This window comes from Molothrus aeneus, chromosome 3, assembly GCF_037042795.1.
Source record: "Molothrus aeneus isolate 106 chromosome 3, BPBGC_Maene_1.0, whole genome shotgun sequence".
NCBI lineage: Eukaryota > Metazoa > Chordata > Aves > Passeriformes > Icteridae > Molothrus > Molothrus aeneus.
Genome location: NC_089648.1, coordinates 23,453,669 through 23,742,026, shown reverse-complemented (window position 1 = coordinate 23,742,026; position 288,358 = coordinate 23,453,669). Strand labels below are relative to the sequence as shown.

Sequence of the window (288,358 nt, the reverse complement as noted above, 5' to 3'; positions counted from 1 at the left end):
CGTAGGCAGGTTAAGGGGATGCCAGCACCTTGGAAGTGAGCAAACCCTAATCTGCAGTCAGCCAGAGCCATTATCTGGAAGATTTTGGCATGGGGTCCCTTTTATTTGAAGCATGGATAGGATTATGAAGAGGACATGTTAATGTTTGCTAACCATAACAGATCTGCCCTATTTGACACCACACAAAGGGATGATACTGTAAAAATTCTTTGGGGTCTTTATGGAAAATAGGTCCTTGTTTAAATTCTGTGCTATGATTAGTTCCTGCTTAATACTTTTTTTTTTTTTTTACAAAAAAGAACATCCTCAGGGGATACCCACTCACAATTCTGTGCAGTTTATAAACCATAGTTTATTTTCTGTTAGCACAGCAGTACCTTAATGCCATGTGAGAACTCAAGGCTTTATGCATTAGTGGTGCAAACAGAAAGCCTATTTAGAATTTACCATGGCTCACATTGTCTAATCTTTTTTTTCCTTAGTGTTAGATCTACTGAAACATCTGTAAGTCCGCCCTGCTAAATAAAAGCGCCTGACTTTTAGCATGAAAGCAGCTCTTGTAGATTCTGTGTTCACAACATGTCATATGGTACAGCTTGGTCAGGATATTTTTGAAGTTAAATAGTGTTTAGAGAAGTTCCAAAACAAAAATCAATCCAAGAAAAAAATTCCAAATAGAAGATTTCTGGTTTGCAAAATGTTGAAGTGTTGTCAGCCCTGCTTCTTTTTGAGTAAGGCTGATCTATAAAAACTAGCTTTGTCTGTAGAGCTGTAACAAAGGGGATTGATTTAATTCTCTTTTTCAGATGAAATAATTACTTTTGTACAGACATAGAAGTATGGTGTTGCCTTATTTAAAGAACAACCAGTCCAATTTGAGAAGGATAAATGTTTGTGTGGCAACTTGAAGGTGCACAAGGGCTCACACCCCAACCCCCTTGTCCATGGAGGAAAATTCCCTGAGCACTGGATTACACACTGAAATACCTCTAGTTCCAAGCAGGCTCCTTGAACATGTAACTACAACCTTGTTCCTGGTGTGCCACATGTCAGCACAGGCTTTAGAAAGCCAAAAATCTTCAGAGAGAGTACTTTGATCTTTCTACTCCTCAAGTACAGCACCAAGCTAAACTAAAAGCAAACATCCCAGTTTAGCACGTTTAATCTGCTCGGGAATGTTCTCTGAGAGCATATGTACAGTTTTCATCTTCTGTTCTTCTCTCATCATTTTGCTCTTTATTTATTTATTTTTTTTTAACCTGAATGTTGTATGATTTAGTTTTTTAACATACAGGCTCCCAAACAAGCTTCTGATTAACCTCTTGTATAAAACTATTTGTGTCCAAATTCCCCAGTCAGACCACAGCTCACACAGACTTCTTGTCTCTCCTCTAGTGGGGATCTTGGGAGTTTCCATTTGTCTGCGGAAGGGTTGTTTATCACACATGTGACTCTGGTTCTGCTTCACCTGAGTCTCATGACTGTTTTTAGATCTCATTTTTCCTTAAAGTGGAAAAGCAAATTTCTCGATCCTGAAAAATTTTGAAAGTGTGGAATGTTCCTCTAAAATGCAGAATCCAGAAATCAAATAAAATATTTTAAAATATTTTCCTCCACTCTTTCGTGTTCTTTTTAGCCAGTTTCTTCCTTTGGTTTTGGTTTTTTTTTTTTTGGGTTTTTTTTTTTTGGTTTTTTTTTTTTGCAGATAAGGTGGAGGCATGAGAATGAGCTCACACTTATAGTAATTTATTTTTTATTTTTTGAGGATTAGGCTGATCTCATTAAAAGTGAATTGGCAACTAGTCTCCAAACAGCACCAGCTACCAACTCCTTCAAAAAATTAAAGCAATTAAAGCAATTTAAGATCTGTGTGCCATTATCTATCTGAACCAAAGACAGATCCAAGGGAACTCTTTCCTTGTAGTGTTTATGGCAGTGCTAAAAAAAAAGGAGAGGAGACACAGCCTGACTGACAGTCTGGGTAGCATTCAGGGGATCAGAGGAATTTGCAGTGCATGTGTCAAACCAAGTATTTGCCTCTTATTATTCTGAGAAGGGTGCAGAAGGCTTCCTTTTCGCCCCTCATAGGTGTCCTGCAGCCTGAAGGTAAGGGTTCAATGCTGGACAACCAAGGCTTTTCTTGTTTAATTGTTAGTTCCTAGCTACTATAATTTTAGATGTGAGTAATTGTTTTTCCCCCCTCTTTTATTTTTTTTTTCTTTCTTGCATCAGTGGAAACAAAATATCAGAAGTATGGGAATATTGGAGCAAGTGGAAAGAGTGAAAACAACTGTTTTCCTGGAATATAATATTATGCCATGGGGGTCAGAAACAGATGAAGCTAAACAATGACAGAAGAGAGTGCCTTTAAACATTTTTTCTTGTTCCATTTTGAACCATAAAATATTCAAAGCTACTAATCTTACCATCAAAATAATTATTTTTCTTCTGGACAACTAGATTAAGATTTAAGCTACTGGTGAATGACTGGTTTCCTTTTATTCTTTGTATTTCTTTTTTTAATTTTTGTGCTGTCAGTATATTTAGTGCCAATTTTAGTATGGCTCGTGTTGCTCAAGAGTGGTTGCAACAGACTTTGTGTTTTGTACACCCAAGAAACGACTGCTTGTAGCTATCAGGAACAACGTGAAGGACTGAGAAGGGAACTTGCTGGTCTGTAGTTAACTATACTATTTTGAAAAACATGCTTCAAGAAATAGTAATTTATACAGTTTACTAGGAACAAGAAATTCTACCATTAAAAAGACTTCAAATAAGAGAAGTCTGTCTCAGAGAACCCACTGGAAATTTTCATTTGAGTTCACCCAAGAAAAATCACTTTAAAGTTATTAAAAATGCCAGATTCTTGAATTTCAAGTTCGAGATATTTCCTTAGCAAAAGGCTTTTGTTTTTTTTTTTAAACAAGGTTCCATTTTTTAAGTCACAGATTTATTTGCTGAAGAGAAGAATTGCTTATGAGTATCACAATAAGTTATATTTTTTGAATGGAGGAAAACAGCATGAATAGGTCTGAAATGAAGATTCACTAGTTTAGTTTTGTACGAAGTGTTAGCTTTAAGAATTACTTCTGACTAATTGCAAGGACTAATAAAATAAGTAGGCCTTCTCACACATTTCAAGGTAAATGTATGATCAAGTGTTCTGCTGGATTTGACAGGCTGTGCTCTTCAGTAGATACAGAAAAACATTTTTAACTTTTCTTTTTTTTTTTTTTTTGTAAAACATAGTGAACTGAAGCATTTCACAAATATATTTGTGCTTTATCTTACTGTTAATGCAAAACTCCTGAATATTTACCAAAACTCCTGAATATAAAATGTTTGGTGATTTCTTTGGTTGGTTTTTTGGGTTTGTTTCTCTTTTTTTTTTTTTTTTTTGGAGTGAGAAGGATGGAGGAAACAGTTTTTCATTTAGAAGTCTTCATTTGTAATTCTCACATAAAAAAAAAATGCAGTACTTGAAGATTTAGCACTTTGGATGACAGGAACTTTTTGTCTAATTTTGTCAGACATGAAATGATATTTTCCAGACTATTTGATTCCTACAATTGTTTAGGCAACCCAAAATGGCTTTCATGCTTCAATTTTACAGAACAGTCAGGAAATTTGTTATTTTCCTTTGTCCAACATTCCTCGGTATCTGGAAAGTCTGCTTTTGAATATTAGGAAGTTGGTGCTATTTAATGGTGTTAATAATTTAACATTCTTTGATATTTTCAGGTAGTTCAAACCTTGAGAACATACATACAGTTTTTCACTCTTGCAAATAACCTTCAGTTCTCACTCTTGCAAATAAACTTCAGTTCTCACCTTCTCCAGCTTCAGTATGGCATTGAAATAAATTTTATATAAAAGCATTACATTTTATGTGTATGTATCAATGCAGTGGAGGAGGCAATTTGTGCTGCTCTGAACTGCTGAGTAGTAACCAAATTTAACATTAACAACTTTTTCCCTCAAAACATGAAGCCATGAGCAACAATACTGAATCCACATTATGCTTTTTACAGACAGTGTTTTTTCCTTTCAGGCTGTTTGCACCTGGCAAGTTACCCCAGTTGCCAGCCCATGAAAGTCACAGTCAAGCTATGACAGAGCAGGTGTTTTATTTTGGCTGAGAAGAGCAAATTTCCAGCTGGAAAACAGCATGTAGCCCTTTACATATAGTCAAAGTTGTCACATAACAATGTAAAAAGCAAAAAAAATGTTACCAAAATTTTGTCTTGGTACCCACAAGTTACAGCAGCTCCTTTTTTTGTCTGTAGTACTCTGTGGACTGAGACAAGAACACACATTCTTGTAATCTGAGGTAAAAAAAAATCTGAGGTAATTCCCCTCAGATTTTTGAGATCTGAATAAGAAATTATCCAGGATAAAAATGGTTCTTGCAAAAATACTGTCACAGATGCTGTCACACAGCAGCATCTTTGCTGATCATCCTGTGTGTAACAATACAGGCACCACCAGAGCACCTCAACTGAAATCCAGTGATCTTGATTACACAAATCAGCCACTTTAGAAATTCCTTTCCTTTCTACTTCTGCATTAAATTTGTGTCTTTTATTTTATATAGGGCTTGGTACAACATGTTGAACCCTACAATACTGCTTTATCTCTACTCAGTCTCCTGTGGTTTGTGAGACCTCTTAAGCCCTTTCCATCTTTTCCACACACTTTGCCATTTACTTTGTGCAAGCTACTAATCTTATTTTTTTTTACATTTATAAAGCTGCCAATTCTGTGTCTCATTCCTCTTTCCATAAACCTGCATCTGCTGATTCTTACTGGTCTCAGGAGAGCATCCTGCTCCCAGAAATTCTTCTTTTTCCCTATAAAAAGGACGTAAAACCAGAAGAGATTCTTTGAGAACTTCCCTTTCCTCTCTCCCCAGTGGTGAGGCTGGGGCATACTTCCCCTCTGCATGAAGGGGAACTTCTCCTTCCAGCCTTCCCCTCTTCCTGGTGCATTGGGTGCGTGCTCTAATGCCAGAAGATAAGTGGTAGAAAGGTTAAACAGTGGTTAGCAATGTGATGCAATTACTGGGATGTCATGGGCCATATGGAGATTACAGCTGAGGTCCATTTGTCTTCACTCTGCTTCTTCAGTGCCCTATTAAAAAAAAAATAAAAATGCCCTGTCTCCTACTGCCACACAAATGCCATTACTTTCATCCATTATCGTTTTGCTGAGAATTCTTCCATGGCCTCTTCCTCAAAATACACTTTTTTTTGGTGACATTCCCATCAAACCACAAGAGAACCACCGAAAAGGGCCAGAAAGAAGGAAACCTCTCCAGCCCCACCATGAGGCCCTGACAAAAGCCAGAAACTGGAGAGAGAAATCAGAGGAATGAAGGCACTGATTGCCAGCTCCAAACCCTCAGTTCACCTGCTTGCCACTTGGTGCTTGTCTAAGTGGTTTTTCCATCTGTAGCCTGTATGCAATCTAACTCAATAGCAGGTTTTTGGTGCAGGAACCTCATTTACAGCTGGGATTTGAAAGCCAATAATTCTGTAAAACCACTTTCTTGCTGAGGGGGACCTGAAACAAAGCCTGTGATTTTTATAGAAGCCTGAATATGAATCTTCTGGAAACCATACCCTAAGAATCCATATTTTTTAGTCTCCCTGTCACTTGGGCCAACTTCTGGACTGGTTGTGGACTGTCCTTCAGGAGAAATTTTTAGAACATAGTTGAAGCAAAGACTTGCTGGGAATGCTCTGGATATAAACAATTCCACTGGTAGTTTTCGTGGCAAGGCTTCTGTCTTTTTCTCTAAGAGTATTGCAAGAACTCCCTCACAAATCCTTTCCTCAATTTCTTTACTGTTTTTCACATTTTACAGAATGTCTCCAAATCAAAAAAAAATCATAAATAGCAATTCAAAAACTAGACAACATCATTACAGGAGGCTAAAAGGAATTTTGGAAATTATCACTCACAAAACTGATGCTAATCATATTCAGTAACAAATGAAGATCTGAGAAGAAAACAAAGTGATGGATGAGGGTCTTAGATGCAAACAAAAATGGTTAAAGAGTAACAACAAACCAAAAAAAAAACTCCAACCCCTCCTGTTCCCCCTCAAAAAAGAGGAAGCAGAGCTAAAACAATCTCTATTCAAAATTCTGTTCCACAACAAGCCTCAGTGGAGCCTTTGGGACTGTGGTCCCCATATTTCAGTCAGTTATGTGTTTCATGAAAAATTTAGAACTGAAGATTCATGGAGTTCTTGAGTGTTTTTAGCACACTGGCTTTTGTTCTTGTGTTTGTGCTTTTGCCCAGCACCTCAGCAGTTGGATCATCCCTTTGGGACTTGAAAAACCTGGGGTTTTTCTCCTCCCTTTGTCCAACAGAATTCTGGCTTAAAAATCTCTCTCCAAAAGATTCTGAAGGGTGCCTTGGGGAAATCTGAGATCAGAGGAGCCTCTGAATATTTCTGTGGAAACTGTTCCATTTTGAATGAAATAATTAAATACTTGCTAAGCTGTGGGCCTTGAGGTTAGAGAACTTGCCTGGAAGGGGAGAAATGAATATTTTGGACTGCTCTGATTCATAGTTCAGTATTTTATGTTAAACCAAGCAGGGAAAAGACCTCTAGCATTTTCCTTCCAAGTACGCCTTACTTTAAAGTCCTATTCACACATTTCTTTGCTTGTTTTTTTATGTGCCACCCAAACTTAGGTGAGGGGTATGAATGCAGCAAAACTCTAGGGAAACCTGGAATTTTTTGCTCAGCATTTCCTGTTGCCTGGCTTTAGTGCCTCTTTGAGCACTGTGTCAGACTTTGCAAAGGTTATTCTTATGTGTCTTGGCATCTAATTAGGGTCTGGTGAATTGGGATATTTGGAAGTTCCTTCTGTGCATTTAATTTCTAATTATTTTCTTATTCTTTATCAAATTCCTATTCAATGAAAAATAAATCCTTCTGCTAATTGTAGCAAGACACTGAAAACATTTTGCTGTAACTCTGTACATCTATGGATTGGAATTGGTGGGCTACCTTCTGCAGGACTCTTACCTGCATTTAATTCTTTCCCCTGTCAATGTTTGTCAGTCACACTGTTTGAGGTGATTCAAATTCAAGTTATAGAAAATCCATTTACATTTTTTCCTGGCGTTTCCTGATTACTGAAACAACCTCCATACTATCATCTTCAAGAATTTTTCCAGAGGCAAAGAATTTGGGTAGACTTCTTCTAGTAAAACTACAATTGAGTCTTTCTTCTTCTTTTCCCCCAAAGGCAGGGAACCATTTATACTCGCAATGGGTCACAGTTAAAAAGCACTGAAGATTGTTTTCATTTTTTTTTCTCCCCAAAGGTCTATAAGATGATGGGTTAATCTTTGATATTAAAAAAAGAAATAGATAATGCAGTGGATGACACTGCTAATATGAACACTGTTGTTTTAGATGCAAGTGTCATAACATGCAAAATCATTCAGCACTAGATATCCTCAGTATTGAAAAGATATTCTGGCTGCAAACTTCTACAAGTCTCTTCCTTCAAAAATTATTATTGTGGACAGGCAGAAGGTGTTTGCAAAATGTTAAATTTGTACCCATCTGACTCTGAAATGTCTCTGTAGAGTTATTTTAAACTTACTGCAAAACCAAAGAGGATATGAGTATGAATTAACACATTACTTAATTTAGCACCTCATGGGAATCTGATACTGAAGAATATTAGTTATCTAGGCTGAAAATAATAATTTAATATTTTTCATCCATTATTACCTAGTTTATAGAGCTGCTTCCAGGTTGAGATGTTGCATTTAATTACAATGCAGTAAGAAATTACCTGTCATACAATAATTTTAATTGTCTTTCCCTGAAGTTGGTCTTCCTTGCAGCTGCATAAAGCCAGTTTGGACAATTTGGATATCTGTAAAGTTTCTGCTGGCCAAGGGTTTTGGTTCCTCCTCAAAGAAGGGTAATAAATTTCTTGGGTGAAAACAACAATTATTATATCATCAGTGTGGTTCCTATGAGGGGTACTTCTAGAATGCCACGAAGCTGAAAAATAAAGAACTTTGACTGAGAATGAAAGTGATGACTCACAACATATTCTGTCCTGTTGCATTTTTCATTTTTCAAAATTTCCAAAAGTAAACTAAATGTTTAAGTGGTGTTCATACTGTGAAAACCAAAGCCCAATTACTTCCCTGTTTGAGAGCAGGGAAACAAAGAAAAATCCAACGGAGCAAGTCTAAGGACTCCAATATTCAAACCCCCTTTTTACTTTCCTATTTCTCCAGTGATTCTTCCAGTCACCACTAACTTGTGTCTTGCAGAGCTGTGGTCTTAGAGCTGTGCATTGCTAGCACTTAAAGGCTGATTTCCAGGCAAAGGGCTGGTCTGCATTTCACCTGGGAAAGAATATAATAACAGCTAGGATTTTAAAAACTCCTCTGGCTCAGTAAACTTTGTGACTCTGCTTTGAGCTGCTGATTACATGGGAAATTTACAACAAAGAAGAAAGGGGTGGTGGATGAGGAGGATGGCTGCAAGACCCAAAGAGGGTTATTCTGCATGTAGTTCCTAAGAAGCTAAAGCCAGCTGTATCTTCACCTATGTTCAATGGCATTATAAAATTATCCTTTCTAAATGGGAAAAGTTCACTATGGACAAAACCCAAGGAAAACAACAGTCTCTTCTTAGGTTAACAGCTCTTTAAACTTCTGCAGATGAAATGGCATGGCAGGCTTGGAAGTGCAAGTTCAATGCATTGAACCAAACAGTCACAGAACAAAGCACTGTCTAAAAACAGAAAAAAAGCTGAAGCATGTGACAAGAATATTCAACCACATCACTTTTTTTCACATCATGTGTAAGTGAACACTGAATCTTGGCACAAACACAGCCAGCTGAGGGGAAAGGCTTTCACAGCTCTGCTCTAACCACCAATCTGTTTCTTTTTGGTTTTTTCTTTCTTTTTTTTTTTTTTTTGGTAAGTTTGGGACATTTCTGTCTGCAAGCTGACCCATTCGTTAAGCATATATACATGTCACTTGAGGATTTAAGAGTCAGAGACTTTAGGAGACTGTCCAGATCCCTCTTTTACAGTCCGAGAGACAACTCTAAGAGGCTGAAATACTACTGAGATTTGAAACTGTGTGCAAAAAGTTTTTATTTCTTCAGCTAGTTAAAGTGCTTTGTTTCTATAATTTCATATGCATTAAAAATAAATGTGTAGCAAGTAATATTTTAAACTAACTTTCTGTTATACTCTTGGCATCATCTCCAAAACAGTCGTATGTCTTAATGACATTTCATTTATTTAACTGCTTTTCTCATTAAAAACACTGCCCTGGTGGTACTGATTGCTCAAAGTTTGACTCTAGACTATACAGATCTGCACGAAGAGATGAAAACCTGGGGCAGAGCAGCAGCCCTAGAGAAGGGAACTGCCCTGTTATGAGTTTAATGGGTTGAAGAAAAACATTCATAGCCTGATGCACTTATTATCCAGGAAGTTACTCATCACTGTTAGTGATTCTGACTGAAAATACCAAAATAATCCAAGAAACTGGGTCTTTCAACTAACAGTGCTATTTAAATGGTCATGCATGATTCTGCAAATTGAAGCATTTTAAAAATGAAATTGAATTAAAGACAAAAACCAATTAAGTACTTTTAATTTAATTTTGATTTATTGGGGAAGTAGATTTTATCAGTGCTCTGAATGGGTTTGTTACAACACAGTACAGATCTATACACCTTGAGATCCAAAGTCCTTGGGGTTTTTCTCTTCACAAAGCTGGTTTGACCAAGGCTTTGTACTCTGAGGGCAGGCCCTTGAGCTAATAAAGGTGAAAAAAAAGGTGTTATAGGGTTTTCTTATGCTCCCAGTATGAGAAAGTCATTCATGCTTTAAGCTCTCCCTTGGTTAAAACTTTGGTTTTGCCCTTGCAATGAAGATCTTGGAAACCAACAAAAGTCAGTACCCTGGATTCTAAAAAGCCTTTCAAGGGACTGTTCCCTGCTTGTGCCAAAGGGCAGTGGGAATGTGAAGGCCCTGTGGCACTCAGGAGCTCTGAAAGCCTGCAGTGACAGCACGGATGAAGAGCTCCAAGCTGCACAGCTCTCAGAAGGAGAGCTCCTAGGAGTGATTTTGGAGCAGAATACAGACCCAGCCATAGTAGTCCAAGGATGGCTGCCAGCTGGAAGGGCCCCTCCAGGATGTGCATGCAAGGTTAATATCTGTGGAAAGTCCCACAGCTCCAATCAGGACATGCTGGCACTGAGGCTCAGTGGAAGAAGAGGTGCAGTCAGGCCCCTAGAGCACTCTGAGAATGCCAAAATGACACCTCCTCTCTGTGACTCTGCTGCACTTTGCAGGACGCACGTCCCAAGGACAGTATGGTACTGAGCAGAGTGTTTCCATCACACACAGCTGTGTGTCCTGTTTCTTGTGTTTGAGCCTCAGGAAGATCAGCTGTGCTGCACAAGATGAGCTGTTATTTGATACAAAGTCATGACTTCATGTATGCCCTGTGAAATCAATTTATGCTAATACAAGGAAATGAAATGAAAGGAGTTGCTCCAGAAATGGAGATTACAGGTTATTGCCTCATTTGCTGACTATTCTGTTGATGGACCACTCTGTGCAAAGATCAGAGTTACAATATGGTTCAGCAGGTTGTCATTTGGTCTCAGTGACCTGCAGACCAGGAAGACATGAGTAACACACTGAGATTGGAGCTGTTTAATAATACAAACACTCCAGTGATGTACCAGGTGCTGCCTGAAGGCTTCAGCTTTCAGAAGAGACCCTCAGCTCTTTATCTCAGCTCTTGCATTTTGGAGATAAATGATCACACTGCACTTTTGGGAAGAGCACAGGGACAACCCCAGGTTTCTAGCTAACATTCACTTTCTTAACACATCATATAACATGCAGGGCTGTTACTGACTGAAGCTTGGCTGTTAATGTTTGCCTACACAGTCACTGTACTCACCAGCACCTAATTCATCTGAAAGTAGGATTTTGAGAGAGATATTAAATAAAACTAAATTACATTCTTCCATTTTGTCTCACATGTGAATCTCTATAAACATAAACCAATCCTGTGCGTGCAGTTTGAACGCAAACTCATTTGCTTTAAATGAGAATTTTTCACATCCTTAGAAGCAGTATAATTTCTGCTTTGAATGTTAATATTAACATATTCAAGGGGACTGAAAATTTTGCAAAAAATCAGCAGCTCCAGTCCCAGGTGCACTTCTCTTGCAGCACTTTCCTGAAGGAGTTGTGTCTGTGTGTAGAGCAAGAGCCATGTAAGCAGCAGAGCTTCCCATGCCAGCATTTCCACTTCTGTTTGTTATCACCAGATGCAAAAGTTATTTGTGCAAGCAGCAATTAAGTGGCAGTATAATTTTTCTGAAGCCTGTGGGCTGTTCTCTGCAGAATTCAATCTCACATTAGAACTTAAGTATTTTAAGAGTTTGGAGAAATAAAATACCTTGACATTAAGTTAAGTATGAGCTCAGGGAACCAGGGGTCCCTGTTCAAGTCACTTTTCTCTGCTGACTGATTATGGATTTGTCAAAGATCAGATTTAGTTTTTATATATTATATGCAGTATCCTTGCAATAGCTGACAGAATCTTTGAATGCAAAGGCAAATGAGGAAGTTCCTGTACTAAGTTCATAATTTGCTGGGAAAATTAATAAACATTATTAAGGCCACCAAATGTCTGTGCAAAACTGCAGTGATGTACAGCAAGGAATAAGAGATTTGAGAATTTGAGAAAAGAAGATATGTTTTCCATTTACCTAACCATTTATCACAGGGAGGAATTCATTTTGTTATGCTGTGTTCCCTAACCCAGCCTTTTATTCTTCTGAAGAAAAGTGTAAGTAAGTAATGTCTATTCTGTACATTATACATGTGATTGTAAATCACATGTATAATGTACAGAATAGACATTAACTTCAAATCTAATTAATACAAAATTTTGTGTAAAGATGGAACTTAACTTTTTTAATGTTGTATGCATTTTTTCCTAATAGAAATAACGCTCTCCCAAAACCCCAATGAAGTTAGGTACACTCAGTATTCAGACAGAACATCAGTTCTGTCTCAGTTAGCTTATCAGTAGCTCAGTTTTCAGTGTAAAAATATATTGGTATGAGAGTGTCACTACTCACTCACTACTTAAAAAAATTGCAGGTGTCAGAGTTGGTCAGAGAATAATGACAACTATCCCTGTGGTCTGTCTCAGGTTATTTTTGGGAGTCGCATGAAATTTTGAAATCTAAAAAAAAATATAAACAAAACCAAAATCTTGTAGCAAATTTATTGGTATTCCTGGAAAACAGGATATATGTGTACCTATTTAAAAAAAAATAATCAATATGTTATTGGATAGAATGTTTTAATTCTGTGTAAAATAGGCACAAAACCTGAGAAGTTACTTAGAAATGTTGCAAACTTTTCAGCATAATGACTTATTTTGTGAGAAATGTTCAAAGTAACAAAATTCTTTAAGAGATCAGAAAAGAACAAAGAGATTCTGTAGAAACAATGGACCAAATATATCTCAAGGATAACCCCACTGAGATCAGTGGAATTGCACTAGGGATATACTTGGCCCAGTGACTCCAGAAATGATGTTAATGAGAAACCTTAACACTACTGCTAGAGAAATCTCTATTTAAACCATGCTGTGGCAGTTCATGTGAAAAAGTAAATGGGACCTTCACACGAACTGCACAGCATGTGAGTGTGAATCAACAGGCTATAATAAATTGGTTTGGTTTCCTTCTCCCAGACTTAAGCAAAGGTATTATATTGTAGAATTTGAGAAGTTCTAGTGAAGGTTATGTATTATTTCATTACATTCCAAAGAGCCTGATTGGAATCAAAAAGGGCCCCATGTTGAAAAATATATCATAATTCCTACAAAAAAGAGAAACTGTATCTTAGATTTAATGAGTGCTAAATCCCTATTAAAAAATTCCCTTTTTGTCTAAAACTTGATCTGGTAGATATCAGTATGCTCTGGATGAAGAAATGTTTTCTAAGATAAAAGCCTCATATTTTTCAAAGGAAAGTAAACCTGAATGGGTTTCTAACAAAGTTTTACTTTCTCATAGAAAGAAGCAGTGATTTAAAAAGTGCAGAGGAATGTAGCATCTGACATCCTATGACATGATAAATCCTGGAAATACTTGAACCCACAGAACTTGACCTAGCAGAGAAAGGAGTGACCCTTTCAACTGAAACTGCTGATCATAAAAAAGTAAGACAAGATCAAGATTATTTTTTAATTTAGGGTAAAGTACTCACAAATAACAGAAGCTGAAAATGCCTGGCTTGCTCTGGCCTGCCTCAGACTGAATGCAGCTCTTACATAAAGCTGTTCACCAGCAGATTTGCAGGCATTCCACATTTGTTGATCCTAGGAATAAGTGGGGAAACTGAAATACAGAAAGATAAGATGGGCAGCATCCCTGAGATGAGGAGTAATAATGGAGTCAGGACCCCACCACACTCACTGATGTGAGAGGCAGAATCCAGCAACAATATCCCCACACCAGATCACCTATATAAAATATGGCTGATCCCTCAAGCTCTTTTCTGTTTGAGGATGCTGGCTTCAGTCCCCACCAAAGAGCAATAACTTGTTTCCTAATCTAGTGGCTGCTTGCAGTGAAGTGTTCAAAGTTTTCAAAAATAAAGCAAAACAAACCAATCCAAAAGACCCTCAGCAGTCTGTGGGTGTGTGAGAGAGATTATAAATGTGATGCCTGTGTGCTGGACTGAGCTCTCTGCACTGGGTTTGGTGACCCTGGACGTCACTTCCAGTCCTCTAGCCCTACAAACTGGGATTTCATTCCAGAGGTCACTGGAAAAGAAATGCAGCATTTCACAGATTTTATCTAGCACATGCAAAATGATCGTGTCCTGACATTTCAGCTGTTGAAAAGAGCCAGTATTTACTACTTCACATGAAAAAGAGCAGAAGGCTAAACTGCGTAACAGAGTAAAGCCATGATATGAGACAGATGAACTCATTTAGATAAAATAAAACAAGACTCAACCTTCATCTGAACTTCAAATTGAAGCAGTTAAAGCTGCCATGGAAGGAAGATTAAAAGTTAGTAAATTTATTTGTCTTCCAGTTCTCCTTTTTACTTGAGACTGCTATGGAAGGTCTGGCTAAGATTTAGGAGAGAGCAGTTCCCGCTGCTGCTTCAGCTTTCTGAGCTATACCGAGCCAGGTATTTAGCCTCTCCTGCCTCCCTTTCCAGCCACATCCTGGTGTTCCTGCTCCCTCTCCTTGCTGTCTAATGATACTTTAAACACAAACTTTAGAACAAGCACTACTTTTTATTATGTGATTACACAGTGCCCGAGGTTCCCTCTTCCAGCCGTTGTGTTCAGTGTGTTTGCAGCACAACTGATGATGTTGATGAAAATATTATCTCTGTGCCCCCCAATGTCACCTAGAAGAATAAATATTTTTGACAGAGATATATTCTTCATTTTCTATCTCTCAGGTTTAGCATTCACCCATGTGAATTTAAAAAATAGTAGGAAAAGAGACAGAAATATTGGACACAGTTTATCTTGCACTATAAAAGCCTTGTGGTATTATATACCTTCATTTAAAAGTTAGAAGCAAGCAAAGGCATTAACTACATTTTAATCCATACTTTATTGTCTGCAGTTATCATTCTGCTGTGTGCCATTTCCCTCTATACTGTTGTAATAATAGTCTGGATTTTTTTGCATGAATCCTTTGAGTTAGAAATGTCCCACAAAATATAATGGAAAATATTTTTATAGAAGAAAATGGTATACCACTCAGCATGGTGCCACTCATAATTTATTCTAAGATTATTCAGAAATGTTAATTTTTTTATCTGGACTTCATAAATAGCTCAAACACCCCCAACTGAGAATAAAAATGTTTGATGGAAACTGCCTTTTGGGTCCTTTAACTGCTGTTTCTAAAAAGGCCATTTTCATCCTGTTTTGGGTTGCCAAGCATGGCACAGGTAGGAGTCAGCAAAACACCTCAGTGACTCCTACAAGTTTGTGAAACAGTCTTTAACCAAAACTAATAATCCTTTCTATAGCTCAGAAAATTTGGAAAATGAGGTTTATGACACTTGTCAGTGGATTCCTTCAAAGGAAGAAAATACTGGTTCAAGCTTCTTGGTCTCCCGGTTGGGGCCTAAGGGATGTCTTCGTCTTTCCTTTCCACTGCCAGTGCTCCATTTTGTCTTCTGCCTTCTTAAAGAAACTTAAAGAAAAAGGTAAAGAAATACTTTTATTCACTCTCATCTTATTCAACAGGTAATAATCTGGTCAACAGGCACAATAAAGTTGTGAGGGATTCCAGTCAGCATAGAGCCATGGAATCATTATGGTTGGAAGAGGCCTCTAACACTGAGTCCAACCATCAACCATATATAACTTGGTCCATCTGGAAATCAGCCCAGATACCACTATAAAAAATTCAGTGCTTAGGGCATTGTTTAAACTAGACAGATAAGGCAGAGAAGAGCCATTCTAATTAGAATTTTGGATGAGAAAAAGATGATCTAATATCATACATTACATGCTCACATGATATAAATATACCAGACAGTTGCATTTTTCAGAGTACTACAAGGGAAAAAAACCCAAACAAAACCAGCAAGAAATAGCTGTGCAGGCCAACTGGAACACATAGTTAAAAAACTAATAGTTAAAGAGGAGAAAAAGAAGAAATTGTGAAAGAAAATATTTGATATCTGATTTGAAGATCTTCCATAACTAACACGTGCAATGTGACACAGCACTGTCACTGATTGCCTGTGAAGTATTTATAGATTTTGATAGGGTTTTTTTGCAGCTGTGTTGAACAGTTTTTGAATGTTACCACAATCCAAACACAAGTAACTCTTAGAGTAACAAAACATTGTGAATCACTGTGTAATTTTCTTCCAGTCTGTAATAGTAACTGTGTTAATCATTTAAATGGTTTGCTGTATTTCCATCCTTTATACAGCAGTATTTAGAAGTGCTCCCATTACTCTGGCAAGGTGCATTGCTGAGTTTATGTCATGCCAGTCATTATATGGCCAAATACTAGTTTGAAAACCTAGCAAAAATGAATATTAAGTGATATATAGGTCAGTCACAATCATTCATGGAAAGACAGGAAATATGTTACTGCAACAGAATATAGTTTTCCCTAACATTTAGGAAGAGAAGCATATAAATCACTTTCATGGCATCTAAGACATTACAAAACTGTCTCAGCTGTAACAGAAGACTGCAGGGCAATATTTACTGAAAATTCTAATTATTGTTTTTATGGGTATTCAACTTTGGTATTTCCATTTCCTTAAAACCACACCCCCAGAAGATTTAAATTACAAATTTCTGATCTTTTACAATAATTTCACCTTACCACTATTATTAGGATGTCAGATCTCATTCTTGGTCAGTTCTTCAGTTTATAGGTAGTTATGGGCCAATTAGTCCCTACCTATTACGAGTACTTTCCCTATTCAGTTGAAAAGTACATTGAAATAAATTCAGTTTCTGTAGTGACATTAGGGAGAATAGTTTCATTTCAGTTTCTGCTACAATCCATGCCTATTTTGCATTTGTTTTGAATTTGTCAGTGGGGCACTCAGTAATGTTCTGAAACTTCATGTGCAAAAAATAAAGGTTCCAACCTCAGAAGACTTAGCAGAAGATTACAATGACCTCTAAAATTAGAGGGCAGCATCCTCAAAAAAGAAAAAAATAAAGTTGATAAAGGAGAAAAGAAAGCAGAAACCCCAACCCAAACCAGAAGGCAACTTAATCTATTCTATCAATTCTGCAAAGAAATTGAATGAAGAAGAAATTCAAAAAATATTTCCTCACTTACCGCAAAGTGGATGAGTTTGGACAGCACCTCTCAAGATTATCTAGTCCAAACTCCTGCTAAAAGAAGAGTCAATGGGAACTGGTTGCTTAAGACTGTGTCCAGATGAATTTTGAACATCTCTGGGGATATCTCCAGAATCTCACCAGGCAATTTTGTCCAGTGTTGGATCACGCTTGTAGTAAAATTATCTTTAACTTAAATGTTTTTAATAGAATTTCCTGTGTTTCAATTGTGCCTTTCACCTCTTTTCCTTTCAGTGGATAGCACTGAGAAGAGTTTGTCTCCTCTACACCCTCCCTTTGCACACATTGATGGGATTCCCACCAGGCTCTTGTCCAGGCTCAGCAGTTCCACCTCTCTCAGGCTCCCTTTGCATGTCAGATGCATCAGTTCCTTAATCATCTTCCTTTCTCCTTACTGGACTATCTATGAAGATTTTTTTATTAAATGCACATTGTTTATGCATATTTATTATACTTATATTGTACTTATATTGCACATTTTAAAAAAGTACCACATACCTGCTTCAGGAGGAATTCTGTAGGGAATTCTAGAGTTAGATAGGCCTACATGACATTAATTCAGTTCATGTAGTGTGTCTAATACTATTTTTAACCTATTTTGGGAGGGAGGGGCATGATCTATTGTCCATTCAGTCTGCATATTTGTTTCCTCTTCACTCTGTGGCTTGAGGCCCCATTTTAATATTTATAATCAAACCCTGATCTGAAAAAAGAAATGCTTTTTTCATTGGACTTTTCAGTGTAACTTCTCACTAGTGTAAGTAGCTGTGCCACAAATGTTCACAGCACCCCTGTGAGGCAAGGTAGCATCTCTACTCCCATTTCACAGACAGCCTCTGGCCTGGATTTTTAAAGAACTCTGCATTATTTGCACTTTAAATGTCCCCATTGACTTTGGTTGTAGCTGCCAGTGCTCAGCACATTTGAAAATCCAGGCTTCTAGGGCCAGACTGGCTTGTCCAACACAATCAGCTTAATCATAAAGCACAATGTTTTTATCTAGTGAGATAACAGTTTGGAACAAGGGAAAATCCTATTCAATGGAATCTTTATGGTTACAGCTCCCCTGAATAACTGTCCTTTCCACACTCCTTCATTTCTTAACCACTGTATGAGACATACAGAATGTGGTAATGAAATATGAAATGCATGCATTGTACTGAGCAAATCTCTCACTTGAAATATGAGGCCTTTGGCTTGAAAATAAACACGATTCAAGGCTCAGCTGGGAAGTGTGTGCTGCTCCCACAGCCAGGTCCCTCTCTCCTTGCTCAGTCAGCCTTTTGCATAGCATTAGCCTGATCTTACACTTTCCCTGTGACAGGCTTCCAGAAGTAAGTGTGAAAAGGCAGATCACTTTCCACTACCCACAGGAAACAAAATGACCCTTCTGCTGTCAGCTGGATGATACGTGAGCTGCATCCCCTGCAGGAGCCAAGGCTAGTGCAGACATGTTCTCATTAAACAAAGCTAAAAATTGGAAGGACATTTAAACTGCAATGTAGGAGCTCCATAGACTCCATCTGAACTTCTAGAGTTACTTCTGTTAGGTTTAAGATACTCAGCCTTAAGGCAGAGTTGCTGGATGATGCCGCTGCAGGTTTTACCTGTAGCTGATAAAGATGGGGGCAGTGTGTGTGCATGTGTGTGTATGTGTGTGTTTGAAGCTGTCAGGAACTACACTGCTTCCTAATCTTGGGGCTTCTCAGGGTTTCAGTGGCCCAGTATCACAGCTCTGGAGAGAAGTTTGCATTTTGGCAGCCTTAACCCAGCTGTTTGCTACTCAGAGTCCCCAGCCAACATACTCCTACCACTGTGCCAGCAAACTGCAGAGCTCTGGCCACACTGAGTCGTAGCCTGTTTGTCCAGCCTCATCTCCCAATAAGTTCAGGGGGCAGAAATCCTCCTCAGGAAGCTCAGGAGCTGTTGTTTGAGGCTGCCTCTGTTCTCACAGCCACAGCTGAAATCCACACCAAAGAATGCTTCCAACAAGCGCCCTGGAGCCGGGGCAAGGGGAAAGGGGTTTTCATATTGCTCCATGGATGGTCTGCCTCAGACAGCATTTCTCTTGCTTGCCAGGCACCTGGCAAAGGTCATCTCTGTCCTCATCAATGCACTCCCTGTGCTGCTGTGCTCAAGCTATTCCTAGGGATGGAATATTGTAGGTTGTACTTCTGTGTGTGTTTAATTTCTGAGACTGATGACCCGAACATGAGATGAGCACTGACAGCCATTGTAATTGTATAAACTTGGGGAGAGGGGGAAATTAAATAATCATAACAAAACCAATTGTCAAGAATAATAAGATTTTCCTTTTAGTGCAATAATAGTGTCATTAATTATTAAAAGAGAAAAAAATTACAAGGAATCATCAAGGCAAAAAGTAAATGAGCCTGGAAATTGCAATTCCTTCTTATATAGGAGTGCCCTCTGCAGTCTAGTTCCTGGGGAGAGATGCTGTGCCCACTCACATGATGCTGTAGAGGAAATCAGAAATAAGTTGGTCAAATCCAGCACAGAAAGTCAGGATGTGGAGCCATAAATGAACTCCTGAAGCATGGAGTCCACAGTATCAAAAGACCATTCCCTAGACAAAGTGCTAGGCCACATGTCTGATGGACAAGCTGAAAGACCTGTGTGCACTTTAGGGGTGGGTTTTCACATGTGGACTTTGCAGCTAAGAAGGCACAACTTTAATCATTGCTGCTTAGACATAAAGGAGTTTACTTTCGGTTTGAAAGCTTAGCAGAAACTGTAAAGTGATCTTCAGGAATGTTCTTCAAAGGGGACATTGTCTCTGTCCTTTCAGGATTTTAAGCTCTAAAGCTGGTCACATGCTGCCATAATATTTTAATGTCATTCCTAGCTGGCAGGTAGCAACTTGCTTTTCATCAGTGCCTTATGGAAGTAACCCAAGCGTTAAGATGTGACCTCATTCCTAAACACATTTCTCCATCAACAGCAAACTTTGCAGGAGCATCATTTCTTCTTTTATGATGCTTCACAAAAAAAATTATATTTTTAATTAAAAAAAAATGTGTGGAAAAGAATATTTAATTTAAGAGGGAAAAAGTCCTAAGCCTCTAAAAGTTTATACTGCTTCCAATTACTTTTCATGCGTGACTATGTGGCAGGGAATACTTCATTATACCAGGTCACCAACTTTGACATCTCTAACCTCACAATAATGGCCCTTTTTGTAATGTACCAAAATTGAAAATCAGTTTAGTTTATGTTCTCACTAGGTTCATGGCTCTGGTGCCTAATATATTGCTGACTTGTAGGTCAGCATTATTCCCTAGTGAGGAATATTAAATAGCCACAGCTTATATTAGAAGGGGTGAAAAGGTCCAGCTCCAGTCTGCTGTATAGTTCAGATTCGTTAGTGCTTTAAAAACTCCTAAGTTGCATAATGTTTCCACTTATCCATGAAATTGAGGCATGATTCATATCACAGGCATCTTTAAATGATTTGTAGTCCACTATTTAAGTATGTATTCCACATAAATAAATACTTCCTGAGTTTGTATACATGATTTGTGCTAGTCAGTATCATAAAAGAGGCACAATAGTGCCTGACCTTTATTACTGTGGCAAGAAGTTCCTACATCTAATGGAAAACCCCCAAACAGCCAAGGGGAATGGTGTAATACAAAGCACCTCTGTTTGGAAAAGGCATTTTTGGAGCTTATCAAAGTGTGAATGTTACTTCCTCCCATCAAAAACTTCTGTTCTTTCCACTCCCAGTACTTTTTGTGCCTTCTAAAAATTTCATTTTAGGGCTGTGTTGTTAAAATTAACATTAGCATGTGGGATACAATGTTTGACTGCTGATAGCTGGGGTGCTCCTTGAACCTGCTTGTTCCTGAGCTCTGTTTCTGAGACAAGTTGGACTGGAGCTGTGGGCTTTGCTTTACCACTGAGCACACCTGCCTTCAGCAGCAAAACTGCTTTTGGGACTTTCATTCAGCAGAGTAATGCTGGAAAGGAGAAGCTGTCTGGAAGATGAAGAATGACAGTTGTTCAGAAAAAACCCTACATTCTTTCTCATCTCCAATGTCTGGTAAATTATTTGCAAGAAAACCAAAGATGCTAAGTTTAAAAGCTACACACTCCACCTCGAACAGTTTTCTGTGCAACAGCCTGTGGGGATGCCCTGAGGGCTGTCTATAGGCAGACTGAGGGCTGCAGAAGGGGGTGAGGCAGAGAACCAAGCCTTCGCCTCCAAGACCCTCCCTCCAGCACAAAAACCTCCACAAAAAGGTGGATTCCTTTCTCAGAATGTGTGCCAGCAGTAGGTTCATCATGCTTTTGGTATCATTACACTTTAATGTGATATTTTAATCTCTAATGGGGGTGCAATTAGTTCTTTTAAAGTCATTGGAATTCAGCATAAGTGGAAACACTATCAGATCACAACCTTTTAATTTTTTCTTGTTATAAGCTTGGTAAAGGAATTGCTGAGTGAAATTATAGAAGCTGATTTATTTGAGTCAGATGAGACAGTGATCACAACAGACTGTTGGCTGTTGTGTATGAATCTGTAGGAATCCCAGCTAAAGAAAAGAATAAGATACTTTTTAGTTTTAATCTCTCTGATGTCTTTTGAAAAGAAAAATAGCTGCACTTAAAGAAAAGGTACTTTCTGCAGAAAAAAGCCCCAAACCAACAACCAAACTCTTTGTATACTATGTGTTTTTCTCTTTGAACCATTAGATTTCTTCATTGTCCCTTAACTGCTTTTCTCTTGTTCCCACAAGGTAAAAACAGAAGCAAAAGACTACCCACATAGATAACTATTTTGTTTTATCATAATGATGATGGACATTTTCAGCTTCTCTCAAAACATTGAAGTATTTGTTGGAGCTTATTATTTTAAAAAAACGGCGTTGTTTCACTGAAACAGACAGCTGAATTTGTCATATGGATATTTATATCGATATGAACTACATTATGTTCTTAAATTTTGATTCAGCAAATACACTACTTTGCTTTACTGTCAATTCCTCTTTCTCCCCCTTTTCTTTTCCTGCTTTAAATTTGTTCTCCCTTCCCTCTGTTGCCATACAAAATTGCCTAAAGGACATCCAAGCCATTAATGTGCACGTGGGTCTCGCCTGAGCAAAACAAGCTGCCTGGTGTGCAGACTTTTCAGCTCAAACATCTCAACTAAATCTCCTCTGTGACATCGTGTAGGCAGTCCTGGGGTCTTGGAGCACGTTCCCCATGCAGTGTCCTGCACAATGACCTTGTTTACCACAGCTGGGCCCAACTGCATTTCCCTCACAGTCCAATTGCCTCACAGCTTCTGGGTTGATGACACGCAGCTCTGGACTCACCTCTTTCATGGGAAAGTATTTCAACTTTTCCCATGGAAAAAAATGCCACTTGGCCCAAGTATCCTGACTTCCCTACACATCTGTCAGAAAAATTTCCTTAAACACTTGTTTTCTTGGGCAACAAGGTGAGAACACTGTCCTTTTTCTTTCCAAAAACTTATATCCAATACATGTCAACAGTCAGAAACGAGTCAGAACAATGGACTCTACATGGTCACAGCAGTTGCCTATAAATGACACTTATGCTGGTCAGAACAGATGACATGGCAGGCAGAAATGTTCAGATACAACTATAAACAAACAATCAAAATCATTACTGCAATTTGAGAACCAGCTAGAGACTACTTGGACATAAATCACTTTGAACAGAAACACAAAGAAAATATTTCTGAAATGTTGGCTGGCAGCCACCTTAAAAAGGTCTTTTATTTTTAGGTGGACCATATGGAAAGGCACAGCACTTCTGGCTAACATATTTTTTTTCCCTGAAGATCACAATACTTTCATTCAACACTGTGGTTTTTTCTGCACATTGAATGTGTATTTATGAGCAAAATAACAGCTAAAATCCTCATTACTCTTCATGATTTCACAATTATAGCTGCTGTACATGACCTTCCCAGCCACAATGCTGCACTAATCTGCCAGTGCAGGACTCGCCCACCACGACAGGGCCTGCTGAGTGTTCCTGTGAGGGTGTTTTGGGGAAGACATGGGCCTGGACAAGGGGCAGAACCAACTCCCAGAGGCTTTGGGAACTGTGAGAAGGAGTGTTAAATGAAAGGCTACCTATTGAATTGGGGACCAAACTCCCCATCTGGCTTCAGTTTTGAGACCCACCTGTCCTGCACTGTGTGCATCAGGCCACTCACATGGCTGGGCTCAGATCGGATTTCCTCCATTCCAAAATGCTTTATAAAGCTCATGGTGTGCTGTCTTCTGTCAGCCTCAGGCACAAAACAGCCTTTTGCAAAGAAGCCTGGATCCTCTGCCATGGTGGCCCTGAGGAAGCTCCAGGGAAAGAGAAGGGCAAGCAGGGATGGGTGAGGAGCAGAAGAGGGCAGTGTCTGGGTCACTCATGGCACGAGGGCATTGGACCTAAACTGTTCACATCACAGAGCAATTAGAAATGCTATTCAGTAGCTGCAAGGAGACTTTTCGGTGCTTGTCACGCTTTTCTCTGCTCCCTGATACTTCAGAGGGAGAGAGGGCAAAGCTACCTCCTCTCATCCATCCGCCCTTCTCCTGGTATCAGTGTGCAGGCAGGGACACCCAGACAGGGCTATACTAACTGGGGGGGAGAAGATGGGACCCAGCACCCTTTGTCATGCAGGATGGCAAAGTTTCCCCTGACTTTCAGCTGTGCCTAATATGGACAGCCCTGCTCTGTCATCAGCCTGCAGAAGGTGGCACTTTTGCCTTCACGTGTTCCTGTAATACGCTCAGTACCCTGCAGCACAGTGACGCAAAGCCCAGGAAAGGGCAGCCTTTGTGCATTTGGTGAAATTAATGCTGCACTACAAAAAAAGTCCCCATTCTAAGGTTGTGGTATTCTTGACATTTCTTTAAAGTGAACTGCAATGCATGCTGAACAATGTTCAGAGTCCTGCTGAGGCTTCAGTAACTTAATTATGCTTTATTCTTTCTAACCCACCCACATACATGCTTTACCAATTTAAACTTTTTATAGATCCTCCTAAAGTATTTTCTGCTGTGCTTTGCTCTTAACATCACACTTGTTTTTCTCACTCCAGTCCTTTCTCAAGTACAGGGTGCCTTCTTATGTCTGTGTAATGTTGTGCAAGATGGTTTCCATACCTCAGTGTGGAGCAGAGCTAAAAAGAAGGAAGGAGAAACAGAAGAACTTTACCTTGTGCCACACCTCTGTCTGGCTCTTCTGTATAAAATATACAACACCGATTTAGGAGCTTTGCTTCTTGCATGCCAATAAATTACTGGAAGCAGACATAAAAAATGCAAATGGAATCATACTTTAATGAAAACTAAAGTGCTTATAACTTAAGGAAATTGTTACAAAGCAAAACCAATGCTAATTGTACAATCAGTTCCAGCCACACGTTCCTGCAAGTGTAAAGACAGGGTCCTGCTTATGGATCAAGTTCATATTCCCCGTGTTGGACACAGTGATTAAATATATATATTAATATAATTAAGCAATATACAATAATATTTCAAAGGAAGCATCAAAAAAGCCATTCCAACTTACCTTTCAAATCAGGAATAATTGGAACCATTTTGAGCCCTATTATTTTAAAGTGTTACACAATACCTGATTCCAATGGGATCTGTATCAATTAAAGGCTGTGCAGTGTTTTGCAAGACGAAGTTCAGATCTATGTTAAGCTAATACATCCATTCATCTTTGAGAGTTTCTTCCCCAGCTAAAATTTTCTTTTGTTTTTAAGTAGTATCACAAATCCCTCATCAACGCAAAAACATATTCACTAGAATAGCACTGTATTTCAGGACTAACAGCAAAAATTGGAGACTGGAAAATAAAATGCTTGACTTGCATAGTTGATAATTGCCACCATCTTCCATAAGACTCTTGTACTGAGTTGAGCTGATTATAAAATAAAAGGAATGAGTTTCCTAGAAAAATGGAAAAGCTGTCCTAAAGAAAGATAATTTTTTCAGATGGAAAATACAAGAGTTGAATTCTATTTTCAAATCAAAATCATAAACTAATCAGTTTTACATAAAAAAGAGCAACATGCAAAACGCATGTTGTTTTTCTATTAAGGAAAATTATTTCTGGCAGTTTCAGGACTTGAGATAAGGGGCAATGGAGACATGAGCAAATGTCTTGGCATCACTTGGTGTGAGCTTGGAGCTCTGCCGAGCCACATTTCACAGAGTCAGAGCTCAACTGGCACCCTCTGTAATCTTTAGCTAATGCACACACTGGAGCTCAGGCTTCCCCTTTGCATCATGATGTTACCAACACCAATGATTGTTCCACTTCAGTGTGGCATAGAAAGTGGGGAATATTTGGGAAGTTATATCCACAAGGAGAGTAATGCATCTCTCCACTGGAAGCCATAGCAAGATGCTCATTTAGGCTGGTCATGATAATGCAGTAGGAAATCAGAGTCTGAGAACAGCTTGGGCACAATAAATAAAGCACAAGCCAGCTTCTCTCCACCTGCAGGCTTAAACCCATTTTCACTGTGCAGCACCATTTTCAGCACTGTACAAACCCATTTTCATGAGAATTTACTGTATGCTGAGCTGAAGAACATGACAGTAGATTCTGTTGGAGGTAGGCACTGAATGTCCATCTCTGGTTATGTGCAGGTTTATGGAATTCTGAAGTCCACCTGGGACCACAGTGGGATGTGAGGAAGCCAAGCTTCAGAATTAGCTGTATGATACTGGATGGAATAATTTTTTAATACAGAGGGAAGGAAGATTTTTTTGGAAATTACATTAGTTTATTCTCTACAAAACAGGAAAGACTTGCCTCAGGCAACTGAATGAAGCAGCAATTGCCATTTTTATTCTTTCTTTTCCCTGAGGGGATATAAGGCAATGAGTCAACTTTGATTCTCCCCTCAGTCCCACTGTCAGAGAGGCTGCCAAGTATATATTGGGTTCCCAAGGGCAAAAGGCCTTCAAGCAGATATTTGTGATACTTATCCCTGTGGCTAGTGCTGAAAATTAAAGACACATGATGTTCAAACCCAAAACAACAAACATAGCTTTCCAAAGACAACCAGCTGCTTCACTGGGAACTGCCAGAGCAAACAATTAGGAGTACAGCAAGGATATTCACACGACCTGCTTTCTCCAGGACAGATTGGAATTCTCTGCCATGAGGAGAGACAACTTTGATATTTCAGAAAAGTGATAACATCATTGCCTTTGTCCAGCTGGGGAAGTAAGGCTAAATATCTTTTTGGAAGGAAAAATAGCTGAAGCTTCCTCAGACAGCAGGGCAGTTAATGAAACATACATTGCCTGAGTACTGAACATGAATTAGACTCTAAATGGGAAACTATGATTGAAGGCAAGCTGTTTAGGAGGTTAACCATCACTATCAAAACTGAGGGGACCTGAGTTGTTTTCATCAAATGGTTTTATAAATGAAAGTGAGAGGGATGGACACAAGTTGCCAAATGCAGCCTCTTTCTGCTAAACTTCAAGTGGGTGCAGAGACTGCTTTGCTGGGGTGCTCTGGCATGCATAACACCCTCATCACTGTCCTCAAATTAAGTGGAGTCAGCTGTGCTCAGGGGAATCTTACCTCCTGAGGCAAGACTGAGCATTGAACCTGGTACAGAAAGCAAACCCCTTCTATGTTAGCTTGTGAAAGAATTCCAAAACTGACATTACTAGAATTCCCTAGAGTATTTCTGTATATCATCTTTTCATCTTCCAATGCACTTGACTATATTGTGCTTCTTCCAGGGAATATCACTTTATCTCAGTACATGATGGTTATTGAATAAATCCTACAAAATTAAAATAACCACAGAGTTTAAAAAAAATGCACAGTTCTTCACATATGTCAATGCCTTGGCAGAAATTGCAGAAAATGTTACAGAGACAAGAACAAAACTATTTGTTGGTCACAGCTCCAAAATCCCATAAAAAGTGCTGCCAGAGAAACACCATTCAAGCTGAAAAATATGAGATTTCTAAAATGCAGTACTTAAAGAGGCTAACAACAAATTAATTGGGTACCAGCTGCATAATCAGATGCTCAAATTCATATCAAGTTTTTCACTATGGATGGCAAAGCATCAGGACATGAACATTGTCTAAACCTCATCTAATTCTTGACCTAGACAGTGACCAACTCTTGTGAGGGCATGACTTTCTACACAATTTCTAAACTTCTGGTTCTATCTGGGTTGAACACTTTCATGGAAATAATAATTTCTGCAAATCTGTTAAATGCTCCTTGCTATTTCACTGAGCACTACCTTATCACCCAAGTTGTACTGAGTGTTCCACTGTCAGTTTCAGAAACCTGTCTTGGAAATGACAATTCTATCTCAGATCTTACCAGAATATTATCACAGGGACCTAAATGCAAATAAGAAGAGTGTGCATCACCAGAGGTTCAGCAAAACCAGGTTTTTAATTTACAGTCATTCAAATGTTGTTGGTTTGAAAAATTATCCAAGTGCAACAGTATTTATGTTCCTTCAACAGAGCTAAAATACTAATCAAGTAAGCTATGGGAGAGAGAGCAAAAATATAAAGGACAGGGTAAAAAAAAAAATTATTGTATCTGTATTCATATACTGCTAATTATTAATTTTATAATACAGCTAGATGAATAAAGATGAAAAGAAGACAAGGGGGAAAATACATTATTGCACAAGAAACAAGCAGAGATCACTGAGGAGCTGATCTTCAGACCTTTTCCCAGATCATTTTAAATGATCTCACATGAACTGCCCACAAGTGAAACTGCCAACTTCACCTCCATTCAGTGCATATTTGAGCCAGGCTTTCACTGAAGCGCTTCTGATTTCTGATCAGAATCTTTTTTTGCTTTGCCCTTCTGCTAATAACATTTGGCACACTGCTGAGCTGCTCTATGAAAAACACAGATATTAAATTACTAATGGGAGGAGAATGAACAGTTCAACTGAACAACATAGATGCTTGAAAACCAAAAATTCTTCATAGGGGTTACTGAGAAGGTGTTATTTCCTAGGTTAGTATTTTCAAGATAGCATTTCTTAAGATGAATTTTCTTAAATAGATTTTTTGGCAATTTTAAAAACTCAGCAGGAGATTTGATGGAATATCAAACCAGTTATCTTTTCTATTCTAGAGTAGCACCTTCTGAGAAAGGGTGGAAAAACACGTTTTGTAAGGGATCTTTCCTGAGTTGTGCAGGCAGAGCTATAGATCAATGCTGTATTTGAGAGCAGGCAGAGAATGATGGTTTCCAGTTAAGATTTCAAAAACATTGAATTCACTTTAAGAAAACTTCTGAAACTTGGACTTTTCCTGTGAATATATGGTACATGTCTCAAAAACATAAACCCACATAACTCAATCAAAAGCATAAAATCAACAATAAAAAGCCATTCAGCAGGAGGAAGACTGTTACTAGGATCTGTTTGTAGAAAATGAAAGCCAGCTTTGCACTCTTTCTCTGCATGCTAAAGCATGCACTTTGGGTGCCTCTGCCTGAATACACTGCATTCTGGCAACATGGCAAGAAGCCAATAAGATAAAACATCCCGTGAGATCATATTTTGTACATTAGAACTTTCCCAAAGAGTACTGGTAATACAACAGATCTAGAAATTAGTAAAAAATATCAGCAGTTTCCATCTTTAGAAGTTCAGCTTATCTTTAAACCTATTTACCGTCATCTAATGTTATATGAAATTAATAAAATTATAAATGCAACAGTTGAAACAGTACTGAAGAACTGGACAGGATAATTAACCTGTTTAGGGACCTGAATGACTAATGCATTAGCTCTGAATTCAAATATAAAGGGATAGAATTCTGCTGGTGTTATACAACCATAAATCTGGAGCAACCCCTTCTGAGGCCCCTGGAAATTCTGAAATGTTATAGGAATAAAGCAGAGCTCAAAATCCATCCAAAAAAATCACTGCAATGCCATAATTCCTTCCTAAACTACAAGAGAATATATGTATTTACAGGCACAGGAATGGCAAGATTACAGAGAGACATTAATTAAAAAAAATATTTCAAAGGAAAAAAAACTGCCAATATTCCAGCTTGAACACTTTGGACTTTTAAATAATAACAGCTAACCAATTTTTCATTTTCTTTCAACTTGACAAGCAGGTCGTGCTCCTAAATTATCTCTGGATGCTATACTCAAAGTCTGTAAACAATGAAACCTAATTAAATTGGTTTGAAAAATGTCTGGTGAAATACTTATGATTAAATTATTTCATCTGTAGATTGGGGCAGCAAATTTCCCAGGGTTGTAAAAAGTACCTACATTATAATGTGGATCAAAGTATTTGCCACGTAAAATGAGAAACAGGCCAGCACAAAACTGACAGAATTAATTCACAGTATACACTTTTCCATCATAATAAATGCTGCTTCTGTGCACTGAGCCATCAATAATCTCAATTCTTTTTCCTGTAAGTACTATGTTACTGGTTGGATCACTTTGTCCTTTCAGGGTGATTGTACTTTAATTTGCCTTGTGCTTTACACTTCCTCTGCAAGCTGCAGTTTAACAGATTTTTATGAAGATGCAACTACATGAAAAGAAAAGTATTGTTATGTCTTCATAGTAAAAGCTCTTGAGCCAAAGACCTTTAATCTCCTGTTGGCTACATACGTTAAAATTCACAGTTTCTGTACTGCTTCAGAACATTGCTATGATATTTCTGTGTCACCATAAATAAATGGTCCTTTGTGGAAAATACTTAGTCAAGCTAATGATTACTTATTTTTTATTTAATCCTCACTGTCACTGCAGACCTTGAAATACATGATAAGGAAGTAGTAAAAATAACAACAGCAGTGTCTATCCATAGTGCACTGAAAACAGCCCTTCAGATCCTGTGCAAACAGCTTGTGGAGAGAAGTAAAAAAAAAACCCCATGCTCCATACCTGCAAGGGGCTTTGAGAAACCTGGTCTAGTGGAAGGTGTCCCTGCACATGGCAGGGGCATTGGAACAAGTTGATATTTAAGGTCCCTTCCAGAAGAAATCATTCTGTTATTCTGTGATTTATTGAAATGTAGCTTTAACTTGGCATGGGATACCTGCACAAGCCTGCACACAGGCTCACAAATCTCACTTTAAAGATAACAGCAGGCTGTGAGATACCACACCTGAATTACCTGTTGCTTTCATAGCTTGGCAACCATTTGTTATGACCACTTGTACGAGCTCCTGCTGATTCTTAGACTTGCCAGGAAGATCCCCTCTTCTGGATGAGAGAGACTGTCCTGTTTAACACTCCTTTAAACGGCTGTGATTGACACCAGTTTTTGTCACTGCACAAACATTAAATGTAATTGATTACATTAATTCCATGTGTGCTTGCACCCAGCCCAGGGACCCAGAGATAACAGGGTAACATTAATTCACCTGCATGGTTCCTGCCTTGGCATATGGAAAGGGCTGTCTGTAAAACAGGGACTACAACCTGGATTTCACCATACCTCTCACTATTAGTCAGACACCTCTTTCTCTCCCTTTTTGTATGAACTGCACCCAGAAAACTTGTTATCTTCAAAGAAAAATCAAGGACCTCACTTCCCTGCTCATGCAGCAAATTACTGAGCTAGTCTTGAGCCTCCTCCACATTTTTGTTATTGGCTTTGTAGTTTGATCCTTATTGGCATCCAAATGTTCACTAAAGATGAACTTGAAACTTTTGTCTTGAAACTGGCAGAGCTGTTCCAATTTCTCCACTAGTTATGCAAAAAAAATTCTCTGAGAGTTAAAGAGATGCTCAGATGCTCTTTTAGATGAACTCCCTCTCTTTTCTTGGTCATTTGCTTTAAATATATGGAGCAGTACTCAAGGAGTGAATGAAAGAGAAGGAGGAAAACAGTTTGAAATTAATTAAGGCCTAAAGCCTAAAATCAAATTAGAGATGATTTTCTGGATATGGATTCTGTTCTGTCCCTCTCCAGACAGGATCCATTCTCCTGACAGCAATCCAGCAGCCATTGACATGGACTATCTGCTCCAGTGATATTCCCCCAGCTAACTCCCCCAGGCCACCTGCAGAGAAGAGTTAAAATCTGTGAGAATCTGAGCATTTTGGAAAGGTCCAAGGATCCTCACAGACTGGGTGAAGCCAGAGTCTCCTCTGCTGCAATGGCAATGGATTCTGAAGTTGCTGAGAGAAGGAAAGGATCGAAGTATTAATCTAGGCTACCCCAGGAGGAAAGAGACTAGATTGAGAAGATGCCAGTCCCACTCAAATTTTTAGATCACATTGAATGTCAGCATATTCATAGGATATGGGACACTTTTGCAGATGATATATATTGAAAGTGCTCTCCCTCGCTGAAGCTTGAAAAACGTGAGGGTAGGTGCTTCAAAACACAACATGCAAATGTGATAGCAAGTAGATCAAACCTAAAATAAGAAAGAAAAGAACAGGCAGTGTGAGTTTCTTTGAATCAGGTCTAAGCTGTAGGCTGCTTTACTGTTATCTGAATGGGATCAGATATTGTTGGTATAGCAATATGCAAACATCATGTTATACATGCACACAGTCTCTTTTACCAGTTGGTGCTTTGCAGTATTACAAATCACCATCTCCCCTCTATGACCTTTCTTAAACAGTTAACAATCTAACTGAGGAATTCCTTGCACAGGGAATTTTTTACTAGATGAAAAAACAGAGAGGATTCATGCAGATGTTCATTCCCATGTTAAATAGAAGGGCACAACAGAGATGATACAGCTGAAACTCTCCTTTGGTACTGTGACCTTTCTTGAGGAATTAAATTATTTATTTTACAAAAATAAATCCAACTGTAAGTGTCCTGAGATATCTAGAAGTGAAGCAAACTACACCTTCTGACTTGAAAAGGTTAGAAATGAAAATCTGTCAATCAGTGCTATTATATAACAATATTAGAGCTGCTCTCTCTTTTTTTTTTTTTCTCTCTAATAAACCACTGGACAGCCAGCTAAAAGAGCTCTGAAGAAGGCATTTGGAAAAGTCACTTATAATCAATAATGAAACCTAAAGTTAGGTGCAATCCTGTGGACAAGGGCTCCCTCTGTGCAAGAACACTCACTGTCACAGGACAGCAACAGTGTGCCACAGTGAAAAGGGCCAGCAGTGGGAGGAAACACATAAAACAAATTAGCCCTCTCCCCTTTCCACCAGTAAATCCATCTGGTAACAGCTGTTACCTATCCAGTTTATACAATCTCTTCTTCAAAATCTTTGATGTCCAGAAGACTGGAAAATCTAATAGTGTCCTGGAAAACAGGATAACAAAAATATTAAGAAAGTAATAAAAAACACAAACAATTCTCTTACTGCAATACTTGGTGAGAGAGAAAGTTCTTCAGATCTGGTTAGTTTGCAAACTCTTTTATAAACCACTCATGAATGGTGGAAATTTACTATTCATGGCTGCAGAAATAAAATTTACAAAAAGGACTTGCTTCTTTCAACAATCTTGAGAACAACGATATATTTTCATTTGCTTTCCTAGGGACAAATACAAAATGAGAGCTTTGATGCTTCCTCTGGAAGCCTGCAGTTTACAGTCAAGGCACAGTTCGGTCCATTAGTCCAAGGACTTGACTTGCCATTACATCAGCCATAGTGGAATGACACTTATGAAATGAAGGAGGTAATGAGTTAAAAAAATAAATGACAATATCTCTGGTTCTGCTAGATGGCCAAACTGGAACCCCAAGGTCTGTGGTCAGGCACCAGAAGAGGAGCAGCCTGGCTGCTACCTGCCATGCCAGGACTCCCCAGCTGGAGAGGTGACATCCCCAGGGAGGCGCACCAAGTCCAACCCCGCTGGCAATGACATAACTGCTCCCTTTGGCTGCTGAAAGCATCTCTTTGGGATGTGCCACCCATGACATATGCCCCACAGCAGCTGAACGAGGAATGAGAGTCCTCTCGTGTCCCTTTTGCCCCAGACAAGGAGTTGCAGCGTTGCGCAAGGCTGCCCCGCTTGGAGCATGCCAGCAGGATGTGGAGCGCTGCCGCTGCTCTCGCTGGGTCCACTGGCTGCCCAGGGCTGTGCTCAGCCAAGGCTTGGCCAGTGGAGTGGGAAACAAATGGCAGCACCTTCTGGGAAACAGGGAGGGGGGCACTCTCCAGGCACCTGTTGAAACAAGATTATAAGATTTAGGTTGGGAATGCCAATGTGCTTTTCCTGCACGGATCCTGCCTGCACAGCTGCGGTACCTAGGGGAGTTTGCAAAACTTCTCACAGAGTGGATCACTCTGTCTGCTGCAAAATCAGAATAGTGCTCATACCAGATCAGATATGCAAAGTGAGAGAATATGAATTCTGAATATGAACTTTGAAGCTCTCCCTGTAGCACAATCTCATTCACCTACAGCTCCTGTGCACACAAATCTCCCCAAAAGGCACATCAGTTACACATCAGATAGTACCCTCAGAGCCTATTTTTTTTTTTCTGTTTGGAGATTGCTCAGTGAAAACTCTCATTAGCTTATTTTTGTTTAAAATAATTGCAAAATGTCTCTCTGTTTTTGAGGGGGAGGAAGGTAGAAGGAGGTAGGGGGGGATGCCAATGTATTTTAGATTTTCAGTGAAAGAGCCCATCCAAAGTGCAAAATCTTTCAAAGACAGACTTACACTCTCTGTGAAACTTAGTTGTGACTGCTCTCTGTAACTTGTACCACACTCTGCCTCCTTCACCCTCTGACACATAACAAGAAAACTGGATTCAAAATGAGATTGCACCATGGTGAATTCATTCCTTGACTTGCATCGTAAGTTTCAGCAATACACAGCGTGGGAACACGTCGATTAGCTCTCGCTTTGAAGAAATTGGATTTGCAAAGGTCAGCAGTGGCTCGGCCCATTTCTCAGCAGATCTTTGGCTTGCTTTTCATCCCGGGACTAGCAGGGAGGAGGTCAGAGAGGAATGACAAAAAGAGCTTTTTGAAGAGAGCCCAAAGAATCTGACTGTGCTCCCAGTGTGGAGATTTCTTTTGCTCAAAGCTAATAGAAAGGTAGATTTGAAACCAAATTTATGAGAATAACTCTCTGGTTTTTACTTTACATATTAAACAATTAATTGTTTTGGTATAAACTAAGAAAGGCTTTCCAATGTAACTTTTGGTCTGGCAAGAGCTGCCTGAAGCTAATCTGCAGAAAAGCCTGCTCGCCCTCCCCCATCCTTCCCACTTTTTGTGCAAAAAGGTTCAGCCAGCCTGGAAAAGAGGTAGAAAGAGGCAAAGCTCAGCTTCCAGTGGAAGTGTGAAATCCAAGAAGTATGTGCTCTGTATTTCTCCTCTGAAACATATTTCCCAGTTGTTTAGTTTGCTCCTGTGCCAGTGCACTGAGACAGAGGTAGCTTCATTACCCTTTTGAGCCAGAAAATTCACAAAATATTTTGGCTACTCTCTGCACCTTATTAACAGAAGCTGGACTTTCCTTCTGCTGCTGGCAGGGCAGGGTGCTGGGAGTGTGTGATCAAGGCATTTCAGCGGCTGTCACCAACATTCTCCTGAGGCTGGCAGTGAAGGATTCCTCCTGGATCCCGAATAGGGGTTTGCTGTGGCCACTTACATTGGAAAGCCACAAAAAAGGGAAGGAGGAGGGGAGAAAAAAAAAGAAAGCGGGTCAGAAAGGAATCTAAAAACACTAGCAAGCCTGAGTTCCTTCACCTCTAAATATTAAACATTTCTTGCAGAAATACAGAACTCATAGACTGAAACATATCTCCTAGAAAACTGGGAATAATGGACTCATCTGCTTTGTTAGTGTATTTTCTTTGGCAGCTCACTTTCTCTGGCTTTAAAGCTTTGCAATGTGGGGAAAGAGTAGGCAGAATAGCTCCAGCTGCTGTTGCAGCTCACCTCAAACTGTAAAACTTTGCTTTTCCCTAGTCTTGCAACAAGCAACACAGCAGCATTCTGACATAAAAATATAATTTAGAAAGCATCCAAACCATAGAAGGCCAAATCTTGATGCTCTGTTGGTTCCTATTAAATAGCCAGTACTAATCCAGGTGGATTTTTCTTGTTATTAACTGAGCAATACTGACCTTTGCCCTTGCTAATTTGACTCAGAAAATTCCCTCCGAGTCTGTCCCAGGAATGCCCAGAGGTCTGGCTGCTGCAGAAGGTGCCAGCAGGAGCACAGCAGAAATACTGCTGGAGGAAGGGCATTTGCAGCATGTGCAAAAGAGATGTAGGACAGAGTGTGTTAGGCAGATGAAAATTAAACGGGTGTGGTTATTGTCCAACTGAAAGATGAGTGATGTTTCTGTGACCTAAGAGGAAGTAATAAATGCTGGGTTTAGCCTTCTAGTGAAGAAATGGCTTGTTCACCTGCTGCTTCACAGGCTGCATCAGACTTCCACCAAAATCTGATCACCACCACTACAGAGTGAGTCTATGGAGAGCTGGGTAACAACTCTGCCAAGGAGATTGTGCCAGTTCCCCTCACAAGTGTTGTCACAGATCCCACCAGACCCTGGAATTTCTCATTACCTCACATGCCAGCAAGTCCTTAGAAGTGCCTTCACTTTCCAGCTACAGAGATAGAAGCAAGTAGGGGATCTGAATAAGGTTCTGCAGCTAAGGGGATCTCTCTTCAGATACAACACTGCTAAATATTAGATCCCATCTAGAGGTTTTGTTGGAGCATCCTTTCTAGGAATATAATTTTTAATCTGACAGATTTCCACAACATTTGACCTGAAGAAGATTGTAATTTATGGACACATACCTCATTTGCAAATTTTTATCTGAGTATTTCAGGTAAACATCCACCTAACCTGGAAAGCTTAGGCATTAGGACATGTATCTGGATTACCTGTGCACAGCTGTTCATGGTCAGCCATCAAATCCCAGATCCAGCTTCTTTTCTCTATTTAGCATACTCTTGTCTCTGTTTTCATTTTAACACTCTTTTATGTGTGATGTTTCTATCAACACTTACTTCAATATCCTTCAGTGGAGAGAAGAGTCCCTGTCACACCTTTCACGTATGAATAAGCTTGGTAACTGAAAACACAATTACGAGGTTTAACTTTGCTTTTTGCAAAAACAAACCAAAGAAAGTCAGGAGGTTAAACAGCTACAGTGGAGGGTACCTTGCTGAGCTGCAATAAAAAAATAAAAGATCATTCTGAACACATATTTTTTATTAAAAGAGAATGAACATAAATTACAGCTGCTGACCATGTAGCCATTCCTTTTATGAGGTGTTTCCCTATACCCATATATGATTTCCACATATAAATTCCCTGTTGGATTGAAAACTCCTCACATGAAACTGCTGCTTTTCTTAATAAATTGTCCACAGAATCAGTATTTCATTTCGGATGTAAAAAGTTCATTAGGGAAAAAAAAGCATCCCCATGTCCTGGTGGAAAGCAATACCAGACACTATTCAAACTAAAAAAAGATCTGCCTGCAGATTATGTAGCATTTTTCCTCTGGTTTTCTATTTAATTATTTTCCATAACTTAATAAAATCCAATATAACATAGCATACTGTAACAGTGCCTGCAGTAACAACCACTTAGTCCAGAGAAGAAAAAAGCAAATCTGTTCCATTGAGGATTTCAGCATTTTGAAATCCTCAATGGAACAGATTTGAAGATTTAAATCTAACAGATTTAAAACTTTTTTGAAGAAGGGCACCTAGCTCTGAAACAGTGAGAGCACAGAGACCCTGAACTCCTCTGCTCTGAAAGAACTTGTTTTATGGATTGCCCTCAAACCATGCACTGTGGAAGCCTGGAAACTGCTCCAGGTCTACCTACTGAGGGCTTCTCACCAGAGAAAATCACTTCAACCAGAATCAGATGTTCCATATGGGGTGCTCAGCTGTAAATCTGAGAAAGCACTAAAAATACGAAATTGTAAAAAATGTCCCCAGAAAATCCACATTGATGGTTACCTTTGTTTCTCCATGCAAAAAAGAGGCAATGCTGAACTAACCCGGATGGCCATGGATTCAGGGTCATCTGCTGCTGCTCTCACTCTGGAAGCACAGCTGTCTCCTCATGACACCAGGGAGTTCAGCAGAGACTGGGTGAAGAATGTGCTCCTAAGAGATTCCCCCTTCCCCAGAAAAAGGCTTGGTTTGACAAAGTGCTGGATGTGTGTCAGAACCTGACAGAAGGGGGACATTTTTAGCAACACTTCGCTGAACCAGTGTGCCAGAGTGTGGTCCCCAAAAGCACAGTTGCTTTCATTCCCATAATTTACTTTCATTTGTCTTTTTCAAAACCTTCCCTAATTAAGCTTAATTGCCATGCAGTCACACATTAGTGCAACATTCTGTCCACTTATGGACCACCCATAAAATCCTTCATAGCATTAATCCCGGAAAGTGGTAGACAGCTTGTTTTGTTTTGTTTTCTAATGTGCATAAGTGCCTATAATGCACAGCAATGGCTTTTTGGAACTGATACTTGACTGATTATCATGAAAAAGATTCTTAGTTTATGTCAGAAAATCAGAGAGGTCAGAAGGGTGTTTGTGTTTTGGGAAAAACAAGCCTTTATGATGACTTGGAGTCTAGGAACTCTGGTGCGGAACTCAGGCCTGGAAATTCCCACTTCTTTGTTATACCTAATTCCTTCTTAGGACACTTATGAGTTAGACCATAACAATTTGGATACCTTTGGCTTTGGGAGTTAGTCAGGTTCTCTACCTCACTTAAGTCTTCAGTGAATCTTCATCCCAAAAAGCAGTGATCTCATGCAACACATGCAAATGATCATTTTAAAATATGGACCAAGGGCTAGTCTGGAGGATGCTTCTAAATAGATTGTAGGAGCTGAAACCTAACAGAATATTTAGAAATAGTAAAACAAGAACACACAATCACAGGGACGTCAGCTGAAATATTCTTGCAAGCAGCTGATTATTGAGAATTGTGGTATATCTGGGTGCAATAACTCCCATAATGTAGAAGTCAAGAAGATCCTTGAATTTCTAGGATGATGAAGCAAAAGATGCAAGTACCAGGTACCTCAGAAAAGTGTTGGGTGGGCTGAAAATTCACATGACTAGAAGGACAACAAACCTAAAAGACAAGAAAGAAGTAGTGTTAGAGAATAAAATCAAAACTTCTGTAGCAAAGAGACAACACCATAACTTATAGCAGAGAGATATAACATGAGGGAATTTCAGCCTCACTCACTTTGGTGAGAGACTCAGGGAGCTGGAGATCACACCATATGATTAAACTTCATTTACTATTTGCAGTGACATGGTTTCTGGGCACTGGACAATGCTAATATTTTTGCCACTGCTAGAAATACTTTTCTTCATCTAGAAATGGCAAAAAAGAAAGAGAAAGGGAAGAACAAAATTTAGGTCCAAGTAAACATTTCTAAATTTTTAGTAAATTATTCAGTTGCATCTAGTACTTTACAAAGCTTTCAAGCTTTGTAGGATGTATACATTGGATAGGGAAAATGAAAGGAGAAATAACAGGAACTCTCTAACCAGCAAGGATTTGTTGCTCATGTAACTTATTAGCTAAGTTTGTCCAGTTTGTCCCACATACACACTACTGGAGATGCACATTTTGTGAGAAAAGTAGGGCTCCTACATTATGCCTGTGAGACAAAAGTATAATAACGAACAGGAGATACACAAATTATTGTCTGTGAATCCAGAGACAAGTTCTGATGATGATTTAATATTTTAATGTCAGGGAAAATAACTCCTTTCTGTCACACCTTATGAATTTCAAAACTAAGCAAAAATTCCCCCTACTTATAGCTTAATTGATTACTATAAAAATGAAAATATATAATTTTTATTGTTTAATAAAAACTAGAAAATTTCATGTGATGAAAATTTCTTCAAAGTTTCTTTCTTAAAACACACACACACAAACTCTCCTTGTTATCTAAATTGATAAGATCTTTGTCCCTTATTTACTGCCCAGCCCTAGCATTGTCTGAGTGGCAACAGCACAAAACAAACACTCCTGGGTAAACTGAAGTGACAAGCAAGCAAATAAAACAGAGGAAAGAAAATGAAAAGTGTGTACTTGCTCTGACAATTCTGCTGCAGGGTACTGAGGGTATCATAGCTGCATTGAGTTAGTCCTACAATTAATCCATCGTTACAGGAAAAATCTGACAATTATTAAAGAGAACCCCTCAACCCAGAAATGCTGGGATAAATCCTGCAATCCTACTGACATCACCAGCATCACTGTCAAGGAGAAACTGGTGTTCTTTGTTCTGTTGAGTAGGAGTCCTTTGTTAAATTTCAAATTCTCTTCCAAACATTAACATATCTAGATGACATAAATGTAGCAGTCCTGGACACCACCAAACAAGGGGGGCAGGCTGGTTTGATATGAGGCTTCTGCACTTCAGGTCCTCAGTGTCTGGGGTGCAGCTTAATCCAAAGGGTATAAGCAGCAGGGATAGGATATGTGTGTTGTGGAATATGGTAATCTGGAATATCTTTGTGGGTATTTACTCAGGGAAAACATGGTGCCACCTCTGTGATTGCTTCTATGCATCTTTCTACTTGCTTTCCAAAATAAGCAAAATATCCAATCTCTAAAAATACTGACCAATAAAAAGTGCACAGTTCCTCAGGGAAATGAGGTTTCCACATAATTGTGTCATATGAATGTTTGCCTGTCATCTGCTTGCTCTTTCCCCCCAGTTTTAACTCCCTTTTACAGAAGGGCAGAGGTCTCAGTGAGTCAAGTTGTGACAAGTCCTGTGCAAGCTAGGGACAGCTGATGGCTGCACACACAGCAGTGCCACCCTGGCCATGGGCACAGAGCTCCCTGACAGGTGCTGCAGGCACAAAGGACAGGCAGGGCTGATGGTGGATGAGAGTTAGGAAGCAGACAGTGAGGCAGGAGAGACAGAAATCCATAGGAAATGAGTCCTCTCTAGCTTGGCTGCCTGGGGGCCAACTTGTTACTGATTTATACAATGATTTTCCTCTCAGTTCTTGAGTTCTACTGAAAATTATTTTTCTCGCCAGTGGTGCTTTCCAGGAACAGGCTGAAATGCCTGCTTCAAAACTCCTGACAGTATCATTTATTTGCTGGACAAGAGGGCACAGCAAACAAGCTTTTTCTTATGTTTTGCTTTAACCTTGCTGATGCCTTTTCAGTGAACTATGAGCCAAATTCCTCATTTCACTGCTTTAACAAGTGTGTAGATACTGACGTCTCCAATCCCACTTTCCCAGGTCAAGGTCATGTTTCATTAGAGACCAACTGAACCTGCAGAACTCTATTTTCTCATAAATGCTGGTCTCACTGATCTTAGTGGGAGAGCATGTGTGAGCTGGGGGCTTGGTACCCACCTGTGTATGTACATACTTATATTCAATTCAGAGATGCAGCTATCCTGATGGTTATAATTCTGTCCAATAGAATGCAATAATAAATACAGAGCCTGTTCCTATAGACTCACATTGAATGTGGCTAATCAAATAAAGTCAGTACTCCTGAGAGTAACAGAAATCCAGAGACACCAACAAATCATGATTAAAAGTGCAGGAAGCCTCATTAGGGAATGATTGCAGCTTTCCTACTTTGTTTTGCCTAATAAATATTTAATTTCTGCTACAGGTAGAAATAAGAATAAGTTGAGGCTTAAAAAAAGCATTTGTCCTAATGAAAGTATTTTGCTTGCTAATAGTATTACCACCCAGTGAATAACAAAAGAACTCTGAGCTCCATTGATTTAAAGAAACCCCAGAACTATTAAGAAAACCAAATATGTATTTAGGGCACTAGGCAACAAACAGCAGCTACACCCTAGCATAGTAACACACATTCATGATTATATACAATGATACCATTTCATGGCTTCTCTGGATGAAATTAAGTTTGTATTTTCCACATCCAGTTCCTGTGATCTGAATACAGGCAAACCTAGAAATCTAGTCCAAACAAAAAGCAGCACCTTTTCACCTGGGAGAAAATAATAAATTCTCTCATCACTCAGCCACTGAGTTCATGGGGTAGTTTGGATATCCCTGGTGCAGACAGCAGGCAGGAGAAGGCTCCTCACTGCCCACCTTTGCACACTCCCTGGCAGTCATGGAAGCCCACAGCTCCCCCCTGCACTCTGCCACTGATGGCATCTAGGTAAGGGAAAAATTACTGACATGAATTGATTAACTGTCAATGCTTCCCTCAACATCTTTGGATTTATGCTGTGGCTGTGATGCCAATCTTTGATTTAGAGCAATGGTGCCTCATGTTCAGTAACTGACATCCTGCATCATCTTTCCAAAACTTTGGAAAGATGATCTCAAAACTAAAGTTTGAGTTAGCTGCAATAGCAGAGAGAGGATTTCTGCCATTGCTTGCACTCAAGCAGCCAGGAAGAGTTGCACTCACTGAAGGCAAACCCTAGCTGATGCAGCTTCTGACACAACTCTGTGTTTCCTAAAAATCACAGAGATCAAGAGATCAAGAAATAACTCCTATCTTCTAATAAGAAGAAAAAAAATTGATGCTGCTGTAGTTTAGGAAAATATAAACTTTGATGACCTACTTCTGATTCTGTTTCAGAATTGCTGTAATGGTTTGCCTGCTCTCCTTATCGTAATGGTTTGTACCACTGCCCAGGAAAAATCTACTGCAGCAGTGTACTTCTTCATAATGAAAATTCCACATGAGTAACACTCAGGAATATTAGAACTAGCCTGTATGCATATGCACTTAGATTACAGATTTTAAAAACGAAAATAATTTTTAAAAATAACCCAGTAACTCTGTCATGACCTTAATAAGCAGAGGAGTGTCACCAGTCTAGAAGTGTATAACTTTCATATCTAAATACATACGTATCTCTGTATAAATATTCATCTGAAGAATTTTATCTGCTTCAAGAATGCAAAAAAAAAAACCAAAAAACCCCAAAAACAAAAAAAAACCCCACAACACTTCAAAGAGACGTTCTTTGGCCTTTAGGTGGACTTCAACAGTTAAAAATAGCTCAGAATCTAGAACAACACCGCAACCCCCACAAAAACAAGTTATTCTTTGTGCTGAAGCCATTGCCCAACTTCCCAGCACTAACGCTGAGCCTCGCTGTGCTGCTAAGTACGGCAAAGGGCAGACGGAGCCGCGGCCGGGATCAGCTCCGAGGCTCCTGGAGCAGAACCGGAGTCCCAGCCGGGATCAGCTCCGAGGCTCCTGGAGCGGAACCAGAGCCGCGCTTCGGCCGGGTCGGGGCCTGTGCTGCCTGCCCGGGCAGCTCCCGGGACAGAGCTGGGCTGAGCTCCCTGCTCAGGCAGCTCCGGGAACAGAGCTGGGCTGCGCTCCCTGCCCTGGGCACAGCCGGGACAGAGCTGGGCTGCGCTCCCTGCTCAGGCAGCTCCGGGAACAGAGCTGGGCTGCGCCCCCTGCCCTGGGCACAGCCGGGACAGAGCTGGGCTGAGCTCCCTGCTCAGGCAGCTCCGGGAACAGAGCTGGGCTGCGCCCCCTGCCCTGGGCACAGCCGGGACAGAGCTGGGCTGCGCTCCCTGCCCTGGGCACAGCCGGGACAGAGCTGGGCTGAGCTCCCTGCTCAGGCAGCTCCGGGAACAGAGCTGGGCTGCGCTCCCTGCCCTGGGCACAGCCGGGACAAAGCTGGGCTGCGCTCCCTGCTCAGGCAGCTCCGGGAACAGAGCTGGGCTGCGCTCCCTGCCCTGGGCACAGCCGGGACAGAGCTGGGCTGCGCTCCCTGCTCAGGCAGCTCCGGGAACAGAGCTGGGCTGCGCTCCCTGCCCTGGGCACAGCCGGGACAGAGCTGGGCTGCGCTCCCTGCTCAGGCAGCTCCGGGAACAGAGCTGGGCTGCGCTCCCTGCCCTGGGCACAGCCGGGATCCGGCGCTGCCTGCCCTGGGCACAGCCGGGACAGAGCTGGGCTGCGCTCCCTGCCCTGGGCACAGCCGGGATCCGGCGCTGCCTGCCCTGGGCACAGCCGGGATCCGGCGCTGCCTGCCCTGGGCACAGCCGGGATCCGGCGCTGCCTGCCCTGGGCACAGCCGGGCCAGAGCTGGGCTGAGCTCCCTGCTCAGGCAGCTCCGGGAACAGAGCTGGGCTGCGCTCCCTGCCCTGGGCACAGCCGGGATCCGGCGCTGCCTGCCCTGGGCACAGCCGGGACAGAGCTGGGCTGAGCTCCCTGCCCTGGGCACAGCCGGGATCCGGCGCTGCCTGCCCTGGGCACAGCCGGGATCCGGCGCTCCCTGCCCTGGGCACAGCCGGGACAGAGCTGGGCTGAGCTCCCTGCCCTGGGCACAGCCGGGACAGAGCTGTGCCCGGCCAGTCCTGCGGGGCAAACCGCAGCCGCTGCGCTCTGTGATTTCACTCGGGGGAAGCCAGAGTTCCAGGAACAGCAGGCTCTGTTTTGGGAAGGGACAGACCCTCCGGACCCACAGAGCACTGTGGGAACAGTTCTGGCGCTTTTATTCCCACTGAGCAGGCCTGTTCCCCCAAGCAGACCCAAACACTTCCATGAACTCTGTATAAATAAGGTTATAAAGCTACTAATGTTCTTTAACTATGAAGAGATAATACTAACCATGAAACCTGAGCGGCCTTTTCTTGTCTCCTGCACATATGAAAGATGGCATTAAAAGAGATTAGTTTAAACCACTTGCAATTTCCTTTATGCAATAAAAGATTTTCTTTGCTTGGAATTTTCCTATTTATGGTGTGTATTTGGACTCAGTATAGCATAATACTTTCCTCAGTATCCCTGCTTTTAATGATGCTCACAGCATTTGAGCCATTCATCAAATTTGACAACTGAAACAGCTAGGAGTTAATGGGAGCATGAGCAGTTTGACAAACACAGTCTATTTGACAAGGCTGAGGTCAGGACTAAAAGAACTGCTCTTGGTTAAATAAATAGAAAAGCAACAAAGTAAAGCAAAATCTCTGCAGCCATTTATCAACTTTAAAAGCCTTTTGTTATAAGAAACACTAAGTGAAACTGCACACAGAGATGGGAATTAAAAGGGGTTGGAAGAATTCAGCTGGCTTCTTTTTTAGGTGAAATTAAAAAGCTCAGTTAAAACTGAGGGATTATGTCCATAAAACTGACACACAGCTACATAATACCTAAACCTTCACTTTAGAGCTGCTTGCTTCTGAACTGACTCACTATTTTAAAGAACCCAGGCTTTTCCTAGCTAACAGATTGATTTGGCACTGAAAGTAGAGCAGTGTCACAAGAGATGACTTTGCTGACATCTGCAGAGCTGGAGAGCTCAAGGGCACAGCTGAGACTCCATCCATCCATTGCTGCTTCCATAAGGATAGCAACCTGTGCAAGGGCCCTTGTAGAGAGCCTGCAAAGTAACAGAGCTTTGCATTTAGGCACAATATCGCCTGTAGGAAATTCCTGGACGTCAAATGACTTCTGGAAGCGAATAATTAGTGCAGCCTCTAACTTCCTGGCTTTGCTTGGTTCATGGAATTTTTCAATTTTTTCTTTTTTCACTTGGGGAGATTGGTTTGGGCTCATCTGGTTTTTCCTCTGTCCAAGACTCCAGAGGTTCTAGGAAAGATAGAAACACTGAATCTATTCTTGTACTTCCTGATTAAAGAGGCTTTCAGAGCATTGCAGCACACTTAGAGATTAAAGGATAATTTCTCTAATTCATTTTTTTTTGTTTTTGAATGAAGTTCACATTGGCAAGCAAAATCAAATCCTTACTGTTATGGGTTTGGTCTTCCATTCTATGTACCAAAGGTGGTCTCCAGCCATTAAAGTGTTGACTTCAATGAGAACAAGACTGACTTTCCTGTGATTCAGCTCTCATGCTCTTTAAATTTGGGAATGCTATTATTCTCATGACCAGATAAGACAATACAAATTTAAGCACAGAGAAATTCTTAGATAATATAGCTGTGCAGAATATTTTCTGATCATTTTCCTACCATCATGTTATGTAATAATTTCTATCATTGCCCTGAAACCAACATTACCATTAGGGAATTTCCATCAGAAATAAGTAATTCAGCAAAATTCAGTACACTTTTGCAGTCCTAAAAGTTTCAGGAAAAGTCTTTATGGCTTTGGGGCTGGATCTGTTACCAGATGAAAAAATTCCTTTTCTTCAGAAGCTTTTCTACCTTTTCTATTGTTTTCATGCTTTTATGACTATTGGCACTTTAGACATAATAAAGAAAAAAGGCAGGTATTGAGTCATAAAGACAGCAGAATGACTATAAATAGTTATAAAATTAACAGATTAATTTTGTGCATCTTGTTTCTTTAATAACTTTTTTTCTTTCATAAAGCAATTTGTACATCTACATGATATACTTAATAACTCCTATTGCTCTTGGAAAATAATGAAAGACATCTTTTCCTGGAAGTGATTGATTATAGTCTGGATAAATGAAATAATTTTCCCTCTTCTCTTCTCATTATGCTTTGAGCAAAACTCCCATTACAGGAGTACTGTGCAAGCATTTGGAGCTAGGAAATGCATTCCATTTAGCCTGTCAAACATAGTTTAATTCCTGTTGCAACTCTGCCTCTTTTCCAAACCTCCTTTTCAAGACTACTCTAATATAACCTAATTTTGACAGAGCATTCTGGACTCTGGGCAGCTCTGACTCTTGAGCTCTTTTCCATCTGGAATGGTTTTTTCATTTGCTTAATACCAGAGCTTTCTGGTTTGTTTAGTTTAGTTGTTTTGTAATATACAACCTACAGTCATCTTATAAAATAATTTATAGCACTCATTTGGCCTCCTTTTTGGAACTTTCTGTTTGGGAAAGAAAATCAAAAATAATCAAAGCAAACTCAACCCTAGTTTTCCTTTTAATAAAAATGTTTTTACCCAAAATACTGGTGTGGATGTCTGAAGATTGAACTCTCCTTTCCAATGTCAACAACACAAATGTTTTTTCTAATGGACATAATTTTTACTTTGTGTCATGGCTGCATTGTATTTGGGGGGAGGGGGTCTTTTTCTGTGTTGAAAGCCATAAAAATATAATAAAAATGTTCAGTGGGACAAAAATTAAGTGATAGGATTTTAACTTATCTTCAGTAAAGTGGAATACTGGAACAGACCAAAAGAAATGTAACCTTATTCTTAAGATGGAACTTCATGGGTTCATGTAGAATATACAGAAATTGCATTATTAACATATTTTTTTACTCATGGAATAACATAATAGTGAGGTTGGATTCAAAGATTCAATAGATCTTTTACAGTTTCATATCTGTCGTAAATGTTTTGTGGATGGAATTATTTCTCATTGCTATACAAAGAAAATACCATTTCACAAAGGTGGGTTTGTTATCTACTTGAATATTGGTAAGCTTTCTTTGTTTTTGTGATCTGTCTTCAGCATTGTGCTTAAGGAAATCAACCCTATTCATGTTTTGCCCTCTTTTCTTAACCAAATGGAGTTGGTACTGAGAGATTTTCACTGCAACAATAAAAGTCTCCTCTTTAGACTAGTCCCGGAGAAGTGGAGGCTAAGTGGATCAAGAATCTTTTTTCACTTTACAACATTACTGCAAGCAAGTAATAATAATAAAAATAATGTCAGCAAAGTCATCATTAGAGATGGCGGTGGTTCTCCATAGCTGGTATATGAGAAAAACCCCTGGATAAAAAGCAGCTTGCACGAATCATGAAGAGTAAGGGAGACAGAAGGACAGAGCAGTTTAGGAGAGTCCTGCTCTGACCAGCCCCAGGGTAACACTGTCAGACCCTTAATTTGTCCCCAGATCAAGAACTAAGAAAATATACAAGATATAAAATATGAAGTGCATCTTTCTGGTTTTGAGGAAGCACTATCCCAATTTTTCTTGTATTTTACTTTAAGAATAGTAATCCAGTACACATCAAACACACTGTTTGCTGCCTCTATAATTTAGTGCATTACTAGAAAATACTACTTTTGTGCCAGATCAGGTTATGTTTAGTAATAAATCTTATTTTTAAGATATGTGTCTGTAAATGCACTTTTTCAGTGAGAGAAACCATAAAGGAAATTTCCTGGACTGTTACTGATCTCCTAACAACTACTCAAAGTGCTACATTAGAAGCTTTTACTGTTCATGCTGCACAGGCCACAGAGCTGTGCTCAAGTCAGGCATCTCCCTTGTCAATCTTGCTGCTATTTATTGTTATTAAAGTCCAGAAATGTGCTGGGTCTTGTCACACTGCCAACAGTGGCAGCCCTTTCCCACATTTAAGAAGCCTTCTGAGTTTCAATTTTACTAAAACTTTTAAGTCACAGAGAGCAGGTAACGACAGACACTAGGTAAAAATTTTGAACTTGGGGCATGGAAACAAAGTGAGGAAATAAAAAGACACAATTTAATAGAAGAAAAGAAAGGGCAAATTCTTTCTTTTTTGGATTTCATTTACCTTTTTTTTTTTCCTTTGAGTTTTTTGGTGTTATTCCCTGCAGGACAAGCCATAGAGTAGGATTTTACTCAAGAGGAGCAGAATAGTATCCACTGCTTGCTATTGCCCCTCACTGTCTTTAGGCAGCATGGATGGACTGACTCTTCAAATGGGCTGTGAATATATCCCAATATATCACAAATGGGATGTGAATATAAGTGAGAGGGACTGCACACACATGGTTTCTCTGAAATTGTCACAGAGATGAAGTTCTTCTGAGTAGGTGAGGATATATGATTGCAGATACCTTTAAAGCTGCAAGCAAATAAATGGAAACCTTTCCTGGTCAAACTGTCTTTCAGCCCAGTTTACCTGGTTTCTATGGCAAGTCATACTATGACCTCTTCTTTTTCATCAAAACATGATTGGGTGGGGGTATCATTATTTGACTCATCTAGGTATTGACAATATATCAGTATTGTCCACAGAAAATGAAATTATTGTTAAAGATTTAAATGATGGGATGATGTTTAAAGTGCTTTTTTTATGACAGCAGCCAGAGAGAGCTTCTTTCTCAGAACTATGCTACATAGTCACAAGAAATTATTTGCTTTAACCTCAAAATATTTTGTAGCTTGAAATTTTCAGCCAGACTGCTGTAATTTTATAACTTAATTATGGTTGCCTTCTTAGAATAAGAAACATTTATTAAATGAGTTAGACATTGATCTAGATTCATTTAATGTAAAAATTTACATAGAAATTAGTGATTTGAGATGGTAATCACTTCCCCCCTCCTTAATCTATTCTGTTAGGTCAATTAATGTGGTCTTTAGAGACTACTTGCCCTTTGAGCCAGCTCTGAGAAAGACCAGAGCAAAACCAGGCTGCAGTAAAAGACATTCTGCAAGGATGCTGGCACTTGGGTCATGTGTTAGAGCTCTGAAACCTTTCTTAATGTACTGCAGATGTTACTAAGCTTTGAGCCTTTTTAGCTGTGTTTTCATTTACTGTTTAGGTGGTCACTGTGTTACAGTGTTGCCAAGAGAGCTTTTGAATCAGCTTAATATAAGAATTAATTACATTCATTTGTTCAGAAGTAACAGAAAAGACTTAAGGGTCAAAATATCAACTGAGGGCAAAATATCCTGAATTCAGTGGCTAAACCAACAGACAGGACACAGTTCATCCCCTTAGCAAACAGTTTTTATTTGTGTGCAAAATTGTCACTGCTGGTTAACCCACTGAGGTGTTTGGCTGGAAGAGAACTGTTACACCTGGAGTCTCCAGAGTCAGTCACAAAACAGATGTTCCAGAGAGACTGAAAAATAGTATTAACTAAAGACCCATAAAAGCTTCCTTTTCCTTGTACCCAAACCTTTCCAGTCAGAGAAAACTGTGCTTACTGTATTTCTATTGATATTTGTATTTTTTAAATTCAGTTCTCAGCCTTCACAGCTGTTGTCTTTAGGAGGAGTAGGGAACTGAATCCTTTTGTGCACGAAAAGCAAAAAACCCTGGGACAAAGATTTTACCAAACACTGCTTCTCCTTGGAGTGTTAGATGGAAGTGTGACTTTTTGGAAGTGTGACAGGCATTTTGCCTGTAGCTGCAAACACAGCTAATAAATCTTATATTGAGTTCAATGGAACTTTTCCTTATTTTACACACCAGGGCACTGCTGATGTTCAAACTACTGTCACTGTTCTTTTGTGCTGCCAAGCAGTCCCCAGAGGTTTTGTGTACTAAATCAGGCTCATTTGAGAGGAATTAATTCAAACACCAATAACCTGAGCAAACATTGGAGGAAGCTGAAGGAGCATTAGAAAACATCCAGGAAAAAAAAAGAAAAAGGCTGCTGAAAATTTATTGTCCCTAGTTCTGTTAATAAAATAGGCTACTGAGCTCATTCTCCTGATTATTTTTTCTTACAAGGGAGAGGAGTGGTTGGAAGGAGAAAGTGACTCTAATCCAGAGGAATATCCTAGTGAACAACTCCAAAGCATCTGATTTTAGTATTAATAGGGATATCCTTCAGAGAATGACACAGATGTAAAACCTGGGGCCTGCTGCACCAAAAACTCTGCCTATAACTTCATCCAATTAAAAAGTAACATTTTACCTACAACTCAACTCTGGTTTTGTGTAAAGGACTGTACAAGCTGCAAAGAAAGGAGGAAGTGAAGTAATTATATTTTAATAGAAGCACAGTACAGTTCAAACCAATGACAAATGCAAAATTATTCTTATATTTGCCTGTTCAATAAGAAATTCAGACATAAATCTGTATTTACAAAGAAATTAGTGACAATCCAAACGTGCATACGTGTATTCCTTTGAGAGAGACTGTGTGTATCATGCACACAGGCTATAAAAATATTCTACAAACCATTTGCAATCGAGCCCTCAATCTCCTGCCACATATGAAAGTCAGATCAGTGTTAACTCAATGGTCAAAACTGTGTTGGGAGAGCAAATATCAGTTTTTCTTATAACATTTATCTGCCTTGGTCATGAAAGATCACCCAAGTACTAGAGCTGAAAGAAATACTAGTACAAGAATGTTTTATGCCAAATCTCAAAGCACTAGTACAAAAGAGTGTAATTTATCAGATGCAAAGGAAAACATTATCTGACAGTGCTACAAAAGTACTACTATTCATTACATATCTAAAGGCTACTGATCAATAGAGAGCACTATGCTCTTTCATTCAATAGGTTCAAGCTTAACTGATTTTCATGGCTTCTTGAGTGCTTTTATGACTAACAAGGCATGATCCACATAGTGCTTTGTCACCCATTTGCAAATAATCTAATAAAGTGACAGTAATAAATCACAAGTATCATTAATAAACCACCATCAAACAAAGCAGCACACTGAAAACAATGTGGAAAATGCACAGATAATTCTCCAACTACTTTGGGGAGTAAACAGGCTAAACACACAGTACTACTTCAGAGCTGTGAGTTCAATTCATAGTAAACATATACATCTGAGCTGTTAGAGATTTCCTATTGCAGTTGGCAAATATTGCTTCTATGTTTCCTCAGGACAGGTTCATATGGAGCAAAAAGAAGAGAAAAGGAAAAAAGAGATGAGAGAAAACAAAATCAAATTGAGTAAACCAATGCTTGGAACACAAGGATATAATCAGCTTGGTGATGCTTGTATGCTGTTAAAATAACATTTTATGCCTGTTTACTTTATAATTTTGTACCTCATAAATACCTACAGTAGCTAAAACTGTCAGTGGTGCCACTTCAAAGGGCAGTGGCCCTAGGAACAAGATCTTTGAGGTTTGGCCTAGCCACAGTGTGGTTAAAGTTATGACAATGTTTCTTTAAATCTAAAATCTAGCTGCCATAAATCCATGAAAAGCACACATACCTTCAAATATGGAATTCAGGATTCATTTACTTACCCTTCAGGTGTGGATTTAATGAAAGCTGGGCATTTAACATGGTAACAAGCTTCTACAGACTTCACAGAAAAATCCAGCTCCAAGGTACATAGAACAGCAGCAAAGCAATCATTTTGACTCCATCATCTCTACAAAAAATTCATACAAAGAGCAAGTATTTACTTGAGGTGGAATCCTAGAAAAAAACTTGCAGCTGTCACACAAGTTATGGTTGAGGTGAACTCTAGACCTTAATAGCACTTTCCTCTATAGTGAATAGAAAGTCAAATTACTTAGCTTTGGATCATCCTGAATGAAAAACTAAAAAAATTGTTTCTTTTGCTTTTAGTTCCCAAATTTAGCAGAGAAGTGTTACAATTACAAGGGGAAGTTAGCTTCCCTGGAATTTTTGCTCTGACCAAAATTTTATGTAAATACCACAAGAAAGCTTTTGCCTGTGTTATTTTCAAATCAGTATTTAAGGCTTTCCTTCTTCTGATAAAAGGATGAATTCTTGAACATCAATGTAAATCAAATTCCAAATAAAATCTTTAGGTGCTTTTCAACCACTTCTCTGGTGATCCTTGAGCAAATAAATGTTTGTGTCAGTGGCATGAGGTAAAATACGTGATTAGAGCCAATACTAAAATCATCTTTCCTCTCAGCCTCAGAAACAAACTTTGATTCAATACCAATAGCCATGGAAAAGAAATAAATTTGGTGGTGGCTAATAGCAGAGTGAATAAGGGTTTTCTCTCTGAAGACCAGAGGACTAAACCTTGGTTTATTACAGCAAAGGGGACAGGTATTACAGATGATTATTTACAGGCCAAACTCCCAGACTCCAAGGTAAACCATTCCCTTTTCATCTATTTTGGAAAAATACACATCCTAAATAAATACTTAGTTCTTCTCTTTTAAGGAGGAGGAAAACTGGTGAGGCAGAACTGAGGAGGAGCTGAGAGTGGTAAGGAAACCACTGAACTGGAGGGAGGGGAGCTCCCAGCAAGCCCTTTTGGCACCTTGACAAGCCCAGCTCCTCTCTGTAGCAGCCTGAAACAGAACTGATGTCCCCAGCAGCTACCACATCCCAGTGTCCACATCTGGGAGTTTTAAATGGGTGCCTGGGGAGCTCTCTTTAGAATACCAACACTGAGACAGCAGTGGGAGAGGGGCTTACCCCTCCCAGGAAAATGCTGTGGCATGGGGGGCCACAGCCGCAGTTCCCACAGCCACGAACTGGGCCTCAGTATCTCTGCATGGATTTAAGGAAAGCAAAACACTTTTGCCCAGTTTAGTGCTTCTAGATACTTTGCATTTTACCAAAGGAAATTACTGGTCAAAATTCTTGAGAGAAAATGTATAGATATGAAAAAAAACCAACCAACCAAACAAACAAACCCCCCCCCCCCCCATTTATTAAAGAAAAAATGAAGAAAAAAAAGGAGGCCCTAAGGAACTTATTGTTAACAAAACAAACCTGAAGCTTAAAGTCAGTGTCACCATCACACCTCTTATTCAGCATGTGACTTTGTTATTTTCTTATTCAGAGGTCACTGCTTACTTTAAATGTGACTTCAGCTTTTGGGCAGAGATGGTCCTGGGGGGCAGATACTCAGCTGAATAATAGACAGATGGAAATGGATATTTAAAAATTGCTAAAATGTCTAAAAACATTTAGTGAAGAGTGCCTGCTGACATTTGACCTGCACATACTTCCTATACAATAATTTGTTTTAAAAGAGCGTCCTTCCTTAGTTTCATTCACTTAAGCCATGGAATTACTGCTTTTTTTAATGCTTATTCCTATATCCTCAAATTACTGCTTTTTTGATGCTTATTCCTATATCCTCGAAGGAGTTAAGAGTCCCCTAAATCTTAGGTCTTTTCTTCTCAGGATGAGCTTTTGATTGCAGTTACAGTCATCTCTCCTTTCTCCTACTTTTCTTCTTTTTCCTTCCCTTTCCCTTTAACAGAAGGTTAAAAGAGATTATGTCTCGGCAATTCCCACTCAAAGACAGCAACAACACCCATTTAAGAATCCCATCTTCCCAGTATCTACCAGCCGGGCCTAAAGCATACAAAGGAACTAACTTATTCCTCCTGTGCAGAAGACAAGACAGGAACGAGAGCTAATTTAAGCAGCTCCATCTCCTTTCCCTGCCCGAGTTTACACAGGGCTTTGATATTTCCGCCAGGACTCTTGCTCCCAGCACCCCTCCGTGCCGATGGCGAGCAGGGCTGCGGCCGGAGAGGGCAGAGGCTCAGCTCGGCCCATCCTCGCCCTCTCTGATCCCCAGGCTCCGGCGTGCTGCCAGCTTGCTCCGGGCTGACACTCGCCCCTTTCGGGGGCCCACACAAGGCTCCCCGTGCTGCTGAGCCCCGGGAATGCCGGGGGGCTCGGAGGGGCAGCGTTTGCAGCGGCCGAGGCCTGACCCGCCCGCCCCGGGACTCGGGGCCGGCTCTGGCTCCAATTAAGGCAGCGTGGAGGGGGATCCGACACGGGTTAGGGCAGGGTCTGCCGGACCCACACTCCTGTGGCTATGCTGGAAATTAATTCCCACATATGTGCTGCAGATGGGCCACGGCCCCTTTTCCAGGCTGCAGCCTGCAAATAAGCTTAGTAGCAGCTGGGGAGGGGAACCAGCAGAGCCTCGTGTGCTTTAAAGGGTTCTGTGTTTCTGCATGTGGGAGTATCCCCTCCCCTCTCTAACCCGTACAAAGCCTTCTATAAAGTCCCATAAACAAAGCTGTGGATATAATTTTGAATGAGAAACTTGCCACCAGGGAAAACGGTGGTCAGGAAAACACAACATACCTTTGTCTCAAAGAGGGTCTTTTGGTGTGTTTTCGTAGATTAAAACCAGATTTGGTTGGTTTGAGCAAGCAGGCAAACTTCTGACCTTTTTTCACATAATAAACCATCCCTCTCCACCCAGCTCTGGTACCTAACCTGTCCTAAAATAGCCAAGTGCAGCATGGAGCCTGGAGGGAAGCCAGCCCCATCACCAGGTGCAGATGTTTGTCACCACAGCACGGACATGGCCATCTCTGAGCCCTTGTGCCCTGCTCTGGATCCAATAAAGCAGCTGAATGTGTGATCAGCTTTGTGTTTTCAGGAACTGGTCTTCAACCAGACCCAAAATCAAACTTTTATAGGAATGCTTCTCTGGATCAGTCCCATAGAGCTCAGTACTTGCTGGTTTGGGATGCCAGTGTGCGCCAGAAAGGGTTGTGGCTGAGAGACCAGGGAGCTTAAAGCAAAGCATGATTTTTACAGCTCCACATGGCGTTCAAAGTTAGGGGAATCTGCATGATTATATTAAATTTAGCCAAGCAAAATCAAGTTGAAGAAAACTTCATATTTCCAAACCTCCTTTCCATATTTCCTCCTGGGTGCTTTTCTTCTTGGTTAAATAAATGCAATGAGATAAATATATTGACTTATTTGCAGAGACTTCTGCGCTCAGCAACCTTTGAACCTGGAGTTAAATAGATAATGCCAAAAAGGAGGTACCTGAATTATTTGAAAAGTCATTTTTAGGCAAAGTGTAGCAGGGTCTCTAACAAAATGTGAGCAGCCAGGTATGTCCCTGCACAGGTCTGCAGATGTGGGCAGGTAGGGAGAAAAGACAGGGTCTGGGGTGTTTGCACTGCCAGCCCTTCTGGGAGTGACCACTTTTTCCTCCTTAATGCCTTCAATTCCTGGCAACAGTGAGCACATGGGGAGATTTTAGGTGATGGGTACCTGGTTGCCAAGCAGACCACTCTTCAGTTTCTTGTTCAAGAGAGTATACAAATTCAAAAGCATCATCTCTCTACTGTTCTAGAGTAATGTAACAAACTTAACTTCAACTTCTTTCTTCTTTTTTTCAAGATGTAAATGTAGCAAAGAGGTTACTGATAGAAATGTTGAGACAGTTGTAAAGACAGAATCCATTTGTTGTCTAGATTTTCTCATAAAAAATGACTGTAAATTTGAGCTATTTAAGCAAGCATCAGTAATAGTCTCCCTGATGATTATGTGACTGCTGGAAAAATCACATTATTAATTCTGGATATTTTCTCTTTTAGCATTAAATTAGGAAGACAAAAAAAAAATTTAATTTTACAGCTTCTCTCAGTGGTTTATAAAATAAGAGTAGACCAAAATTGATAATCTGACTTTTTTTTTGGTACTTTGGAAAGTTGAAGAAAGAAAAGAACAGGAAAGGTTGAAACAAAAAAATCTCCCCCTCCCAAATCAAACAAACATAGAGAAAAGCAACAAGAAAAACAAAACATATTAAGGTAGTAGAGAATCTAGGGCCAGGAAGTCATCTCTGACCCACAGAATTTTTTGTTTTTTCTTCTTTCCCTAATTTTAAAACCCATTTGGGGTTTTCTAAGTATGTGGGCCAGTGTCTGTAAGGATGCCAGTGAAACAGAAAAAGGACTGAGGAACAGGCTGTTTTGAAGCTATAACTGCTCAGCTGTTTTCTGTTTGCTTTGGCTGTCAGAGCTGTGGTAGGTGTTTCCCATTCTGGTCTTCACACCTCTATTATGTTTGGATTGCATGGCAGAAATATTTCAGATGCTGTGGATGGAGGTTTCCTCTTGGCTCCAGGAAGAAGAGGTTCCAGTGTCCTCTGGATTTCCCCTGTGCTGCTCTAGCCTGGAGCAGGGACCTGTGAGCCTACAAAATTAAAAAAAAAAAAAAATTCAAGAAAGAGACGCTCAAATTTGATGGATGATAAAAACATCTTTTCATTTAAACCCATAAAAACTAACCTTCTTCTGGCTACTGCCCTGTGGAAGTCAAAGGTAACTAAGGCTCAGCAAAACCAGGATTTGTTCCTGGTGGCTCCACTCCAGGGTAAGAGTGTCACTGTTACACATTTCAGCACAAAATTTGCTCACCAGCTCACGCTCATTAAAGAGCTTGCAGTTCACATTATAAAATATTACTTATTAAAACTGCCTACAGAAAACACTTGGAAGCAGTGACCACACCAGCAATTCTGGACCTCTGTCATGAAAATATGAGCTTTAAAAGGGAGGGGAAAGAGTCCATTTTCCAGTGGCTTCCCACATCTGATAGCTTGCTGTCTGGTTCACCCTGACACACCTGGTCACCACAGAGATGGGTCTCCCCAGCAAAGCCAGAGTATTTATTGAGTATTAGGGTTGTTTGTAACCCTATGCAGCCCTACAAAGCAGCCTAACAACCCCAGCTGGCCTTTTTTTTTTTTTTTCCCTGTAAAACACACCACAGTAAGGGTAAACACTGCAAGTGCTGGAAGCAGAGGTTAGAGTTCAGAACAATTTAGGGATGTCAGTGCCCACACTGTGCCTGCCATGCTTGATGGGGAGCTCCTCAGGAGAGGCTGCTGCTGGCATCTGCATTTCACTCTCAAACACACATCACATATTTTAAACATTCTCTTTGGGCCCTCATTATGCTCATCCTGCCTAAAACAGCTTGAAGAGTGTTCTAAAAATCAGAGGAAAAAAGGCATTGCCCCTCTAAATCTCCATGCTGTAGCCCTGACTGGCCTGACTGCCCTGCATCAGCTTCCCTCTGCTAAAAGGTAGCAACACGTGTTCATTAAATACAACTCTTTTTTCCTTTTCTCTTTTTTCTTTCCGTTATTTTCCTATTTCCTGTCTAGCTCTCCTTCCATATTATGTTATTATTTTATTTTATATTCTTTTATTTTCTCTTTAATTTCTGCCTGAGATTATTTTTCAATCTTTCTCTTTGTTACTACCTTTTCTCACAACCTTCTCTTTATTGCTACTACATTTTACTTGCATATCAACTCTCTCACCATACCCTCTTTCATTTTACCTTTCTATCACTCCTTTTTTTTCTCTCTGACTCTTTAAATGACCCTGTCTCTTTCCCACTTTTCTATTTTCCATTTCTGTTTCCAGTAACATATTTTATAAAATTATATTTTGATCAACTTCTTTATTTTTCCTCTGTAGCAAACTAGGTTAAATTCCTGCTCTTTTCCTGGAGGAAAAAAAAAAAAAAGACAGTGCAAAGATAGTGGAAAGATGAAGAATATGGAGATGACATGTCAATGAAAAATACTAGGTTAGCTCACTAGTCATGTAGATATTGTCTAACACAGTTTTTTTTGCAAAAGCCATCTTTCCAACATAACAACAATTCTTGTGTTTATTTTTGAGCCAGTCAGCGGCTATTTCTTAAAGTATCCTGAAAACACGTTATAATTCATACAGATAGAACAATTTTATTTTCTCTGGGGTGTTTCCTGCCAGTTCAATTATAACTGAAGACTGAATTTGGAAGCACCATTTGTGGCATACAGTGTCTAGAGTGCAAGTTTGTTGAGGACACTGATAACTCTTAAGTACAATTTATAGGAATTATGAACTACCTTAGATATGATTTATAGCTATTTCCTCCCTAAATAGAACAGTTTCTGTGACTGCTACAAACACCAGAATACAACAGGAGGCAGAGAATCACTCCTGCACCCTTGATATGCTCTCTTCATCTCTCACAGTGCCAAAAGCTGTTTTGGCTCTGTGTCATTCTCTTCAATGATATTTCACAGATACTTGTGTTTTGAGCAGGGATGGGTAATCATCAAATGTTTTCGCTCAGGGTAGCATTAGCACTGCAAAATCAACAAGGCATTTCCCTGCAGTCTGCTTTCTTGAAAGATGTCCACCTCAGGTATCAAAGATTATTCAAGAAGCAGTGGTTCATACAGGCCCTTACCCTCTGGGGTGCTTCTAAGCCTGTCTCCTTGTGCAACCTTCCTTTCTTTCCCAGGTGATGCCTCCTGGCAGCAACGTTTCACCTGGGTTTCACTAGGGGAGCATACTAAATGTAACCATGGAAATTCAATAGCTTTAAACTGCAACTCAAAGCAGAGACCACCAAGGGCAGTTTTGTCTGGTTTAGTGGAGCTGGCTTGTAAAATCACAGCCATTTCCCAAACCAGCTGTTTAACCCAGAGACACAAATTCTGATCTGCATTACAGTGCCTTCCTCAGCGAGTGCTGTGCCTGCATGAGAAATGGCACTGCTGCCTGCTCCACTTGTTTAAAGTCAGTAAGGATCAAAGCCCATGTGAACATGCACACGGGGATGGGGGAGAAGAGGAACTGCTTTGCTGGGTCCCTGTTCCTGACCTACATCCATGTCTTCTGGCCCCACACTTGGAGACAGTGGATAGTTCTTGGGCAGCAACGCTCCCTACCAAAGCAGTTCAAAGCTGCTGTGAGGGACTGGACACAAGAAATTTTTTGAAACTGCCTGTTTGCTTGTTAGTCACAAGCAAGAACAATACATTCTTAGGGTTTAATCAGCTTCCACTGAACTCCCAACTTTGACATTAACTTGACTGAGACTAGAATTTAACATCACTTTACAAATAAGTAATAATCCAATTCCCTCCTCCTTCTCCTCTTCACCACAACATACATCCAATCACAGTACTGATAAACTGCAATTAAAAATGCAATTGCAGTACAAATTCATAGGTACTTTGGGAAATATAAAATTTTTACTGCAATAATTTCAGAAGTATAGAGCAGAATAAAATGATTATCAGTTCTTCCATACACTCTTGTTCAGGCAGGTTAGGAATGTCACTGGGAAGTTTTCTGCAGGAATTCATAGCACTGGATTTTGAGAGCAGACTTGCTTTTTTAAGTTGATAGACATTTGTCTTTTAGTTTTTACCCTCTGATGTGTGTTAACAGCCAATAAATGAAATAGGAATATTTCCAATTAATTTTCTTTTTAATCTCCTTTTCTCCTACTTGTCTCCTTACTACTATGAAGTAAGTTCAGATCAAATATGGTGCAGAGGCACAGCAACATAATAAAGCATTGCCAAGCATAACAAGCTGCCTTTCAAGGTACATTTTTCTTTAGTGACTTTTCTGCAGCCAAGAATAAAATTAAAAGAATGGGAGAAAGACTGAGAGGGGGAATTAGCACATTTGACTCAAATATAAGCAACCCACAAAATATGTTACTAATCAGATTCCCATCATCCTACTTATCATCTTGGGCCACACTGCATGTGGTTTCTCCCCAGATGTGCAGGATATTGAGGAAGACATTTTAGGGCTACACACAACACCAAGTCTCTCAGGACATACAAGTGGGACCTACAAACCCCCCCCAACAAAGGCTGTAACCCTCAGCACACTGAATTTCACATAGCACACAATTAAATTCTAGTACTCACTGATACTGGAGACAAAATTGGATTCAGGGAAGGATTAGACAATTTGGAGATGGTAGATCTGTTACTGGGTATTACCCATAATGGCCAAGATACATCTATTGCAGAAACTCCCTCAAATGTTGACACAATCTGGAAAGAAGCTCCAGGGAGGAAACATTGGTTTTATGATCTGGTCTTAAGTTTTTCCCAAAGTACCATGCAACAGCAAGAGGACGTGGGGCCAGATGGGCTGTTGAACAGACATAGCTCTGTGGCTAAGTAGAAGAAATCAATTAGTCTTTTGTTTGTTTATTGCCTTCCTTTACTCACTGCCATTTCAGCTTGCACTGCCTTCTTGCTCTGGTGTGGAAAAGATTTTGCTATCAGTAAGGGGTTATCAGTTCCTTATCAGTAGGCTATCAAAGGTTATCATGCATGGGCCAGAACCTTTGATGAAGGCAAGAGAGCTTCACCAGAAGGGCATCTGAAACAACAGTGGGTTCGATATATATGGGTTGGACTCAATTTATTTACGTATTTTATTTATATTTTTAGATGCAGATGCCAGTGACTTTATTTCAAAACTTCCTACATACCTTTCCTCTCAAATTTAAAGAAATAAAGTGACTGGACAGCACTAATTTTAAATTCCCAACATTGAAAGGACTAAAAGCTTTTGCACAAGCTCTTAAAAGTTTGTGTTGTTCCCCATTATAACTGCTAATACTACATGATTGGCTTGTTAATATAGCTAACTCACCAGCAGCATTCACATTAATTTTCACCTTTTACTGTGTAATGGTAGTGCTATTTATTAGCCAGACAGACCATTTTTAGTAATGTTATAGGAACAGAGTGTGCATTACACAACAGAACTAGGTTACACCTGCAGCTGACCATTTCTATATTTATGGCTGTCTGACATCTGTAATGAATGGCAAATGGAAAATATTTGTTTTTTTACTTTGGCTCAGTATTTTTTTTTCATGTTTTAAAAATAAAAGTGAAGTGAAATACCTGGCTTTAATTAGGGATTTTAAATATCTTAAGTCTCTTGCCAAGATGCCCTGGAGAAACAGAACGGATCCTTAGGGCAGTGCACAGGAAAGAAATCGTTAGCCAACCTCAACCATCACTGGAAAACTTGACTGAAAAAGCCAGTTTGCATTTCAGTTCAATTTGTAATCACATCCAGCCCCTTTCTCTTCAAGTTTCAAGTACTAAGTCCCCTAATTGTGTGGGTATAACTTTAAGATGGGGAATTTACCATGTATTTCTGACAGAAGATCAAATGTTTTGCAAACTTTATGACAAACTGATGGGTTTGAATGAAGTTAGGTTGTTCCTGATGTAATGTTTCATCTCACACTTATCATCTAATTATTATTGTTAACATGCAGAATCTATTTTTTCTCCTCTCTCCCTCAATCATGCAACCATTTCAGTTACAATAAAAAGAAATCCTTTAAAAACCAAATAAAATTCAGGCTGAAAGTGTCCATACTACCAAATTCTTTTCACTTAGAGATTTGAGAATTTTTGTTTAATTGTAGCAATATTTATGCAGCTGGTCCCCACAAGACCTAACTGGAGAGATAGAGGAATTTCAAAAGTATTTTTAAAAATAGGATTTTAAATAAAAGGATTTTAAAAGAATTTAAAAGAATTAAAGGAATTTTAAAATAATTTTCAAAGAAAAAAAAACCCAACAGATGCAATTGCATGCAGCACACTCAAAGATAAAGGAAATACATATTGAAATACTTTATTTTGAAGAATGCAATCATTAGAGCCAAAATAGCCAGTTGTCACAAAGCTGGAAAGATGGACAGTAGGTAGTCTGAGAATAATGAACAATGACCTTGGTCTCCTTCTGCCTTGAAATCAGATCTTTTTGTTTTATCTTAAGGATCCTTGATCAGGTTCAAACAAAATGATTCTCAGATTTAAGGAATAATCATATTGACTCAATTTGCATGAAATTCTTTTCTTATTTTTAGACAGGGACTTTGTATCAAAACTGGGCTTGTGGTCCACAGAAGGGTAAAATCTCCTTGTAAAAATAGCCACAGAGAACATTGCTTTCATGAGGAGATGTACAAAGGCTTTCTCATAAAGAGCTTTGTTCTTCCCATTGCACTACCTTTGGTCAACTGCAGGCAAAAGCATTTCAGGGAGGCCAAAAGGAAATTTCTCCACTGTGCTGGAGAGAATCCAAAACACTTGAATTAAATGGAATTCACACCAGTTCTCCAGCATCAGCATTTAAAAGAAATTTTTCAAATGGCCATGATCAGTTTCACTACTTGAAATTACCAAGATTTATTTTTCCTAGAGGCAAAACTAGGGGGATTCCCCATTCCCACATTCTTCTGCTATTCTGTAAAGAGCTTTGCAACAGACTAACAGGGCATATATCACTCTCTGTATAGATGCTGATACCTCAGAGTTGGTAGGTGAATGCAACTATCAGAGTCTTTCAATCACACAGAGATTTGGAAATATGTGAAATGAAATAGAACAGAATGAAATCTACCGAAAATTCCAGATTAATTGCTCCTCAAAGTTAGGAAATTTTGCTCTTTGGATGAATGAAAGACATCAACTGACATAACCTGTTCATAACCTGCATTTTTAATGACTGTTTTGGTGTGCACCATCATGTGAAGGATTTTATTGTCATTCTAATGCATGGGAGAAACATCGCTTTCCATCAACTTCCTTTTCAAAACATCACATACATGTTTCCCTTTCATGAGTCTGCAGCATGGAATGGGGATTTGATACACAAGGTATTAGCAAGACTAATCATAAATTAATGAATGGAAACTCTGCTTTCATTTAATCCTGATGGGGTTGGTAGTAGGGGTGGTTCTTTTGTTACTTCTTTTTGTTGTTGTTGTTGAGGGCATTCTTGTGGGTGCAATTAAATTAGTGCCAAATTACCTGAAATAATTTGTGGTTATTAAATAAACCAGTCTCTGTTGTGGAAAGTGCATTGTTCCTTGGCATTCCAGAGGCTTCCCTTTTTTTTTTTCCCACAAGAGATTGCAGCAACTGATCTCTGACAATACTGCTTTGTATATGTTGCCTCTTGGGTGGTGGAAGACAAGACTAAGCCATGTCAAAAAACTGCACATGTGATCTACAGCTGGCATGTCACATTATAACCAAAGAAAAACAATCTCATGACTTACAAAAGCTCTTAAGGAGGCATCACTTGCAAGGTTAACTACAGTAGTTGACAAAAGAGATAAGGTGCAAACGATTACCGTATTTATCTGTCACTGAATGAAATAAAAGAAGTGTGTTGGTTCAGCCTGATTCTCCCTTGGGTACTTATTTATATTGACATGATTTCTTGGAATAAACGTCTACATTTACTAATAATGGCTATTTCTTGTTTTAGTGTAATATGAACCCTTTGCAACTTATCTTTACATTCTGATGTTTGACCGACTGTTTTTTGTAATATAGGGAGAGCTCATTTCTCCACAAATATGTGTTTTTATAAATGCAGAGCTGAACTGATTTTTTTTCTCACAAAACCTGCCTTTCTTGGCCTTTCAGTGCTCAAGGATTCTGTAACAGTAATACTTCATAATTTGTGTGTGACAGTTGCTTATGGTTCCTACTGCTCGGCCTCCTGAGGTTATTTAGCTATCAGATTTCTTATTCCTGGGTGTTTCACCACCTCCAGTGGATTCAACTGCAGGAATGCTATTCTCACCACTTTACATTAGTGAGGGCAAACTGAGGTGTGTCTACATTGGCCAGTCATCCTATATACCAATACTCACATCTTCTCCTATTTCTATTGGTCTGAGCCATGAGTAACTCAATGGTAACCAATAGTAACCAATATCAAATGCCACAAAGCCAACCCAAAACTGACATAAATGAGAGCAGAAACAAAAGCTCACGTTACACTGTAGTGTTTCTAGGGAAACTCCATTAGCATCAACAATTTGAATTGGGTTTGCTCTGGTGCAAAAGAGAATTTAGAAAAATGCTTCGCTCTAACTCATTTCACTGCTTGACAAAATGAGCTGGAAAATCCCAAGTAGTCTGTCAGGGTTTTTTTTTACATTTCCCATAGAAAGTATCCATTTTAACACAATCAATGCCTTTTCTAGACACTTGTCAATCTGTTTAGCCAAACAACATTTACACAGTCAGCAAATTAAGAGGTAAAAGAAGCTAATCAGGACCTCTCCAGGTACTTTCTTTCCACAAACAATGTACAATGCTTAATTTCCTACCAGGAAATTATAGCGTCTACTGAGATTTCGAGATCTGATTAGTTTCAGAGGCTCAGGTTTTTAAAAAAAACTGTAAATCAAATTAAAAGTTTAAACATAGCAGCCACCCTATGCCTGAAATCTGGAGAAACCTGCTTACTGCAGCCCCTTGGGAAGAATGGGACCCTCTAGATTTTTGCAGATAAGGTATGACTAACATTCTCATAAAGCTCAAAGATTGCCAGATATACACATTTAAAATAATTATGGTAATTAAATAGAGTTGCAAGCAGCTATAACTCCAGGCAACACCAGTTAAATGTAAAGAGAAAACATCTTCTGCATATGTTTGTGATTTATGTAATTACATGCTTCTACAAGCTACACACCATTCACTGGCAAACAGCCATCTCTTCTTTCATTCCAGTTCAGCCACAGTAAGTAACATACTTCATCTGTTTGAAAAGCTCCACTTAATAATGCCACCGAGGATGTATACAACAACACTGGGGAGTCAATGTGAAAAAATTAAATGTCATTTGGCCATTTGGCTCTGTGTGTGTGTGTGTTAAAAATAGCTTTTCTGGGCCTGTTTCTGACGTACATCATGAATGACTCCATTTCAGACAACTAAATTACACCTTATGTCAGTGAGAAATGAGTAAAATCCAAGGTGTGTTTTGTGTATGAGATTATGTGTTTGCTCTTGAGAAGGACTGCTTTTCTCAATGTAGTAATTTTTGAAAATTAAACTATACTGGGCCATTCTCAGGCAAGTTGTTACCCAATCTAGTGACTGGAGAGCAAATGAAAATGTTGCCCGAACAAAAATGGATTCAAAATTCAAGAAGCCTCCACAGTGCACAGTGCCTTCCCTCTGCCAACAGAAATATGAAGGATTTCTCTCATATTTCAGAGATCCAGCCTCTGTACTACCCTCTCACACTCACTAGGAACTTTTAGCCAAGCTTCAATTAAAATTTTCAAAGCAATAAAAAAGAAAATGAGAAAGAAAATGTAAATACCTTTTTCACATTTCATCAGACTTTCAGATCTTTTACTACTCAGTATCAAACTAGAGTCCAGTGGGTTACCTGCTGAGTATTTATTCAGAATAAAAGGCATCTGACTCTTGTTCTTTTTAAGCCACAACTGAATTTTCAGTTCTTTATAAAGCCCAGTTTATTCATTCACATGAAAGTGATTCACCTACTACAAGACACTCTCCAACAATGAGTGTGTAAATGGGAGGAAATAGGCTTGGTCACTAGAGATAAAATGGTGTATCTGTAAAATTGCATGCCATTTATTATAATTATTATCCTTCTGCAGTTGCTTTTCCATTTAAGTGGGCAATTGTGTCTTGAACTATTTCACATTTCAAGTCACGTATAATCTCAAAGTTGCCATTATGGAAAATATTTCTAAGTATGCTCTGTTGCCAATGAAATAGTGCCTAAGTACATAGCTAAAAAAGACATTCTATTCTATACATGGTATTTACAGTATACATAATCTCAACTGCAGTGTGATATCTGAGACCAAGCTGAAAATTCATTTCTGCTGAGCTTGAAAATATATAAGTCATAAATATTTGTCCTTTCCTCAACATTTCATTACAATGCCAATACACTGTTACTCATAACATACTTCCTGGCTCTTCACTGCAACTCTAAAGGATTCCAGATTAAGATTTAAGATTTTTTTAGTTTTTTCTTTCTCTGCCCCCACCCAACTGCTGGAAATTAGGAATCTTAGTTTAAGACACTGAAAGGCAGGGGGTTTTTTCCCTGCTTTCTCCTGAAAACTCTGTTCTCACCACTAAATTGCAAAGTATATCTGTTAGAGTCAATTTGCATTTTTGGCTCACGTAGAAAACTATTATTCTTTTCCTAAAATCTCTGTATATTTTATTTAGAAAGCTCACATGCCATTTTTTTTTTAACTCTCTTCAAATGAGAATAACATGAAAAATTCCCCACACAGTTTTCAGTAGCCTCCAAATTAGGATAGTTGAGTTGCCTGTGATAGGAAAAACAAAACCTCAGTTCTTGTCCCTGTTCACCCTGACCTGAGACCTGCATCTGAATCTTTCCCATTCTGGGGCTGACTAGAATTTAGTCATTACCATGGGAAGAAAAAAATCTAGACAAAAACAAGCAAGGAAAACCCCCCAACACACAAGGCAAACCACCACTAGTTAAGGTAATTTCTTTATAGATAGTCCTGTGACTTCTAAATAATTACCAAATCTGGATTGATTTGAAAGGAAAAAAATTCCAATCTGAAGGTAATGCTGCCTTCCTTTTTCCAGCCAACAGCTGGATGCACAACAACCCAGAGGGCAAAGCAAAAAGAAATGCAGCAGCCTGGCCTCAGAGAGGACTTGTTTTAGGTGGATTCAAGAAGCAGTGTGAAGGCAGCACTGAGGGTTATGCTGTGGCTCGTGGGCCACAGGCCGTCTACCAAGGCCAAAACTGAACAGCACTGCTTGAAGAGCTCAGGAGAGCAGCTGTAGCCATAGGGGGAACTGCAACACGCATATCCCTGTCCTGTGCTGGCCTTAGAATGCTAGACTAGAGTCAAATTAGACCACACTGTTCTGCACATACTAGACAAGATAATAAACTAGAAGCAGGATGACCCAAGGGTATAAAGCAGTTGGTAGCAAGAAATACCTTTTCCTCTCTGTGTTTGCGCAGTACAATGAAGCTGCAGTGTGTGACTGAGCCCTTCATGCACTGTTACAATGACAGAGTAATTGAAGTCACAACAGCTTAAATTATAGTCAAATCCATTGCACATATGCTTGGAGTGTTTATGCTCTTTAGTCCATAGAACAGGAGTTGTTACTTACAATTTCTGGTACTATCAACAAAATCAGCTCTTCCCTGTGGCAATGCAAGACACCGCTCAAGACAGATGGACAGAAGGACATGGCATAGCCAGAAATTGTGGCAATGCTATTAAGAACAGTCATGTTATGTCTGCTAGTTGTCACCTTAAAACCTGTGGGAAAAAAAGAATTGAGGGTGTGATTCCCAAAACAAAAAATAATGTGAGAATTAGGAATTTAATAAGATTTAGGTGCTTAACACTCTTAGCTAAGAGTAAGAATAAAAGAATAAGAATAAGAATAAGAATAAGAATAAGAATAAGAATAAGAATAAGAATAAGAATAAGAATAAGGCTTTGTGCCATCTTTCTTTTGATTTGCCAGGGAAGAGAAAGTGGTAAAGAAGCATGAAATTATGACATGTCAAAGGCTCCATGAATATCCTGGGCACTTTCTAACAAGCTCAAGTGTTCAGTTTGAGGGGAACTGTATGGATGAGGGGACTGGGCATGCAGGGAGAAGTAACATTCAGTGCATCTCAAATGGTTCCCAACTTGCAAGCATCGGCCAGCAAAGCCTCCCCAGTAACCTATTGTTTTCATAGTGAAGACCACTTGCTTCTGGATTTTGACTCCATGAGAGAATAAATGTCTGGTAGCCTTGAGGGAACATTGCCATGGTTTTGTCCCTGTTGTGGCAAGAGAAAGGCAGCACTTTGTTTTTCCTTTTCTTTTTTACTTTGGTCCGCTATACTTTTTGACTAAACCTTTGGGGATCTGAGTAATAAGAGACGTTTTGTAAATTAAGAAAGTAGCTAAATAGAGGCTTTTCAAAAGGCATTTCCCCATCATTCTTTCTAAAGGAAAGCAGGTGTTTGGCTCAAAGGGACTTGTTCTCTTGATAGCACAGTAAGAGAGTAAAACTGCATTTTCCCCTAAAGCAAAAATAAATAACTTCAGAAAACACGAGAACTGAGCCCTTGGTGAGGAGGTGAAATGGGTGTCCACCCTCTTGAACTAATTTATAACACCAAAGATGTCAAGTGACATGCTGGATGAAGAAATGATTTGTGGCTGAGAAAAGCTTTGCAGAGATCTCAGAGGGTTGGCCAAAGGCAACTTCATCTTGATAGAAATGATCGACTGCCAAACTAAAGAGAACTGTTAAGGCTCTCATCTGGGAAAAGGGGGAGAGGTGCATTTTCTAGCTGTGGATCCAGTTATCCATAGCCTTTGCCAGAGCCAGGATGAAAGCATGCCAGGCATTTAGCCTATTAATTGGGTGCCCTTTGGAAGGACATATAAATCGTAAGGAAAGGTTTCAGTACTATATCAACTTTAGAAAACAAACAGGTATCTTAACTCTCCAGGCACTTGGCACAAAGTGGAATTCTCCACAGAGAAAAACTTATTTAAAACTTGTGCCCAAATTGTGTACTTATCTGCAAAGCTTCCTTACCATCTGATTCTTCTAAGAACCCCGACTTGCACGATCAGAGCTTGTAATTCTCATGGCAGGGTCAAGGCCAAAACCAGTTTATACAATTTAAATCAAGCATGCCAGCTTACACATTCCAGTTTAGACCAGTGGTTACCACTTGCAGAGAGATTGCCACATTTGGGGCCAGATTTGCAGAGCACACAATCAGGCAGCTACACTGTTTCTTGTCAGCAGTGGGTCAGCCTGTTGGGCCAAGGCTGTGAGATGCTTTGTGTCATGCACATACCCTCCTGCCATTAGGAACGCAAAGAGATATTGCAACAGAGCACAGAAACACGTCCTGCGATGCAGGCGCGGGCAAAAGATTTCAGTAGAGATATAAAATTGACAGTTGTGTGATGTGGTGATTCCTTATCTATTGCAAAAAAATAAATTAACAAGTTAATATACCAGAGTTAAGGATCAAACCATTCTGGTTTACAGGGCTATGATTCAGCCTAGGGTAACGTTGCACACCAGAGGAATTTAGCCTTTGACCTGATTAGATGCCAGAATCATCCAGTTCCACTCTACATGTGAAACTTCACACAGCTCTAATTACTGAAGCCCCAAAGAAAAAAGCCAGAGGTGCTGCAGAGCTGGCAGGTATTAAAAAGAGTCAGAGGTAGCTGCTCCTTATGTTACTCTCTGCCTCCTGAGAAACAATAGTTCAGAAATCATATAGATTTTTGTGGAAAGGCTTTCTAAAGGTGAAAGGGTGAGATTTGATGTCTAAATCCTATCTGTGACTATGAAAATCCCTGCCTTTGTCTAGAGTTAACAGAACACTTGAGAACCTATTGAAACATAGATTTTAATTATGATATTTGGGAAATAACTCACAGAGATCTTGTTATTGCTGTTGAGAGCAGCTCATTGTCTAACGATGTTGAACAACTGCAGACAAGAAAAGGCAATTAATATGAGCAGAAATGAAAGAAAGGCTCAGAGTTAAATGCACTCAGTTAAAGTCAAGAAACTCCAAGAAATTTAAAAAAAAAAATTTTACAAAAAAACCTGAACTCATATCACTATATCCATATGGCACAACTAGAGAATTATATTTCAGAGTGGGAAATGAGTGGTCTGAGCAATCACAGATGCCATCATGGGCTATTATTCAATACTAGAACCTAGGAGAAAAGAGTAAGGTTAAATTAAGACCTCTCAACATAAACAGAAAACAAAATAAAACACACCAGAGGTTTGTCAGAGGTGTGCCAAAAGTATGGTACACACTGCTATATGAGAAAGGAAATTATCTGGTTTTCAGAAAATAATCAGATATGTTTCCAAGGGAAAAAAAGTAATACTGAGAAGGTGAACATTAGTTCCAGTATTTCAACAGATTTAACAAACCAAATAAGAACAATACACAAACCTGAAGGTCTGGAAGGTTATTAGATGTGCACCTAAAAAATGTTAGTCTGGAGCAGGAGTATTTAATACTTTCATTATTGACTTTGGAAACAATCAATAGAAATGCTCAATTCAAAGTTACTGACCACATGAAGCCAGGGAGCTCTGCCCCTGCTGAGGAAGGCAGGAGTATTGCACAGGAATTATCTTGGCAGCATTCAGCTGCATGGACAGCAATAGATCAGCAAGGGAAAAACAGAATTTCCCTTCCAAGCTCACAGACTGTGATTTACGCAATAAAGGAGGAAAATGAGCATGGTGTTTTATTTGATCACAGCCAGCACTTAAAAAAAGTAAATGCAACCTCTCAAGGCTTCAGGCAAAGTAGAAAAGGGAATTACTGAAACTATTGCACCATGCCCTCATACTAATGCACCTGAGGCCATGTATATAAATTCTCATCACTGACATTCAAGAATGGTAAAAGACTGGAAAATATACAAAGAAGGTCTGTTCAGATGATAAGAGGAATAAGTAGCCTCTCCTATGAGAGAAAACGAAGACAACTCAGCTTATTAACTTCCGAAAATCTAGGCCAAGTGTGTATGTGTTCAATTATTTTATCTGTGCTTGGTAGCATAGGCAGCAAAGAGTTCAGCACATCCACCAGTGCAACTGAAAAGCACGAGGATGCTTGAAACTGTCACAGCAGCAGGATCCTGGCCCAACTTTCCAGCAGGGACATGAGATCTATAAATGGAATTACAGTCATGTAGCTGTCTGCCACAGCAAGGCAGTAGAATCAGGGAACCCAGGCTCCTGCTTTTGTCAGAGTTTTGTGACAATCAGAGGTATGAACCCCATGCAGTGCTGCACTCTGCAATCAGCGGCTCTGGCTCCAAGCACCATGGCAGTACCACCGTGCTGGGACACGGCTGCACAAGGCCACAGGCACAGAGGAGCTCTGCACCTCAACACACATCGCTGCTGTATCACACTAACTAGTTTATTCAGTTGTTGTTTTGCACTGGGTGATTTGAGATTTGCACTGAGTAGTCTTTATATTGCACTGAATAGTTTATGTTTTATCACCTGGTTTGTTATTCCCCTCTCCCATCACATGGTCTGTTGCAGTGTGATGTCATGGTTTGCCTCATATACCTCAGGTTTCTCCCTGTAGATTTCTTCCCCAGGTGTGTTAATCACCTTTCCTTTCCCCCACCCTGACTGAGCGCTGTCTGCCAATCCTGGCATTCCAGAAGGGCGTTGAGTGATTGGCAGAGTTTAAAAGATGCCTTACACCCCTGGAGGACATTGGGCCATCCAGGTGTCATTTGGCCTCCCGAGACTTCGCCCCCTTACCTGGTTGGTGGGATCCCTACCCCTTACTCCTCCTTTCCCAGGGGTTAAAAGAAACAGCAACCACGCGGTTCGAAGAGTTGTGTTGGAGCAGTTACTGGATTCAGAGGCCTATGGGCCAGGAATAAAGCTCTGCATCAAAACCCTCCAGCAGAACCTTCTTCCCTTCATCCTCGCCTTAAAGCTTCTCCACCAGAGTTAAACCTGAGCTCCTGCGTGTCTGGACTTGCCTCCATATGCCCAGCTGTAACATCCAGCTAGCCAAAGGTGTCTCTGAGGTGAAACCACCACAGCTGCCGCCTTTGGTCAAGCAGCAAGGGCCAGACAAGTCCAGGCACGTCCCATCCGGCTGTATTGGCATTTATTCCAATACTGGTCCCTCCCTCCTCCACCCCTCTGCCCAATACCCACTGGCGGTCTCTCCCCTGGTCAATCCCTCCCCTCGCTCCTCCTCACTGGTATCCCATTGGCTGTGCTCCTCTTCCTCCACCCCCCATTCCCTGGGTATAAGTCTCCCGCCATGAGCCATGAGCGCTCTTTCCACGTGGATTTTTCCATATGGTGGTTCTTAAGACAATAAACAGAAGACATTTGTCCCCACATGGAGAAGAGAACTCCTGTTGTTTTGCTTTCGTCCGTGTAAGACTGTGTGGGCTGGGGTCCATAGCTGGCCTGGCTGGACCCAAACAGCCCATCCCAGACATGGAGTCTGACAGGTGGTGCCTCTTACACATCGCCCTCAGAACCTGAGGCCAGGCCCCAAACCCTACTTGCTGATGTAAATTGCATCCATAAGTTGCCACATATTCTGGATGCAGTGAGAGGACTTGTGCAAGACTGTTTCCTTCAATGATTTTGATCCTTTAATTTCACTTTTTAATCACAGTATCAGTTGCAATGGTTGTCCTTTCTTTTGAATTCATGAAGGAAGTCATCATTTTCCCCCGACAGAAGACATTAGAAATAACAAAGGAATATTAGGAATTATTCTACATATTGACAAGACAAATGTTGCAATGACATTATTTTAAAAGAATTTGTCTTACTAAACTGTTGTTTCGTGGCCTGTTTGGAGCAATTCCATGAATTCTAGCTCAATTTTTCCCTGTCTACACTAAAAGGGATACAAACTTATTGAAGAAAATAACAGATACAAAATGCAGTGCCACGACCTTCATTAAAACCATAGCAGCCTGGGTATTTTTGTTCACTTTTTCCAGGACCTAAAAAGCTCTGATGAAAAGAGCTGATGCATTGTGCTGCCTGTGCTTTTCATGGAACTTCCTAGCAGGGATCAATGAGGGAAAAAAATGTTCAGGGTTGGCTTGATTCAAAGTATGAACCAGAGGTCCTGCTAAACTAGAGGCACAAATCTTGATCCAGTTATTCACTTTAGCCATTGGTTACATATGATCCCACAGAATCAGCACGATGCAAAGCTAAAGGGGTTTAGCTTAGTTATGTTTTCAAAACTGTCTCAGCCTTTGAAATGTCACTGTTTTATTCAAAGAGAGGATTAAGAAAAAGTTACTATTCTTTATACTGTTTCAAATACACTGGAAATCTGCTTCAAAGCTTCAAAACCCTGCCTCAGGCCCCCTGGCTCTGTTTTATATCCCACAGAACTGTCCCGAGGTCCTTCATAAATACTTCGATTTTCTGTGGTAATGAATGAGCAATGAAATGAGACACTTGTTCTCAGTGATACTCTTTGGTATTTATAAATGTGGCATCATTACTTCCACAGGTTACATGGCCTTTGTAGAGAAGTGGGTTTCATTTAATTTCCTAAGACTGACAAGTAAAGATAGAAAACAATTGACAGAGATGGGAGATATTTAGAGGATATTTTAAAGTTAGCTTTCTGATGATTATCATATGACCCCAGGTTAAACAAGGGTTTCCCATAACACATCTGGGTCATTTAATTTCACTAGTTAACATAAACATTAACACTGCATCTGTCTTATGATGATCTAGTAACTTGCTCCCTACATGTTTGGAATGAAATAAAACAGCATATGGGGTAAAAAAAACCAAAAAACAATCTGAGTTACAAACAGTGAACAAGTCAAGGTGCATTTTCAGCATTTATACTTCTCATAAATGACCATCTAGCCAACTAACTAATAAAATTTTATATTTTTTTCCTGTGAGCAAGAAAGAAGAGGCGAAGCTGACAAAAGTATTATATACACTATTACCAACTCTAAAAGCCAGAACACTTCAGGAAGTATGTAGTATATTGCATATTAATTCACATAAGCTGAATATAAAAACTCAGATATTACTATTTTCTGTGAAAAATCCCTCTTCCATTTTTCACTTTTTTTTTCCACAAATTGAACCAATTTTATTCACTCTAAAGCTGAGAAAAAAACTCATGACATGGGACTTAGATTAATTTCAGTATATCTTCTCTTGAAATTGTCTCTACTGATCATGTGTTCCAGAAACAGAAATACAAATTGTCAAACTATGATAAAAATCAAAATCAGTCTGCTGTGGTATTTGGATTCATTGGATTTTGTCAGTTTTTCAGTTTACAGTCCCTTAAAAGACTTTATCTTTTATGTGTGAAGCCATGTGAAAGGCTTTATTTCTAGCTTAAAGCCCTTTTTAGTTTTAAGCTAAATAAAAAAGGGATCATCATCTCAATCTATTGAGATAGGGTATACTTTTTTCCTTTCTCTCTCAGATCACTGAATTTATTTCTGTATCTAACTTAAAGATGAAATTTTAGTGGGAAGGTCTTAAGACCTGTCAGGACAACTAAGTAAGTAGCATATTGCCTAGCAGCTTCATGTCCTACAGGCTTAAACAGAATTATACAATTATACATCTGGGAACTGATTTTTTTTTTTTTTTTGGTGCCAAAACTTCCATGAGTAATTGGGTAAAAAGAGCTGTAATTTTTTTTTTCCTGGCACATAAAGAATCATAAAGAAAGACTAATTTCCAGTTCAATATTGGAACACCCATATGTACTGATTTTTTAAAGGGTGGGAAGCCATTTCACCACAAAAGCTATTTCTTCTGCAAATGACACTTCTTACTTAGTTCTACTTCAGTGAAAATTCTTAGGAAAAGTGGCCAGAAACAGAGTTTTATGTATAAGCAATATATCATCTTCTGAATATAAGAGAAAATACTCTTAAGAAAAACACAGTGATTTTTTGTGGGTCTTATAATTTTCCCTAGGTGTCCCATCACAAAAACCCAATGCTAATGTAATGACCAGCCAGGATTTTCATAAGCTTTGACTATACAATAACCAGTTCATAATTCAAGCAAGAATAGTATTAGACAGGAATCCTGGTAATGTGTCACATAGGCCAAATGATCTTTACCCTACTCAATCCTTAACTATTTATTGGATATCAACATTTAGAAAATGGAGGATATTTTTACTGGGGTTCTTCTGTTGGAAAAAGTTAAACAGCTGCCTGCCTTTTAAAGTTTTAATTTTGATTTAATGTTGTCTTGTGTCTGATTTATGACAGAATGTCAAAGAAATGTGCTTGAGGAACACATTCTGACAATATCAAGACATTGCATCTAACTTTACAATACACTAATGGCTTGCAGACAACTTCTCCCTCTTTGTTTATTATGCAAGGAAGTGGCTGTCTTCTCATGGGACTCTGGCCCATCTGTTAGACAGCCAGCAAGATCAGCAACAAAGCTGTTTTCTTAGATTAAAAATGGCAAGACATTATTTTCTAGTATTCTTTGCTACATCTTTTAACAATGATTGACAACACTTCACCAAATTGGGCCAAAAGTATGCCAGCAAGTTAAAAATATACCAGGCATAAATACCAAATATAAAATCACAAGAGAACCAGTTTGGAAAACTATTAATTCAACTGTAAAACTGTGCATTTGCAGATTCTGCTCAGCAATATGGAGAGCTTAACTGAAGGAAATAATTCATTTATCAGTTAAGAGATATTTATAAAGCGCAGCTGGACAAGACTTTAAACAGAAGATCAGCCACAGCTAAAAGTCTTGAAAGAGGAGTCTTTTGGCAGCAAGTGGGTTTTCAAAAGCTTAAATTTCTTAACATGAGGGCAGAACTGCATTCACTCTGTGAAACATCACTGTCTCAAAAGAAATTACCTCCTCCGTTTTCAAGAAGAGCCTGTGATGGGGAAAGTCAGGATGACAGTACTACACTGGCACAGTTCTTTTGTGAAGTTGGAAGGTTGTTCTCTGTAACTCACTTCATAATTTGTTCAATGGGAACACCAATACTGTTTTCAGTAGAAACTCTGTTAAAAAATCTAGAGATGGCAAGGTATGAGAAGGGATAAAACAAATATTTGAGAAGTATCTATAGCAAATTACCTTAAGATTATAGCGGAATAAGAAACAAAAAGATTATGTGAGATCAACTGTGTAAAGACCTACATGGAAAAGCACCTAAATACATTCTTGCTGATTCTTATCCAGATTCATGTTTCATCTTGCACTCAAATCCTTTCTTAACAGGTACAAGTTTTTCTGAATAAACCTCACATTTACCAAATGAGTCCTGAAGGTTTAGCAAGAGCAACTTGAAATGATTTGAACATAGCATAGCTCTTCATTCAACCATTTTAGAGGAGCAGGGGTGTAGCCAGGCTACTGCTGCTGCAAGCTTTCATCTCTTACAGGTTTCAATAGTGTGAGCACTCGAATGCTTGTGGGGAAGCAGGGTGAATGCCTTCTTTTACCTAACAAAACCTGTCCAGGAAAGACCCAGGTCTGCAGTATTATCTGATTCCCTACAATATTTCATGATGAATGATATAATTGGTCACGAAGAAGTTAGAACTGACCAGAAGAAGCCAAATGGATTGGCTGAGCTGGAAGCAATCTCTTATGGCACTCATACAGAATGTGGGAATTTCAGACAGTGAAGCTTAAGGAACGAATTCATGAATAAAGAACAAAGATAAAAATATTTTCTGCAGGGCTTTGAAAGCAAATCTGGAGAAAATTTCAAGAATATAAATGCAGGACCAGCAAGGTGGTAGGCTGGATGTACTCATCAGCTATGGGGACATAATCATCATATATAAGCTGTGATGTGATGGTCTACAAATTGCAGAATTCCATCTGAAAAACTAAAATGAAAGCCACACATAGCCAGCACCTGACAGGAACTGAAGAAAGATGAAAAGAATAAGCAACTTTCATGATCTCTCCTCTTTCACTGCAGACCCAGTGTTCCTGCTTTCCTGTTTCCAGCTACACTTCAACTCCCTGACTCTCACTTGGGGAAGTTCCCAAAACACAGACCACAACATCCCTCGAGCGCAATGAAGAGGAAGACAAGCAAACAGAAGGCATGTGATGAAGGTACAGCTCCACGAGAAATGTAGATGAGCCAAAGTTTAACTGAGAACGAGCACAATGCTTCAATAGACAAGGTCATCGTGTTAGTGCTTGCCATAAAAATGTGCCAAGGTTTGGTTCAAATCATCCTGCAGAAATATTTGACAAGACAGACATGTTCTGCAATCACCACATCAAGCAGTAGGGGCCATCAGAAAGCTGGAACCACAGCAACAGGCATGGAAGACAGAGAGTGAAAAATGGGAACTCAAAGCACCCAGCTTGGTAATAGCTACCTGCTTGGATCATGAAGACTTCTCCAGAATAAATAAGGACTCTACTAGACCCAGGGCAGAGCCTTCCAGCCCTAGAAGTTCTCTGCACAGAGTTTATCTTGGTGTTACCAAGGAGCTTTTATGAACACACAATAAATTTGTACTCAGTCCCCTTTACCATGTTTCCTTTCTCAACAGCATGCTCTGGTTTTCAGGACAGATTAGGAGCGTATTTCTGTGAATCCCTTCCTGCTGGAGCAAGAGTACATAAACATCTTCCTTAGTGCGCAGGCTTCAGGCCATCGCCCCTTAGCTGCCCTGAGCAACTCTGGGGCAAAGCTGCTGGAATCACACACTGCTCATGGCACAAAAACAGTGTCTGTGGAGAAAAGAAACCCATTTCCTAATTGGCACAGAGGCTGCCTGTCAGCTGGCCACATGTGCATCTCATGCCATCTTAAAGATTTCGGGAAATAAGATTGATACTTCATTCTTTCCTTGGACTCTAGAAAAGGTGAGCTGATTTGAGTAGCCCCAAATCACCTTGTTAACCAGCTCTGTATTTTCAGTGTTAGCTGGGCTTGACATTGCTCCTGAAAGCATGAACCAGAACTAGCACAGACAGTAGTTGTTTTAGCATGTAAGTACATTTGGAATCAAGGGCTTTGGCATCTCTCTCATCAGGAAACCTATTCTAAGGAATGCTGCTCTTATCTAGCAGATGTTTTGCTAAAGAATTTGCTTTGTCCTTCACAAAATATGGCTCAGAGCCCATATATACTCCACAGTGGAGATAAGAGTGTTGTTTTTAAGGTAATGAGTGGAAGTCTCTTTCCCCATAGAAAGCTCTTTAGGAATCTTTGACTGTGAAGAAATAAGCATTTCCCAATGAGGATCTGGAATGTCATTTGTAAACAGTTCACATTTGGATTAAATTTTTACAACACAAATTACTCTTTCCTTAAGTGAAAGAGTGAAGTTGGATGTGTAAAAGGATAATTAAAAAATTAGCTGAGCAAAAAGTTTGCAAGAAACAGCTTTTCAATCTGATTTAATCCCTTTCTCTGCTCAGAAATTATCTACAGTCAGTCTTTTGTTATTAATTCCTTCGGTACTCATCTTTGTTAGTCAGAAGTTTTGTGCAAACAAATTTCTCCCTACTCATTGCACACCAAATGCTGACTGTAAGTGTTCTCTTTAGTATTTTAATATGTTCACCACTTGATAGGTTCAAGCTGTGCAATTGGGTGTCTAAGTCACATGGTGTTGTTTATGTTCTCAGAATCCTTTTGCCCCTAATGATTTTCATATGGTTGAGACATAAATTTTGTTTTATGATTAAATGAAACTTGGCTCAGAGGAGCCAAAATTAATTTTTCAGGAGCATTTTGTACAAACAAAACTCCACTGACATAAACACATTAAAAAGGGGTTGTGAACACAGCCAGAGTGGAAAAAAAAATCTATTTAGAAGATGCCAAAGTGCAAGAATATTTTTTGTCCAATAGCCATTTTTGTTCTTATCAGTGCCTAAATGCCATAGATTGCAAACTTTTTTGATTCAGTACGAGCTCATACATAATCTGTGGGTTTTACATAATGTAAACCTTCACACAGAGTAATTTTACTAAAAATGTGAAGAAAAATATATAATTTCACGCCCCTGTTTGTGCATAAATATTCCCAGAGCCAGCTGTACTTCTGCCAACTCTACACGATAATTTTTTTTTTATTTCCACTCTCTCCTAGGAAAGCAGCTTTCTTTAAAACAAACCTTCACAATACATGTTGTTTGCTACCATTTCAAGGCCTGCTACACTAATGGAAAAGAATGTGCTAAATGTAGCATTATCATGCAGGTCAGGCAGGGCAGCCCGGTACACATTTTCCCACAATCTCTGCTCATTAACATCTAGTTCCCCCATTGTGCAGATTTTTGGCTCTGTTCCATCAGAGCAGAGAAGAAAAATGTTTACAATATGCAAACTTGCAGGGACACAAAAAAAAAAGGGGGGCTTTGAAATGTCAGTCCTTTGGGATGAAAAGTTTCAAAGGGGAAGGTAAGTCAAAGGTTACTAATGGGATGTCTGCAACACCTGCTTTCAGTGGAGGCTTTATAAACAATCTTTACTTCTCAAGAAAAGTTTGGCCTAGACAAAAAATACCAGCTAAAATATCTGTGGCTGGCTTGAGCAGCCTGGTACCTATGAACAGAAAGGTCAGGTTTGTTATATCCTAACATGGCCTTTCACCCTGCTTTTATTGATAAAATGAGATTGCCTTGGTGGCCAATGTGTCTTTTCATGTGTTGAAGCGGAAGGCTCTGGACGTGGCATACTCAGCCTCTGCAGGCAAAGAGGAGGAGGAGGAGGAGGAGGGGGAGGAGGAAGGTGATGCTCAGCATTACTGCTATAGAAAACCCTGCACTCTGAAGAGGAGCCAAACTGCTGCACGTGGGAGTGACTTCTGCAAATTTCAGAAGTTTCCCAGCTCAGCTAAATGTTCCTCATGAGGCACTTTTGGTAACTGTGAGCAAGTTTCATAACCGTCATAACAACTCAGACATCTTCAGTACTAATTCTCCCCCGAAACAACCAGTGCATATTTCTAAGATTTTAACATGGAGAAGGCAAGAAAAGTGAAATCTTGCTAGATATTCATCAGATCACTACAGAACCTTAACACACAGCCTTTACAAACATCTTTTACTGAGAAAACATTCCTGAAACTGAAAAGCAATACCTTCCTCTCAAAGGCAGTGACCCAGGAACAGGGTTGTGTAAAATGCTTGTCTTACACCACCAGAGAGATCCTGCAGCAAAATTGGCATCCAAGTCCCCAGAAACAGCTTCAGGGGAAGCTGTCTTCCCCAAGACATCATCCTTGTTGTCCTGCAAAAAAAGTGCAGCAGCTTCTACAAAAGCTCAAAAAAATTCCATTTTAGTATAGAAGGAAGGAGAGAGCAGCATGATGGATAAAGTCACAAATTGGCACTTGGATCTGATTATATGTGAAAACTATAACCCATAAAACTTTCTCAGCTTTTTTATAACAGAGCTAATTGCACTTACGTGAAGTTGGTATTGCAACAACAAAAAGGATGACATTTTCTCCACAGTAAAACAATATCAAGTGTTATCTGCTCTCCTGTTATATTATCATATAAAATTTCTGATCTATAGCAACCGATACAATTGCATCAGCAGGAACTCTGTTACCAAATCAAGTCCATTTTAAAACTCTGTGTTTTTCCCCAAAGTTGGAAAGAAAAAGCCCCAAGATGATGATAATGATGATGGTGGGTATTAAAATACATGGAGGCACAGATAGAATTCCAGGAAGATTTAGGGAAAATAGCTTTTGGGCTTTACTGTGCTTGACAGTTTGTGGAACATGTATGTTTGCCACAGGTGACAGGAAATCAAATCTGACCTGATTACTTCAGCTGAATTTCATTTTCACAATGATAATCAATCCCTGTCTCTCCAGAGAATTGCCAGCACCCCATATGCCATACAGGACATGTCCACCTGTAGAGGACACAGATGCAGCATGAAGTTTTTAAGAGAAATACCAAATGTATTTCTACACATGCATTTTTTCAGACAGAAATTTTTCTATTCAATAACTTTTTGTGAGCTGTAACTATCCTAAAAGAGAGATCAAGTGCACTAATCTGGATACATCTTTGTGGCAATGATGACTCAGTCACACTATGTCTAAACTGGATTGTATCTGGCCAGCCTAGGTAGAACACAGAATATTTCAGGACAAACAATCATGAAGAATTTAGTATCTCTTAAAAAGATCAGACAATGGATGCTTTTAATGTAGTTTAGAGATGGCAGAAACCATTTGTTTCATGTGAAAACTGAAAGCTGGACAGCAAAGTAAACATAGGGAGTGCACTCTGTATGCCTTACAAATATAATCCAAGTTTATTTATAAATATATAAGAAGCTGAGAAATGTCTTCAATAAACTATTTGCATTTTTCATTTTTCTTGTCTGCAGATATGCAATTTTAGAACTTCATCTGGAGAGCTTAAGATAGTTTAGATATGTTTGTAAGGATGACCCTGCTTATTTCACAGAAGTTTTCCCTCCCATGAATTCACTGAGCTTTCAATATGTTCAGTGGAGCTGTTTCTTTTTACACTGGACTGAGATCAGATTAGACCCTTTTGTAAATGGTATGTCAAGAAACATGTTTTAGTCAAATGTAAGCCTTTAAAGCAAAGGTTCTGCTTTTGGTTTACATAATGATATGCTATGGAGAATAGCTTTCCTATTTTATATTCCTTCCCTTCTTCTCATACCGCCCATGACTCTTCTCTTTATGTGCTGCTTTAGATCTTTCCTTCTTGCTGTTCTTAGTAGAAACCACATTTCATTTGTGCCCTTGAAACAGCATATCAATGTGTTCAAACTTCCTGCTTTTTGACTGGAAAAACATTCAGAATTTCTGGTAGGACTTTCAGTTGGCCAGATGGCTGAACAGCTCACATTAACTTTTGCACAATGATGGGAGGAAGCACAGAAGAACCACCACTGGCTCCATCTCAGCAGGACCCTCAGCATAAGAAATCACTGTGTTTTGGCCCAAGTTGTTACAAGGAAGTCAGGTACCAGTGTACAGGTGTTAAATCAGATGATCCCATACCTGACCAATGCCATTCCCTTCCCTGTGTAACAAACAGACCAATTAAAAAAGATTTGAACACCAGCTTAAAAGCTCAGAAATGGAAGCACAAACACCGGGAGTACCAGTGTGATGCCAGATAACTACCACTTGGGCTTTCTTCAAACCTCCAGGTTTTAATATTCTGTGCAGAACAGAAATGCTGACATATCACTTGTTTTTTTGCGTGCAACTGCTCAGAACTAAAAATTACTACTTGAACCGTCAAGAGCGTTGCCTATTTTCTTATCAGATCCAGCATCTGAGCAATACTCATCTGCATCAGTTCTTTCAGTAACCTGTTTCCCTCTTCAATACTGGATTTTTTGTAACAAATCACTCTGCAAGGGTAGGGCTCTGAAAAGGGGCCTAGCAGAGAAACATGAATATGTGGTATGGGAAGCCCACCTCCCTTAGGGCAGAAATCTCAGCTAAAGCACCTTGGCAGCACATTAATAGCTATAAAAGACTCTTTCTTTGCTGACCACAAATATGCTGTGGTCAACAAGAGGTCTACTCACTGTTTTGTTAAAAACACTGATGATTTATTTTGCTTCAGCCATGTGTGAAACTAGTCACCACATTGTGAATAATAATATCCTCTTAGTCTCAATGGAGCTCTTTTCATACAGAAAGATCTGCAAAGCATTTAGCTAAATACTTGATATGGCAATCCACTGGCTGACCACTAAAATATAGCCATATCTGGGGTGGAACAGTGCAGGAAAACAACAATGCACGGCAGCAGAGGAGGCAGAATAGAAAAAAGAATCCATTAGGAACCAAAGCAAGAGCTGGAGTAAAATATAACTACGTCAATTAAGCATGAGCAGCAAACAAAGCTAAAATTATAAATTTGAAGAGCACCCTGGAATCTGTGGCTACAGGAAAAGAGGAGTTTATACAGTTCCTTGAGAGGATGAACTCCAACTGCACAGTGCCCTCTACTGTGAGATGAAATCCATAAAGGCTCAGAGGGGAGAAAATTATGTATTAAATCACTTGGGCTGCTTGGTTTCTGCAGCACCATCCTGAGGCTGTAAAATCTCAGAACTGAACTGGGCATGCAGCATCAAGCTGGAGTGGTCTGCTCTGTGCAGGATAGCTTGGCATCTGCTAAACCTGCTCTCCATAACACTTTCCAAAATGGCAAATGGCATGAGTACCAGAAGATACAGTGATTAAGTGCTTTTTAAACATCTACAGCTCTGGTAGTTTTGGTATTGAGTGTTATCCATCTCATTAACAGTTTGCAATACAGGCAAAATTACAGAACTGTATATTTTTTACACCTTTGAGAGGCAAACAACGCCCAGTTGGCTAGGTCTTGCTCAATAGGGGAAATAAACATCACTTCAGGGCAAATAATAATAATTAAAAAAATTAAAAAAAACCCCTCACATTTTGTACCTGATGATGCAACAAATTCATGCTAAAATTATAACAGTCCACCTATTTGTTCTGATATTTAAAATACTCCTACTTCACTAGGGCATGTTATTTTGCTCTTCTAAAGGATCCTAAATATCTTCTACTGAGTAGACTATACAGCAAGCTAAACTCATAGGGTTTCCAGCAGGGCACATGAAGAGACCAGGAAGGTTTAAGCACAGGAAACATCTCTCAGGTGACCAAAAGAAGGAACAGTTAGTTCAGTAGCAAAGGGCAGATCCTGTGACAAATCTCACCTCTGTTCAGGCTGCTCATTTGAGCCCTACACTGGTTTCTTGTGGTAAACCCTGGCAGGAGTTTTATTTCTCCTGCACCTCAAACTCACACACTCTGCATCAAGAGTTGGGAGATCCCAAGAGGTCTGCAGCTGGTGTAATGTTTTTTCCCTACCCCCTTCTAGCAACCTGCAGGAAACAAAGCTTCTTCAGGGAGTTTGCTTCATTAAAAAGCTGTCTTTTACTCCATCCTAAGGCACAGTTCTTTTACCCTTTTATTCTCCAAAATAAACATAAAACAAGTGAACACCCATTGATTCCACAACAGACATCCACATGAGCATGGACAGGACAAAGCTGTGGTGAAGGGCACCAGTGCTGAATGTCTTACTGAAAGTATTCAAATAGAATAAAAGTCTGCACAGAGCAAAAACAATTTTCTGAACAAATCTTGTGGAAGAGAGGAGACACCCAGAAGTGCCCTCTGTTTCAGAGCCCTCTGCCCACCAGGTGGGGGACAAATTACTTGCCCAGAGCTCTGCACAATCCTTTGGTGGATTTAAATAGTGCCAGGCTGAGCAAAGCACTTGTTGGACTTCAGTTGCCAGAAGACTCCTGAGCCACACTTTATAAGCATCTAACTAAAGGAGATGCATAAAATTCAGTCCAGTCCAAAAAAAAACCAACTTTGTAGGTATCCTTTTCTGTGCATTGTGGGTTTCTCAGCAAATTTCATTACTTTGAAGTTGCATAACAAATGAAACTCAAGCTAAAAAGGTGAAAGGAATCAAAGCAAATAAAAAGAAAATCTAGAGAGCTGTAGGGAATAATTTGGACACATGGTTGTTTTCCTAGTTGTGGAGTTTTCCTATGAGAGTCCGAATTTCAAGATGCATATATCCTGTACATTTCAAGGACTGGTTTTAGCAATCTAGGCATATCTGGTGGCAGTGATTTTGCTGTAGATGGGGTTTAGCCAGGGGAGATGCTGAACAGCCCAGTCCTGAAAGTCACCTGTTGCACTCCCTCTCTAGCACACATGCAGACATTGCTGCTGCTATCTATATGCAAAATGTTTAAAAACACTCTTCCCCTCCTATTTGTTTTTTCTTTAATCCTTGGAAAGTCTTTGTGGTGTGGCAGGGAAATATAGAGTTGGGGTAATGCAGAGAAAGAAGAATATTTCTATATACGCTGTATATAAATAATTCCAGAAGGTCAGATTACAGCTTGCTTTACTTTGAAAGGAGCAGTGTTTGGTACTTCCTGCTCTTTTGAAAAATCGGACCTCCTTTAACATGCTCAACCAAGATCCTTTTAAAAATTCTAGACTGTACATGAATTTTATATGTAAAATCACTGTCAGAAATATGAAATCCCTTCTTTGTTATACTTGAAAAAAAAAAAATCACAACCTCCTATGTTACTATCTTCTGGCTAACTGATTTGGTTTAATTTTTACTAGCAAGGAAAAGACTGAAAAGAAACAGATGATTTGTACTTTAGAAAGGCTTTTAAATAAACCAGACATTTGCTGCATTCAATAATGTTTTTTCACTGCTTCAATCATAGCCCAATAAGCACAATACCAGTGGAGTTTTTGGATAAGTAAAGAGCCTTTTTTTAACACAGAAGAGAAAAACAACTTGTTTACACTTTAGCAGCTGCTTAAAGATAACAAATGAAGTTTAAAAAGGCACATACTAATATCAACACATGACGTTCCCTAGGCTTGAAAATAAAAAATCAGAGCTCCATTAGGCTTAGACACTGATATTAGATTAGAAAGAAAAACAGTGTTTTCCTCTTGCATTTCTGGAGACAGACATTGTTTGCTGAAGAATGTAAAATTCAATCCCCCAGGGAATGCCAGAGGCTTTTTGGCAGACTCTCTGAAACTCAAGTCAACTCCTTTCTATAATAACTAACATTAGAAAGAAAAGGGGGAAAAAAGGAAGAACAGGAGGAGAAAGAGACATAATTACTTTCAATGTTTACATGGCTCTGGCTTTTTGAATCTGAAAAAGTATCAGACTGCAAAGACTGGACTTAATCTAACTTCAAGCAATTGACAGGTAGACTTCAACTACTAATTATTCTAAGTGGGCAGTTAGTCTTAGCTCACCTTAGAACAACAATGGGAAAGAACACTCAAGTTTATAAGAAAAGAAAAAACTGTGATGTCTCATATTTGTTCTTGCTCAAGCTCTGTGCCATCTAACAATATCAGCTTTGTGTTTAAAAAGCCAAGTTAACCAGCCTAACATCAGGGTGGGCATGCATTTCACTGTGAACATCCCTACAAATGTTCTCCATTCAAGCTGAACAGATGGAAAAAAAATTACTCTAGGCATAAATTTTATGGATGCTTAGCAATAAGAGTGCCCAGGCTCAGGAGGATAGGAGTTGCTATAAAACTGACTTGCTTACTTGGGTGTGCAAACCAAGGCTTTCTCCACCCCAAGGAACTACAGACTAGCAATGCAGCTCCCATATTTCTGGGGCATACAGAGCCTTATTGGTAATTTTGAAAATATCTCTTGCTGAAGGGAATTCTATATCAGTGTCAAAGGAGATTAACAAATCACAAAGGCTCTGGTTGTGCTACTGTCCTGTATAGTTCTTTTTCCTGTTTAAAACTGTAAAAGTGTAACTAAGTTAGATCCAATCCTGTGAATGTGAATAGATCTAAAGTGATCTCCTATAATGACATCAGTGAAAAGTTTTGTTCACTTATAAGAACTTCCTGTAAGTAGATGTTCTTACCACATATTACTAACAATTATAACCCGCATCAATGCAAAGGCTTTAGAAGCAAGTATGCAAGTACATTAGTTCAGCTAATTTTGTATATGTGCTTTACAGTACTTACTGGCTCTATTTGATTTCTTCAGATTGTGGTTAAGGGATTCTTTTGACCTGCAATGGTCAGCTCAAGCAAAACTTTTGGGATTACGTGTGGGAGTTTCCAAGCAATCCCAGCAAAGCTCCTGTTCAACAAAGTATTGCCTAAATAGATCATTAGCTAGATTATGCAGTAAGAATACCCACAAGACATAATTAAAGCAAAAAATACAACAGCTCTCTGTGTCCAGAAGAAGTATCTGAAGTGTTTCTGACTGAATTTAAAGATTTAAACAATCTAAGTAATTTTTGCACAGAGAAGGTGGTACACTGGTCAAATAGCTTGTGGCAGATAGTTTGCTGAAGGGCACCTTAGAGAAACATAAAACTCAGCTGCAGCTGAGGCTACGCTGTTTTGGTTTTTTTTAACAGTGTGATTAGCCTTCCAGAATGATCAGTTCCTGAGACATTTTGCTAAGAAAAGATAAAAAAGGAAAAAAAAACCCCAAAAAACAACAAAACAGGAAACAAAACAGAAAAACAGTTGTTTCATTCGCATTTCCTAGACTACCTCGAAGCATCTGTTGCCCAGAAAAGATAAGACAGGGCATTATGGAGTTTTACCCATCTTTCATGCTAACATGAAAAAAAGAGAAACAAACATATTTTCTGTAAAGGCATACCAATCCTCCTGGTGGACTGTTGTAGAGGTCCTAGTTGTTGGTTAACAACATCTTTTAGCAAAGACAATACAGCAGCGTGGATGGGCAACTCAGATAGCAAAAGCTCAGTGGTAATCACTAGGAAGAAAGAAAAAAAGTTTTTCACAGATTCTGAGATTACTGCCTATCAGTAATTCTAAGTACACAGGAAAGGTTACTGCACCAGGGATTCATATATTTATCAGTTAATCTGTCCCAAAGCCATGGAAGGTAATTAATGAAAAAGATAGTCAGGCATGGCTTCAGGCAGTAATTCAATATTACTCTAAATCTCTGCATGAGGAAACCTGTGAAGCAAAGAGGAAATGCATACTGTACAAGGACACTTGGGTTCTGAAACGTGATCCCCCGTGGAGTTTTCAGATGAAGCGCTTTTCCAGTGATTAACTCAGTACATTTGAATTTCATTATTTAATGTTTTAGGTGACTAGTTATTTGTGGTGCACTGAGAGGAAAACAAGTTTTCCATGAATAAAATCAGAGTAAAAGGCAGATAACAACTAAGCCATCTCAGGTCATTCAAATTCCCATTGCTCCTTGCTGAGCTAGTAGGACATTCACCGTGTGTTCTTACAGTTGGGGTTTTTTTTAATAATGATGCCATATTTTTCTTATATTCTGGTGGCAAAAGATCCATGCTAAGATGCATGGAACTTCTTTTCCATACTGGTAGACACTCTTCCACAGAGTTCATTAAGAATCAGCAGAGAGATCATTTGGGCTTTTCAGAATTTTTCAGTGTGCTCTGGAAATGCCCCAGTTACACCAGTGGCACTGCAAGCTTCTGCTCCATGGTCCTGCATGCTGAGTGCAGACAGGAAGCTGAGCTCTCATCATTTTTATAAAAGATGGGATCCCTCAAAACTGTCTTCCAGGTGGGGCAAGGAATATGGCTGGCACACACCTCTCCAGGACTTGGAGAGAAGCAGAGAGTTATTTATCTCTCTGCCCATTTTTCTGAAGCAAGAATCAGCTGAGATAATCTGAGGTGTTCTTCAAATTAAAGATCTCTGCAGAGAAGCCCACTGGATGTGTACATCCTTTGCCAACAAAATTATTTCTTCTGCCATACTTCTCTGGAAATAAAATACCAATTATTGAATAATGAGACTGGAAATTCAGCAAAACAATACAGATAAGGGTTAGATTAGAAATTAAATCAAATTTCAGAGCTTTGAAAATGTCCCTTTACTGCAGCATAAGTCTCACTGCTAAACTCACTGGGCTCTACATTTTGTGGGATACACCCCATCAGAAAGTGGTATTTTAAGCCTGTTTATGTTCTTTTAGTTCAAGAGTATTTTCATGGGCCGCCTTTCTCTTTTAGAGATCAAAGACAGAATTCAGACTGCACTGACAAACTCAGTTCTGGATTACATATGGATATGAAGTGGTGTTTCTGTACCATGAAATTTTTTCATCTTTCAGGGAAAATCTTTTCCTGTTTCCTGTTGGAATGAAAAAGAAGGCCTTAAAGGTTTTTATGCAAAAAACCAAAAACTCAGGAGAGAGTGGTGCAGTCCCAGTTAAAAACCTGGTGGCCAGTGCTCTCATCTGTCTGGTTTGGACTAAAGACTTGACTAAGTTTCCACAGATGAACACTGGTAAAAAAGGACTTCTGAAATCTCTATCAGCAGAAATTCTGTCCTGGAAGAGAAAAGTCCTGGTAAAAGTCGAATCAAAATCAAAATCATAGCATTTGTATAAAATATAAATGAAGGAAATGAAGGACAAATTCAATCAAATGGTGCCAGTTTTCATCATTCCCCTCACCAAAAGCAAAACAGACATTCACTACAGATGATGAGATACTTGAAAACAAAACAAAACAAAACAAAACAAAGGAAAAGCCCCTCAAACCCAGAAAGGCTGCAGCTACACCCATTTCTACTTTTGATATTCTGATCTGCAATACCCTTGACTTCCTAGATTAATAAATTACCAGGCAGTAATGATTAAATTTTCAAATATTATATACAAAGACTTTCAGATTTTGGGCATGAACATTCCAAAGCATTATCAACTTAACTAAAGACTTTCCAAGTTTGGTACTTAATATACTTTCTGCACAAACAAACAAAAAAATATCTGCCTTTTTTGACCTTAACTCCCCAGCAGGTCAGGACTGGAGCAGCACCTCTGCCCTCCCCAGAAAGCCCCTACCTGAGGCTGGTTTTGCCCCCAGGACAGCACACAGAGGTGCCTCTGTGGGATACTGGTACCCAAGGAGATGAAGGGGAGGCAGCTCTAGACAGCAAGGACCTCTCAAGAGCTGCATCTGTGTTTAACAAGGTGGTGCAGAGTGATGTGTTTGCTTTCTGCACTGCCAGGACTGTCCAGGTGATCCTGATTTCCATGTGAAGCCCAGGGCACGGCACAGCCGTGCCCAAGCCAGGAGTGTAGCAGGAGCCCTTTGCATGGAGGGCACTCATCTCATCATGGCAACAAGGGCTGGGAAAGCGTGTTCCATCTGCATTATACTGAGAGTTGGCATCTGGCACAAGGACTAGATGGTGGCTTTTGATTGGCAAAAGATATACCTAGAGTGCTGAAACCTTTGAGATGCTCTGACAGGTCCATTTAGTTAATTTAAAAAAAACTCTTTATTTAGATATGTATACAACAAGGGTTCTATTTTTTTTTTTTTTTTAATTAAAACCATGATATGACACCACAAATCTAAGGCCCCTATGACTTATTCCAGGGCTGGAAACACTGAGCAGGACCTTTTTTTAAATATTCAAGTGATGACCAATGTCACTCTGTATCATTCAAACTCTAAATAAGACTCATCATAATTTAAACAGAAAATTCATTAAAAGTACTGCTACAATTTTAATAAAGGTATTGTTTTAATAAAAAAAAGCTAAATGTCAGAACGTAACTATTGTGATGACTGTACAGTTTCCACATTATAAATAAAATTCATGTGTTTTTGAACAAAGACTAGATCATGCTTCACATATTTTTTCAGTTGTTGCCTAACATATCTGGAATATATTAAAAGTCCTATTCAGCTGTAACTCAAGCAATGCACACAAGCCATGAAATACACACTTTGTACAGAGGACTAGTGTGCACTCAGTATCACTTTTTCAAAGGGACACAATTGCTGTGTGAGTGACCCAGAACCCAGAACAGACACACCAAATTGCATGTTCAACTCTTGCATTAGGTGAGAATTCCTCTCCAAAATTCAACTTTCCAGGCTGAGTTCTCATTCCAAATACTCTTCTTAAAGAGTAAGGTTTGCTACCAGCAGAGTCTGCTTTTACTATTCTGTTATGACAGCTTTACTCAACCTGAGGTTAATGGCACGAAACTGGAAAGACAGAATTCCTGTAAAATAATGACAGTAAGTTTCCCTTGTTCACAGGCTGTTCATTCATACCCTTCCAAGTCAATGACAAAGATTCCATTGATTTTAGCAGTGACAAACCACTACCCATATGAAATACATGTTTTGACCCCATCTTTAGAATTCATATTTATTCTTGGAGTTACATATTTCTCAATAAATCTTTGGAAAACAGGCTGCATCAAACTACAGAAAAATGTCTGTATTTATCTCTCTGGGGAAACCACTTAGATGCACAGAGAAACACAAAGACTGTAGGGATTTGCTTATTTGCACACGGAGCTGTTTGTCCTCCAATTCAATTCACAAACAAATCACAAATCTAAAAGGCAGTAAGATAGCAATGTGATTAATCATATCTTGTTTATCTTTAGTGCATCCTGGGAACACAGATCAGCAACACATTCCCCTTTGGGCTTCATTCAGCCTCCTCTGAAAAACAATGAAAGATGCCAAAGACTTCAGTGGTGAGTTGAAATTGGACATATGATTTCTGAGATGCAGCTAAGAAGTCAGGGCTTCAGATAGGGTTTGTTTCTTAAATAATTATTTGTACTAAAATAAAATCTCACTTCCACTGTATTTAAGCTAAGAACGCCTTCAGTGTTCAGTCCTAGGGGGCTGTTTGTACTTGATCAGAATAATCCATGTACTCACAAAAAAGATGTAGTAGTGAATAATTCTCTGATTTTTATCAAGAAGAAAGACTAAAACTGCTGCAGACTTTGGAAGTCTGACATAAACATTTATTTGTTTCTTTCAAGAGTTTTATTACTTCCTTGCTATTTAACTGCAAGTTTCGTTAACAAAAGGGACAAATACTAAAATGCTTTTGTAATAACTGCAAACTTTTAACATTAAAATTGCAGAAACAATCCATTTTTAATAAGTCTGTCTTGGTAACCTTGTATTTTGACCCAAGGTGAAAGGTGAAGATTAAATCTCTTCCACCTTTCTGAATGCAGCTGCTGTGCACACAGACTTTAATTGATGTGAGGCTCAGCTTTGTAACCCAAGCCCGTCTCCCGCCTGCAGCACTGAAAACGTGCGATTCAGGGCTCAGTTACTGCTGATAGCAGGGCCCTCTCAGCTGACGGTGTGGACAGGAGAATAAAGTCTTTGTCACTATCTATTCTCCATCAGAGTGACTTTTTTCTTCTTCATAACTCCAGTATTCAGGTCAGGCCTATAATGGTGGCCTCTCAGCAAGCAGCGATATAAAGTGAAGCAAACTGAAAAATGAGACAAACAAGCCCTGGGTGAGCACAGCGGGGATGCTGAGCAGAGACCCACCTGACACACCCTGGGCAACACGTGTATGAGTTTCTGTGGGAAGAGGGGTTTGGATAAATCCAACACCTTTTTCTTTCAATTCCTTTTGCACCTGACTGAAGATATCCCAAATCTGAATTCCTTCTTTTTCTCCCTAAGTACAAATACCTGTACATTAGGGATGCTGGTAACCTTGGAATCATGGCAGCTCTAGCAAAGTAATTCTTTAGGTTTTTCAATCATAGCCTTGACTGCTTGAACAACATTAGTACTCTAATGTTGTTAGTGCTGGCCTAGAAATGTCTGAAATCAGGGACCAAATCAAGGCACAATAATAGAAACTGACAAAACAGGTAAGGTTACTCGAGCCTTTTTTAAACTTACACCACATTTTCTCATATGCAAGAGTATCTAAAAGCATCAGGAGTTACTCAAAACCATTTTAAAAGTCTAACTTGAATTTGAATAAACTATACATACATGAGGGGCTAGTCCCAAAGCAGCATCTCTAATACATGGCAACAAAACACGCTTGCTGAGTTTAGATGGAGGACCAGTATGTCCTACATACCCAAAAAAAAAAAGGACCCCAAAGCCACAGAGCAAAGTACAGCATGTGCTTCCAGCCTAGTTTTCCAAGTCATATCTTTCTGGCAGGTCAACTTATTTTAGAGAAACTTGGCTTCTATCACTTTGTGATTTTAATTCCAGCATTTGGCAAAATTTAGTTTTCTAATCACTGGCTGAGTTAAGAGGTCCAAATTGCAAAAGTGAAGACTTTTGCCTACCTCCTGCCAGGGCCAGGTGACAGCAGTGGGTCTGCCTGGGGGTTTCCAGAACACCCCACTCTGTGTGTAGCTAGACAGAATCAGTTTAAAGGCCAGTGTAGTATAAACTATGCTTGAGCTAGGAGACATTTCTGAGGACTCTCAAACCACTCCAGTAATCCCCTGAGACTCCTGAGATGCTTTCACAGAGCAGCATTTCTAGAGGATCACCAAATGCTCCAAGGCTTAGCGTGGGCAGTTCACAGAGCGATTGCTTTTTTTCCCCTCCACTGTGAACAGAACCATTTTAATGTGAGAATTACAAGCATTTAAAGATTAATCACTCTCCAATTATGCCTTATTATTCATTATACATCTCAATAGAGAAAAAAATAAAACTGAACTTCACATTTCTGAGTGTTAAACTCACGAGACAAGAAAATGAAGATGCCTAAGGATGCTGAGCTTTTGCTAAATACTGCTGGATTCACAAATGTTTTTAAGGGCCCTAGGCAGTCAGTTTGGTCATTGACTTTGTTAATACTTGCCTCTTTTTTGGACAGTGGCAGGAGCTGTGTCACTTAGGAACCTGAAAGACCTCAGACAAATGTCTGTGAAACAGTGATGGAGTGTTTGTAAAACTTCATTCCTATGCAGCTGGCAGGTATGTATCAGCACCAGCTTGCAGGCACAGCTGGAGCCTGGACTCTCCCTGCTGCTACTTAGATGGTCATAATTATGACATCAAAGTTATCACTCCATGAATTTTTTTTTTTTCCAAAGGCTGTAACATTTTGTGCACAGCAATTATTCCTGCAGCCTCCTCAGAGCTAACTGCCAATCAGTACCTGATTTTAGATGGCACAGATTGGATTTCTTTAAAGGCAGAAAAAATATCTTTCTAGGGGGCTCTCTAAGAAGAGTTATATGAAATATAACTTACTGTATGAGCTGATTCCAAATGACTTGCTAATTAAGCACCAAGTCATCTGTTAATAGAAGTAATTACAGAGGGTTCAAGAGACCTTGAGTCATATTATTATTCACAGCCTGAAATCTGCCATCCTTTTATGTTATGAAATTGATGACATATTGTCTACAGTGGCCAGAGATGGAGGTGAAGTGACAAACTTAACACCACTAACCTCGTCCTAAATTACCTCCTGAGTCATTACCAGCATCAGCTAGTATCTGAATAAAGGACAGGAGGAAAATATAAAGACAAAATCACTAAGAATAACTCCTATTTTAATACAAAACCTAATTCAGGAAATAAGCTAAGGTTGTGGGGCCTTAATATGTTAACTCAGGTTTAAAAGGCAACCAGTTACTATAGGGTATAATATGATCCATTTGTCAGAGAAGTTTTGCATTTAAAGCCCTAGCCCACTACAGGGCTGTTATGGGACACAAACTAGCTTTATTCAGACCAAAAGCTCCTTATCCCTTTTCTTTTCCTAGAGATGTAATATGCTACAGGACAGGATTTAATTCATAAAGGTCCTAAGTAAATGAGGTCCGTAAAATCAGAAAGACTCAACTCACTCCTATCTCTCCATTCTTTACACTAAAAGGGCAGCTTCTTGTTTACCCCACAGGGTATTATCTTTAGGAAGGAAAAAATTCTTGAGAAAGAAACCATAAATTGACCCAGCATCTTTTTTACTACAGAAATATTGAATTAAATGAGGTGGAAGTATTTTTACAATTCTACTTGTACTAACTGCAGTAAATTTAGCCTTGCCTTAGTTTCCATGGTCTTATTCAATTCCATTTCTCTAGATAAGGGAATCTAGCGAGGTTCACCATCAGTTTGTATAGGGGCCCTATATGTTACTGAAGAGAAAAATTCCACATGTCTTAAATATAATTTTCTTACTATACCTGCTGCTCTGTTGTTTTATTTGTCTGAGAAAAAGTGAGTTGTTCTTGTACTATAGATGGTTTTGAGCAGTCCACATCACCTCTGAAAACCAAGGGCTGAAGCTGTACCAAATCACTGGTAGAATGAGACAACTGTTGGACAACAGAACATTAGCCTTGTTTTCTCCAAAGTTCTTAGCCCTTTCTCTAAGTTTGCTCCACTGCCTGTACATCAGAGCATTGCTGGCCAGGGTACTCTTAAGCAGCTTATAACCCTCGCATTTCTCAGAGTAGCACACTGTGCCACCTCCCAGTCACTTCTGTTGTGCACAGCTTACAGACAAGAGCACTTGGACCTTGCTGTTCACACGTGGCACCTTTGGTACAGGGGACACAGAGAAAAGAGGGACAGTGCCAAATGCCATCCTCTCAGTTGCTTCACCACACCTGCTGGTACAGTCAGGCTGGTAGAAGAAGAGACTTTGTTTAAGGCTTGAGCAATAAGCAGGGTGATAGAGACATTTCAGATAGACACTTCCACTGAGGTGACATGGAAGCAAGTGTAGAAGAAATTGCTGAGGGGAAGGTTAATTATGCATCTTAGGGAGCTGTTACTGGGCTTGATAGACTAGAAGCAGAATTTGAGGTCCTTCCAGCCCATTAAACAATGTCCTAACCAGAAGGCCTAATTGAATAAGATTTGAGTTAAGTATTGAAGAATCTTCTACTGGACCTCACTGCCTCACACATCCTACAAGGGGTCAAAAGGACTCAAAAGAAGACAGCTGCAATCAAGGCACTTACTGATGATTGGAGTAGTAAAAGTAGATCATGAGGCTTGAGTGGGATTCTCAGGTACCTAAGGAAAAAAAAAAAGTAAGTTTTACTCTAATCTTCAGGTTCAGAGTTAATTTTAAGGCAGATAGAAACAATTACATACCCTCTTTTCCCAGTAACAAACAATCGTCACTGAATAAAAAAAGGAAGTAAATGTAAAGACCAGATGTTATCCATAAATGTGGCTCTGTATGATTTAAAATCTCTCAGTTTAACCTAATAAAAAGCACTTCTTAGAATTTCTTAACCCTGAGATAAAACATGTGTGATACAGAATGTGGAAACTTCCAACCTATAAACATCAATAAATTTCTGGTATCAAATTCATTTGGCTACATAGTTCTTTGCCATGCAATACAGAGTGAAAGACACTCTCTTTATTCATCCCATGGACCCAGTCCGCAGATTAATTTAAATGCTTGTCTCTCAGTGGGAGTTGTCTGTTTAAAGTAGTTTTGAGGGTCTGGGCTACAGCTCTCAGCTCTTCATTGACTTAAAAAATGTGGTGTGGCTGCTTTATGCAGAAAGGGACTTTAACCCAAAACAGCATCTCTGTAAGAGGATTAGAAAAATTCCATTCTTTTAATGACTGGCTAGATGTTTGCTCTCCTTTACTTAATACTCTTTGTCTGTTATTCTTAATTATCAACATAAATGATTTCAACCACTGTTGTAAGTAATCTGTCATTTTATCCAAGTTTTTGTTGAATAGTTCTTTTGAAATGATCTGATTATTGATTTCTTTAGGAGACCATTCATCTGAATCCGCATGCCTGCCCATATAACAGCCCCTCTGCTGCTTTTGGGAGGTTCCTCCAAGATTCACGGTGGTGAGTTTAGCTTAGTGCTAGCCCAGGCAAATCAGGAACTTCACTGGATGGTAAAGATGTGCTTAGGACTGCCAGTAAACACTGGCACAAAACCTATTTCTAAATGTAATTAATAATACTTGGCAATTTGTGCCATTTTTTCCCCAAACATTAATGTTTTCACAGTGCCCTCATAAAGATGGAAACTTTCCCCCCCAAAATCTTGTACACCAATCAACTCCCTTGGATCCTAAGTAACTTAAGACTAATATTGAACATCAGCAATGAATATAGCTCCTTAAAAAATCCTGGCTGAGGACTAAATTTCACACCACTAATATAGTCCTATGTTACAGGATACTGTGTGATAACAGGCCTTTTAAAACAGCCAAGATATATTTTGTAATTTAGAAAATTACTCTGAGGAATCATTTGTCAGTTTAATGAAAATCTGAAACTACAGGTTTGGATAATAGAATTATTTGTAATGGCTCTGCTGGAATGATTTCTTTCAGATGGGTTATTTGAAGGATTGAAAGAGGGATTTCACAGCTGAAAGAAAGAAAGGATTTATCCTAAGACTCATGTAAGCAAAACACGTTTAAATTTCATAATACAGTGCCTTTGACTCTGTGGGACTATTGTTTTCACATGTCTTGAGATGCAGGAGATACTTCTATTCACAAGTCTATTCAAGAATATATTGAAAGAATTCCATGCCCTCCTAATGCAGGTGTTCATCACCCACAGAGGACAAAGTGCATTTACTTATTACATTGTGACCTTATAGAGTTACAAGGAGTTACAAGGGGTTGTGTCACATCCCTGCCAAGACAGAGCTGTACAGTAGAGAGAAAACCTGTTTCTGAGACAGAGGAAAGACTCAGGCCTCAGAAAGGTGAGACGGATGCAGAAAAATTTATAAAAACCACATAGCTCAGAGTAACAACATGGTCATCCAGAAAGCTGCCAAGAATCATCAGTCTCTAAATTTAAAACATAATTTCACAACAGGGGTGGTGACCTTATGGGAGAAAAGGAGTCTTTTCAATCCCCATGTGTAAGTTTGCTGCTTAAGCCCTCAAATAGCATTGTTAGTAGCAGCATACAGAACCTTACACTGTTCATTGCTCAGTGTTAACTTCAGAGCACAATATGTGTGTGCATGGTGGTGGGGGACATTTACAATACTTTGGGTTGGAGCTCCCTCTACCCATGTGATCATTTCCCTTCAGTCCTTCAAAGGGAAGGTAATTTCCATTCCTCATTTTATTTCTTTCACTGCAATTGGAATGGTTTTGTCACCCATTTGGTCGGGAACAAAAAAATTCTCTTCTGACAATCCAGGAACATCCCTATGCCCGGTCCATGTTAACAACAGGCTGCAAAAAGTGTTATGAAGCAAAACATTATTATGAAGCACTAAAACAGAAGAGTTCAATTCCACACAGCTCCTGCTCTCACCAGCAACTTCTTGGCCAGTGAGCTGTGCCCGTGGCTGGAGAGTGGCACTTAACAGACAGGAACAAATTATATGGGCACAGATGCAGGAGCACATCTGATGCACTGAGAAAAGGAGCAGGTGGGATGGTGGTCCCAAAGCTCTGGCCGGAATTGCAGCAAATAAGCAGCAACAGTAGGGAGAGTGACATGTGTAAAGGGTGAGAGGCAGCACAGTTTGACATCTTTGCCATAAGGGCTGGCTGGGCTAAGTGACAGCTCATATCCTGGCCTCTCACAGCTGCAGTTGCCATATTGTACCCATTCTTCCCCTAAAATACTGCTGAGTCGTCAATATGCAAACACTTCCCCTTGGATTCATGGCAAGAAGTACTTCTTGGGGCTTGGACTACCAAAGGACATTGAAATACATCTTCTGCTATTGTTATGGGCTCAATTCCCTACCCCTTGGATTGAAACCTTCTCCACATTACACAGACTTCGATTGTACTATACAAATATATTTTCAGGATGCGCAGTGTTGCTCTCTGGCCTGTTGTAATGAAAGTGCCAATGTGTAAAGTAAGGTGTTTACTTGCCTTCTGCTACTTGGGCTATAATTTTCTCTGGGGAAAAAAAAGATTAAACCACATTTCTGAACTAGAAATCTAAAGTGCTATTATGGTCACAGCCATAGCAACACTAGAACTATAAGAAATGTAGCCACCTCCAGTATATGATTTAAAATAAAAACATAATTATCATACTCTTCTGGTAGCTAGGTAGAAAATTATGCATTGCATTTGTGCCACTTGTAATTCTACACAATTTGTTCCAAATCTGTTACTTGACAAGAGTGGGAAAGCACAACCAGTGGCTGGTATGCAAGGGAGTGTCTTGGGAACTGCCATAAGGTAAATAGATGTTAGTGAGTCCCTGGCCCCAAAGGCCACTCTGCAGAAGCTGAGCAGTGTTAAACACAGTGCACTTGCCAACCTGCAAGCCACCTGCAACTTCCTCCCTCTGAGACAAACAGCAGTGCTCAGCAGACCTCAGCTACATGGAAAGTATGTTTATGCACAACCTGTTTTCCCAGAAGGGTACAAAATACTGATTTGGAGCAGCTTAACAATAAAGCAATGATAATAACAGGACATTATCCTCCTTAGCACAGTTCTGTAGCTAGAGTGCATTTTCGGTTCAGCTGCCTTCTATAGGAAAAAAAAGGTTGCCTCTTAGATTACAATTTACCCTGTATTACTTTGTTTATAACATTTCTCCACCCTCCATGCCACCCAGAGTGAAAGAGAGTTCATGACACTTTTGATGTGTATTTTACAAAGAGTGCATTTCAAATAAGCCCGGGAGGTTAACTCAAGATCCTTTAATCCCAGCATATATCTTTGTTAAGGAAACATAGACCAAACCATTGAAAACCCCAGCCAGAAAACAGGTCTGAGTAAATCCCTCACTCTGAGGAAAAAAAAAAAATCCATCTCAGGCCAAATTTAGTGATGTATATTTGGATTCTTTCTGCAGAAAAGCCCTTGGATGCAACAGAGGCTGTGGCTCTCCTGCCCCAGCAGCAGCCTGGCACAGCAGGATAGGATGCTGTGGCCTCACAGGTTTGCAGAGATTTGTGGGTGTCTTGGGTGACCCCCCCCAAGCTCCCTTCTGTCCCCAACAGGCTCCTGGCATGCTGCCTTGCAGAGGAAGCCATGGGATCTGGGGAGCAGCACAAGGTCTGACAGCAGAGCATCCCACACCCCTCAGGCAGCTCTCTGACAGGAAAACTTGCAAAGATGAGCAGGTATCTATGATCAGGACTGACTGAAATCAATTAGCCTGTCCCTCTTCCCTGTTTTTTTGTTTTTTTTTTTTTTTTGTACAATAATGTTTTTTCACTTAAAGGACACCAATATTTATGCATGTAAGTAGGTGCTGCCCTAGGTTGATGTTGACCCTAAGCCCTGGAAAAACAACCCATTTTGATACAAGTGACCTCCCTTACCTTCACTGACAGCTAAATGTATGTCTTCTATTCACCAAGTGAAAATGACTGGGCTAATGGGCTGGCACTATTGTGTCTCTGTCTGAAGAAGGATTTTTGGAGCCACCACACAGCCTAGTCCAGTTAAAATGCTCCCCAAGACCTTTTGAAACCTCAGTATCTCCTCCTGTAATTGCCTCTACTTTGGAACCATCAGTCCCAGGGAAGAGCAGGGCATAACTGCACAGCAAGCTGAAATGCTTTGAGTCTCCAGTTTAGTCATTCTGCAATGTTTTTTACTAAAGTACCATAAATAGTTTGGTACTTTTTACTAAAGTACCAAACCTACATAGTTTTCAATAGTTTTCACTACTGAAACTAGTAGTGGACAATGCATGTGAATAAACACCTTCTCATACAAAGGACCACATAAAATTATGTTCAGCTTTGGGAAAAGAGGAAAGTTTTCTCTGTTTGACAAAAACAAAAACAAATTGATTTGGGGGGAATGAAGAAGAGGAGGATTTCTGGCTATTTTTAACCAAACCCTAAAGCATTTCAACAGAAATATCAACTTACCCATAGTAATAGTTGTTTACTTGTATAATTGTAAAATTTAAGTACTTGTTTAATTGTAAAATTATCCAAACCTAGTTTTACTATCATTGTTTTGTGATTTTTTCCCCCTTGCATGGGCTTGCTCATTTTTCTCTGAACTGTAGTGAAAAGTCACATCAGTTAAAGTAAATATGTCACAAGCCAGAATTAGATCTGGTGATCGAGCACAACCAAACTAACATTTCATAAAAAGGTTTTCAAGTCTTTTTAATAAAGACCATCTCTAAGTAATAACATTTCTTTTTTGTTCTTTTATATCAGCCTGGAAAGAAAACCAACATGGACAAAGCAGAAAATAAAACAAGAACTATATAAAATATGATAAAATAGATGGTAGAGGAATTTATCTTCTTTTGGAAAATGAGCTCAGCTAAAGTAAACTGCAGCCTCTACAGGCTAAAATACTTGAATTCCTAGAAATATTTGCATGCCTAGAGGTAAGCCCTTACCCTCTGCTCTGGGTTTGCTAATTCTTCCCACCACAAATGATATGCTGTCAAGATAAGATAATAAATTTTCAGTATAGCTTTTGTGAATTGCTGATTCAATCTTTCATTAATTAAAATGTTTTAGCAATTTAATTTATATTTCACTGGAAATGCAGCTTGCTCTTTTTACACTTTGTTTCTCCTGAGAAGTGTCACTGGTTTGCCGTGACTTATCTTTTTGGTATCAGGACACAATTTCTAATGAGTTTTTATTTCCAGTAACTTTGCATTATCACTATTTTGTGGTTTTCTAGAGCTGATGGGAAGTGTTTACAGTAAAGAAATACTACCCACTTGAAGTAGCTTTGTCTGTCTGGAGGTTGTGCACTGCACCCTGTCACACTGAACCCTGAGGGTTAGCAAGGGCCAGACTCCTTGCAGGAGCCAGGAAACCCAGGAGCAGCTCAGGGTGATGATTTCTGGCACGTTGTCCTCCTGCCAGGTGTGCAGCAGAAAAATAAAGCCATAATAAATTTGTCAGGGTTGCAGATTACTTGCTGCAGTTTGCCAGAAGCATTTACTAATGGCATCACAGTTTCTCCCATAAACTGACTTAACCTTCCTGCAGCACAGCTTACAGGAAGGGCTCAGAAATTCCAAACACCAGAAATATACCATGGGCCAGAGGACCTCAGTTTCAAAATGCAGTAACAGCAGCTAACATGGACCTCAAAAATCTCACCTAGAATAAGACCTTTCATTCCCCTCCCTCCTCAGCCCTGGCTCAGCCACTGGCAGAACACATACTTAGGGAAAAGCAAGGAAAATCAAAATACCAAAAGCCCCAGAAAGGCTTGTTTAGAGATCTGTTCTTCCCTGCTGCTAAATAGCCAGTCTCAGGAATGAAGCACAATGGTGACACCAAACTGAGGATTTTTGGACCCAGATCAGAAACAACTGAAGAAGCCACTTAGGACAGGATAGTTCCACAAAGGAGAAGCAGCAGAGGCAGTGGACTATACAAATTTGATATTAGTGAGATTTTTGACAGCCATTTGCACAAAATTGGAATGAATTTTCTCTGATACAGCACCACTGGTAGGATGGCTCTCTGATAAGTTGGGATGGCTTAAAAAGACTGAAAACAAAAATGAAATTATCTGCATCTCTGGCCACAGCACCTGAATGTTTTCTACATTTGTAGGCATGCCATGGTCTAGGCTCCAATGTCCATGGTCTGTGGACCTGTTCTGGGTCACACAGGTCCTACGTGTGTTGGACAGCACTGTGCACACACCACTCAGTAGCTGAGAAAATCCTACTGGAAATGGGCCTTTGCAATATCTGACCAGAACTCCTCAACCCCTGAATCATTGGATCAAATGTACATCCTGTATCCAGTGATGAAGAAACCCCTATCCACCCTCAATTTCATGTAGTACTTGGGGTTCAATAAACCTCCTTTTGTGGGAAAAAATGTTCTCAAAAGTCCAATACCCAAGACTAAACCCAGAGCTTTCAACACAGCACTTGCCAGGAACATTTGCTTTTCTTCATTATTACTGTGCCTCTACTTCAACTGGAGGTCTGTGTGTGGCCTTCATCTAAATTCTGCCTTTAAGGATGAAAAAGAGAATTTTAAATATTTGTTAGTTAAAGGTCCCCACTGCCTTTTAAAAACATAAATACACATATCCTCTGCAGAAAAATGACAAATTCATGTCTGCATCGATGATTTTCCTTCCCGCTGTGTTCCCTCTCCCCCAGTCCTTCAAGGAATATTGTCTAAATACTCTCCAAGGGTTTTCCCTGCTCCTGGCATGCATATAAATCTCCTATTAGTGTCAGTGAGAGTTATGTCTGCATATCATAAGAAGAATAGATAGCTAAATAATTCATTAGACCTTACACATAAGTATGTTTTCCTTGATGAACACTTACTATCAACATTTGTGGAAAGGTCCATTTCTAAATATTTTTAAAAACTGACCAAGTGTTTCAGTTGTTAAGACTCTGCTTACAATGTAAGTGATTTAAAGCAAAGAAGTGTGGGCAGCACAGATTCCTGAAGATTTTCTACAGCAACATCACTTACTGATGCTGACACAGGAAAAATACGGGGGGAAAGGCAATCAATGGGGCTACATTTTTGACTTGACTTAATTCATTAATATTTGAAAACAAGTAAGTCTGGTTTGCCCCAGGGATTGGTAATAGGATACAAGCCTTTCACCTCTAGGTCAGCAGTTCAAAGCCAACTTTGGGCAGTACTGACTGAGAGTCATTACTATCTATCCAAGCACTCTTCAAGAGTATATGTAAAATAAGTTGGTGGTCTCTGTTTATTTCCTAATGGCTAAGGCCCTGTTTCAGCAAAGCTCTTAAGCATGTACTTAATGAGAAGCAGATGTTCAAATCCTTTTGAATTTAAACATCTGAATACAGTTAAGCACGTTCTGAGCAGCCTCACCAGCATGAGCAGGCTGGAGCATTCACAGAGGAAGGTTTGCTAAATGAGACCCTCAGTGTCAGTTGTTTGTGCACACACAAATAGAGGGAACAAGCAAGCCAGCCCATTTCCCCTTCTCCCAAATAATATTGCCCACATGCTGCACTGTATGCTAATAATGGCACAGCACAAGAATGAGATAATCAGCCACAGAAAAGTTCCCCCTTTCATTCACCCGTACTAATGAGACCAGGTGGGGAAAAAATGTTTGCATTGCCATTATAAAGCAGAATATAAGGCCACAGAACTGTATTGCCTTTCTTGCTCCCCAGCCCATCAGCTTTCATGAGTATGGAATGTGCTTTAAAAAGGAGTGGAATAGGAACGTGGTGTTTACATAACCTTCCTGCTGCTTATTCATGCATGTGCTGTGCTAAAAAATGTGTGCATATATGAATCCAGTCTGGAAGAATGTGAGCCTCATAGCCCAACCACATGCAGTATTTATCTACAGGTAAAGGCCATTTCTTAAAAGTTAAGGCTTTTCTAGAAGGAGGTGGGGGGAACTTGGGAATTAAATGATTTGAGTGCTTATTTGTACTTGAAAATCATTAGGACTGGCATATGAGTAGAAGTTTTTAAACCCTCCTGTTAAAGCCGTCATCTCACTGCTAGATTAAATACCTTCTAAGATTACCAGTGGATCAGATTTGTTTTGCTTCTTTTAAAGAGAATTGTATTCTGGGACTTTTCCCTGGTGTTGCTGCTTATTGTCTTGCACGATCAAGGTCAACTGCTGTGAAATGAAAGCTAGTGTTTCAAACCACAGCAGGCTGAGAAAAACACCATTTCAATACCATGACTGAGTGTTAGTAAGGCAAGTAGAATTTCATCAGCTACAAGCGCTTCTCCCTTGTCCCTAAAGACCTCTGAAATGGTTTTAGCTGTACAGCCCTCTCCCAAGGAAGGGATGGTCCCTGTACTGCTTTCCTTCACTTGAAATCAGTGGAGTGAATTATATCATGGGCTGAAATCAACATACAGAGCAGCATTTGGTAAATCTTCTGGCTGGTTTTTGCTTGAATTACAAAGAGATAGTCAGCAATCAAATTGGTTCATAATGAAATGATCACACCCAATTTCCTGCAGCTTAAGCAACAGTTTTCCAAATACCTAATCTCAGAATCTCAGAAGATTTCTATCTCACAGTACTTTGGGTAAGGTTTTAATAAACATCCTTTACTAAAATGCATAAAACCGCTGGCCTCTATTAAATTTGCCCATTGCTAGTGGAAAATCTATGTAAAAAGTCATAATAAGGAATTCCTTGGCATGACTTAGAACTCCTCGGGAATGACTTAGAATTCCTGCAGGAATTCTCAGAAAACACTTCCTATAGCACGAATGCTCACTCTTTTTCTGAAACAGTCAAGAAAGGCTATTCCAAAAACTCCTTCTCCAGTTGGTAACAGGATGCTTCATGCTGATCCCTGTTTTGGGACTCCTTAGTACTTTGTTAAGGCTCTCCAAGACAAGCTCTGAGCTCTTGTGTTTCAAATGTGTGCACAGAATTCACTCACTTCTTTCTTTAACCATAAGGTACCTACAGTTTTGATTATGATAACTATATTACTATACAAACATGGTGATTTCAAACTGAATGATTTCAAAACAATTTACATTGGCTGGTTTTTGATTGTCTCAAATTTGTAAGTTTTTGTTCTTTGCAGCCTGTGATCAACCAGTGACCCTCACAAAAGACCAACACAGCAATTAAATAGAACACAAAGCAAGTGCCTGCCACCCTGGCTGAACTGGGAACAAATCACTACTCAGCCAAGTGATGCTATGGCTGTTCTTTCATTTTGCACAGTTCTGTGCTAGGAGAGCTCCATAACTTTGTGAACGGAGTTCATGTTTATCTGGGATGCTGTTGTTGTGCTCTCAAGCCAGACCTCTGCTTCTGCTCCTTTATTCCAGGAACTTTTTTGTTTTATTAGTCATAGTAGCCACAGGAGATTACAAGTACTACCAAGACACACTGATGATAAATAAAGGTTTGGAGCTGCCTTTCCTTTCCCTTTCCCGTTTATGGGAGAGTTTTATCTCCTATGACAGTAACTGCCAGGAGAATCAGCTTCACTCCAGTCCTCCAGTCCTATATTGTATGTTCCACTTTCCTGAGAACAAAGAGGAGGTCCTGGTTCATTATTCAAAAATACTGTGACTATAACTCAAAATAGAAAAGAAAGCATAACAATAGGTGCTCAATGAAGGAAACACCTGCTTTTCATTTTCCTGTAGTGTTTAAATGAAGCAAATTAGATAACCTAATTGAGGACAAAACTTTCAATCCAGGTTAGAAATCAGAGCCATGTTGCACTGCCTTAGACTGACAAGCAGAGAAAATGCATGTTTGATTCAATTTTATTTTGGGGGGTTCTTAATTGAGTTTAAGAGCTTGAATGGAAAATATGCTATTACTTGTTACAGTCCCATGATAGAACTTCCAGTGTCTCACTGCAAGTGTGTCACACCAGAATATTTTCATTATTTGTATAACAGAACCACCCCTACACTAGAGGGGTGACTTGCAGGATAAGGTGTTCTCCTTGAAGGGGTGTGTGACACAGGGCAGACCTGCAACAGACAGCCAAGCAGACACCCTGGGAGAGGCACAGGCATGGTTCTGGGTCTCAGTTTGGTCTAACCAGCTGGGATCAGCAATAGCCTGCACTGGCTCAATCCACTGACACACACACAAGGAGCTCCCAGGAACAGGCTCAGTTAATCCACACAGCTCTGCACTGCTGTGGAGACAGCCTTCAGTAAGATACCAGCCAGATCCTTGCCTCAGGGAATTCCAGCATCCTTAAACACTTACAATTGTCTAACAATGCCAAAATACCTCTGAGGTCTCAATTTTTAAAACATGAGCAAATAAGACAGATAAAGCCCCAGATGAAAATACATTCACATGCACACACAGGAGCCAAGAGGCTGAAGAAAAAAGGAGCCACATTTCCATGACTTCCAAGCCAATGATGGACCACTGGGGCAACTGAGCTCTGATGCTATTTCCTCTGAATTCCATCAGCCCCTACCCCAAAAGCTGGTCACTAGGCTGGAAGCAGGGAGAAGTCCATGTGCAGGAGCCTCCTCAGCTTGTGGAACAGCACTGGGGGCCCTCTGCATCTGGTCACAGCTCTTCTGCAACCACAGCAGTGCCACCATAGCCACCAGTGAATTAACACAGCAGCTGCACCACTTGTTTCACCAGCAGCTGTTCCCCACAAGCCCTAAGAGGTCCTGCAGTCCCCATGGCTCTGGGATTTGCAGTGTGATGGAGGCAAGCAGGGAGGTGGCTGAAGCCCTGCAGAGCCAGAGGCTGATGCCACTTCCTCAGCAAGGGAGGAGAAAGGGGCAGACTGAAGCACAGCACCATGGACTGGTGCAAGCCCCACAGAAACCTCAGTTCTCAGGGGTTGGATGCTGCACAGTGTGAAAGCTGCACATTAATTGGCTAATCCTTTACTGTTCTGTGGTTTAATGTTCTCCATGTTTTCCTTTCTGCTAAGCAGGGATGGGGAAAAAAATTAGTTTGAAATGTGTATGTTTCACGTTTTGGAGGGGACACCCAAAACTGGAAAATCTCCAATTAAAAAAAATTATGTGTATCCGTCCTTCTCCTTCCTCATAACTTAGCTTTCAAATTTATAATGAAACATGGAAAACATTTAAATGTGAGCAGTTTTGCTTTTCACTAGGAATATCTTGAATGACACTAGCTGGGAATAACACAGGTCTGTGTGTTTTTCTTGGAAAGCCAAAATTCATTTACTACAGACCTTTGAAAACACCTGTGCACTCTCCCATCTCACTTCTTCAGTATCCTCCAAAAGTCCTCAGACCCCAAATTCTTCTTTGGGGTGTTTTCAGCAGGGTTTCTGTGACCCACTTAGAGAGGGACCCCCCTTTTGAGGATCTGTGGAGGGTTGGCTGGCATGCAGGAATTCCAGCCAAGGCGTTAAAAAAACTTCAAGCCAATCTTGCAAGGACAGACTTGTTCTCTGATAAGGACCATTTTGTTAAGCAGAAGGGCACTTATGAAAAAGATACTTTCTATGCAAATTTTCTATTTAAACACCTAAGCACTTCAACCAACAATATTTTACAAAAAGGCACTTGTAACTGAAGCTGACAGCCAGGGTTTGGAAAGAAACCTCTCTTTCATCTGTTTTTGCCAGTCTTTCAAGTCATATCTGCAAACAGAGCATAGGGAAAAAAAATGTTTCTAAAGGTTTTGTTTTGAAGCTCTTGCCTTCCTCCTGCCTGTTGGATCATCTTCACTATTAGATCAGACTGAATGCTCAGTGACTGTCAATACTGTGAGTCAGTTACCATACATGCCCATAACCCTGAATTTTGCTGTCATTTGAATATAACAAGAAAGAATGGTAACTCTGTTAAAGAAAAGAAATGAAACTCTAGAAAAATTGCCCTGTGAAAACACAGCATTAGATTCCATTCTCCAGGTTCTCAGAAATCAACAGCCTGGACACATTACCAAATTCAAAGAACCTTGCCAGGCACACTTAGTGTTCTACACTATCAGAAATCTCTACATAGACCAGCTGTAGGGCTGGAATCAGCTCAAAGGATACAAGAAGGTATGATTACACAAGATTTCTAATTCAACTTTGACGATTCAGTAGGGATCTGATCCAAAGCCTACTGAAGTAAATGGAAAAAAATAGACTTATATCTTAGTTTAGACCTATTCAGTTTGGATATAGTTCAGAGAACTACTCATACTTGGCAGCTCATGTAAACTAAACCATTAACCTATCATTAGAATAAAAGGTGCCAGAATAGATCTGTATAAGGACAAATCTGTGAAATATTGTTTTATGATCTGTCTAGCCATTCCAGGATTCCAACACCTTAGCTGAGAGGTAAAAAACTTTTGGTCTATTATAAATGTAAAGATTAAAGATCTGATCCTTCCCTTTTGTCAACTATTGCCACAGATAAATGCATTTTTATGAATAAGTAATGACTTTTTGTGAAATTAGTGCTGCTCCCAACACTACTTTCCTTTAATTGCTATTCCTTGACACTTTCCTTCTGTGTGTAAAGGAATAAAGAATTTATGACATTAATGAGATAAAACTCCATGAAATCATTCATAGCTTACTTATATATTTGTATTTTAGCAGCAAAGCATAACAGAAATTGACTCTTAAACCATAGCACAGTATTAATTGCTAATTAGTTTACCATTATGACTGGAATGCCTTCTAGCATTCTAAGTTTTAATCCATATAAACAGCTAAGGAATGCTCTATCTCAAAACATGTAATTATGGGGGATTATATTACACCTCCAGCATTTTGGCAAGAGCTTGTAATGGGAAAAGATATAAAGTAACACCAGCCATCTTGTGATTTCATAGAAACAGGGAAAAATACCCTTTCTTTATCACTACAGCATATTTGCTGTTTAGTGGCTCCCATTTTATTTTTAAATTCAGAGATAGAGGTTTTCATTTACAGTCACAAACTTTTTCATTTACATTCTCTTTTGTTCATGTCACTCCTAAAACCAAGAATTTAGCAAAATTGTTGCTAAAAAAAGCTGGAGTTTATTCTCAAAATCGCTAAGACAATTTGTCTACATCCTCACCATACATGCTACTTTCTTTTAAATCAGAAAAATGAAAATACCAACAAATCAACAACACTGGTCTTTGGTTTTTGCTGAGAATTAAGTGGCTGTTACATGCATTATCTGCTGGCTAAGGGACAGCATATTTAAGTACCAATCATGCTTACAAGCTGTGGGTCTTTTAGACAGAGCTCAGTTTAAATCAAAGTATCTAGCTCATGGGCATTTACATTCTTTTTGAAAAGACACAACTGTCTGAAGCATTTATTGTAAAGAGTCTCAGCCACAGAGGTATAAAAAAGCAGGAGACAAACTTCCCTTTCTCAGGATGATTTACTGGCTTGACACAAGAGAGATCTGCTCAAATATCTGAAATATTTAGGTCCTGGGCAACTCTCTCCCTGCCACAGGAGTAGAACCCTCACAAGTGGGAGCTCCACAAGAGTGAGATGAGCCAGGGCGAGTGGCCACTGGGGAACAGCAGAAAGGAGAACTCCCCATCCCCTTTGTCCTCCAGCCATTCAACCCACTCCTTTAAGATTTGTAACGCCATCAATTTAAGCCCTGGATTTTCCTAAGCAGACAGGGAATGCAGGAGTTGATGTCCCTGCTGCCAGCCCATCCTGCCCTGGCTCTGGTGGCCCTGCCAGCTGTGCCCAGCAGCACTCAGAGCTCTGCCTGGGTGCACCTGGGGCCAGGCTGCATTTCACCAGCTCCCACCCTGCCCAGGGCTCACGTTATTCCTTGAGTCTCTTTCTTGCCTGTAGCAAACAACCAGTTCTCACTTTCCCCCCAAAAGCAACAACTCTGTTTTCAGAGATGGAGGCTCTGCCCATGTCTGTAGCAAGAGACTCTGCTGTCCTTTGATGGTTGTCAGCTGCTCCTGTGGGCCCACAGATGTGTCCCCTCCCTTCCCGGCTGCCTTCAGATCTTCTTGGAATTAAATGATAAATTTGATTGCCCTTCTGCCCAGCCAACCCTTAGGCTTTTCATTGACTCCACAAATGAAAGCCCTGATTTTCAGCATCCACTGCTGGATCACAGCCTTCCAAGAGGCCTCTCTTTCTTTTCAACCCCTTTAGAAGGGGTGCATTTGACAAGATATATCAATATTTTGCAATAAATGGATATAGTCAGCTTTTCCTATGACTTACCCAGTAAATGAACAGAGCTTTTATGAATTTTAGGCCCTGTTTTCTCCTTTTCACTTTAACTGAAGCCATGGAAAAACTCCCAGACTGATGGCTTGAAATGGATTTCTGGTGGACGTGTTTTTAAATCCAAGTCTTTTGCACTTTGGCAACACAGTGTCATTTTCACTTAATTTTCCTGACAACCTGCCAATAAAGCCAAAAGTCTGTTTAGCAAAAGTGAATTAAAGTGCACCTTTCTCATCTGAAGAAATAACATCTGCTGTTCTAAAGATAACTTGTTATTTCTCGTGGAAACAAGATATTTAATATCTGAATCTTGTTTGTTTTCATCAAAACCTGGAAAAATAGCAATAAACTGACTTATTTGGAAAGAAAAGTTCATTTTTGAAGCACATGCTTTAAGAAATGTAAGATCCTGCCCTTCCTGCTCTGCTTGTCACAGAAGTTCTAATTTTGAATCTTTCAGTATTCCAGTATTAAACCTGATGAATTTGATTCCAAGTGTAAGTAAGTTCTTTCATCCCATGAGTCATTCAGCTTCTCTCTGGATGGGAGTTTTACTGATTCAAAGTTTTCTGTTTCGTAAACAAACTCATCATTTTTCCGTGGAAAATCATCACCTTACAAATGGATCTTGCAAGGACTCTCTGCCAGCTGACTAGTATCCCCCCCAAAAAAAGGAAATTACAATGGTTTAGGCAATATTTTTTTTCAATCCATTAAGTTAACCTAGAAGAAAATCCTTACAATCTAAATCAGTGGAGATTTAATGGAAGTCTGTGAATTTAGCTGGAAAGTATTTTTCTAAGCATTTGGCAGATTAAATTTCTCAATATCAACAAACCTCTAATGTCACTTAAGTCCTGGAAATAGGGTTTATTTGTCTTATGGATGAATAAAGCTCCCTCCCAAGCACTGGATTCCATTCTTTGTGAAACCGGTGTCTTATGCAGTACTGAGTGGATAACAAGGCATGCATTTAATACATAAAAATCAGAGTCATGAGACACTGAAAGTTAATTATAATGTAGCAGAGTTTAAGGGTCAGGATTAGCAGGCTAAGATTACTTGTCAGTCGGAGTAAAAAGACCAGGGAAGAAGAGGTCCATCACAGTAAGGTAATAAGAGAGGGCATTAAAAGGACATTTGTGGAGAGTATTTGTTTTGTTTCAAGTTTGTTTTGTTGCTGGGGGGCTTTGGGTGGTTTTTTGTTTGTTGGGCTTGTGGGCTTTTTTTAAAGGAAAAATCTGCATTTGAAAATTGGTCCCAAGTATCCAAAAATTGGAGGAAGTTATTCGATTTTTGAACTTTAAACTTTGTGTTCTTTAAATCAAAAGCTTTAACTTTGTATACTTTTCTTTTCCTGGCATTGGTGAAGCACACTTTCCCTCTCATATTATTTCCATTCCAGCCTTGTGCTATGAAAGGAAAAACCTTATGGAAAGAACATAGTGCCTTGATTGTCTCTACATACTACATAAATTTAAAAAAAAACTAAACAAGCTGAGCAGCATTTGGGACTAGATGTATATTAAATATAAGTTAAATTGAGAAGCAGACTGTACCAACTATAGGCAGAAGCGACATTTCATTTTCAGACACATTCCACTTCCAAGTCACTTCAGCAGCATTTATCACATCAATTGCTAAAAATTAGATTTGGCTGGCAAAGAAAAAGGTACAGAAGAAAGGTATTTGTCTTGGCTTCTCCAGAAACTTTCAGCTGTTTGTATTTAGGGAGTAGAACTATTTAACATGGGTCTGGTCCTCAAGACTGTCCTCAGTTTCATATTCACTCCCTACTCTGGAAAAAATTCCAGTTGACTCCAGTGGATATTTTGCCGAGGTTTAAATTTAACTGAGAGCTAGTGCAGAAAACTCATCTGCACGTGATTACTGCTGGTAATCAACCCCCTTAAAGTCAATGAGAATATTTACTTGAATTGTCTTAAATGTTCTTTGTAACCTTGAACGAAATTTTTTACCATGAGGTCAAGAACCTTTGATAATTCATAAATAAAGAAAAAAACATATCCTTATGAAAGCTTCACAGACAATTAAAAATCTTACCAAAAAAGAAAAAGAAAATAAAAAATAGGGTTTTAAAGATTTTTTTCTCCTTCACTCCCAAAACAAATAAAGTGTAACTGGCTATGCACTGGCTACCTAAAATAGCAGACATGGTGTCCTTGAGATACACGGGACCAATGACAGCCTTAAAAAATGAATGTCCCTTGTGTATGTGAGACCTGCAGAATTTCTGGGATTTGTTGCAATTTTGTCCAACTGTTCTCTAAAGTGCACATATGCTGCTATTCCTATTCCTAGCCTTTGTGGTTAGCTTGCCACTCGCCAAGTTTCCAAAATAAAATCTGAAGTTCCTACAACAGACAGAAGTGTCCGGTAACAGGGTCCAGTACAGTTAGAGATTAGACTAGTGGGTAAATAAAATAATACATCACTTATTAGTTGCAGGCTGGGGGAAGCCAAGCCCAAGAGTGGGGAGGATCAGCCCACGGCTGCCAGACACCGCTAAGCCGGCACAGAGCGCTAAGTAGGGCAGCAGCAGCCGAAATCAAAGGTTCACAAATTGGCAGGACACATTCTTTTGTTGCACAGTCACTGGTATTTGAAGGGTGAAATCCAAGCTGTGCTGAAGTCACCAGGAAAAGTTTCTGTGAGCCAGGACATCACCTTAATGGAAAGTAATTAACTTCACTATTCCTGCCAAGAGTTTGGGTCTGTGGGCACCAACCCATTAAGCCCTGAAACTCGCCTGTGCTACAAGAGCAGCCATTGCAAAAATGTGCAGAGCATGGCAGGAAGAAAGGTTGCCCAGGCGAGGTTTGCACACTGTAGTGGTTGCATGATTATATAGGAGAGTGTCTCCTTTTCCAAGCCAATATCAATGATAATCAGCAGTGATGTGAAAAGAGATGATGAAAAATTACAAGAGAGCATTTCAAATTCAGTTTTGGCAGTAGGCAAAACTCACAGCTTCCAACAGCTCTGTCTGAAGGAAGGAAAGCAGCCCAACTCAGTGCCCTGGGATCTGAGAATGGGCTTAAACTTGTGCCCATATTTTAGGCACCCAATTTCTCTTCTGGTGGAAAAAAACCAGTAAAAGCTAACTTATCATATTGAACATTATGTTTACTTCAAGATTGTGTTTCTCTTTTTTAGGACAGGAGATCTTTCAACCTTCATACACATGCACCAGAGGTTTACTGGAATTGCTCCCACAGCATCCACTGACAAAGATAACACTGACAATTCCTATGCAGCACTACTTTATACTGAGTCAGGCTAGATTAACTGAATTTGGTAAGGAAATCCATTCAGGGAGGAAGAGGTCTTGACTCAGTACCATGGGAAAGACCAAAACTGAGCTGATTAAAACCAGTAAATGTTTTAAAGCATGAAATAAGATGCTGTCTCCTCTGTCACTGAATAAGATCTTCCAAAGGAGTGCTCTGAAATCTTGGTCTGGATGGAGGGATAGCAGAGGCATTTTGGAAATATGTCAGTTTTTATTTCCAACTTTACAGAATATATTGTCCCTTCCTGTCAGAGAAGCATCTGGCCATGGTGAGCCAAATAACTGTTGATTACCATAATTTGCTGTCTCTGGAGCTGGATGTGAACATCACACATTTCCAGCCTCCAGAAAATGCCCTTTCTCCCAGCAGAGACCACCACATCTCCACCAGGCCTACATTCCACTGGCATTCATCCAGCTTCCTCATGTCAGTGGGGCTATGCAGTGTTGCATTTCAGTGCAACCATCAGGCTGCTGTTTGTCTTAGAAACACACTCTGCTCAAGGGCACTATGAAACCTGAACTCCTGTGATACACACTGGATCTCAAAACCTGGGAGAAAGTACATAGAAACACTAGAGAAAGCATTTCTAACTCATTGAAATCACTTCTCAAAGAAGGTCACAGACAGGCTCTGGCCACTCAGAGGAGACGACAAAACTTTCCCCTCCTCCCCCCTCTCCTTTACCAGCAGAAAAGTAAACAGCCACCAAAGTAAACTTAAAAAAAATTAAAATGATTACCAACTTTAAAAGACAATCACTGCTGAAAAACTAAAAATCCTTCCCAAACACTCTGCTATACAGAATTTTAACTCTGAAAACACTCATGTGTGAAAAGTTCAAAGACTGCAGCAGGGGTTTTGTCAGTATGGCAGACAGGATGTAAGTGTGTATTAGCACAGAGAGCAGATACTCATTACAGTGGGGGCTTGGGTAGGGTTCTGCTTTACTGTTGTAAAAGCACTGGAAAGCACTTCTTTGGGGCCTGTATTAGGATGACAAATAATGTTCTCCAAAGTCAGTTTTGTCTAGGACCATACAGAAACCCTGAAACTCATATCATCAGCATTATTATGAATGTGATTAACTCTTTCAGTTTCCCTTAGTTAAGATAAATACCCTACAAATTGTTATCTCTGAAGGGGATTTGAGAAAGTGTTTTTATTCTTGTTCAAAAAGGGTTCTGATGTTAGTCTTCAGTGATTAGAAGCAATAAACATTCATAACAGACTTTTTCTGGTACAATAACTACAGATTATACAGGACATAGTCAAGTGAACATTACTGAAATTGGCCTGACATTAGATACCCAGAGCATGTTTTCAGACTTGTTGGTTCTGATTGCAAATGAGCTTGTCTTCCATTTTAACTACAGTTCATTTCCAAGGAGCAATTCTACTGTTTTAAAACCAGCCTGTACATGTTGTACCTAAAAGTAAATTAAGAACATTTAAAGTTGGGAAGCAGCATTGTGTGTATTTCCAGAGAAAACAGCCATTTCAGCAGAAAATCATGCCTGGCAGTAAAAACCTGACCATAAGTGGCCTGGCAGCAGAGATGTTACATGGCATGGTGATGTATCTCCAAAAGATTAACCTAATTGATGAAAATTTAGTAATGATTTTATTTTCCTTTGGCTTTACAGGCAGTTTCAGAGAGTGTAAATCCTTCTTGGACTGAAAAAAATCTAAAAAAAAAAATCAATGAAGTCAAGAAGGGCTTTTTATAATGAATTAGTGTATAGCCCATGTATTTTCACACATCTTTGAGATAAAAAAAAAATTTTAAAACCCCTTCTTTGTGTTTCTGCATGGGCAGAATTATTTGTTGGGTTACTCACATGAGGCTTGCAATATCCCAATTCCACCTGTTTTATAACTTACTGTCACTTCTTTTATCCATAACAAGGGTGCAACGCCTACCTGAGACCTGATCTGCTCCCTTCTGCCTTTGATGTTCCTCACTCTGTACTAGGGGTCACAGTGCTGGCAGACATGCCAGGGCTATGAATGATTTAAAGCAACAGGTGAAAGTCTTTAAATGAGTGTATTTAGCAGCACCTTTCAAGGACTCTGTATCAGCTATGCTTGATCGTATTCCATGAGCATTCTCAGATGCACTTTCCTTTGTGTTGCTGTTTAGTGGCATGGTCACATTTCATGTAAGTTTGCTATTCTGTGAATATCACATGTTCATCTTGTAAAGCTGGACTTGTGGGGATGGTTAATCTCCCGGGCTTTCATCACTCAATATGGGACAGATGCACTTCAGTGTTAAGCAAACTATTAATATTTCCTACATTTCCCATGAAAATACTTCTGTCTGCATCTCATCTACTTACACTTTCTGTCTTTAACATTCACTTCTGCTGCCTCCTCTTACTGCAAGAGTCTGAAGTCTCCTATGCCCTAAACAATTTGCTGGTTTACCTAGCTTCCCTCAAATCTTTTTCTTTAAAAACACTTCTAGAGCTACATTATCCCACAAAGCTTTGATGGCTCATCACCCCCTGAGGCATGGCATGACCTTAGCTAGAATTCCAGCACTGAACTATGATCAGATGCTCTTATTTTGCACAACTGCAAATTAGAAGAATCCCTACTCTTATCTTCAAATGCTTCCCAAGATGTTACATTTGCATGACAGGTGTAATGACTGAGTTAATTGTGAAAAAAAATAAAAATTAAGTCAAACAAATCAAATGCAAAAACTGCAAAGTCCCCTAATGAAGGAAAAGGATACTGAGGACTTTAAAGGGGAAAGAATATCATTAGAGGTCATCTGTAAATATTGCTCTGTCCACTAAAATAACAGACACAAAAGCAACCAGGAGAACATGCACCCCTGATCTCAGGCTTTCAGTACTGAAAATTTCTGTATTCAGCAAGGAAATAATTTTTTCTTTGCTTTCTTTTTCTGCTTTCATTTATCTTATAGCAATATAAATGTACTTATCATTCAAAGTAAGGACTAAACAAAAGTTATTCCCAGATCAGAGAATTCCCAGTCAGTCAGTATTTCCTTACTAGATAACATGATATTTGCTGTACATAGAACAGCAAGATTGGCTCTTCATACTGATAATAGAAGCAGTGCTGATAAAAGGTTGGAGAACAGATCAGGAATAGGAACAGTCTGTTTTAATCCATGCTACCCTGCTGTTTAATCATAATGCTGACTGGAATGTTACACAACTCAATGCCTCTTCCCACTACAATGTGCTTCTAGCATGTAGCTCTAATGCTGTAAATAATTCTTTAGTAGTTCCAGTAGCTTCAAAGAGAAAAATTAAAGGATCACTTAAATGTGTCCTTGAGTTCCTGGCAGCATCCTGTAGCACACCAAGAACTTAACATTTTCAGGAGTTTAAATATAGGTGAATTATGTTTAAATTAAAGATTTTTAAATAAAAAATAAATAATTGATAGCTACAGAAATTAAACATGCACTCTTGGCTTCAGACTCCATTTGCAGATTGATAATGATCAGCACCTATAAATCCTCGTGGGCAGTGAAACGCTGGGAGGGAAAGAGAACGTTTTCAACAATAGCTGATGTCTGCATCGGCAACAAAAACAGTCTCTGAGCGCTGGCATCAAGGAGCATTTGATGTGAACAAAGTGACATCTTGTTTCATCAAAGGTTAATGAGTACAGCAGCTCTGTCAGCAATACATTGAGACAGCAGTGTCACTGTTCGTCATACTTGGTGGGTTCAAGGCAGGCTGCAAGCATCACCATCCGCGGATTTGTCGGGGTTTCTGTTCTCTCCCGGCTCAGTAAGTTTAATGTGACAAGTTAGAATTTCCCCATAAGCAACTCTTCATGCTGTTTTTCTGTAGAGCAAAAGTGTTTTTGTAAGCCTGGTACTTGTGCTGACTGGAAAACTAGAGGCTTTTCTCAGTAAATTTAGTTAAACTAGAAAGTGCTAGAGAAGATGTAATAAAACATTATTAACCTTTTCTTTTGTTTTACAGTTTTCTGATAAAAAGTTTTGATGGATTTTGTTTTTTGAAAATGTAATATTGCTGAGTTAAAGACTTTCTTTCCAAGCAAATATATTTGTGTAAAACTTAAAGCTTGGATTTTTATCCATAACTGTCCATGAAAATTAATGGAAAAGTACATATCAGCAGTAATGGGGAGACAAAATAACCAAGCAGCAGTGAATTGCTGTATAGCCAAATTTCAGCACTATGCACGAATTCTGCTGCTAGATCCAGTGTCATTGGGCAGTGCTCAAAGATATTACAACTGACTTCTGAGCTGGTAGTGATTTCTGTCAGTATCTCAGGAAATTATTATGGGGCTAAACAAGCACCTGACTACAGGGAAGATTAAATAAAACTGCATGCATGAGTAAGGGTTTGGGATCTGGACCCTTGATGCAATAGCACTTGTTGAATTCTGTCATCCAAGCTCACAACAAACAGCAACTTGTTTCCTTGATAGATAATGCCTTTCTCTAATATTAATATTTCTCTAGCTGTGGACATGACATGGATGCTGCTTCTTCGCCTCACTTGCCATCAGCTCCCAGTACCCATGACTGAAACCAAGGATGAGAAGCTTCTTTCTGTTGGGAGCTGCCCAGATGAGGTAAAAGTGTTTGTAGCCTTTAGCAAGGCAGCAGTTCTTTGTGGTGTTTATTATGCCACCATCCTATGAGTTGTGCTCATAATGCTGCTGAAAGTGCTTCTGAGTCCCAATGCTATTGGCAAGCTGGAGCTATTTTCAAAGCCTTTGGTTCTCCCTCCTCTGAGGGCTGAATGACTCATTTAGGACAGTATTTCTATTAGCAGCTTTGCTTTGCTTAAGACAAACTTTCAGCTCTGTCAGTCTCCAGGCAGACAAACCTTAACAGCTTAGTGCACAAAGGTCTTGTTTATGTCACTGCATATCTGTGTTTCACAATACAACCTGTACTTCATGGAACAATCATAGAAAAGGTGGTTCAAATGGAGCTCAGGGGGCCTTGCAGTTATTAGGTATTCTTATGTAATTCCTGTTGCATAATCCTGTTCTAAAAACCAGTTTTTGAAACAGAGGTTGTAGAGGTCCCACCTAATTCATTCAACCTTTGCCTTAGAAAGGTTCCCTCTCTCCTATAAAATATCTACCTTACCTCTTTCTTGGTGCTAAGGCTTGATTTCATTACTGTGAACAAGTCAGACTATTGCTCTCCTTCCTGCTGCCCTTCCTAAAGCTAACCAGATATTCTTTTGTCTTCTCTGGACACCTCAGTGCTGCACAGAACTGGGAATCCTATACACAACTTTTTGCATTTCCTCTGTTGGAAGCTGTAGCAGCTTTCCTGGATCAGATTATGCAGTGATGAGGATTTTAATTTGTGCCTCACCTGTTCTATTCATGCACAAAGCAGTCCCATCTGTGTTGTAAATCCTATTCTTTCACTTTTTGGCTAGAATTCCATCCTATTTGCTAAGGATAAAGATAGCTTCATGTTTGGAGACTTTTGGCAAGTCCATTCTATGGTTTTCAAAGCAGAGGGAATGAAGGCAGGCATGACTTTTGCCCTGGTTTCCTAAGGATAAGAGACCTTCACAATCATGCTACACAAGACTTTCTGTCCACCCATCCCACCCCCATAACAGCTTCTGATCCTTTAGGTCATGTTGGCCTGATTTGACAGGAATGAATAGTTCAAAGACTGAGTTTCTGCAAGACTTGGAGTGAAGGGGATGAAAAAAAAAGAGGACAACCCACCAAGGATAAGAGTATGAAAAAGAATAAGAAGATAACATATCTTATATTCAGAATCCTTTTAGGAGAGACAGATAAAAAATATCTGTTTTTCAGGACAAATTTGCCCTGAAGAGCTGGAGTAGCCTAGAGCACATATTGGGCTTCCCAGTTCCAGAACTCCTGAATCCATTTGCACTAACATGAAAAAAAAGTTTGAAAATAACACATTAAATTCTCTGTGAATAGGGTTATTATTTCTGTGAAGCACCTTTCATCAACAGATCTGACAGCATGTGACAAAAGGAGGCCTTGAGCATTATCTCTGGTTCATGAAGAACTGAGAGGTGATGCAACTTGCCTGAGGTCACTAAATCAATGGAGAACCCAGCTGCCCCTGGAGCAGTTTTCCATACTGCTTCAGGAACACCTCAAATAGAATCCGGTTACTTTTATTTTGCTATCCTATTTTTCCCTCTGTATACTTTACACTCACATGGGAGAGTGATCTAAGTTACTTGTATTTTTTAATGGCAGACACAAACCAACAGAAAATAGCATATCTCAGATTTTGACAACTGTATTCAAATGGGTATCCAAATTTTGAAGCATTCCAACAAAGATAGTTAGGTTTAAAAAATAAGTTATCACTGTCTGAATTAAGTAAGGTAGTTCTAAAATCATCTCCAGCCCCAGATGATTGAGGGCAGAAACTCTTGCTGAATTCTGGGTTGAGTTTACTATGCTTGTCCAGAGAAGTACTATTTGCTGCTACATAAAAATTATGTAATCCTTGTGTCCTCTTAATCTCAACATATGATTTGCTTACTTTTAGATATAGTCTAGGATATTATGTAGCCTTAACAGCTGTAGTCAGTTATCCTAAAAATTCTGTTCCATAATCAATATCCATCCACAAGCAGTTTCTAAAAATCTTTCTGTCTGAAAGAATGTCATACTGAAAATGAAATTTCATGGGGGATCCATACTCATTTTATCAGAACCTCTTTTATTACTCTAGAAAAATCCATTCAATATCAGTAATTAAGGATAAAACACAAAACAGTGTCCCCCTACTGAATATTACCAACAAAGAATGATTCATTAGAAATAAGCCTTCCAATTGCAATTCTATCTAAATAACTAAATAAATGAATTGCTAAAGGCACTGAAACCCAATGATGTCTCTAAGATGTCAGGAAGGGAAAAAAAGCTAGCTCTTACCATACAACTGCATTTCAAATTAAATTATCCAGCAGCCTCCCTTACCCATCATGAGTGATCCTTCTCATATCTTCACTTCAAGTATGCAGATTTGAAGAACCTTAAAATGGTAGGAGATGGCCATTGAGGAGAGCTGATAAAGGTAAGTGGTACTTGAGTTTTAAACCTAGTTAGGGATACTATATTCTGTCCATACCAAGATCTTGGCATGCCTGTGCCTTCATCAACACAGGTATAACAATGCTGATGTTGGCATTACTGCCCTGAGCCCCAGTGAAGCAGGCAGCCCTTCTCTCCAAAACAGGCACTCACCTCTGTGACCAGCAGGCCAAGCTGGCCAAGCAGAATTCTGACATTGACTGAGATGCTGCATCACTGCTATTCCAAATATATTTCATGCTAATACACATATCTACTTCTGCTTGGATGCTTTCATTTGAATTTTCTTTTTTTCATTGTAGTTTTGGGCATTGTTTCGCTAAGACACTTCAGCAAATGCTTACTTTTCATCATGTAAGTAACAGAGTCATCTTGTACAAAGCAGGGCTTCTACAACACAGTCTTTTTCCACCTGACATACAAAAAGGACTTAAACATGTATATGCCTTGTGTTGAACTGGAAACATTGCTCTAGTGACAGAATCAGGGCTACTGACAGCAGTCACCATCTCAACACTGCTGCACCACTGGAACTCACACCTGATCTTGAAAAGTCTTTTTATTTAACTCCTATGCCCTTTACTAAGGGCACCACTAGTAATTTTGGAAAGGACACCTCTTTTTGAAGCCTCTTGTTCAATTCTCTATCACACACAGCTTTTAAATCAGTACATACACACAGTATGTACTTAAAACCAGGACAAATACAGGAGAAAGAAAAAAGGAGAAAAATAAGGTTTGTTTTCTGTCAGAAGAATCTCTACTGTTATGTGGTGCCTCCTGAAATTAAGGACAAAGACATGGACCAGAACAATATTCTGAAAACAACAGCACACAGAAGACTCTGCATTGATATGTAATATACAGAAACATTCAGATTTCAATAAAGAACATACACTGTTAATTAGGTTTGAGTTGAAAATAATACCAAACACTCTGTGGGGATTAGAACAAAGACTGTGAGCATGCACTTACACTGAGGGTGATTTTAGTCAGTTTTTTTGTGGGTTAAAATTAATGAAAGGAGAGAAAGAGCCAGTGGAATATGAATAGAAACTAAATTATTTAATTAACCAAAGTGATTTTTAGATGTATAATCAGTTTCAGAGCCTAACACTTACTGCTTTCAATAGTTGTTTAAAACACTACTTGGTATGTTAAGGATTATGTGCATGCTTGAATGAAAGTAGGAATTTGGGATTTGGATTATTTCTTTGATCATTTAGGGTATGGCATCAGTGCCCCATATGTGCATTTCTAAATGGGATGGCCCACATGAGTAAGGTTGGTCACGTACATGTGTGGCAGCCACACATGTGACCTCTGTTCTGAGCCTTTGATTGTGATGAGTTGATATTTTAAATATATTTTCTCTATATCAATTGTAAAGTTGATCAGAAACGCAAAGAATGAAATTTCATTTCCACATTAAAAAGAGGCTAAACATGAAATTTGTGTTCACATGTCTAAGAAACAACTAAAGTTAGCTGGCTGTAAATTTCTTGGCTGGGAAAGAGAAAATTAATAGGAAGAATCCTGGTTTAAATGGACATTTGGCTGAGCCCAGGAGGGCCCTGTATCTTCATTCAGATCAGTCCCTCAGACACAGTAGGGAACTCCAGGGCTGAAGGCACCCATCTGCAGATTTGGTTTTAGTCAGGGACTCCCAGGCTGGGAACTCAAAAAATCAACTCAAATAAGCTGTCTCAAATAATCAAGCACAAAGATGGTGTTGCCAAACACTGGGTTTTACAAGTTTCCAAACCTGTGCTTCAAAATGCACACAAGGGATATTCTTCATTTTATTTGCAGGCTTGAGTGCCACTCTAGAAATCATCTACTGCCAGAAGATGAGCATAGTTGATGTCTAAAAAGAGGTGCACAAGATACAGAAATCCTTACATCAAATTCTGCCTACTTTCACGGTGTGAAAATGTCAAAATCAGTTTGAAATTCAACTGATCCATGGATGATATAAAAATTTCACAAAACTATAAGGTAAAAGTATACTACATAAACCCACAGCATCAAATCGTCCACTGATATAAATGCACAACATATCTACCTTGTCTAGCTTCTATACATTTTCCACATATTTGTGTAATGGAGACTTTCTTTAAAAAATGAACACTGATTTGAATCATGTAATCCAAAATTTTACTTTGAAAACCAATCAACATGTAGGAAGCTACACTGTTATCTTCTCTGTGAGCTCCCTTCTAGATTTTCATATACTGGAAAGATTATAGCATCATGTAATGAGCTACTTGTACATCCATGCTATCTGACATCACCAGCCTATATATACACACCCCAAAAATAATAAGTAACTGTGTGTTCAGATAACTCAGCCTGTCTTCCTGGCAATAACTCAACCAATCTTTTCACTAGGAGCCCTCACCATCTTACCTCTTTCTCCTCAATTTGAGCAGATACTTCCCATGTCCTCACCAGCTCTACAGAATTATGAAGGGTGAGATGGAGGATAGTTCCTCAAACCCAGCTCATATATTCCTAGATTTACTTCAGTAAACCAAAAATAGGGCAAAAACCCCAAACTGATCCCAAACCAACCAATCAAATAAACAACAAACCCCCCCCCCCAACTCTATAAATTTTTTTTTTAATTGCCAGTTTCAAGTGCCATTACAAGGAAGACAAATTTAGTAGTTACCCCATCAAGATAACAATAGTCTTTGGGTTCTCCTTTACCCTGGATTCATCTATGTTACACATTCCCAAATCATGTCAGAGTGCTTCAAACACACATGGCATGAGATAGAGGCTGTCTAGTAAGACTTGTATGTATCCACTGTGCATGTATAAGCTCAGTACATTCCTTTTAGACAGGTGAATCCTGAATATGAATCAAAATGTGCATGATGAAAACACAAACCTACTCAACAGCCTGCAGAAATGTAGAGATATTAGCAATCTGAGCTTGCTTCTAGGTCTGTTTGTGACTTTGAATGCTGAATTCTTTACAGACACTTGAGATGTTCTACCAACATTACATTCCCTTCTGAGTCCTTTCACAATATAGGAGAAGGAACACTATATTTCTCATTCTCTTTGAAAGGCTGATGGGATACCATGCTTGCAAATTGTGCACAATGAGGCTGAGGACAGTCTGAAATGGTCATTTTGTTTGTAACAATGCTTGAAGAGAAATTTCAATTGGTCAAACTCAGTAACTGCTGTTTCAACATGAGCATCAATTTGCTCATGTTCCTCTTAAAGAGTCAGCATCAGCAAGGACATGTTGATCTCACACACTAACAGAATGTTCTTTTAGGAACTGCTGAGAGGAGAATTTAGGGTGAAGTTCTTTTCTTTGTGTGCATCTCTTACAAACTATTGATATCTTCCAGGTTTTCCTGCAGTGTTCCTGTTTGTCTATCAGCACTGACGCCTCTTATCATATATTATCATATATTTTTCCCCTGACTTGCTCTGGGACAGGATCATCTTGCTTGCACAAGTTTTAGCACAGCTGAGTCCTGACCCATCATGAAGGCTCTGAGTGCTGAATATCATAAGAAAGAGTCAAAAATTTCCAGGCACTATTCCTTTACCTTTGACCAGTTTTGAAGTATCACGCAAGTCACTGCAACAGTTCTTCTAAAAATAGGATAAACACCATCATTTTTAGAGCAACGACAACTACTTTTGATAGTCTGCATTTTAGACCTGTAATAATTCTTACCGAAATAATTATTTTTATCCCTGTAGGTGCCAAAAGAAATAAATGCTGACCAGGAGAGAGAAGATATATGGATTATTCAGACAAGACAGATATCTCCAAATGAAAAAGGTTTAATGAAATCTGGTCTTGACCAATTCAGGAACTAATCAAAGTGGTGTTTAAACCTTTGAGAGTATACAGAGGACAGGAACAAGAAGAAAAGAAGAAGAAGGAATCACAGAGTAGTTGTTGAAATCACAACCCACTCAAGTCCTGGAAAGGTTCTAGAGCACATGATAGAGCAAACTTTCAACCACTGGAATATAACAGTGATAAGAAGAGCAAGGAAAAGAACATGATAAGTCAGCTCAGTTTCTGTCTTTGATGGATTACTAGGTTCAGTATGTAACAGGAGAGAAGTAGATGCATTTCAGCTTGAATAAGAATTTTTGACATGTAGCACACAACTATATAAATTAATGAAAGAAATAGTTTAAATGCAAACACCACAATGTTCTCAATTTAGTGAAGATCACCTACTGGTGATTTGCCGCTGAAACAATTTCTACAGAGGGATAGATATCTGAAATATCCTTGAAGTATTTGCACTGGAAATAATTTATTTTAATGAATAATCATTCATTATATTTCCATTACAATGGAAAAGGAAAGGCAAAAATTGTACAGATAGCAATCAAGTAAGGAGATACAGCAGTAGATTCATGACCTGATCCTGTGCTCTAGGACTCTTGACTACTCAAAGTAGTCAAAGTCCAGTATGGAAATACTGGAATACAATAAGGTGATAAAGCACTCCAGAACAGTCACTAAGTCCAAAACTAGAAGATGAATCTTGCTAAAAATTGCTTTCAAATATTACAGTTTGGGGGGAGACAAATCAAGATGGTGCCAAGATAACCAGCAAGAGAAACACGTGATCTTCCTTTTCCCCAAGGCAATTCTAAGCAACTTTGTTAATAGCAATTGCAAATAGGGCACAGTGAGTTTGGAGATGCTATATAGATACAGTAATGACAGTCTATTGGCCAGCATAGCTGCAGAGATGTGTGCACAGGACACAAAAACCCCCAGCCAGTCACATCTAAGAAGGTGTGTTGTTGGCAGATTGCCTGAGGAAGCACTTCCCAACACCACCTGGCATGAAAGCACCAACTAGAGAAACATTACCAAGACAGCCAGCAGGGCATATAGGAAGGAAACTATTTACAACAATTAAATTCATTCAATTAAAGACCCATTTGACACCGTGAGGGGGGAAAAAAATCCACCTAAAAACCCCCACAAGGTAAACTTCCTACACAATTAGGTTTTGTTTTCTCTGTTTGGACGTTCAATCTGTCATCACAATGTCTTTGAAACCTTGTTTGCAATGAGGACAGGTTACAATGGAGCAAAGGAGATAAAAGTTGGTGACAGACAAGGTCCAGAAAGGATTTTTATAGGCTGAAATCAATTTTATCTAGGAAGTCAGTGAAGAATCATACTGCAAACTAATTCAAACCATACATATATTTCTTTCTTTCAAATATTTCTGAGTATTTTGGAATAAAATGAATAGTTCTGGGCATTCATACAACTAAATTGAAATTATAGTCAGAAGTTACATGAGTACTCAAAAATTATTTATTTTTGCAAATAGCTTGCTGAATTTTCTTCTCAGATATGCATTGCCATGTGGCAGGAGAAAAACCAAGGCTGACTGGAACTTTGAACACAGGGCTGTTTGTGAGGCCACATGTGAGAAATATAGGTTACACTGTGCTTTGCTTTTGGCATCTAAGAAACTTGTCTGAGTGAACATACCTGCCAAAAGTTACATTAGCAACAAGGTATCTTGTGTCTGTGCCAGCACATTTCCCTTCAAACATGGAAATAACTTACCCCACGTGCCTGGCCTTCACTGATGCTTTGAAGGCCGAAACATATCTGCTGCAAATTAATTTGAGTTTTTGCTTTGGATGAAGGGACCAGTCTGCTGACTTTGTGGTATTTGGAGCACAAGGTGAGAGACTGAGAGAACTGGATTTGTCCTGACTTGAGAAGGCAAAATAAGATCTTGTGATTTTATTCATCTATATAACATGTGCTTCTAAAGAAGACAGAGCCAAACTTCTGGAGGTGCACAGGAAAGAGGCAATAAACACAGGCTGCAACCAAGGAAATTCCAGTTAGGTATTGGGAACTTTTTTTCATCACTAGAGTGGTCACAGACTGCAACAGGTGTGCAGGGGGACAAGGAGTCTCCATTTTTGCAGGTGTTTAAAACCGAACTGGACAGAGCCCCGAGCAGCCCAAGTTATCTTTGTAGCTGGATCTAATTTCAAAGTTGGATGTGCTCTAAACATGCCTGTGGGACCAGACAGCTTCCAAGGATGAGTTATTCCCTGACTGAGGGAGCTGCTGCAAGGCTGCTCAGCTCTTTTAGCAAAGTGCCTCATAAGAAATAGGCCCTGATCTTAACAGTATCAACAACAAAACATCAACTTTTAGATGCTTCTCTCTACCCCATATGCCAGCAGGTTATTAAGAAGGGTTATTGCTTTGCAGATATGACCCAGAATGTGTTGTACATTCTATCAATGCACAAAAATTTCCTGTGGTTGTATTTTCTCAAATGGGAGTTTTTCCTTCATGGGCACTGCTTCAAACACCTTACAAGAAAAGGGAGGTGCAGGCTTTGTTTTTTTACCTTGTACTGCCAGAAGAGAGACATCCCCTCGTTATGCTTGCACTGGAGCACAACAACTCTGAGTTGGTTTTATTTTTCTGTGTGTATGTTTGCTTTTGTTTTTTAACATCCCTAAAAGCCTCCTAGTGTTAGAACTAAAAACAAGCAAACAAACAAAAAACCCAAATGGGACCTGAGCTTCACGTTACATTTGTATCCAGCATCTGCAATCTGATCTCAACAAAACAAGAGGTTTCTTTAGAATGAGTCTGGATTCTAAATAAACAAGTGAAGAGTTAGAAGATACTCTCAAAACACATACAAACCACACATTAAATAGACACTGCACAGGACTTGGAGATTTTTCTATAATACCCAGTTCTTCACAAAAACACTGAAGAAACTTGGTCAAGATATTTTGTTTTTCTCTGTCTTGCTTCTCTCCCATAAAAATGAAAATTATATCACCTTTTTGCCACTCTTTCCCTTTCTAAATATACAGTGCTGAAAAACCCATGGGAAGGAGCTCTGTCCTATTTCACTATGAACTCACCAGCAGTCAGGCTATCAAAAAAAAAAGTATGAATAATATATGGTGAACAGAAAGAAAAATAAATAAAGAAAAAGAACAAGTATTCCCTTGCAAGTATACTGATTTGGCTTAATTGAAAATCTTATGACTCTTGGAGGGCAAAGGCTTTTCCCACATTCTTACACAGCACTGTCTGTTGTGCCATCCAGATTGTGTCCATAAGTCCACAACAAAAGTCTCCCTCCAGGATAGCTTCTTTTGCAGGAAATATTTCCCACTGAGATCCATATTTAGAAACAATCCCCTAGGATCTGTTTGAGGAATCTGATGGAATCTAAGCCTGTGACACAGAAAGCAGACACCTGACACATAAGGACAGGACACGGTGTCACATGAAGACATATCATCAATTTGTCTCATCAGTTTGCATAAATCTGCAGAGCTGGCTTTGGGTTCTAAACCAAAATGCCACATACAGGTAACGCTCTGAAGAGTGTAAAAAAGCATTTCAATTTATGTGAAAGGCAGGGCAGGCCTCAGTGCTGTTTTGGTTTCCAGAGTTCTTGAGAACATTCGCTCTCAGGCCCTGTTGTGAAGAGGTTCTCCACTTTCCCCTCAAAGCAAGCCTTCTCCTTGGCTGTGACATTCCTAGATATTTTATAATCCAAGCTCTCACACACATTATCTGGAAGCAATGGCCCCAGAGAGGGCCCTCATGCCAGTGTGTCCTAAGAGAACAAGTCCTTCATTGTTGCCCAAGCATCCTATGTCAATACAATAAAATCACTGTCTTCTGTTCTCAATGTTACATTTGTTTATGATTACAATGTTTATTTCTTGCTGTGAGACTATAACTCTGCACGCTTTCTTCTGTTAAAATACATTTCACCATTACATTTGCATTCATTTTAAAGGATTACCCTGCAATCCTTTTCCCGCCCCTCAACCACTTCTCAACTTGTTGGCAGAGCAGGAAAATTCTCTTGCACATATGCAAAATAATATAATGTTTCTTTTTTAGAAGTGTTAATAATTGGGTTACAATAGCATGCCTGTGGTGACAACATGTAAAAAAAAAAAGTATTTATGTACTTGCTTTGCATAAATTTAAGCAATTTAGGCAAAACCAATGTGAACAACTGTATTTTTTTAATCACATTGGGATACTCTGAAAGCACCACAAAGGTCAGGAGACAGGTTTCGTCCCAGCTTCTCTCCCTTGCCCTATAATTCTGTAGCAACACTGTTTTCCTATTTGTGCCTTCTAACCCAAGGCAGAAAACACCCTGTGATCTTTTTTCCAAAGTGCTCTGAAACACAAGGATGGATCAATCCAAACACATCATCAGTGCAGATTAAGATAGCTGTGGTGCTCCCAAGTTTGCAGCGTGCAGGCCTCTCCACATAAATGACAACATCTATATGGGAGAACAACTTTGCTTTCAAATTTCCACCAGTGAGTTTTCACAATTCAGTGGCACCCACCAGAGCCCTGCAGACAGGAACAGCAGAAGGAGCTGCAGAAACTTTCCTCCATGGGCTGCTCTGCCCAGCCCACAGACCGGCTCTGTCCTTGAGCTCGTGCTCCGCTGGGAGAGAGGATGTGGCTGCAACCTTGCTGCTTGCAAGGAATTATTTTCCTCTAAGTAGCACAATTCCATAATACAAAAGTGAGGCAAAACAGACACCCTGGTGCCTGTAACGCTGTTAATGCAGTAAGAAGTACCTTCTAGCACAATCAACTGCTCCAGAAAGGATGCAGGATGCAGTGCTGTCAACACCTGTACCAGTAAAAATCCACCTTCCATTAGACTCCTGCCAGAGCAATAATAAAAAATGTTTTCTGTCATTTCTCCTGGGAGTGTTAAGCCTCACCTCCCTGGAGAGGTTTGTGATAAAAGTCCGACTGGGGTTGGGATGAAAGCAGCCGCCAGATTCTAGCTGCTCTCACAACATAGACTTTGTCTAATGTGCCATAGAGCAATACAAACTACAATATATCTAAAATAAATATTTGGCTAGTTCAATAATTATGCTGAATGGTTCCCTGTATTTATTATACCAGAAAGAAATGCATAAATCACCTGATGTTATATCTCTGAAGAAACTTCCTTTAGCTGGGGCATCAGGAAGTGATTCACAGTTGTGAGTTGGAGTAAGGGGGGAGGAAGAAAAGGCTGTAAAGTAATTTAAAAAAATTGGAAAAAACCAAAACAGCAAGAAACAAACCAAAAGATGCAACAAAATTGTTTGCTGATGCTACAAAGCTTTCTAACAGGTAAAATGCAACTGCATATGAAAGGACAGGTGCATAGATGCACCACAGCTCCAAGGGATCTTCTAATAAAGATAACATCTTTACAAGCAAGGACAAAGTTCATTCTTTCCTGTTAAAGATGCCCATGCAATTCCAGTGCAACTTAAATAATCATAGCTAAATATTGACTGTGGAACAGCTTTCATTCCTGAGCTCTGCAAGATATATTCATGTAACTGCACCATACCAGCTATCAGACACGAATCTTTATGAAGAAACAGAATAAAATTGTGGATTCTTGTCTGCCTTGGCTCTTTCTGCCTCCATTGGCAAGGATAGGTTTAATCAGAGTTTAAAAAGAAAGACATACTCTCTGGAGAATTTGCATGAATATGGGTAAGGAAATACTCAGCAGCTACATTTCTATTTTTTCTGCCTAGCTCTCGATGTAAAACTTATTAATGGGAGCAAGTCAGGAAAAAAAAAAAAGCACAAAACCACAAAAGGCTGACCCAAACAACTTGAAGGCTTTGTGAGCAATAAAACATCCAATATTTACATTTAGAAATGTTAAATAACCTATTTGGCAAGGGAACTGTTGTAATACAGACATTGATACTGATTCACAGACATCGATATTAATTCACAACCACCTTGCCAGTTGAATTTGTACTGATCATGCAGCTAAATTCACATCTAAAAACCCATAAACCTAGAGACGTACTTATGAACCCAGATTTAAAACAGGTTGGAATAAATAACCTTACTCCACTAGAAAACAAAAAAAGGAGCACAACACACTAAGTACAACTTTTATTTATTTGTCACAAACAACAAGATTTATATTTAATGTTGTCGCATTACTATATCTTAATTCTCCAACCTGGGTTTCTTATTTTCAGGTACCATTGACTGTCCTGTTGTTTTCTATTCTATTTTAAAACTATCATTTAAATAAATCTTCTCTAAGATTGACTTGCATTACTCATTTATTATTTAGTCTAGCCTTGCTGATATTTTTAATTCTATGTTGTCACTTATTTAACACCTCATGAGCAGTCTTGAGCCATATCCATTCTATCCTATCCTAACCTTCCGATGCTCTTGCTTTATCTTGTGCAGGGTTGTAGTTTCTGTATTGAACTACTCTTGTTTTATGTTTCACAATGAGGCAAGCTAAGAGTTAAACATTTTGCTGGCTTTGGGTTGGTGAAATTTCATCTTCTGTTTGCATTTCTAAGGTTCTGTTTGTTGGGGTTTTTTGGTTTTGTTTGGTTTTTTTTTTTTTCATCCAACATACTCTTGGACTCCAGTGTCAGACAAATATTTTCAATAACTATACAGTGCACATTTATTAATCTAATAACTGAAGAATCCCTTCTCTAGAGGAAACTGTGTCAGAGCAGGAGTACTGACAGGATTTGTTCTGTTGCAGTGATCTGGAGATTACATATCTTAGCTGAGGAACTTGAGCATTAGCCTCTTTAATTTTCCAGGACAATGCTGGACAAAGTTAACCATAAGGAAGTGGTATTTTAACACACTGCTTTGAACCAGATATTTGGCCAATAGTTCCCTTTGTTAGCATTGTGACTGGTCAGAAGCATCAACATTATATTGCCGCTCTCAGTGAAAGGCAGTGAAGAAAGCAAACTACACCTTTTGCTTATATTTTATTTTAGAGAGCTTCCAAGGAATCCGTGCAACAGGAGGATAAGGAAAGTCACCAAAGGCACACAAATTAAGGCCAGAGTCACAGCACGTAAGCAGACAAGTGGGTCAGAGGTGTTTGTGGGCCCCTTGCTCACTAACTGTACTGTCTTTAAATAATGGAAATACGAGCAAAAGATGGATACAAATAACTGGACATGAAAGGCATGGCTTTGTTTTGAACAGAACAGAGATTTTCTTCCTCTGTTGAATTTCAGTTCATTCACACTACTGTACTTGAAATCACTGTTTAACTGCTAGGACCATGGTGGGATCTATTAGCTACTGTTCTCCTTACATAGCCTTTTTGTAAATATGGGCACCACATCAAAGCTGGGGACAGGAAAAGAGTGCCATTGAATGAAAAGGATTTTAACATATATATATGGATTGTTCTCATGTAAAATCAAAGAATAATTAGTTTGAAAAGCTAGAGGAAAAAGGTCCCTTTAATTTTCCAGCATCATCTAAGAGGCACACTCCAGCCCTCATTAGACCACAATCAGGGTCGTGTAACTGCAGGCCATTTACAAAAGCACTGAGTCAGGAGTTCTATTACAAAAGAAACAACATTGGAATGGAAAATAATTAGTTTATGGACTTAATTCAAAATTTTCCAACCCTCCTTACTTTGGGAAAAAGAAGTATGGAAATATATCAACCACAAATAAAAGGCATTAACCATCAGGTGCAACTTTTCTGTGCAGGAAAAATACAGCCTTTGGTTTACAATTTGGGAAAACTCATAGATAATTTACATATAGCAAACATACTGTCAGGAGGAACTGAGGATGGTCTTAATAAGATGGAAATTTCTTGGCACTTATTAAAAGTTCTTGTCTTAGTTTATCCCAGTCTAGTCAAGAACTGGAGCCATTTGAAGCCTCATATTAAAATATCTCATATCACACACTTTCTCCTCTTATCTTTGTGTTGTAATTAATAAATGTAGAACTGTTGAGGTTTCAGAGCATTCAACAATTCTCATTATTAACACAGCAAATAATTAGTAAACAATTACAAAGACAAACAACCAAACAACACCAGAAGGAAAAAAAAAAGCAAGTGTAAGTCTATTCGACACAATTTAATGCTTGCACTCATCCTGTTCCCCAGTCATGTATTTGACACATGTTTTGGGAATTTATTGAGTTGATGGATTATGACTTTCTGATGTTGAAATAATTGATTATTTTCTACATTTTGATGTACTCTGGCTGCAAAGTTCTTGCCAACATCTTACAAGGCATACTACATCCTAAAACAAATTAGAATTTACAACGTTGTTTGTTTATTAAGAATGATGTTCTTAAGTTTGGAAATCTGCAGAAAGCTGATCTATGGTAATCATTTCCATAAAGTTACTCTGTACATAACAGAAAGGAGAAATCAGTGGAGACTAACTGGAAGAAGGGCCAGCTTGCATTCTAATAGACCTCACTGTAAATCAGTCCTCTGACTCAAGGTCAGTTATTTCAGATCTTTACTCCACACAGCTGAGTGCCTAGAAACTAGCAAGCCTTACCTTCATTTGAAAACACATGGAGTTTAAAGCATACAGGTATGACTAGGTTAGATTAATTCCTCTTATAAAATAAAATAAAATAAAATACAGCTTTTACTAAAGTGCCCATCATAGTTTTTTCAGGTATCAAAAAGAGAAGAGTTGACTGGTGACCAGTCCAGCTGTTATGAATAATTATAGAACAGTTCAATCCAAAAGTTTAAAAACCTCTCAGTAATTATATTCATAACTGGGATATAGAAATGAAGGTTTTCCTTTCACTTGTTAACATCTCTGTGTTTTACTTATGCAACATGCAACACCAGTCTACACATTTGAGACAAGGCTGGAGCTCCTACATGGCTACCAAGCAGAGGAAAAAAATTAATTACTTACTTAATATTACTGAAATTATCAGCAAATTGCAAAGGATAAACTGAGCCTCCATTTCAATTATCTTCTATCCAGCTGGAAAACAAACCAAACTCTTGTTATTGTTTAAATGGGATTTCATATGGAATGCATTACATGCAATTCCTGAGGCTGTGTGAGCCAAAACAGGTGTTTCTGGTGGAACACAGGAGAGCTCCTACCACCAGCCATTCAAATGCAGATGTAAACTATCAAATAAAAATTTGATCAATATATTCTGAAGGCGTTAATACCTTTCTCAAACAGGACTCTGTTTCTTCTATAATTGAACAGCATACTTCAACATAAGCAGGTCCAATATCAGCTTTCCCATTTTAGTGGAAATTCTAACCAAGCTTATGTATTTTAGGAGGTTGGATGAAGCAATTGAACATATTGGGTCTGTTTCAGTGAAATACTTGCCTGGTAATTTTATTTCCCCATATTGCAAAAACAGGCTTGCTTTGCGAAAATTTAATTGCAGCAGAGTTGCCCACAAAAGTACACCCACCATGCTTTACTCTATATTCCCACGCTTTTTAATATTTGTCATATTTCATCTTTTAATGCAGTCCTAATGAGAGCATATTGGAACACCACAGAACCAGGCTCATAAGAATGTGGTCTTGAAATAAAATGTAGAACAGAAGGAGCATTGTATTACAGCCTCTGTTAATGTTTTAATGGTTGAGGGATTTCCAACATGTTGGCAGTGTCAGGACAAACCAATTTAATAAATTATTAACACTAATCAAACATTTTTATGATGGCAGTCAAAACTTCCTTGGCAGTTAAGGTTAATTCTGTTGAAGTTTGACAAAGATGTTACTGTTTGATGGAAACCGCGTTTGAAACTAAAGCCCCCTTCAAATCAAAACCTTGCAGTGCACTGAGCAGAAATGGTTAAGCAACACGTCCTGAAGAGCATAAAGGAGCCCTGAAGGCAGGGCTGCAGCCTCTACGGGCAGCACAGAGCCAGAGCTGAGGAATGATAGTGAAATGTAAATTGATTTCAGCGTATATAATTTGCCTGCCACTACTTGGGAAAGGATATAGAGAGACTCTTATCGGGAAGAGATAAAGCTCAGGCTGTTGAGGGGAGAGCGCTAAATCAATATACAAAGAAAATCTAGGCATTCCAGACACTTGACAAGAGGGACAGAGAGGAAAATAAAGAATCCTGCCAGTTTTGATGTATTAAACTTTGGAGAAAAGGTATTTTAAAACATCCTTTCATTCAAAAGGCAACCAACAATAACAATGCCAGACAACGCCACATTCTCCCTCCAGCTCCTCCAGCCTTGCCAGCGAGTTGAAATCCAGCACAGCAGAAGCTAATGAGGGGTATGGATTAACAATACAATGTTTCTCAGGCCTTTCTTGGGTCTCCCCTGGGGCACCCACAGGCTATACATCATCAATCTACTGCAAATTGATGTAGTCAGCCTGTGACAAGGGTCAGGTTTCCAGGACCAGCTACCAGGCATGATCTAGTCATTTTGAGTTATCAAGACAAAGCTCTGTTCTGCCGAGCTCTGGCCATGTAAAATCCACAGCTCTCCAGGTTTTCAGTGAGATGAAATCAAACCATAGAGCCCTCTCTGTCCTCCTCTACGCCTGCTGAGAAATCAGCTCACCTCTCTGAGGTGACACCATTGTCTTTATTTTGTGCTCTCTTACAGATCATGCTCACAAACAAGAAAAACATGTGCTAACCCATCAGTTTCTTAATAATAACAATTACTGTTCTTGTTTACTTTATGCTAATTACAAAAATAATAACAAGAGTTACACTCACATATATATTTTCAGTATATGTCAACAATGAAGAAAAATGCATTTGCTGATGCAGGTTTGTAAGTAAGAAATAAGTTTTGTTGGAGTATCAAAACCTTTTGTTCTCCCACAATATTTTTTCCTAAATAATCACACATGGGATCTTGCTTTTATCTAACAGCTCAGGTGCCACATATTTTCCAAATACTCTGTGGATTACTTTTACCCATGAAAATTTGTGCTGATGTACCCTTAGCTTAGCTAAAGTTGTGAATTTCCATGCAAGCTTGGTGACAAGCGTACCTTGGCTCACAGCACTGCAGTCTTGTCAGCATCCATTCAGGGGTGAGGAGACTCAAGAAACAGAGATGTAACACATGAGAAAAATGAGATCTTCTGCCAATAATACATGTGCAGTCCAAATTAGAGTAGATTTAAATCATTAGAAGGGCCCCTGTTAATTTCAATGGTTTTGCTGGCACTCACAGTTCTATAGAAACTGCAGAAGGATGCATTTTCACGATAGCTATAGGTTTAGCACCACCTAAACTTACAATAGTTCTTCCTGAAGAAAGCTTTCATAGCTGTTCATAGCATCATAAAATATCCTGAGCTGGAAGGGACCCACAGCGATCATCAAAGTCTAACTCCTGGCCCTGCTCAGGACAGCCTCAAGAACCACACCTTATGCCTGAGAGCATTGTCCTAACTCTTCTTGAACTCTGAGGTACTGATCTGCCTCAGAATAATTTAAAAACCAAAGCAAAACCAAAAACCCCAGCCTGACATATAGGAAAAAAAAAACTGGACTCTTCTATCCCAGCTACCTATAATATGGCAGATTTCTGAGGCATCCAATATACCCAAGTTAGCTTTAAATATTCAGAGCTACTTTTGGTCCAACACAGGTATGAACTACCACTTGAAAACAGACTTGTTTATTCACAAAGGAACTTGAATGAAATTCATACATTTGCTTCTTATGTTTCTATTACTGTAACTCCTTGATATGTTTTAGAAGGTGGAAAATGCCCATAAAAGCATCCTTGCAAACATTACCTAGGCATTTATTAACAAAACCCAAATTTTCACATTTATTTTGTGTTTTATCTGCTAGAAATAGACAACGAGCTTTGAAAAACAGGCAAAAGAACCGAGCAAGCAACTTGTGGTATGAACATCTGATGAACATTTGCTCATATTTATTCATGCAAGCATTTTAGAATTTCTCAGTCATGGATGGTCTTCCAAACACATCATGCATATGAATGTGCACGAAAAGCAAACAGAATGATGCACTAATACCTTGTAAGTAACTCTGGGGCTTTTATCTGGTAGATGTTTGCAAATACTTAGTTTCATTATTCAGTCAAGTTTTTCATGCTGCTGGCAAACTCCTAAAGGCAGGAAAAATGAACCAAACCAAAATCTCTGAATTGCAGGCAACCCCACTTCTTATTTTCCACATTCCCTTTACATAGGTTGAGTAAGTTGCTAAAACATTATCATGTGTATGTGTACAAAAATTTGGCTTGAACTCAAGAAGTTTCCATGATCTCTCACAATGAGATCCTGCCACATCCACTTTCTTGAAGAACCAGCACTTAAGCCTTTTCAGGTTCCCAAAAGGAATGCTTTTTCACCTACATTTACCTATCTATTTTTTTACACCTTTACCTGCATGGATGCACACACATTCACCTTTAAGGGCCTCTTTAGTACTTTAGGAATATATTCCATCAGTTAAAAACAAAGTCTGAGTTTAAGCTGATATAAATGGAAGCTTGGACAGAGGATAATTTCAGCCTTTTCTTGTAGTATACTACCACCTATGAGTGATTTTACTTAAAAATTTTGCAGGTCTTTTAATTTATTCTGTGCTAAAGACAAAAGCTGCATTCATATTACTACATGTTATTACTCTCGGTGATATTATTTGGAGCAGACTCTTTTAAAACAGCTGATAATATAAAATGAATGTAAAATGAAAAGCACTCTATAAAAGTATAGGTTCACCCAAACAGATTCATAATTTTAAGTTGCCCTCTATTTGTATTTTTGCTTGTTAAAAACTACAAGGAAGAACAAATTTCCCCTTCAAAAAAGAATTATAGGCAAGATGAGCTCAATATTAAAAAACTATGAAAATATCCTTTAGAAAAGGCTTAGAGAAATCACAAATTATCCATTTAAGTACTGAGCTATGCATACCATTAAGATACGCTAGAGGAAAGAACTTTTCAGGTGTCTCAATTTGTGGGTGCAACTAGTGGCCTTTTCAAATTCTGCCTGTATATGGAAGCCCATGGAACACATGTCCCCTGAATGAGCTCTGCACTGCTGACCTGTATTCTAAATCTCCACTGCAGCTTCACCACTGCTGAGAGTGCTTGCTGGCTTTGATCAGCAGTGAAGGATGGAGGCTAAAATCCCTTTTCCCGGCTGGAGAAAATTTAAATCATCATCCAGACATGGAATTTTACCTATCATATCTGGTAACATAGCACATCGGCACCAATCATTTCCTCCATCTAGTACCTTTGCCTTCCCTCCTCCTCCCAACTATGGCAACACCTCCTACAAAAGTAATCCCTACAGGAGTGGAAAATCTTGCAGCAGCTATTCCCCTGGAGGAAAGCTATTAAAAACCTAACAAACTTAGCCTCCGACCTCAGACAAGCTGCTCTAGCACAGACCAAAGGCTGCCTCTGGTCTGACTGCTCTCTGCATAGAGAATTGTTATTGCTGTCTTCTTCCTGAGCTAAAGCTGAACCCAAATGCTGCTCAGTGTAAATCAGCTGTTTGAGCAATAATAAACCCAGAGTGTCTTGTCTGTGCAGCCCACTGCAGAGAAGCTTCTAACACCATTTATAGCAAAGTTCACTATTCCTCTCCCAGAACAATGCAGCTGCTCTTTCAACTCTAAAGGCTCCTGCCCTTCTTTGCTCCTCTTCCCATCTATCTCTATTTGGCTGCTTTTGCAAGGGCAGACCAGAGCTCCATGCCATTTTCTGAATGTCTTATATTTGGAGAACCAAATACCTTCCCCCATCTAAGAGAACTGATGTACTTTGCTGGCTTCGAACTTGTAAAATATCTCTCTGTTGAAGCAGCTGCTGAATAATTTATATTTCTTAGAACCAAGCTGAGAATATGTACATTTTGCTTTGACACATATGGTATAGTTGTTTTTTCTTCCTTTCCGTTGCCATCTTGTTTTCCACTTTAAATTTCAATGTAGGAAATTCTGAACACTTCAGAGCCTGCGAAAATTATTTGGGTTTGGGGAGTGAGAAAGAAGAGGGGTGTAATTTATTTGTGAGGAATTTTTTATTGTTTTGATTTTTTTTTCATGGAAGGAAAAATTCCTGAACAGCTTGCAATTAGCAGCTCTGAAAAGTTATAGTTTCTTCAATGGCACACAGCATGCCAAGAAAACCTACAAGAGATTCCTCAGCTTAACATGCCTGGAGCAGGATCCAGTTCCTCTAAATCAAAGCACAGCTCACACTAACAGTTGCAGTATGTTAGTGGCTGGATGACTGCTTTATGAAGAATTATAAAGTGACACAGCAGTCTGGCTGAAAAAAACACACACCACGCTTTGATGTTTTTAACCACCAACTTCAAGAGGACCAACAGAAACCTTCCTGTTTTTATTGCAGCCTCTCTATCATCCCTCCCCCTGCTCCCTCCCTCCTCTCCCACTGCTAGATGGGGGACTGTTATCTTTCAGTCACTTTGTAAGCTTGACTTGTTTACAGACTGAATGTCTCTGTTTATAGGCCTCTATCAGAGAACAAACAGGGCAAGTGTGACTTCCTAGGACCTGAAACACGATGCCTTTTCCTCTTGGGCAAAAGCAGGAGTGGCAAGGGAGGGGGAAAAGAGAAATCCTGTAATTGTCCTTCTCGTCCATCTTCCCTCCAGGATTACTGTACACACCTGTATGGTGCAAAGGTATTTTAAGAGGCAGCTGCTTAAATGTTAGCTCACCAAAACTCCATGAAAATGCACAGCAATTGTCTTGCAAAAACTAGGCCCACTTCAGAACCTCCAACAGTAAAATCAGTGTTAAATAATGGCTTCACTTAAATTCCTTGTTTTAAAAGTTCTTTATTATAGATCCATTTAGATGTTTACTTGGGGAATCTTAAAAGCTTAAACCACATTTCACTGTGGACATTTAAAGGGTGTCAGTGGGGTAATTATAAGCATACACACTATAATGATGAAATTTTAGAAACCATTAATAGCGTGACTTTGTATATTCATTCTTATCTTGAAAAATATTTTACCTCAGGCATAACCCTATACCATGGAGGAGTCAATAAGGATAGTCCTTAATAAGGCACTGAAATGACATGAGAGTTGGTCTGCTTATACTGCTAATGCAGATTTCAGTTCTTGATAACATTCAGATTATAAACACCCCAGAGGAGGTATGACTTTGTCCTTACTAAGGGTGTCTTATTTTACACGGATAATTTTTATTGTAATTGTAGGATTCATTTTTACAGGTTTCTGATTTCAAAAGGCTCTCTTTTGCATGAACACACACTGGAAAGCATGAGGAAATTTTAAGAAGTGTACAAAGGGTCATATCACATTATAGTACTTTATGGTGAGACACTGGGCCAGCCAGTTTTGAAGCTAGCTCTAACTTTGCTTTCCCTTGGAGGCTGTTTACCCAAAGAGACGGACAATCTTTGGCTGTCGGTCCAGTTAATTCCAGTTAACCCCAGTTAACTTTTGAACTAAAAGAATAAAACAAAATGAAATCTAGAAAGTTAACCCTTTAAGCATAACAATTAGATCTGAAAGGAAAGAAGAGGTAAGAGTTTATGTGTAGCTCTTCCTTCAACAGCTGTGCCCACTCAGGTGGGACCATAGGGCAGTGGTGCTTGGTTACACACAGCCAGGTTACTGTCAGCAGCAGCAGTGCCCAGTCCCCTCTGGGTCCTCCCATCTACTCCAAGACCTGTCTGCTCTTTGTACCTCACAACTGTTTCTGAGTCAGAGCTGGCTCTCCAATACCTGTGATCCCCTCCAATGCCCCCAGCAGCATCCCAGCAAGCTGCTCTCCCTGCAAGGATACCACTGCACCTCCCTGCTTTTGACTGTTGCCTTGGCAGACAGGAGCACACCTGCTGCTGCACACACCTCTGCTGTGCAAGGGAACAGTCAGCCCACTATGGGCTGGGTCTGCTCAAATGGGTGAACTTTTGAAATAAAGGGGAAAATTGGTCTTTAGAGTTCAGATACAACTTAATCAGTTTAAACACATAATTAAACATTACTTAAATGGTCCCAACTAGCCTAGTCTGAAGACATCCAAGGGTACTGGCCTGTCAGTTTTGTCCCACAGCAGCAGGTTTGTCCAGAAGACACCCTTTGTGCTCCTACAGGTAGCCAGCCTCACCAATTCTCCATGTGATCTCTTTGCTTTCAGGTCCTGCCTTACAGGAAGTGCAGGCTTGTACCTTTGTCTGACATTTAACACCCATGGGGCTTCCTCAGCACAGAATGTGGAAAGCTTTAAGCAAGATGTAGGCTTTGCCCTCTGTGGTTGCCTTACTCGGGAAGCTGTGGAGACCTGTGAGCTCAGGACACACCAATCCTGTCAAAATGCAAGCAATGAGTAAGGAGCAAAACCAACCCTGCACAGAGCACCAAAGCCTTCCAGAGCAGCTCAGCATAAGGGAATTTGTGGCTGTTCTGTTTTGTTTTAAACTAAATTGTTTGGGCCATCCATACTCTTTCCAGTTTTTGGTCTCATTTGAGAAAGAGAGAGGAAATTAAACTATAAGAGTAGAAGGTGATTTTTTAATCACAACCACTTTTCCCCTAGAGACCAAGAGCATATGTTTGAATTAATGGACTCTTTCCATTAATCATAAAGGGCACAGGAAGGATGCAAGAGAAGTTAAGTTTTCCTCATCATGCATAAACTTCTTCCAGCTTTCTTCAGCAGTTTCTCATGGGGATGATGAAGCCACTTAGCCTAACAAAAGACCTGGCTTGGATCCTGGACCAGAACTCACATACAAATTAACTTCTGGTTTTGGCATCCAGATATGATTAACTTTTCTTGTCTCCATTTTCACATGCCCCTCCTTTAAGATGGCTGAAAAAACACTTTAATGCTCAAATATAAGTATAAAAGTGGGGCTAAATTTGAAACACATGCCTCTCTTTATCATGGCCTGCCAGGATCCATAGATTACTCTTTCCCCTGGATCTCAGCATTGTCAGATCCTATCCTGATACATATAATTCTGTCCATGCCAGAGGCACTGAACTTTATGTTATGGATTCTACTAAGTAGGAAACACTGAGACACAATGTGACAGGATGCTTAGCCCTTTATGCAGCTCTGGTCTTCACCATGGAATTCTGGGAAATCAGATATTTCAATTATTTTTCTGCCATGTCTGGAAAGAAAGCCTTCACAGCCCTGCATGGCTGAAGAAGAGACAGTCCCATGCTATTCCTCATGGGTCTAAGGACAATCAAGACTGAACTCGAAGATATGAAACTATGTAAGATTTAGACACACAAAAGGCATAATACATTTACCTAATTTTCAGGGGAAAAAAAGTGAATTAATATCTTAAAGTCCCCAGTCTCAAATCAGGTAGTATTCAATCAGTACCATTTCTGCAGCTAACAAAAGATCAAGACATTTCACAGATGGACAAGAAAATTCACACCCAAGCCTTCACCTTTCCCACTTTTTCTGACAAATTCTGAACAAACTGCCTTTCCAGATGAGTTATCACACTCTAATTCCCTATGAGAATTATTCCCTCTCTGAAAGTACTATGACACAGGTATAAGCATCAGCATCCACTGAAGAACCAGAGAAGTGTGAGGGCTGGTACAGCTCATGCAGTGTAAAGCTGGGTGAATAAGGACTGTGTTTGAGCTGGGTGGGGTGTGACTGAGCACAGCTCTCCTGAACTCTGCTCCTCTCAATAGACACTGTAAACCAACAGGTTTTCCCTCTTCAGAGTTACCTCTGGGTGCTTGTGCAGTGTGCACCACAAAGTAGGACTCGTGGGCAATTATGCTTCTAGAGTATATAATCACATCACAAAAAGTATAATTTTCTTCATTGTATGATTTCCTGAGCTCCTTTGCCAGCACACAGACACCCAGCACAGAGAGAACTTAGGACTTGAGCTTTTCCCAAAAGCTCAGGTGCCAGCTGTTGCTGGTGTTCCTGTGCATGTATCGACCCTGAAATTCAAGATCTCGAACAAGATGAAAGTTTTCACTCCACCAGTGGGAAATAGCTGGCACAACTCTGGGCATTGGGGCTGCAGGTCCCTTTCCAAAGAATGCCACCTACCTGTTCTGAGACCTCTGTGGATGTACTGTGCCCTGCAAGACTGATTTGTTCCCACATCTTGGGGGCTGAAGCTGTGCAAGCTCTAGGGCAGGGTCAGCCCCAGCACCCCCTGCCTACATCTCTGTACAGTGCCTGGGACTCCACGGCTTTATTACAATGCAAGCACTAATTAACAGCCCAAGCAGGCTTTGTGCAACTGTTGCCAAGACAAGTTCTTTGCCTTGAACTGAATTGCTCGCCCTACTTAGTGTTTTAAGTTCCTCCTTTACTGCAGTGTAGTAAGGTATATCACAGAAATTTTTAGAGGCACAGCTCCATTCCACTAGTTACTTTTGGACTGCAACAAGCCATCATATGCTTGTCCCTGTGCTCTGATGAGCTTTGAACTTTAATAAATGATTAATCCTATTTAGAAGTAACTTAGCACTGCCTTAACTGCATCTTTCCATGAAGCGTCACATTGACATCCTCTGTTGTCTGCATTCACTGCAACTTTCACACGCTGTAAATTAAGAACATTTACACATGTAATTAGTGTTAAATAAATGCCTGAAGAACTCCTTAGGGATTGAGCAATTAGATGGCATCATGGAATACCCTTTGTACTCAAAGCTTGTGAAGAAAATCATCTACCCATTCTGCACAAATTGCATACTGGGGTAACCATTGTGCTGGCAGGAAGTGCTGGGATGAATTGCCAAATGCAGCCTTGAGTTCATACACACCTCTTTCTCCAGCTCTCTTGGTCCTCCCTCTTCTCTTAGAAGGGAAATTATTAGAGAGAAATTTGGGACTAGGATAATACTTTATTAATAGATTATTCCCTCCATTAAAAAAAAATACCCATAGGAATTTTGAATTTTTAATACCATAGTTAAATTAATAATAATAAAAAATCTGCATAGAAAAAAAGTACAGCTATGTACACACAGGCCATTTGCACAGCCTGTGATAATAGAGACCTAATCTTTTCATATCCTAACCTTTATTTTATGGTACATGAAAACTGCAGTCAACTAATATGGCAAAGTATGCAAACAGTCTTTGGTGGAGAAATACTTGGCACACTAGAGCACCTTGCAAATGGGAACATGTATTTTATATATAAACCCTGCACACACACCTAGAGCTTGCTGAAAATAACAGCAACTCTTTGCCCTGCTATGCATATGGTTGCTATGCACCAAGATAGTTGGTGAAACACCAAAATGTAGGTGCTGGTAGAGAAAAGGGCAATGAATTTTATGTCCTGAAGATCACAGTTAAAGTGAATCCAACTCTCATTAACACCCATCATTCACAGCCAGCCTAGAGAAGAGAGGACACCTCACCTTGTAAAATTCATACCTAACTCATGGAACTAGACGCAAGCTAGAGCTGGCCACAAAAGCACAAATCAAACACATAAACAAAAACAACAGTAAAAAAAACAGTTACACTCTGAGCATTTAAGGCAGAAAAACGATATCCCCTTGATGCTGACACCAGGATAGGGTCCCCCTGCTCAGGGCACCGTGTCCTCCACCCCAGCAAAAGGGTGGAGCACTCAAAAACTGCTCCCAGAGGTCATCCCCACAGCCGTGCACCTCCTTACAAAGAAGCCCACTGTAGCCAAAGAGCTTCCCGGAGCTGGTCAGTGCTGGGATACAAAGAAGGTGGTGTATGAAGGGAGCTCGCTGAGCTGCATTTCACGGGAGAAGAGAGGAGCCTGTTTGGAGAAGACTGGGATTTCTAAGTACCGAGCGTTAATAAAGAAAAAAGAAAATCGGAACAAGAAAAAAATAAAAACACAGCAAACCACCAAACCCCAAACAACATAAAACAGCTGCAGGGAAGTTGTTTTTCCACTTGAAGCGGCCCGGAGGAGCTGTTTAAAGGTGCCCCTGCGGATGCGGAGTCACCCGTGCGATCGGCCAAGCCCCAATCCCGGGCTGCCAGCGCCACCTTCTTGCCAAGGAGCTCAGCGGCACCGGCTCGGAGCTCATGGGAACCCATGGAAAATTAGACCTAACCCAGCCTCTTAAAGGAAAAAAATAATAATAAAAAAAAATCATCCCACTAAGTTTGCAAAATCAGAAGCAAAATGTTTCTCTCACACAAGGAATTTTTCCTATAAGTAAATATTCCTAATTCCTACAGCAGCACTTAAAACCCCCAAAATATCAGTGGGCGTTAAAAGTATTGCAACTGTACGTGCATCTGGTAGAATGTCATATTTGGGGATATAGTGTTTTATAATGTCCCCACTAAGAATCGGGAACTCAATGCAGTGATAAATCAGTGCAGGGCAGACCAAAGAGCCATCAGCTCCCTGGAAGGGAGGCTGAACTCCTCCTCATGAGTCCTTCAACCCACCCAAGGAGCACCACTGAGGAGACCCCCCAGGGACACCTCCTCTTCCTGTGTCCAAAGGCTCATGGCTGCAGTTGGTAATTTTGCCTGTGTGAAATGAACTAGCAACATAAAAAAAAAATAATAATCTCTTGTAGTATTTCATAGTGATGCAATGTGCCAAACTGATGTCCTCAGAGATCAAATGCTCTGGTGACTTAGAGCTACAGCGCTGAGCCAGCATTAGCACAGGAGAAGAAGATCCTAAGGTAAATCAAATATGATGTGAAAAGACAGTTCCCAGCATGTGAGAATGACTCCTGAGCCTCTCCAGTTTACTTCTGTGAAGCAATCATCACCAAAAAGTTCTATTAATGCTATCTAAAATTTTTAAAAATCTCCTTTTTGTATATAAATGTTTCTATATTTTGGTTTCTCTGGTCATTTATAGTCCATATTCACTTCAGTCACTAGATTGCACAAATAATAATAGCCTACACATTTTCATACAACACCTTTTCCAATTTCTACCTGCAATGGATGTGAAAACAACAAGATCCCAAAGTAAAAGTATGCTCTCAGCATTTCTGTTCCAAGTGTGGCTAGTAAGGAAACATACTGCAAGGAGATTTTCTTTTACAAGACAGTTTTGCATCAGATGATTCAAATAAATATTTCTGGATAATGATCCAAATAATAAGGCCTTGAACACTTCATGACTTGCTATTCCACTTCTAACCTCAGGATTTCAGGGGAGAGCAACAACAGCAAAAGGAAGTGACCATTTAATTGCATCCAGAAATCTGGAGTTTCCCTGTCCCAATTGCAGGGACTGCAGACATTGACAAACAGGGAAGAGAAAAAGCAGAATCAAAAGGAAGCACATGTTGATCCATATGCATACAGGGAAAAATAAAAGTTTTCCAGGGTAAATAAAGAAGTTTTCATTGAACTTTTTGTCAGAGTTGATGTTAAAATCTCTCACCTATATACTGAATTCATCTTCCCAAGACCTGAAGCAAATTCAGCAAAACTGAGTGAGCTGTCTTCTGTTCCAAGAGCTCACTGAGATTGCAGACAGATTGTCATTGTTAGAATTTATATACATTAAATTCACACATGCATTTACACACCCCTGCAACTCACTGTTAACCACAGAGGGAGAAAAATGCAAAGGCAAATCTAGGGGCACTCGAATAAAAAAAAGAAAAAAAAGCCGAGAATTTGTCAAATAAAAAAGTAAAAATTAGTATTTTCAACTTCTGAAAACTCTGGAAAACGTTGATTATTGTGAAATATGACTGTATTTCGCATCCCACACCTTGATCTCAGGAACATTCAGTCCTAATGGGTTTAGCTGCTTAGGAAGTACCAGCTAAACTCTGCAGTGGGTGTGCAGAATGCATTCCCTGGGCGTCCCCTGCAGCCAGCCTTGCTGTGCTTCCCTCACACAACACGGGCTGGAAGCAGTCCCAGTGCCGTGGCCAAGGTGAATTCACACAGCACACCCTGGGACAGCACAGCCACACCTGGTGCTGCTCCAAAAGCAGAGCAGGACTGATGCTGCTGCTGAGTGGTGGGGCTGGAGGAAGGCATTGAACTTGCTCCTGTCGCTTCCTGCTGACTGCAGAGCACCCCTTGCCATCTCCACACAGGGAGACATCTCTGGAAGCTCCTGGGGAGCTTGCTCTTCCTCTCCAGAGGGCTGCTCCCATGGCTAAAGCTGAAGTCTGCCTCAATCCTGCCTGTTTCCTGTTAAAATCTTGTGTATGTACATATATAGGTATAATAGGTGTATATATTTAATATCGATTACGAGGAAGACAGGGCAGTCTTTCAGACTTCCAGTGTGCCAACATAGTGTACAAACAGGAAGCAGCACTGCAGTAACAGGTCATTAAAAAAACTGCATACCAACCAAGAAGCAGGAGAATCATCTAAAAAATAAAGGAAAAAAAAATCATGCCTTTTTTACATAGTTGGCATAGTTCTAGCCTAAATCTCACACGTTTCATACCCCACAGAAGAGATAAGTGTGTTTCAGAGAACTACCCAAGTAAGCAGTGTTATAAATAATCACATATTTTTCTTGCTGCCTTTTCCCATAACACACTCCTTATCCCTTAACTGCCTCTGCTCTTTTGCTTTCTCCTGAATAGACACAAAAATCCTACAAAGGGTGGGGAGAGATGATTAGAAAGTGGTTCTCTCTCCTTTGGTAGGAACCTTTCCATGGCAGAGGCAATCTGAAAGCAGAAATCTGTCTTTCCCTGTTTACAGGCTTTAGTCCCTTCCCTCTCCCTGCCTTCTACCTCAAAATGAAACTATAAGGAAAGTCAAGACTGTTCAGTTCCTCAAGAAGCTGACATGGGATAGCCAAGATTGGCTACCAGATAGAGGGAATCCAATGGTGGGTAAAAACCAAAAAAGCCCTAACCCACCCAAGTTTTTGTTCATGACAAAACATTCCTGTTATAAGATGGATAATGCCCAGCATTCACAGCATTGCTGTGATCACTCTAATCTAGAAAGGGCCCATATTAGTATTTCCTATCCCAAAACCAGCTGAAGCTGCTATGTGCTAGAAACATCTAAATGGCAGCTCCATTTATTTTTCAATTTTTTTTAAAAGTGAAATTAAACCCGCCCTACTTCCCCAAGTATTCACTGTTTTATAATCCGAGCTGTCCCAATGCAGCAGTATCCACACAACCAGCTATGTTTTTTAACATCTGTTTTTCATTTTCTTAACAGGAAACCAACACAATTTCCATGACAAAGGAGGATTCTGGTGTTATACTCTCATTTATCTGTCATGTGTACACTTGGCAGCATTTGATCTTTATTCTCTGGACACTTAGGAAATAATCTAAGAATTTCTGCTTCTTGACAATACAAACAAATAAGGCTATCTATAAATAAACCACAGTGAGGGTGGGGGGAGGGTTGCTTTGCACCCACAGAGGGGCTATTTCTCGTTCATGTTTTGGCCAGCACTGAGGATCAGAAAGTCGCCCTCCTTTCTGAGCCCTTTTGTGCAAGGCTCTGCATGGGGAAGAGGGGCCCTCACACAAAGCACCTCTGAGGAAATTGACTGACTTCTTTTTCTCCTGCTTGCCAGTGTCCCTGGCAGGGAGCTGGGTTTTGGTGGGACCAGGGAAGGTGATGTCCCAGCTGGCAGCATGGCCCCTGCAGCCACCTCCCCGTACCTGTGGCACTGGCAGGAAGGATTCACTTCCCAAGGGCTGCTCACAGGAGGCAGGAAAAGTGCATGAGATATTTAGACTTAACTCCACCCTACCAATTTCAGTTTGAAAACCCAGGAAGACTGATATTCTTTAAATAAATTGCAGGCACAAAACCAGTGTTTAGTTTATGCTATATTCATGCAGAGCTTTTTTGCTAGCACCCACCACATGCAGCATAACCTTTTTTCCTTTTTTTCTTTTAAGTTTCACCATTTGTAGCATCTTTCTCTGACTGTTCTTGTTTGCCTTGGGCCTGATCCAAACAGCTATGGGAGGAAACAGCCAGGATGCCTATTGACTTATATAAAAGTTGAACCAAGGCCATGGACAGTAATGGATACAATCCAGAGTCTTTTTTGAAGGCTCTGAAATTAATATCAGTCCCTGGATATATATATTCTTAATATGACATGCATGTTTTAAAAAGGACAACCTTTATTTTTATCTCTCTCTTCTTTCTATGTGAAAATGTTGCTCATTATACAAATATACATTTGTAAAGAAACCTTCAGATTCCATCAAAGAGAACTTTTACAAGGAAAGAATGTTGAGATAGAAAATTAGGGACACTATTAAAAATTGTGCCAGTTTAACACCTTCAATGTTAAATTATGAGGTTGACCCTTCAAATCCTTCATTACAGGTGGGATTTTCTTGGAAGCAAAGAGCACAAATCAAAGAATGCGTGCTCTAAAGTCATTTCTAGACAGATGCAATTAAAATAAAATTGCATATTGCCTACCTCCCTGTGGCATCCAGGGGCTGGAGGTGTCTCAGATTTCTCTACAGTTAATGAGAGTTAGGAGCCTCAGCAGAGGAGCTAAAGCAGCCTTTGAACCAGGAGACACAACTGACATAAGCGTGTTCAGCATGCAGCTACTTGAAACCACCCAAGAGAAAATACAGAATGGGAGGCATTGCTCCAGACCCTCACCCCTCACAGGGTTTCTGCCCATCACTCCTTGCCAGAGCAAGCTTATCCTTCCCTATTTGAGGTCAGCAGCCTGGGATGTCCCTTCACTAAAGTCTTTGCCTTGTCTTTGAAAAACTCAAGCCGAGGTTGGCCTTTTCAGTGACATTTGGTACCACACGCCAGGTTTCATGCAAGAGCTCAGTGGTGGGAGCATTACCCTGGAAAGTGGGAACCTGGAATCTAACCCTGTCAGCCTGGGATTGTCCAAATTTGTGAGCCACCAAAAACTGGCTAGAGAGCTTATATGCCCAAAAGAATACTGTCCAGACACAGACCATCAATAGCTCTATTTTTACATGCAAACTTATTTATACTCATCCTACTTCAGCTTATTTTCTAATTTAAAAAATGGCTATTTTTGTCCAAACAGACCTGCTTGAGCTTTGCCAAACCATAACAATTGAACTTTGTTAAAGCGGAGATTTGAAGCCAGACGTGATCTTACCAAAAATAAACATTAAAATGGCAAGAAATCCCTAATTTTGTAAGCTGCCTAAAAACAGAGAAACATTGATCAAATTGGGCCATTAAAAAAAAAAAAAGCTTGCATTGGGTCAAGGAACCTCACACTTCAAGGATGAAAACAAGGAAACTCATGCAGGATTTTCAGTAATATTTCAGTTACTAGAAAGAAAAAATATAAAAAAAGCAGATGGAATAGCTAAAAGTGTTATTTTTTTCCTCTTTTTGTGGATGGTAATTGCATAAGCAACCTCACTACATTTTTGAGTATTTCTCTTAATAAGTGTTCAATATTGCATATAAATGGTACATAGCTTGGCCTACAGGCTTACATAGCACAGATATCTGGAGAAAAAAAAAATCCTTGCAAGAAAACACATTAGAATTTGTGCCTTTATTAGTATGCCTATCATGTTAAAAACGCACTCAAGCAAACAGCTGAACTTTGTGGGAGGAAAAGCAATGAAAATATAGAATAGGTTAGAGCAGTATGGCCATCTAAAAGACAAAAAAATCTATTTAACCTCTATTAGTAGTTTCTTTGAATTTTTATGTATCCTTTTATTACTTAAAATAATATTCAGCAATTTGAAATGTGCCATGCAGGAAGAATTAGGTAGAATAGGTGGGAAGTAACAGAATTTGAGAGGCAGTTTTCCATTTAAACTCTATTACTCACAGGAAATATTATATATTTACTATCCACATAGAAAATTTTAACAACACGTGCAGTTTTAGGTGACTCCAAGTCAAGATACTTCGGCTGTAGAGAAGTATCTAAAGAGTATTATTTGGGGTCAGTTCAGCAGTAATTTGCCCATGATTGAGATGCTATAATGATTAGTGGAAAGGTATAGATTGAATGTCTCTTTCTGTTGCCTCCATGGGCTGGTTCCATACTAGAGTTCACTTCAAGTGGCCTCCAGGGCCTTCCCTTCAGCTGAGCCATAAGTAGCTGACAATGGAGATCTTACGGGCACAGTATGTATGGGAAATGCAGGCCAGCTGTGGAGAACAAGTGACTCTAGTGAGCACAGAAAGGAACTCCTAGTTAGTAGTCTTCAGTCTTCTAGCTTGGTTTCCCTTCTCTCAAGCTTCACACATCTCAACCATTTTGCACATGACGAAATGAAATGAGTTTTCACCTATGAATAAAATTATTAAATAACCTCCCTGGCTTAAAAATAAGTCTGTGCTTATTGGCTACTCTTCTAAGCCAAGCTTCATCTTCTTCCTGTGGCCACTTACAGTAGTGTGTGCAGAGTGCAGATGGGGGATCTTGGTCTGGGAAACAACAATGGCACTTTACATCATTTTTTCTGACTTACACCAGCCTTATAACCTTTGTGTTTGTTGGCTCCATGCAAGTGCTGCTGTTAGCAGTAATCCTGCAGAGCACTTGTCCCTTAGGACCTCAGGAGTGGGGGGTTCTGTTAGGGTCACTAAACTGAAAATAAAGTAAAAGGAACTTATTGGTTCCTCCTGATCCCAATACTCGTGGTTTTTTGTTGTAAATAAGTTCTACTAGATCTACTCTAATAATCAGAAACTTAGAATAAAAGCAGGACTAGAGTGTCACTGCACTGCCCTGTCTCTGCCCACTGCCAAAGCAAGTATTGCATCAGTTGTTACAGGTGCATGGGCAAGCACTCTCCTCATGCACCTACAAATGCACCTTTGTGTGGGGAATGCATGAATATATGTGTGTGAGTGTAGAAAACCAGCTCAACATGTGGCACTCAGACAGCCCTTCCTGCCATCTAGCTATGGTTATGAATGAATCATAACTCCAGAAAAATTTCTGCTTTCAGACTCATGGAAAATGTTGTATTTTTTTTGGCTTGTGCCAAAGAAAAGCAGCGTGATAAAAGAGTAGACCCAGAAGGTCCAAGCTCATCTGCACGTGTCTTTTGAGGTCTCTCTAGCTTCTGTTTGCTTACATAAATTCAAGAAGTATACTTCATATCTACATTTATTGTATTTTATCACACTGCACATGTAAAGAGCCCATTTACATGTGTGCAGCTTATATATTTTATACACATTTAGCAAGTATAATGATCTACAATTTGATTCTATGCACTGTATAAATATTCATTTATCAGACTACAAATGCAGAAACTTAATATTTACTTTGGTTTTGTACCATTCTTCATCCATACTCAAAGGAGGAAACTTTATCCTAAAAGTAAAATTACCCCTAGCTTTTCACTTTGTTGCTGTAATAATGAATTCCAATACTTAACAGAAATAGTTTTCCAATGTATCCCATCACCCACACTTCCAAAGATATTGCAAGAGTGCTGCTATCCAGGAAAAAAAAAAGACATGTAAAGGGCAGGCAGCCTTAACAAATGGGAAATCTCACCCACAGTATCTTTGTCCATGATGATACTTCCTCTGAAACAAACTCACAAGAAACTCTAGTACAATCCTTTTGTTACGGAATTATATACCACTCCTTCTTACAGCAGCCTAGCCAGGCTGCACATTCAGAGCTTGCTCTCTCTGCCATCATGTCACAAATTCAAGACACTAAAAACAAAAGCTTAGCAAGAGAGAAAATTTAGACCCAAATACTCCAAAATCTGGGGAAATAAAACTATGAGGTGTGTAGGTCATGACATGGGCTAGCACAGTCTCTTTGTTTGTCTCAGAATACTTTGCTTTTATAAATATCCTTCCTCCTATTCCTGGCAAAAAAAAATCCTAAGACTTGCAGCCATCTTTTTTTCTTTTTTCATCACTACATGATAGCAATGAAATGACTGGCTTAGGTCTCACCTGACCCAGCCCCAGACATCCAAACTAGATCTATTCCATCCCACCCCATGTCATATTACTGCCCTCACTCCCTTCCTTCCAAAAAAAGGCTAGTAATGTTTGCAATGGATCCAGCCATTCTGTGAGCACCTAGGAGGGGGGATGATGCAGATTCAGACTAGGTGAATCCTTTCCTGATGTCTCTTATGAGGTTTCTGAGCCTCTTTAGACCCAGTCTCAGGCAGGAAGGCAGGGCACATACATCCAAGGAGAGTCCCCATGGGAAAGGCAAAGCCTGTTACCCTTGTTGCAATAGGAACTGTCTTGCATTTTCAAGAGAACATGCTCTAAATGCATCATGGTGTGTAAAAAATTTCCAGAGTGGAAGCAGAATATTTTCCTAAGGCAGGAAAACCTTCCAGTTGTGAAGAGTTCGTCTAGTTTCCCCTATTTAATCTCTCTCTAGGGACTAGAGAACACAGACTCGAGGGTAGGATAGCATGGCAGCTAAAAAATATTTTCTTTCACTGCAAGGTTGCTGTTTGAAACAGGACATGCACTCACTCACAGGGGGGCATTTTTACTTCTGTTGTCAGCTGAAGACTAAATGATAGAAGCTGCTCCTCCCTGAGACCCAGTTTCTCCCCTAACCCTGTTGAATGCTGATGAACTACAAATGCAATACTCCTGTGAGGCATGATGCACTTAAGCAATTCACGTGAGGATGCAAACATTCCTCCATTTCAGACACCTGTCTGGTCTGAAGGTTGTAATAAGCAATAAAAGGAATAAAAGTCACCTATGAGAATAAAATAATTAACAGTTATTAATTATAAGACTTCAGGAGTAGAGAAGGATAAATAAATTATGAACCATATCTAACACCTTCTTCCATACCCACAGACCTATAGAAACCATACATTCTTGACATCCTTTGTCATCAAATCACATATTTCCATGCTTTCTATCCCCTGGGCATTGGTGCAGCAGGGCCACTAATTTTTCAGCTTTAAATCCCAGTCTGAGCACCCACTTTTAGGAGCAAAAATCCACAGGCAACCGTCTGGCTCTATGGAGTGGGTGCACAGAGTCTGATGGTGCAATAACCTGATCAGCACCAACCATCCTGCTAAATCCTTTATGCCATAGGTAATGAAGAAGATTTGTTATGGCCTCTGGCAAAGAAGTGTGCTTTGATGAATCAACTTAACAGAGGAGACACTAACTTTCAGTCTGAATAAGATATCCTTGCATTCATGCTAAGATCTGGGCATTTCTCCTATGGTTAGAAAAAATTACTTCTACACATGGGCTGCAGTCCTATAATAGTCAGTGGAATTTCAGGCTCCTTAGTCCAGAGATGAGTTTAGTTCCACAGAGTGCAAAAATAAATTTGCTCTGCCAGTTTTCAGCAGCATACCAGCCACCAAAAAAATGGTTCTTATTAATGATTAAATGGGAAACTTTACAGCTCCTCTCCCTCAAACCTCTTTGTAGATCTTTTTGGCATGACATTGAAGAAATTAAAAAAAAAAAGTGTAACTACAGCTGCTTTTCCTTTAGACTGAAAACTATATTTTCAGTTAGTAATGTCTACACATTTGGATTGGAAAAAAGTTGAAAGAGAGTTCCACTCCAGCAACTGAGTCAATATACAACATGCTCTTGCTTGTATGGAAGAAAGAAGTATGCAAAAACCTACATGAGAGATTGCAGGGGTAATGAATGCTTGCTTGTAGAATCTGCCAGGGGCAGATGGGGGGTAACAGAGCTCACCTGCACATTTCCTTGTGGGCCAGTTGTATCACTTTAATCTTTGGCTCATGGTCTGTCTAAGGCTGCATCCTGAGTTGTAGAGCTTTGAGAGTGCAGGAGGGGCACAGCTCATAAAGGTGTTCAAGGGTTTGACAAAACTAAATCAGCTGTAGCATTAAAGAACAATTTGACAGGGCTACTGTGTCTGCATGGCACAGTTCAGCTGGGACTGCCATGCTGACTAGGATCCTGCCTGTTTGTATGCAGACTGACAGAGCTGTCTGGCAGATATCCCTGCCACAGAGCTTGCCTCAAAGGAGATGAGGAAAACTGAGAGGTGAGTTTATGCTTCAAAACTGTCCAGCATTAAGCACAGTGCAAAATCTGAAGTGTTTTGTCTTGAGGAGCCTCAAGGCACAAGGAGCAAGTGACAGGACACAGTTCACCTTCCATATAGCTAAACTTTCCTTATTCTAAATGTATTCTGTGCCTCACTGTCTGGGGGGTTTTGCCCCAACCTTTGCTGTTCCTTGGAGATTGCCCAAGGACTTCCTAGGAGCCTGCCAGTTGGCACAGATCACAATCACACCAAGAAACATGCTAACAATTAAAACAGCATAGGACAGCTGCAAAAGAGTGCCCAAGGCTATGAGCAGGACCTGTTGAGTCTCTTGGTACAGACTTTCCATGCCCTACTGTAATAACTGAACACTACACAGCACATAGTTTATCTTGGAGATCTATAGGAAATGCAGCCCACACTTGGTTCTCATACACTTGTGCACATCAAATAGCTCAAAAGCCTGTGAGCACTGCACTTGCATTCTAGTTTCACATGATGAGCAAACTATTTTGGAGCTATCTTTCTGTTGCTGTATAGACACAGAAATAAAACACATGAAAACTGTAGTGATTTATGTTGTCTTTATAATAACTCATTTAATCTATAAATAACTCTACTAATTCAGATGCTATGAGAAATGCAATTATCAGCTGTTCTTTCTGCACAAGAAGTGTTTTGCAAACATATCTGCTGCAATTTTCATGGAGTTCCTGAAAGGTTATATAATCATATACCTTTCACAAAATGCTTTGGGATAAAGAATATTCAGAGCTAGAAGATCTCTCCTACAGATGGACACAGTCCTAGGAAGCAGTGAGAGCAACATGTGGAGTGGTAATTTTCACAGAATTCAGTGGGCTGGGGAAGTGACCACTCACATGAATCAAAGAGTCTAACTTCAGATTTACATCCAGCTTTCCATGTTCATGGCATTCAATTCCTGGCCTCCAAAATATACCAGCTCCATGCTTTAGCACAGAAATGTCAGTATGCTGTCACCTGCTGAGGTCATTTATTCTGTCATCAAAAAGTCATCACTGCTTGGGTATCAAAGCTTATAAACTGTACTCCTCTGAGCCAAAAAGCCAACTTAAAAGCACAGGCTGCAGATGTAGAGCACTTCTCAGAAAACACAGAAACGCAAAACTCAGACTGGGATAGATTTCTGTTCAACTGCTTCAAGCCCTCAGTCAAAGCAGAGCCAGCTAAAGAGTTACATCAGACCACCAAGTACCAGCAAAGTTTTAATAACCTGGTTTCCAAGGATTCCACTGAATTTCTGAGAAACTGATCCAATGTTTGACCAGCCTCTCAAGTCCCAGTTATCCAAGATGGCTGTTCTCTACTAAGCTAATAACTTCTGATTTTTCAACAACTTTCAAGGACAACACTTACACACAAGATTTATTCCTATCTAGCTTCTGTGGATTCTATTTACTGTCAAAGAGTATAGGATTAGTTTATCTTTGTATTTTCACAAATAACATTTGAATTATAATAGAATGCTTTGATCCTATCAAATTGGAAGAATAAAATAACCGATACCAGGAAATAGTTTATATTAGTAGTAAGGGTCTCTGATGATGATACACATGAAATGTACAACAGAGGTAATTTGGTATGACAGAAGAAGCAGCTGGTTAAGTCAGGACACTATGTTTCCCACAGAGACAAACCAACCATAGCATTATATCACTGTAGTCCACTTATGCTCTAAAATGAATCAAAATATTCTGACCCAGTTGTACCCCAAAAAGACACAGCAAAAAATCAAACCATGCATTGATTATGTTGATACCTGTTTTCTCAGCAAAGAGCAAAAAAAATAGGAAAAGGAAGACAAATGCACTTATTCACTGCCAGGATCTGAAAGTCACAAACAGTGAGATATGAGTTGTGCGGCCACCTCGAATTTTTCCAATGTCAGAGACAGCAAAGGGATGGGAGAACAAATAATGTTTAGCATCTAGTTGTACTGTGCTCCTTTTCCCATTATACCACTTTGGACTTTGAATTAATAAAAAAAGTGTAACACAGAGCTACAATGTGAAGGATCCTGACTTATAATGCCTGTCTGTAGACTTTAGAGCAATTCCTGGCTATTTTAACAATACATAAACCATCATACAAGTCTATAGGGTACATTCTACCTCCTCATCATTTTCCCCATCAAGTCCAGCATCACTGCTGCTTTAGTAGAAACATGAGGAAGAGAAGAACCACTTGAAGGAGCAAGAGCCTGCAGGACATCTTCTGAAAACTGTAATGACTTCTCCCCAGTCAACCATGATAAAGAGCCTGATTTTCACCCAGCTTTGCAGACTGAATAGTCATTTACACATTTATAAGCTATTACCAGCTGATGAGGTAGGACATTGAAAGAGGAGGGGGCAACTCAGGTGCTTCAAATGTTTAATTACTACACAACTAAAAGTCATGTTCCTCCTAAAGGATCACATTAGCTGAAAGTTTTGATATTTAAATGCAGAATTAAAATATCTGCAACACAGAAGATGTTGAAGTACAAAACATCAGAGAAATACTGATTTAAAGGTATGTTAAGACCTATAAAAATTTTACCTCTGTTAGCATGTAATTTAGGAACCCTAAGGACTGTATATTCACCCAGTCCTCTGAGAAAGGAGATAAAACATTAAATTAGCAGAACACAAACCAAGAAAAAAACCCAACCAAACAAACCCAAACAAACCAAAATGAAAAACTACCACCAAAAAAAAATACCCACTCCTACCAAATCCTATTCTGCTGTCTTAGCAAACTGAATCAGTTCATCCACAGACCAGAGAAAAATCAGATGAAGCTAATGGGACTGAAGACTGACTATCAGGCCAAAGAGTGGCCAAAAGGGTAAACAACAACAGTGAGTCACCAGATCTACTCTCCATCAGAGCACCCTGAAGTACAGTGGAAGGTTGATGGAGCTACCAAAACAGGCAATTATCTTTTTATAAGACAGGCATTTTTGCTGTTGCAAACCTGTTTTCCCCCTCACTTATATATTCATAATTCCAGTGCAGAGGCACAGGTCTTTCAGTGCTAGAGTGCGTTGCCATTTGTGTGCATTTGAATATCTCAGACTGTGCACAGAAAAACAACAGACTGGGGGATCTGAAGGTCTCAGGTGGGCATGAAATGAACTATACACACTTTTGCTATCAAACATATGGGGATCTTATTTAATATGAAATAGAAACAATAGGGTTTTTTCATACAAAAACATAAAAAAGTGCTTACTGCACATGGTCCAAATTTAATTTGTCCCAGTTGCACTTCTGTGTTCAAGCAGTGGTATAGCAATTTTACCCTCTAAAGCTGGTGTTTCACCTACAGTTAGTTTACAGCAGCTCTTCTGCTGAGGGGTGACCACGGAGTGCCCTGTCCCTGGATCCTTAGCCCCACCACTTTGTCATTGCTGTCAGAGTTGCTGTTTGTGTGGCTTTGCTGCAAACTTTGGGGCAGAAGACGAGGTGCTATTTGAAAGCCATGCTACCTCATCCCCACTTAAATAAATGTATTTGAAACTTTACCTTAAATCTCATGAAGTGGTAACCCTCCAGAGATATTCCTGGCCTAGCCTAGGAGCTTGGTTAGCCATTGCTATTGAGCCTGGGGGCTCTTGGGTGAAATATGAGGTTAAAAAAATTTATGGATGCCATCAGTTTATACTCAGCTAGCATAGGTGCAAATACCAGCACTAGAAACAAGATAATGGTCAAGCCAATTCACTGAATTAAATGATTTTTCTTTTAATTTTTATATACTACGGTCTGCAAACCTTCTTTAAGCAATGTCTCTGTTTTCCTATGAAGAGAGCAGGATCAGGCACTGCTTCTGTTCAGGATCATTACAGAGGATATGGTAAGGGGGGGAGGAGGTTTTCTGCAGGGAAGTGCAAAAATCATCCATGGCACTCTACCAAAGTGAAAGCCCATAGAGCTTCTCAACCAACTGAAGGTTCACAGCTGAACCTCTTTTGTCTGGAGACATTTACCTTGAACTACTATTTCTGTTGTTTTACCACTTATGCAAAAAAGTTCATTTAGCTTAAAACCTGGCACTCTAAGACACTATATATGAGTGTGAAGAGTTTTGTTAAAATCCTTCAAAAAAAAAAAAGAAGGAAAGAAAAAAAGATAAACATATTGCATTCAATTTTAACATGAACTAAGAAAAACAAACAGGCTTCCCAGTTTGAACTGCTTTCCCTCTCTCATGCTTGTGTAACTTAAACAAGCTTTTATTTAAAACATATTTTTCAGACCCTTAAGACGTTTGCTTGAATTAGGTATTTCTGGAATTTCTGATTTAAAATTGAAATGACTGAGTAGCATACACAGCAGTATAAGAACACAAGCACTGTGCCTTTTATTTATAGCATGCTTTATTACATGTATCAATATTACAATCTCTCTATAAAGTTTAATTTAGGATTGAAATAATACTACAGGTAAGATTATCTCCCCACAAAGTATTCAGTTGGTTTTGAGAGCATTGTCTGATTCTATTATTAAATAGCCAGAGTGTTTCTTTGGGCTACAAGTCACTGGTGTATATAACTTCAGTTATGCAACTAATGAACTTAATTTCACATACTTTATGTTAGCTACATGCTCAAATATTTTTCTGGGCTTCAGCTGAGCTCAACTTTATGCAGAACTCCTCCTATAATTGACTACTACCTCTACCATAATGGGAGAGGACTGGGCATACTGGAAAATACCCAAGGCATGAACATATCCTATAAAAAAAAGTTAGAGAAAAGACAAAATAAATACTAACAGGTTTCTCCTTCAGGTGAGAAAAATTGTATTGAACCATGATCATATTCATTAAATTGTCTTGGATTAATGTAAATATGCATTTCCTGGTTCTGGTGGGAATGCGAGACAAATCTAGCTTTTCTTAAACACAGAACTGATTTTTTCCCCCCTCTTAATTCATTTAACATGTACTCCCTTTAGTTTCATAATGGAGCAAATTTTGAATGAGTATAAATCCTGGGAGTTTTAGTACCTAATTAAAAACATATTCCTGTGGCACACATGGATGGGAAACTCATGTCTCAAAGGGTTAATTAACAGTCTTTACACATTCTGTATTTAGCTCAGGGTACAAAGCCAAAAACATAAATAATGTCTTAGAAACATACGGTTTTAAAATTTGGGTCTTAGTGCATTTTACACTAGCCAGAAGTATGTACTGCGTAAAACCAAAACAATGACTCAGTAACCATACTTAATGCACAGTTACACTTAAAATTTTCTTCCCCTTTTGCAATTTCATATCTTTTAGGCTTCTAAAACAACAATTGTAAGCTGGCTGCAGTCAGAGGTCTGTAGAAGAAGCTTTGAGACAGGAGTGCAACAAGGGTCTTGTAACTGAGAGAGTCAAATGACAAGTATGAAACTACAGTGTTGTGTACATAACAGATAATCATCTGACAAAAACAAAATTGAACACTGGGTTGACAACAGAAATTAGCACACTGATTTAGCAGCTCTCCATTTACAAAGCAAACACCCCATAAAATAGCACCAATTTGGCATAACTTTAAATGAAGCAGAATTATTAACTGAGACTACCAACTTAAAGAAAAGAAAGAGAAGACCTGTCTGAGAAGAAAACACTTAAAAATATTCCATTACAAAGGCACATGAACCCTGCTCAGACCACACAAGTCCTGCTAGTCTCCCATCACTGGCTCTCTCTTACATAAATATTCTATTGAATCCAAATGGGAAGGGGACCTGGTAAAAGGCAGCGTTAATTGAGACAGCTGAATGAGGCCATTGACTGAGAGGCTGCTAATTAGGTAAAAGTGTTTGCAGATTTGAACTCACAGTACAATTGCTATGGGACAGTGGCAGGGAAGGGAGCCTGAGATGAATACAGAAGACAACTAGACCATCCCATTCCCTGTTGTTACTTGCATTCTGTTTCCACAATTAACTGACCTTGGACATGTCGTGACATTTTTGTCCCAGTCTAATGTCTCCAAATGGGATTTTAACTAACTTCTAAAGGTGCCATAAAAGTGAGTTAATTTTTAACAGGCATTTTGTAAAAGACCCATTTAGTGTAAGTTTACAGATTTGTGAAATGCCAACGACACATGCTCCTCAAGAAAAAAAAACGCAAGTTAGTATTGCAGTGGTCTTGGACATAAAATACAAGCATTCCTACAAACCACCTACAGCTAAATTAATATTCCACTCCAAAATTGCAGCTCCAGCTAAATTGCCTATCTTCCCATGTCAGAGCATCTGCCTCAAAAGGGGGCTCCAGCCTGTGGTTTCAGAGCAGAACATAAACAATTCTCTATATCCTTGATTTAAAATTGAACAGCTCACTGGTTTTTATAAGCCATTAGACACTGTGGTCTTATTAAGGGTTCCTTGCTCATTATGCTGACACTTTTGGAAGAACAGGTCCAATCTATCTTCAACTTAAATCCTGTAGGAAAGAACAACCTTGATACCTTGGTGTCAGGAATCTGAAAACCAGGCTATGTAGCTCACCAATTCTTTTAGGAGCATGTTATTCTGTTTAGAAGCAATCTGCTTCTGAATCACGTAGACATCAAATGTTTTGTCTAGCTAGAAAACAAGGTTAATCAGCTGAAACCTGACACTTAGGAGGAGGAGATTATATGGATAATTTCTCAAATGAGAATGGGGAATGCAACAGTCAATGTTTTCATGCATTTCCAATTTTGTGCCAAGTACTTTGTGTTCCAGCATTAGACACATCTGTCAGTGAGAAGCATTCTTCTCCCTTCATGCAGAATAGTAGTCTTTCCTTTCTGCTTTATCCATAAAATTATAAGTGTAGCAGCATGTCCTAGATGGAGTTTGTAGTATTCATTGAGAGAGCATTTTTCTACTTCCAGGGGCGGGAAAGTACAGAGTCTTGGATGTCATGGCTTAGGTCTAGGCTGCAGTTTCTTTATAAAAGGTGAAGCTGGTGATTCAACAAATATTATTTCAGCACCCCTGTCTATGATGTGGAGAAACACACTGTCTCAGCCTTATGTGCATACTAGAGGGCTACCACTCTTGTCCTTTTTCCTCTGTCCCAGTGGAAGCTCAACTCCCAGCCATCCCTAGGGTAGCAGAGTTGCCCCACTTGCAGGAAATAAGCCTGAGCTGCTGCAGCAACAATATGGCAAGTCATGAAAGACTTGTAGTAGAAGGTAATTTTAAACCAAATTTCAGACACACTCATATTCCCACCCCCACTCAGGAATGCCAAGGCTCGCAGCACATGAGTGGTCTGCCCAGCATACATGAATCCATCCAGGTGCTCATATCCTGGTCTCCTGTCCTGGTGTCTCTGCAGTGACACACAGAGGACCTGTCATGTCCTCATGTCTCCTCTGCTTCCTCAGCTGGCAGCCTGGTGCTGGTTTTAGATGTGCCTCTTTGCATGCTTCAGGGGACGACAGTGATTAATGTCTCCATCCCATTCCACCTCTGTGAGTCATCAGGATTTACTCACTCTACTTTGTTTCCCTCTTTGGGTGACTTGAGAAGCTACACGTGTGATTGATCCCGCTGACCTGCTAATCCAGCTGTCATTTTCATCACCCTTCTCCAGCTGCCTACTGAGTCTGGTATCTCTGTAACCAGACTTACCCATTTACTCTCCTAAGATGCTCATTTTAACATTTCTAGTACAACTCCACATTTCCCACCAGCTTTGGTGGGTCATTTCTAAAAGGATATGGAAATTTTTCTATTGCAGTCTCTGTGCAACCAAATTTTATTTGTTCAGCAGGATTCAGCCTTTTTGCTTGTGTAGAAGGGAAGGCAACAGAGCCCTGCCTTTTATTGTGGAAAATGAAGCACACCCACAAAGGATACAGCCCCAGTAAATTCTATCAGCTGGTGATGCTGAACATGTGGGAAAATAAGAGTAAATCTAATTCACCAGGGTAGAACAACACTCCATAGCCAGAGCAAGGAAATACAGTGAGATCAGAGGTAATGAGTATGGGAAGGAAAATAGCAAGAGCAGTACAGAGCAGGAGTTCTTTCTATTTCAGGTTAGCCCCTAAGGAAGATGAAAGAAAGAAATAAAGTGATACCAGGTGAAGAACAAAGTGTGGGTGAAGGGAAGCTCCTTTCAAGCAGGAATATCACATTGAAGGGAAGCTGAATTTCTCACTAAGGAAAGTGCAAGCTTAAAATAGAAAAAGACTAGGAAACAATGTTTGTGGTAAACAGAATTATAAATGACTGCATATCTTGCATATGACATTATCTCATACAACTGTTCCTCATCAGAATACCACAATAACACAGAAAAAACCACCAGCCCAGTGCTCAGCACAATGATGTTTCCAGAATGAGGACTGCTGGAGGCATGTATGTAGGCACTCACTATTCCACCTACAATAACAAACCTCTTATTTACATCCTTGTCTGCCAGTAAATACGTAGGGCTCTGTGTGAGACCTAAGTGCACACCTTAAATTTAAAACATTCTTTGAACAGCTGTGGCCTTCAGCACAAGTCAGCATCCTCTACTGTAATGGATAGAGCAATGTCTGTGTTTTTTCTGCATCTAAGGGCTGCTGCAAGATGCACAGAAACAGAATGCTTAGAATGAGTCAAGTGTGATTAGTGAGGAAAGATAAAAAGGGTAAAAAGGAGGAAAAAAGGAAAAAGGGGAGAGAGTGAGAAAAGGACAAGTGAAGTATGTCAAGAAAACATGAACGCAGAAGAAAGATAAAGAACAGAGAATATGGAGAGCAAATAAGCAGTTCTGTCTCTTAACCTTCCAATATTAACTCTGTACCCTTCATCTATTACTGTATCTCTCAAGTGGCTTGCTTGGTTTCCCCCCCATTGCTCTCCCCACTCCCCAGCCACCACTCGAGGTAAATAATTGCCTTCCGTTCTCCTCACTTAGTTAGTTTTAGTTGATTTCAGGTTTTCCCAACCTCTTTAGCTCTTGAACCCATCCAACAAAAATACAGGCATATTTATCCAGGGTAATATAGACATTTCAGTACTAAATACTTAATTTTAGGGTTCATTGTTGCTACCCGCCAAGCCTTATGCATTTCATACCCTAATAACTGAACCATGAAAATTACAGCTAATTTTGAAGCACTGCTGGGGATGGATGGGAAAGAGGAAAAGAACCCTGGAATTACAAAATTACTGGCACAGTCTGGTTAGAAAATGGATTATTTTCGACATCTTGCTTTGTAGCAAGAATACACGTGAATGCAATGACTTTTCTTCTTTAGGTGCCCACTCAGGATTGCTGGGCTTGATCAACTTTCAGCTTCTTTTCTTTGATTCCCCTTCTTTACCAGTTTGCCTAACTGCTGTTTCTAGGAACATTTGACAGCCTGAAGCAACACAGACAGACATCTCTGTAGTGTCAAAAGAGTGAAACCAATCTGTTTTCTGCAACTTATTAACCATTTTTTTCCAGTCTAGGGCATGAATTTAAAAGATAGCATTCTGACTCTAGTCTGACTCCATCCCCATGTGCACCAAAGACACTTAGTGCCTTTGGGAAGGCAGTGATGCAAATTGAATTTTGAAAAAAATTATCTAGATGGAAGGAAAAAGAGGCTCTCCATTTTGTTATGGATGAAGGTGAGGATCAGACATAAAGAAAATATATGGCATTAAATATGCAAATTATTTGTCACTTGAATTCTTTAACTGTGCCGGGTTTTTTTAAAAAGAAAAGTATTCAGCTCTTTCAAGAAGTGAGGGGTTTTTTACCTAGAAATCCTAGACCATTTCCTGTTTGTATCCATTTCCTAGCATTTCCATTTCAAAGCATAATAATAAGAGAATATATTCCTAGAGAAATGGGAAATCATCTCACAGATAATTTTGTGTGGCACACACAAGATGCTGTGCCACAACTTCTTTGTAGCTCAATAATGTTTATCAACCCCTGCAAATTAGGTTTTGTTGTACCAGGAATGCTTCAATTTTCTTTTACTTGCTGTGAATGAAATTGCTATCACCCTCTAAAAGAACAAATAATCTGATTGCTTGAGGAAAAACTACCTGGGAGTTAAGTTATAGCTCTTCTGATTCAGAAGTTTCAGTTTGTGTATTGGAACAGCATCCACACATCCTCTGCTGAGAAAATGAGGTAGGGCCAGATAATCTCAGGCTGGTCCAAAGACCAATGAAATAAAAGGAAAGCCTGATTTCTCTTTCTATTAGCCTTGAAACCAGCCCTCAGGCTTTGAGTCCAACCCAAGTCCAAGCTCAGCTTATGCTCTCTGCTCTGTCTAACCACAGTGTCTCAGCTCCAGGTACTGCACATGTGAGGCAATGAGGACGGTGCTGAGCTATTGCCCCATACAAACATTGCAAAATAATGTTTGTGCCCAGCTTTCTGCTGGCCTCTGTCCCCTGCTGAATTTCAGCTCTATATTTACATCAGGATCAAAAGCTGAACTCAATACTCAATAAGGAAATACATTTCTTGTTTTCTCAAGTATCTGAATCTCTTAAGATTTTTGACCTGGGTTGAAAAATGAATAAGTAAGGTCAGTGAAATGATGGAAACATCACTTAAGTGAGTTTTATGGTCCAGAATCTTGGAACTGGGTGTAAAGAAAACTAAGATTTTGTATCTTAAAAAAAACAACAACAACAACAAAAAACAAACAAACAAACAAAAAAGCAGAAACAGAAACAAAACAAAAAAAAAACAACCAAAAAACCCCAAAACCAAACAAACAAATAAAAACCCCAAAGGCAAAAAAAAACCAACCAAAAAAAAAGGAAAAATTATTTTCAAAATGGATTGTGCTTTATTGCTTGGTTTGCCAGTGGAAAAACAAAAAACAGCTCATCCATTCAAGTGCACGTTATGTACTCATTCTGAGTAGTGTGTGCATGCCAAGAACATTTTCTACTATACAATTCAATTACTATGTATAACTGTATATTTCATTTTGCCTAGAAATAACCTTACGGCATCACACAGTAGAAAAACAATGGCCAAGAAAATTAACTACCCACAAATCAGCATTGCTGCATGGGTTTGCAAGCCAGCATTTCAGATGATTGGGAAATCCAAGTCTATTTTTAATGCCATATTTGTCCCCCAAACATTGCTTCATCAGCATGATAAATACACTGTGGCTCAAAAAAAGAAAAAAAAACAACCTACCTGGGCAAAACCATGTTTATGTAACTCTATAAGCACCCAGAGCAGAACACGTGAATCCATAAATTCAAACAGAACAGTAATAAACAAACAAATGGGTTGCCTTCAGTGTTTTCACTTATGCTATGCTGTCATATTATCTTCTGGTATTTAGTGCAACTAGAGGACACAGGAATCAAAGCCCTTTAGTTAGTTTGTAAACTCCCACTCATTGCTGCAAGCAATTTTCTTGTCTGCCCAATGTATTTACTTTTTTCTGTAACAAAACATGCTGTTTGGTGAGCTGTTGAGGAGGCAATCTGTACTGCATCTCACTACTAGTGTGTGCAGGGTTTACCCCAGGCTTTCCTAGGAAAGGAAAGCAGGCAATGCTGAGTGAGAAACCTGAAACGTGTTGATCCAAGGTTATATGCTTCATCAGCTTAAACAGCCACCAAAAATAAACCTGGTACCCAAAGCAGCCAGAGGGAGGAAACAGAGCTGGTGAAAGGATGGAGCACGTAATAGAAATGGCTGCACAGAAATGGGGCCTGAGTGCTACCAGGGTGATGAAATCACAGCAAATAGGCACAGACTGAAGCATTTACCTGCTTGCTGTCACCACCATCAGCCTCTTGTCAACTGTAATCTGGTTTTGTACAATATTTTGGCTTTTCACACAGAAATTGGCAACCATTATCTATGAGACTTATTTTCTTATTGGATCAAGCTTATGACAACCATGAGCATGTTCTATTTATTTTCCTAGTTTAGATTTCTAGTAGAGAGGAATTTGGCATCAGTAAGCTTTGATATTTTCTTACTTTGAACAGTCAAACAACCTCTACAGAACCCTCTCCACCAGAGTTCAACAAGGCCACCAACCCTGCCCTTCTGCCACTTCATTTCTTCTATTTACCAAACACAGAGAAGAGTGAACTAAATGAATACTCCTTCTCCTTACTTCAAATCTCCTAGAAGAAACTGTACCATCCTAAAATCACAACAGAGGAGCATTTATTCAAAGTCTGTCTGGATATTTTTTAAGCGAAAAAGAAAGTTTATGAACCAACGCTACTCCTAATACAAGATAATAATAAGTATTTGTCGCTTGCACAAAAGTATATTCAGTTAGAGACAAAACCTCTGGATAGGGAAACATCTTTCTTCACCTTTCTGATACAGTCCTGTAAGTGTCTTCATTAAAGCAGTGGAAAACACCTTAGTGCTATTATTTCTCATTCCCAAACTAGGGTGCTAAAAATATGAACGAGCAAAGGAACAGAGGAAGTCACAGAAAATCAACAAAGTTTATCAAAAGTCCATTGGAGAATATTGAAAATTACTTTCTAATCTCTCTCACCCTCTTCTTCACCCAGGCTGGTATCTCCAGTTCTTTTATCTGAAGTAAGCAAGGCTGACTGCTCTGGAGTTTTGACTTTCCTTTGGGAAACCTGGAAGCCAACTGCTCACCTAGTGTGCAGCATATCTGAAATAGTACCACACCTCCCCTTGGTTAGGGAAAACCATGCCAAGGCAACTGCTCACTGTCACCCCTTCTCAGCAAAAAAATGAACATCTGTGCAGAAGGCTGCAGGGCTGCCTGATCCTGCCTTTTTATTTTTGTGTGGAAACCACTTCCTAAGGAAAAAAAATATTGCAAGGTGATAATTAAAATGCAGAGTCCCTGCACAGTCAGCATTTTGAGAACAGCCTAAATACTTCTGTAAGAAGATTCCCTTTTTTAAACCTCAACCTTTAAAATTGTTAAAAGTTATCACTTTTCTCTTAACAGATTTCTTTTTTTTTTTCCCTTTGCCTTATTTTCTCTTTGCTTCCTTAACAGCAGGCTATGACAATGGTCAAGCATGAAGAAACAAACATTGCCTTTTAATACAGAGCAAGAAACACTGGTGGTATGAGGAAAACAGCACTTCCCTAGAGGTGGTCTGGTTTTTGCACATCTTCTCACTAAGGGAATCTTTTTTCCTTGTTCTCTTCTGCTCACATTCATGACCAACTGGCTGGCCAATATTGTTTTAAAAATTGAAGAAACAGTTATGGTATCTTCACAGAAGGTCAGTGGTATTTACAAATGTATCTCATTTTTACTCAGCTTCTGATGAGAAAACCCAGTTATTTCTGAACGCTCCTAGCAGGAAACTTTTCCTGAAAAGAACTAATGTTTTTCTATGTCAAATTTACATTCTTCACTAAGTACAAAACCACATCTAAAACACTGCATTTCTTTTAAATGGAAGGTGAAACTGAGCTGCACTTAGTTATTTTATGACATTGAGAAGTAAGAATAATATAAAAAAAAGATCTGACCACGAATTTATAGCACTTTTCTCCCAGTACATATGTGACTCATAAAGAGCTGAAGTTGCCAAGCCAAACACACAGAAAGTCAGAAATGACAATATACCTGACCTTTCTTTGGTCTCCCTGTGAATATATAATAAAATTATTACACAGTCAGGTTTGGGGCTATTTTTTTTTTTGAGTGGGTCTTTGTCTCATTTTGTGAATTAAAATAAAAAGTGCTCACAAAAATACAGTACTCAGTTGGCTGTTTTGATTTATTTTCAAGGTGTAATCACAGCCTTTATGTACTTCACTTTATTCAAAAGCTGTTCTCAGGATAGCTCTATTAATTTCCTCAATTTTTCATGTCATATTTAATACAGTAATATCTTAGTGTTTCCTATGAATTAATTATCTTCACAACAGAGTTTTCATCTTGCAGCTGAAATAATGGTAACAATTTTATTTTTTTAGTTGTGACCACTGGGAATTAAATTTTCACAGTACCTACATGCCCACAGTACACATCCTATTGCCTTCTCCTACACCTCTAAACACCAGAAATAAGAAACAGCTTTGATAAAGACTGGTTTAGTGCCAGTGCCTTGCTTGGCACCATCTCCCAGGAATTCTAGAAGAGATGGGCAGAGATCATCCTTTTTTTCCAGCAGTCCTCTGCCTCACTTAACGCATATGATGACATGGATGTTGAATCCACATCCAAAGGCATTAGACCTGCCTAATTTCACAGCTCTGGTGCATCTGCAGAACAGACAAATCCTCAGTGCTGACAAGTGCAAGGGAATAGTGACTTAAAAAAAAAAGCTACATGATCAAAATGCAAATGTGTGACCTGAACTGAAAGTGTGCATGCAGTCTCAAGCTCCACTTTCATAATTACTTGCTTCAAAAATCTTAATAATGTTGTTTTAATGTGGAATTTCACACGCAGTTCACATGGATAATACATTTAGTGGGAAGTCTTGCTGAATCTTGCAGCCTGACTATCGCACCTTTTTAACCAAACATGAGAAGCCCAAAACTGGAGTAAAATATACAATGTAGGCAAAATTATATCCACCAAGCATCAAATCAATCTCTATAATGCCATGATAAGTCACAGTACTAATTCCAATGTTTTCTATTTTCAGAGTCTAAATAACATTTAATTGCTAAAAGTATCCTGTGATAGGATGTAAAATTGTACATTATTTTTATTAACTAGCTATTATTTAAAACCTTCTCTATTAATACAAAATATTATAATATAATATTTATTTAACACAATGCGAACACAATACTCCAAAAATGCACCCAATTAAATGAACACTGCATTTGTACACTCCCTTCAGCTTAAAGAGTTCTAAGTACTACACAAATATGAATTTGCTCGACCTTCCTGTGAAGTACCACGGTACTTATTTAAAAATGGAGAAAGGTGGGCTCTACAGAGGCACAATTACACTGGTATAAACCTGACTATCTTGGACTCCAAAAGCAGTAAAGAAAACTAAAAAAAAATTCTTCCTGTGATGAAAAGAAAGGTGCCAAGTGGTTTAAATTTGCAGACGGGGTTCAAAGAGATTTTTGCAATGCCTGTAATATCTAGGCAGCTCTCAATCCCTTGGGAAAGTACAGGAAGATTTCTGTGTTGGAGAGAATAAATTTCTCTCAGAACTTCTTCACAGGGAACCTACAACGTGGTGTCCCTGGAGGAGCTGGAGGCTACACACAGCTGCAGTCTGTTCCCACAGAAGCATCCAGGGAGCCCCACATGATGTGTGCTCCCCACTGAAACTATAAGCACAGTTGCTGGAAGTTTCTTGCTATACACAGTAACATGAGTGAACTCATACCACAGTTGCAGATCCCAAATCTTCTGAATGGCTTAATGTGTGAGCCTAGACCCAAACTGAGTGTTAAAACTTCTCCTGTCTTTGCAACTGGTTTAGCAATACTTTCCCTCCTCTTACTGCAAATACCCCTGCAATTCAGTTGGTTTTAAGCTTGAAGGACAGAACTTAAATCTGTGTTTTTGGGGGGTCTCTGAAAAAGTCTGCTACTTCTGCGTACCTGAAATTTCTTAGGAGGATATGTTAGCTAGTTTTCTTTTACTGACAGTAGAAACTAGTAGTATATGAAAACTAATCCTCAATTCCCAGGACTGCAAGAAAAGTCTAGTTTTCCCAGTGAAATTTTGAAAACAAACCAACCAACCAACCAACCAGCACAGATTTGGGTAAGAATAGCTTAAGATGCATTTATTTAGACTGGCCAAATGGAAATAACATGTCCAAATGTGACAAATTCTCTTCCAGCTGCAGCAAAAGGGTTTAGGCTGCTGCTGCATCAGTGGTCATTGCTGGCACACACAAAACGGGTTGGTACTGACCCACTTGTTGTCGTAGTCCATAACTTTTGTAAATACACTGTGGTAAAATACCCCAAGCATTTTTCAAGCAAGAAGAAAAAAGATGGATATCTAGTCCTTACATCATAATCCCAAAGAAGTGCTGTAAAAGAGTTAACAGCAGGAGCTGAAATTTATTTCCTTCCTATGACTTGACTAGGCCATGCCTTGGCCATGTGACATTACAAACAGCCTTTTTGTATCTGAAACCCCAAAGCATTAGGAGCACGTTTTCTGCTATTCTGAAATATAAGGCTCCCTGTTGACATTGCGATATTGCAGCTGTGAAACCACTGGGCTCTTTCTTCACTAGAGTACAGTGCTCACTATCAAAGATTCAACAGAATATGCTTTAATATCCATAAGAACCTGTAAACAACTAGGAAAAGATGACAAGCCATTTTGTTAGGGAGCATGCTGAGTGTCACACCAAACTCCAGCTACAAAAATACTGCCCAGTCCAAAGGGAGCTGTAGACACAATGGGACTGACTAGGTAGGTTAGATATTACCCCACCAGACAGCTTCCCAGATCCTTACTCATTTTTAGAACCAGACTGGGACCAAATGTTCTTAAGCTCTTGGAATTTCTGAAGAAGTGTTTTTTCGATTCCACTGTCCAGCTAGGATGGGAAACAGAAGTGCTGAAAGCTACAGGAAAAATGCTGCTCCAGCCCAGTTTTACAGTCTCAGAAATCTGGACAGCTTTTATGAACTTTGAATCATTGACTGCAGCTCTTTCTAAACCAAACCTCTGAACTTTTGAAGTCTGGCCAGGGTTCAGATTATTTGTTGACCTTCTCTGTGAGACAGCTCAAACGGGGAATGTGCATGTGTGCACAGCTATGATCTGACACAACATAAATGCACAGAGACCGCTCCCTCCTCACCTGGAGAAGATAGTGGTGGTGTCATTGTGGTCATTTCCTATTCCTCAGGGAACAGCCAGCAGCACACTACATTTGAGCTCAGCGGTTATGGCTACATGAATCCGCCTCCCCTGCCGCTCTCTGCCAAATGGGAGTGAGCACAATCCACGGGGCCTTTGAGTCACAGCCCTGCGATATCTACTGAAATAGACAAGGTTGGTAAAGGCTTTTCTGCTAGTCTGCTTGCATCAACAGGTCCTGCAAGCCTGGAACAGTTTGTCCTGGACACCCTTGGTCCTGGTCCCTCCAAACACAGCGACAAGAACACTTGAGTTAGGCCAGGCTCAGGGCTGTCCTGCCAGTGAAGCATAACCAACAACACACCACTGTCGGATCACCACCACCTGGTACCTGGCTTCAGGCTTGAGAAACACACTGTGACTTTGAAAACTGAAACAAACAAGCAGCCTAAAACTAAGAATCAAACTTGTACCAAATATTTGCACATCGATGTTTATAAAATGCTCTACCAAGAACTTGATTTTTTATTTAAATATGAAAAGATGGATGAAATAGAAATAATAAAAATAGATAATTTGAGCAGAAATAGTTATTTGCCAAAGTGACCAAAAGGGTAAAATTCAGGGTTTATCTTTTTTTATTCTATTAAACCATGAAGAAATAGCTCAAATAACACTCAAACTGTTGTTCACTTATATTTCTACAATATTACATTATTTTAATGAAGAGGTCATTGTGCACAGAGTGTAATTACTAGCTCAGGAGAAAATTAGCTATGTTGACTTAATTGATGCTATTTACTTTTGCAGCCCATTGGCAGCCAGCCATTTTCTGTGAATACCAGTTTTCTAATTAATCATGATTTTCCTACAGATTGCCAGAGTTTTCTGCAATGACAGCTGCTATCTGGGAACAACTATCATATAAGGAAAAGAGCAATCTTTAAATTTAAGAATTGGTTGTTTTATCACTCAAAGAAATGTCCTGAGGCATGATCTTCTAAAGCCTCTTTTACTTTCATTGAGTTGATAAGATTTTAGTCAGGAATACATCACACAAGAGCTATCAAATAAACCCTGTCAACCCTTGATAATGGCTCAGGTAGTATCTATTAAGAAATGGAATACATTTCTAATTAGCCCATTTTACAATTGTTCAGCAGGGTCCTGGGAAAAGATCAGCATATCATGGTGTAGGAGATGAATGGGAAGAAGTGTAAGAAAAGTGCTGCTTTTCTAAATCCAAGAATTTCTGAGGCCCATGCTTGTTCCTCTCAGACACTGCCGCAGGAATGAATGCTGCCATAGTTTTCTTCAGGAAATCCTCAAACCCTCTCATTCTGATGGCATGTTATAATGATCCAGGAAGGCAGTTTTTGCAGAACTAAAAACCAGGGAAAAATACATCGCATTTTGTCTTTGAAGAAATCAGCTGGATGTGGGCTGTCTTTTGACTCACCTTCAGCTTTCTATGTCTGATTTCTGTTCTTGCTGGCCTGGCTAAAATCATATTTTAGTATTGTTGTTGTTATTTCGCTGTTTAATGGCTAACAGATGTGAACTGGTTCATCCCACTTCCTGTCACTGCATATACAAAAGTAAATGTCTCTCTTTAGCCCACATACACAGAGATGGAAGCACCACCTTCTGGAGGGCTGGTAAGGCAGAGAAAATGGGTTTACTAATATACAAATATGCATACATTTACATGTATATACATGCAAACATAAACATATTTGTTTATTCATTAAGAAATGTAAGCTGAGCAATGAATTGATCTCGCAAAGAAATTAAAGACTAAAAATGTATTTTGCAAATGCATGTACTGATTCAGAAGCATTACTTAAGAGACCATATGTGTCCTGATCCTTTTGGGAGTTATCCAGCTCAGAGTTTGGGCCTGATGGAATGAGGGTGGAATAAAGATGAAGCCAAGACATTCTCTTTCCATTAGCTGGAAAAACTGACTAAGTGAGGAAAAAAAAGACGATGCAAACTGCATAACCTCTCTTAAATTTGCTGCACAGAAACATGTTGTGTGTCAGGCCACAGGAAAATTACTTACTATAACACAGTTAGATCTGGAATTCTTTCTGCAAAAGATTCCCAGTCTAGTCCACTGGATTTTGCTAACCCTTGGTACTTTAGACACACTCAATTCAATTAGTACTGGAAAAGAACTTGAAACTGGTGCTCAAAATAAAAAAAAAAAACCAGTATGAATGAACACATCTGTGGCTCTCCATTAACTTGTATATTCTTCTCAAACTTTTCTGCTAGAAGCATGCACATTTCTGTGTTGGCTATATGTTGGCACATATACATAATTCTCTGTAAATATATACGTATTCTCAGATCTATGATAATTGGCAAAAGTTCATGATCTGTTTGAAGTTAAACACAAGCTGTTTAATGCTGTCTCTATTCTAATGCACCAATAAAACTAAATTAGAGAAAAACTATTAAAAAAAAATCTGTTTTCTGAATATAACCAAACTGCTCCTTAGAGTGCTTACATCACCTCTCTGCTGGAACGCCAGCTGAGATGGAAAGTATGATAAAATCTGTGCTGTGCACACTATTCCCCCGTGTAGTCTGAACTCTGAATTAAGCCTTACAATGAAAATAGTGAAATGCTAAGGTAAGGTTTATAAGGTACTGAGTGTGGGTGCAAAGAGAGGCACCTCTCTGTGTTATTAAACACCACTAGCCTTTGAGAAGGGATTTGCAAAGTCACTGAACTGTTCCTGCTTACCTGCAAGTGCTCACATTAATCATGGACCTTTTCCTGTGTTTGCTAAATTATAGTTTTTATTGTTTCTCCCCAGGTAATGCAAACTTGCTGAGCATCTTTGACAATGATGTGCCCCAACAAAACTGCTATGGGTTATCCTGTTCCCCTCTCAGGGAAGAGAGGGAAATGGGACAAGAGCTGGCTCCAGAGAAAGTGAGTGATTTTCTGATTAAATGAAGTTACCTTGGAAATGATCACTTGTGAAACCTACTATGTTTCATTTAAAGCTCATGAGGTGTTTGCCAAATCCAGCACATGGTCTTGGGGTCAGAAGTGGAATAAATCATGGAAGATATAAGGAGAAAGTGAATAGGGATAGAGAGGGAAAAACCAGAAGGATCTCTCTTGTCTCTCTTGTGACATCTGATCCAGGACCACACCTGACTCTGCTCAGTTTCGACAGGAAGGCTGTTGTTCCTCCTGCTAGTCCTGAACACCCAGGCCTGCATTTGGGATCTCTGGCTCTCAAGGCAGAGCTTCTGAGACCTCTGCAAGGGATCTTGAAGCCGGAGAGTCTGAGCTTCAACAAAATCTCATCTCTACTCATCACTACTACATTTGTGTGTCTGGAAAGGTGAACTGGAGGAGAGTCAAGTCTCCAGGCAGTCAAATGTAGTGAAGAATGTGGCATAAAAATATGGACAGACTGAAATAAAGAGGAACCCAGCTGGTAGTCTGAGAAGCAATACAATACAACTGTCTTAAACTTGTTAAAATTAATTCTTGCAAAACTTTGTTCATCACTTGAGCCTAGTTATTAAGCTAAAAATACCATAGAGCTTGCCCTGCTCCAGGTACTGTACATTGTGTTTTGTATCCCTTTACAAAGTCAGTGTAAAATGCATTTATGGATGTGGTGAGACTTTTCTAGTCTTGTCAGAACATTTATATTACCAAAACACTAACTCAGAGAAATTAAAACATTTCACCTTAGAGAAAACAGTTGTGTTATGCAAGCCCCATAAAAGGAAGGTAGAAAGCAAAGGGCATTTAATTTCTATTTTCTTATTACTAAGACATTTTCACATTAAAGTAGCTGATCCGTGGGCACTCTTAGTCTTCACCCAAATGATTTTCATGATCAAGATCTGTCAGTGGTAATTTAGTTCTGCATTGATTCAGATGTGATCCTTCCCTCAAAACCTAAGCAGCATTTTTATATTTCTTGTGACACTCTCCAAATAGGCTCCCATCAGCATATAAGCCACATTTTTCTCTACAATAATGCATGTTTCAATGCAACTGGTTTATATATATCTATATATGTATATATATATATATATATCAGCCAATTTAAACATTTAAAACTAGCTACATCCCTTACATTGCATAAGCCTATTTCAGCATCATTATCATGACTTCTTCCACGACCTTGAGGAATTTAGAGATCTGCCAGATGTTCGGTGTCTCAGCTGGAGATACAGGGAGTTCTCCTCAGTGCTAAGGAGTGAAATAAGGAACAGTGGAATTTCAAGCATTTGGCAGTGTGTTTTTTTCTGTATGACACAACACTAATTGAGATAAACAGATGCACTCGAGTAACATCTCTTGCCAGGTTAACTTTCAAAGACTAGTGAGAGAATATTCCATTCAGCAAAACTTTCCAAGCCAATCCTCTCAACATATGTTTTGTTTGCATCCATGAGACTAAAGAAAAGGCTTTGCTAGTTGAGGGTTGATACAGAGAAATGGTCAAGCACCTTTCTGAAATGGGACCAAAAATGAAATAAGCAAATAGCAATAAAAAAAAATACCATGTAATATGTAACACATTCCCATTTCACTCACCACTTTTTAAGACATACAGAAACATTGTCCAAATAGTCATGCAGCACACTGGCTGCCTACTCTAACACAGGTCAAAATGTTCTGCTTAAAAAAAACAAAGTTTTTGGATACCCTGCAAGTTTCCAAGGCTTAGGTTACTGTGGAGGAGGTACAACGCATGGGAATTTTCTGTTATATTTTCTTTTAATGAGTCCTGTAAGCAATTGTTTCACAATACAGTCTGAAAGGCTAGAACAATTAAATGACTACAGATGTGTCAAATGATGCAGGAAAACCATGAGACACTTCCAAATGAGTAGGCGGAGGGTGTGAGGAGACCATATCCTGTAATATATGAATCTCAGATTCTTTGGAATGCAGCTTATTTTTATGGAAATGTCCCGGTAAGCCTGGAACAATCTAATGGTTTTCAAAGCATTTAAAACCAACAACATAAAAGCCCTTTTGAGAACAATTTTTTTTATGCTGTGGTATTTTTGAACTGGCTTAGGAACAGCATACTAAACAATATGCAGGAGGTAAAAGGACCAAATTATAATTGCATTTGCAAGCTGTAGGTGAGAACCAATTTCATAAACATAATAGAGTTCATTAGTGTTAAAGGCATAGAGGAAACAGTGCTGGTTGCTTTCATCTGTTTCTGCTGACTCTCGACTTGGATCTCAGCCATGGACACATCTTGCAGTTATAAAGGGTAGCTTTAAGTTATGCCATCTTTAAATGGGCCTCTGTGGAGGCATGTCCTGCAACTCATTACACAGGAGCCAAATTTGTCACTGTCTTCTGAGTCTCCTAGTGATTGAAGACCCCTTGTAGCTCCCTTCTCTCCCATCTATACCTGAAGGAAAGCAGGTCTTGTAGTTGTGATTGTATGGCCCAGTCAAAATCCTAATTTGGACTATGTCACCCTTGATATCAGTGGTGGGAGGAGAAAAAGCAAAACTCTCTCAGTAGCAAAAATCAGACAGGAGCTCCTTTGCAGAGCAAGGCCCCACAAAAGACTGTGCCAGAACCACCTGAAAACAAAAAATAATACACCAAAACCCAAACAAACCTTAAAAACTAATCCCCACAAACCCCAATCACCGGAAACAAGTTAAGGTTAGTTTGAAATTAGCTCTTCTGTACTAGTGAAGGCTTATGGAAAACTGTCAAGGAAAATCAGACATGTGAAAAGCTGATCTCAGGTGAATGTTTCCCAGCAACCTGGAGTCAGAAGGTTCCTGGATCAATAAGGCTGCAGATTATTATGATATACCACTGGGAAGGGAGAAGTTTTGTGCTTGAGCTTCTGAGCTTTCTGCTTTAGGAGTGGTCCTTAAAAGAGGATAAATGTCTTGCCAAAGATACTTGGAGACCATTAATGCCTGCCTCCACTTCTTCAAATATTTTCTTTTTAATACATCCCTTTCCTCACATTTTTCAAAAATGAAATTATATATCCTAAACATTAGATATGCTAAAATCTCTGCTATTCTAAAAGCTTTGATATAAAACTCTCTAACAAAATAGGCATATATATATATATATATATATATATATAAAATGGGAGAAATCTTCAAGTCAAGTGACATACACACAGCAAATTTGTATCAGTTTAAAGCTCCGTAAAAAAAACAGTCTGTTTAGAAAAGTGTTCTATAAAATGATGTTGTACACAATTTTCAGCAGAAATACATTACTGTAGTATCTTGTGATCATATAATGGGAAAAGTCTTCAGGTCATGGAGGAAAATCCATTTATTTAGCCCTGTAGCCATCAAAGTTATGTCCACTATTCATTGAGATCAAGTAATAAGGAGAATTTCTTACACATTTTCTTTGGGCTTGTAAAGAAATCTCTGGAAAACTTATATTATCCAGCTGAAATAAAATGAAGGGGTCCCTTCCCTCCCTGTTCAGCAGGAATGCCCTATTGGAAAAACTGAACACGATAAAAAAGTTGCAACAAATTCTGTAATAATATCTCTGAAAGAGCCATCCTCCTCACCCAGTGTAAGATCCCACACAAAAGGCAGGAAAAAGCATGGCATTGCAACAGTGAGAAGAATTAAGAATAGAGGAACTATACATAGCCAATATCAAGAACAGCCCAGTTACCCTGCAATCACTTTATAAATATTTCAAACACATGCAGTAGAAATGAAATTGTTCAAATTTTGCACCACCATTTCCAAGACATAGACAGCAGCTACTGAAGATGGGGTTCCCCATACAACAGCCCATTACACAGTCCATTTTCTGACTTACAAGCTTGTAATGTAAATGAGACATAAACACTGCCTTTTTCCACCTTTTGAGAATTGGGCTTATCTGGATCTATTTTCCAGATCACAGAAATGAATGCAGCATACAGTCCTCAAAAAGAAATTAGGTTTTGAGTGTTTTATAATGCAATTGGAAAGATGTTACTTGTTCTCAGTATATAATTTTTAATATTATAAAATATTAAACTAACTCTATAATTTTTTCCTTCATTTCCAACCTATCTTTGGTGACGCATGATGAATTAGTTCAGAGTATTTTTCTTTAAAACATTAGTAGATTATTCCTTTCTGATTTGCTCAACCATAAATGTAATTGAGGACATTATAATATAAACAGATAGGTTTGTATTATATGAAATATCAAACATAAACACTAGCAGAATCACCTTTAGGCTTGTGATATTTTAAATGGAAATGATTTTTCATTGTTGAAAACCACATAATTTTTATGTTTGTTACATTATCCTCTTAAACACAGACATACTCCTTTTATTTAGCCTCACTCAAGTTAATGGAAATGTTTTCAACTGTGAAGAACTGGGAAAAGCTTGAGAAGAGTACAAGCTGTAGCAATGGTTTCCAGGTACAAAGCTCTGCTGTGAGCTGCAGTCAGAGGACATTTCCTTGGCTCCCTGGGTCACACAGCAACCTACAGATCACTGTTACAAGTTGTAACACACTTCATTCAAAAGAGCCCAAAAGCACTTCACAGATTTAGAGCTAGTCTTGAAGTAATTTATACATATGATCACCCCATGGACTAGTCCTGTCCTTATAGGACTGAAATGAAAAATATATAAGCTGTGTACATGTTACTGAAAACATGTTACATGCTACATGTTACATGCTTCAGCCTTGTCTTATCTGAAAAAAATTAGAGGATGCAGAAACCCTGCTAGAGCAGCATCACATCTAATAATATGTATTGTATGCTCAATGTTTCAACAGAATATCTCTAATTTCTTACACATTCCCCATGGAAAATAGACTCAGAGAAAGAAAATAAAGTTCCTCAAGATCATCAACCAGGACAGTAACTTGCTCAATCTGATGGGAAAAGCAAAGATGAGATTGAAACCAGGATCTCACTTTGGCTGAGCCTGATCCAGGCTGTGTGGGGAGGATGCTCTCCCTGCAGGGGAGGGCTCTGTGCTGCACAGAGTGACTTAAGGTGCCTTCAACTCTACAACTCAATTCAGTGCAAAGATTTGGTCTGGATTTACTCCCTTTGAGTTAAAGCAAAGGCACTCCAACACTTAAGTTAATATTACCAGTGGCTGCTGCACTATCAATTCTGTGAGTGATAAGGCAAATCCTCAGCATCTCTTCCCTTCTGTTCATTCCCTATGAGGCTGCTGCCTCCTGTGCCACTGCCCCCCGACAGCAGCTGCTGCTCCAGCTAATTCCTGCTGCTCACCTGAGCTATCAGCTCACAAGAGATTCTGCCAGCTTTCAGCTTTACTCTTTAGTGAGCCCCTTAAGCCACTATCAACCAGGTGCCATACGGCTGAAATAAAAATTAGAAACTTTAGCACCAACTGCATAATATTTACACCTAGAAAGGAGACACTGTAAACATTTCATCCCTCAGAAAGCAAATTTTCAAGGCATTTTCCTACACAGAGTCATCCAAACTTACATTTTATAATGAAAAATTGGGAGGAAAATACTGCGTAAACAACAAGGAAAAATTCAGTGCTTTCTCCATGAGGAGCAAACCCTACAATCTCATGAATGAAGTGAGTGATGTTCCTTGTGTTCAGTCAATCTACACATGCAGTTTCTCTGTTGGTTAAGAAAACAACTGTCTCTAAGCTAAATTAAACAGAAATTACCACATTGAGGCAGGTGATAAAACAGTGAACATTTTAATGAACAATTTGGAAAGAAGGGTCAAACATACTTTTTAAAAATTTATCATAAATTTTCCATAGTTTTTGAATTTTTAATAGAAGTTCTCTTCTCCAGAAAAATGCAGAGACTTTCTGGAGAGAAGAGACATTATCTGGTCAAATCATTAATAAAGAAAAACCAAACTTCCTTCTAAAAAATTAAAATTTTACTGAAACAAAAAAAAGGTGACAAATGACAGTCCTTTTTGTTTTCTGAAAAAATATTAAAATAAAAATTGCAATCTGTTTCCCTGTGAGGAGTTTACCACACTTGGATTAAGTCCATACAGCAGATGTAGGATAGAAAATGTTTTTAAAAGCATAACACAAACCTCATAGGATAGACATTTTGGGTTGTAGGAAAAATCCCTAGACTTTACATTGGAAACCAAAATTCAGTATATGTCCATGTCTTTGCCAAATTTGCTCAGTCTTGCAAGTCAGGGACAACAGTCTTACAAAACCAACTTCAGTTTTGTATAGTATATAAAAATGTACAAATATACAAATAAATATATATGTTTGTGAATTTCCTCTCTCACTTCACTTTATCAGTTAGACAGATTGACTTCAGTACAAATTTTTGAATCTTCTTCCTTCTTAATCACAAGAGTTTCATGGATCTGTAATTTAAAAATGTATTTAAAATGTATTTTCCTGGCTATTCTATACAAATATTTTAAGTATTTGACCAGATGCTGAAGACCAGCCATTTTCATGAAAGAGGTCAAGACCTTTTAGCAACAGAATTGGCATAATTGGAATCTTTGGGAAGTCACCATATCCATATTATAATTCATATGGAGGAGAAAGGTTGTATTTAACTTACTGTCTTTAACAAACTAGCAGATATTTGAGAAGAAAAGAACTCACCTCCTTTCTTGGGGGGAGTTGTTTTACTCAGTACTTCATATTGGCTTATTCTGTATCATTGCTTAAAGAACCACTGATTTACTGCATTCAGTCTGATCAAGTTGTATGTTCCAGGAAAGGATTGCTCACTTATCCTTTCAAGTTTGAGGCCTGGATATATGACCCTGATATCATCCTGCTAATGAAGCAGGATCTCACTGTAAAATTTTACCCCCTAGGAATTCAGTAATGTACAGAAGTGAAAAACTCTCAAGAATACCTATTAATTGAGATTCACAAAAATCTAATTATTCATATTTTGATAATATTAATTAGAATTTGCACCAAACTCATGTACATTCTCCCTCTTTCCCCCCTAAAAATGTTTTACAAAGTCCATGATTTTCTAAGGCATATAGCTAAATATTCTGTCATGAAAAGAGGGACAAATAAGTACAAAGGCTCATGTCTTGATAAATAATGCCAGTTTAACAAAATTAATGAATACTAAACACAGTAGAAATTTAGGTTTTGCCTTCCTTATTATTTTGATGACGAAATTAGAAAATTTCATGTGAAAAGTGGTAATTGAAGTCAATATATAGATTTGAACACCATGTTTTAAAATGTGCTTCCAAACAACTGGACCATTGTGTGCTTTAAATCCATGTACCTGGTACACATTTGGGCTCAATTAGGGCTACACAACTCAATCTTCCAAAATAGCTATTTAAAAAAAAAATGCTACATAAGCAAGCTCCAGCTAAATGTTCTGAAATTAGGGATTATTTTTGTCTCTTTATCCTTTTTATGTACTTCTGCAGCCAGAAACATCAAAATATTTGGGCTAGTCCTGTGGTAGTTCATCAGGCACAAGTCTTGTTGACTTGGGCTTTTGCTGAAGTAAGGAACTCCGGGCCATTCCCATGCTACAATGTGTGGTGTTTTCTCAAGGGTACTGAATATAGCTGTTAAAAATTTTTCCTTTTCTTTCCACAATCATGAAAATGTTTCCCATAGCTGAAAAATACGTTTTTCTACTATGCTATCAATTGTTAATTAAGATTATTTCTGAATGAAATGATGAAGACCAGCTTAGTACTGAAGAAGATACGAAGCAGTTCAAGGTAACAGAGAAAAGATTATTGTCATATCACTTCCTGAGGAGGAAGTCCGAGGCTGAACAGAGTTTATTTTAGAACAAAACCCAGAAACTAAACCCTCCAGAGATCAAAAGTGGCATTCAGAGTCTTCCACATGAAGGTCAGCAGTTCAAACCCAGTGTAGGTCACTTACCAAGTGGTCATTACCAACTCATGGTTGGTCAATGAGCTGGTGATCTCATGGACAGGAATCAACACCACTAAAACCTCTGCCACAATTGGCACCTTTACTGAATTTTTCACTAAGGAAACCAAGGACTGGGATGAGTGTAGAGACAGAACAATATTTTCACCATAGGAGGTGATGCCTCAAAAAACAGGTTTTTAGGATTTATGGTAAGCTTTTCTAAGCTAAAAGTTACTGTTCACATTCATAACCAATAATCAAGACAGAAAACATCTGTGTCAGATTCCTTCTGACCTGTGTTAGTGTTGTGATGCCCAAATAAATTCCCAAATATATTCTAGATAAACAAGTTATTTCTGTCTCTTTCATCAGGGTAGTGATTTCTGTATTGCTTCAAGAGAAGAAGACCACGTAATTATGCCCATATGGAATTCATTTCTTTCCCTCTCCAAATGATAATTTTAGATGTTGACTTCATTGCTAGGAAGAATATTCAGTTTGCAACTAGATGAAGAAATGTTTTCTAATAGTACTTGACTTTTTCATATTTTCATACACAAAAGGATGTTCCAAACACTCCCAGAACTTTTCAGAATGTGTGCAAAGTAAGTGAAACAAAAATATCAGGACATCACATTGTTATGATTATGAGATTAAGAAACACTCTGCAGAATCCACTCCAGCTCCACAGCTCTCTATTTTAGAGCATCAGCTTAGTTCGGTATTTTACCATAAATTTGTGAAGATACAGACATGAAAATTGACATTCCTAACTGATTCTTCAGACTCTGGAAAGTCAGCAATTAGCAGGATGTATAGCTCTGGTCATCTCATACACACTGCAAGTCCCATTACTGTATAGGTCAAGAAATAAAGCATTTTCCTCAGATTTTATAGAAAAAAAAAATTTACAGAAGCTACAGCCTCAGTATTTGTTGGTCACACAGTCAGGGCCCTAGCTAATAAGATAATCTGTGGTCATCTCCTACCAGCTTCATTTTTTGGCCCTTGGTTTTGACACTGAAGAAAATGGTGATCAGTTTTGATCACTATCAAATCTCATGCTGTTAAAGGTTCTGTAGAGCTCTTTTGTTTCACTCCTGAGGCTGGAGTAACCCTAGCCTCCTCCATCACTCTTCCTTTGCAAGCTGCTCTATACCTCTGGTCATCCTTCTCTGTGCCTTCTCAAGTTCTAACAGAATCCCTCCTCAGAGGTGTTGTATTGCGCTAAGCACCATTCAGGTTGTGAATGAACTGCGCATAGCGCTCTTTCCATTTTTTTCTCATCCTTAAAGAAGCATTTTCTTTGCTTGGAAAACTGCTACTGAGCATTCAGCTGATGTTTTGGTGTCTATCAGAGCATCAAGGCCTTGTTCTTGAGCAGTTGAATTCAGTTCAGAATCCACTGTTTTATCTGTTAGAAGATGAGTTTTATTGTACACCATGCTCCTTCACTGGAACCATTCAGACAAGAAGTAACAGCTTTAGTCCAGTTTGAACACATGAAGAAATTAAACATAAAACTGCAGTTTAGACCTAGGTTGCTAACAAAATAAAACCAGCAGCAAGGAAGCTGTTAAGATAAACCTTTGAGATTGACTGGGATCCTTTATTTGACTGTCAGTAGTGATTCTGGAGCAAAAAGAACTCTGAACTTGGCCACAGAGAAGACATCATAAGTGCTGCACTGGGATTTTAATGTCTGTGGAAAAAAATAATACCACAGTTGTACATCCAAGAACATTTTCAGTTACGCATTACCGTTGTGTTTGTCTATTTTCATGACAGAAAATAGGAAGTAAGGAGTTCTCATTATCTTACATAGTTGACAATAATGAAGATGTCACTGCACTTCACTGTGCAGTACAAACAAGCCTTGTAATGAGAAGTATCAAGGCTGAAAGATGAGGCACTGTCTAAAGTTCCCAAGAAATTCAGTCTGAGTCTGGGACATAGGAAAACCACACTGACATTTTGGTGAAGAAAGTTTTCCCAGCAGCTGGGGCTTTTGGCAGGTTAGTTGCAAATCTTAAAGATCAATTGAGATTTTATTGAAACTTGAAATAGTATATATGTCTTTTAAGAGTTGGCAATTTTGGCTATTATGACATTTCTACTAAATTCTATTTGAGTGGAAAGACAGTCTTCTTCTTTCTAAGGCCCTTGATTGGCTTTTGGAAAAAAAAAAAAAGCTAACACTTAAGCCCATTTGATGTGATCTGGGGCCAGTAATTCAAATTAATTTCTCCTCAGCTTTCCATGTGATTTAGGAGCAGTAAAAAGACCCTTGTTCACATGTGTTTTTTTCTCACAATATATGACTGGTTGCATCAGAGCTATTCTAGCCAAAGGTTTCTCATAGAGATTCCATTTCATTATTTTGTTCTTCGTTGTCATCTCTTCAGCTCAATTTCTCTTTCTACTAATTTCTACCCTGCCAAGTGCACAGAGTCTTGTGTTCTGTGCACAAGTACCATATGTGGCTAGTTTTAAGTGTTTTCTTCCTTTAATGTTGAAATGGCTACAAAACTGGCTTTTTCCTTTCTTCTCTCTGCCATCAATAGACTGCCATGGATGCTTCCTCAAAGCTGAAATGGATTCCAGATTGAGACTCAGGGCTAATCCACAAAATAAACAAAATAAAGCTGCATATCGACATTCACATGAAGTGAGCCATTCATAGAATGATGAAAATCTCTTTTAGTGTTTAGGCATCTATTATTTTTCACATGTATTTGAATCAGAAGTAGTAAGTCATGTCCAAGAGTGGGTCTAAGCAACATGGCAGATTGTAGAAGGAGTTTCACAACAGGGCTTTCAAATGTTATCTCCTCTCTACATTGGCAGTGACTATCATTGCAAGATTCTTCCTTGACTCTATATTGATACACAGCAGCTATTTTCAACTTATAAATATACACAATACATTGTTAGAAAACCATAAAATCAAGTAAGACATTTGAAAGCCCCTTCTGGAAGACCCTCAGTAAAATAGGAAACTTTAATCAACATCTCTTACAACATGTCATGCACCCAAGTTCCCTCTTCAAGGGAAAGATAACCTGCACATTTCCCAGCTCTGCTATGGGCTCACATCACTAGAAGTACCATGGTTCATGACTTCTCCTAAAAGATTTCTTGTGAGTACACCTATAGATGAATTCTCTGCTTACATACAAGTCCCACCTCTTCCCTCTCCTTCCCCTGTCATTTGCCAGGCTTCAGCACAGAACACATTTATACCTTTCTAATGGAACTCTCTAGGACTGAAGGATGGTGCAGGCTGCAAACCGGCCCACTGCCCATCCTACACTCCCTGCTGTGGAGCTCTGTAAAGGATCAAAGCAAGAAAAAGCCAAATTAACCAAGAAAAATTATTTTCTTTCTAATGTCTCATAAAGCAGTGGGCTTAACAAAACTTCAAATAGCACTTACTCTAGAATTCTTATTGAGTACCCTTAATTTTTTCTCAGGATAAAAAATCAGTTTCTGAGCATGGTCAGGCTAATCCTAATTTGCAGGAGAGAGACAACCAAAGCATCTTGAATGATTACTAACAATTCCTTTCTTCCTGATCTGAAGAGTTTCTCTCTAGGCTGAGGCAGGACTCTCTACCAACATGACACAGGCTAAGGACCAACTTGTGACTTCCTGTTCACCTTGACTCACCGGCTTGTTTACTCAACATTTTCATGTATCAGTTACTTAAAGAAATGAGACGTGCTCTAGTGTTCTTTTCTAGGAAAGCATTTTGAAACCAGGACACATTTCTAGATGCCTCCAAGCCTGGGTATCAAATGCTAGTAAAGGCATGCAAAACTGACACTGAGTGAAGACATTACAGATGATAATGATCCTAAACATATGCAGTTTACCAGGCAGGCAGGCAGGACCCAAATGCCCCCAGTATACAGCAAAAGGCAAGTTATTATTTCTGTAGTACAAAGTCTGACATGAAGTACTGTCAGCTCACATGACTGTTTCTATTTATTAATAAAATGCAGATGTGTTCCTCTGGATCTGAGTTTTGCACAAAACCAGATTGTGTTGGAAATAGGTCATCTCCATCAGACCTTCCATAGTGCTATGACTTCTTTTTGTTTGGGATACGCATTTCTTGAGGCTTCAAAAACATTTCTGACTTTAGCAAAAACAGCATACTAAACAGTCACATTAATTTATGTGAATATTATGTGTATATTTGTATCACATTGGCAAGCAGTCATTCGTCATCAGTGTTTGGCTCACACAATCCAACAGCCCTGTGTGGTGTGGAGACTTTTTGGGAGTTTCTTACTTTGTTCAGTCTGTTATCATGACAGAATCTTGATCTGAGATATTTTGAGTCTCCAAAGGTCTGTTAGGTAAGACTCATTTGGGCGTCAGCAGTGTTAGCTGTCTCCCATCATTGTTTTTGGCAGGGCCACCTAATCATAGGACTGAGCTTTCCCATTGTGAATCCTTTGGCTGTGAGATAGCCATCAGATGTTTTCACAGCTCCCACACTAGCCGTAAGCAGCAGATGAATACTTTGACACAGTCAGGAAGATGGACTGAAGCTACAGAGAGTTGTGACACTCACTAATGCTCTAGTGATGTTTTTGTTCAGATATACACTGAACACATGGTCTATCCTGGAATGGATAAGAAACTTTTAAATAGCTTTTTATGACCATCAATATTTGCAAAATTCATCCCTGCAGGTCCATGCAGTATCATTTCCCAATCATTCCCCAGAACACCACAGACCATCCAGCTTCACCTCTGAAATGTGTCTCCCCCAGCTGTTTTTTGTAGTGACTCACTCAGAAAGGGTTAGTATTACAGCTCATCATGGATAAAGGGAGCCTTGGGCAAATCCCAATGGCTGCTTCTCTCCCTCTCAGAATAATTAGGACTCAGGCCAGTCCTTCCCCTGCACACCAGCTGTGTTCTCACTCCTTAGCCATTGCTAAGCAGACAGACGCACAATCTGGAACTGCTAGTTGCTGCCAGTCAGCTGGCTGTGGTTACATCAGGCACAGGATAATCTCCAGGACATTTTACAAGGCAAGGAGCTCCCAAGAGAACTCCTTGACTGTACCACATGAGTCGAGCGAATAAGTCAAGCAGAGAGAAGCCAAAATAACATAAAAAAGAACAAGTTCAGTTTTCCTCTAAATAGCAAGCCATTGAAGCATGCATAACAAAGGTGAGTAAAAACTCTACATCTGAGCCCTTGTACGGAGCTCCCTAGCAGAAAATTATGTCCCTGAGCCTACTCAAGGGCCTCTTCCTGCAGCCTGGAACACTGCAAGTCACCACTTTGTGGAAACCAGTGTCACTGCAGTTACCATCCTCCTTTTGCTGAGGTTCATCTCCTTATCTAATTAGTCCATGCCTGAACCAGGTTATTCAGGTATGAATAACCCTCTCCAGGGTTATGCCAGACAATTTGTGTGGCTGTATCTGCAAAGATATGAGTCTCACAAAGGGCACCTTTGAAAGGCTGCCCAAGTAAAAGGGCTCACAGCATGAACAGAGGGGGAGCAGCTGAAGCCACAGGTGTTCACTCAGGCTCTGCTTTCTGCGCAGGAACTCACGCTGGCTAGAGACCTTGCCTTCCATGGGCATCTCTCACCTGGCCAGAGCTGTAATGCAAGAGCCAAGAAAGTAAATACATAAAGAAACAGATCAGCTCCCCTCTAGGAAATGCAGTGAAGTGAATCAAGTTGACATTTCTGGTTTGGATCTTGTCATCATCCTGTCAGCATTACAGTGAACAAACTTCTCAAACCCCTTTATTTACCATTATGTATCTGACCATGGTGATTTACAAACTGTCCAGCACCCAGTAGTCTTTTGTGAAAAGCACGCAGATTTTATAAACTCAGCATGCACTTTTAAAAATCTATCTCTGTATTTTGAGACTTTGATATTCCAGTCCAAAGGAAGTGGCTGTATGTGGAGTTCTAAGCACTGCTGGTTCTACAGCATCTTTTATATTCCCAAGATGAAGATCTCTATATTTCAGAAATGACATAACATACTAAATATCAGCAAAATAAATTACTCCTTTCAATTCACTTTGAAAGTTAACAGGCAGACCTTAAAATTCAGTGCATATGCATAACCCTTCATAGCTAAAACAATCTGTCAAAATGTCATTTATAAGGTAGTTAATCTTCCAGGGAATATTAAGTTTAAGACATATTTAATGGTAATTTTTTAGTCAGGCTGAACAGTACAATTTGCATGACTTTTTAAAAACTCTTCATCAGGAAACAATATCTCTTAGAAAAAGAAAATCTGTGGAGAGAGAAATACTTCTTTTACTAAAAAAATACCTTCATCAGAAAAAAATCATGAGGTGATAAAACTATAAACAGGTCACAGACATTGGCTTTTTTTTCCCTTTTTTTTCTCCCAGCTGGAAAGAGTGACTTCCTGGATTCAAGAATATGTGTGGACCTGCACACAATATCCACTTATCATTTAAAACTGGAACTCTGGAGACAACTACAGTTCAGAACTTAAGCACAACCGTGGCTGTGGTGATTCAATTGCCTTTTAATTAGAGCAGGTTGGAAAAGTTCTTACTCAATAGTGTTTCATTGGAATTCAATGATTTGGCCACTTTAGAACTTTTCACAGACATGGTTTAATTTCAAGCACAGTGTGAGAGACCCTAAGCAGCCTCTAGAGTAAGCCTCACTGCCAAGCAGGTATTAAAACTTGGGTTCTTGTCCAGGTTGTTGACAGCCCATTTAGCAATCTGCTGGGAACCTGGACTTGCAGGGCCTGGAGGTCCCCAGCTGTCCTTCCCCAAACCAGGGCAAGAGCTCTGTCTCCATTAATAGCATATTCCAAGCATTTTCCTCCTATTTTTCCAAATGGAACAAAGACGAATATCAAATCAAGAAAAAGCTCTGAGAGAAAGAATTGCCACTTTTATCTCTCAGTGATCCCAATATTAAGCATCAAAACTAAAATATTAAAATTCCACTTGGCAGAAACTGCAAATAGGGACTGTAGTCATTAATAAATATAAACCAGATAATATGTAAAAAATTTATGTCTTCAGCAGAGGCTACTTTCTGTTGATGTATTTTTACATCATTCATTTGTAGAGTATGATAATAGGATTCTGATTCTTTTGTCAAAATACAAAATGAAATCAGTAATGCTACACCCCAGGGTGAAGTAAAATCATTGCCCTACCATCCTTCATCGACATTAAAGGCAAAACCAAAGTCCTGTTAATTAGCATGAATATTTATGTAGCACCCACAGGTCCAAACTGACATTATATTCTCATTCTATTATGCCTCATAATTTTCTATTCCAGAGACCACTAAATTGGCTGAGATGCAGCCAAAGAATGGAAAAAGAAACAGAACTACAGGCTGAGATCATAGAAATACTGAAGTGAATTGTTGCCCAGTTTTCAATTTGAATTTATGAATATGAAAAAAAAAAATCACTGACTGCAGAAGTTCCTCCCTTGTTTGTAACTCTTTTGGAACACTCCAGACACAGAATTTTTTCTCTGTATTTCTATTTGCACTGAGCTCTTGCATTTTTTAAGTTTTGAAAAGTTAAGGGATAGCAAAGAATTTGCACCTGTGCAAATAATTTGAGTTAGTTCTTTTAAATCCTGTTTGCCATTTGGTGCTGATCAAAACTTACAAAGAAGAAAATAAAAAAATCATCAACAAATCATGACCTTTTAGATTTTTGTTTCTGAGGAATGATAAATACATTTTTCAGGCAGATTTAGCGGTTTATGCTCTCTGTCTACCTTCCATGCCTATAAAATGGTATATTACCAACTTGTTAGCATGGTCTTTCTTACAAAAGTTTAAGATGTAAAGAAAATTAATCTTTAAAGTGTTGCCCATCAAACACATACAGTGGAATGGGGCCTTAGATATTCCTTGTGCTCTGCCTATTTACCCTTTGCATCCGTTTTTTCTCCCACTGAAACTGCTGCCAGTGAGAGTAAAAATAGTTCCCAGCAAGAAAACAGAGCTGGTGTTGAAAGTTCACCCACACTTTCAGTTCCAGCCACACCAACGGCAATGAATTTAATTTCAACTGATTTTTATTTTTTTTTTTTAACAAGCAGAAAAATTTCATTGCTTACAGAAGGTGACAGTAGCAGCATTGGAAGTTGTTCAGATACTGGAGACACTGGGAAAGCTTTGAAAATAAATCCTTCAAAGTACACAGGTCCTGCTCCATCAGTGGCAGCCCCAGTCAGCTGAGCTTGGAGCACATCTGGGCTTTCCCTAATCCTCCTCCACCCTGGGCAGCCTTCTCCAGTGCTTGCCAACAGAAGGGCAGCATTGGATGCTGACTGCTCTAATTTCATACAAGACCTCAAACAATGCTGCAGTCGAGATCCTGGAAGGGCATTTAGCCATAGTGACTCCGGATTCAGTCTAGATCCTAAACAGGCATTTTAGTCTCTCTGGATAATGTTGCTCAAAATGGTTTATACAGCAGATTTCATGGAAATTACGTGAGTTAATCCATCAGATCTCGGTGTGTTTCCCTGGTTGAGTCCCCCTGGAAGTATCTCAGTGCAAATGCTGGACATTTCATCCTGCCTGTATCCTATAGATTCGTACAAATCCTGGGTGACTTCACCCATACTTCAATGAGAAACTTTGGTTTCTAATTTTAAAGCCAACTTCAGGAACTGCCAAGTGCTCACACTGTCATAGTTAAGCTGTATACCCAGATTTTTTTGTCTGTAAATATGTCACTAGCTTCTATTTATAACTCATAAGTAATAATAATGGCTGTGGATTCCAGAACTCCAGGTTTAGTCACATGCCTGTCTCAGATACCCTGCCACAAAGTTTCATTATTTCTGTATGTTCTAAGAAATATTTTTCCTTGTCACAGAATCTGACAAGAAAAGTAAAAAGGCAATAAATTAAATTCTTAACAGAAAGAAATTAATTAGCCAAGACAGAATTTTGAACCAAAGATGATTTTTTTTTCTTCAATGGTCCTGTGTTTTTCAATGTGAATTTTTTTCCTCCCTTGCAAATTAGCATAAATAATTTGAGAACTGCAGTTCTCAGGAAGGAATACCATTCAGTCAACTCTCCTCTAATTCCAGTATTCTTAACTTCTATGAGTGGGAGGAAGAAATTTGCTAAAACTGCTGGTTTTGCTCATCTGAGTCATCATCCACACATACAGGCTAGATTCTTGCCTCTATCTCAAATGGATGCAGGTCTTTCTGATGAGTCACAATAAAGAAAGGGAATTATGTAAAAAATATTCCTCCTTCAACATATCGGGGTGAATCCAAAATAATAAGAAATGCTGCTTTTATGACAGCACGGAATTGTGCTTTGGGGCATGGAAAGGAAACCTGGCTATTCAAAACAACACACTCATGCTACAGGCAACTCCCCCATATATTTCCTTTCCCCTACTTCAGGATCATATGCAAAAACAGATGAGATTTTGTGGCAAACATGCTGAACTGGAAGTAGTCCTAGTTCTCTGAGGATGTGTAGAGGACCCCCATGGAATGATCCACCACAAAGCTGCCATGTGTGCAGTTATAACATTGCAGGGCTGGCAGATTTTCCTTTACAAAGTACAGTGTGCTAGCAAGAAGCATGGTTTATAGGTGGGGAATTGTATATAGTTGAATGACAACTCTTGGTGTAAAGATTCATTTACATTTAATGGGTCTGGTTCTGCCACCAGCATTTCCACATGTCTTTATACTGCACATAAATGGCCCAAGTAAGTCCATTGCAATTACTCAGGTGCATATGGTTGACCAAACTGGACTCTGTATAGGTAATAATGGTAATTTATAGCTTTAATTTCAATTCTATTTAGTGGCTAAGATACAATATTTCAGTATGATGGGATTAGTGGAACCAAAATGTTTGGCACTCTTCGTTCTGCCCTGAGCTTTCCCTTTCTACTGCAGAAAAAATTCTCCTGTAATTGTGCTGCTTTTAAGGGTTTTCTTTGGGTGGGGGTTTTGTCATTAGTGGTCGGTTGGTTGGAGTTTTTTGGTAGGGGAGGAAGGCATATGCAAGCCAAAATGTTGCATGTCTTATAACAATGTATTTAAGAATGAGAGTCATGCTAAAATTAATCATGTAGGTAACAGAACTGCAGGGACAATGATGAAATGACCATTAGCTCTTTGGATCCCTGCCTTTTCTTTCCATCACTGCACTTAGAGACATTCTTATGAGGGCCAGACAGCTATTTACATTTTCTTTCTCTCTATTCCCACGAAAGGGGGATTGTATTTGTAGTAAAAGAGACTAATTTTATGTCTTTCTTTTGGTACCTGCTTGTACAAGATTTTTAATCTGATCAGTTGCATTTTAATCTGACCATATGCTGTATCTAAGTTCCCAAATTCTTTTCCTGTATTCAGGGTTTAATTAAGAAACAATTGCATGAGGAAAGGGCTCTATTAAGCTTCAGAGCTGATAAATTACATTTTTTTTAGTTTTGATTAAAATAATTCAAGTACCTGGGGTTGTCCCTTCCTTTTTTATTGAAGGAAATGACAAAAGAGATTGGTTCCCTTGCTCTTTGATGTCCTTTTCTGAAGAGAAAATGTACTTGAAATTCTTATTGCTGCCTAGTGTAATTTTCAAGTGACCACCAATTTTTTTCCTGAAATAACGTGTTTGAATCTTTCCCTTGGTTTTTAGATTGCCACAGACACTACACTGAAATAATCTGAAGGAAGGCAGATTCACATGGATGCCATACTCTTTGTAATGCCTGGGTTACCTGGTGTAGCTTCTTATCAAGAATGGTTATTTTGTGGAAACTAGGGCTAAAATTATATTTTGCTCATTTCAAAACAACATGGAAGGAACATAAAAGCTGATTCACTGAAAATTCTGAAAATTCACACCTACAGAAGTGGACAGTCAGAATTTCATTTGGACATGAATTAGGGAAGGCAACAGAGAACATTTAGGTGACTCTCTGTGGGACTTACCATAACAATCTTGAATTCCATGTAGTCCCGCTCTGTGCAGGGTTCATTGGGGTTAACACATCTTTAACCATCTTTTGTGCTCTCTCTGGTTTCTTTGTTGATTACTCTGACTAGTTTAAAGCTGTTTCAGTTTTGGAGAAAGCCCAGAGCTATTCTTGTTGTCCCTCCACTCTGTGTATAAGCCATCCATTCAGGAACATTGGAGATGGAGTAAAGAATAAAGTTGTGATTTGACATTCTGTAGATACAAGCACAGTGATTTTTTTCAGAGTTCAGCAAATAACTGGTCAGTGAAACTCCTCACTCCACAGAATATAATGTTCTGAGTACTAGGCTACATAAGATCATTAATTCCATTAATGAACTATGGTCCTTTCAGGATGATTTTCTGCTTTTGAGGCAGACGCAACTCTGGTTACTATATGTAACAATTCAGAGAAAAAATTCAAGATGTAAGTATAACATAGTCAGAAAGAAACCAAACAATGAGGGAGAATTTGGAAAAAAATAACTGTATTTCTCAATGTCTGAGTTGCTTCTGATTTTTTTTCTTTAAACAAAGTTGTTTTCTTAACCTCTGACATTGTGGTTACTTCTGTGGGCTATTTCATCAGAAATCAGTTGAAATAAAAGATGATTCCCTGTCCTGACAAATTCCAAAGAATGTGTCTATCAGATATTATTCAGACTAGTGGCAACAAAAAATGTAAACTATAAAGTATTCCTGATGTTTCCCTTTTACAGAAAGCTCTGGGAAACAAAACAGCTGCTGTGATCTAGGCTGACTACAAATACAATTGAGATTCATTCTTAGACTATGCAGAATTAAAATGAAGCTACAGAGAAAATGGAGACCTGGACTTGAACAAATGAAACCAACTACTTGCCTATATAGGTGAAATTCTGAAAAAACACAAATGTTATGTAAGAGCTGACTTGAAATTTTCAAATGTGAAGGTGCTTAAACCTCTTGTTCTGCTACAGTTTGTGCTGCAAAGGGCATGTAAGTCACCTCAAAACTTCTGGAAACTCTGTAGTTAGGTACTTCTGAAGACCCTTTTCTGACTGAAACAGCAAGCAACATGAGTAAGCCTTTTTCATTCATTTTGAAAGCCACACAGAAGAAGCTATACAGGTTTGTATGGGAAAGGCTCCTGATGGTAAAGGGTAAAGTCTCTCTGATGGGTAAAGTCTCCTACCCAGCTTGCTGCTCCTCTATCTTGGTAACAGATCAGTTATTTAACACCTCAGTGTAAAAAACCCGCAACATTTTTACTTTGATTTAGCACTATCTCTACCAGAATTTCTTTATTTAGGAATGATAAGTTTTTTTTCTACTTTTGAACAGAATGTTTCATATCTAGATAGGCTTGTGTTACCTTTAGTAATTGGAACACCTTTAATTCTTTTGTGGGTAGAAGAAACTAAGTTTGAATTGCAGCTGGCATTGAACTTCCAAGGAGCTACACAGGACTGCATGAAGCTGCTGGCAACTGTGTGAATTACAGCCAAGCACATGGATATCCAACAGCAACAGTTCAGTGTTCTTTAGGTTCCTATATTTTGAAATTGTTGAGTTTAATATAAAAGGAGACAGAAGAACCCATCTTACTAACTACATAACACTTTTTATCTTTTTCACGTGTTTTCCCAACATTTGGCCAGCTCTCCTAGTCTAGTTCACAGCAAAGCCATTGAAAAAGTTGTCTTTTTGTTTTTCACAGAAAGGATCATGTGGAATATAGAACAAAATGTGGAATGTGTGTCAAAATGTGATTACACACTACAACAGACAGGGAAAAAGGGAAGAGCAGAAACAATTCTGTTAGATTCGCAATTTTTCTACTGTTAGATTTAATTTGAAGTTCACTTACAAGTGAACTCAATTTCAATCCAAGTTCAGTTTTAAAATGAAACTATTGGATTTAGTGCCACAAGAAGAAAGGAAGTGGCTTTAAAATCTTGCAAAGGAATTAATGCTATGCATATTTCATTGCATAAGAGTATATGGTTTATCTCTTCTATGTGATTATTAGGGCTGGACTTGGCATAAAATCTATTCCCTGCACAACTTCAAAACAGCCTTGGTTAACTGCTGGGGTGTTTTCCAGCCAAGTGCAGGAACCTAATTGCAGACACATCACACTATAAGAAGTTGTTCTCATGATATCTCTTTGCAGGCAAAAGGAAATGAGCATTGGAAAACTCATAAGAAATTCTGCTCATGTAACATTTCCACTCTGACTTCCAGACCAAAGAGGTTTGGACAAGTTTTGGTTCAAGAGACTAATTTCTGGATGCTTATCTGAACTGAACAGTCTGAATTTTTTGAGGTTCAGTGTCAGTTGCTGTCCATTTGAAGAGATATTGGCACTTCCATACATATAATAAACAAAAGCCTTTCATCCAAAATGTTTCCAGCTTGTTCTGTTGTGTTTCCAGTATATGCTCATAAACCTGCAGTGTTGAAACAAGCTGTCTTCTAGCACAAACAACAAAAGAAAAAGCATAGCTGTTTCAACCCTGGGCTGTTCTATGAATATAATCAGTTTATGCAACATGAAAGTTTCTTTTGGGGATTTGGGGATGCAAAGTTCTGGGGTTTTTTGATAGGATCCCAGGATATACCTAAGTAAAGCACTAAATCTTTTAACATATGCTGTTTTCCTGCACTGGGTGAGAATATAATGCCACCTCTAGAAAACACAGCCTGAAAAGGAAAGCCTAAGACAGCAACAGTTGCATTAAATGGTGTTTTTTTTAATTACCTGATGTCTAAATTTTTGATCACATGAAAGCCTCATGCAGCATTTTAGATCCATTTCAAATGTGAAACTTCTAAACCTTCATCTCATTATAAATCAGCTATGATTTTACTGTTCACCATTTTAAAATATTCTCCATAAGCTATCTCATTATGGTCTTCACTAATTCCCCTTTCAAAATTCCTCCTCTGAGGTCTATCAGTCCAAAGACTTGAATTACATCCTATTGGACTTTCTCTAGTTCTCCCAGATACTTTGGTAAGACCATCACCAAACACAACCAAACTAATCTTAGAAAGGATTACCAGAATCCAGCCAGGACTCTTCAAAGACAGAATTTGCTGCTTAATCCATGGTACACTCATGATAACCAACATTTTGGATCTTGGCATTTTTTAGTTTGTTTGTTTTTTTTTTTCTGACTACTAATGTTGATTTTAAAACACTTTAGTCCCTGGAACCCCAACAGTTCCTGGCAGCTCACCTGGCTGAACCTCATATTACAGTATATCCTGTCATGTTAGTTTGTTTCTTTTTCTTTCATTCCAGTTTGTATAAAAATAAATCTTTCCCATTTTAATTTTCTTCTCCATCTTTTTCTTACCCTAGTTCCTCCTCTTAGTTGCCACTTGACACTATGGAAACTTGCAGTACTATGACTAACTGTGGAGAGAACAAGTCATAAATTAGTCACTAGCAAGACAAGCATCTTTGCAGGCCCACAATGACTTAAAATACTAGACTGGTTTTTGGCCAAAGGTCAAGCTCCTAGAGATCCTTGAGTACATGGATCTAAAAAAGCACTAATTAAAATTTTTGGCTCTTAACTGTCCACCTGTGTAGACTCCGGTTACACAGCATTCTAATGAGCCACCAGCAAACGGAGCCAAGCAGCTGCTCATGAAGATGTTGCCTTTTCTGCTTCTTCTTGCTGTGCCAGCAGGTAAACACAGTGTTAAGAATTTTCTTTTTTAATCTTTGTGACCCAAGACATAAATTGCAGTGCATTACTCCTGCTTTTACTTAGATCAAATCAGATTTTGTTACTACAAATTTTCAAAACTCTTCAACCGAAAACACCCCATTGTATATCACTCCAGACAAGCATGAAAACCAGGCTAATAAAGCAAAAACCACTTCCTTGCTCAATGAACTGTTCACAAACAGGCTCACATGTCTCTGAATAGCTCATGGCACTGGGCACACCGACACACACCACATGCCAGAGCTTTCAGCTAAAATCCATGTGAGGCAGGAAGTTTAGGGCTGTTGACTCTCCAGCCTTCTTCCAGTGAGAGCACAGCTTTCAGCAGCTTGATTAGACATGAAGTTGGTGTATTCTTTCCAAGGAAAGCTGTCTGCAGGCAGGCCCTGCTCAGAGCAGTAAACTGAATGTTGGTAGCAGAACTAAGTTCTACCACCTCCACCCCAGCTCAACCAAGGCTTGAAATTGTGTTATTTGGTGATGCATGTGCAGGCAAATGGGAAGTAAGGGCAGGGAGGAATCCACAGCCTGAGTGATCAGATTCCCTGTCCAAAGAGTCAGCTTTCTCCTCTTGACCAGTGCCTCACAGTCATAACTGGTTCTTTGCTGGAGGGAAAATACCAGTTGTGTCAACTGACAATTTCTGTGGCAGCAGCAAGTACAAGAGGTCATTGAAAACTGAAAGTGAACACTTTTGTAGGTTATTATTAGTGGCTGAGAGATGGAAATGTGATTCTCTGAAAAATAGCAATTTTCTGACTTGGACTCTCTTTGAGAAAGCTATTCCCAAGCACTGCCATCATGCCACTCTTCAATGCAGCACAGATGAAAGAAAGAAGGGGATTTCTCAAGGAATGTTCGTAGTTTTTCAACACTTAAAAAAACCCAAATCAGTTCCTGCAGTATTTTCTCTGAAATGCAAAGGCACAGCCTGCCCAGCTCCACATCCCTAGCAGAATAAAGACTCTTTTTCAGCTTAAGTACTCCCACTTCTGCTCACTGATTGATTTTGTTTTGCTTGACTTGACAAGACCAGGTTGGACAAATCTGAATTATCTGTATATTTCTGACTGGATCAGCTGCAGAACCTTTAGTATGCTTGTCTTTTAGTCTTATAAATTACATTAATGAGGGCTGTAAATCTTAGCTCTGTGAGGACATAGATGTACAAGAAAAAAATGATTCAGAGTTTTAAATAAGCAAAGATGCTCCTAGGACACAGGCTGCTCTTCACATGAAATATATCCTGTCTTGGAATTTGTCCTGGACTTCTGCTGTTTAGTTTGCTAAACATAAGTTACCTTCTTTAAAGAAAAAAACCAAACTTGCTTAAAAGGCAGAAGAATAGAAGGAAAACCATTTCACATGGATCTATTCAGTTTTACATGGGTAGAAATATGTGACAAAAAGTTTTGCAAACATGTCTTAAGAGTGGTCTAAAACTTTTTTCTGGTATATTTATCCATAGATTTAATGCATGAAAATAATACTAACTACTAAGCAAAAAAACCCAAAAAGTAAACAAATAAACAAACAGCCCCATCCAACAAAACAAAAAAACCCACCCCCTCCAAAAAAACCCCATCAAACCAAAATTATATATATTTTTTTGTTTGTTTATGTCTTAATAAAACCAATAAGCAAATGAAAGAAATAGGGACTGTCAAAAAATCACTGAATAGAACCACTAAGTTATTAGCAGAAAGAACCATGCTTAAAATGCAAGTCCTCTGACATTCATGACTGCAAGAAACTCAAGAGGTATTGAAGTGCCAGTTTTTTCAGAGGTATAGAAGGGTTGTTAAAAAGTGATATAATGCTTACACCTTTTTATAAGTACTCTTTAAAAAGCATTTAGAATTCAAGTAAATGTATTAAATGAACAGTCTGAGTCATATACTAAAAATTGTAGGTCCCAGTTTCTATTGAGGAGCCTAGCATAAAAAGCAAAGTCAATAAAATGATCTCAGATAGCAGGAATTTTGAAGACATTTGTCAACTGGCTTAGTTTAGATAAGACAAGCACACTATATATATATTATTCCCACAAAGTAATATGCATATTTTTATTATAACAGATGTATAAGCCAACAAAAATATTTTAAGAAAGTTAAACAGCTAAAAGAAATTTATTACTTGTCTGAAGTAAACATAAACAAGTACAAGTAATATGTTTTTTTTAAAAAAAAACATACTAAGAGATGATTCATAGGATATGCATATTAATTTCTAGCAGTATTAGAATTCTCTCTGACATTCCCTGACATATTTCTGACATTCCCTGACATAAACATATAAAATTTCCTTTTTCATGATCTTGGCTTTTGATACAGCTTTTTAGCTTGCCCACAAGGACTAGAGTCTATAACTAACATACATGCACTGACTGTTTGACAGGGCCACAAGCATTTCACAAAGTCCAAGATCCTTTTCAGCCCACATGATTTATTCACACACTGAATGATGCTCTGTCATTTATTACTCAAGTGCAACTTGTTAGATGCAAACAGAGTTTTTCCTCCTTTCTTAGCTATTCTGCATCTGATCTGCAGGTTCTAATATATCAGATGTCGTCTCACACCTCCAGCATGTTTTTTTATGGACTTTCCCCAAGAAACATCAACGGCTCCAAAAATCCTTCAACTTTCTGCACCTCTGTGCAACACTAATAACCAGACACTTTCCACAAGCTCTGCAAAGGTCTTGTTAACACTCTTCATTGTCTGGACCAGGCTCAGTCCATTAATCACATGGATCTCTGCTGAGGACTGCTGATGACCAGGGAATAATGGATGGGGCCAGCACTTCTCTAGTGCCCAGCAATTAGTAAGTTCCCAAGTAAAATCCTGCCTATTCTGAGAATTACTCATTTCCCAAGGACTTTCCAACTCCCTTAGAAAAAAGGAGTACGAAAATGTTTTTTGTCATAACATTTCCATGCAGAAGAATTATTCTCAAAATGCTTCTACTTGAAACTGTGGTATGGCTTTTACTGTACTTTGATGGTTTTCAGAACATCGTCTGTGAAAATGAGCAGGAGGAGGACGACTGACGAGATCACTACATATTAGAATATCTCTTTCTCCCAAGAATATTGCAAATTAATCCAATCATATAATTTCTGCTTGATATTCCAGTATCCCAGGCATTTTGAATTTTTATAATTTCCTTGAAGCAATTTATTTTGCTCTTGTCCCTCCATTACCTCATACAGATGTTTCAGGGTTCAGCACTCGGATGACACCAGCAGGCTGGAGGAATCTCCTGCACTCCCAGAACATGCCCTTCTGTGTGGTTTATATTTAAACATACCATTTGCACCTCACAAGACACTTAGTGACTGTGTGCAGTTCAGATAACTGGATGCACAGGTTCAGGGCACAATGTCACAGAAGGAATTGACACATGCAGGTCCAATACTTTTTCTCTATCAGCCCATGCTACCTTCACATTGCATCTTGCTATCAGTGTAAGGCACCCAGAATATTTCAGCTAGCACCATCTCTCAGGATCCACAAAATGCAGTTAGGAGCTCTAATAACACATATTTTACTAAAAGAATGAGGTTCCACTCAAGCTCCATCCCTATATGTTTTCCTACAAGGTCTATACAAATAGCTAAAGCTGGTTGGATCCTTCCCTCAATCAATCCAGCTTCATAACCCTGCTGAAAACTACTCAGTAAAGACAAAGGAAGGGTGGAAAGAGTGACAGAAAGACAAGAAAGAGAAAAGTTCAGCTCATTTCAGTGTCAAGAAACTGATAGATTTTTCAGCTGCTCGCAGCACTGTAATCTCAGATATGTTTCAGAAATGGTTATGCCTTGTAAAAATTAGTAGCTATAAAGGATGGCATCAAAATGTGCTCAGCAGATGCTGCCACAAGTCTTGCTGACACATTTAAGTGCTTATTCCAAATGAGATATACTGGCTCTGCAATTACCCTTCACAAGTTCTTAGTCTTTTAAGTATTAGTCTTCCATCTCCTTTGTAATCTGATTTAGAGACTTCCTAGAAATTTCTTTTTCCTAAGCAGTAACAGTTTGTTTTTCCTCAATAACACAAAACAGGCACATTCATCATCAACATTTTGTGGCCTCTTCTGCCTCATAATGACACTGGAGCCTGGGTATTTCAGCTTCATGCAATATTCTGGCAACATCCAGAATTGAAAAATCAATGGGAATTTAGTCAGCTCTCAGAAGGGTGTGTTACAAATTATGGCCCAAGATTACACTAAATTGCCATTTAAAGGAGTATCACTGAAATTAAATGAATGAAAAACGTTCTCTGTACCAGTCCTTCACTGCTTCTCACAAACAGATCTTTACCACAGATGTAAAGGTATGTTTCAACCCTGTCATGTACCTTAGAAATGTTGTAAACTACAGAAAAAAATCACCAGAGCCACAGGATTTCTCTCTTTTTAAGTTTTTTTGGGGGTTGCTTTTTTTTTTGGTTGGTTGTTTTTTTTATCCTTTTTTAAAAAATTATTATTATTAATATTTTTATTCCTTAACAAATACTTATAAAACAGTTGGATGAAATGTGCTTCTGGCCATGAGGGCAGTAAACTAATTTCCTGGAATTACAGTAAAACCACTTATCTCATCTAGCACCTATCATTATCAATTACCATGTTACAAATCCTGGAACAAATAAAAGGCCAGGAATGTGGAAAACCAGGTTACAGGGCTCCTCAGACATTTTGTTGTGGCCTTTTCATGAAGTCCAAGCATAATTACAGGTATTAGGAACAAAGACAGCAACAGTAAATCTGATCAATGAAATTACATAATTAAATGGTCCATTGTAATTTGTTATGGCACCGTCCAAGAAGCAGAGATTGAAATATGTTAGAGCAAAGTGGCTACATTGGGTGCCTGACTGGGACACTGATCATCACTTCTGCCATAAGATCAAGTTGAACTTATCACTTATAGAGTATAGAAAAGGTCTATCTTTGTCTGGATGCTATGGCAAAACTAATTTTTGCTGTAATTATAAATCCTCAAAGTTTAATCTCATAGCCATCCAACCTGGAAAGAAACCTGACTTTGTCACTGTGATCATCTACCAGAAAGGTCAACAATTTTACTTTAATGACACACAGCTGAAGGAGCTAAATTCACATCTTTTGTTCACTTCTGCAAGGAAAAACCTGCCAAAGATCAATGGGAATAAGGACTGAATGAGGACTCATTTAAAATTTTAGTCTTTGGCCCAACACCAAAAATTTTAACACCGGGCTAATTTAAACTTTGATGTAATTCCATCTATCCCAGGTGACAATTGGTCCTGTCTCAAATTGTACCAATAATTTTAAAAGCATTTAAGCAGTTCTTCTTGTAAAAAATGTACAGAAATCACCTAAGAAATTAATCCTGGAAGCTGGTTTTTATGAGCTTAATGAACAAATGTTGCACATAAACATCCATACCTTTGTACCAATACAGAACTTCATGAGAAAAATCAGAAAGTTACATTAGATCCAAGGGAAAATATATCTGATAAAACCTCCACTGAGATTTATGTGTTTCCAGAGAACACACTGAAAAAACCCCAGAGAGATTTTTGCTTATTTTGACTTCTTGCCTGGTCTGAGGGTTTGTTATACATCTAAAAGTTGAACTGAAATATTAGAAACCCCAGTGAACTTACACTGTTTTCAGCAAGGCAGGATTTGGGGCTTAGACTCATTAAAGAATGTCAATCTGAAGCTACAGTCAATCTTAGGGAAATTTTTTATCTGCTTGGAGTTTAACTGGCCTCCCATAAAAGAAGAACCCTGGATATACAAATTCACAAAACCAAAAATAATAATGTATATAACTGACACTATTTAAAAGATCAAAACACATAATCTCCTCACTGTTTAAATAAATAAATAAATTTACAGGGAAAAAAAAGATTAAAAAGTGGTGGTAGTGGGTTCTGTATTACACATGCTTTTTAAAATATCTTCATTATATACCCAATACATATCTAGGGTTGTTTTGTGAAGTCATGAATCTTGGCAAAATAACTTAGGGGAGCAGTTCAGGTCCACAGGCATGCAAAAAATAATTCAATTACCCCAACCAATTTTTTTTTGTTTGTTATGACTTAGAATGAATGTGCTTTTCTTTCCAGAGCAATCTTTTCCATTTTGTTCTGTTTTGCTATTTCATTGATGAGGAATGCATCCAGGGACAGATGAATTAATCTCCAATTCCATATGTGTACCTGGGAGTACTTCAGTGTGTTCAAGAAAACAAAGCTTCCATAACCACTGTCCTGATTGATAAAGGCACTTTTTTTCCCCACAGTTGTCCTAAAAGTACACCGTAAACGCTCTCTTTCGTAATTCCTGAGGGCCCCGTGCAGGACCCTGGAATTCCCATCTGTACAATGCACTCTTTCATCTGTGTGATCACCAACACATGTTGAGTGTATTTCTGAAGGTCTGTTTTAAAGCTAAGGCCATGGGACATCATGTGACCACTGAATCATTTTCTTCCAGCTGAGGGTACATTTTATCTTGCCAAACATTTTCATAGTTTGTGCAAGCAGTTCCTGCACTCTGATTCAGCTGCTCATGATGTGGCTGTCTGCTTGTCTGAGTGCAGGGGAAGGTATAGGGTTTCATATTCCTCTCCATGCTCTGACTTTTAATCCTCTGAAATGTTTCCTGAGTGTTGAATATATGCCTGTTTGATTATTCCTGGCAAATGGTGTTTAGGAACAGTTTGTTGATTAATTCTAAGGCATGCTGTGATGGCTTTCAAAGAACACCTTAATAATTTTAAGTAAGCCATGAGGAAAATAACTTTTTCTTCATTCCAATATGCATTCTACAGCAGCATTTTTCATTTTAATGAAAATAATATTTTCATGGTGTATTAAGAGAGATTTTGGGGGTATGTAATATTCTTATCTACAGCATTTAGTAGGATTTATTGCATATACCCTCCATTTAATGAGGTCAAATACACACAGAAAATTCTATTAACCAAATAAAATAAGTCAGGCAGCTGCAGACTTTCAGTAACTGAATCAGTGGAACCAAAAACCTAGTAGCAAACTAGAGTTATCTCTAGAGGTTTTCTGTTTGGGGTTTTCTCTGGCCAGTTCAATGTACATACAATAAGTTTAATCTACTAAAGCATTGATAACCAGGGAATCATGTTAATACTGAGCACTGCCAGCCAAAAACTGCCCTCACTCAACCTCTGCTTTTCATACCAGCATCTCAGAGTGCCACCCAACACCTTGGACAGCCAAGTGATTACACCACAGTGACACAAACTGGCAACATCAGAAGGTCCAGGCATACTAAGAACCCTTTCTGGGCCACAAGGATTTTGTTTTCACCTTATTTTGGTTTCTTTTTTCTTGAACATTCTCCTGGGTAGCCTTACATGTGGGTTACTGAAAACTGTCTAATGTAATGTCTGATGTAAACTGTTTAGTACTATCAATACCACATCTGAGCCTAGGCATCCACAAGGCTTTCCTAAAATTGTAAACTCAAAAATCTTCTAGGCATTTGAGACACAGAAGGCCTAACTAGTGAGCAGGCCCATTTTCCAATTTCATTTAAATGCTGGGTTTTTCTGTGCTGCATTCAATCTAGTTTTAAACTTCCTCAAGTGACATGGCTTCCTCTGCTTTCTGCAGGAGACAATTCCATACTCTAATAGATCTTTCTCTAAGAGACAAATGTTTCCCCTGATATTCTGCAATATTCTTCCTTTTTTAATTTAATCCCATTAATGTAAATTATATTCCCTTTCCCTTGATTTGTATCATTGTTTTTCAAAGGGAAGATAACAAAAGTTTTAATGAAAAGGAACACTGCCTTATGTAAACAGTAAAAAGTTCATGTTAGAAAGAAAATTTACCTTAATTCTATGAAGCAGGGGATTAATATGATGAAAACCAATGCAGGACTGTAGCTCATGCTGTGGTGTGGAGAAACAGACCTTCAGCAATAAAGTTGCAAGACCTTCATCAATTCCACTACCTATTATTCAGGTAGGCTATAATCTGGTAAACTTTTTCCACTGGTGAACCTTACTCACAAATCAAGTTTAATTAGCAATTTATGTAAGGGCTCAGCTCCAAGTTCTTTGAAGTCAGTGGGATTTTTTCCATTCGTTTCATAGGGATCTGGATGATGCCTGTAATTATACAGGAGAATAACATTGCATTTGACAATATGCTAACAGCATGAAAGTAAATAATGTGTGAATATCAAGAAATTAGAATTTTCAAAAATATCTTTTACATATTTTACTTCTGAGTTTCTGATGAAATCCCCTCCATCCTATATTTTTAGAAAAAGTATTTCAAACCCTCTCAACTTTCACTTTAAAATTATTTAAACTGCAGCAGCATGCCAAGTGAAGTATCAATTTCTTTGACAAAGAATTCATTTTCCATATGGTTTCAGCAACAAAGAACTTTAACCTGTTTACAGTAGTTATAAAAGCAGTAACATGAGTACCTCTCCTCAATGTTACTAGACCAATTTAAGATAAGGTTTCACAGTGCATGCATTACCACCTTCTTTCTTCTCCCTTTCTAGTTATCTGGTCAGTTGAATTTCACAGAACAAGTTTTCCTCTGGGAGTGCAGAGGGAAGCACTAATGGCAGCTGCATTCTACCTCTCCTGCACGAAGTTCACAGGGGTTAAAGGCATTTCAGTGAGAGCTCTGGACCAGCCCTGCCCTCTGTCTCTCACAGAGAGCCAGACTTGGTGTTGTGAATTGTGGCCAGTTGTCACCCAAGCAAAGCAGGCTGATGTATTGGAGAGGAGATACCAGCTCACAGCTTTGCTCAGTGAGGTATCCTAAACCTTCTGAGCCAGGCATAAAAAGATATACACCCATGCCTAATATGTGGCCTTCATCTCTCTGCCTCTCCTAGCAACTCTCTCTCCCCTTACCTATGTGAAGGCTGAACTCCCATGTTCGTGCTAAACCATTGCTGGCCCACTCAAAGCAAACAAAGCAGAGATAATGCTGCTTTTCTTTCCAGCCAGAAATGCTGGTTTTCTGCTTAAATGCATACCTTTGATGGTGGCTCACTGGCATAACTTGCCTTAGGTAAAAGAAACAGAATGCAATTTTCAGCTAAAATAATTTTGCCCTTAACAAGAGAGGGAAACATATCTAGTCCATTTTCCCAAGGAGAGCACACTTGTGAAATTATAATTATTTTATTGGTCTAAGCTCATTTCTATTAAAAAAAAAAAAGAAATTTAGACTAGGGCTTATGTGAAGCAAGCAGGAAGCAATCTAATGGAGCCCTGTGGCCTGTATGCGTTCCAAACTGGGCCAACAGGTCAAATGTTCTTGGAATAAAGCATATTACATTCACAAATTACATGCATAGATGTGTATATATATAAAGATACAGATCTTAATAAGACATGAAGTACAAACAGTCTGTATTATTTCTACATTTCCATATTCCAAGGTGAAAGAGGGCAGCGCTGTCTCCTTATCACTCTGTCAATCTTAGAAGTCTGTTTTGTAGACTTGAAAGGAGTGAAGCTAAAAGGCTTGGAACATGTCATATTTAATGGGATTGACTGAAATAACTGCTGTGAAAGTACACTGTCACAGCCTAATAAAACTGCATACCCAGCAAGGCTATGCTCACTACAAAAATGTTCTCTTCAAGCCTTGTGATTATGGTGCTGGGTCACAGAGATGCAGCTCAAACCATACTAGTAGCACATGGCTAGTAGTAGTTAATGGATGAAGTTCAATACATTGTATTTATCACAATTAAGGGGTCCATGATGTTTTACTGTTAATGCAGATGAGGTGTTTTCTCCTCATGCCATGACCCAGCATGCAGAACAGCAGAACCTTGCCCAAAAAGGAGCTGGTAAGCAGCCCCTCACCTGAACCTCCTACAAAATTACCTGCACAATATGGAATGGACTAACAAATCTTTCCCTTATTTTCCACAGTCATGCCTTTTTTCATCTCTTCTGTACTTGAGAAAGGTCTGATGCATTTTTTTATGGCTTGGCACTTCCTCCACTGGGCAGGAATTATTATCAGTGGTTAGGAAATCTGGTTTTCTACACTGCTGTGGAAAGAGACAGTTAATTCTTGTTTCTCATCAGATCTGAACATGGAGTTCATTGTGTCTCAAAAGCAAAGGAGTCACTAGAAAAGATCTGTGCTGTTCTCTTAGCACTCAACTGTGTCTGCCAGAGCAAAAGGCCCAGATGGAGCAGAGATTTCCCTCTATTGGAGGAATGATTTTCCTGGCATTTGTGGTGATGCTGGTGCTGAGAGAAGCAGTAGGTACTGGGCTGTGGTTGGTTTAAGAATGTGCTGATCCACCACAGGTGAGACAATATTCACTAAAATCTGACTCCTGTCCTCTGCTCCTGGAGACCTCTGCTGCCAGACATCAGTGAAGCTTTACCTCTTCCATTTAAAATTGAAGCCCAACCCAAAAGCTGGATGCTACTTTCACTCCACATTGCCAGGGTTCCCAGTTAAAAATGTTCCAAAGCTCCAAAACTGGGATGTTTCTCTGCAGAATTTTTATAAGCCTCTGCAGTTCCTGCATGGGCTATAACAACCTCATTTAAGCCGCAGGGTATCTTCACTGACATCAGCAAATTTGGCTCAATATCCTCCAATAGATGGGCAATTTGTTTTCATAATAAACAATACCACAAATCACAAGAAAAGCAGCATAGCTGCCAAGATGTCTTTAGCCCTTATAAGAAAAAAACCAAACTCTTCTACAATCAAAGGATTTTGTTTTCATTTTAGTGAAGTAAAATACTGCATTCTCTCTGAGGGTTTCTGTCTCTGATTCTATCAGTCTTTTGGCATTAGGGACAGTAGAGACTGCACTGCAGTGTGAGACTGCAGAAAGCCACCTTGGAACAGGAAAGAAGAAAATTATAAGAAAGATTTCAAGCAAAACTGAATGTGAAAACTATGAGAAAAACTTAATTCCCATTATGAAGGATTGACCTCATTAAAACCACTTGTTTGTTGCCCCCTTCTCTGAGTTACTATTACCATTTTAGCTTAATCTCTATGGAGGAAGAAAAAACTTCTTTTTTTCTGAATAAGCATTAAATGTATAACAAATTTATGATGAATACAGCAAACAAACTAAATAATAAATAGAAAACATGCTTGTTTAAATGAAAGTGTGAGTATTTCTTAGGTAATGAAGCTCATGTACTGTGAAAACACCTCAGAGAGATGTTATTTAATGGTGAGTATTTCTTCACTCTATATTCAAAGTAAATAGCACCCATAAACAGTTGCTATTCACCAAACATAGAAGGACTGGATTTGGATGCATTTCCATGTACATTTCCTTAGTCTCTGATGTGCCCTCTTCTCAAGCAAGTAAAAGGGAACAGAGTACACACTGTCTTGAGAAGTACAATTCGCTTTTCAAAAAGATCCCTGAATGCTAGCAGTGCCAACCTCCCAGAACATCTCCTTAGTTAGGATTTGTGACAGAACTTAGCACAATTAATTATTCATTTTCACTTTCTTCCTGAAAAATAGTAAATAGCTCAGCATACACATGCCTTTTACCTGTCAAGGATATATTATTTTACTTGTAGATCTTATTTTTATAGCTTGGTTTGTTCTGAGACTCATAGAAAACCCTCAGGGACAATCAAGATAAAAGTGTCACTGAGACCGTTCCCTTCTGAAGTAAACAGCATATTTTAGCCTACATATCATACCATTTGAAGTATGTTTCAAATAATGTAGAAAACACAGATGAGTGTTTTGAACTCGGTTCAGGAATCAGTTTGAGAGTTTGGAGTATAGAAGAAAGGTCTGATAGTTTCTTTTTTAAGTACAACTTCTCTCCCTTCTTTCCCGGCTGTTAACAACCCACAGGTTATTATTATTATGGTGCAGGATGTCCTGTGGTTTCAGAGGAATGTGGGAAGGACATATTCCAAAGTGTCTGTGATGATCAGGACAACCTCCTTTGAACTGAGACCTGGGCTGTCATTGTAGGCAGCTAATATGTTTCAGAAGTCATTTTTTCCTGTAACATTTACTCAGCATGTCATGGTTTTGGGTTGGTTTTTTTGTTGTTGTTTTTGGGGGTTTTTTGTTTAGTTTCATTCATTAGAGGGGAACCATGAAGAAGAAAGGAAGAAAATATAATCTGAAAACATATTTTCTTTTGTTTTTGTCTTTAAAATCTCATCCCTGGCAGGAGAAACAATAATGTGAAATCTTTACATGTATTTAAAGAGAACTGGGTTATGTTCTGACTTCGCACTTGACTAGCATTCGAGCCACTGCATTAGTGAGGATGCAGAATCAGGTTGCTCCTTTTGGTATGGAGAGCAAAAGCAGAAAATGCCTGTCCAAGGGAAAAATGGGAGAGTTGTTACTTGAAAATTGTCTAGTTCATGTGCATGTCAGAGAAAATTAAATGGCATTTGCTTGCACTCACAAAAATTACTTCAGTGTCATGAGAAGGTACTCAAGTAAGATTTAAACTAGAAAACTTTGATCACTGAAAATCACTCAGAGAACTACAAAGGTGCTTTTTCTCTGGTTTTTGGTTTCCCTGATGCCCCACTGACACTGCCCTGATTCAAAATCAGCTGGCCCAAACTTGTCTAGGCTGGACTGCACTTGCCTTTGTGTAAACTATGATATGTCATAACACCAAAATCACTGCAGGCTTTCAGTTTACTTTCAGAAATGAAGAACCTTGCTGGAAACTTAAAACTGCTCAGTAAATTCCAGATGTCACCACAAACTGGAATCAATGAATCCAGTCATTCACTTATTATATGTAAAAGGAAAAATGTGTTTTTAAGAAAAGCAGACATGCAAAGAAAGTGAGAACTGCAGGAGTGTAAATCACAGACTGCAAAGGGCAGTATTTATAGCCTACTTTGAGATCAAGAATATCAATTAAGAACGATAAGAAGCCAGGACTTTAATTTGAGCAAAATGTTCAACTGAGGAAGCAGGATAGACATAAGAGGATTCTTTTTGAGCTATGAGCTGTTTGAATTGATTGTTAAGAGTCTGGAGGGACGGTATCACTGCAAGCATGTTTTCAATCACTAAACTCTCCCTGACCTCAATCGTGGCAAGATGAGGCTCCAAGATAGAAGAGAGAATACCTGTAAGACTTGACCATGATTCACACTGAGGCAAGGCCTTTCTAGTGTTTTCATGAAGACATGAAGAAATACATGAAATACTTGTCTGTCTTTGCCTGTCAGAAACTGGCCACTAAATACCATGATTTATGGCACATTACCCTAAAATGCATTGGGTTACTTCGAATAATTGGTAGATGCAGCCACTCCTTTCACTTTCCAAGCTGTTTGATATTATCATTCATTTTTCTACTGAAGAACATCAGCTGAATTTTAAAACCAGTGTGGGGTGAGGTGAGGTTAAAGCTGCCCACTGGTTGTTCTTTCCATGTTCTTCCATTCAATAAAACAATAGCAGAGCTTTACACAGTGGAATGCCTCTGGAAAAAGCAAGTGAGAAAAGCCTGGCTGCAGCTTACAGAACCACAGGGGGAACTTAGCTAATTATATGATAGAGCCATTTATGGGGTTTTTTTGGTGCCATTCAGTAAAATAACGACTTCAGGAAGTTACCATTCTGAGCTTTAGTTTTTCCAAAAAGTGAACATTCTGTAGGTAATGGGTCTGGAACATACACTATATTTGCTGACTCTTTAAAGTACTCTAACATCAAATGAAATTAAGTGCAAATTTGATCAGGAGAACAACTAACTTTGTTTATGCTGTCTACATAAGATTAAATGGTAATATGGAAGGTGGGGAATTTCAGGAAAAGGAAGATTTAGTTTAGAGGGGAAAAAAAACAGACTTCCTTGTTAAAACCTCTATGGTAATAACTGTATAGATTAAAAAGATATTGTGTTTCATGGATCACATATTTTAATATCTCAGTACACTTAAAAGATAAATCCGGAACCTTATTGTTGTTGTATGTAACAACAATCAATTTGCACATAGAGCAACATGCACTGGAAAATGTGCAATGCTTGATCAAGATGTGCTTGTGAACATTATTTTGTGTGTTTATTTTCTGTGGCTAACAGACTTTGTCACCTTTTTTTTCCTTTTGGTTCCCACATAGATACTAATAACTTAAATATGGATGCTCCAAAGGAGACAAAAGAAATATGTCTGGTTAAAGAGACAGGGTGTGTTTACAACACAACAGCAAATATTACATATATACATATATATATATATGCACATAACTAGGAACTCAAAAGAGCTTGGCTACACACATCCAAAAGTGAATGTAGCTAATTGACTATAGTAATGAGTTAGTAATTGACTATAGTAATGAGTTAGTAATGAATATTAACTAATGAGTTAGTACCAGGCATAATACAATTTTCATTCGTTTCTATGCAATAAGTTCTGTTGTGTAGAGTTTTAATTAAAATATTTCAAAAATTTTAATTACAATATTTCCAAAGACAATGTCATCAAAATGCCCATTTATTGATAATTTGATAAGGAAATGTTCATCCTGAGAACATTTGCCAGCAGCAAACACTCCCACTTCTCCAGACTCCTGCTTCCCTAGGTGTGGATACTACATATGTGCTGTTTGCCATAAACACATTAGCAAATACTCTCTTATTTTAATTTCATCATAATACTGAATATTTTCTCACGATGAACACTTGACATAATAAGAAATTGCTTCAATTCTTTTTTTAAGTGAATGACAGAACATGTAAATTAAGTGGCTCTACAGAAAGTATTTCTCAACTATTTGTAACATCTAGTTTATTCATTTCAAAAGCAAGAACTGGACATAACATTCTCATCCAAGAACTGTTGATTTCACCACAGAAAATCAAGGAAAGATTTATTGTGTAGAACTGAGTTTAGAGTACTGAAGCATTTTTACTGGAAGAAACCACTAAGCATGATTTTAACAGCTTGGTAATCTAAACTCACTATTAATGCATCTGTTCTTAAAGCAGCCTTTAAGACTGGAGTAATATACTGCAGAACAGTCTAATGAGAAGGCATATACTTTTACATCTATGTAAGAATCAGATTTCTCATCCTTAATAAATTTCAGGATTACAAATACTTTTGTACTCTGCAACAGAAAATAAGAAACTCTCTATGCTTCTCTCCAACTTAAACCGGGAAAAGTTCTTTATGCTTGTGCAAATTTTTTGGGTTGATACATAAGCATAATTAGTTCCTAAGTAAAAATCTTTCTGCAAAGCATTTGTCTTTCAACAAAACTATATTTTTAAAATGACCTTGAATTTATGTATGGTTCCATGCTAGGCTTTTTCGGGTAATTTTCATCTTTTATGACTTTGACTAAATAAATTTAATACATAAGGTGGCTTCCTTCACATATTTTATGAAAGTTATGGCATACCATTTAACTAAATTTTAAGTAGACTAGCATGGCCATGGCAAATGAAATTAATATTTTACAGTGACAAATTTTGGGTTCAGAGAGGTAATAATTTCTTTCATAGATAACTCTAAACCTCTGGTTTAAATAAAAGGAAAGTGTTTATTGATTCCCAGCCTTTTGAACCTGAAAGATTTTATGAGTTCACTGTGTAATTCTAATGAGACCTGTCTTAAAGGTGGGTGTTTAAATTAAACACCTAAAAGTAAGCACCCCAATAGAGCAGCTTTGCTGGTTGGCATGCTAATGCACCTCCTGCTACCTGTGCTCTGCTGGTAGAGCAAAGAAAGGCTCAAACTACTGCCTGTGGGCAAGAGACATATTTCAAAAGACTTCCACTGACTTCCAGTTTAGAATCAAGGTACATTAAGAAGTTATTCAGGACTGACTTCATCCTAACAAGAATGCATCGAAAAGAAAATGCAAACCAAACTGTGGGTTGGAAGAAGAAGCTGAGTTACTGTACAATTCATGTCCATGTTTGATTGGTCTGTGGCTACAACCACCCTCACAACCACCTTATTAGAAAGCATATTTTCTAAAATATTCTTTTAAATCAAAGGAACATACTTACTCTGCCCCTATTATAAATACTATAAAATGAGATACCAGTAAGAACTCTGCTTTAAAAATCAGAGATTATGTGCTTTCAGCTCCCCTGAGGAATAGAAATAATCACAAGGATGATGTACCCACAAGTAAAGGCTGTTCTGTGCCAAGAATTTTAATCGACAAGCAGTAATGCCAAGACAGCAAGAGACAGCTGTGTAAGCTAAAAAAAAAGGAGAGATAGTTTTAATGGAAAAGTAGCATGGAGTCATTCAGCAATTACAGCATTATTTTGTAGGTTGACACACCAGTTAGTAATGGGATTTGGGCAGGTGACGTAGAGCTCACAGCTGTTTGGGAGCTTCTATAATTTCTTTTCAGTTAAGCATGCAACTCTTCAGATAAGTGTTGCTGAAAGAAGCAAAATGATCAAGAACTCTTTGGAGCACTAGTTCCCTTTTCTGAATTGGACACTTAGACAAAACCTTGAAAATGCTATTGCCTACCTCTCTTGCAGGGTGATACATCTGGAAGTCTTGGACCTGCTAACAGAGGACAAGGAAACCTAACCTCCAGGAAGAATTTGTTCTATGACCCAGCTAGATGACTTACAAAGGACTAACACACAAATGTCTAGACACCTCCTTCAACAAGACAGGCAAAATGTGCAATTAGGTCCCTGGAAAACAACAACTGCTCTAATCTGAATCACAATAGAACTGAAGCTGTCAGTCAAAGATTCTGCTACTTTCATGAAGTGATAACTGGGTTGCCTTCAGCAAGGCACTGAAGGCAACTATCTGTCTCTGCTTTTAAGGTATCACTGTCAGGACAGCACAGGACATTACACCCACGGGTTTTGCTTTAAACATTGCCACATGGTCACAAGCACACAAAATAAAACGAACTGTAGAACAAGTTCCTCACAACTCAGTAAAACAACACAACACTGAAATGCTTTTGTCTTTAAAATAAAATAATCCACAGAGCTTTGCTCTCTGCCATATGTTTTTATTCACATCCTCTGAAGCCAGTAAATTCTCCTTGCTGTGGAGGGGAACAATTTCCAAGCAGACAAACTGCACTTGGACACCTCCTAATACCTCACACAGCCATGCTGCTCTGGGAACAGCAGGTTCAGTCCAGCTATTAGAAAGCAAGGCCTGAGAAAAGAGGACCAGCAAATAGGATGGAGACTTCTGTCACATCCATGAAAGTGCTGTCCATCCTCTCATGAATTTTTTCTCCTGGGCAATTAGGAAACTTTTATGCTATCGCAGGAGATAATTGAAAATTAATGGATACTTGCCCTATGTATAGCCTAATAGCTGATCTGCAAGTAAAATCCACTTTCCTGAAGCAAGAGACAATTGACTTAATGTCTCTGGGGAACTGAGTAATTGGTAAATTTGTTCTGGCCTGCTACATCTTGTCTTCAGTGAGTAGCACTATCCCTAAACTTGTTAAGGACTTGACACAAGCCCTTAACTTGTCCTTTTGTACAGATTTCACTGGTGTAGAAGCAGAATATCCTTGAGGAACTTGTTGTCCATCCTGAAGTAGAAAGCAGGCAATAATTCCAACACATTTCACTGTAATTCTTCATCTAACCACGCATCTCAGTTTGCTTGTGAGTGGTTATCCTCTGCCTGCCTCCTCTCCCTTTTCTAAGCATGGCATGATGAAATGTAAGAAGATTAAGTATCATCCCAATCAATTTTTCAAGCCTTGACATCTGTTTATGACTATTGCTAGAGTGGAAAAGTGGGAATTTTCTTAAATTTCAGAGATAGTATCTGCTGCATCCAAATACCTGACTAAAGACTGCTGTTTTATACCCAAGGACAGCACATGTGGACTGCTTCATGCAGCTCTGATTTGATGCTGAGTAACACTAACCCTACCATCACACAGCATCTGAATGACCTCTGTGCTGCCAGTTTTAAAGCTTGGCGTTACAGCCTCATTGTGCAATTTAGCAGCCTAGAAATCGTCTGCAAAACTTTTTGCAGACAGAAAGCAAAGCTTTTTTTTCTCAAATCCAAATACAAGCAACAAAACAGAGGCACAAGAACACTTTTTTCCTCCTCTTCCCTTACGCTGGATATCTTATTAAAGGCATTTGTGCTTTAGCTTCTATATATTGACTGAACTGAAACACAGGAATCTTAAAGTGAAAATTAATTTTTTATGGTGGCTACAGGCACAGCTTTTGCTTATGCAATTTACTGCTACCCCTGCCAAGCAGCATGTTTTTCTCCTTCTGCTTTGTTTACCACGTGTGGGTGTGCAGAACACTCTGTTGCAGCAACTATATCTCTTTCCCTGTATCAAAAGGAAATTAAAAATCTGAGTTTATCTATTTCTACAACTCCAAAAAATTCCTGGGCACAGCCACTGGAGCAATGGCCAATAAGTGTTCAGGGCAAACCTCGCTCAAATTTAAAAATGTATCTTCAATGTTCCTTGGCCCTTTGTTTAGGTCAGGATAATTAATAGATTTGTTTTTAGATATGTTGTACTACTACATTAGTTTAATGACTTAAGAAAGAGAAGAAGAATATTAAAAAAGAATCAGAAACTTATCACGAATTAAATTATGATCTTTCTAGAGACTTGAAAAGCCAAATCTTTAATTCACTATCAGGGGTATTACCAAGCTTACAAAACTGCATCTGGGTATCAAAACCTCAGTGACGGGCACAAAGAGTCCATAAAAGTGCAGTCTTCAATCAAGAAGCAACAGTGATTCATAAATCTGGTTTTGATTTGAAAGTAATTTTGAATCTCTACAACTTATTTAATATATAAATACTTAAATTTGATCCTTCTCCTATGTGGCTTCTTGTAAAGAATAACAGTATTTGGAAAAATTATGGAACACAGCCCATTTTCCAGCCAGTGGAAGATCACTGTACTTCAGCACGCTACACTAGGCTTCGCTCAGTATTACTTTAAAAGCACAAAAACAATTTATATTTTCTCTAAGTAGACATTCCACAGCCAATATTATCACACTGTAAGGATCTCACGTGTGTGTATCTTCAATGTCCATTTACTCTGTAGCAAACTCTACCTCATCTCTTTTGTCCGAGTTTACAGCAAAATAATTTGACCTTGGTCCTGTATAACTGCAACTAAACCAAGTCAACGGAGCCATGACAAGATGGAAAGATCTCCTCCAGGTGTTTAAGTACTAAATTTTTCACAAAAGTCAATCTAAATTGCATCCTTTTAGCTTTTAAGGTTTCAGAAATAAAGTCATGCTTAGAGCTTTAATAAGGCTTAATAAGGTTCAACCCCTTCCAGTGTAGCAATGTCTTTACTGTAGGATATTGTCCAAACACTGTTTCTGTCTCCCCCATAGTAATTTTTGCTTTTGAAACAATATGAATTTTCATAAGTAGCCCAAAACTGTAAGTCTGTTCACATCTATACTGTCTGACAAATTCATGTCCATCTGGTATACACTGACATAAACTCATGTCTCTTAGTATTCTGCTCTCCCCCAAATAATTTTTCTGTAGAGAACAAAATGCTTCAGGATAGTTTCTCAGGTTCTGTTTGCTTACTCATTTTATAAAAGAATAAGCTAGTTCTTTCCAAGCTTTCCTCTTTGCCATGACATCTTTTCTTACATCATTGACAAACTGAGTTTTAGATTTGTAGGACTTTTGTGGCTGATTATTTACTGAGCAGCTCAGTCCTATTTCCAAGTAAGTGACAAAGATAACAAGTTCAACAAGTCCTAGCACTTGCACTTCCTACTTTCACTTGCCATTCTCTAGACATATTTAATATAGTTTCAATTCTCATTCTCATCATTCAGCCTTTTACCTAGGCTTTCTCCTGCCCACATTTTTATCTGTGTAAAGTGGAATTAACTTTTTGTTACACTGTCATGAAGTAGTTCCCAATGAAGTATCAAAGCTGTGTATTTCCAGCACTTTGCTCTCAGTCATTATGTAAAAAAGCATTGTTTCCCAATTTCTTCCCATCCCTGGCACTCCCCCAGAAAAGCTCAATGCAAGGAAGAACAAACTGTAATGGTGGAAAAACTGAGCAAAGGCTGTGGTAAGGAGAGGATTAGACCATCCTTTTCAGCAGGAGCATGGATCAAAGGGATCATGTCACTGGTAGGGGTACAGTTCCTATTGAAATACATTTGAAAAATCAAAACCAAAAGATTGGTTTTTCTTTTCCTTGTTTTTACACTGCATAAGAGGCTTTTTAGTGACTGAAGGGTTTAGCATGGTAAAAAAGTCCCACGAGTAATGTACCACTGGACCAGGCTGATGGCCCTTTTAGAACACCATGTCTACATGGCATTGATATAAAAACCAAGTCTAAACTTGGAGCCTTACTTAGAGAAAAAAAGGGTCATAAAAGCTTGTTTTCTTACATGTCTTTATTCAAAATGACTAAAGATAAGATTAACCCCTTAGCCAAGCTGCTCTCCCACTCCTGCACAAACCTTCCCCCCAATATTTATAATGACATAAATACCTTAGTGGCAACTTTATGAAAAACATCTCTGGTTTTGATTAATATTAGCTTAACTGTAGCTTCTTCTAAGGAGTTAAAATTGAGAATTAAAGCCCTACAAAAAGCCAGAATTCATGGATCATGTTCTCCCCAGACAAAGCATGTAAGAGTTCATATGCCAGAGAAATTTTTACCTTTTCAAATGTAATTGGAATTGAGGAAAGCAAAGTGTTGTATTTGCAGGCGTTTGTCTCCAAGGCCTTCATAAAGTTAAGTCCTTTGAGAAAGTGTAAAATATTTATAGAAACAAGAGAACCATCTTGTGCTTGGTCTAGTTTGTATTTGTCAGTCTATCACACTGCAGATTATCACATGCTGCTGTTGATTATTTCACGTAGATCACAACACTGGCTGAGAGAAATTCCTCTCTCTAAGAAACTTGATGAAAGTAGGAAACAAAAGAGGTATTTTAAGTGGAAGCAGATGTCTGAAATTTCTTAGTAAGGCTGGTTCTTGGTTCATCTGCTCAGTTAAAAGGTTAGGAAATAGCAAGGGGGCCTGAAAAATGTAGGAATTAATTTTAGATGGATTGTCATTATTTCTTTGACTTTGCTGGAGCAGCTCTCAGACCTCTGAGTTTCATTCTCACTTAATTCCACTCTTGGACCAATACATCACATTCTTTGTTATTAATAACAACATCATTCTTACTATGTTCAAGGCAGCTTAAAAAGTGTTACAGAATTAATTTTTTCAATATCCATTTCAAGCTCAGTTTTGAGAAAGGGTAGTCATCCTTCCTTGTAAAAATCTCTACTACACTGAACAGAAAAAAATATCTCTTTTGCAGAGAGGTTTCTTATAGCAAGCGTGGGAGTGCACACACACCAAATCAGTTTACCACAAAGATTATTTCTTGAAACAAAATTTTCTGTATGATAAACAGCATCTTCTCTCCTTTTGTACTTTGGTTACCTTCTTATGCTTTCATCATCAATGTAATTGTGGGGCTGAATGGGAAAAATGAAATATTTCTGATATTTTTACATTATAGATATTTCTATATTAATTTTATGTCTCTCAGCTGTTGCATCTTAGATCAGAATAAGGTTAGCATCAAATGACATCTTCCTGTGGAGAAGTCTTTTGGTTTGTTTGACAAAGTCTTCTGAAAACTAGTAATATCATCATCAAAACAAACAAAATAGAAGATGTAAAATCCTATTAGCATGTATGACAATGGCAATTCTCCCTGATGCCCTGTTTCCAGTTTAACATAAACAGGGGAAATTTCATGAGCATAATCAAAGGTACTTCACTACCAAATACCAGCATGTATCTCCCAGCCACAGAGGATACAGAGCTACCCAAAAAACAAATGAAGAAAATAAACACTGTCAAAACCACCTACTCTCCTCCAACCTTCTTCTTGGAAACCAATAACCTATTTTTTTGCAAAAACTTAACAAAAAACAATAAATCTAATGTGATAAAGGAACAATCTATAGAAAAATTAATCTGAAATTATTATGATCTGACTGGGAAGGAGTGAAAGCAGAGTGCTAAGGGCAGAGAGGATGAGGCATGAGGCAGTGCTCACAGTCCCTCACAGGGCTGCTCCCTTTTGCTGTCTCCCAGCACTCCAGCAGCCTGGGGAAGTCAGGACCTTCCCACTCTCCTGCTGGGCCAACATCACCATGTGCTTTGTAGGGAAGAGGACACCAAGCCTGGCACTGGCCCCAGGATCCCACTTTGCTGCCTGACATAACTCACCCAAGCATCTCTTTCAGGAAGTCTGAGGAGTAACATAAAGCAAGAAATACTCCAATTTATTTTTCAGAGAAACCAAAGAACATTTTTGTAAGAGAAGCCTGGAGAGTATATTTTGGAGTTGGAGAATGTTTGGAATACATTTGCAAAAGTTTCAAGAGCCTTGACACTGGAAACAATGAAATAATCTTTTTTCTTTCCTGATTCTTCCATTGCTTACAGAAACCAGCTGTTAGATGATCTTTGTAAATAAGCAGGGTTGCATTCAAGAAAATAAACTTTATTACAAATTTTTCCTCCTTTCAGGGAAAACAACAGGACCTGCTGGAAAAGCTGCCTGGACAAAGCTGGAAAGCAGTAAAGTGTTTTGATTAAAAGACCTTTGGTTAATAAAACCCAAAGTCAGAACACTGGAAAAATGGAACTAACTGCAATATTTTAGCATGTGCTGACTGAAATGCAAAAAACAAGTCTCTGGAAAGTACTTATGGAGAAGGAAAAAAAAAGTGTATTTCAAATATACTGTTATGCTAAATATATTTAAAATGTATTTAAAATATACTGTTATGTTAATTAGGGTGAGATACACAGCCCTTACTATTCTGTAAAGAGTAAATGCCAGACAACTATCAAAAAAGGTCTCTGTAAGAGGCTGCTGAGCGTGGGCCTCGCTTGTGATGTTCTAATTGCAGTAATTATTATGTCTTTTTACTCACAGGTTGTGCAAAATGTTTCTAAAGCATTCATCAGAAGAGGAGCAGAGACACTGTCCCTGTGCCTGCTACAGAGAGATCCATTTTACACTCTCTGCTCAGATCACTCACACATTTTGCATGTTTCCAATGAATAATTACATGAAATAACATACAAACTATACACTTTGAGTGCCCCACAGCCAAAAAATAAAGCAGTTCTCCTTCCCTAATCATACCATTGTCCTAAATACCCTTATTTAGTTTGATGGTGAAAACATGCAGACTCTTGGGGTGCATGTGGGGGCCCCAACACTTGACCATTTTCATCTTGAAATATCCCCAGCTATCATTATAACTGTGTTTCCACTGCACAGGCCCAACCTATCTTTAAGCATCTGCATAAATAAAAAACCACTCCCCACATTTTGGAACTAATTTAGACATTACTGTACAATATACATTTTATTCTTTACCAAGAACTCACCACATAAATATAGTTATAATGTTCCAGTCAGGACTGGAACTTACCACAAAAAATTTGATAGTTATATTTACATTTTCCATAGCCCAAAATGGTTTAAGTGTAGAAGTATATTATATTGATTATGTATCCATTGTTGGGTACTAGTTTTGCCAAAGCCCCTTAAACCATGAATATTTATCTAAACTGGATGCGTGTTTTTCATTTTGTATCTTCAATAATGTCTCAAATTGCAGTTAAAATAGCCACTCAAACTTATTTGACAATTATAATTAATCTTTATATATGATTTTGCCCATTAGTTAACAAAATACTGCAGAGGTCTCTCTGAAAACTAACCCATTCATAATTTATTCTTCTTATTTTCATTTATTTGGCTAGAAAACATCAGCTGGGTGAAATTAAAGGTGGAAAAGACAGTTTTAATTAATGTCTTCTTCAGAAAAGAGTTCCTAAAGTTGCTGAAGTGATCTGTTTTGACAGTTTCAAAACAAAATAATCCCTTTTGTATGTTTGAAATGATTTTTAATTTGAAATTTAAGACCCAAAAAAATTGCTTCAAATGAAAATGAAATGTTTGAAAGGTAAAACATGCTTTCAGCAAAACCTTTTGCTGGCTTACTGAAACTGTATACTCTTGTGCTGATTTGAAACCTAATACAGATTTAAAAACTATTTTAGTACATATATATATATAGATACAGAAAAAGATTTATCTCTCAGTATACATATAGAGAGATAGGAAAACATATGCAAATGAAAACTAAGATGGAGAAATAAATATAAATATATAAATATATAAATGAGCACACATTTATGCCCACCAGAGTTATCTTTGAAATCTAGTGGGCAGTTTGAGACTAAGACTGGCCATCAAACAGAATCTTAAAAATTTACATGCTTCCTGCACTCAGGTGCAACAACAATAAACTGCCAAGTCAGTTGGGTACTTCCTTAAAAAATAAAAAATCTCAATAAATGCCTTTCTTCCAAGGATGAAAGGAAATAAAGGGAGTTTAAGGCTTTGAAAGGAATTGAAAGCGGACTCCCAGTATCCATCTCTGAGTTTACATTAAAATCTCATTATGTGCTTAGGCCTCTGAAAGGGGCTTGGCTATAAACACAGACTTTTAGAGCAGCAGCCTAAAACTTCAAGGACTGCTGCTGGTATAAGAAATAGATGATAGATACTTTAAAGAGAAAGTCTGAAGTGCTGGTAAGTTAGTTGATAAAGACCATCTTTAGGAGAAAGCAGAGAAAGGTGCTGACCAGAAGATTTAGGGCTTTTTGACAAACATCTTCCAAAACTTGAAAAACTTATTACTTTCTAAGAATAATTTAAAAATTTAAAACCTGTGTTTTACTCCTGACTTTACTCAGCTCTCTTTAAATGTGTAACTGATAGTATTATTCTCACTGTACAGCTTAGCAGTGGGCTTACATTAGCCCAGTTTAAATACTTCACACAGCTGGAAGTTGTCAGCACAAGGAATAGGAACAAGGGAGCTGCAAACATTCTCTTGCAAGTACATGCATGCTGGCACCCTTTCAGGTTTATTTGTTTTTAAGGTTGTGCTAAGAATGTTAGGCTTTGATTCCATCATTTGTCCTGGTTTTGTCCCATTTACTGACAGTGGATGATTCAGATTTCAAACATACTGCCTTCAAAAGAAAAAATACTACATTTATCTTAAAATTGGTATGCAGTGAAACCCTCCACATTCACATTTCCCCCAGTGCCTGACAAGAGTTTTTGAAACAGTAAAAATTGAATAGATCTTGATCTTACAGACTGGTTGGAGGTAGGGGGAGTGGTCAGAAGCAGAAAATAATTGCTAGAAAAATATTTCCTGAAAATAATCCCTTGCAATTTTCATTTCCTTGTTCTAACTTACAGATGTGACTGGCCTAGAACACCAAGATACTCCACCACCATCCAAAGACTTTGAGAATGTTTGGATTCAAGTGTTAACATCAAATTTAAAATTTGAACTGTGTATATGAGAGTTCTTATTCAAACATAGCCCCAAAACTGGGAACATCTAAACATAAAATCAAAAAGAAAATTAAGATTCCTGCTCCTAAATAGCTCTGTAATACAAAAGTCTGTAAATAAAAAAAATTGAGAAAATTCTTCTAGAGGCTAGAAGCCTGCAGTATTTTGTAGCAATCTACTTAGTGAGAGTTTTGCAAATAATAATGGATTGAGGAATTCATATTTGTGCAATTTGCTCAAATATGAAAAAATTTGGTCACATGCAACAATAAAGCATTCATGGACTTTTTACTCCTATAGATAGAAGTCCCTTCCTACTGTTTTGGCACAAAATCAGAATATTCATGTAAATGACCCACAGTCAAAAACACGTCTGCAGGAAGTTCTGACATTTGACTTTCAACTGCTCATTGGAACAATGTTCTTCCCACAGAAGCAAAGTTTGCAAAGACAGAGTTTTCCCTACAGCTACTCCACAGTCAGAAGCAGATAAGTAAGTTTTTTTCATGTCTGACAAATCAATCAGCTCACAACAAAGTCCAAAATATTCAGGCTTTAATCTCAATTAACTGAGAAGTGCTCATCCACCAATGCGGTTTAATGAAGTGCTCTGTTCCTCATCAGCTTCTGCACTAAGAGAGGAACAGCACCCATTCCACCAACAGCTGGGAGCAGTCCTGGCTCTCTGACCCCGCGAGACACCAGAAGGATTTGCCCCAGATAAAAAGTATCCCAAGACATTTAGTGTCACTGACTTTAGAGAAAGATCAAATAAAAATCCATGAAAGCACTCCTTGAGTACCAGGCCTTGCTAGGAATGCATCAAATCCAAGTGTTTCATATACAGTTATTGAGGTTTAATGAATAAGCATCCAGCTTTAATGGCACTGGAAAGTTTCTAACTTAGTCTAATTTGCTAGCTTTTATTTTAATGGTCTGTTCTCCTAGTAGATCAGTTAAAAGGGTGGGGTTTTGTTTTTGGGTTTTTTTTTACTTAACAATCTCTGAGAAAGTAAAAGTACTCATTTATAGCATGTTATTGAAACAGTTTTATGCCAAGCATTTAATAACATTTATGTCAGTGTATGATACGGAGGCAGAAGTCAACACTGTCCCACTTTCTTACACCACTAGAGAATTAGGTGTAGAAAGTTCATCTGCCAGCAAACCACATTCTATTTATGCTTTGTCCCATCATCCCTCTAATGTCTGTCTTTTTCCTCCCTTCCCTGCCTATCAGGCAGCAATGAAATGTATGCCTGTGTCATCATCATTCATGCCGACCTTGTTGAAATACTGACTTTTTTCCCCCCATTTCCCTGAAAATGTCAAAATATGGGACTGTTCTATGGTTCTTTTACTGAATGAAAAGTAACAGCATTCTCCATTTGCTGCAGCAACTAATATTTAGATCAGGAAGAAAGATTCCTGCCTAAAATTTACATGCAAACCTGTACAGGCCAGAACAGGATGTCTTAGGACATGATTTTGTTTGTTCTTCACTTTTAACAGTAAGCCGCAATGTACTCATTAAAAATTGGCAAGAACACAGACAGATAAATTAAAAAAGAAAAAAAGTATTTGTGTAGTGGCCAAAAAAAAAAGTACATGCAGAGGAAAACTCAGACCTATTTTACATTGCAAAAACAAGAAACCTGTATAGAAACCAGGGCAGAAAGCTACAACACTGCAAGAAGAGAAAAGTTAAATTTTAGAATAGAAGAAGCAAATCTGATTGCAGTCAGAAAGCATAATTATACATTTTTCTTGTAGAAAAAAAGATATACATTGTCAAAATTGTACATGGCTGAACATGGCTGTAACTGTAGTGATTTGATTTTTTTTTCATTAAGCTACAGAGTTGAAGCTTTATTTCATCAAACTCAGGGGTGTACATCTGTTGGCTAATATATTTTTCAAAATTGTGGGCATAGAACTAAAAATACAGCTGAGACTGAAAAGGAGGGAAGTTCTGTCCACGTTTGCATGGAAGTTGCTGTAGCAATCCTGCTCTAAGCATACAAGAGGTATCCAAAGGTTGTAGCAAAGACTCTTTTCCTGTCTCTGATGCAGTGGGAAAAATGGAAAAGCTTTTGGTATCAGTTCATTCTTCTCATTCATGAATCACAAAAGTTTGTCTTTCTATCCCCTGATGTCGGGCTAATGTGCTTACAAGTCTAACTGCTCTTGTGCAACAGAAAAATAAAATATGCCCTGTTTACCCACAAACACCAACTTCCAATTTTTTCCCAATTTCCTTGTGTATGGAACATCCTTAAGAGCACTTCAAATAGTACTATGAACTTATTTCACCTTCATAGAGGTATTTTACCTTTCAACTCCTTCTCTGAATGTGCCCAGGACCTTGTTTAATTAATTTCACCACAGGCTCTATGATTCATAGAAGTAAAATTGTTTTCATACTAATGTTTCCTTGTTCACTGTTGCTCTCTTCCTGCTTCCTTTATGTCTGACCCCAGACAGTCCCATTTGGCAATCCCAAATCAGAATAGATTTGTTTTTCAAAAGCCATGGGCAGAGCTAATGACACTCAGAATCCCATGAAGTGGGTGTTTCAGAAATTGAATAAACAGCACCTAATTTCCACTGACCAAAGACAGGATCATTAAGGTGAAAAGAGAAAAAACCCCTTACAAACCTCTACAAACAAAGCTTTTTAGATACCCTTAGAACAGTGGGAACTAGACAAGAATGTGATAAAATATTTCCCAACCAGGGGAAATTGAGCTGGAAATAATGCCAGTCAGGAAAGCATACTCCACTTTGAACTTTTCTTTCAAAGGTGAGAGCTTTCATGCAGTGAGTTCATGTGAATGGGTGTGAATTCATGGGAAATAGCTTCTGAAGTGGTAGCCAGATTAAATTTAAAATCACTCTGCCTCTGTCTGATGTGTAAATGCTGATCCGAAAAAGTGGAAGTGTTCTGATGGAGCAATCTTTTTATCTCTCCTAAGATCTTAACATTGCTTTCTCTGTGATATGTGAAATTCTGTAAAATCTCTTATTGCAAAGCAATAGTTATGGAAACACTAATAAAAGTGAAATTAGAAGTATCTTCTGATAATTTTCCAATATGGCTACATGAGAATGTCAAATATTTTTCCTTTCTAAGAACTCCTGATGGCTTATACTCTTCAGTTCTTCAGTATTTTTCAGTTAACTTCAGAGTCAGCTCAAGTTTAGTTTAGAGAAGACAGCATTGCATTATTAAGGAGAAAAATTAATGTGTGAATTGAGTCTCAAGAAAATAAAGAGTCTATCAAAACCCAGTAACTACTCACATATAGACATCATCCACAATAAAATAGCAAAAACATGAATATATCTCAAATTGAAAATTAAATCCCAGATATCTTCACGCTTGCTAACATTTTGCTTCCTGTGTTTATCTAGAATAGTACAAGTGTCTCCAGTGTCTATTAGCCACGTTCAGCAAACAACACAAGTTTCTAGAACATTGACTCAGAAGTGAGGCCCAGATGTTCAAACTGAAATCCAAAATACTTCTTAGAAGTATTTCCATACTCCAGAAGGTGTTTAAACTTACAGCTCTCCTCTTGATCTGAAAGTTTCCTAGGTATTTGCTTTGTACATGCTCAGAATTGCCCCAGTCTAAATAGCTCAAAGCCTTTTTCTCACATCCCTCCCAAGATAGGATCTAGAAATTTGGCAAAGGAATGTTTAGGCCCCCTAAGGCATCCCAAACATTAATCATTATGGAATAATACCCAGAGCACACTGACAAGATGAGGTTCCTTGGAAAATGCAGACTTGCTCACTGTCTTTAAAAAGGCTGGGTGGGAACCTGCACCTTTCACACAGCAGCTTAAGGCTTGCAGGACTGCAGGTGAGGGTGCTGGATCCAACAGGCTCCTAAGCACACAGACATTCAGAAGCCTCATTTCCCAGGAGACTGCCCTAACCACCTACCTTAGCTCCTGGACAACTGATGCCAAGCTGTTCTAGAGAAAGGAATCCACCACCAAATGGACCAGCCAGAGTAACCAAGGGACAGCATTGTCCCTTGCTCCACCTTCCTGGTTCATCTGGGAGTCCATTTATCAATTCACATCAAAGAGACAGAATTTAACCTCCAAGGAGACAGCTACTAAGCAATTCAAGACCCTTCCTTCTCCTCCAGCTCTGTCTCAGAAGGAAGAAGGAGTGCTCTTTCCTCTGGCAGAAAGGTGTGAAGAATCCCTCTGCTGAGGCCCAACGTGGCTGTTCTGCAAACTGTGCTGCATTCAGTGATACTTAAGCCAGCTTTAAAGTAAGATCAAGAGCTTCAAGGAGTTATTTACAGCGACATCAACTCCTAAAGCAACATATATACCCTGGTAAAAGTTTGTCTGAGGTAGACCCACTGTACCACAGAGTCTGAACTCTGTATGAGTGTGGCTCTTATACTGTTGCTCCAAGATCTTTATTGCTTCTGTTGGTTGGTTTAATTGTTTTCTGGATTGGATGTTTATTGGGGTATTTTTTGCTAGCAATATTACACTCCCTAATTAGCCACCACTTTGTTTGGTTTCAGCTTTGAGGCCCTGCCCTGTGTGAGGAACATCAGTGGATAAATAAGAATTCACTTTTTCCACCCTAGAGACCAGAAAACATACAAGTTTGAGGCACCAAGGTCATTTATTAAGCCCAATCTTCCAGTTTTGTCATTGCTAAAAATCAGAGAGCACCCTAGATAAGGGTTTGATTAGAACTAAAACCTCACCAGCAAAACCATTGACCAAATCCACTATTAAGTGCATAGTGGGGCATATTTAGGAGGCAGTGAATCCACACAGATGCCACCAATAACAGAGTATGAAGGCAGTAGAGCTCTATGGATATCATTAAAGGCACAAACAGCCTCCTGGATCCTTATTGCTGATGTGCAAAATGAAAAATATTATTTTCTTTCATTCTTCAAGATGAAATTTCAGAATCAGTGACTTGAAAATGAGCAAAAAACCCATCTCAGCTTTGTGCTTACAGAATAAGTATGGCTTAGCAGAAACCTGTGAGACACAGCATGCAAGGAACATTAGAAAAGACATTTTGACAAGTTGCAAATATAAAAATATTTTAAAAATACACCTCTGGCTTATCTAGATATACACACTATAATGAGAGATGAAGAAAGAGAAGTTTTCCTGACTCAGCATGAGAGTTCAGGTAAATTAAAATGATGTCAGCACTAATTCTTCCCTTAGGACTGTATTTGCAAATGTTATATATAAATTAAATATATGACATTTGTACTTAAAACTTGATGGTAGGTTTCATTTTCAATTCAAAGTAAGCATTTTTAATGAACTTACAGGGAAAAAAGTAAAAGCAAACAAAACCCACCCAAAACCAAACAGGAGAATATTGACATTAGGGTATATATGAAATGACTGGTGCAGGCTCTTAATGCAGTGCTTTATTTAACTGTGTTGATTTGTTATGGCAAAACATACTGATTTCTGGGTGCAGATGAACTCCATCTCCTTTAGCCACCATGAAACACAACTGAAGTACTTAAGAAAAGCAATTTTTAGAACAATACATGCAATTTCCTGCATTGCCTTCCAGGAAAAACATTTGTAATAGAAATTACTGGAATTAAATCTATAACCAGCATGATGGGTTCAGCTCGAAAGACCTGAAAACTTCTTGTTTTAGCTGTGCAGATTTCTTCTCTCTGAGGCTTACTTTCAGTATGGGATTTCCCTGACAAAATAAATGCTCCTCCAGCCACCACATTTCACAAAATTCAGTGTAATAGATTTCTGCTGCATTCTGTCAAGATCACCGTCAAACCTTAGCATTTCTTCTCTCAAGTAACAAGCGATAGGACAAAAAGGAATTGGCCTCAAGTGGCACCAGGGCAGGTTTAGGTTAGATATCAGAAAAAAATTTCTTCCCCAAAAGGGTTGTCAGGCACTGGGACAGGCTGCCCAGGGAAGTGGTGGGGTCACCACACCTGGAGTGATTTAAAAGACATGGAGATATGGCACTTAGGGACATGGTTTAGTGGTGGTGTTGACAGTGCTGGGTTAATGGTTGGGCTTGCTGATCTTAGAGATCTTTTCCAACAAAAATGATGCTGTTCTCAGCCCACAGAAATTGCCAGCAGCCCAGAATCTCCAAAGCTGTGCTCTTACTCTTGTGGAGCTCAGTGCACTCAAAGGCAGAGCTTGCCCAGCTGTATCATGCAGAACAAGAAAGTCGGATGGATTTTTTTTTGAAATAATGAGAGTCTGTCCCTTCTGAGGGACAGCAGACCTGCCTCACTTGTTTGTCTGTCTATTATACAGGGTGCTCTGCCACAAGAGCCTGACCCCAGCCAAAATGAAGGGGGTTGTTTACAGTCTCAGCACACTGGTAGCAGGGCAAGACAGCTTCCTGAAAGGTCTTGGCTTTAGCTCAGGTGGGGAATGCTCCAGGAGGACAGGGAGTCCAGGAGACTTCACTGCTCATACTTGACGCAAAAAGTTTTGTGAAGTTGAGAGGCCAGGAAGCAAGACTGCTCTACATGGGTCTTCCAAGACCAGAGGTATGGGGGAGAGATTTATTTTCAGACCTTTGGAGTATTCCTAGCTCAGGAGGTCAAAACTTGTTTTCTATAAAAATTGTCTCAGTCTGGATAAGTTTTGCTCTAACAAAAATTAATTCCAGAGTCTGACAGTCTTCTAATGTCTTTTAACTCATCTGTTTTAAGGAAAAGGAGAGCAGTTTTGCATAAAATTCAACTTGTATTCCAATCCATTAACAGATTTGGAAACTGCTAGAGATCTTTAACATTTGAAAATAATCCATAATTTCATAAATCCAGTTTTGGAGCTGATTGTTCAGAAGATAGTACAACTTCAGTGAGGCAAGAAAATCTTCTCATAAATCAACACTCAGTGAAGCCAAAGTCTTCATTTTACCTTCTAATTTCAATATTTAAATATTCAGGTTTCTGACTGGTTACTATAATACAGAACATAACACACACACACACGCATATATATATATTTAAAATATGCTATCAAAGACAGCCTATCCCTAAAAATGAAATGACTCCATAAGAATCTGAAGTCCTACCCTAGTAATTTAATAAAATCCCTTGGGAAAATATCAAATTAAGATCCGACTTCTTCCTTTATTATTTATCTCCTGTCTTGTTTTCTTTTCTGAGTTACACTCAAGACAGACAATGAAGAATCAGGGAAGTGTAAAGTGATGGCATATAAGTATCTAGATAAGGTCATATCAGACAACTAATAACAAATCAAAATACAATGAAGTTATCCTTTTTTTTTTTGAAGTGCCATTAGAAAAAGCAGTATATAAAAGAAGAATATATTTTTTAAAATGTACTGAATTAAAGATCGAAAATGAATCATTAGGGTTTCAATTTTCATCCAAAGTACCAGGTTCTTTGCAACAAGTTGGACAACAGGGAATTATTATATGCAGTCTCATTTATAGAGAGTGTCTCATCTTGATTCTCAAATCTTGATCTCTGAAGCAATAAAACTGGAGAGTAAAGAGAGAAAACCCTAAACACATAAACTAAGAAAAATTATTTGCTACAATCTCTTTTTCCCCTTTTCTCAGCAAGATTAAAATGGTCCCTCTGGGCCTGTTGTATCTGAACAGATAAAACCTTTGGCAATGCACTTACGTATAACTGCAATGCAGTTGTGTTCCTAAACTTTCAACAGCTTATAAAAAGTTCAAGGTAACTTAAAAAGTTCATGTAGAACTTCCTGGGCATCAGTTTCTGCCCACTGCTTCATGTCCTATTGCTCAGCACCACCAAGCCTGATCCATCTTCTGACACCTCCCTTCAGACACTGACAGACATTGATGAGATTCCCTCTCAGTTGTCTCTTCCTGAGGCTGAAGAGGCCCAGCTCCCTCAGCCTCTCCTCATGAGAGATCCTCCAGTCCCTTGATCATATCTGTTGCCCTCCACTGGACCTGCTCCAGGAGCTGCATGTCTCTCTTTTACTGAGGATCCCAGAACTGGGCACAGCTCTCCAGATGTGCCTCACCAGGGCTGCACAGAGGGGCAGGATCACCTCCCTCAACCTGTTGGCAATGCTCTTCCTAATGCACCCCTGGATACCTTTGGCTTCCTTGACCTTAAGGAGGGCACTGCTGGCTCATGGACAGCTTGCTGTACACCAGGACTCCCAGGTCCTTCTCCACAGAGCTGAGCCCCCAGCCTGTGCTAGTCCATGGCTTTATTCTTCCTCTTGGGCAGGACCCTGCACTTCCCCTGGCTGAATTTCAGGGTGTTCCTCTCTGCCCATCCCTCCAGCCTGTCAAGGTCCTTCTGAAGGGCTGCAGAGCCCTCTGGGGTATCACCCAGTGCTCCCAGCTTTGTGCTGTCAGTGAATTTGCTGAGGAGGCACCTGCCCCTTCACCCAAGTCATTGATGAAGAAGTTAAACAATACTGGGGCCTGTATTGACCCTTGGGACACCACAAGTGGCAGGAATCCAGCTAGACCCTGTGACACTGCTTATGACCCTCTGGGATGTGCATTCAGCCAGCTCTCAACCCACCTCACTGCCCACTCATCTAATCCACACTTCCTGAATTTACCTATGAGGATACTGAGAGTCAAAAGCCTCGCTGAAGCTGCAGTAGAGAGTATCCACTGCTCTCACCTCATCCATCCAACCTGCTCTACTTGCCCTAGCCTTGAGCAGAGGGGTTAGGGATTAAGATCTCCAGAGGTGATTTCCAGCCTCAGGTACACACTGTGATTCTGTTGAAAAACAGCAGCAACAGTACTGATCTGAAATAAGAAGATACATAATTTAAATTTTGAATAAACACCACCATAGCCCCTGCTGCATAACACATTGCAAAGCTAGAGATGCTTGAGATGATCAGAGAAAGAACAAAATGAATCTCATCTGGACTTTCCCTTTGCAAAATTACTGTGGAATTTATTATGTTCCCTTTGAGATACATAGCTGCTCAGTGAAAAGAGAGCTAGGTTTAGCATTCATTTCTTGAAACTATCACTATTTCAACACTGCTGCTGTGCTCCCAACTAATGAGCCACACAGAAAGTCAACAGACTGTTTACTTTTGCATTAATATTTAACTTCTATGAACTAATTGGAAGATTTCTTGATAAATTTCTGGAGTGGCTCATATGTACACAAGCTACAGCCAGCTGCCAGTGTAACTAAGTTAAATGATTGCCCTTAGCAACTTCTGAGCAAACACAGCACAGTCTTCCTCAGTTCAGTCTGATTAATAAGCAAAGACCTGGCTTCTTTTCCTCAAGACCATGAAAGCATAATATGAAGCCCTACATTTTCCTCTTCAAACCTGAAAGGTTTTTTCTTTTCATATCCTAACATCCTTAGTTCAAGTTCAGTAAATTTTATGTATTACTGCTTTTCTCTTTATCTATTCCTCTTACAGTCTGAGCCAAGATTTACTCTCAAGTAGATTGCCCCCATTTATTAAAGGGAAGCAAACAGGAAGGACTGGATGTACAGAGGAGGCTCTGTAGATGTTTTTGGTAGAGACTTACTTTATCGTTGTCCAGAACATTTCTATTGGCAACCAAAATAACAAAATATGTCAGCCCTCAAACCCTACTGATGGCATTTCACTCACAGGGGTCTGAGATCCAGCTTTTCCCCCATATTTCCACTGAAACCAATGCACTCAGCCTGTGTACACACAGCAGAAAAGGTTAACAGCATTAAGCTATCCAACATTCTGTGAGGAAATGTAGAATTCATTTCTCTATCATGGGTTCTATTGATGTACCTGAAGGCTGTGTCTGCAGCTGCCCTACAGTATCTAGGGGCTCTCCCTGGATATGGAGACAGGATAAGTCTGAAGCACAGGCTCCCCTGCCTTTTTTGTATGAAACAGGGAGATCTTCAACTCTGCTTCAGCTCGTTCCAGGAAAGGCTACAGAGAATGCATCCAAAGCATTTCAGGTTTGATACTGAATATGTGAACATTCAGACCTTTGGAGTCATGAAGATCACATAGTTATTTTAGATCTGTCACTATCTAAAGCTGTTTCACTTCCAGATAAAGAATGAGCAAACAAATATGTAATTAATGGTAATTAAGATGTAATTTCTGTGAACCAATACAAAAGTGAGTATTTCATCATTCATGTAGAATCACATTCACATACCATAGAAAAGGTGGGGAAAACAATCCAGAGAGAGAAATTATCAAATAGTCTTAAAACTCTTTATCCATCTTATGGAATAGTCTTACTTCTGACCAATATTTAACAATGCTTGAAAATTGAACCTACAATTCAAGAAAAATAGTTAAGGAGTGAATGATGAACCGATGAACAGATGATTTGCTTTAAGAAATGGTATCTCAGCTAATAATTTTAACAAAAAGTTTGTTGTTTATGACTGCTGTCTTCTCCTTTGTACAAATGTGAATGAAGTTTGTGTTTGCTTTTGGGAGATGTTGGCTCCATGGCAATACCTATACTGCTCATGATGATAGGTATTGTATGTGAAAAGAAATGTTCCAAACCTCAAATCTAATTAGGTATTTTTTTATGTCATTACTAAAACAAGGGAAATTCCTTCTTGATTGAGTGCTGAACTAACAGAATAAATCTGTCTTAAGAAAGTAAACTTACTATGGGTTTAAAGAATGCATTCTTTTCTCTTAACCCCTACATACATACATCTCAAGAGTTTTAAGAGGGACATAGCATAAAAGCGTGGTAAGACTTCCACTGTCAGTCCAAAGGAAATCAATAAAAACAATAAATTATTAATATCACAAAAAGCACACCCCATTTTGAAGACAAAACAGAAAGAAAATATCAAATGAATTTCTGGGGAATTGTGAAATTCAATTCTTTTACCACAAAAACCTCCCCTTCAGTTCAGATGTTCTAGGACAAACCCACTCTAATCCCCTTCCATAACTGCAATGAGACCTTGTGACGCACATATCTGAACTAATTTTTTCTTAGTCAAATATCTTTTTTCTTTTAATAAGACAAGAGTATATTCATTATTTGAGAACACATAGAAGAAGCAAATTTAAATCCCATTTTTCTGAGAAAATGTGCCATTATGACTGATACTGCAAAATGCTGCCTTGATACTGTGAACTACCAGTGGCAAAATCCTTCCCTGAATCTTCAGAACTACAAGGCAACACAGGGTCTTCTGGTGAAGGGTAAAACAATTGTTCTTAATTTCCATATGGTCCTTAGCAACTTTCCCACTGTGCATGGAATCTGTAGGATTACAGGTGCTTCTCCAACTGGAAAATAGAAATAGGATGTACCTGAGCAGTACCACATCAGAGAAAATAAATTCTTTGTAAACAAGAGAATGGTTGCTGATGATTTTCTGTCTCTGGGGAGAAGGGGCTGAAAAGAAATCCTGCTCTGCCCTACCCTTCTCACTGTTTTACATTTTTTTAGTGCCCCATTACAAAAAGTAATGTTGCATGAACAGAGGCAGCCCTGGCAAATGAGCAGGAACTGTCCCTGGCACGGCTGTTACTGAACCATAGCAAGGAGCAGTTTAATCTTTGATGGAAAACAGTTGTTCAGCCCTTTCTGCTATCCTGACCCACAGGGTAGCATTACTTGGAAGAATTAATTCCTCTGTGTTTGTACCACTCTAACTGGGTAACACTGGAAATTCACTGCAAATTGACTGACATTCTGGAATGCCAAGAAAGGGAGGTTTGATGTTAGAAAAAAAACAACACACTCCCAAAAAACAAACAAGCAAACAAACAAAAACTAATGATTCAATATTCAAAGTCTGAAAACATTCAAGACACACTTCCATTGCTTTTAGGACACTTTCCCTTGCAACACACAAAAAATACCTCTGTTTAAAAGTATTATTTTGGGAAATTCAAATTTTCTGACTCTGCTTCTGGTTCCACCTCCATACAGTGACTCCTGCCTTGACACCCTTAATTGTCCATATCCTTCTCCAGTAGTATCAACTTCCTTATGGGCATGTTTATGTTTCCCCCTCATCCCCTGCCTGATGACCTCTTCTCTGTGGTGACTAGTGACCAGACTTGAGGGACTGGCCTGAAGTTTAGGGAGGTTAGGAAGGTTTAGGTTGGCTATCGGGAAAAGGTTCTTTGCCCAGAGGATGGTTTGAGCACCAGAACAAGCTCCCCAGGGAAATGGTCACAGCACAGAGCCTAGCAGAGTTCAAGATGCATTTAGACAATGCTCTCAGGCACTTGGCATGATTCTTGGGGTGTCCTGTGCAGGGCCAGGAGTTCAACTGGATGGTCCTTGTAGTGTCACTTCCAACTCAACTCATGCTGTGATTCAGCTTCAGCTCCTATTCTTTGAACACATCAGCTGTCCCTTATTTAACTCAGATTGTGAGAAAGCCGTCACTGAACTTCAAATGTGAAAAACATGTTTTTCACTAAATATGAAATAAATTTATCTGCTTTATTTCCTGTAGGAAATATATTCAACTATACAATTCAAACAGTGCAAAAAATATCTATCAGGAAGACACCAGCAACAAACAAGTAAAACAAAGTCATTTGTCTTAGTACAACCTCCTTCTGTTCTTTGTATGTTTCTTTTTTTTCATTTCAATCCTGTCATATCCCAGTTCCTAAGCTGTCAGCTATATTCAGCTGCAGAGAATGTGATAGATTTGTTTGCAAACAGGAGCTGGTTAATGTTTCCAGAATCTGCATATTTCAGTCATTATAGATTCTGTTTGCCTGTTTCTTTTCAGAAAACTACAAAGACATGGCAAACAGCCACACCATGAGTAAATTGTTAACTGCATATTGTTAACTGGATCAAAGGAATGCATCACAAAAAGGTTTTCAAAAAAGACACACTCTTGTTTGTACACCTAAGTAAATCCTTTTCTAGTGGTTTAAATACCAATGGTCACCTCAGTAAATATTTAGAGGTAACTAATTTTTTTTATAGATGTATACATACTTCCATTTAAATCACTTCTTGATATAAACCAAAGATCATCATCACATACCCACAGTCATTTTTCATCATCTAATTCCTTACTAGCAGTACATTTTGCTGAGGAAACTAATCTTACTCGGGCTCTGAATAGTATATGTACTCTATTTTATATTTCATTTTATTTTTATTTTTTATTGGCTCATACTGTTACCTTAGTTATTTCTTTTCCACCGTATTAAATACAATTTTCATGATAGGACACAAATAAATAAGTTTGTGAAAATAGGCATATGTACAGGAAGATTTAGAAATCATTAGTATGTTGCTATTCTCCTAATATAAGTATAGCAAACCAGAGATGGACTTTCTCCTCCTAGATTTCACCAGGTAATTTATGTAGGTTCTTCTAATTCACTCCTGGAGATTCTCTCCCTTGACCAGAACATTAAAAATTCTTCTGTGTGTACTGCAAGTGAAATGTCTCATACAATGCTTTTTCTGATCATCCTCTTTGCACCACAAACATCTGCACCCAGCCTTTGCCATTCTTTAGATTTGGTCTTGAAGCTGTGAAACCCCTTAAAAATATAGACAAAGAAAGACTCAGTTTAATTTGCTTCCAAAGCTTGTAAAAACTTCAGGACAAGGAACCCAGCCTGTTCAGGTTTATAAGATATCTTCCCTAGAACTCAACCATCTCTGAAGAGTGAGAAATCCAATACATTCCCCACCATGCAGCTGGAGACAACCAGGTACACTCAGATTCACACCTCCATTAGCTTTCCAGCAAAACAACAGAGAAAGAAGTGCAAGAGCAACACGTTGCTTTGAATCATACCCGGACTGGTTTTATGGATAAAATCCATAAGCATAAAACAATATCACTACATCAATAAAAAAACCCACTATTTGCCTTAAAAAGATGGATATTATTGTATAAACACACTTATATGTCAATACTAAATGTTACTTTGTCCATGAAGATAAAGGAGTCCAAATTCCACAGAGCCAATCTAACAAATTCTGTTATATTTACTATTTGAGTATATGTTCTCAAGGGCACATTCTGCCTCATACACACAGTTCCACTGCAGTGATACAGCTACAACATTTTCTGCCTTTCATGGTACTTAAGGGGCAAAGGATGGAAAATCAAATTTAGGCCCAAGAGAGACAAGGAAGGTTCTATCCCTGCTCCTGTGATGCTGCTGTGCTCACCCACCTGGGGTGGAGAATTTGCCCATCTATGTTTAGTTTACGTGGAATATGAGCTGTCACTTTTAGCGAGCAAGGCCCCATTTGTTAAAAAAAAAAAATCTATTTCCAGTTAGGGAACATTCTGCACACATTATGTGTACTCTGGAAAGAGAACCAAATATAATGATGAGTATTGAAAATAGTAAACAAACTTCCTGAAGGGAGGCTTTTGGTTTAAATGGATAAAAACAAGTTTATTATTATTATTATTTTTTAAATGTATTGCAAATATTGTAAAAAAGTGTAAAAACAAAATGTAACCTAGCGCGTAGATTGCCCATCCAAAACATTTGCTGGTGGTTATGGGATCATAATCCTTACATGTTTTTGAGATGTAGAGAAGAGTTTAGCAAATATGAGCTACATTTTGTGACTGTTTTTTCTCCTTGCTAACCACGAGGCTGAGACAAATACTACAAATTAATCTGCAGGAAGAAGAAAGAAAGCAGCAAATTTAGTCCATTCTTGGTGCTGTTAATGTCTATACACATAGATCCAGCAAGAAATGCATTCAGCCAACACTTTAGATAACTGGAAACAAAAGAGTTTTTCCTTGGATGTGTGAACTTTAATGTGTTACAGAGTCCAGACTAAGAAGCAGGGCTCTGCAGGGTTTTTCCTGTGAAGCACAACACGTGGCTAACCTTCCATGATCCCTCAGAGCTGTCTGTGACCAGCTGGCAGCACAGGCTGAGCAGGCATAGACTGCCTCCACTCGTTTTAGAGCAACCGGGATTCATGCTCCAAACCAAGTTGAAAAGGAGAAAAGTGGGCTTGGAGATTGACTAAAAACCAACCAAAGATGATATGATGGTGAGGAAACTGGTACTGGTGATTTAACAAGTTATTTCCTCCTACTGTGAAGGAGAATTTTAGCATCGTCATTCTACTCATCAGCAGTTATGAATTTTCTTTCAAGAAGACCATGTTACTACCACAGCCTTGGGTAACTGACAGTTTTTGGGATCGCTGTTCTATTTTCCTATTTATATTTATTTTAAAATTTCAATTAGATTTTTTTTTAACTTTTACATATTATTGTAGATATTACTGCTGTCCTCTCCTGTGAGCTGGACTAAGCCCCAACAGGAGCAGTCTCATATGCATGGCATATGAAATCATTGCTATTGGGACAACTTAGATTGCCAACTCCAATGGGGTGAAAGAAAAGACTCATTTCAGAGGTCTCTGGATCTGTGCCAGAGCCTGCAAGTTTAACTGCCTGAGATGTAAAGTATATGGTATCTTTTGGAATGGAAGATATTTCATCAATTCACATCACTGTAAAGTATTAATTTTCCTACTTTGGTGACATCATCACACACACAAGTTTTCTTAAGTAGTCCAGCTTCTCCCATATGCTCCAAGAGTGTTTGAAATGCCCACACTGCTCAAGGAATACTGAAAAAGTGAATAGGATTCTTCCTCCAAAGGTTTTGCAAATGGATTACCTGCCTAGATGATGAAAGAATGTCATATGAGCGTCTGCAGCCCCTCATGCCTGAAACAACTCATGCCTGAGCTATGGAAAATACATTCTTTTCTTCTTTAGGGCATCGAGCATTTGGACAAACACTTGAAAAATGCTCAGATAGGAAAACTCTGCCTTAGCATTACCCTGTATATCAACTCAGAACAGGTCTGAAATGACAGCTAGAGAGCAATATAATTCATTCAGTTGAAGCCAATACCCTTGATCCATCACATTTGGGATCAAGGCCAGCACAGAAGACAGGACATAATTTAGAGAGATTGGTGGAAGATCTACTTTCAGTGAGCAGATATCCATTCTCATCTTCCTGATCTCTTGGCATAATCCAACATCATCTGTACCAGGGTATGGCAGAGATCCAAACACAATATACTGAAATGATTTAAATCATTCCTTCCAAACAACAGTAACAGGAAACCCAATCCATCCCCATGCTCTTCATTTATACTGTCAAAAAGACCTGCTCTCCAGATACTTTTGACATTGATGTGAAGTAAGAAAACACAGATGTGGTGTGACAGGAGCATGAGGATGGCACCTACCTCTGCTTGTGTGCATTAACCCACACAGTTGGCAATGATCAGTGTCTGAGTGCACAGTGTAGGAGTGCAGCAAAATGTCTTTTGTTACCAAACACTTGTACAGCCACGCCTATTCTTTATAAATTTATCATCTTCACATGAGAGAAAACCCTTGCAGCTTCACAGTTACATGAAGTATTGCTACCTCCTGTCTCCACCTCAACAAGGCTTAATGTTATTTAAAGTGTCTCTCACTACAGCATTTCATCAACATGTGCTCCAACAAATTCATCACAACACTACACTTGAAATCAAGGGAAGGCCTTTGAAGTCGAGTGCAAAACACTGAGTGATCTGTGACAAAGATAATGTGAAAGACCACCTACAGAAGGGGAAGAGATGCTGACAGCAAATATTAATGAATTTTCTATCATTGTATTTCTAATGCAAAGGTACACCTTGTTTGTGCTGAAAATCATGGTTTTTGGAGGCCAGTCCCAACCTGAAGGATGAGTTCCATCAGGAGCTATGATTCAGCACAAACATTTCCACCTCTCTCTCCAAATATGTGACATCTTCCTTCTCCTGGCCTTCTCAAACTTACAGCTAACCCATTTTTACAACAGATTTATTGCTTCAAAAAAAAAAAAAATCTACTGAAACCAAACACTGCACTGTCCAGTCAATTTTCAGCTCAGAGAAAACATGAGAGAAAGACCAAAATACACGTCATGGACACAGCATTTAACACCTGTCCAGAAAGCAGGGAAAATTACATAGAAATGAAGGCAGCATTAAAATATTCTGTAAAATATTCTGTTGTAACATATGTAAAGCAATTTATTGCATAAAGTTATGCTACCTCCTCAGTGACAGGCATTGCTGTATCCTTCTTACCTTCAACTTACTGATATAAATTTTACTCACTACCAAAGGGATAATTCTGGAAGACAGCAATTATTTAAAGAACCCTACACTTGCTTTGTGGCTAAAGTTTATTTTTATTTATTTATTTATTGAAACTGAACTGTGGCTTTTGCATCTGCTTTAAAACCTTCCAAAACATGTTTTTCACAGAAATAAAATCATTATTCTGTGTCTTCAAATTGATTTTTTATTTCAACAAGTCCATTTATTTGTTTTTGAATGTTTCAACATGAAGATCATAAATCAGAAAACTATTTTCCTCCCAAAAAAATGTCCCTCCCCATAAATACTAACTGGAAATTAACACTAAATGTCTCAGCTTTTTGTCATAACAGCCCTGTGGAATTTTCTGGGGTTTTTTTATTATTAATGTAAATAACCAAAAATACTTATAAAAAATAAAATACACAATGGCACATCATGACATAGAATGGCCAATTAGACTGCTAGGGCCACCTTTTGAAAGCATCATTTCTATAACCTAACTTCTCATTGTATGCAAGTACACAAATGGATTACAAAAACCTCTAAAAACAAAAGACTGGGAATAAGCCTGGAGAGAAAATAATTTTTCACTGTGCAATATTGCTAACTTTACAAAAGCATGTCCTCTCAGGACCCTTTTTTCTGCATGTCCAAGCAGAAGGAGGTGACTGATAAGGTCTTGTGGAAGAGATGCCAGTATTGTAATGGATAACTAGACCTTGAAATTGGAATTCTATACTGTCTTATGGTTTGAACTTCTTTCTAGTTTATTCTATATTTATATACATAAATATATATTTATGTATATAAATATATAATAAACCAACACAGGTTGCTGCTTAGCACCAGCTGCATACCTAGTGAAATTGGGTTTTTTGTTTTGTTGTTTTGGGGTTTTTTTCTGTAATTCAACAGCATGTCAGAATTTTCAAACATAGAAAAATCTTTCTGAAATCAGAGGGACTGATAACAGATATAGCCTTCAAAATAGCAACATAACATTTTGCTGAACTATGCTAGCAGTAAAACAGAAAAACACACATAGGCAGAATTATGAAATGGATCACAGCAGAACAGAGCTACCAACAAATCAAACATATCAAAGCCAGGCAAGGAAAACAAAGTGCCTTTATGGGATACCTCTTTATCTTTGAGAAGGTAAATAAAATTGCTCACCCATACATAACAGCCAAAAAATGAGCAGCTAGCATCAGTATAAAACCGTAGGAGTAAATTCTTAAGCACACACATCCAAGCAGAGAATTTCATCATAAATGCTTACATGCTCCACCAGCTGATCAAAGATTTACTGTCAGCTATCTACTCTGACTTGACACTTTATGAAAACTGCTCTTTATTTAAGCAGAGCAAACTGCTTTATATTGAATGGCATTCTGTGTACTTCAGCCCAGGCTAGACTTGATCTTTTAAAAGCATTTGTTCTTTCTGGTTTAGTTGCAAGTGGAATCCTCCACTGGAAATGAATGATAGTGTCTCCACTAAGAAAAGTGGGCCATAAAAATGCCCTGGCTGCTCATGTTGACATCTCAGAGGGTTTCAAGTTTGACCTTTAACAACATAAATCTTCAATGCTGCTAAAGAGAAAGGAATAATAGCCACCTAAAATAATAGCCATCTAAACTCCTGCAAGTTGATTTCTCTAAAGGTGAACTTAAGCATTTTATGGGAAGCTAACATCCACCTCCAACATCAGGAAGACAACTTAAGTAGCTATCCTAATGTTAATTCATCTACCAACATTTCCAAGGAGAGTAAAAAATGTCCATACACCAATTCCCAAATCTCCCACTGCCTCAAATGCACAATAGAAAATTATTCAACAGTATAATGTTAACCAAGCTGTTTTATAGAGGATTTAAACATGTCTTAGGACTATCTGCAGGCACAGAGTACCTGAGTGAACTGAGCAGTCTAAAAAGATTCAGCTTCCTTTTGCTGCCTGTAAAATGTATTTCATTAATGCAGATGAGCACTTGCATCTTTTTGTACACAAGGTACAAAAGCAACATAGGAGTTTGTATCAGGTTTTCTTCTACAGGTGGTTTTCTTTTTGAATCAAAAAACTAGGAATCATTCCTGATGCAGGAGAAGTTTGTTACATCAAGCTGGTGGAATTTTTCAAAGTCAGTTGTGGCCAAAATAACTTCACAATGCTGCTGCTGTCAGTTACATCTGCACAAAATGAAATTATGGATTGTATGGACAAAAGGATTGCAACAGACAATTAATTGCCAGTGGTGACTGGGATTTGGTTTTATACTGCGCAGGTGAAGCAAGTGGGAGCAATAATTCTGCTCTGTGGGTGTCTCAAGTATTAAGCCTCGCTAGGTAAGACTAGATCTGTTGTTTGCTAACCATAGATGGGGAAATAATGGGCAAAGTTTTGGCCTCTCACTCACACCAAATTAAAATAAATTAACCTGAAAGTAGCTGAATTTGTGAAGATGAAAATTTCAAGAGAAATGTGAAAGGGGAGAGAACTTCAAGAGGTTTTTATGCCACTGGACTTCTGCAGCTCTTTCATATACTATGAACATTGCATGATGCTCTGCTCTTTGCCTTTTCCATCCGTGAAATCCAGACTAAACTGGGCACACAGATCTACTTCTGTAGAGTGTGATGTAAGCAGCTTTATTCCTGTTAATCTTTTTATTATTTATTCCTGTGAATCTTCCTGTTATTAAAAGAAATGGGATTATTTATGTGAATATTTTCTAGTATGCATCAACAATTATACTGACAGTCTCTCAGAACAATAAATTAATTTCTTGCCAATGTGTTTGTTGTAATTTACTAATCAGCAAGAGACGGTAAATTCCATTTTAAACTCCCTTCCAGATTAACAAAAGAAAAAAAAAAAGCTGAAACCAGCCACATTTCTCTCTACATAGTACAATCATGTTTCTATTACCTTATAAGATGTTTCACATTAAAATGAATGGTTCATGTTCTAAGACATTACAGGATAATTTTGTAAATTGGATTACAATGAAGAGACTTAACATTCTTGAGTAATTTTACAAAATATAAAGGGACCATTGTAAAAGGCTATGGGTAAACTATAGGCTCACACAGAAATTCCCTGACCACCCAGAGAAACACCTTGAACGAACTGTTAATCAGTAACTTTAGAAATCTGACCTTTTTCCATGGATGTTAGCACTACAATCATAAAATCAAAAATTTCATACACATTATTCTAATACTGAAGTCACTATCACAATAACATTACTTAATAGCTACATCTGCTGACATAGCATATTTTTATCTCTGCAATTTAGTCAATCTGGTCAGTTTTTACCCAGTACTTATCTGGAAGGTTTGGTCCAGATTAATGATATGAATTGACTTACTTCCATGGAAGATATCCCTGGCATCACAGCTCATGAAAAATCCTATTGTCAAGAATTTATTCAAGAGTACACAAGCATGGAGTGTCAAACTGATTAACTTGACTCCAGCTGTGTGAAGATGTAACTCATATGGCCTCACCAGAAATACAGCTGTTTGTTCAAGTGGTTGAAAACATGCATTATGGGAATATATGACAACCTTCTCAATGGTCTCAGGATCTTAACCACTTAAATGTTTCTTAGAAAAGTTTTCCTGATGAATAAGAGAAGGTGCCCAACTGTGCTAACATTGAAATCTTCATACTCCTCTGCTAAGGCAACCGTACCTAAAGAAAAGGTATTTTTCTCTTGACAATGCTGAAAGCAGTTCTGAAGTGTTCTGAAAGCTGGCTTTGAATCCTACCTATTAACTTTCATTTGTAAGCAACAGCTAATGGTAACTAAGCCTTAGCATTATCTTTGTTTAGTCTTTCATGCACAAATATTTACCTGCTAAATGCTTTCATAGGTCTTTTGTTTTGCTGACTATATGTTAGATTGTTAGGATAAAAGATATTAGCATTTTAATCACATTAATTTAAAAAAAGCCTTAATCACTTACTTATCTCTTTCTATGGTGTGAGGGTCAGTAAATAAAGTGTTAACAATAGATGGACTTTAAACTTATAATTCTGAAGTTCTTTAATTTTTCCTGGCTTGTTACCAAGTAAAATGAAGTGAAAAGTTATAGTTCCAGCTTTTAAGGAATTTCCTAAATGAAGCAAAAGATATATGTGCCTAAGTCTTTCACACTTTGGAAGCAGTATACACAACCCAAAACTAATAAGAATTTTCATAACTGCCTTGCAAGGTCCTGATTGCACTCCATTTCTACAAAAGTGCAAGGAATAAGAGAGATTTATGCATCTGGACTTCTTTCTACATGGCATTAATGGAGAACAGAAACAGAGATGTTTAAGTGTAAATAAATTTTAATTTAAGGAAAAGCATCAAAATGTTTGAGAATCGGATTCGGATAAAATGCAGAGGCGGAAATTCCCATCTTTGAAGCAATGCTACAGAAATGGAGCCTATAAAGCAAAAATTCCTCATGCACAAGTTACATGAAGCTGAGTAGGTGATAATGTTACACAGTTCCGTTGACACTACAGAACTGAAGCCCCCTGTACCAATACAGGCCCTGCTCAATCCTTTGCTGCATTATACAAATAGCCTTGTTGAAACTTTTATTTCTGCAAGAGTTAAAAAGGGCAAAAATGAGGGAGTTTAGTTTGGGTTAAGGAATCAAGTTAATAGCGCAGGTCATTTCTCAGAATTCTACAAACCAATCAGTCTGGGGAAAAGAATTTTGGTAAATTTAAAGATGTTTTTGAGGCATAGTGTGGGCTGCTTGTATTTATATCAAGTGCTAGCCTCTGAGAGCTCAAAGTATTTTTTCCTCAAGGGTAGGTACAGATGAAGGCATTTGAATCTTAGATATACTATACAGCATTTGAAAGAAATAATCCACTCTTCAGGAATTCAGTTATATTGTAACTTTTCTTGTTGCCTTGTTTTATTTCTCTGCCTTTAATACATTTAAAATGCAGACATGTTTTGGAGACTTCATTTACTCAGGGTTTTAAGCTGTGCTTTAGAAAGTAAACTTACCATATTTCAGGGATGTATATAATATATCAAGACCGAACTTTGTATTATGATGGGAGTCAGTATTTTGTGGATTGTTCTTGAGAGAAATGTTATCCAGGCAACATAATTGCCCTTAGCAGAAGTCTGTCTCAAAGTCTATCCTGACATATGCTAAAACACTGAGACAACCTTTAGTGATTCTTGCTGCTAGACATGAGAAATTGTATTTACTTTCAGAAGTTTGAGTAAGAAATTATTACCAAAGTTCTCCCCTTTGCACAAAACCTTACGGTTCCTAACTGTGGTCCCAGAGCATCCCTGCAGCTCCATGGGTAACTGGAGCCACCTTGCTCTGGGTGCTGCATGCACAGACACGCTAGAATAGGAAACAGACTTATACATCTCAATACTCTTTTTTTGCTCTTTGTTGCCAGATCATTTATTAGTATCAGAACTAACTTCTATCTCAGCAGAATTTAGATTAATGTAAATAATTTTTCCTGTAAGCAACAATGGGCCAAGAGGTTCAACAGCCAAATGAATTGGCAACAAGATCACATATCTAATCAATAAACTTTTATAAACTCTCATTAGAGCTCAAAGAAAAATAGCAGGAGCATAAAGAATGGAGATAAATTAGCCAGTTCTGCTTGACTGAAAGAAAAGAAAAGAACAAAGAGCCAATGGAAAGAATCTCCTTAAGGGAATTAATCTTGCACATTTCAGTTATTTGAAAATTACTAGACAAAACCATTTTAATTACATATAATTTGCTGCTTATTATTATTACTGTTACTACTGTTTACCAAGAGAAGTTATTTATATTGGTTTTTGACTAGCAGCAGCTTTTCAACAATTGATGTGAGAACAAAAGACTTCAAAGAGTGAAATCAGCTATGGGCAAAGGGCTGTCAAACCACAAGGAGAATACACTGAGAAAACAAAAAGAAAACATCCCTTTGTAACTTCTTTTAGTTGCAGTATTTTTATGTACTATTGCAAGTTCTTTGAAACATGAAATGAGAGGGAAGTGTGGTCTTTCAGCTACTTTAAAATTTTCTTCATTCAGCCCTTGCTTGTGACAGGAGCCATCAGGCCTCTTGGAGTGGTCTGAAGCCACCATGTGTGTTGTATCACCGTGGTCCCCCTCTCAGCTCTGTTTGGGTAAGCCCTATAATATACCCGTTTGCCCAGCTGTATTATTTCTAATCTCACAAAATCCCACTTGGCAAACATCAGTGACAGAGAAAATGTAAACCTCTGGCAATCAGGGAAGACTTTAGTTACTGGTTAACCTTCAACCCTGTATATACAAACACAGCTTGATCTCTGATCATTGTTGAGAACTGGAAGTTTCATGGCATTATTTAACCAACTCTGTTTGCTTTAAAGGATTACTTCATGCCCCCTCCCTCCCTCCAGCAGCAGTACTCTGCTGAAAGCCTTCCCCATTGCAGCCTGTGTAACCTTTCACCTTCCTAAAAATGCAACCTGGATGGATCCAGCTGGATGCCACTGGGTTCACAGCACATTGCAGGACATGGCTTTATCTCTACCACAGCAGTCATTTGGCCTGCACTGTTCCACTTAAATGTTTCTGACCACAAGCCAGGCTGCAAGCTCGTTATCATTTAAACTCAGCTGAACAGTTTAATCTTGGCAAGGGACCAATCAGGAAAATAACCCCATAGCAAGTCTATATTTTCTCCCACACTTGAACAAACTTAGTCAACTGCCAGAAAAATGTTGCAATGAGCTGTGGTTTTTTACACTTGAAATATTAACTAATGCGTACGAGCAGATATTGCCCAGGGACACACACACACACACACAAAAAAAAAAAACAGTTCTAAAAGCCTGTCCCATTTATATTCATTTCCTGTACTTATTCCTCCCTATACAGTGAAAAAACAGATGTCTTCTCCTCTTCCACAGAAATTAAAGCTGCAGCTATTACCCTATGGCTATTTCAGGTGGCTTGATCTTTGAGGTGATACCTGACTTAACAGCCATTGATTTGACTCACTGATCTTAAGGGTCTTTTCCAATTTAAATGATTCTATAAGAATATGCTGTTTGAAATGTTTAAGGCCATCATCCTCACAGAGTCATAGAATATTCTGAGCTGGAAAGGACATAACAAGGATCAGCAAGTCCAGCACTTAGATCTGCACAGGACACCCCAAGGATCACACCATGTGCCTGAGAGTCTTGTCAAACACTTCTTGAACTCTGTCAGGTTTGGTGCTGTGACCACTTCCCTGGGGACCCTGTTCCAGTGCCCAAACACCCTCTGAGGAAAGAACTTTTTTCTGATATCCCTGACACAATTTCAGGACATTCACTTGGGCCTTGTCACTGGTCACTGACTTTTTAGCCTTTCTCTAAGACCCTCTCCAGCCGCCTCACAACATTTTTGTACAGTGGGGACTAAATTAGAAGAGTTTTGGTTCCAGGTGTGGCCTGATGAATGCTGAGAAGAATGGAATAATGCCTTAATCTGCTGCTGATGCAACCCAGCATCCCCCAGGTGTTCTGTGCTGTAGCAGCACACAGTTCACTTTTATTCTGCCATCTTATTTCAGAGATTTCAATTTCACAATAATATTATCCTTTGTCATGCTCCTTTTGAACCACAAGCATAAGGGTTCAGATCAACTAATAGTTTGTATAACAAAACAATTCTATTTGGATGGTGTTTGGCAACATCTTAAAAATACACATTTTTAGAAATTATTTGCTGTATTTCTGACTACAAGGATCTTTCGTGTGGTCAAAGCATCTTTTCCACCTAATTTCCTATTTTCCCAAATACCATTTACTCAAAACAACAAAAAGCACCATATGGCTCCTTGATCTTGAGTCCAGATTTTTTTTACTTGAAGCACACAATAAAGAGGAATCTCTCAAACTAAACTCAAAAAATCCCTCCTCCCAGCCCCTGTTGGAGAAGTTAGCATTTATAAATACACATCTTTGCTTCTGTATTTTTGTGGACTCTTAGCTATCCATGTAATTATTGTGCATCTCACTATTATTTGTTATATCATAAATTAAATTATAAACATCACTGTTACATTTTTTGAGAATCAGAGTGTACAATATCTATTTAAAAGAACTTACAGGCATTGGTAAGCTTGAATACTTTTTTCTAAACTTTACCTGTCATACTGGTGATTACTGAAATTTTTTTAAAGAAATGTCCTTCAAAGCTGCATTTAACATATTCTTCTAATGATGTATAATGTTATCCACCTTAAAATGTTTTTACAAGTGGCAATATTCTAACTACTTTGTAACTATTCGAATATTATAACCATTTGTTATTAATCATCCTTAATACCGATTTTCTAATTTCTCCCTCTCCAGCCTCTGAAAATCTGAACTGTATCTTGGGAACTATAAAAGTTAGCAATGGGCCAAAGTGAAACCCTATATTCTGACACATTCCAAATTTGATTTTAATCCAAATGCTGCATGTGATCAAGCTCATTTTAGCCAATATTTATAAAAAAATAATAAGCCCATGTACAGTGCAGATTTGCAATTGTTAAAACACCAAGTAGAACATTTAATCTGAGAAAACCACTTTTAATTTTTTTGGCAAATTTTGCCTAATAATGAACACAGGACCTGAGCCATCAATTTTTCATCCTTTTTTTTAATGATCCTCTCATTTTATCTTTTCCAGTAAAGTCTAGGTAATTGCACTGAATTAGTAAAATGCAGGGTTTTTTCTTTCAGGTTTAGCTTTCTAGTGTGGTTCTTTTGCAGCTGTTTAGGGCAACAAACCATGTGGTATCTGGTTTTCCCTGCACAAAAATTCAAGAGCAGAAGTTTGAAGTCCCATCTAGAAAGTATGAGAACCCACAGTTCTAAGTTCTGAACTCACAGTTCCAACCCATGGTGTAATGCAAAGCTCCTGGGTAAACACGCTAACTCTTGTCTCCAGCACAGGATCCTTTGAGCAAAGAAAGAAAGATTATTTAGATCTGGGGCAAGAGGGAGTGGAATGAGAGAGTCTTAAAACATTGCGGACTCTTCCTTTGCCCTTACATTACTCAGCAACAACTGCATTTTATCCGCAAACTTAAATTTTAACAGTATCTGACTAAAATGCCAAGCTGTTCCACGTCAAAATTCAGCAGGGCCTATCCTGCCATTTATGCTTATTCTCCAGTAAATTAAGAGAAGCTTCATAAAGAGTTCCTGTCAATGGGGACCCCTTAACAGAGTTGCAGGCCCCCCAAAGGTTCACAAAAAATTGACTGCAGCAAGCTCTTCCTTCTCCAGCTTTCCACTACAGACCTTATTTAGTAAAGCAATGCAAAAAAAAGTAATCTGGCTTTATATGTATATAAAATTTTACAGTTACTACTATCCAGTGTATATACATACAGTAAAAGCAGGGCTGGGAACAATTCTGAGCTTCACACACTCAGAGGTATCTTGATTCAATAGAGCTCATCTTCAGAGATTTTTTTTTTTTTTGTGTATCGGAATAATTTTCTAAAAACTACATGAATGACCTTCCAAATTAAAGCATTTCTACTCAGCTACCAAACTGACTTTTTTTTTTCTTTAATTCTTGGAAAAGTCCATGGAACAAGAGGCTAATGCAAGAATATTTAGTAACACTAGAAAATAACAGCTTCCTAGGTATTTTCCAAAGCTTTGAACCACTAATACAAGCCTTGTGTCCACTGCACTGGGCTGGAAATAAATGCTATCCAGAGCCATGGGTTCATTTTCAGTGGCAGACATAAGAAGAGAGCAATTAGATTCTAAGTTTCCAAAGCTTTGCTGGCATGCAGGGCACGTTGTGGGGATAGCTGAGTGACTGATTAGCCTGCCAGCACGGTGGGGGGGGAAGGAAAAATGGGTTCTACTCTGCTCTAAGATTCTGGCACATCACATTAGAAAAGTCTGCCTGAAACCAGCCTGCAGCAGCGGCTGCAATGTTTTCATCTGAGGGTGCCCAGTGAAGACTTTAAGGGAGACACAAAGAATTTACTGGGATGACAGAGCCTTTTGATATTAAAAAGAGGTTCCCAGGATTTTTGTATGTCTGGTGGGAAGTTTTTCATTGTCCCGCTGAAAGTCCTGACACTGTTTCCAACACTAAATAATTTTCAGACCCAGTTAACCTTTTTTTTACTATTATTTTTGCTACTGCTTGGATTTATTTTATTTATTCATTTATTTATTTACTACAAAGGATAAAGTATTAGATTATTTCATAGGGAGTAATTTAATTGTCTAGAATGTTTCATTTTCAGGAAGGCTGACACCTTAATTTAATGGAATAATCTCCCACACACTTGGTCTCATTACACAGAAAAGGGAGATATTTTAATTTACTTAATATATGTCACAAAAGTATAAAAATACCGGTGGAAATGACTAAGCATATAATGCATACAAATATTATTTCTTATTGAATAATTACTTGAAAAAAACTTATTAATATTGAACATGAACAAAAAAATGGGTGTTCCAGTACAAATGTAAACAATAATAGCCAGAGATATTTCCCTTTTATTCCCAAATATTTTGATTCTCTCATCACAGAAAATATGAAATATAGAAGTAGCATTGCAAAATATATTTCTAGTTTTTCCTTTGCCTGCTTTACTATGCATAATTTTGCTTATTGTTCCCTAAATATGAAAAAATAGTTTACCAAATTAATAGTGTTCCTCAAAGCATATCTGTGATTTAATCCTACCTAATTATGAAATTATCTCTCAAAATCTCCCAATTTAAAACACAAACCAGAAAGATATAGCCCCTTGATATAAAGCAGCTACCACAAAGAGATTACAACTGAAGGAAGCAGTACTTACAGTTCTGTGAAGATCCAAGTCTTGTTACAATGCAACACCAAACCCACTGATATTTTTCAAAGATATAGATCATGAAATTTTGTAGAACACTTACCCTTAATCAATAATTAAAAGCTTGAAAACAAATAGAAAACTGGTGTTCTGTTATTGCTATTAATTTGTGATTTTTTTTCATATAATTCAAATATGGTTTGGTTTTTGTTTTTCTTACCTAAATGCAGTTGTGAGACAATATGGGAATTTCACAAGGGAGGCATGAAGGCCTCATGCTCCTGGAGAAAAGACTAACAATGTCTCCTAAGGTCTTGAAAAGCAACAAAATTAAAATAAATCACCTTTCCTTCACCTCCATTTTGGGAGTAATGGTGGGATTTTATTTGGGTTTTTTTTAGAAAAATTTTCCTGAATTCAGTTTCAGGATTCACTGATTACTTGGGATTACCAATACCACTGACTAAAATTAGGAATAATTACCTCTACTTCTCTATATTATATACACGGTCTATAGAAACCAGATCAGGTTTCTTTGTAAAATAAGTCTGTCTTATGCAACACCCAGCTCACAACTAATGAGTTTTTCTTCAAGATTCCTCCACCCCTTCAGCTCTTTTATTCTTACTAAAGATTTAATTTAATTTCATTTAAATTTCAACTTAATTGAAATTTCCCCATTCTGTAATTCCAGTTTCAACATGGCCTTTCAGCTATTTATACAGCCTTTGGACCACAGGCATTTCCAATATTTTTTGCTCACATGGCAGGCTGATCTTGAAGCTGTCAAGACACCCTATTTCACAACACCCAAAGGAGACCTATTCTGTTACAGCATGCATGTGTAAATGCCTGAATTAGAATCAAAAGTGGATGTTTCCATACAGTGAAACAATGGTAATACACAGACACACATACTAAGACTGCTGTAGAATTATTTCACATATGGTAGCAACTAATTTTTATTATGACCTTGGCTGTTTTGCCATATTTTTTAAAATACCCAATGGGCTTAGTGTATTTTTTATGCTAATAATCAAAGCATTTTTATTATAAGCAAACATTTTTCCTGTTTATTATAGTTAGAGGTCAAAAAGTATCAGTGGTTGGCTTGGAGTGAATATTTTAATCCTCTTCTACCTCTTTAATGAGAAAGTTTAAGAGAAAATTTCTCTTCTGCAAAATAAGCACAATCAGCATATTTTTTAATATCTAGTATAGTAAACCCCCCAAGAAAGGGTTTTGCTGGAATTTCTGGACAGACCTCACTCACATCAAAGAACTCTTGGAATTTGTAGTGCTGTATGACTCCTAACACAAGGCTTCTTGTGGAAAATTGGAGTCTCCAGTTTCTGCCTACCATAAAAACAGATTCTGTTTGGCTCTGCGCATATGACCTCAACATTCTGGTTCTGGTCAGAGCTGCTTTGGTAGCAGTGACTGATGGAGACACAGGGGACAATGGCTGAAACTGCTCTGGCAGATGAGCAAAGGGTGGCGCATGTGACAGGTCAGTGTCACCACATCACATGACAGCCCCTAGCTGTGGTCCCCTGTGCAGGACAGATGTTGATAACTGGGAATAATCCCACTGGAGGCCACCCCCACGGAGGGGGCTGCACCACTGGCCCTCTGAGGAGAGGCTGAAAGCATTGAACCTGGAGGTGTTGTTTTAAAGGGATATAAATTGTGTATTTGAGCGAATTTACTGAGTAAAGACTGAGGTCTTACCAGCTCCAGAAGTTTTCTACTTTTAAGTAATATGTAGCTCAGTAAATAGTACAATATACAAAGAGTACATTTAAGACTGAAAGAATACAAGGAGCAGAACAGAGTCAACTGCGCCTTTCATACTCATCTAGGAATTCATCACTATTTGGTAAGATAGCTTGAGAGAAATTCGCACATCCAGCTTTAGACCACTGAACTTGATATGAGTCTGATGATCTGAATGCACATTATTTGAGACAGGAATAAGCCATTATTTAAGATATAAGCAGTGCAAAGTACTTTGAGACTTTTATTAACTTGAACCCACTGTCATCACTGCAGTTTTCTAAGCTTAGAATCTAAAATACTATCTTGATCAGATAAAATCATGCATTTTCTATTAGGTTAAAAATCCTTGTGAGTGGTGAGGGATATTCTAGTTACCTTCAACAAGCAAAGTGGGTTTTTTGAGGGTACAGTGCCACTATACTGTACTATCAGCTCTACTGTTGCTAGACAATTAGACATTTGAAAAGTTTCGAGTGATTCAATGGGTTGAATCTTCAGCAAAATCTCCTCATGTCACGTCCTATTATTTTCTTAATTGAAAAGCAACAAGGCCAAACAAAAATCCCAGCCACTTCCTCTCCATCTGTCCTTATGAGGCCCATCTTCTCAATCTGACAGAAATATTGAAAAATCAGTGGGCCAGAGGCTGTTCAGGTTCATCATGGGATTCTCCACCAGCTGTATTGCTCTATTGCTTCTATTGCAATGAAAAGTTTGCCACATAGACTCCCGATTATGTTTAAGATATCTCAGCTAGAAGAGACCAAACTTAATTATAGATAGAACAGTCAGCATTTCAAATAGTACTGACTCAGCTGCAGGTGTTTTTGTCATCTCAGACAAACCACTTAAAATTTATGCTGCAGGTATATCATCTGTAAAATTAGCCTAAGAAATACATATATATACAGCCTATAAAGCACTGTCTAAATTTTTTAGCATTTACATTGCTACTTTCCTTTCTAATAGCAGCATTATTTTACCACAGCTACATGCAAATAAAGAATAGATCCTGCATATCTTGATAATACACCCAGAGCAATTGGGATACATATTCCTCTTATAACCAAAACCAAAAAACATTTGGGCAAGTAACTATTAAATAGAACCGGAATAAGGGAAAACCGACAGCTACCTAGGAAGATTTGTAACATTTCCTTAGAGTATCAATCATCAATTTATATAACATTTTGGCAATTTTAGGGTGGTTATAAAAGAACTGTTCTTTAGCAGACTGGCAACTCTGCTAACCATCAAGAAATACTAAAGGAAAAAGCATAACCATTTAATGCTGCTTAGTCTGCTCAGATCAGTGGCTGTGTGGGTGGTTCTTGGAATATGTATCTGCAAAAATATGTTTTGGATCAGTTGAGCTATAAGGAGACCAATTATATCCTCTTGTGGGTTTTCCACTTTTCATCTCCATTCTTGCTCCTTAAAGTTCAGAAGTGCAGCACCTAAGAGCTTGATTAAATAAATTTACTTGGTTAAGGTGATTTCTGTCGTGTACCTGCAAAGATGCTGCTGCTCAGTGAGGGGCACATTCTAATGTCCTCATCCATAGTGAATGGGATACAGTATCTGTACCAGTCAATGCACTTCTTTTGGACTGTGGGAGTTTTTGGGATGAAAAGAAAAGTCATATCTTGGCTTCAAAATATGTCCAAGTTGCAAAATCCTAGTGTGGAACCAGACATTGCTGCCCACCATATATTATAAAAAACCCATGCTGCTTGATCATACAGTTCTGGTTTAGCTGAAAATAGCTCAAAATGCTAAGCTGAGACAATGAGAAAGCTTTTGCTATGGATTAAAATTTGGTCTAAGGTGTTGTTTTTGGCTTGAGCCTAACTCTGGTCCTCTAATATTTAGTTCATAAGTTGAATTAAACACCCAAAAAAAACTCCAAACTGTCCCATAAGCTAGATAACTAATGTGTATACGAAACACAGAAGTTCAAAATATTCATAGCAATCAAGTAAGACCTGGAGCATTAACAATTTTATACTAAACTGTTAATTTTCAAATGAAGCACAGGGGAGCAGATGCCTCCCCTTCCCTGCCCCTTCCCAAAGAAAATTAGCATTGTTTGGCCTCTCTATAATTTTCCATATATTTCCTCCATCGCTTCTTGCTCCTTTCTACTCCCCTTGTGTGATATTGCACTAAATTCCAATCATAGACTCCAAGGATCCCTCTCCCTTTGTCTTCTTAACCATTGTTATTACTGACTTACTGAAGACAATCTGGATTCTGACAGGTTTATAAGCAAACCTGGCAAGACCTAAATAAAGCTATTATGTGCAATAGGAAAGTTTTCTTCCTGTTTCTTGATGGAAAGGAGAAGGAAACACCCCAAAAAGAGGAGCTATTCATTTAATCAGCTTAAAGGAATTCCAGTAGAGCCCCTACTCATGCAGAAACACACTCAGTGTCCAGTTAGTTTTTCATTTTCACATATCACTACTGTCTTTTTGTAAGCTGGTTGAAAATACTGCATGGAAAGCATTGCTTGTGTGAAAGTAGAAGGGGTCCTGCTCTCCAATTTGAAAAAGAAATCCTTATGTACAGGGTCAGATCAGCTCTCACAGCTGGTCTGTCTTTTAAAGCTTATACTTACAGAGCAAAATTGGTACAAACCTTGCTTAGGGCATTCACCTCTGCTTGTTAGAGGGAAGCATGTCTAGAACTGCATCATAGCAAGATGTCCAATATACTATTGATAAGAATCTCTGCAACTAATAAAATATAACTTTGCCTTTGAGATGCCCTTTGTAAACTCATCCAGAGGACTAGAAACACAACTCAGTGGGAGATTTGAAATTAAACTATTTCTATCTAAATATTCCAGAAATTACTAAAAACCACATGTGGAAGGGAAGTTTGATATGGGAAGGTTTAATATGGGAAGCTTTGAAGTCTAAATCCCAACTCTTTACTCATCTAAGGAAATGCAGACTCACATCCTGATTTTGTAGTTCAAGATCTATGTACTAGAGAAATACTCAAAATATGCAAACAAACTTAAGCCTTGAACTAGGAACTGTGTACCAGTCTCTGTCATTTAGTTCTAGCTTTGCAATTAAATAAATAAAGTAGTGGGGCATTAAATCACCCTCAGTTTCCTCAATCCCAGAATTTCATGAGTTTTTATCATCTATTTGTTGTAAAACCTAATGGATAACTGACAATAGGGTGGAGAGGGGAGGAACTGTACGGGATTATATTATGCCATTCAAAAAACATTATTAGAAAAATCTTGCACAAGAAGAGGACTTGGAGCCTCATGCAGGAAGTAGAGAAGCAAATTCTCTATTATTCTGTGATGAAACGTGATCTTACAAAACCACCATCAGCAGGCAGTCATTTTTGTTTCTATTTTATCACACCACCAAATATGCAATTTTTTTTCACCACTCAATCGTGGTAATTTTAGAGTGACAAAACTGTACAGTTGCATACCACTTCGCAATCATTTTAAGCTCTCTAGGATCAAAACTTTCTAATATCTTCACAGGAATTTGTATAACCTTTGAATCATGAATAAATGAACAGATTTATCTGCATGCCGTAGCAAGTCCATTAAGTCTTGTGTGCAGCTTGTTTTTCTTAGAATTGCAAGCCTTGAGATTCCTACTCTTTGCTTTGGAAAAAGCATTTCAAATAACTATCTCAAATGCCTAAATCCTGTTCTGCCTTGTCTAAGTTAAGCACAGGGTAGCAGCTAATGCCACAGCCTTTATATTTATACTCTAATTTCATTCAAATATTATAATATGTGCAAAAAATTGTGGAGAAGTGTGTCCAGTGCTATAGAATGAATGAACCTGTCCAGAGGCAAGGCAGGGCTTGGAATGAGTCTAATTAAAGGGCAAATGTCTAACAGCCATAGGCATCCAACTTGAAACTGAGCACCAGAGCCATTGCAGCCTGCTCTTACCATACACCTCTAAATTCTCAGGAGGTGAGGAACAGAGCAGTCTTTTTTGATCGTCATGAGCAGTTCTCTTGAAATGTTAATGGAACTTGGTTTTAACATAACTTCTTTAAAACTAAAAATCAACATCTTTGTAGTAGCTTCATTGCTACATGCAGCTAATACCCAAAAAATTGTTGCCACAATCACCAGGTGTAGCCACAGAAACCTTTTTTTAATGATCTGCTTGTACTATGTGACTGTTCATAGTCTGAGCAGAATCACACTCTTCAGGAGTTTCCCCACTGCAGCATCCTGTTTACACAATATACTTTTAATCATTGAAGAAGTACACTGCACACATCATTCTTTACCATGAGATTTATAGTTTATAAACAACTTTAAACTGCATTTGCCCTTGACAAGGTCAAGAAGGGCACACAAACCATCAGCCACACCTTCAACTATAAAGTAGCTCAGATCTGTCATCCGTGTCAACCAATAAATAATAAAGATTGATGAAGGTAGTGCTTAAACTGCTTTCGAAATGGATTCTATTTTCAGAATCACTAATGGCTGGCCATTAAGAAAGAAAACAAATGGATTTTTTTTTCTTTTTTCTTAGAGTTGTGTATTCAGCTGAAATTTAGACTGCTTAATACTTTTTTCAAAGTCTGCTGGCACAATGGAACCAACATTGCCACGAGGAGAGTTGTTACATGAAACTTGCTAAGCAGCACACTGAAGAGTAGTCACAGGAAATTGGATCACTAATTTGTGCTTTTAGAATATTTGTGGCTTCCTATTTGCCCCTTATCCTCATGCACGTGTCAGGAAAAAGCTATATAACCATGAAACTTTCCCCTCTCTCTCTCCTTAAATTAAAATTAAAACCTCTCTGTGGGTTGGAAAACACACAGAAATCAGTAGTAGCTAACTAGTAAAGCATGTTCCCAATTCCCAGGCCTAGATGGGGTGTAGAGAAGACTTGGGGTAGAAAGTTTGTGTTATTGCTGCTCTATATAAACTATTTAAACCTCAGAGAGAAAATTTATTCTTCAATGCTCCAGGCATGCTCTTGCCTATGAATTCAGATTACCAGATGGTACAATTACCACAAACTTCAGTCATGCACCTTGAACATGGTTGTTCAAGGGCTGCAATGAGTCAAAATATCATTAAGCAACACATATTTATTCATGTAAATCACTGTGTGAAAAAGTTATGGGTACAGGTTGGTTGCATATGTAAAGTTCAGGAGTAAACAAGTGTAATTCAGGCTGGAATTCAGCTTCATATGCAGTAACCTTGTAAATAAATATGCCCAGTCAAGTTAGGACACGACATTATAATATCTGCTATAAAACTGGTAATATGAAATGGGTCTTTCCACTAAGAGCAAAATCTATATCTTTGTGACTTGTATTACAGTGAAGCTGAGCAGCTAGGGAAGAGGAAAAAGGAGTGAAAAATCCTGATTGCCCCTTAGAGTCCTGGACTAGAATATAAATTATGGTAATGAAGTACACACTCTGGTTAGCAGATTGGAGAAATATAGGGACTGGGATATGTTTAATGTGAATGGATCCCACAGACAATGCTGCTGAATTCTATCAAAACTCAATAGGATATGTACATATGTAAAATTTTAAGCTTACAATTTGAACAAAAACTCACTGGTTTTCTCACAGAATGACAAAAGACATTAATGACCACCAAATTCTGACTTTCTCATGCCTGTAAAAGCTCAAAGTTACTAGAACTCTTCAATACATTATCTGCATATATTTAAACCTAGGTAAACTAGCCCCTCTTGGTACCTTCCTCAGCAAGGACTGAACCATTTTTGTTGAACATTTTCCAAAATAATTAAGCCTGAAGCAGAAAATATTAACTGAAAATTACAACATTTCTGCAATATTATAAACAAGTGAAGATAGACTATTATAAATATTAGGCAACTTTAATATATTTATTTCCACTTGTGCTATCTGTACATCAAGTTAACTTAGACACTCTAAAGAGAATTTGAAGAAGGTGTAGTGCAATGAGATTCTTTTAATTGCTCAGAGGAAGATCTGTTTATGGAACAGAATACATCAATCACCATGTTTTGTTATGGTTTTCTGTGCACATTAACAAATTCCAGATCTCTATCAGATCTAGACGAAGTTCAGAGCCAGGACCTGGAACAGGTCTGGGGAGTCCTGTGAGCAGTTCTTCCCTGCTTTGTCTTAGATGAAAATCTGGTAAAGCAGTCCAACCCAGAGGATCTACATTCATTAGTGTCAAACAAAGGGTGCCATTGAAACGGCTTTCACCACAATTGCAACACTATAATATCTCATCTGTTCCTTATCAAGGAAGAGTGTTATTATACTGCACATATTATATTCCCATATCATTTCTAGGAGAGCAGATTGGCAGCTTTCTGTAAAACAGACATTTTCCTTTTATCTTTCTCTCATTTCTATAATTATCATAAGTATTATAATCCATGTAAGACCCACATAACTCATTAAAATGATTTTAAAATATCACCCTATACACTATTATCAGTCTATGAACTGCAGCACGCACACACACCACCGCCACATGAAGGGAAATAGTCTAAATTTTAATTTCAGGAGTCCCTTGGAGCACCAGGTGGATGTAACATCAGATTGTAATTCTAGCTAGTGGCATTCAGCTATATTTTCTAGTAATCTCGAGGCCCATTTGTCACTTGACTCTTCCACAAGTTTATATATATATATACAAAATACATCTATGTGCTGACATACATTCATCCCTGTGCAAAAATAATCATGACTTAATATTAGCATGATTCATATCAGTCCTTGAAATGTCACAAGCAAGGTTGCAGGTATATTTCCAGCTGTTATCTCCTATCATACAGATTCAATGACAACAATTCCTTCATGAGAAAAGCAATGAGCTAAAAAAAATCCTCCTGTGAGCCAGCAGTTGAACTGCACTGAGTCAGCTAGCACAGGAGTACTCCTATGAAATCCAGCAAAAAACAGCCACAAATATAGTCACTGGAATTTTTACATAGCTTATATTAAGATAGTTCATTATTCCTATAAAAGCCATACAAACCCAGTTTGGAAATGAGACACCTCATATATGTCATTTGATGAACTCACCTAGGGGCAATCATATCAAGATTACACTAAAGTTTCGTAAAGTTAACACACTGTGAACATACTTCAAAGATCCATCACTTGAAACATGAAGAAAATCTCAGTCATGCTGAAAATTTCAGTGATTTCAAGGAATTCACATCTGAGTTCAAATATTCTCCCATGGATCAGAAAGTACTTTTTATTATTGCTAATAGTTTTCTGTGAATGTGTTTTGAAAGAGAATTCCTTATTCACTCCTATAGACACTATATTCACTATATAATATTCCTATATTCACTCCTATAAGTTTGGTTTGAATATTCAGCCTAAAAGCCTAAAATTAAGATGGCACTTAACTACACCAGACGATGGAAATCATTTATTCCTAACTGCAGGTTCTAGGGCATGAGAGGGAGGAATTGTGAGAGGAAAATATCAAGAGGTATATACTGCACTACATAAGTCCAACAAAGAATTTATCTGTTCAGGAAAAGCAGTTCCCTCTGACTGTGACAGAGTTAATTCCCCAAGGACAAATTGGAGAATCATTACAGATTTACAGGAGTGATTCCTAGCCCAGTAATAAAGAACTGAACAAAGACCTCCCAGGTAAGCAGCAGGGTGGGACACAAACAGAAACATGATTAACAAAATCTTCCAAAAGTAAAAGATAATTTGTGTTCAACAAAGTAAATTCACTTGTTAGCCACTATGAAAAGCTGGAGCTGTGCTACCCATGTTGAAGTCATTACAGCTTTTTACCTCTCACTTCTCTCTCGCCTAAACCTGTGCAGGTTTCCTGCAGAGGCATCTCACCACACTGACTGGGCTTCCTCTCATACCAGAAACAAACACAGATGAAATTAATTTTGACCTAGGGATATCTCCCAGTTAATGACTAGTTTTGAAACTGATCAATTCAGTTTTCAAGGAAAGCTCTTACCAAAAGAGAGCTGTGGCAGGAATACAAGTGTACAGATTACCAGAAGGAAAAAAAAAAAGGCAATTACCATGTTAAATATTTTAAGTTGTGCTTCTAATGAATTTGGTACTTGTGCCACTGGTAAACTACTGAACTTATCTAACAGGCTGTAATTTTTTTTTTTTTTGTTTATTGAGTAATTTTTTTAATATGCAATGGTATGGAGTGTAAACAAGCCAGCCTTTGCAAATGCATTTCACTTTCACATGAAAAAACAGGCCTCTTTTTGATGACAGGAACATTCCTTTCCCCCACCCACCAGTTTGATTTATTACTCCTACTTAAATGTCAGCATTCAGTAATTTCACCTGGCTTCTTTTTTTAGCCAACTGAAATCAGTTCCTTGTCAAATCACACAGCTTGGTACAGCTGGGCCAGAATTTTACTACAGGTTGGAAGTTATTTATGTGATTACTGATATTTTAACCATCTAAACAGACTTGTTTTCCAAGACAGCAATGAAATTATCTATATGGAAGGAAAATAAAGCATAACAATTTTTTTTACACAGGGGGAAAAAAATCATTTAATATTCTGTCTGTGATTGCGTCTCTGTTCTTTGGAGAAATGAGGCTACAAGCACTACATTTGGCATTCCCAAGGGACAACACTCAAAGCAATTGAAAACTTACTGCCTTGAGAATCCAAACAACTGCACACTCATTATGTGATTTAATATGGATGAATTCCCACCAGAGAAAACACAGAAAACTATTTTGTGACAACAAAGAAGGGAGTGTATTCACATACACACCTCGGATCAGATCTGCAAACATGTTCCCATGAAATTATGCTAGATAAAGAACACCTTCCCCCTCTCCCTTTATCAATATATATAGATATGGCTAAAATTTTAAATAGCAGGTTTTTAAAACTGGTCTGACAGAAACTAAATAGGACTTCTTTGTTCTCCTGTGAAGCTCCACAGTCACAGGGATGGTGGGTGCTGGGCCAACCATGCACAAACCCAACTTCCTCTCCTTCTCCCACAAACGTTGTTCTTCCACCACCTCTGCACTGACCCATCCACAGAGGTAAAGATGTCACCTTTTCAGTTCTGTGTCTGGGGAAAAATCACCAGCATCATCCACAGAACTTGGGTCTAAGTAACTTTGAACTGCACTTCACCAAAAGAAGGCTTTACTCTGCACCCACACGGGTCCAACTGTGCCGTCACACACTGTGCTAATGTCAACTCCCTTTTGAAGAGAGAGAAAAGGACTACCTGGCTTTCCTCCCAGCTTTTAAGTCCCAAAAATGAGTGGAGAGCCACAGAGAAAGAAAACAAACAGAATTGTACTTGAAATAGCAAGAAATCTGATTCAGTAAAATTAACAATTTTATAAAATGTAAAGGTTTACATTTTATAAAATCGGAAAATTCATGGCATTTTTCAGACAAGAGGTTATAATTTTCAAACTTTTTTCACAGAATCGGCAAGGTTGGAAGGGACCAGAGTGGGTATTCTGGTTAAACCTCCCCTGCTCAAGCAAGGTCATCCCAGAGCACAGGACTCAGGATTTTCTCCAGATGGTTCTTGAATGTCTCCAGTGAGGGAGACTCTACTACCCCTCTGGACAACCTGTTCCAGTGTTCAGTTACTGCACAGTGAGGAAATTCTTCCTCATATTCAGGTGGAACTTCTTGTGCATCAGTTTCTGCCCGTTGCCTTGTGTCCTATCACTCATCAGCACTGTGCAGAGCCTGGCTCCATCCTCTGACACCTTCCTTCAGATACCAAAAGATATTGATGAGGTTTCCTCTCAGTTGTCTCTTCTCAAAGCTGACCAGACCCAGCCCCCTCAGCCTTTCATCTCTCTAAGAGAGATGCCCCAGTCCCTTAATCTGGACCTTGCCCTCCACTGGACCTTCTCCAGGAGCTCCACGTCTCTCTTTCACTGGAGAAAGCGGAACTGAACAAAGGACTATGGGTGAGGCCTCACCAGGGTTGAATAGAGGGGCAGAATCACCTCCTCAGTCTTTCATGCATCTTTGTCCCCTGCTCACAAAAAATAACCAATCACTCAGAAATAAATTGGATATAATCCTCTCCTAAATTCTAGGTAAAACTCAATGTTGGCTTTCAGTTAATAAAGCCCTCTGCAACCCTCTCTAATGATCAAAAAGTAAAAACTTCTAAATTTCAAAAAAGATAACAGTATTTTAAAAGCTACTGGCACAGTTAAACCAGGAAGTGTTAGAAATTCCTTTATTTAATATGAGTTGTGTTTTCAATTTCAAAAGAATTGCACTCAAGCCAGTAATCACACTTAAAAATGTTGGAGATTCATTTATGCATTAGTAAAAAAAAATTATTTTTTAAATGACTAAAATAACTTTCATTTCCAAAGAGAGATGTACCATTTGCTCAGTTACCAGATCTGTGACGAATGAGCTGTCACTGAAATGTGTAATATATGATCTGCCTCACTAAGCATTTCCCTTTCATTTGAGAGGGTGCCTAAATAAATGTTGTATTCTACTAAGTGCAGGGCCTGCACAGTGTCAAAGTCATGGCTGCAGTGGGCTCTTGCTGGAGACACTCCAAACCCATTGCTTCTCTTCCTCCATCACTGCTCAGAGTACTTGCTCTATTAATCATGACAACCTTTCATGAACTGGAATTACCCAACACCCAATGCAAAAGCACTGTTGGATCATCACAGCTGAAGGGGGAATCTTCCCAGTTGCCACAACAGGCTTGCAACCATTAGAATTGCTCCCAAAGTGGTCACCTTTGGTGGTAAAGCCTAAACACCATCTCATGGGCAACTTTCTACCATCCCATTAAGACAACTGTTCCCATTTGAGCAAGTGCAGGAAACAAAGAGAACAAATATGGGGAAAAATTTGCTCAATAGCTGGTATGCCACAGCATTCAGCTTTTCAAGCAAATCACTTTGGAGCATCAGCTAATGCTGAAGCTCAGCTGTTCTGCAGCTTGAGACACGAATCATCTGCAAAAGGGGTGGCCACAGGAAACACAGAGATTGACTTTTCATTCACATTCCACACAACAGCAGAAGGGAATGGTGGGTGACAAATTATTATTTTCCCATGGATCAGCTAGGAGAAAAGCGTTTCTCCTTTGTGCATTGCTCAGCTTAGCAGGCTTCAATCAGGCTTCAAAGTGCATGCTTCATTTAATACAACACCAGAACTGAACCAGAACTCAGATCTTTTGCTATGTAGTGCAAACAGAGTATGTATGTGCAAAAGTATGTAGTGCAAACAGAGCGTTCAATCAGAGCAACTAATAATGCCAAGGGCTAAATTCAAGCAGGTACTAAGACAGAGCCCATAAACTAATGAATACACATGCCAGTCTGTATTTATGTTAGCAAATTTGCATGTGCAAATGGACAGCACTGCATTTACCAATTACGTCCACACATGACTCTCTTTGGCTCCTTTTGAAAAAATACCTATATTTCTCATGATAAATCTTGGCCAAAGGCCTAGGTTGGTTCAAACTGCTTTAGCCAGAAACTGTGAACATAAAATACTTTCCAGGTGGTACTCAGCTCCTTGCAGAATCAAGCCCCAAAACAGGGAGTTCTTGTTGGAGCTTCTACAGTGAAGCTACTGATGGTTATGATGACCAAATAAGCAGTGCAGCCCAAAGGCTTGTTCACAAGCTTAAAGGAAAAGCGCAGTAACTGCAAACTTGCACAGAATAACAGCTTATTTAGCTTTCAGTAAATGAAGTGTTCTATCTAATAGATTTTTTTTCCTCCTCTGATGGGTAAATGCTTCCCCTTTCACTAATGTGTGAAATGATCTAGAGTATTAGTGTTTGCATTATGCAGTTACAAGCACAGACCTTGGAAAAATGATGGCTTCTGGCAAAATTTACTGGTGAAAGAAATTTCCAGATAGAGATTTGATTTAAAGCATTACTGTTCAATGAGGAGTGGTTTGGGCAAGATCTTATTTCCACTTTTGCCTTGCAAGAAAATAGTCAATGACTAGTAAATGAGTTGGAAATTATTACTATAATTACCACGTCTTCAAAGCAGCCGTTGGAAATTGTGCATGCGGCAACAAACTAATGAAGTTCCAGTTGCACAAAAACAAAAGGCCACAATGACATGAGAGAAGCCATGGTAAAAGCTGTTTTAAGAACTTTTCCCATATTGGAGGCAGACTCTGAAGAAGATAGTGACAATGCCATCCTGCCCTGCATAGTTTCATTGTCTTGACAGCGAGTCTCCCAGTAATGAGTGCCTGGCGCTGTCAGCGCACATTGAGGCATTTGGAAGTCCTTGCAGAAAAAAAAGAGAAAACAGAAGGCGTGGGGAGGGGGGATTTTAGGATGAATCTGGAAAAGTGCAGCCAAAGTATATTGGTGACGTGAGGAGAGATTTGTTTGGTCAAGTCTTGTTTATTGTGTAAATAATCACTCGCCAGCATGCACTGAGCAGTTCAGCATATGTCTTTCTCAAATGATACAAGGTCAGTGCTGCACTTCAGCTGTTCTTTCAAAAGTAAGATATCCCCGTGAGTCTCTCAAGAGTACTTCAGTCAAATTGTTCCTTGCCTTCAAATTCTCTGCTTTTGCAGAATAAAGGGAAAACATCTTTATACAGATTCTCCCTGTTTACTATTTTATGAAAATCTGCATCAAATCAATATTAAAACTTTTAAGTGAATTCTTTTCAAATAAACAGCTAAAAAAGAAATAATAGTTGGAAAAACAACACAAGCATATTGTGAACAGGTTTTACACAAGCGCCCACACACATATTTCTGCCATGACACCCACTTTTCCACATCATTCCTAATTTGCAATGTTCTTGTTGCTGTGCCTGATCCAAATCCCCCTGCAATGAACGTACGTTTTTCAGCTGGTTTCAGATTGCCTGGGATTCAGTAAAGGCATTTGAGCTATAAAGAGCATATCAGGAATGCTGGCTCAGAAGAGGGAAGAGGATGTGAGTGGTACTTTCACAATGCTGATAAACAGCCAAGAGTACAAATGAGAGCTAAAATTTCAAGTTGTAGTGATGAGAAAGCAGGAATGGTTTTTCTGACTGTTCTAGGACAAAATGATAGCTAGCCCAAATTATCCCTTAAAGCCTTCTGGAAATAGAAGTTCTTGCCTATTAAAGATCCTGTTCATTCCATTATTTTAGATTTCCTTTTGGTTCACTCTTTTGGGGATTTTTTGTTTGTTTGTTTGTTTTGTGGGGTTTTTTGTTTGTTTTGTTGGGTTGTTTTTTGGTTTTGGTTTTTTTTTAGTTGGGGTTTTTGTTTGTTTTTAATCATCTCAAAATCCACTCTGTCATTTCCGACAGGTTGTTGCTCAGGCTATGAGATAAATCCCATTGAGCAACACTGAAATTCTTAAATGAAGCTTCCTGGGTGCTATGTAGTAATTTACTCAAAAGGTTTATTCAATGGGTGCTACTCACTAACCTCTGTTCTTTATGCCTTAGAGTGAATATCTAATTAATACCCTTTCTTAAATCACCATCATTAGTAGTTAATGACAGTGGACTAACAGAATTTACCACCCTCTCCATCTTCTGCTTTGAGTATTGAAAAACAAACCAAAAAATTATATCCCCTTGAGCTTTTTCAACAAATACTGAGGATGCAAGGGAAGTCTGTGTATTATGCTCTTATTTTACCTCTTATCTCTAATATTTGTTGTAGTGAAAAACACCAGGTGTAATTTTGCGTCTCTTACATTTTTAGTTATTTATTCCTGTGATTTGAGTATATTCATGGAGCTAGTCCATGAAAGTGATCCACTTGCTTGAGGCTCAAATGATAGAGCACGTACAGCCAGCTCCCCTGTAACAGATAGCATGCCATTTGTTAACTGCATTTCAAGTCTGCAGTGGTGCAGACTGTAATCTCCTTTAAAATATCTCAGGGGGTGCTTTTACTTGGAAAGATAAGGGAAAAATATTTCTTCTTTTGGAAGTAACACTGCATGCATCTTTCTTTTATGGCAGGGCATGGGGCAAGACAAGGTATACATAAAGTGGTGGATGTTTAGGAAATTAACATCATCTCTTAAATCTTTGTGATGTCTGGGGCTGTGAAAACTTCCTAGTTTTGAAAAAGCACTTCATATTCAAAATGAAGAAATTATTCTGACCAAAAAACCCAAAAACCAGACTTCTATAGACAAAATTTTACTATCTCTGTAATGCCAGAATTATTCATTTGCAAATAAGAATATTTAGAAAAGTAAAAAGTGATCAGGACCCAAGTACCAATTTAATTAAATTTTGTAAATAGGACAGCAGGAACTCTTTCTGGATATCTTGCCCCCGGTACTCCAAAACCAAAGGGCACATCAAAACCTAGAACATCCTTTCTAAGTTATTTAGTAATTTCACCACATATTTCATTTTAGGAAAAGATTAAGAGAATATAATTAAATTACCTAGTAAACTTTAGAAAGTAATCAGGAGAAAAACTCACAGTACTGTCTCAAAATCTACTGGCTGTTTATTTAGGACAACACAGCTCTCACAGCAGAGTAACAGAATGATCCGCAACTGAATGTTGACACTGTATGTTTTCCAAGAAGGTTTCTTCCCCCCTGGTGAATCCAAAGAGACCCAAGAAGGAAAATCTCCTAAAAGTATCCAACACTACCTAACATATTATTTTCCTGTCTTGCTATTTTATAAAGCAAACTGGACTAGGTCATAGGTTCCTATGTCCCAGTCTGCTGCCATGTAGCAAAAGATCCCTGGCCCTAAAAGCTTCAGCGGGAGAATGAGTGTGTCTGTCCCCCCCTCCTCCCCCATTTCCTCAGCTTGACTGCTAAGGGTCCTTTTAGCCTCAAACAACTCAAAAGAGAAGAGTTTCATGACTGCAATATTATTATTATAAAAGCAATTCAAGAATGCTTCACTTTCACTCAGCTTCATTGAAACATATAGGCTATATTTTACATCACTTTTTTCATAAAATGTCAGAACTGAAAGTTGTCTGAAGACCACATTATGAGTTTTAACTCTGTTTTTCTCATCTTGTCTCAGTTGAGAAGCATTCACAGATCTCTAACTCCATTAACTACATGGCTGCTAAAGGAGGAGGATTTTGGTTCATGTTAGAACATACGCCCTTTCAGTTTTCCTTTACTCCATCAGAGAAGCTGAGCTCTGCCAGCACCTTACAGCCTTATTGGGCAATATTGTAATTTGGACTGTTATCTTTCACTGAGAAAATATTCCACATTTTATGACACTGTCCATTAGAAGCTCTCTAGAACTCTACTATGGTATTTAAGAGACATGAAACATTTTGATGAATAACAGTCACTGCTGTTGAGTAACTATGTAGGAAAAACATTAAAGTTTATCTAGCATTCAAAGAACAAAAACTTCAGGGCTAATAGTTTTACCTCAATAGCATATCCATCTTAAAGAATTCCTTATGGGCACAAGCTCTGAGCAGGGATGCCAATGCTAACTCTCAGATTCCCTTATTTTTAACAGGAAATTTAAGGAAATCATTAACAAGCAATGATGTTGTAACAGGTGATTGCTTTGGTTGAGAATGCCCGATATTTTACAGCCTGTTTAAAACCTAGGTGGGAAACATGTCAAAATTATTTTGCTCAATCTAATAATGAGATAAGCTGCAGAGGGCTTACTTCTTATGTCTCATATCTAATATTACAGAGTACATGGGAGAGGAATAGGAGTAGGGTTCTTCATCTCCTGTAGCCTGCAGTTGTGGCTGCAGTGGTTCTCTATTGTTCCACACCACAGGAAAGCTTTCATTTCCATGTTCCAGCTTCAGCAAACAAATCATACTTCTGTAAGGTGTTTAAATTTATACCACGGAGCCAAATCTTCAGGTACTAATGTACCTGAAGATCTCATTTTATCATGAGATAAAATCTCATTTTAATAAATGAGATTTTCAGTTTTTCAACTGATGACTGATTAATGAATACCTTCTGATTACAACTTTCTGGTAAAACATGAACAAAATCAAACCAGAATACTAGGAAACCTTGCTAGATATTCTTATCTAAAAATCCTCTAATTCTACATAAGCATAATTTTATCTAAATGTAGCTGAGCAAAAAAAAAAAAAAAATTAACTGAAAGCAAACAGGTATGAAATGGGGAAAAATGTGTATCTACTCTTTCAGCATACTTTATTTATAGTGTTTATAGCAGAGGTCAGTTCAGAGGTGCACATAGAGATCAGTGTGAAACATGCAGAGGAATCTATTTTTAAAGCTGTTGGGGAACACAGAAATATCTCACATGTTTCCATCTGGAATTGTTTTTAGAAATGCCATCTAGAGGGGCAATGCAGAAACCTGCTGTCAAAGAATAAACAGCATCTTTATGAAGGCAATTAATTCTTCAAATGCAGTTCAATCTGTGAATGGCTGGTAAACAAATGGGGTGACTGCCAGTATAAATATTTATTTGGGAACAGAGGCAGCTTCAAAACAAGCAGAAGTTTGTCCCAAGCAATTGGTGTGTGTGTGCTGCAGGGAAGAAGCATGAATGACTCTGGCTCTGCTCCTCAGAGTTCCACATGAGAACTCCAAATAGACAGAAACATTTTAAAGACTTCCATATTATTAACAGTTCAGTGAATAGATTATCATGACTTTTTTCAATTCCTCCAGTGACAGTTGGCATAAGTTGTTATTAAAGCAAATCAAGGCCAGAAAGCCATTTGATCTGCATTACTTATACTAGAAGACTCACTAAATGAGGTTAATACTGCATAGAGAGAATGCAAATATTAGTTACCAACCAGCAGCTACAGCCATTTCACATTTTACAAATCTTAAATTTTTAAAAAGCATTTTTTCTAATAATGGAAGATCTAGGGAAATAATTAAATATTCTTTGTTTATGGGACAACTTTAGAATGAGTTAAAGTTTTATCAGAGACATATTGCCATCATTTTGAAATTGTAAATCCAAGAAGGAGAACCTAAGAATGGTTCTTCCTCTGAATTAAATTCAAGGACAATTTAATTGCTTTGATTACAGGTAAATTCAATTATGGGATATAACATACCAAAAAAAGGTAAAATGTAGCCTTCTGAAAGGAAATAAGCTGGACTATGAATATGGATTTATTTTTGGTTTTAATTTTTCTTTTATTTTTTATTTTCTTTCTTTCTTTCCATATGGCCTGCTCTGTACCAACTGACAAGATGCACTCTGACTATGGAATACCAGGGAGCTCTCATCCTGAGAGTTACTGAAACTACCTTTTACTTGAAGCATCAGAAATCACATGGTTTCAAAGCTGAAATGTTCAACTGGATAATATTTAGTACCTGTGGTCACAGCACAGGTGATCTGACAGCAGTGATATCCATTGTACCACTGGATACTCCCATTTGGAAAGTTACACCCAGACACAAAGGCATCTCATTAAAGAGCTTGATACTGCAAGGTGCTGAGTCTATGATAGTACAGAATATGCTGTGCTCTTACAGCTAAAGTCAAAACCCATAATTTTTTTTCCAGATTCTGAAACAACTACTGAATCTTTTGAACACATAAAACTTGCTGAGAAACAAGTCTGCTCCACAAAATCTGAATGCAGTATCTGAATAAATTAGTATTAGACAGAGATAAAGTTAGCTACTTCAAAATACAAGGATGAGTATGGAGGACATAACCTTCAAGCACTTCAGTCTCTGGCTATGTGACATATTTTGTCAATCTCTTCATAATATTTTATTTCTCATGCAAATGAGATCCAGGTATTATCTGGAATTTACCTACTTCTCACAGTCCTTGTCTCACTTGGAAGCTTTCTTTCTCAGCATACTTGAAAGACAAGATAATTATCACAGAAGATAACAAAAATGAATGCCCTTTCAAATAGAATAGGATTTTTGAAACAGATTTTACTATGATGAGAGACTCTGAAATAAGGGCCACATCTATCTGATGTGCCTGGTGCTATCTGCTATGCCTGATAATTCAGTTATTGGTTGCTGATATAATATACAGCCTTGGCTTTCCTACTTTAGAATTGTGAATTCTCAAAAAAAGCTGCAGAAGAGAACAATACAATTAAAAACATGACATTCACAGATATCAGGTTCAGTCTCTATAGGTTTATTTTCTATGAGAGTAAAAACCAGAGAGGCTTAGTTTTTGGGGGTTTTTTCCTTCTTTTTTAAATACCTAGAGTTTTACAACATCCTGTTCCTAAGAAATTAATGCCTAAGTAGCAAAACTTTGCCATTCTCTATAACAAAAATCTCAACTAGTTATTTGCAGTGTTCCAAATCAGGGATAAAAAGAAAAAGACAACAAAACCTTTTACAGGACCAGAAGATATTCTGCTGTGGACTGAATCTCAGTGTTGGTTGTTACTGAACCTGACCTTCAAACATATGAGCAGCACATATCTGCTCCTTGACCTGTTGCATTCCATGTACTGACTCTCCCAAGTGACTGACAGGAGAAAGCAATAGGAGTCCTTGGTAAATATTGGTGGTTAAGCAGCTAAAGGAAAACTATAAAGAGTTAAGTCTCTTTAACTGTCAGACTCTCTGAACTGACAAGGTATTTCCATTCAATAAAACTGCTGTGATTTTTTTAAATAGGTGTGAGATACAACTGTGAATAATTCAAAAGGAATAAGTACTTTCAGACCTCGGACGTTTCAAGCCATTGTGGTGGTTATTTTTAAATATAAATTACGTGTAAATCCATGAAATAACTTGTTATGAAGAACAAAGGATTTTGATAAGCATTTTTGGCAGAAAAATCTATCTTCTCTAATTTCTAAACAGAACAAAAACACTGAAAGAGGAATATTAGCAATAGCAAACTCCTCCTCACAAACAAAGTTACTTCATAACACTTGATGAGGATTAACAAGAAACAACCTCCCAAACACAGCAGGAAAACTATTGTAAGACTTTCCTTTAAGAAAATACTGTTCAAAAGCGAGAGTTTAATGACATTAGATTAATGAATCTCACTAGCAAAAAAATATTTTTAAAGTCATAGATTTAAAACGCTAGGCAAAAATGTCAAAATTTATAATACACGTACTAAAGCAACCAAAGATTTGTTCTTATGACATAAGTTCTTATGACATTTTTTCTTTCAAGGTAAAGTATATTTCCTTTTTTAATCTGTCTGCTCTTCAGAAAGACACATCCCTCTAATTTTTAAGATATATTTTTGGAAAATGGGAAAACACTGTCCATTATGGAACAGACTATCCTGTATAGGAATACAGAAAATATTGCTCATGTGTTCCTTGCCTTTATCAGCTTTCGACATCTACAGGCAACAGCTAGGGAGAGAGAAGGTAATACTGAAAAAATTGTGAGGGCTAATTTGCATACTGCAGCATCCACTGTGTTGATTTTTGCCTTATATTTAAATTACATTATTATTTTGTTCCAAAGCTCTCATTTCAGTGAAATTAGGCATGTAACAACTGAGATAGATGCCGTCATTTAGTCCTGGTGTGCCTATGTTTTGTTGTAGTGCATAAGGATAAGGATGCCTTCTAGCTCTAGGCTATGTTAATGTAATACTGTTAAATTACTCTACAGAAAGTCTAATACAGGAAGTTTGAGAAAAAATACAAATGTTAAATCCTGACCAAAGTTCTGAAGAGGGATGGAAATGGGAAGTTTTGGAGCTTTCCTCTAGCACAGCACAAAAAATATATTATTCCAAAATTTCACCCTCCTGGTGTTTTAATAAAATACTTCTGTAATGTTCCAGGGAAAAACATTTGGTCAGAGAGGTTCACTATTTCACCTGCATCTAAAAAGAAATGTCTGTGTCATCAATGACTTTGTTTCTATTATACTGATATCTCCAAAACCCATCCCATGCCTAACACAGCTCCTTCTCAGGTACCTGAAGGCTGTGTTGCTGTCTTTAAAGAGAAAACCAGAATCTCCACATCATGTAGAGCACATGCCACTACAAAGAGGTTGCTATTTGTTATCTCCAAGAACAGCCACATAAATTTCACTAGTGCTAAATGATAACAGTGCTACCACTCAACTGTATTGCCTGGCAAGCTACAAATCTGACGTTTTTTAGTCCTTTTAATGACTGGCCTCTTAAATAATGAGGAGTAATAGTTTGATGACAACCATTGTGCAAGTTCAAACAGTGAATAGAAACTTGCATGACCCACAAGAGAGGAAGGATCAGACTCACACCTGGTCTCAATATGTTCAAGTACTAGAGATTTGCACTCACTCACACTGGGCCCAGAGACTAAATTTGCAAATCACTCCCCAATGGAAGAAAACTGTGTTTCTTATCTGCCTCTCAGAGTATGTTCTGCCTTTAACATTTTTCCCTAAAATGGAAAGAGACATTAAAGCAATATGGCTACTTTTTATTCTACTCTTCCCAGTTCTAAAACAGAAGTTGTGATTTTCCCTGAAACAAAGTATGGCAATAGAATGGAATTGAAATAAAGGCATAAACAGGTTTTCCTTCTATTTTATAAATAAATATGTCAAGAACAAATAGAAGGGAAAGAACTGTAAGAGAATCAAAACCTTCCGAGTGTTCTTAAATATACTTGAAGAAAGACAAATTTCAAGGAGTAATTCTGCCCTTCCTTCCACAACAAGGACAGAAAAATGATCTCTCAGTACTTCCTCTTTATACTTTTACAAGTCACTTGTTGATTTTCTAAAGAAGTGTTTGTCTAACAGCATCATTGGTACTTAGTCCACATCCTAAGAGAGTCTTATTCACTTCTCGAATCCTCCCCCATTCTGTCCCCAGAATCTTTAAGACACTTTTTTTTTTAGATTGGATTTTCTTTTCCACAAAATATGTTTATACATTGAGATAGCCCTATGTCTAGATGTTCAACAAGTAAATGACAGTGGTTACACAATGGCCTGACCCAAGTGACAGGGTCAGAATTCAGATCCAGAGCTTTGGGTACATCCATGGGGTAACTCACAGCCACTCTTCCACCTCACATGCATTCCCATAGAGCTGAAGAACAGGAGGAATATGGCTCTAAAGTTATAAAGTTATAGAAACAATTACAAACAAAAAAAACTCTTCCTGTACACACTCCTGTGTAGAGCAGGTAACATGACATGAGGAGCTAACTCGGGGTTTAACTGTTTATCCAAACTTCATAGTGAGCAGGAAGTTTTCTAACAGCTCATTATCATTACATATGTAGTGTAATAACTTTTTCCTTGAAATAGCCATCCTACAAAGGAGTCATTTACTACTATCATCTTGAGAGAACAGCATTTAGGTAAATCCATTTGTGATAGGTTCACCAATCAGCACGTTTTTTCTTAAACATCCAGAGTGTTTGACTTGCTGTAATCTAACTTAGGTGACTAAAACAAAATTTTGTGTCAGTTTCAAGAAAGTTAAGTGTTTTTACAGAACACTATTAGAGAATATGTCATATAAAAATTAAATCTTTCTGAAAATATCTCAGAAAATCTCACAAAAAAAAGAAAATTATGTTTGGGTTTTTTTTCCAATTTGAGATATGGTACAGTTTTCTGTGGTTATGAGCTCAAAGTGACAACTCAATGTAAAAATTCCTTAAATCACTTTTTTATGCTTTACAATCCTTTGTTTAGAGAAGGAAAGGTAAACTGGCTCAGTAACTCAGCAAGTTGGTGCATGCAAGTTATTATTTTTTTTCCTGGGCCTTAAATCAGGAGCAAATAGCATAGGTTTTAATAAAAACCAGGAAGTAAAACTTCTAGCTATTGATTCACTAGCTACTTATTTATAACTTACTATCCAAGAAAAACAATAAATGCTACTGTACACTGTGATTTCAGAAATATTTGTATTTTCTCAAGAAAACAAAAAGTTGTAACTTTTTAATTGAGAAAGAACTATGGCACTGTATGTTGGCTTTTATTGCAGTAAATAAGAATGGTATATAATTTCTTGTGTGATTGTATATCATGCACTTCAGAAGTAATAAACACACTCCTTTTGTCTGGAAAGGGCAGTGTCTTGAACTATGAATGAAAACAAACAATTTCATGGGAACTTAACTGCAATAAAAGAATGAAGGGCAGACCAGAACTAGAGAGGAGATTAAAATGTACTTTAACTCAAGCAAAAGCTCAGGAGGGAGCATTCAATAACATGACATGGTAGTATAATCTAGAAATACTGATAAATTTGTAATAAAAAACAAGACACACACTGTGAAGAAGAAACTCAGTCTGCCCAAAAGTTAAGCCGATTCTTTCAATTTGGTAAAAAAAAAAGGAATATAACTGAATTTCAATAACTGTTTTCAATGTCCTTCTAGAAAGCAGATTCATTTTTAAGGGCATCAATTAAGAAAATTAATGAGAACAAGTGACAGACTCCCAAATAATATACCTCTGAATCACCTTCACCTTCATACCTGACAATCCTGAGAAAGTAAGGTGAGGAGCTCTCTGAATCATTTATATATACTTTTAGATATTTTGGGATGCTTCCAATAGGCAATCTCCACAAATTTTGTAAAAACCCAAATTCTAACTTATTCCAAGTTAACAAGCATGTCACTGGCCCAGGAAGATCAGGTTCCTGAAGGCATGGACAAGTTAAAGACTAACTTTAATTAATGGCACTTGCTTCACATCTTTATCACATCTTGGTAAATAAGCCTTCTTTTACTTTTTTGAAAAAGATCAATGTGAGCAAAAGGCTGAAGGAAATATGTCTTACAGTTACAGTTACCATGTCTAACTTTACCACTGCCTGCCTTCTGGCCAACAAAAAATAACAGTCAACTAAAAAAGTTTAGTCTTTCCCCCTTCTTTTACCAGCTGATTGGCTGTTCAGTATTTTTTTTAAACCCTACTCAGTTAGCAGAAAACAGTAGCATGTTCTGGCCATAGATTTGCAGTCTCATTGACCTCAGCGAGGTCAGGAATTCCCGCCCATATTCCATTTAAAAGGACAATACAGCCTTGAACCAGAACACCCTCAGTCTTCCCACTGTTTCCCATTCACTAATCTTTTTCTCCCTCAATCACAACTAGCAATGTTTCATTGTACACAGTATCAAAATGGGGGAAGAGGTGGGACACACATGGGCAGACACCTCCACAAGAGACAAAGAAAAAGTCACATCCTGAGGAAACCTCTTCTTTATTTTCCTTTCATCTGTGCTCCCTAACAAACAGCATAAGAGCACAATGGAATAAAAATCAGAACAAATAAAAGCTCCACAGTGACATCTATTCCTCAAATGACAGTAGATGTTAACTACTTAACACAGACGGATACCACTCCAGTACCATGTGAACAGTACATGTTTACTTGTTTTCTGAATTCCAGGCTTCAGCTTTGGCATTTACTATTTATTTGCTATATTACCTTGTCTATTCTGCAATTCTCAGCAAAATTACCCTTCACCTAATATGTATGTTTGTTTTCTTGTGTTGTTGTTCCATTATGTCTGAAATCATGAATCAACAGCTCTTTCCTGACAAACTTGTTGAGACAAATGCTACTTTGCAGAGTGACTTGAAGGCAAATATCTCTACTTTCCCTAATTTACTGTCAAACCAGGAGAAAAAAGAATCCCAAGTCTATTCAAAAGGCAATGATTTACACCATCCTAAACAGTACTCTTCTTCTATATACGAAGCCACTGTCATTTATAATGTCTGTGCATCCAAAATATCAAATTGACATGACAAATAGCAAGATTTTCCCAATTAAGAGAAAAAATAATTACTTTTACTTGATTTCTTCTCTCATCTGGAGTTGATATGAACAGTAGTACCTCAGTTTGTTGTTTAGTGCCTTGGAAAGTTGTTCTTATTCTCATGTTTTCTTATTCAAATGAAAAATTAATTTTGGGGAGTTCTGCCTAGACATTATAGGGGAAAAAAAGTCTTGATGAAGCTTTGTATAGTATGGATTAATTTAACATTACAACCACTTTAGTATTAGGTTTCTGGGTAGAAAATTCAATTCACTCTGAGAGGATGCACCCTATATGCTCTAGATGCATTCTTTCTACCGTACCTTCAGCTTTCTCTCCCATTTCTAAGCAGCTGCAGTAATTACAATAATTCCACATTCCTAGCTGCTGGACAATTTGCTTAAGCAACAAAATTTGATCTGGGCCAAGTTTTCTCAAGATTGAGAGCAAGATCTTTAATTGCAACAGAAATAACATGGACCTTAAAGAAGAAAATATATATACCAGCTTCATGTGATGGACTTCCTCTGAACTGTCTCTGTAGCATAGAATTAGGTACCAAAGTCATAAAAAGAAACAGAAAAGGCAGAAACATTCATTTCCTAATATCAGTTTATACAGCTGTTTATTTAATTCCTATGAATTCTGTTCAGTCTCTTCATTTTCCTCACATGTTCTCCAGGAAGTTTAGGAATGCATTTGCCCTACAAGCTGACAGGACAAGGTTTACCATGCACATCACACTCACTGATGTGGGCCCAGCCCCACAACAGCTACCACACTAACATCTGGGAACTCTGCAAGAAGGCTCAGCTTCCAAAACTGTTTGTACAGAGGAGAGATTTCCATATAAAAAAGGCCTATAAAAAAGACAGATTTACAATTCCCAGTTTGGAAGAGCATTGGATAGTCTCATGTGTTTCAATGCCAGCACAGTTCATTCAGGTCAGGACTTGCTGCAATACAGAGCCCTACGAGCAGCAATGTGTTTTATTTTCACATGAGAAGCACTCAGAGGTTGTTAATTTCGTTCTTGTCCCTTTTTAGTCTCCATTTACAACTGTGAACCTTCTTGCTGAATATTCCACACAAGCAAGAACAAATGTACAAGTGAGAAAGGATACTTTTCCTGTCAGAGAAATCAGGGTCAATCTCAACCAAGAAGATTCTGTGAAACTGTGAAGGCCCCGTAAGAGGATCACAGGGGTCTGAGCAAGCCCTGTTCTCACTGTGACTTGCACTGATAGAGTATTTGGCCTCAGGAGTCAGTACAATTTGACTCCAAAATGTCCTGACTGGAGTAAGTTTTTATGGGAGTAAGTTAAACATTTTGAATCCCTTCATAATAGATAGTATTTGGGGCTAATTATTCCTGTTTTCCTGAGGAGCTTTCAGCCACTTTTAACACAAATTCTAAAACCTAGTATTTTGATGAGTTTTAAAATGCAATCCCAACCTACAGAAAGGCTTACAGGAAAAATCTTGCTTTCAATGGCACTGTCACTGCCATGGGAACATACTGCATCTGTCATTGCAAACCCCTGATGCCAGATTTAACCTCCTACACAAATACACATTGCAACTGCTGTTCTGCCAAACAACACATAACAATCCAGATAGCAAGAGAAAAACATTTTTTCTTTTAATTGCTTTCTGTACAAACTGCTTAATTAGAGTTTTGTTTTGTAATTTGGTAATGAAAGCAAACAAAACTATTTGTAATCCAAAAAAAAACCCCAAACAGATTAACATCAAAGCAGAAATGTAGGAAATAGTTGGAGGGAGGAGGTGGGAAGGTAGAGCTTTGAAGTGCTTTTCATTCATGGCATTATTCAGTCATAAGCTCTGCCCAGCCTGTTCTGAAAAGAGCATAAGATACACTCACAATCGCTTTTTTTTTTTTTGGAAGATGCAGCACAAATTTTTAAGGTCATAAAATCTCATAGCACATTTCAAATTTTCCTTCTCACTACAGTCAGTAAGCACACTCAGAGCTGGATCCAATCTGAAAGCCAGAGCCACTCTTCAGATGTGCACAAAGCCTGGTTAAGGTCAGTGGCAGAGCTCCATGAGGTAGGAGGGTGCTTGGGAGCTCCCTTGTGGGCTGAGTGCTCAGAGGAGCAGCATGACTGAGCCCAACACATTTAAAATGGTGCCTAAAAGGCCCAGTCACAGCGTGAAATGATCACCAAAGGCCTGCCCTGCAGCATGGATGTGCCTCATGGATGCAGCCCAGCCACTAGCTCCAGCCACCATCGCCAACACAGGCACTCAGCCCTGTTGCAGGGAAGGCTACCACTGACCATCTTGGAAAACCACTTTATGCTTGCCCCTACAATGAAATATTCCAGTAAAAGGCCTATTTAACTATTTCCAGACTGACATGCCTGCTCAATATTTTATAACTTTTGCAATTCCACCGTGAAAGTAGAGATTACATTTCACTAGCGACACCAGTTGCCAAAGCAGCAGATTAATGCCCTTCTCAGGAGTAAAGAGTGCAAAATGCAGACATTCACTTTGCAGTAAGAAGAGAACAAACCAAATTGAACTGAAATATGTTCATTTTAAACATCACCAGTGCACAGTGAACAGTTTTATTGGTATGAAACTGGAATGACACTTCCAAAGGCTGAATAAGTGCCGAGCACATTTCCATGTGTGAAATGTAACCATATGTGACTTCAAATAAACCCTGCTGGTTATGACAAAACTTCATACTTCATTGTTTAGAAAATATGACTTAAGTTTTCTAACCATTTTTGGCACTCGGGGCCAGGAGAGAAATGAGAAGAGATAAGAGGTGTTTTACAAAAGGCATCTTTTAGGTTCTTCTTGACTTCTCATTGTACCTGAATAATATGATGAAAATTGTAAAACAAATTGGTTATCTGGCTTTACTGCTTATGATGCAATTCTCTGCATAACATTTTTTGCAATTGTGAGTTAACAGCTGGAAAAAACACAAATATTATCTTTGTAAGGCCTAACATGGGCAAAAGTGGAAAGGATGGGAATTATACCATATGTCCATTCTCTGTTTACTTGGGTCTTTTTCTCCCTAATAACTTCCTTACACCTTATTTGCTAAGTAGAAAATAATGAAAACACAGAGTACACCACCTTCTAGAGAATGACAATATATCAAATTGTACCTTATGTCTCCAATGGTCTCACTGGTGTCAGCATTGATCTCACAGAAGCAGGGAACAGTCTGAGCAAAACACCTAAAAAATTTTAAAAGAATAATTAAAAAATTATGTTTGCTGCAATAGACTTTACACCTACAGTGACAAAATATGAACTGGAATTTCCCTTCACTTTTATAGAAATATATCTGAAGTAAATGGCAAAATGGAGAGTTATCCACATTTTGTGGCACTACTACACAGAGAGTAGAAACAATTACCTTGGGCACACAAGGGCAAACTGTTAAATTATCCAAAAAGTAGGAGAGACAAGCATGACAAGAAGCCTTTTTTTTTTTTTTTTAAGTTTTTTTGGAGAAGAGAACTGAAGAGCACAGAGTAAATGTTATTTATAAAAATAGCTTGATTTTACAAATCTCATTAATAAAAACTCAAATACCTCAGAGTGGTGAGAAATTCCATTTTGTCAAATAGCTATTTCCACTACTGATTTTTCATTCAAAAAACCATGAAAACTGTGAATTGAAAACCAGGACAACATAAGCATGGGAAAGAAGTAGTATGGGATTAGGATCTGTTATTGAAATACTAGGTTCATTCTCCATCCAGATGTACAGCATTTTCATCACTGAAGGAGGACCTTTCTCACATTGTAATATATGAAAGTGCAGGACCATTACTGAAGAAATCCTATGGTTTTTGTGAGGGCTGTGGGACTAAGCTATGAAAAGAGAGCTCTAAATCAAAATAAATTTAAAAAAATGAAAAGTAAGTCAGAAAGAGTCTGGTCTATTGAAGTGAATGACAGAAGTCCTATAGGATTTTGAAAAAAATTACTAATAGTGTTTTAAAATGCTGCAAGTATTATGATGTGTCAGAAACATAGGTATTGCTTACCCTCTCTTTAAATTCTCACTGGCCTTCTTTGGAATATCTGAAGATTAAACTAGACCTTGCCAATTCCGAACAAATTATTTGGCTTGATACAGCAACTGGTGGTGGAATATTGACTTATGCACTGATTTGTTCAAAACAACATTCCCAAAGAACTGAATACATAAATAAAGGGCAAAGGTGCTGCCATAGACACACAAACAAACAAGCAAGCAAACAACCTAGAGGCCACATGGAAGAAATATTTTCCAGTTGTTCCTGTATCGGTGCTATATGTCTCCCTTTTAAACAAGGAGAATTAGAGACTCACAAAAACAAGAAAATTTGATGTGAGGTTCCAATTTGGCACTCAAAAACTTGACACTGAACATTTGGAAATTTCAGTGAGGAAAACATGATACTGAAGCCTATTTACAATCTACCAAAATTAACCTAAAACAAGCGAAAATTAGTTAATTGTCAAAGCCAAAGGACAGGGTGATTGAGCCTAATGTCCTTAGTGAGAGACACCTCACAGCAAAGGGCAAGATTTGTGGGCAATGCAGGGGTAACTGCTGAAAAAACCGCACCAATGCTTATGCACATCAAGGAAACACAGTGGTACTTTCAATCTTTAAATGCTCAGATTCCTAATTTTAATCATCATCACTTCCACAGTAAACAGCGCTTCAGGCATGGAGGTGTTTGCTGAAGGCAGTGGGAGGGGTGGGGAAATGGTCTCCCGGATAATAACCTGCAGATAGCTATTGTCCCAGCTTTCAGAAACTGCAGGCTCTTTGTGATTAGATGTTGATAAACGAAATGTAGATGCCTAAAATAATTACTTTAACCCACAATCAGTTGCAGTAAAAGAGGAAGTGTGTTAATGACCTTAGAATAATGAAGTTGTTACCACAAAAAATACTTACTAATAGGACTACATACCTAATAGTCTTCCCTCTATTCACAAGGGAGCATTATTTACCAGAGACCAAACTAGGGTTTGGCTTAGGATTTTATTATTGTGGAAAACAATTCAGTAAGAACACAGGGTCAGGAACTGGAGTTTAACATCACATCCACTAAAAGCTGTAGCACCAAACACATCATCTGTCTTTAACTGAGATCCTGAAATTATTTTAATCAATAGGCAGTGTGACTTAAGTGCTGCAGTGTGAGCCTTTCTGTGTGACTAAACAGTGAATTAAATAATAGTTTGCTTCTAAAAAGACATCACCTATGGTCACACCCATAAAAATATTGCTTTCAGCTATACAGGCCAATACTGAAAAAAAAATATATAGCTAATAATTAAAAGATAAATTTCTCATATTTTGAAGGATTTCTTCAGTTTGTATGCAGTATGACAGAATGGGTTTACAATGATATAAAAGGGAGTAATGTGGCAAGGCAATGGTAGGGTAGGACAGTGGTGGCTCAAACATTTCAGTTCCTTGTTCTTAGAAAATAATCACAGTATCTGTGGTAGGTAGCAAACTGCTGGAAGGCTTCAGAGGAATGAGAAAAACAACAGAAAGTTTGTAAAACTATCACTTGCTGTTTTCTCAACTGAATAGTGTAGGAGTATGCTGAAAATATATAGATAACTTAAACTACCTCTACTTTTCACATCAGATTGAATTACCACAATGTAAATTCCTACTGTTAAATTTTGTTATGAATCTAAACTTTCTTTTCCAGATCAGCATCTACATTAACCACACGGTCTTAAAAACCAAATGGAGTGGCTAAGCTGATCATTATTAACCAAGCTTACATTTGTTGATCTCTACTGTTGCTGACTAGCTGAGGCTCCAATTTAGCAGCAACAGATCCCTTTGTCTGTGGTGATGGATCAAAGGTCAGACTAACTCCAACCATGTGGAGCCTAATGATAGCTAGGGGAGATCTATGACAAATATAAAAATAGAACTAAAGATAAAGGCTTTAATCACAAGTGACAAATGACATTTTTGATGTGTCAAGTTCAATATTAATTATTTTCAGCTGCTCTGCTTTTTCTTTTGTCTTAAGGAAACTACAGCAATTTGCTGACATGCCTGGAAAAGTTCAGGTGCAAAATGACCTCAGTTCAGTTTGCAGATTTACAGGAAACCATACACTATCCTTGGAGCATTTAAGTACTATGGCCTGTGGAAATACTTCAGCTTGTTAAAAAATATAAGTCAGGAGATGATAGTGCTCTTTTCCCAATTTTAGAATGAGCTAAATCTTCTTTATTGTGGACATAAAACAAACACAACCGTGGACAGTGCTCTCCCAGCAGAGAATAACAATTATCTGGAGAAACAACATCTGTAATTAAATAACTTTTCAATAAGTTAAAAACATTACAGGAGTGGTAACTTCTTTTCCACTTTTCCAAAGATGGTGTCCCTCCAATAACAGCCAGGGCCATCCATTCCAGTGTGAAAAAGACATCTATGTTTAATGTGATTTCTGTCACTTTAGAAATCCACTGCCTACTCTAAGGTTCTATAAAACATCTTTTATTCATGGCAGAAAGCTAATTAGGCTGTCAAAATGAACATTTCTAAAATTCCTTCAATAAGTAGGAGTAAAAATTAATTACTGTAGTGGTTTAAAGACAACTGAGGAGTGCAACTTGACAGATCCTAAGCTAGAAGTTTTTCTTTCTTGGCCTTTAAGCTGAAGAGTAAACAACACTATGGTCATTTAAGAGAAATAACTATATTTAATCTGCTGACCACATGTGATGAACTAATAGGAAAATGAGTTAGGCAAGAACACAGTGGTATTTCAAATACCAAGTTATCTGAAGAATCAGTAAAATATTTCCCTAATTGAACACAAACCAACTCAAAAGATATGATGTTCATCACAGGTGAACTGAAAATACTGATATCTGCCTTTGATTACTCACAAGGGATCACTTAAATTATAAATATCTGAGATCATTGCTTTTCCTGATTGCTGGAAACAACAGTAGTATGAAACAGAAGAACTCATGCCAAACAAAAAAAAAATAGAAACTAAAAAGAAAACAAAAGAAGAATAAAAAGTTTTTAAAAGTGAGAAAAAAACAAAAATATTAAAAAAAAAACTCTAAAGCTAAGCACAATTATTTGAAGTAAGTTTTTTGGCAGAGATCTACCAGCAAAAGCAGATGGCAGCACCATGAAAGCCATTGTACTACGGAGGAGGCCAAAAGAGAGAATCATTCTGTTGATACATGTTCAAAATGAGACAAATGGAAGGCCCCAGTGAGCCAGCCTGAAATGCACCTATTTATTTTCTTCTGCTAAAAAGGTATTACTTCTGGAGATAAGGAAGCATTTCATAAAGCAGAAGAAAGAAGCCCAGTCCATCTATGTCACTGGGGAAAATTATTGCAATCCTTCATCTCAACCAATAGCTTCCAGCAGTGGATGCAGATGTTATCAATGAAAGAAGGGATGGAAATAGGAGATCCATATGAACATCTTTGAGCCATTAGGCAGAAGGACCATGTTTAAGCTCAAACTCTCTGCTTTCTGGCTAAGAGCTAAACACCATCGCTGCAGTGGCTAATGAAGTGGCAGACAGGGAAAAGAAGGATTTTTGGCATGCCAAGGCAGATGAAAGCAGCTGCACCACAGGATCAGAGGCAGCTGAAATCCAGTCTATCTGCTATCCAGCAAGGCCTGGCAGCCCCAAACTGCAAGCTGTCCTAGTGAAGACAGGGACCAACTAAGGGTCTCCAGTAAATCTGCACCAAAGGTCCATAAATAAAACAATTTATGTGCACATTACTGTGCTCATGTCTTCTGCTACTGGGCATTTTGGTTTGGGTTTTTTGGGGGAAACCTTTTATGAAAGAGTTTATAAATGGGGAAAATTAGATTAATAAATACCAGCGATTCTAGTGATATTTATAAAAGTTAATATTTGAAGCTTCAGCTCACTATTTATTGCTTTAAATTGAAGTCCAGTGCTTTTCATAGTCCATCAAGTTCTATCTAAAGGGATTACACAGAAGTAAGGGAGATACTCCAGCTGAGGAAAAGACAATCACAACACTATCCTCTGGCTTACTACACTGATTGATTCCACTACTGACCTGAGAAAAATCTACATGTATTCACAACACAATAGGGTATAAATTTTTTCTTCATCTGTATTCAAAAGCAATCTAAGCAAATGATCTTTTTCTCAGTGGTGCCTGACTGACATTCGTGGAGAGAAAGCTTGGAGTTATGAACTGGCTATAAATGACTCACCACGCTTTACTGCATTAATGTATGCATGTTTTCAGGGGCTGACCTTTGGACTGACCTGTCAGAGGTATAGCAAAGCCATCATCCACTGACAGGCCTTTACTGAGGGAGAAAAATCTTTGTAATAGCACAGAGGAATTTACTAATCTGACATCTAGTTTAGCAGATTAATCATGGATTTTCTTTGATCATGCCTTGCAACAATGTGCAGCAAGTCAAACCAATCAACAATCATTAATTAAAAAGAACAATGAAGGGCAGAGGCTATTTAGTTATGAATGGCACACACTGACTGAATATTATGAGTTCCCAGATGAAAGCAACGCTTCCTAAATGACATAGATCAGTACAAGATAAGCTTCAAGATAGCTGGGCAATGTAAGAGGGAACCCTGAAAGAATGTTATCACAGTCTAAAGGAAAGAGCAAAATGAAACTAGAAAGGTGACTTGGGACTTACATGAACCAAAGCCCTGCTCTGGGGTTCCTGCAATCATTGTCAACACCAGTGCAAGCTCTGCAGAGGTACTCGTGCATTGCCCACAAACACTAAGGACTGAAAATTCTGGTCTCATAAAACAGATAAATATAGAACAGTGTGACCCTATCAATCTGTCTCAGCGTCCTTCATCTTAGGTGGTGTAGTACTGCTTGCTTAAACAACAGGGTTTTAGCTTCAATGTGTAGACCCTGATACTTAGCTGGTGTAACCTCATTTTTGTATTGAAGTCGGGAGATTTAATATTTCTTTGCACAACTAGAACTCTGATCTTGGATGCTGTGACGCTGAATTTTTGATTTCTTTTATTAAGTAATGCAGAAAGTTGAGAACTTTGTTGAAAACTTGTTACTCTTACAACAGCAGACTCAAAATATTGCCTGGCTCTACCTCTGTGATTGTAAACCAGGCCTATGTTCCTACCTGCATGACACTATAAAGAATGACTAAGCTTTAATTATTCTGGGAAATCAAGTGAGTAGAAAACAAAAGTGAAATGCTTAAGGGCACTTTGTTTTAATAGAAAAAGTATAAGGAAGTTACAGGCGTGTACCAGCTTAAAATTTTATTACCTAAATAATTGCATAATTATACAGTGGGAAAATTGTTTGATGCAAAAAAAATACTCTTTAATGTTTGCAGAGTTTCTTGTTCTGTTCTAATATTGCATGAGATATTTATGGCCAAACTTAGGCAGATCTTGTAGAAGTTTAAAATAATTCTTATTAACAGTAATCAAGGTTTTCCTTAAAGCTCCTTGTCACCAAAGGGTGCAGAGGTGACTGGTGAATCCCTCCCAAGTTTTGGAGCAATGAAGCAGCCTGGTAGGTGGGGGGCATTCTGGCACTGTCAAAGCTGCAAGCCAAAACCCCAAACAGTAATGAGGCTAACAAAGAGGAAATTTATAATGGTCCTCAGCTCTCCAAGACAGCAGAGAAAGAACTAATAGAGCCAGTAATCAAAACAAACCAACAATGAGAGGCACATTTCAATAACGTGGCTATTTAAAGACTTATCTAAAACCACACAGCAGATAGTTCACCCACCACAATTTTCAAATAAGGTTTGGCATTTTACAGATAGATGTGCTGCAGCTTAAACAGAAGGTCTTGGCTCCTTGTGTCAGATAATATGTGAGCTTGTTTCACCTGTGTTAGGCAGAAGATCCAAGCAGATGATACATACCTATCCCTCAAAAATCTAAGAGTCTTTGTCTAATTTTGATGCCATTTCTACAGCCATTCTGTGAAATGGGTAGAATCGCATTAGCTTACACTTGTCCATGGTTCCTTCATCCAAGTACAGCTTCCAGGTATCAAGAAATTAAAACAGATTTTTCTTTTAATGGACTGTAATTTGTCAGTTTTGATTTTTACTTTTTAAACTTGAAGAGTGAGTGCACATTTTTTGCCTACAGATGCTTTCACTTGAGGCTTAGCCAGTGAGCTTTACTCTGTGTACTTATATATATATATATATATATATATATAAAACTCTGGATTTACTCTAGATTTTTTAAAAAATCTGGTTTTTCCTTCCATTGTACTTAAGGAAAAAGTCACTGATGTGAACGATAAGTTAAAAAAATAATCTCTGACCATAATCAGAGCAATTCTACTGCATCTATATTACAAAACCATCTCTTCATGTGGGACACCAGCTCATGTTTCCTAATGTGGGTATCTAACTTTAGATCCTGCACTTAATCATCAATAAAAAAAGATAAAAGAGGTACTCAAATACATGTAATGAGGGCTAGATCAGCTAAGGCACACCTGTCTCTGCAGCTGTTAATAGACAAAGCAGCAGCATATCAAGGCACCCTTGCCACCTCTTCCCATCCTAAACACCTACTCACACTATTTCCAACTGGTCCAACTGAAAATAATCTCTGGTATGAAACCAGGTGAAAGTGAAAATGCATGTCCTTAGCTCCACAGCAGAATACCAGAATCTGATGTCTTCAAAACTCTTTACCATAATTCTTTCAGGGTAAAAAGAATGTGTCTATTCTTGGAAAGTGATTTCATAAGAAATGTTTATTTCATGCAGGAATCAAGCAGTACAGGAGACAAGCAGTAAATTGTGCAGTTTCCTACTTGCCTTTGAGATCACTGACAAATACAGTCCAAAGCATAAATGGATGAAGTTGATACAAGCAGTTTAAATGAAAGAATAAAATTCCAGACTGGGATGTATTTAGAGCTATAAAATACAGTATTTCTGCAATGGAGACTATCTACAGCCTATCTACCCTGTCGGTTTCAATCACAAGGTCTGAGAAAGTAGAGGTGCCCAATGAGACTGCTGTGATCATTGCTGACTTGAATGTGCCAAACCTCAGAGAGAGTTCTCTCCTAAATTCAGCTGCAGGTCTGGCTGCACCTTGCTGCTTCTCCTATGGCTAACACAGAGCAGAGATGGAGAATGGGAAAGTTTTTGTGGTCTGACAAGCTGCTAATTTCATGAACATTCCTCTCTACCTGAAATTATAATTGATTCTTGAAAAATAAATTTCATTTTTTGCTAGAGTAGCTGCAAGAGACCTTTCCTAATACAATATTTTTCATCCATATGAAGGTCCAGGTTAATTTCTTTCATGTCAAGATTTAGCTTTATTCAATGACAATAAATAGTTGTGTTTCAATGAATTCACACAGGGTAAGGTTTTTATCCAAACTCAACACACAATGAATAAAATTTGTTCCCACTGGAATTCTATTATTGTTTCCTAAACTGTAGTTTGAATAAAGCTTAATAATGCATGTTCATCTGAAATTCAGGAGCCACTGTTATGAAAACTATTTTCTTACTTTGGAAGCTTTTTGTAAATAGTCTGTATTTTTTTTGTGGAACTAGATATACAGTTCTGAAACTCTGAAATTGAAATGGATTGGGAGGTTATTAGCTGTGCTTGCAAGGAAGATGCCTGTGAGGGTTCTCAAGCTCAGAAATAGATGTTGAAAATGACACCTGATATGCATATTTCAGGAAATGGTATTCAAAGAAGCAAACCCAATAATTAAGACAGAAAAAAATCACATTTCTCTAAGTTATTTAGCAATTTCTTCAACCACTCCAGCAGTGTTTGAAGCATATCATTAAAGATGTAATTCCTCATAATATACCTAGAAAAATAGTAACAGTTCTCTGAGGAGGAGTAAGGGAAGTTAATAAGATAAGTTGGAATGAGAGCAATTATAGAGTAAGAAAATAGAAAATAGATTTAGAACTCAAAAGCATATAAGAAGCTAATATACCCTAATGCATCAGTCTTAGCTGGAGAAGCCTAAATTGCACACAGCAATGATGCATTTGAAACATTATCCTAAATGAAGGTTTCTAGAACTTCTCTATTATACCACGTAAATATAAAGATCACTGCAATATAAAGACAAAATGTATTCTTGTATTTCTCTATACATGACAGCAGCTCTAGACTTTTAGTAAAATGAGTCAAAATGAAGGTTGTTCAGTAGAAGAGATTTTTACTTGGATATGTGAGACCTTCAGAAACTTTTTAATCAAATGATGCAGAATATTAAACCCAGGATAATGCAAACCCTACAAACAGATATTTTGAAGAGGAAGGACAACATGAAGCACTCGCCCTCTCTCTTTGACCAAAAGGATATTAGAAAAACGTGCCTATTTTATTTTTAGGGGAATGAAAGCTTTTTTTGCTCTCTGAGGAAGAATAAGAGTTTCACATTTAGGGAGGCAGGAAAGGAAAAAAACATTAAAATTCAGCACTGTAAATACAGGGAAAGAGCTACTTAACATGGTGCCTCTAACACCCAGGTTCTGGGCTTGACAAATTAAGGCATCCTTCCAGTCCTATGTCCCTAGCTGATACAAAATGTTCATTTGAAAAATAAAATCGCTGTTGCAGAAACACGTGAGCTTATGAAGTTGCTAAGGGACCTGTAGAAGCTTGGTTCCAGCATTACAATTACGTAATACAGGGCTGACTGAAAACATTTATCACATGATTGTGAAATCTATCACATGGGTCTTACCTCTGCATTTGATTACATACTGTATGAGCCTGCAAACGCTTGTAAAAAACCCAATTTCTGACATTATCCAGTAAAAAGATACATGCATTTCCAAATAAATAAAAAGGACAAAAAGCAAAAGTCCGATTTTATGTTTACAGCTAATGTCACAGAAGCCCCTTCACATCATACATGTGGACTCAATGTGAAATGAAAAATCATTACTCTTATGGCAATTTATCGTCTGCCTGCTTAGCTTAAAAGACTAATCGCCTCTCCCCATCAGCTTGGCCTGGCCAATGGTATTGGCAAAGAAAAGCCTTTTTGGTACTGTTGGGCACCTATCCCTACTGAGTTTACATGGAAACCCTACAGTACAGTATATTCAGGTGCCGAGGGTTTCTCAGTAAAAAAGAAAGCAAAACAAATCATAAAACACTGTCTATTTAATCCCTAAACCATCTAGCTATGAAATCAAAATTAAATCATTTCACTGTGTGTGAAACTGTCCTGGTGAAAGAGACTGTAAAACAGATAGCAATCCGAGGTGTAATTTTCCATTGCACATGTTTTTCAAAGATAAACATCTGATCAGAACAGTTTGCTGTTGGTAAGTGAAAATAAGAACCAGCACTAATAGAGTAGCTGCCAGCAGCTTCCAGATCATTAACTATTGTTTATTTCTCCTCATGTTCAGACATCAGACTGTAGTGATGGAAGATACAGTCATTAATTTGGGAGTCATTTCAAGATGCTCCCATAAACACTGAATCAGGATACTGGCAAGCTGCCTATGAAAACTTGCTGCCAAGAAGCTTTTTTTCTTCTTTTGAGTAGTAATTTTTATTGCTGCTATTATTTTCTGCCTTCTACTTGCTGCAATAGACCAACTATGGCTAGGTCATCAGAGTTTATATAAGAACTGACTTTTTATACTTTTTCTGCAGTTACAAATGGTTTATGCCTTTGTTATAAAAAAAAACTCTTTAAAAGAGTTGCATCATAAAGCATCAACTATTCTATTCTTTACCTATCTCATGGCAGCCAAAGAGGAAAAATTTGGTTTTTCCTTACTGAGACACCTATTCAAGTGAGAGGTGAGCTGTCCAAAATAATTAATCTGCAATATTTGACAGAATGTATGTCTGTCCTCCCTCACAATCCCATGTTTACAGAGTCTATCCTAATTCAAAAAATAATTTTAAAAATGAAATAAAATAATTTTTCTTTCTGACAATATTTGAATAGGATAATAGTGAAAATGCAAAAATATAATGATAAATTCCTGTAAATAACATATTAAGCATGAACTACTACTATGATTGTAAAGATATATATTTGAAATATAGGATTTCCATATTCTTACAAATAGTTTAATTCTCCTGGAAAAGCCCAGAGCCAATGGCTCAGAACTGTCACTGTTCAGGACTAAAATACTTCATACCTCCTGAGAGTCTGAATGCTTGCCAGAACTTTTAGTTTTTTATGATTCTAATATAATAGTTAGCTGGTGCATGAAAGCATCAGGAAACCAAGAATTTATTCTGAATCTTACTACAACAACATGGATGCTGCATTTCACGCAACATGAAGCTATTGCTAATTAATGCAGATGGTGACAGGCTAAAGCAAATCCTAATAACAGCTGGTAGACTCTCCTGAAAAACCAAAAAATTGTAACAGATCATTTGAAGTTTACACAATAATTTTATGGCACCACTGACTGCTTCAAATACTGTGCATCACTGTCAAAGGGAACATCTGATATGAGAACAGTTTGTCTAACCAGAAGACAGATAATTAACATAACCAGAATTCTATTGCTGAGTTAAAGAA

The 288,358-nt window shown here is 38.6% G+C and overlaps 1 long non-coding RNA gene across 1 annotated transcript; it reads right to left on the bottom strand.

The window, feature by feature from the left end:
* Nucleotides 1-85,627: 85,627 nt before the first annotated feature.
* Nucleotides 85,628-276,991, bottom strand: LOC136555255 (uncharacterized). Its single transcript, XR_010783446.1, has 3 exons — nucleotides 276,922-276,991; nucleotides 93,720-93,774; nucleotides 85,628-85,733 (listed from the first exon to the last, which is right to left on the bottom strand). It is a non-coding gene; the product is annotated as an uncharacterized lncRNA (long non-coding RNA).
* Between the last annotated feature and the right edge of the window lie 11,367 nt (nucleotides 276,992-288,358).